Here is a 240,835-nt window from a genome sequence, read left to right as displayed (position 1 = left end):
AAGGAAGGTGTTTTTAAATATACTTGTATATATTGCATATATTGCATATATTTGCATATATTTGGTTCATAACTAACCCCAGTTCTTCATACTTTCCAATCTCATCAGAAGAGAAATTAAACCTCTGATCTTCCACTTCAAACCCCATTCAGTTCCTCCATTCACCGACATCTAATCGGACAATTCTGGGAAACCATAACTTTCATCAGGGAAAGCGGGACATGTCCCTATTGACCCAAGGTGTTTCAGGTTTATTATTTTAAGTATAATTGCAGCTGTTGGCATTCCTGGCGGTGGGGGGAAGGATGTGGGTGTGCAGAGGACACGTGTTTCTTCCCTAAAGTCTGTGTTTGAGTATCAGTCGAAAAGAAAGGATATGTTTGGGAAGACGGAGGCAACAGCTCCAAGTTCCTGTTTGGAGGGAGTGAGAGTCATTGAAGCCGCTGACAATAAACTCTTAACGATTGATAACCTGGATAAACTGTTAGCCAGAGGCTGAATCCTAAATCCCATTGACTTTATAAGTGAATTTTTCCTTCAGCATCACCATCAAGTTGTCATTTGTATAAAATGTCTTGACTACTACTAGATGTTAATTCCATGTTAATTTTGTCAAGACATTCATGGTGGCTACCACTGTACTCGGAGGCTGAATCCCAACAACTCTTCAACTGTTCCTGTAACATAAACATGAGGTTTTGTTTTTCAGTGAACAGTTTGCAAGGAGTATTTTTTGCAGACATAATGTTCCCCAGAGGACAAATGGAAATAACTGTTATTTACCACAATCATCAGATCAAAATTACTTTGTTTAAGTTTAGCTAGCTAGCTTCTGTAGCTAATTGTTACTGTGCTAAATAGCAAACATTAGCAGGCTAATGTACCAAACATGCAGAACTTAGTAAACATTTGCCTGATTGCATTTATGGTTAAATAAGACAATAGTACAATTAGATATTAAAAAAAATAAAAAAAATAGCAACGGGTAGGGAGATTGCACAGATTGCAATATTTCTTTGTTGGATATGGTGGATCCTTGTAATTTTAGATACATAGTCAAACATATAGCCAAATATGGGCTTTTAGCAGCAAAGCCGATAATCAAAGGTTTTTAATTGTGGAATTTTAACAATAAGTGCCTGTTGCTTATGAAACATGCTATTGGATCATGTTTTTGTTGTAACTTTGGAGAGTACATATGAAATATTTTATCTGTAGACAGCTTTAGCAATGACACAACTCCACTTTTAAAGGATTGTTTGTGAAGCTGGGATGATTACTCACCAAGTCCTGTTGCAATGAGACAATGTTAAGTCTCCATCTAGTGGACCAGTGACACAATGGATACACAAAAAATACACAAACAAGAATTTTATTCTTGAAAGTAAGAAAAGCACAGACTTTCTTTACAGTACATCTGATGAGAGCTTATAAACACTTAAGATGTACAACAAATCTCATAAAAACTGAAGTAGTTCAAGTGTAATTCAGATTTGTTGCTTTTTACAGTAAAAACTGATTTAAACGAATGACTGCAGCTTAAAGAAGACAAACTGTACATCCGCTTAAATAAATATGTTTTAAAAAATATAAATAATACGACAACATTAAAAACTCTTACCTACCTAACTTTGTTAGGTTTACAACTATAGGTTGAAATCCGGTGATGTCAACGAACTTAAACCAAACAAAAACTTGAACATGTAAACATCTATAGGCTATACCTCATTAGTATATTGACATATTTACAGTTCTTTTAAAACTATAACTTCACATCACACATCAGCCTCATGAATAAGGACAATATTGCAATGCAGTGATCTGGGTAACACAGAATAGGATTCTTCTTGTTACAGTAACACAACAAATGAGGACATTTTGGCAAACAAGACATAAATATGATGTTTACCTTTCCTGAAATGACAGCAATGAAAAAAGTGATATTTTCATGCATAGACTTTGGCAAAAACTGTGTCCTCACCGGAGGCGGCCCCGGTTCGAATCCCGCGTCGGGCAGCCCTTTCCTGCATGTCATTCCCCCTCTCTCTGCCTCCCTCTTTCCTGTCTATCTCTACTGATCTATCAAATAAAGGCAAAAAAAAAGCCAAAAATATACTTTAAAAAAATGCATGAGACCTCTTGAAACTCGTCTGCTTCTCTTTATCTGCATCAAAAGATCTAAGAACTGAGAAGAACCAGACACGACTGAACCGACCAGAAACGTTCATGAACAGACTAAGTCTTGTAAACATTTTAAACTAGGTTGCCATCATCCTTTGTGGAGCTCCTGAATCTTCATGAGGCTCCGAGGCAACAGCACAACCAGGCCTTGGGCTGACGGTCGGGATCAGGTCTGGGCTGAAGGTCAGGAGGAAGGGCATCCAGCACCTGTTGGACCTGTCGTTTGGAGAAACCTTTCCATCTCAGCAGAGTCGGCAGCAGCTCCATGTCCTCGCTGCAGGTGAGGACAAACACAAGTTAGAGGAGATGGACTTATACCTTCACAGTATTCTGATATTTTCATTCATTGCCTGCGTCATCTCTATGGAAACATTATCATTTAATGATATATTATATTTGTGTTTTGATTTGTTTGTTTTTATTTGTCCTTATTGATTAATAAGATGCAGTTCCTCTAATGGCCACTTGGGGGGGGTGACCCAACAGGAAACCAGAGGAAAGACAGAAAGTCAACAAAAAGTAGAACTTTTCCAAAGAAGCTGGAAAATCCTGTTCACACATTGGACATTGGACATTGGACATGAAATTAAATTACTTTAATGTTATTATTCCATAATCTAAATGGAGCCAAAGCCACAGCAGGTATAGGAAGCAGGAGTTTACCTCATTTTGAGGCAGTGTTGCTGCATTGCTGCACCTTCGAGCTTCAGCGACTCGATGTCGTCGCACTTCAATATCTCTACAACCTTCAGCAGCAAGAGATCCCTCTGCTGGACACCAGGAGCCTGACACAACACAACAAGTTGCTTGTAAATGGGTAGAACAAGAACAAGACGTCCCTTTGATAACAATTATTTTAAGCAACACTGTGCAACTAGGTATTTTCCCTTAAAAGGACCGTTTCAAAATCATCTTGATGTTTAATTTCCTTACAAAAGGGAGAAAGACTCCCTGTGACACAGCGCCCCCTGCTGGCCTGGTCTTGCACTATTGCCAGAACATGTTGCTTTACAGCAATACATTGGACAGCAGCATCAACAACTATGGCCTAGTTGTAAGAAGCTGAAGCTAACTAGCTCACTCAGCTCAGTGAGAGTTCAGAGAAAGGCCAGTTAGCTTCCCCAGGGGGCTTTTATACCAAGACCATTGCTCTCACCAGGTCTGAGATGATGCTGTGGAGAAGCTTGGCGTCTTCAGTGACTGCGTCTGCAATGTCAGGACTCCAGCTCTTTTTCAGTTTGCTCTGGCTCCTTCGGACAAGATGTTTGATGTAAGTATGATCGATGACCTTGTAGGCCTCCTCCATCACTCTCTGAGAGACACAAAGACAGACCCAGTTACAGCGTCAATTAAAACATTAATCTAAACGTTTTTAATACTTGACAGCTGTGGGACCTCCTCACCTTCTGTTCGTCCATCCCATAGTGCAGTCTGGGGAAATACTTCTCGAGTGCAGGGTACGGGAGGAACTGCTTGTTATTAGACTTGAAGTACTTCTTCAAGTGGCTCTACGGGATGGGAACACAATGTGTACAATGTAATGCAACATGCTTCTATTTAAAATGTTAAGAAGACACTGTATTTGTGATTGAGTTGAATGTCTACCTCTGCAAGGTTGGTGATGATGTCCCTCAGTAGACTCAAGGCAGAGTCCTCCATCTTTCTAAGCGTTACTACCATTTCATTCAGAACTGATTCTCTGATGCCTCTGCCTTTTGTCTGCACGAAGAACCTGAGCACAAAATAACTTTATAAACCTTGTTTGCATAGAAAATATTCTGAATAAAACCGAATAAGTAAATGTCAAAAAGACAAAATTGCACAAAGTCTTACTTGAGTTCTTTACAGGTTTTCAGAGTCTTGAGGAAACAGATCGTCTCTGGTTTTTCCATTTTAGCTTTTGTCTCCAGAGTCTCAGTCTGCTCGGAGGCATACCTACAAAAACCAAAGAGATAATGTCAATTACATAATGTTACATGTTGAGTTTGATTGATGATGCGTGTTCAGTACAAAACAAAGGCAGATTTACAGGTGATGTAGAGACACTCACCTCTTCAGGAACATCAGCAGCTCTTCGAAACAAACTTTTTGCACTTGATCCGATAGTTCTGAAGAGATTTCTGCCGCTGTCGTATCCATGGCAGTAACACACTGAGGTAGAGACAAACAGAAATGTTAACTCCATAATAACAACAGGACCGAAACAAAGGTTGATCACAGTTACACCACAAACTCCAATTGGTACCTGAATAATGTCCACGTAAAGTCTGACATAAGATTCGTCACAGTTACAAGGACCTTTGATGTCGTTCTGGAGGATGCTCATCAGAGACTTCCTGACATCTTTCTGTGGACAGAAACACAAAATATAAAGTACAGACGTCCATTAGGTCTGGGATTCTGCAAGAGACATCAACAACAGAAAAGTCAACAAACCGTTATCACTTTTTACTGTAAAGGTGCTTTGCATGTATTTCCTTATGGGTCATGAAGCATGAAGTAGGCCTAACTCTGATAATGTCAGAGTTAGCTTAGTGTTGTCACCTGAACATTTTCCAGCAGCTTCTCTTTTGCTTTCACTTCCCACTCCTTGATCCGCAGGACATCGACTTTTTGGGCAGGCTTTATTTCCTCAAGGTCGGGATGATCAAGCAGCTCTGAACTGGGAAAGTACCACAGAAGCAAAGATCGTCAATATCATACGGAGCAGCCACATGTGTCACATCTGTAGCTACTTAATATCCTACATTTAAGAACCTGTGGAAATGTTATGTAGCATTCAAATGGAAAAATATACATGCAATGTGATAGTTACTGTTTGCAACAATCATGCATAAAGCAATAAACACCGGTTCATGTTCAAAAACCTTCATTATAATGTATCAATCAAACCTGTCTCCCAATTGAAACCCAATGTTACTGACAATTTAGCAAGCTTTAGCTTAGCTTAGCTTAGTTTAGCTTAGCTTAGTTTAGCCTAGCTTATCTTAGCTTAACTAAGTTTTAGAAGCAGTTAGTGTGGCTGCTCCCAAAAAGCAACAAAATCTTCCTATTTATTTTTTACTTTTTAATGATTTTGTTTGTTAAACCCTAACCCCTAACCCTAACCCTAACCCCAATCGGGAACTGCCCATTGGTCCAACCTCCCATTGGTTTGATCTCCCGTTACTCCGACAAAATACCCATTGGTCCGACCTCCCATTAGTTCGAACTCTCATTACTCCGATTGTCGGATCAATGGGAGTTCGAACCAGTGAGAGGTCGAACTAATGGGAGGTCGGACCAATGCCGTGGACCCACCCAATCAACCAAAGTCTAAAATTTCTTTTTTATAGCTTTTATAGTTACTTTCTGGAGTGAACAACGAAATAGTAAAGAAATGTATCCAATTTTCAATCCAGATTGAATATGAGTAATTTTATTAGAGTTAGGGTTGAGTTAGACTGAGTCGTTGTAGATGTATCCCCTTGTTTGGTATGCCAAGCTATGCTAACTGTTTGCTAGCAGAAAGTTACAGTAATGTTTTTCTTTAAAGATAAATAAGTGGTATCAAATCTCTCATATAAGAGATTGAGAGAGTTCCAGCACAGGTGAGAGAGCAGGTATTGACAGGTACCTCAGGTAAACATGTTGGACCCAGACCATGACCGCAAAGGTGCTTTTGACCGAGGTGGTGCGATTGAGGAGATCATCCATGTGGTCAAACGTCTGACGATGGTAGCAATCGATCAGACATCCCATCAGCCCCTTGGTCGCCAACACAGGGCTGAGCTTCACCAGCTGGTAGAGAACCGTTTCCTTCACCTGGTCCAGGTGTTTGGGAAGGTTCTGGTCCAGGAGTGTCGGCGGCTTTGGGAAGTGCAAGGACACAGATTTCTGTATGAGGTCGATGACGGCGCTCGTGTTCAGGGACTGAAGTCTTGACTCGGACTCAGATTGAACCATGCAGCAGCAGCCGTCCTCGAAGACGTCGGGGAGGTCCACACCCAGAAGTCCTGCCAGCTCCTTGTGGGTGTTGAAGGAGTTCTGGGCCAGAGGGTTGTCGATTTGGACAAAATCTGTGTGAGAGAGGGAGATTTTAAGATTTTAGCAAATATGAAATACAAATAGATTGGGTAACACTTTATAATAAGTAGCCTACACACTATAAAGCATTAGTTAAGCATAAATAAATACTGAATTCTTCATTTATAACGCATGAATACTCATTAGTAGCCTATGTAGTTTACGTAAAGTTAGTGCTTATCAATGATGAGTAAAACACTGTGTTTATAAACCACATATTAATGAATATTCATGTGTTATAAATGATTAATTCAGTATCTAATGCTTCTTCTTGCTGGTTGTACTGTGTGTTGTTTATTGTAAAATGCACTGAAACAGCCTTGATGCCTCAGACCAGGTGCTTTTTTTTTTCTTTTTTTTTCTTGGCTGGCTTCTCTACTGTTGTGTGGAGCATGCGCACATGGCACTGTCCAGTTTCAGCCAGTTTAAGGAGTATACAGGCAGAGGAAAACCAGTTTCCAATAGCATTATCTGAGTCTTTTAGTCAAATCTGGAGAAGTCCAGTCTTAGTCGGACTAAAATGTGTTTACATGCACTTTAGATGTCCAGTTATAGAGGGATTAAAGTTTTTTTCAACTGTCATGTAAACATACTGAGTGACAAGTTGGGAGTGTTTTCATTCCACCCAGCATGTCTGTGTAATGTTAATGGGTGTGGCAGTGGGGATTTCCCACACACCTGCACCGCATTTTTACAATGCAGGACAAATACTGAGGTCATTTGGCGCCAAATGTTTTCTACTATTGATCTTTCCTGTGTGCCTCGGGACTTCAGAGCCTGCCTCAGCCTCACCCACTACATTCCCCTTTATTACTCATCAGTACAGTGCCAAGCTGCATCCTCCCACACACTCGACCCTTGATTTCTCATTAAACCTGGCTACAAACCCGCCTCTACATCCAGTCTCTAGTCGCTTTATTGTCATTCATTATTGCAGTTTTTACTCTTTACTCTTTGATGAAATCTACAGTAAACTTTTTTCTTTGCCAAACAGTTTTTTTTTGTTTTTTGCCTTCAGTCACAGGGAAGCAGAAAAAAAAACAGGTTGATCGGGCTGTGATGTGATGCTGAGGTGTGAGTTTACATAAAACAAGCACATTGTCACACGTTTCTCTTCACATTACATTACATTACATCATTGGCTCATTCAGGAGGAGAATGTGCGGCCAAAACTTCATTATGAAGCACAACAATAAAACGAGAGTGTGTTGCCGGGCGGAATAAAAGGAAACATTTGTGGTATTTTTACACCGGTTGTTTGACCTGGTTTGACTTTGTCTCTGCTTCATTTTGATTGAAACCAGAGCAGCTCAGTTTTTAGTTTGTACATGGCATAACATATCTGGGGTTTTTTTTTTTAGGTTTTAGAGAAGTGAGAGAGGTGCCCACACACACACACACCCACACAAACACACACACACACACACACACACACACACACACACACACACACACACACACACACACACACACACACACACACACACACACAAGGACATGGCTCAAAACCCGATTTCCCGATTACAAGCCACAAAGTGCAGTCAGTTTTTAATCTATATAAAGGGCCATTCCACTACAGACATTATCTCAAGGCACTTTCCAAATAATGAATAGAGGAAGATGAATATCTACAGCCCATAACAACCACAAATCAGAGCCATGGTAACAGCAGCAGGGCAGACTCACCATCGTGCACACTGTTGTTGTTCTCCGTGATTAGAGGAGTCTTGCCGTCGCTCCTCTGCTCTGTATTCCCTGTATTCCTTCTTTCAAAGAATTTCCTCACGTTTCGTGGCATTGTGTTTCGTGGCATTGTGTCTGTCTGTTCACGGCTCGCTGCAGCTGCTCTGAGCTCTGTCCGACTCAGCACCGGGACTTATAAAGACAGATATGGGGGTTTCCTCTGCCTGGCTGCTCCTCTTTACTTTCACTTTCCACTTGGGCTCTGCCTGCCAAATAGAAGGATGACCTCATGCGCATTAATAATGGACAACTAACTTTCACTGCAGCTAAAGACATGAACAATATCTACCTAAAAGTGGTCACAGAAATACAGAAATATATTTGTTTTTAGTATTGTTGCTCAAAAGTGCAGACATTTTCTTTGGACCTCACTCTCGCTTCACTTTTTTGGAAACGTGAGCTGCACTGGTGAAACTGTAGTAGTGTCAGTAACATAGTGTATAATATGAGTTGTACTGTAACCATTTCCTGGAAATAGATAGAGTTTGTTTTGTCTCTGGTGCTGCAGTTTAAATGCAAATTGGTGTGATGACAAGACAACTTTCAAGTGCATCACATGTCATTTACATTTTGGATTTTCACTTGGTCATAAAGATGAATGATAGATTGATTTGATAATGATGCAACTTTGTTATAAATGACGAGCTGGTGAACACAGTGGAGCAGCTAAAACGATATTTTTGGTACCACTTTATTATAACACTGTTTTGCACAAGTGGTTCACAATAAAAAATAAAATGAAATACATCTTTAAAAAGTCTCATTTTAAAGTGTAAAACTGACAACAATGAGTCACTATCAATTTATAAACAGTCATAAGTCATTGATCAGATTAACGAGTAGTAAACATTACTTTGATCTTGCCCAATAGTGAGCCTCCATCCACTTTTATAACCTGTTAATAATTGTTTATTTGTAATTTCCCTACAAAACCAACTGTTATCTGTGCAATGTCCTATTTTGTTGAATCTCCCAAATGAGAAACTGTATTTTTTAGATTTTTTATCCTCTGGGATAATCTAGGACAGATTTGAAAAATGAAAGTCTCGTGGTTTTTTCCATCGTGACTGTTGTTTAAGATGCAGAAGACGTTGTGTTTCCCTCCCTGAGGTGAAGTAAAGAACAGTTGTGATCTTTCATCTGTGAAAACTTTTCTAACTCTGCACAACACACTGCTACACAGCTGATCACTGGAGCTTTATTTTGAAGGCCTCCACTCCAATGCATTCACCTATCAGCAGTTTTACAACGTATCTACTGTGTTTTATTGATCCAGTGATAATGGGATCAACTTTGACCCTCACTGAGCCACAGGAAACACCAAAATAAAAAGGGACATTTTCCCTGTAGGTAATATGTCTTATGCAGTATATTTTCTATAATATGTGTGTGTTTGTATTTAAAATACACACTGAATCATGGTAATCTAGTGCAGGTAGCTGAGTAGGAGTCAGCGTTCACCTGTGTCTGCATGCACCTGTGTATAATTAACCATTGAATACAAACATGCCACAGCCGTGAGTCACACTGAGAAAACTATTTTCAAATGAAAACACTTACACTTGTTTGCCCACAGTGAACAAATCACATTCAGTGCTGCAACTATCACGTAGAGACCTTTTATTCGGTTATTATAAGATAAAACAACATGATAATAATAATAATAATAATGATAATAATGATTACAATAGTAGACATTTTAAAACATCTTAGGTCATCTTATGATGATGCACATTTGCTGTGTGTGTAGTTTGTGTGTGTTGTTGTGGTTGCTCCACATAAATTCCCCTTATACAAACAAAACACAGGGGCATTCCTGCAGCGTTACAGAGAAATATCAATTATTCAGTGGGATATTCCCTTCAATCCCAACAAACCGACAAAGCGCCAGAGGCAAAGTTTGTGTTGAGTATGATGCAATAAGCAGGAACGTCATGGATTCAAAGTCTGATTGGTCAAAGTGAGTGGAGCTCGAATTCAAAACAACCACTCAGAGGGTTTTAAACCCCGAGGTTGGCCGAGGACACAAAGACATCCCACATCCAATAATGTGCATGACGACAGCTGACTCCAGCTTTAAGTATCAGTTTTATTCCAGTTATGTTTTTCAGGAAAAAGCAGCTTGAAATCTGAGATTTACTTTATGTGAACATGTTGCATTCAAACTTTATCATCCAGGGTTTAGATTCACCTCCACACAGCTGTTACATGTGCAGTTACAGTGCATTTAATCAGAGCAATGAAAGGGTTAATTATGTAGCAGTGACAGATAATTAGGGACGTGTGTGTGCATGTGTGCATGAAACTGACAACAGCTTCATTAACAAAAAATAAAATAGCCCATATAGTCAGTTTCATTAAAATCAAACTTTATTTTTTTAGGTACGGTGGCCCTGAGGGCTCAAAACACTGCAAAGACGCAAATGTGCAATTAATTCAAAATCTCACAACACAACAGGAAGTGTTTTTGGGGTGTCAATAAAGTGACGGACCAGGCTGGGGCGCTATCTGTAAGTGAGGGTTGACAATAAACTGAGTTTGTTTGGGTTTATTAAAACGTCAGTATCACATGACTCACATGTTGTTGATCATATGTGCAGAGACACTTTCTGTCTTTGTTTTTTTTATGTTTAGCATATTTGGTCTTTGCATGTGTTTTCTTCTGTTGCTGTGAGTTGAGCCCTCAGGGCCACCGTAGAGTTCACATAACACACAGGCAGGAGATGAACCCAGATTTAAAATCATCATGCATTGAATTTTTATCATATTTTCCAGCAGTGGAGTGGGTGGAGACCAAGACAGAGCCAAAAACAAAGAGTGAACATAGTTATAAATGCAGGATTTTATACTAAAACACTTTATATTCTATGTAATGAACTCTCTTAATCATCACACACACAAAAAATCTAAGTTAAAAGATGTTAAGCTTCACAAATCTGTTTTTTAATTGTGCAATAGAGGAGCGGATTTAATGTGATCAAGTGGCCTATTAGAAGGTGATTAACACAAAACTATTTAGTCACTGTGCTTGTTTATTTTACAGGCCTGCTTTTCCTGTTCAGGGACAAAAGGACCGTTAATCCAGTTTCACATACAGCTAACGGTTACTTACATTCATGTTTGTCATATTAACTCTGGAGAATTTAAAATAACATCACACAAAGACCATGCAAAACTCCTACAGTAATTAAGGTGTTGAACTCGTGTTGTTAAAGTTTCTTGTTTCCCTCCAGTGACCCAGCTGCAGCTTCATGAGACGTTCATGGACACTCCCACTGACCTCTAAGGTCGTGAGTGAGATCAGACGACCTCTTCGCTTCAATTATCTGGACCGACTCGGAGTGGACGGACGCACTCGTCTGAACGAAGGATCTCTGAGTTCTTGTTGCGTCTTCTTCATCATGAAGAAACAGGTGACATTTGCAGAGAGTCGGACGATGGAGCGGCTGCATGGACACAAAGCTCCACCAAGGTAAATACTGTATGTTTATAGAACTATTCTCCTCTCATTATCTGTTTTAACCCATGAGCTTAATGAGGTTAATTAACTTTAATGTTTGTTTCTCTGTTGCAGGAGAGTTGGGATGGATGAGTCATCGTTGGGTAAGTAACAGTCTTTTATTCAGCACTAATATTAAAACTGAAAGCAGGCGCTGTACAGCAAAAACCCACAATGTGCTGAATAATAAGAAGAAACAGTATAGTCATTGTTTCCTGTGTATCTTGTGCATACTTCACTGTCTTTACCCCGGCTCAGATTTCAGATGCACGCACACTATCACACTATTTCCTGTGTTTAATAATGAACACAACAAGCCCAGTGTCCGTGTCCGTGCTGCTGTGAAAGCTGAGCAGCAGCAGGTTTGGTTTTAATAACGTTGGTGGAAAAGAGACGAGGAAACCAAACACACCTGAACCTGAACCTGAGTCACACCTGACAAGTCACGGGAGGAAAGTTTACACGTGCTCGTCTTAATTAGAGAGAGAGAGTTGGTTTAACAAAACAACACATTTCACACTGCAAAAACTCTCTTTCCAAGAATATTTGTCTTATTTCTTGTCAAAATGTCTCATTTCTAGTCAAAACTAAACTCTTTCCACTTAAAATAAGACTCATCGCCTAAAAATGAACTTGTTGTTAGATAATTTTCACTTGTTTCAAACAAATTTCCACTTGAAATAAGTAGAAAAATCTGCCAGTGGAAGCAAGTTTTTTGTGCTTGTAATAAGGAAGAAAAACTTGCCCAACTATCAGATTATTATATATAAGTGAAAATATGCTTGAAAGAAGAAAAAAGTGTCTAAAAACAAGCTACTTTTTATGTGATGGGTCTTAATTTAATTATAATGAGATTGTTTTGACTGGAAATTAGACAAATATTTTATGCACCAGTCAAAGGTGACGTTTTAGACCGGAAAATAACTTTTACATTTATGTTTTTATCCCCTTTTATCACTAGTTAAACACTTTTTTTTAATATCACGGGCCTTTAAAGAGTTATAACTTGAAAAAAATATGAAAATTATGTTTTCAGCTCCTTTGGGTGCTATAGTCTTCTAATGGAGACAGCTCATCACTGAGGAAGTCACTTTGTTGTTTGTTTGCTTTACTGGTATCTGGGCTCGTATCTGGGCTCGTGGCCCAATTCTTGAAAAACGTGTGCTAAAGTATCCTCTAGGGGGCCAAAACTTGTGCAAAAGTGCCCTCTAGGAGCCAAAACGCATGTTAAAGTGCCCTCTAGGAGCCAAAATTTGTGCTAAAGTACCCTCTTAGGAGCCAAAATTTGTGCTAAAGTGGCCTCTAGGAGCCAAAACGCGTGTTAAAGTGCCCTCTAGGAGCCAAATCGCATGTTAAAGTGCCCTCTAGGAGCCAAATCGCATGTTAAAGTGCCCTCTAGGAGCCAAAACTTGTGCTAAAGTGCCTTCTTGGGAGCCAAAACGTGTGTTAAAGTGCCTTCTTAGGAGCCAAAACGCGTCCTCTTCATTGGCGAGGACACGCTATATGTGCCCTGTTTTTTCCTTTTCACCCCTGCCCTTCAAAAAGTTTGTGCATGCACGCCACTGATCGGTTCACCGGGAAAAGGGGAAATTATGAGTTGCATTGCAGTTAATGAAGAAGAAGAAGAAGAAGAAGTAGAAAAAGAAGAAGAGGAACTGATACATTAATTGGAATTTTTTCTTGGGCACACAAAATAAAAAATGACATAATACAATGTATATCTCGGTAAAAAGAAGAATGACATCATTTGCAGTGATTGCAGAGAATCACCTGTTGCATAGTTTGTAGTTTATATAGTTGTTGTTGTTCTCTCATATTGTACAGTTGACCTGTTCACACCAACATGCTTTTCTCTAAACATAATGTAACATAAACTCTTTCTCTGCATTAAAAGACGTCAACAGATCATCGACAGCAGGAGTCGAACATGTGACAGTGATAGAAATCCCTAAAACCATGACTGAAGCTCCGTTCCTGAAGGTAACACTGCTGCAACAGGTTTATTCACCTTTGACCTCTTTTTTGAAGTGTAACTCACCTTCTGTATGAACCTATTTGACACGAGTGAAAGGATACAACACAATGGTGTGGATTTCAGCAGTGAAACCTGAGCTGTGTTTGTCCCTCAGCACGCGACACTGACACCGGGTCAGAGGGAGTATCTGTACTCCATCGCCGCCTCCTACAGCACCGCACACGTACGCAACGTCATCACGCAACACTACATGAACGTGCTGCACAGACGCATACGAGCAGGTGAGAAAGAGGTTCATTCAAGAAGGGTTGTATTTCTATTAAAGCTCCTTCAGAATAAAGGTAGATGTTTGTGTTAAAGCTCCATACAGTATAGATGTCTGTAACATCTACCTTTATTCTGAAGGAGCTTTAATTTAGAGCTCCTTCAGAATAAAGGTAGATGTTGTATTAAAGCTCCTTCAGAATAAAGGTAGATGTTTGTGTTAAAGCTCCTTCAGAATAAAGGTAGATGTTTGTGTTAAAGCTCCTTCAGAATAAAGGTAGATGTTTGTATTAAAGCTCCTTCAAAATAAAGGTAGATGTTTGTGTTAAAGCTCCTTCAGAATAAAGGTAGATGTTTGTATTAAAGCTCCTTCAGAATAAAGGTAGATGTTTGTATTAAAGCTCCTTCAGAATAAAGGTAGATGTTTGTATTAAAGCTCCTTCAAAATAAAGGTAGATGTTTGTGTTAAAGCTCCTTCAAAATAAAGGTAGATGTTTGTATTAAAGCTCCTTCAAAATAAAGGTAGATGTTTGCATTAAAGCTCCTTCAGAATAAAGGTAGATGTTTGTGTTAAAGCTCCTTCAAAATAAAGGTAGACGTTTGTATTAAAGCTCCTTCAGAATAAAGGTAGATGTTTGTGTTAAAGCTCCTTCAGAATAAAGGTAGATGTTTGTGTTAAAGCTCCTTCAAAATAAAGGTAGATGTTTGTATTAAAGCTCCTTCAAAATAAAGGTAGATGTTTGTGTTAAAGCTCCTTCAAAATAAAGGTAGATGTTTGTGTTAAAGATCCTTCAAAATAAAGGTAGATGTTTGTGTTAAAGATCCTTCAAAATAAAGGTAGATGTTTGTATTAAAGCTTCCTGTCACAACAAAGCAGTCACCCAAAGCCCCGCCCACCTACACTTGCAGGATTTGGTTTCTCTGAGTGTTTTATTCTGAAATCTGCTCTATTTTTTTTATTGGACCACTCAGAAAACAAGTCAGCCAATCAGAAGAGAGGCTCAGAGCCTCCTCCTCTCTTCTGATTGGCTGACACCAACCTTGATCAGACATTGTTCTGCTGCTATTTCTGTGAGCTTTTAACACAGTTTTAACACAGTTGTGTTTATTTTGGCTCTGATTGAAGGATACGACTGCGACAAAGACGACCTTGTTGTGACTTCACCTGAGAGCGAGAGAGAAAAACCTCCATCGAAAACACACAAATCACACGTTTCCTCCAAAGCAAAACACAAGGGGAAGACGAATACGGCTGCAAGGCCTCATGGGAAATCAAACAGACAAGCCAGGTGGGACACAAGCTATGAAATGAGCTGGTTATTATAGATATAAAATAATGGATGTTATGGTACACTGCAAAAACTCAAAATCATACTAAGAATATTTGTCTTATTTCTAGTCAAAATGTCATTTCTAGTCGAAACCAATCTAATTATACTTAAAAATAAGACTCATCACATAAAAAGTAGCTTGTTTTTAGACAAATTTTACTTCTTTCAAGCAGATTTTCACTTGAAATAAGTAGAAAAATCTGATACTGGAGCATGTTTTTCTCTCTTATTACAAGCACAAAAACTTGCTTTCACTGGCAGATTTTTATACTTATTTCAAGTGAATTGAAACAAGTGGAAATTATTTAAAAACAAGTAAATTTTTAGCTGATGAGTCTTATTTTAAGTGGAGAGAGATTAGTTTTGACTAGAAATTAGACATTTTGACAAGAAAAAGGACAAATATTCTTGGAAAGATTTTGAGTTTTTGCAGTGTATGATGCAATGTATATTATCTATATTAAATCAATTGACATCATAATTATACATTAATATGTGTATTATGTATAATTATGATGTAAATCTTCCAGCTCATCAGCTTCTAAACAGGAGAAGATGAAGAAACGCACGACTTCACCCAAACTGAGGAGGAAAAGTCCAAGAAGTAAGTTAAGAAGCAGCTCGTCATCCTGCAGACAAACCTCTGTGAAATCTGTTTAATTTAAACCTTTAAACATTTATTTTTAATCGTAACATTTGTTTAGGAACTTCTCTAAATAGAATTAACGTTGTCTTATGTTTTGGTTTGTTGCTTTTCACCAGGATCTAGGATCAGTCTGCTGGAGGAGGAGGAGGAGGAGGAGGAGGAGGAGGAGGATGAAGGAGTGGTCGACTCCCTCAACGACTGTCTGAGTTCACTCTTCATGGGAGAATGGGATGATGATGCCTTCACTGACCGATGACAACAATGGGTTTTTTTTATGTTGTGTTTATAAAAGCTGCCTGGACGATCTCCGGTGTTATGTTAAATTCATATATAGAGCTTTAAATCTACATGTTATTTATACATTTGTTCAAACTTCTGTCCATTCATTTTTATTCTGCTGTTTATTCAGTTTCAGATTCTGTTTTCATGATAATTTTACGATATTCTTGAATATTTAATGATTTATGGTTCATGCATTTGATGAATAATGTGAGGCTGCATCATCTTTACTGGTTTCCACTGAAATCTTTGAATGTATATTTGTTATAACTTTATTCAGTTGCATTATATGACATTTAAAAAAATATGAAGTCTTTTGATTTTGGGATTTTATATTTCCTTTCCTGTTTTACTTAGTCTCATTTAGTCAAGATCAACACATCTTTGTATATATGTAATCAATATAGGCTATTATCATGTGTGTGTATATTTATTTTTGGTTTGTCAGGCTGATTGCTGATGATCTATCAATACATTTCATTAAAATAAACATTATAATGAAGTTCAGCCTGTGTGAAAGTGTCGTCAAGATAGAGATCAACAGGATCAGGTTAGTTACAGGGTGTAGATGTCAGTTTGAGTTTAGCGCCCTCCAGTGTCCGAGAGAGAGAAGAAAAAAACTTTGAAGGTTTAATTTCCAGGAAGTCACGTGTTCATTGTTTTCAGGAATCTTGTCACTGCTTCAACTCGGAAAAAATGTCACATGAACTTTTCTTTTTGCCACAAGTTGAACCACATAAACCAGCAGCTTCCACATCAAATAGAAACAGTTTGTTTTTACTGAGGCTGATTTTAGCTTCATGGAAATAGAAAAATGTTTCTTTCTTTTTTTTGAGAGAGACTCTGATTCCTGCCTTTACTTCATATAAATAATGAGATTAAATATAATATTTTCCTGTTTTAATCAAAAAGCTCCTCTTTTAGTGTCTCTACATTGGTTCAATGTTTGTTTTAGCATTGCTTTTAAGATGTTATTAATGAATTCTTCTATTACTTCTCTTCATGTCCTGGTGCCAGATTATATTTCTGGCCTTTTAACCTCATATGAACCTCAATGTACAAAGTTTTCACTGTTTGAGCCCCAAAAAGCTCTGGAATGATCTGCCTGAAGAAATACAGCTGTCTGAGTCAGTGTCTTCTTTTAAATCTCATATTAAAACATTTATTTTTCGTAAAGCACTTCCTGATTCTAGCTGAGCTGCATGTTTCTTTGTCTTTTGAACTCTTATCCTAATCTTCTATTTTAAGCACTTTGTACGTCTGTTTGATAAGTGCTCTATAAATAAAGTTTATTATTATTATTACACTAAATATAAAGTACATCAATGAACTAATATACATTTTTTTTATCATCTGAAGATTTTCTTTCTTTCAGTTTCAACTTCCTGCTTCAAATCTGTCTGGATTTCAGGAAGTCGATGACCTGAGTCTCTGGAGACTTTAATAAAACCTCCGTCATCATCTCACCACAACTAAACTCTGCAGCTTTGTTTGTGTAATGTACCTTTAAGATGATGTCACTTATCAGATAAAATATCAGCTTTTATTTTAGCCTTTTACACAAACTGCAGTTTCGCTTCTCTGTATTCATGCACTGGAAAGAAGTTTAGAAAACTTACCAATTATTTAAATTAACATAATAAGCAAATTTAATATCAACTACTTGTTGTGAGCTCTGCCAGTTTCAGTTTCTCTCTATGATTTGATCCTCTGTTGTTATATTATTTCCTGCTGGATTTCATTTTATTGTTTGAACTCTTATCCTAACCTTCTATTTTAAGCACTTTGTACGTCTGTTTGATAAGTGCTCTATAAATAAAGTTTATTATTATAAAAATCACATTACACTAAATATAAACTACATCAATGTGCTATTTAATGAACTAATATCATTTGAAGATTTTCTTTCTTTCAGTTTCAACTTCCTGCTTCAAATCTGTCTGGATTTCAGGAAGTCGATGACCTGAGTCTCAGGAGACTTTAATAAAACCTCCGTCATCATCTCACCACAACTAAACTCTGCAGCTTTGTTTGTGTAATGTACCTTTAAGATGATGTCATTTATCAGCTCTTATTTCAGCCTTTTACACAAACTGCAGTTTCGTTCCTCTGTATTCATGCACTGTAAAGAAGTTTAGAAAACGTATTCAATATTTTAATTAACCTAATGTGTGTAATATTTATTATTAAGCAAATTATCTTCTTCTTGTATTAGTATTTCTCTCATATTGTTTTTTTCCACTGTGGTAAGGAGTGATCGGTTATGATACACACAACAAAACAGCACTGTAAATCATTGGTTGTGTAATATTATAAGTGTTTATAATATAATAACCTTGTGTGTTATTGTTGCTGTGGTTATAAATCAAGACAAAACGAAGAGATGGAGTGAAATTATATCTTTATTGTGGGAAAAACTGAATCAGGTTTTGACTAAAAGAAGCTAAAGTCATGTTGATTACATGTGCAGGTCATGATGGAGGTGAAAAGTAAAATTTAAAAAAAAGAAGACAAACAGAAAATGGCACCAAATACATTTTTTTTTTGATAACAAACACATGAGACGTTTTTTTTGCGTTCTCTACAGTTTTTAACCAAAAACGCTGATGACATATAAACAATATAATACACAGGTCGTCGTTTAGAGTTACGTTACTCAGCAGTTTGTTACAGGATTAACAATGAGGTGACTGTAGGAGAGAGGAGGGAGGGAGATGCTGGTGGAAAGGAATGAAATGATAAACTGAGTCACGTTAACCCAACTCTCCTCCTCCTCCTCCTCCTCTTCTTCCTCTTCATCCTCCTCTTCTTCTTCCTCTTCGCCCTTACTGTACGTCCCTTAAGATTTCTTGTACTCGATCCTCTCCACTTTCACGTCGTCTCCGATCAGCTGGTAAACGTACGTCACCACCGTGGACGCCTGGATGTCCATTAATACAAAAGAGGGGATGATGTTGCTGTAAGGAGAGAAAGAGAGAGAGAGGACAGGTGTCAATCAATCAATCAAACCTTTTTTGTACAGGAAGCAGATCAAAGTGCTACATGAAAATAATAAAAACAGAGAGACATTTACACAAATATATACACAGATATGATAAGATAAAATAAGTAAATGGAATAGAATAAAATAAAAAATATATAAATAAATGGAGATACTACATAAAATCTAAGTTTAGATCTAATATAATAATAAGAACAATTGTGCTACAAGTCTAGTAATACAATTCAGTTAAACGCCAGCTAGGACTTCAGGTGTGGCCTTTTCCTACTGATGTTCAGTCTTATAGCCACAATGAAGCATAATAATACATGTTTTTGGTAATAAACATTCTTAATATTATAGTTAGATTGAATATTCTGGGTTTTAAACTGTTGATCAAATCAAAAAACAAAAGGAAAATTGTGTAATCCTTTAATTTACAGGCCGTTAATTGCATAGTAATGTGAAGAAATTGACAAGAAATAACAATTAATTGCGTTGTAATGTCTAGAAACAGCCTAGAAATAACAGGGATGCAAACGGGTCAGGACAACCATTAACAATATCACAGAAAAGTCAATTTCCAGTAGTTCAACCCCAACCAAGTATTGAGTGCATATAGATGGACAGTTTTCAGAAGGCCAACATTTCTATATTAAAAATGCTTTAAAAAAATAAAAACCATTGCAATATTTCAATTTTGGAGATACTGATTTTTAGGTCTTCACTGAATGTTAGTCATAATTATTACTATTAAAATAAACTGAAGAAATAAAGACATGGGATTTAACATCCCATTCAGTGTGTAATGGACATATAGGCCTATATGTTCAGGGACAGTCAGGACAGTCTGAGGACAGACAGCTCTGAGGTTGAAGTTTATATTAATGCACCATGACACTGTGGCAGGTCTCTGTACTAGGGATGTGAATCTTTGGGTGGCTCACGATTCGATTCGATTCCGACTTTTAGGGTCACGATTCGATTCAAAATCGATTTTCGATTCAACCGATTCTTGATTTTCTTTTTGCGATTTTTTGTTTGCTTTATTAACACCAGACCATGTGAAAAAGTTGAATGATGATGATGATGTCTACGACTATTATATCAGAAGCCATATTTCCCCCCCAAAAATGCACATCACATATTTCAGATTTATTCAGCAGCAATATGTTTGAACCATTTTAAAGTAAACTGCTACATGAAGCTGATTTTATAGGCTACTCTCTTTTCAAAAGCCTGGACTGAAGGATGTGAGTATTTGGGTGTCTATTCGATTCAAGATCAGTTCTCATGCACATGCACATGGACATGTAGCCTATCACCTGTAACAAAGGCTGCAAAAAAAAAAGAAAAAAAAAGAAAGAAGGCACTCTGCTCTCACGCCAGCTCACCTGCAGCCTGTCTGACTCTGCAGCGCCACAGAGGAGCTGTCAGAGCTGCTGCTGCTGCTGCTGCTGGTCCTCTCTCTTCAGCCTGCTGTTTGGCTGCACTTTGTATGAGTTTAAAAAAGTGAAGATCTAACGTCACCTGAGCACCGATCAGCTGATCCAGAGCGCAGTGGATGTGGCTGCTCACACCGTGTCCTAACTGGAGGCGACGCGAGCGAGCGTCCGACAATCGCGTCACATCTGACGCTCTCTGTCCACACTGAATCCGTGCGTCTGTTGGAGTGGAAGCACATCAGCTGTGCGCTCGCCCGCTCGACACACTGGAGACGTAACTACCCGGTTAAAAGATGGGTGAATTGTGCCTTTTAAACAGAAAACAAGTTTCTTGAAATAGTGTAGGAACACGAGTTGTAAAAAACATAATGCAGGGTTTTCTGTAACATTATAAGACGGCGCACCGCCCCCCCCCCCGCCCAAGATGAATGAAGAGGCTATTAAAAAAAAAATAAAAGTCCGCTAGTCTCCTTGAAGCGGCTGTTATGTGTTGCACAGGTGAGCAGCAGAGCGGCCGCACCGTGACCACGGTCCGCTCCAGCTGCCTGGTGTCCCCATTACGCACCACGCGTCTTTTCAGTCACTTGTCCAAGTTCTCCTTTACTGTTTTTTTTCCGAGACAACACTCATTCTCTCTCTCTCTTTTACCGGCGGTGTCAGCTGATGTGCACATCTGCAGCAACCCAAACAAATGCACGTGTTACTGTTGACTGGCTCTATTCCAGCCACATGATTGGTTCGGCGCGGTGGAAATCTCATTATCATTGGTTATTTGTATTGTCTGCCAAAACATGGATGAATGAAACCTGTCGACCACGTCTCATATTTCTATCGAGGAAAAGTTATTTCACAATTTATAGACACAACACCGACCAGCACTGACAGCCGCATGTTGCAGTGACGTTATATAGGCTATAAAAAAAAATCCGCAAATAATAAACCGACGAAAAGATGCAACTTGCCATTTAACTTCTTGTCGATGTATTATTTGCGGGGGCTTTGGTGAAGGTGGAGGATCCAGACTGATTCACTGTGGACCACCACCAGTCTGATCAGGTCCATCACAGCACAGCAGCTGCAGCTCTGCCCCGCTGACACATTACTCTCTTGGTAAAAAAAGAAATCCTCTAAAAAAAAGACAGTTGGGATGCATAATGTGTCTCATAACAGTATACTGTGCGTCACGTTATCGGGTTAACCCAGAGCAGCTACAGCGCAGCGTTGTGACCTCGACCATGGTTGACGAGAGCAGAAATGTTGTTGTAGGCCTGTGCATATTCTCATTTGTCCAGGTCATAGTATTTCAAAGGAGGTTAAATCGAAAGCAACTGCACTTATACTGAGTCTCCACACCAGATAGTTGGACCAGTCCCAGCCTGGTCAGATGCTACATGAACTGATGAAGCCTCTTGGATGAAGGTGAAACGTCTTCCTAGACAAATAACTAAGTCCAGTTGAACCTCCTTTGAAAAAAAAAAAAGAAGTTGTGGCGGCTCGTGAATTTTTTTTTGACACGAGTCAGAAGGAGCGATAATTCGCGTATCTCGCGTTTGGTCGCGCGTAAAAGCTCGCGCGAAAAAAAAGCGTTCCTTTTTAAGGACGAAGACGCGAAGGTCCCGTCGCCATAAAAGAATCGGGTGTATTGCGTCGCAAAAAAAAAAAGTCGCGTATACCGCGTCTCGCGCCTAATTGCGTCTCGCGCCTAATCGCGTCTTTGCGTTACGGCCTTTTACACCGCGGACGTAACGAATAAACGGTGACGGTGTGAACGAACAACATAGAACAGGACCAGGCGTGGCGTTGTTTCCTCTTTTCACCTACAGCTCCACTCTCCCTCACTTACACTAACTACTGTTATTGTTGAGGCAGAGAATTGTGGGATTTGTAGTTTTTGACCAATCGCAGGTTGTGATCTATTTTTTTTTTAGGGGCATAAGAAAATTTAAGACCTGTCTAAAATTATTTAAGACTTGAACACAATAATTCAACAAATTTCACCAATCTCACAAATCTCACCATTAACAAATGATTAGGCTACATTACAATATCATGGAAAAGTCAATTTCCAGTAGTTCAACCCCAACCAAGTATTGAGTGCATATAGATGGACATAGTTTTCAGAAGGCCAACATTTCTATATTAAAAATACTTTTAAAAAATCCTTTGCAATGTTTCAATTTTGGAGATACTGAATTTTAGGTCTTCACTGAATGTTAGTCATAATTATTACTATTAAAATAAAATGAATAAATAAAGACATGGGATGTTTCATTCAGTGTGTTATGGACATATAGGTCTATATATATATAATGTGTTAGTTTCACTTTAACTGAACACATTCTACATCGCGGAGGCGACGTCTCTCCTTCACCTCTGAAACGGGGCAGAGCTCCGTGGGAAACACCTGCCTGACACAGCAACGGACATGCACGGGGGGGGGGGGGGGGGGAAACGGCGTCGCCGTCGCACCGACTGCACGCGGATACGCACCGCGTCTACATTGGAGGTAGACTGTTATCAGTATAATCAGAGACAACCATGAATGAGTTCGCCTCAGTTTCACGTGATTGTCACCGTCAGCCTGTTAGAAAAACATTTTACTGACCCCAGCTGAGACGCTGAGACGCTGAGACCCCCCCTCAAAAACAAAAACTCTTCGGATCTGAACGATTCACACAAGTCACCTAATTGGTCATGAAAAAAGCGAGTTTCGCTTTTCGGCGCGCTGTTTGCATCCCTGAAATAACCTTCAATTTCATAATAATGTCATATTTTTCATAAAGGCTAAAGATTACACATGCTTTTCATGCTTTGAAGTTTTTGGGAAAGGCCAGAATGTTTCTCCACCAAGTCTTCTTGCAATTGACCAATACTTCTGGACTATTTCTACGCAATCAATCGTTATTTCTAGGCGATATTTCTTGACAATTACCATGAAATTGTCCCGTTATTTCTAGGCTATTTCTAGACATTATGACGCAATTACTTGTTATTTCTTGGCTATTATCACGTAATGGAAAATTAAATTAAATGGTTATCAAAAATTGAATTAAAACTTGTCAAAAAAGTGAATAGTTGAGTGTTAGATCGTCCATTAAAGTCAAATCCTGGGATAAAAGAACCAAACAGAACCACCAAGCAGATTTGTTGGAGCTGTCCAAGGTTACGGCCATTTTGGGGAAAATATCATGAGAATTATCCTCTGAACTTCACAACCCCTTTATTTATCTCAGAGATTCATCGCTAGGGACAACAGGAAATGACAGAAACCGTCTGGAAATATTGACCGTGGCGTAGCAGCAAAAAAACAAAAACAAAAAGCAATCACTCGTAAACGGTCACAGACAGACGGACACGTCCACCTACGGTCACCAGCTGGCTAGAAATCATAGACAGAAGACATTAACGAGATGGAAAGACTCGACCTTTCTACTCAGACTGATAAAAAAGACTTGTATTGTGCAAGATGGAAAAGATGGACAATGTTTTTGATGAATGAGGAAGGTCATTCATGTTCTCCGCCCCTGACTTTCGCTTCTTTGCGTCACTTAAGTTCTATTTGAAAGGATATAAAAATGTTATTTGCTTTCCATATGATACAAGCTGTACAAAATAACTAGTACTGTGCAGAATATATCGTATTATTCTAGAGTTTGTCAAGTGCCTGGCTGTGACGTTTCATTTATATTGTTCTGTGCTGTTGTTAGGTTTTGTTATTTTTGTCATAGAAACATATAAAAATTTAAAGGAATAGTTCGCCAAAAAATGAAATTCATGGACGTTTTTGTGTTGTAGTCCAACGAAATCTTTATATGAGAGTAATAGGGTACTCTCATATAAAGTTTTCGTTGGACTACGAACCGGCCTCCCGGGTCTCCAGATGCACTTTGAGGAATAAAAAACTACTCCAGAGTATTCATCAGCATGAGGGTGAGTCAATAATGACAGAGTTTCATTTTTTGGTGAACTATTCCTTTAAAAAAAAGAAAATAAAAAAGAAGCAAACAGAGCTTTTATCGCTGCCCTCCGGGTCGTCCCACCTTTCCAGTGCGCTGTAGGCTCCCGTGGCAGAGCCGGGGTTGATGTAGAACTTGTTTTCGTTCTCGAACGCCTCGAACTTGTGCGTGTGGCCGGAGATGAGGATGTCGACGTCCAGCTGTCTCTGCAGCAGCGCCAGGCTCGCCATGTCGCCCCACGGGATCACCTGGTGGCCGTGGATCAGACCGATCTTAAACTGACCGACCGTCACCACCTTCTGCTCCGGGTAGTTCAGGTTCTGAGAGGAAGAGAGGGAAGGAGAAGAGAGGGTTTATTCACAACAGACCTGCTAATAATGTATATTTATGTAACATTACGACACGCAAATACTCAGTTCTACTTGCGAACTATCACTCTGCCCAGCAGCCGTGTCTGCATTTGCCTCTAAAACAACTCTGTCTCCTAATGTTGCATTATGGTCTCATAGCGTGGTGAATGTGCAGGTCACAACTTGTCCACCAGAGCGTTTTGGAGTTGTTGGATTGTGTATTTGATGAGTTTGATGAGGGAAAAGCAAAAGTACAGTGCACCTCCGTTGAGTTAGTTGAGCAGCTCGCATCTCTGCCCCACCGATCTCAAAACAACATGCACCGATAATTAAAGGTGATGAACCTATTGCTATGACTATAGGGATTATGGTGAGAGGAGAATCTGGATAAATGTTGAACTATCCCTTTAATGACCTACAACTGAAAACTGTGCTATGCTCAGTGGAAATGTAATGATCAGTTAAGTCTAGTGTTAGCCGTCTTTTTCAAGGTCTTGTCTCGGTCTCGGGATTTCTTATCAAGACCAGTCAAGACCACAGCTGCATCGATATCTTTTTTTCAAACCACAAATGTTTCTCTGTCACTCTCTCTCTTTGGTTTATGTGATGTAATTCAATAACTTCAAGATAATTCAAATAATTCTACAAAAGTAAAATATGCTTGTGTAACCATAAAAAACGTCTGGAAAAAAGCTTCTGTTCAATCCAAACTTTGTTTCAATTAAAAATGGTTTAGATTTTATATAAAATCATCTTTTATTTTTAGCTGAGGAGGAATAATGATTATGACAGTAATGGTCTTGGAAACAGCCTTGCATTAGTTTGGTCTTGGTCTTGACTCTGTCTCAGATTAGTTATTTAGAGGTAAATTCATGCAAAACCGCTTATGCACGTTGCCTTCAGGGACAGTTTTTCATCAAGCAGTCTCTGTATTTCCCTCTAAAACAACTCTGTGTGGTAACGTTGTGTTATTATCTCATAGTGTGGTGAATGTGCAAGTCACAACTTGTCCACCAGAGCGTTTTGGAGTTGTTGGATTGTGTATTTGATGAGTTTGATGAGGGAAACCAAAAAATCCCATGAGCCTCCGTAGCGTAGCTCTGAGCAGCTCACGGCTCTGCTCCGCCGTTCTAAAAACAGCTTGCACCGACAATTAAAGTTAACAAACCTACTGTACTGCTATGACTATAGGGATTATGGCAATGGGCCAATGTGCCAAAATGTTGAACTATCCCTTTAACAACAAAATTAATCATCAATTAATTGAGATAAATAATAACGTTAAGCTGCAGCCTCTGTGCTCGTCAGGTTTAACATGAGACAGTGAATCAGCTGTGGGATATATATACATATATATTCAAGAACTGGATTTGCGAGGAGGGAGTAATTACAAATTCATTACACACGTGCAATTAGTCTTTAGTCCCGTCCTCGCTGCAATTAAATATTCAGCTGCATAAATTATTATGGCTTTAAAGTCTTTGTCTGTTTCTACCGACTGAATCTAAAGCAACTGCACCGTGTTGTACAGTCAGCTACTGAAATATTCATGTTGCAGCCACGGTGTCGGTGTTACACGCTGCTTTCTCCTGAGAGCCTCTTCTGTATTTAACTAATTGTTATATAAAAGGGACGAACTTCCTCTTTGTCTGCAGCCCATGAGTCAGGAAACGTTAAAGCAGCTGGATGTAAGACTGTGACCAAAACTGCTGCTGCTGCTGTCAAATTCAAAACACTGTGCAGCTACTTTACTTTCAGCCGTCTCACATCACATCTTGATCCTGGTTTTGTTTCTGCTTTGGTCAAGACGTTTCTAAGAGTCATAGCGACGTCTTTTAAAGGTCCAGTGTGTAATAATTGGCTGGGTTTATTCGCAAAATCTGAATATACTACCCATGAATATATTCATATAAGTGTTAGGGCGGCCCTTTTCCACTACACAGTTACAGCTCTCCTCGGCTCGGCTCGACTCGACCGTCATATCACAGCGGCTACCGAGGATTAGGTCTTCTACAGCTGAGTTCTTCAGCGGGGGCTTGGTCGTCTATAACAGCGGCTACGGCCGCGTCGTCTCGATTACGGACCACGGCGTGGTTTTCCACACAGCAGACATTTAACTCAGGTGACAGAATAACAACAGTCTGTCGGTGTGTTTTTACAATTAGCGGGTTTGATTCTCGTGTCGGACGTCGCGCTTGGGACTCTTTCGGTGACTATACACTCTGGCCAATCAGTGGAAGGCAGTCAGTTGACGTCACGTTTTAAGATAGATAGATAGATAGATAGATAGATAGATAGATAGATAGATAGATAGATAGATAGATAGATAGATAGATAGATAGATAGATAGATAGATTATTCTTTTTTTTTTAATTAGACTCTAGGTCCATTTAAAAAGACACAAACAGCACACAAAATAGTTTGTCATTTCACAAAAAAATCGTAATCGGAAATCAATTTTTGAGAGAAGAAAATCGAAAATCTGTTTGGTTTTCGTAGCCTTATAATTCTTCTTTTATATATATACACAGGGTCTTGCTTTAGAGAGTGTCGCCATCTTGCACCGCCATGTTTGTACGGCAGCTCAAACGGAAAATCCAGCCAGTCAGAGAGCACGTTTCAAGAGTTTCCCATTCATAAATAAACCAACAAAAGAAGTAGGAGGAGAAGGAAACAGCAGATATATTGTTACATGGTTTAGATCTTCACCTCATCGCTCCATGCTCCTGAAATACTCCCAGTCCTGGTAAACAAGTTATTTTGTCGCTCCAAACTAGAATCTGAACGCTGGATATCACGGTTTTACCCCCATTTCACACACTGGACCTTTAAATGTGAATATTCTGGCTGTACGATTGTTGTCAGTGAGATCAGTATTTCAAATTAACACGATTCTTATCATAAAATCACCCAATATGTCACCAGAGAGTAATTGCCATACACTTCTTACGTATACAAATCTGATCTCAGTGTTTTTTTAATGTATAATATTTGTCAACTGTGTCTACAAACACACACACACACACAGACCTCATCGAAGTCTCCTCGGACGATGTGGACGTCCCCGGCGAGCGTCTTCAGGTAGTCATAGCTCTCCTTGGTGCAGAGGTTTCCCGTGCAGAGGATGTGCTGGATCTTCCCCGGCACCAGCAGCTTCTTGAACTTGGCGGGCAGCGTGTTGCACCGGTGGGGGATGTGCAGGTCACCTAACACCAGGACCAACTGATCACACACACACACACACACACAGATAAACACACACACACACACTTTTAGGTTAGTTACCAGCTGATGAAGTCGTCAGACATTGAGAGAAGAAGTGGGCCGAGGACAGAGCCGCTGCAGGACGCCGCTGCTCACACACTCCACCAGAACCACTCACTGCAAAAACTCAAAATCTTTCCAAGAATATTTGTCTTATTTCTTGTCAAAATGTCTAATTTCTAGTCAAAACTCATCCCTTTACACTTAAAATAAGACTCATCACCTAAAAATTTACTTGTTTTTAGATCATTTTCACTTGTTTCAAACACATTTTCGCTTGAAATACGTAGAAAAATCTGCCAGTGAAAGCAAGTTTTTTTTGTGCTTGTAATAAGAAAGAAAAACTTGCTCCACAATCAGATTATTTCAAGTGAAAATCTGCTTGAAAGAAGGAAAAAGTGTCTAAAAACAAGCTACTTTTTAATGTGATGAGTCTTATTTTAAGTAGAATGAGATTTGTTTTGACTGGAAATAAGACAAATCTTGGTAAGATTTTGAGTTTTTGCAGTGCTGTTTCCCTCTGTTAGTTTTTTTTATTATTAATTTGTAATTTTAGTTTCTTCAAAACAATCCAAACAGTTTCCAGTTTTGTGTTACTGCACCCGCATAACAACTTTCTCCAGATTCATTCAGTTCAGTGGAGAAACAAGCGATGTTTGTAAGTAAAAAAAGCTCAATTGATTGTCTGAATTCTAACTTTTTTTCTTATTTAACTGATAATCAGTGGACAGATATGGAGAGTTGGACTTCAGACACTCAATAACAGATACAAGGAGTCAAAAAAAAGAAAGAAACAAACACCAACAACAAACCTGAGGGTCTCATCATGAATATAAAACCCAGAAATAACCGTAAAACTCACAAAAACAATATTAGTGGTAGTTGTAGTGATTATACTACTCTGGTGAGGAACAAAAACAAAACAACATTTTTTGGTTTTTAAGTCCCATCGTTCACCAAATATCAGATTTAGCTGAAACTCTGGTGCAAAACAGAGACAAACCAGGAACTGTGAGCGAGGGACAAAAGGTCAACGCCAGCGATTATGGGAATCACTTCATACTCATGCGCTGTCAACACTTTGGACTAAGTGACTACATTTTAGTAAAACATATTCAGTTTTTTGTTGCTAAATAAATGATAATTGGTTTTAGTATTGATGGTCTAGTTCTGGTCTTTTTTTAAGCATCTGAAAACCTCTAGTAAGGAAAAACAATCATTTTAATTCATCAAACATCTTAACGAATAAAACTCCAAACATAAGTTCATAATGACTGAGTGACTACATTTTAGTAAAACGTATTCAGTTTCTTGTTGCAAAATAAATGCTAATAGGTGCTGGTGTAATTCTGGCCTTTTGTTTTCAAATTTGCATCTGGAAATCTTTAGACATGTTTGATTTGGAATAAAGAAAAACAATCATTTTAATTCACAAACATCTGTGGAAGAATAAAACTCCAACTCTACCTGTCATGATAAGCTCATAATAAGTTATTAAAATCTAATAAAGGAACTTCCCTTTGCGTCTTACATCTGTGTTTGCTTGGCTAAGTGAGTTATGAGAAAGTTTGGGAGAGAAGAGGTGTAAACTGAAGCATGGCAGCCTCTCGGTGCACCTACAGCGGCTGGTTTTATGCTGTGAGACGAAGCAGAAACAGCAAGAAACTTCCACAGCTGTGTGAAAAATCCCAAATCCCATGTTAGTGTTGGTAGCAGCAGGCGGAAAAGCGAGGAGAAAAATTAAAAAAAACTAAAAGGACCCAACACAGAGCAGAGGGCACTTACCCGGTGACCAGCCTGGTTGATTGGAGACACGCAAGGAAGAGGGAGGGAGGAGGAGGGAGGAGGAGGGGAGTGGGTGAGACAGGGAGGAAGGCAGGGTGTGCGTGGAGAGAATGACACGAGGCATGATCAAAGATTGGGGAAAACATACACAAATAAACAAAAGAAAGACAAGAAAGAAAGAGTTGGGACAAGAGGGAAAAACTGAAATTAGAAATTAAAAAGTGAATGGATTAAGTAAAAGACAGATATTAATCATTCAAAAACAATAAAGAAAAGTTAAACGAACGACAATGTGGTTTGAATTAACTGTTAATGGTGGATGATGGTTAGTGGTAATGATAAAGCAAAAAAAAGCAAAAAAAAAAAACATAATTTCTGTTCTTCTTGGTCACCTGACTCACTGTGACTGAGCAAATGCAAAATCATGTGGGGAAGCAAATCCACTGCAGAGCGGACTGGTATTTAGTTACAGTCAACCAATGCTGCAAGTTTAAACTGGACATAAACATTGTTGTAGTTAAAGCTGAAATGATTAGTCAATTGGCAGACAAATTAATCAGCAGCAATTTTAACATTTGATTAGAAAGATACAATTTAAAAAATAAAATGGCAAAAATGTGCTGCTCCCATCTTCTCCTGTGACATAATTTTCAGTTTTACATGTTTACATTGCTGAATATTTTGGAGTTTGAGGTGAAACATTAAAGATATGTGAAGGTGTGGGATCCAAACTACAAATCTTTTAATGGAGAAAGTCATTGGTAGATAAATTAATAATGAAAATAAGGTTTCAAATTGCAGCTCTGCTCCACAACTTGTGTCTGTGAATAGAAATTCAGATGTTAACCAGAGAATGAATGACTAATGAGAATTAACAGTGTGCAGCTGCGCTCCTAATGCAATCTAACTTATTTTATCTATATGCATTCACTCAGAAACGATCTAATGTCCAGGTTTTTTGTTGTTAAACATTTAGAGATAATCAAAATTATTGCTGCACAGAGTAGCTGTTAGCCTGTTAGCCCCTGGTGGCTAACTGCTCGGTAAAAAAAAAGTGCACAAAATGTCGAGATATTGATAAAACAGAAAACACAGATGGGTGATACAAAAACATGACAAACTGGGAGACCAATGTGCAAATTAAAAAATAGTAACTTGCAGCTTGTTGAGCTGATTTTTGGGGACTAAACTGCTCAGCTGTCATGTGACCGCTGATCCATCTCGGGAATGGAGCTTCTCTAAAAAAAAAAACATATTTAAACTGTGTTGACGCGCTAAATAAACGCTTTGTCGCTCCTTTCGCGTCCACAACGAGTCTAGGAAGACAACCCGAGGGTCAAAACCTCACAACGTGGACTGTAAATGTGGAAAATCGTGGCCTTTTTCGCCATTTTCATACTCACCATCTTCTATTTTGCTTCGTTCCTGCGAGTCAAGTTGCGGAAGCGCCTACGCACGTACAGCGTCACGACGTCAGCCAATCAGAAGAGCGATAATCACACGGCGCGTCAAGCTGGGTATGATACTTCCTGTTACCCTTTCAAAGTAAAGGATGTAAAACTTCACGTCGACAGTTAGAGGAGAAACTGTTGCAAATCTAAACGGACCAAACAAACCCGAAATTGTCAGCTTATGAATACTTATAAAAATAGTAATAGCCTTTATTCGGGACACAAAAGTGGTCAATATAAAAAGTAAAAGTTTTCGATTTCTGAATCAGAATCAGAACTGTTTTATTGCCAAGAGCAGTAAAGGTCAGTTTACAGCAGGAGGAACTTGTCAGGTGCAAACATAAAGGTACCAAAAATAGTTTAAAGGGAGGGATAAAAATAGAATTAAGAATTTAAATAAAATAAAATAAAATAGAATGATTTAAAATATTCTAGTGGAAGAGATACACATACACTATATGCAAAGAAATGCACATATACTATAAATTCACAAAGCCTACTATATAAAAGAATAGAATAAAGACATATACAAAATACTAAATAAGTTATCGTGCAAATTGTTGTAGTAGTGCAGAGTGACTGTCCATAGCTTTGGGGTTATTTTGTTCATTTCTGTATATAAATCCTAAATTGTAGTATACCTATGCATATTTTTGCACTAGAATATTTTTTAATTACTCTACTTTATTTCATCTTATCTTATTTTAATTTAATTTCCATTTTATCTATACTATTTTTTGTACCGTTTGTGTCTGCACCATAGACTGTAAAAAGGGTCTGCACCTGACATCACGTCAAGTTCCTTGTGTTGTTAAGTTGCCCTTTATGGGCTCTATGCACAGCTCCACTACTTCCTGAATTTAAGGCAGCTCCTTCATTTCCTATCTTACATTATTGGACAAACTGATTAATCCAGGTGTGTCTGAGTAATCACAATGGTAAGACAGGAAATGAAGGAGCTGCCTTAAATTCAGGAAGTGGTGGAGCTGTGCATAGAGCCCATTGCTCTTGGCAATAAAAAATGTTGTTATACTACATATGTTACACTACTAATGTTATACTTATATACTACTCATTTAAATTACACGTCTAACTTTTTTTTTTTTTTTTACTCAAAAAGACTGTAGAAACTGTCTGTTAAAACATAAAATAGTATATCGTTATACAATAATTTTGTAACTATTATACATTTGGGATTGGGTGAGGTCGGCCGGGGGGGAATACAATTCATTTTAGGGGCCCCAATCTGGCGAGGGGAGGGGCGTCCCTGAGTGCATGTCAATAAATAAATAAATAAATAAATAAGAGTGGACTTTTAATTTGAAGTCCATGGCGCCACCGGAAGGGGCTGCGTGACTTCCAGCCGTTGGTTTGACGTCGCCAGTAAAAGCGCCGTGAGTAACAGTCGAGCTCCGCAGAACATTCGAGAGGTAAGGTGCGAAATAAAAATCATCGCTTTTCATCAGTCGTCGGCCTGTACTGACGTGGGTTTCACTCGAAATTGTTCGTGTTTTCCCCACCGAGAAACTGTTAGCTAGCTACTAACCGGTGGTGAAAAGATACCACACTTAAATCAATCACCAATTACCTTTCAACGGACCGCGCCGTCGACACAACAACGCTACTACTGCTCCGTCGGCGGAGGCGGCTACTAACTGGCGCCGTCGCTATAGCAATGAGCATCTGGGTTCGGACTAATTCCTGGAGTTGTCACGTTATGGGGGTTGTATAACGGGTTAGTTAACGTTAATTCAGATGTCACGTTTTTTGTTTGGTTTGTTTTTTGTTCTTGTACCATCACCACTTGTGTTATGTTATCCAAAGATAATTTAATTTGATTACCCTTTTTTTCCTAATGGGGGTAAATTTGGCGACGAAACACGTGTAAAGGTTAGCCTTAGCCTGTTAGCTTAGCTTCTCATTGAGCTGCGTTACATTGAACGCTGACGCTAACGTTAGCAAAAAAATTTTTAGGAGTAGTGCTGTGTTCGAGAAAACTCGGAGAATCTCCCAGTTAAAAAACTATGATTCAGACTTGAAAGCATTCAAAGAGACGCACCCATACTATAGAAATGGACGCACCACGCCAGAATAACTAAAAAATATGTCGAATCGGGACAAACTTTGAATTCATAGGCACAAAAACAACTAAAAATGGGGAAAAAGAAGCATTTTAAAATAATGAAACGTCATTTTACATTAAAAAAAGAGAAATAAATAATAAATATCAACATGAATTTTCTGTGTTCCACAACATGAGCAGGTTGATCTGTAACCGTAAGTAAATATTTGTGTATTTCATAATGTTTTTAATGTATTTTGGCGTTTTAAAAAATGCATATTAATCCATATTTCATGGTGTAGCTGACGGTGTGGTTTTGTAAGGGGTGCAGATTGTTGTGTGACGTCAGACAACCGATTCTCGAAAGAATCCGACTCTTCCCGAGTGGGGGGCTCCGACATGAGGTGGCGTTCAAATAGCACTTTTTTCCGCGTAGGAGGAGGAGGGTCGGGAAAAATCCGAGTGTAGAGTTGTCTCGAACGCAGCATAGGTGTGGGATAACAATACGCTTTTTCTTATACTTCTTCTTTCTCCTCCCCATAAGGACCCCCCTCCCCAACGAGGACTTTCCAGAAAGAAATCCCCCCCCCCAACCCTTGTTTTTTTTAAAGTCTGGCACCTGCTGCACCGTTTGGACGCTCTCGGGTGTTTAACTGTGCATCTTCATTAAGAAAACCCTCCCGCTGCTGCTGCTGCCCCTGCAATCAATACAACACCAGCACCAGCACCATCCACCACCGTTCACTGCGCCTCTTGGACGATCAGCGTTGTGTTTATGTCTTTGTTTTGCGAAAACGGTGAGTTTCCAAACTGTTTTTATATTGGTTTATGTTTTTACACGTTTTTTTTAGTGTATGTATGTTTAAATTTAATTTTTTACTCGTGTTTGATGAGCGATATGTCATGTTTTCCTGTGCCACTGTATCAAAATGGCGTCTCCCAGTCCCGTCACTCGTGTTGCTGTGCAGTGACTGTATGACGCACTCTGCACCAAGCATCCAGCTAAGCTAAGCTAGGCTAGGCTAGGCTAACTTAGCCTCTAGCGTCCACTTCTCCTTCCCCCCTGAAATAGCCTCGACCCTCAGCCCCTCTCAGGTTCACCTTCCCCTCAGTAGTGAGTCATTTAATGGGGGAACTCGTCCTGACGCCTTGGTGAACTGGTTTGGAGTTGGTGTTAAAACCGACAGCACAGAAAAAGAGGGAGAGAGAGAGTGAGGGGGAGTTTGGCAGCTGCTAGGCCTCCTGTTTGTGACCTATTAAAAAGAACAGGCCTTATGTGACTAAAGCCAGAGGCCCTCATGTAAAGACAAAAGGCTTTTTTTTGTTTTTTGTATGTATGTATATGGCCACAAAAGCTGGGGGGAAAGCATCCAGTTTTTGTGGCTGGGTGGGTTTTATTTTTCCCTCTTTGGACTAATCTGCTGAGCTTGCTTGTTCACTGTTGGATCACATGGATATCTGCTGGATTTGCAGTATTTTAAATGCTGTGTGTGTTTGAAACCCTTGCCTTTTTTTATATTTGTAAATCGGCCCTGTAATGCGAGAACGTACGCTCAGGCTTGTTTCAAGTTGAGAAATATTTGCATAAGGAGCTGTGAATAGCTGTCTGTCTGAGACTCTCTAAACGCCTAGAACCTCTGACAGGCCACTTTCATAGGAAAAAAAATCTAATTTTCTAACATTATCATTCTCCCCTTTTAGGTTTATTAAATAACAAATGACGACAAAACCTTTGTCAAAGTTTCCCCAGAGCTTTAAATGACCGACAGACTAAAGTATTGAGAGAAAGATTTACTATGTGAACCAGAATGGGGAGTTTTTCAGATGAGGGGGGGTTTTAAGATAATCAGATATTAAAATTATGTAATTATATTAGACATTCTGGGAAACTAGTGCCTCTTTGTCTGAGATCTAAGGTGAACAATTGGTCCCACAACTCGACTGATTAAATCAATGAATGTTATTTTTATTTATGGCTTTACAGTTTTAAAAATGGCAACTCACGTGGGAGAAGTAAAACCTGAATAAATTATTCATTCAAGTTTCTCCATCGGCTGATTATTGACTAATCGTTGCAGCTGAGTTTACAGTTTTCAAAAACTTGCCTCTAGCATTTTTTTATCCGTGTTTTTTTTTTTTTTTTTTTAAGCCAGTAAGAACACATGAAGTTCCTCCTGATGATTTTCCTGATTAAATATTGATCATGTTTCTGTCCCTCTCCTCTTTCAGAGCTGTTGCGCAGCCGTTGGAACCTGTGTGGTGGAAATCTAGCCTTCAAGCAAGGAGCTTGCGGCCACAGCGGCACAACGTTTTTCATGTCAGAGACCGAGCGCGCTTGCAGTCGTTTATGTCATCCCCTCTTTTCCAGACAGAAGATCCCGAAAAATCCCCAACCAAGATCCTTTTATCTTACTGATAGTGCTGCTAACATCCAGCCAAAATGTCTGTCAACGTCAACCGCAGCGTGTCAGACCAGTTCTACCGCTACAAGATGCCCCGTCTGATTGCCAAGGTAACGGCTCGCTGCTGCAGTTCACGGTTCTCGGATGATGTGTGGATACGTTCACATGAGTGGAAAAGAACGACGTCTTTAACGTGTTTGTTTTTATATCTCTAATCCAGGTTGAAGGCAAAGGGAATGGAATCAAGACAGTTATTGTCAACATGACTGATGTTGCAAAGGCGCTGAACAGGCCTCCAACATGTGAGTAACATCCTGCGTCGCATCGTCATCTGTCAGTCTGATGCAAGAGATCAAGTTGAAAACCAGAAGTGCAGCTTTTACACTTTATTATTAGGGCTGTCAAACGATTAATTTTTCTAATCGCGATTAATCGCATTTTTTCCATAGTTAACTCGCGATTAATCTCTATTAAAAATATTACATATGGCGCTTTGGACTTTCAACACTCCAAAGTGTTATAATCTCTAGACAAACAACTTTTAGACCAGACCTAGTAGGCCTACCTAATCATAACACATGATGCATGAAACTCACACAGAATTGAAACGAATTGCATCGAGTGGAAATTGCCCGTTACTTTGCTACACCTCTGCCTGGCCACGTGCATTTGTTTACAACAAAGCCGTCAAAAAATCAATGGATGGAGCTGTGGATATATGTTAGACTGTGTATATTTGTGTAGCAACCAACTTGAAGGTGCCTTACCGCCACCTACTGGACTGGAGGTCCCACACTCCAGTCCTCCAGTCCAGCAGACAGAGGACAAAATGGGCCGCGATTAACCGCGATTAAAAAATTTAATCGCGTTAATTTTTTTAATTAATCGCATCGCGATTAACGCGTTAACTCTGACAGCCCTATTTATTATCTTCTTTTACTGAACATTTTTCCATTTATCACCTCTGGATTTTCATTTAAACGACAGAGAGAGATTCTGTAAAAGCACATTAATCAAACGCATCATCAGTCTCCTCAGGTTTAAGACGTCTACAGGAGAAAAGGTCACTGTTAATAAGTGAAACTGAGCCGTCAGTGAACACATTGTAGTCGGTAGGAAACTGTAAGGAGCATTAAATACAGGAGGATGAAGAACAGTCAGCAAAGAGTTGTTGTTTGTTGAAAGTAACTATTTTCAGATTTAAAGACACTGATCTTTTTCTCATGTTGTTGATGTTTATTGTCACTGATCTCATCTCTCCTCTTCGTCCTTCACAGACCCGACCAAGTTTTTTGGTTGTGAACTCGGCGCTCAGACCCAGTTTGATACCAAAAACGACCGTTACATCGTCAACGGATCCCACGAGGCGAACAAGTTGCAGGACATGCTTGATGGGTTCATCAGAAAATTTGTGCTGTGTACCGAGTGTGACAACCCTGAAACTGATCTGGTAAAAAAAACTTTTTATTTTATTGTAGTTTTACATATTAAATGAAGAAAAAAACAAACATTTTAATTTACAAATGAAACAGAAATGTCCTCATGTGTTCATAAGAGTTTATTCTCCTCTCTCACAGCATGTCAATCCCAAGAAACAAACCATCGGTACTTCCTGTAAGGCCTGTGGAAACCGCGGCATGCTAGACACCAGACACAAACTCTGCACGTTCATCCTCAAAAACCCACCAGGTGAGAGTTTCTGTTCTTTATAAGAAAACATTTTAATGCCAACAATGGAGAGATTCTTTTATGATGTAAAGAAACTCTGGCACGTTTACTGATGCTGCTTCTCCGACGACAGAGGCCGAGAGTGGATCCGCATCTGTAAAGAAAGAGAAGGAGAAGAAGAACCGCAAGAAGGACAAGGAGAACGGCTCTGGCAGCGGAGAGGCCGGGAAAGACGACATTGACGCACCTCAGGCCGTGGTGGGTTATCTCCCCGAGCCACCGGTCTGACCACCGAGCAGCTCCTCCTGTCCTGCTCAGTATCACTGAACACACACACTCTGAACACACACTCACACACACACACTCCTTAACTGCAGCGTGTAAAGAGACGACAACACACGGCTCCTCAGACGCCGTGGTCAGAGTTCAACGACCGAGTTGAGAGCACAGTGTTTGTTTAAAGTCCTGAGTACACAAACACAACCCCGCTATCAGTGTTACACAGTCCAGGGCCGCCTCACATGACGGGTTTACTCTTCAGCCAGATCACAGTGTTAACACTTAATGTTCATTTTAACACTTGTTCTTTAACGTATTTGTTAGTTGTCGTTGCTGCAAATGTGTTAGATCCAATGTCATGGACTTAAAAACAATAAGAAGTAGTTTAAAATCAATTATTTGTTTTATGTGGAGTCAGTGGAGCAAGGTTAAAACAGAGGAATTTTTTTAAATCCTAGAAGAGAGGAGATTATAAATAGAAACATGTGGTGGTAAACTTATCAGCTTTGACGTTATTGATGAACTGAGCGCCGTCCAGCGGATCGAGACACTTGAGGACGTTGACAAAGTAACGATAACCAGTAGATTATTATTGTGCATCTGCTCCGATCCCATTATATTATAAAGTAGTGGCAGCGATAATTAATTAAGGAGCCGCCGCAACTAAATGTGTATATAGCGGAAACCCTGGGGGTTATATGGTCGTACTTATCCTCTAAAACTCTGGCTGCAGCATTTTGAATGAGTTTATATAACGCCTGCTTTGACAATCCAGCAAAAAGTGTGTTTCAATAGAGAACACGGCTCGAGATGAAAGTATGAAGCAGCTTTTCAGAGTCTGAAGATGATAAAAAAAGGATTTTATTTCTGGGAAATCTTTGAGGCCGTTCTGGTGACGTCAGCTCTGTTTCTGAAAATGAAGATCTGCATCTAAAATAACACCAAGGAGTTAGAAACGGGACGACACGGTGCCTCAGAGGTTTTTTTTTCCTTTTTTTTCTAAAGCCGGTGCTGACTTATCAATAAGGTGCAACTTTATTCTTTTAAGTGGATCAGAAAGCGCTGATGCAGGTTGAACCGTAGCCGTTAGTCCCCTCGCATCCAGAGGTCGTCCTGAGTTTAAGTTTCCTCAGAGCACGAGCTGTTCCCTCTGTCCAGTCGCCTTTCTGCTTCTGTCAGATTTACTTAATTGTGACAAACTCCTGAACACAGGGCTCCACTCTGCCCCTAAATGGAGGCTTTTTACCCTTTTGATTTGAGACGGTTCAAGTAAATTTTCATCTACTTACACATGTGCAACCAGTAAATTTACAGTTTGTTTTTTTTGTTTTGTTTTAACACTGGTTGAAAAATGGACGGGGCGAGTCAAAGAATCTGTAATCTGTCATTTCAGGTGAACCGGAAATGAATATTTGCTTTGCAAGTCCATTTATGGTTTGCATAGTAAGAGAAAATCAACAAAGTGTGATATACATATAGATAAATAAGATATTATTACTAGAATAAGAGCAGAATAAAATAAAATAGTATAAGAATAAATAATATTTCGATTATTCATTCATACTTTTTCTTGACCATTAGATCCTTCTGTAAATAAGTGAAATCATTTTTTCCTGCACCCACGCGTCCTAGTGTTTGACACCTGTGTGTGTTTGTGTTCCACAGGATGGAGATGACGACGACGACGACTGGGCGGAGGAGACCACAGAGGAGGCCCAGAGGCGACGAATGGAGGAGATCAGCGACCACGCCAAGGTCCTGACACTCAGCGAAGACCTGGAGAAACCGCTGGAGGAGCGCGTCAACCTCTTCTACAACTTTGTCAAAGTAAGAGACTCGCGACGGAGCTCATTCACTCACGAGCAGACGATCTCAGCTCCTTCTCACCATTTAGAGATGAATCAATCAGTGATCATCCTGATTCAGTTGGTCCTTAAATCCATTAAATGCTTAGATGTTCCCAGAGCCTATATTTAATATTATCTATATAAAGTTGCATGTTTTGTCCATCTAAAGTAAAGAAATTAGAGATGTGGACAAAGTGTTAAATTAATCTTTTTGAAGAAATTGCACACGAAACAACTTAACACTCAGGGTTCCTACGCAAGTATGGAATAGAATGGAATTTGATTTTATACATTTCCAGGTCTGTTAAAGTATGGAAAATGGAAACTATTGTATGGAAATATATTTATCTTAATACTTATCTGGGTTTGGTCTTATTCACATCATTATTTTGTATGAGCTATTGTACCTAGCTACAATCTCCTTGAAATTATTTGGTTACATAATGGCATATAAATTCAGAATAATGAAAACAAATTATTAATTGCATGATTTATTAACATGATACACATCTATTTACTCAAATGTCACACATTATTTGAATTTTTTTACTGAGAAGTCCGGAAATTAGGGTCTGGAAAAGTATGGAATTTGGAAATTTTAAATGTGTAGGAACCCTGAACACTTAAATCTTAAACTCTTCTCTGATCTAAACTGATCTATATTTAATACGATCTATATAAAGTTGCATGTTCTGTTTATCTAAAGTGAAGAAAAGCCGTTCACACGATCTGTTTTCTGTTTTTCCTCCTCAGCACAAGAAGGAGAGCGGGACCATCGACGTGGCTGACAAGGAGATCCTGGCGGAGGCCGAGCGTCTGGACGTGAAGGCCATGGGCCCCCTCATCCTCAGCGAGCTGCTCTTCAACGAGAACATCCGTGACCAGATCAAGAAGTACAAGCGCCACTTCCTGCGGGTGAGTTCAGAGGAAAACCTGACCTCGTCATCCACAAATCATAACTTGCACATAAAAAAAAATCTCTTTTACATTGCAAGTTTCCACAAAAGTTAAAAACTAGACTTTAAAACAACATATATTTAAGAGAACTGGAAAGATTAATTGTTTTATTGTTAACTTGTCATTCCCACTGGCAAAATTATGTTTTATTATGAGCAGAATATATGGAGATATATTAGATAAATACACATATGCACATGTATGTCAAGAATAAAGGACCATACGTTTGTAATAGTGAATATAAGAAACAACTTGCATATATAATTGGTTTATTTATGTGGCATTTATTCAATTTTGCACACATGAATATAACTATAATTAAAAACCTTAACCACTGTGATGAATGTAAGTGAAGTAGTCAAGTGTGTGTGTTCAGGGGAAACGGATGAAACTGAAATGTAACTTTTTGACTCTTCAGTTCTGCCACAACAACAAGAAGGCCCAGAAGTATCTGTTGGGAGGCTTCGAGTGCGTCGTGAAGCTGCATCAGGTGCAGCTGCTGGCCAGAGTTCCCATCATCCTCAAAGACCTGTACGACGCCGACCTGCTGGAGGAGGACGTCATCTTCGCCTGGGCAGAGAAGGTGCAGCAGCCCGAACTTTATTCAGTGTTAATTAACGGGACACGGTGAAGACTCTGTGACGGGTCGTTTTGACTTTTAATGAGATGAAAATGACATGATGCGACTCCTGTCAAGGTTTTTACAGCGTTCGTTACGACCATTAACTGATAACAGTTGTAAAACGGTGTTTCAGTTTTAAATGGGCCTTAACTTTCTGCTTCTATGAGTCCAGACCTTAATGTGGCCACTTGTTAAAGAACATTAACCTTCATTTTTGGTGTAATATCCAAAGATTATACGACTGTCTTGTGGTGGCTTCGACCAAAAAGAGCTGCAGAGAGGATGAGACTGGGCCCCCTTTTTTTGGAGAACTAAATATCAAAGTGTTTATTAACAAAACACTCTTTATTGATCCCCGGGGAGAAACTTAGGTATTACAATAGTAAGCAGTAGGGCTGGGACGATATGCTTTTCTCCCAGTTCTATTCTTTTACAATTTTTTAGTTGCAGATTCGATTTAAATTTTTCGATATTGCTGATTTTTAGTTTGCTTTTTTAACACCAGACCATGTGAAAAAGTTGAATGATGATGTCTAAGGATCAGGAGCAATGTTTCCCCTCAAAAGAATTCACATCACATGTGATTCAGTAGCAAAATATTTATATATTCGAACCATTTTAAACTGCTACATTTATCTGAACTTATACTCTATTTTCAAAAGCCTGGACTGTAGGAATGTGAATCTTTGGGTGTCTCCATTTAATTGAAAATCAATTCTCATATGCACATGAACATAGATGTGCATCAGCTGTAACACCAACACTGCTAAAAAAAAAAAAAAGATCAGCTGGTCCTCATCGGCATAAGCCTAGTCAGACATTCAATAGAGTGTTTTAATCTTATCAGTTAACGGTTATTAATCAGTTAACAAGCGTCTCTTATCTGAGCTCACTGCAACGCTGTGTACGGAAGGCTGTAAGGGCGCAGAGAGACGGAGGAAACGTTAATAAAAATCGATTTTTGAAGTTTATGAATCGATTTAGAATCATAGAGAATAAAAACGATAGAAAATAATCAAAAGGATAATTATTAGAATAAATGGTTATATACAAATATTGAAAATAAAAAGTTTTGATACGGTACGAAAAAACACCAAAATGTCCCTTAACTAACAGAAAACCTAATTCATGGCTCCTACATGTCTTTGAAGAAACCTGAAGTCCTGAAAACTCATCTTTTGATCGATTTACTGGAGATAAAATAAATCTGACGTGGGTTAAACGTGTCATCAGGAAAAGCTTCTGTCTTTAATTTACAGTAGATGATCAGAGCTGATAGACTCTGACTGATCGATTGTGTCTCTCTCTCTTTCCTCCAGGTTTCTAAGAAGTACGTCTCTAAGGAACTTGCCAAAGAGATCCACGCCAAGGCCGCTCCGTTTGTCAAATGGCTGAAGGAGGCGGAGGAGGAGAGCGAGGGCAGCGAGGAAGAGGAGGAGGAAGACGACGAGAATGTGGAGGTAACGAGACGACTTTGAAAGTTCATTTTTGAGGTTTTTATTTTCCTTTTTTCTTCTTTTGGAGCTCATGTTTTTGTGTGTATTTGTGTGTCGGTCCTCAGGTGGTGTACTCGTCCTCGGCCCGCGAGCTCAAAGTGGAGACTGTGAAACCAGACACGCCTGAAAAAGAAGAAGACGACATTGACATTGATGCGATCTGAGAGACTCGACGACTGACAACGACAACGATGATGATGATGATGCTTCTTTTCTTGTGTTGTGGCTTTGACTCACCATGCCCTGTAACACCTATATGGCTGGCTCATCCCTCACCCTTTACTCCCCCCTCCTCCCTTCTCCTCCTCCCCCAGACCCTGAACCTCAGCCCTCCTCTGCTTTGTGGCATGACTTAACTTAGCGCTTTACTTGCTGCACATTAACTCTGTAATTTTGAGATCTTATTCAGTTGATGAAATGAATGAAGTCGCCTTGGGAGTTTTAATCAGCTGTTTTTCGGGGGATCATTTTGACTGCACACTATTATTATTATTATAATTATTAATTTTTTTTTTCTTTTTGGTCCCTGTATTTTTCCAGTCAATAAAGAATGAATGTTTTGCTATCCACCACATATCCCTTTTTTTTTTTAATTTTTACTTCACCATGGTCATTGTTTGTTTTTTCTTTGCTTTGATGATGTTGCCTGTTCTGGTTTGACTAAATTTCATTGATTGGGAACTTGCAAATCTGATTTAAATCACAAATATACAGATGAAGTGATGAATCGCCAACAATTAAAAAAAAAAAAGACAAATTCACTGTTTCCACATTTTCCAGATGTGAATATCTGCTGTTTCCCTAGTCTTCTGTTGGTATTAAACTGGAAGTCTTTGAGTTTTGGTGACTTGTTGGAAACAGTTACAGTTTTTTTTTTCTCACTTTAACAGAAGTTGGAGGAAATAAATGAAAATATTTGCAGCTTTATGCTGAATATATGTATTTTATTTGCCGTGATTAAAGGGAAACATGACAGGCTGATAAGTAATTGGTTTTTCAACATGAGATTTATTGGATTATGTGTGAATTTACTTGTCAGATTCATCCACAAACCATAATTCACACAAAAATCTCTTATTACATTGCAAGTTTCCACAAAACTTTATTGACTAGACATTAAAACAACATATTCAAGAGAGATCGTTATATTTTCATTCCCAATCACTTTTAATCCACTGGCACAATTATGTTTTTATTAAAGGGAGATATATATGCACATGTATGTCAAGAAAAAAGGACCACAAGTTTGTAATAGTGAATATAAGAAACAACTTACATATATAATTTGTATATTATGTGGCATTTATTCAATTTTGCACACATGAATACAACTAAACAATATGAATCTGCCTTTATAATTACAAACCTTAACCACTGTGATGAATGTAAGTGAAGTAGTCACAGTTAAAGAGCTAGAGAATGAGAGGAAGGTTATTTTATTGTCTCCTCCCTTTAATATTTGAGTTCGTGCGTGTGCATAGAAGAAAAAATAAGTTTTTTTTTTTTTTTTTCCTCTGAAGCCAAATAAATTCCCACAGAGACGTTTCCTCCCGGACGATGACAGTCCTCTCTGTACTCTCTGCTCCAATGGGAGACTGAGGTCAGCCGGTTTCCTCACTTCCTCCGCCCGTTCAGCTGGACTCACTGGTGCTGCGTTCAAGTCCTGTCAGGAAATATCCAACCTAACTCTCATAACACCAAATCTGACAGTTAAGTAGGTTAAGTACTGCATAGATATAAATTTACCATTTCCCCCAAAAACATTTTATTGTATATGTATTGTATTGTATTTATATGTTTAATCTCTATTTTATAAGGATACATAATGATGTACTTGCTTACTTTACATGTTTAATGACATAGTAACTAGCTAGAAATAGTTGTCATAAGTTAAAACACACCACCCAGCAAAAATGATTTAGACTAGTTGGTAAAAAAGCTGCAGAATTCTTCAATTATTGAATCAAAAACTGATGAAATTCAACATTTAGTGCTGTAATTTAACAATTTAAAGTAAATATTCTGTACATTTAAACCATATAGGCTCTATATATTGGTATGTGATGTCTGGGGGATGACAGTAATTCCCTTTCAACTTGGCTTTGAAACCCTATTTGTACTAAAAACATTCATCATTATGTAATAACAGAGACGTTCTATATTGTGTATTGCCTATAAGGAGTTTGGTAATTAGAGTAGAATGTAAATTAATCTAACCCTAACCCCAATATCAACAAAAATCCACACCAAGCGAAATTGATATTAGCTGAACAACAACAATTTCTTGACTCAAAAAATGAAGCAATAGGCTAACTATTTGGATTATTGTGTCATAATTTTAGTCATTGTTCAAGCAGAAACTCTGAAGAATGTAGTGGTCAAAGCTTCTCAAACATGATGATTTGATGCGTTTCTTTGTCATGTCTAATTTTGGGAATTATCTAATATTACTCAGCTATGATGATTTACAAAGTGACAGGAGACAATAATCTGGTGATTAAGCCTGTAGCTAAACAGCTCCACAGGGGATTAATCAATCAATAGCATAATGGTTAGCCATTTTATCTGCGCTTTTACAACTAACTGTAGCCTATTTATTATTGAGGATTTTTAAAAATGGGATCTTTTAATTGGACCATTCTCATTTTGTTTGATATCTTACAATCTAATTTTTGATTTCTAACATAGGTCAAAACTTCTCAAACGTGATGAATTGATGCTTCTTTTTTTGTCCACCCTAACCCTTATCTCAGGTTTTACAACTAGCCTAACTGTATTTATTATCGATCGAGGTTATTAAATGACAAGATAAGAGATTATCTTTTAATTGGACCATTTGTCATTTTGTTTGATATTTTAAAATCAAATTTTTGATTTCTAACACAGGTCAAAGCTTCTCAAACACGATGAATTGATGCATTTTTTTTGGTCAACCCTAACCCTTATCTGAGGTTTTACAACTAACTGTATTTATTATCGATGGGTTATTAAATGAGAAGATAAGAGATTATCTTTTAATTGGACCATTTGTCATTTTGTTTGATATTTCTTACACAGGTCAAAGCTTCTGAAAACATGAATTGATGCATTTTTTTGTCAACCCTAACCCTTATCTGAGTTTTTACAACTACCTTTGATGGGTTATTAAATGTCAAGATAAGAGATTATCTTTTAATTGGACCATTTGTCAATTTGTTTGATATTTTACATCATTCCAACCAATCGACTAATCGAGGCAATAAATAAATATAATAATATTTTTTTTGTTGTTCGACATTTTCTCATGAAAAATTCTGATGTCGGAGCCTGGGAGTGGTCCGTGAAGGCAACATAATCCAGCCCAGCCGCTGAGTAGCCATTTTGGTCCCACCTAAAACAGACAGACCAGCTTCACTTTGGGCCGCCGGAGATGGAAGAAACCGAGCCGACGGCGAGTATTTAGCCACCGAAACCGATTGAATCCTGCCGAGAAACAGCCACTGGTGACCCTCGACGCCATGGCTTGTTTCTAGACACAGTAATTTTTGTGAGAAAGAGGAGAAAAAAAGCCCGGGGCCGCGATTTCTTTTTTTTTTTTTTTTGGAAGTGACTAGTGGCGACCGACCGACCGACAGCGCCTTAACGTTTTTTAGTTCCAAGTTAGCTTCACTGACTCCAACCAAAAACGGGGAAACACGGACACTGGTTCCGTTTGGACACAGGCAATGAACGCGCCATGTAAATATTGAACACCAGGTTGTTTTTTTTTGTTTTTTTTATTATCATTATTATTATTATTTAGTCGGTTGTGAACAGTTCAGGTGCTCGGCTGCTTCTTCTCCTTCTTCTAACTACAACACGTCCGGTCTGGTTTTTGAAAATTGTCACGATCCATGCTGAGACTGAGCTGCAAAGCAAAGCAAAAGCAAAGCAATCATTTTTCGTTTTTCGGCTAAAGAAGACGGAAGGTATCGGTGGATCTGGGACATCGGACGGTTTAAAAAGATGTCAACAAAAACTCCTTTGCCTACGGTCAACGAGAAGGTGACGGAAAGTGTAAGTATTAGCCTAAATAAAGGGGTTGTTTATTATCGGGGAGGGTGGTTTTGTAATTGCAAAACACCGTCAAACTAGTTCAAGATTGAATTGTATATTTTAGTGAAATCGTGGCTGAGCTGTTGCATTTTTAAGCTAATTTATTTCGCACGGGGGTTTTACACTTTGTTGGTAAATCGTAAACAAGCATATCCTCTACTACGTCAATCACGCCCTGTTATTTTCCCCCTAAGCGTTTATATTTTTGATTTGTTCGCACATAAACCGTATTTTTTTCTGTTGCTTATATGTCTTTTTGTTTTTTTTTGTTTCTTTTAACGCGACTGCAGGTTAATTGCGAGGTAGTCAGGAGGATATTTAGGCCCAACAACCACGAACAAAACTACAGTACTTTGCCTGCTGGTTCTGGCAGGCAACAGTAGTTTCTGTTCTGGCTTCCTATTGGCTCTCGCAGCTGTCAGTCAAAGCTTTCGACCGCTCAGCTTCCAAATATGGGCGCAAAGTCCCGCCCCCTCGTGACCAATAGAATCTTCCCTCTGAAAGAGTGTTTCATTGTAAAAAATCAGGGCTTCCGGTCAGGATTTTCAAAATTGAACTCGGATTAACGCACAGAGAGAAACATTTAATCAGCATTAATCCAAAATTAACAAGATTTTTTTGTCTAAAAATTAAGAGAAATTCAACATTTGAACCTGTGTGATTATTATTATTAACACACAAAATTCAAGTGTAACCAGGCACCAATGAATGACTGCGCCCCTTGCTTCGTTCCACACTTCTGACTCACTGTCCACATGTCATAGTTTTTTTTTTTTTGAAGGAGATTCAAATGAACAATGAATCTAAAGAAAATGATAGTTTGGTCAGGAAACTGGCAATCGCAGTACATAATGATGTCTTTTTAAAAATGTAGCCTATTACTTTGTCTAACACACAACCGCACAAAATAATAACCATGTTATATGAAAAAAAGGGGGGGGAGCTGCCCTGATTTATACAGTCTAAATGATCATCTGTTCAGCCGTTGATGGTTTGAAAATGAATATACAGCAGAATTTGATCAATCATTTGCTTCAGTTTTATATTTTAAGAAAAGAAATGTCCATAATTGATGGATTCCAGTTGCTCAAATCTGTTTTCTATGATGGATCTTTTCTACTGTTTCTCTGACTTCCTACAGGCTAATAATGGAGACTATATTGGCAGATAAAGTAGATAAATGAATGATTAAATGCATAAATAAATTATGCATGGAACACAGCCAAGGAAATCCCAGCAAATGTTTAGACCTCGGCTTAATATCTGGCTACTGTAACGGGCTCATTTAGGCCTCTGCCATGTTTTCCCATGCACTTCTGCCTGTCGAAAACCATTGGGGATTTTTTTGTTTCTAGATACTCGGTTTCTGCTGCATCTTTGCCAATAATCCCCCCTTTTTTTTTTTACTTCTCCAATGTCCAATCTGTGTCACTGGCACTGCAGCCACGTAACGTCATGTGATATCATCAAAATCTCATGACTCATCACAGTAGCTGCAGCAGCAGAGAATCAGCTGGAGATAAGACGATGTGCACTGTGCACAATCGCAGCGCTGAGCTTGATAAGATGAAACTTTACTGGTCCCTGTGGTGCAACTGGGTCATTCCAGTGGCTGCTAACGTAAAGACCCAGTAGCCAGTAAAAGAGACGACTGTAAAGTTCAGGTCACGATATAATTAAAACCGAAAAAAAAAGACAACCAGTGCTGCAAATACACTGCAATTGATCCATTGGTTGATAGAAATGCCACTTGTTTTTTATAATTGAGGAAAAACATCAAACATTTCATGGTTCTGGTGAAATTTTGCTTCTTATTTCTTGAGTTTTGGGCTGTGTCGAGCAACGGACAAACATACATTTACGTACTGTATGCTCTTGGATATTATGAGGTGTTTTTCCACCGTTCTTAATACTCTCATTTTTCACATTTCTCACATTTCAAGATTGCTTCAGCAGTTTCTTCACTTAATTTAGCGTTGTTTTAACAATTTATTCAGCTCATTCAGCTTCCAGCTTTCAGCATTCACCCGTATTTCCTTCAGGAAATGCATTCTCTAGTTTTCAGTTAAAGGTGTACAGAAATGGCCGTTCGTCCTGTTTGTCGCGCCGAGTTGTCACGAGCTGCAACACGAGTTTACCCGAGTGAGGAAAACGAAGTTGATTGGTCGTTATCGAGCGGGCGGGATATTCAAAGCTTGGGGCGAGCCCGAGCTCCGTGTGTGTGTGTTGTCTCAGACGTTTGAATGACGGATTACGGATCCAATATCAGTGGCTGGTGAATCGTGTACAGGCTGACGTATAATCCGTGCGCCTGCATTATCCAATGCGAAAAAAAAAATACACACTTTCATCCCGGATTTACTCAAAAATAGAATTTTGCACAAAGTTTGGCCTACATCGTCTGAAAGATGAGTTATCACATTAATTTTATGACCCAAAGTGGGCTCAAATTCAATTTTCTTTTCTGTACACCTTTTAATATAAGTCTTAAATAGTTCTATCTTCCGACAGCAATCACTTCTATAGAGTGTTTGGTCTGAAACACGGGTCTGTCAGTCACTCTGCTCTGCTGTAAGCCGAGGAGAAAACTTTCCTCGTATCCTACAACCTTTATCCAATGAGGAGAGAGAACGGCATAAAGGGGCGGTCCTCTCTGTGTGTGCAGCCAAGGGATGCGTGTGAATGTGGTGGCGTAGGGACGAGGGCGGGGACTGCTAACTCCATCGGCTGACAGGAAGTTAGCCAAAACCACCGGATCGCTTACTTCTGCTTTAATGTGCACTTTTAATCGACTTGTTTGTCGTGTTATGTCATAAAATACAGTGAAATATTATCATTTCTAAGAACACAATTACACAAAAGTCCCGTGCGATGTCGTCAAATGTCGTATTTTGTCCAACCAAACTTTGCAAAACTGCGATATTCACTATTATTGCATCAAGAGAAGCTGCTGATTCTGAACAAAAAAAAAATCATGATTCATTATTAATCATCAAAAGAGCTGTGGATGTGAATTTCATCATTTTAATTAATCAAGAGTGGCGATAAAAAAAAAGCATTTCTAATTAGAATAAAAATATAAATAATGACTCTGTTGGCAGATCGTCCCATTTATACACCCTCCTCCAACAGCTGACCCGAGGCTTTTACTTTGAAAGGCTGCATGCAGCCTGGTTGTCCGGTGTTGGCGTGTTTCCCTGCAGCGGGGTTGACTCGGATCAGATCAGTGCATTCCCCTATCTGCTCCTGCCCCTGCTGCCTGTCTGCTCTCCCTCTCTGTGTCCCTGTGGTCGATCTCTGGTTCTCTCTGCTGAGAGTTTGGGGGGAAAAAGCGCCGGTGTTGTGGTGGGAGTCTCTCTATGGGCATCGTCACCACAGAGTCGGGGCAAGAGTGTGTAGTTCCTGTTGAAACATGACGGGCTCTCAGTCGGCCAGGAGACACCGCAGCTTTGTGAGTAACCACTGAAAAGGAAAAGGGAGCTTTGCTTTGCTTTTTTTTCTCTTTTTCTTTTTCCTTGTTCTTACAGGAAGTTGTCAGGCTGCAAAATGGAAACGTCTGGTCTTTTCTTTTTTAGAAAATACATTAGTTTTCTTTGTGAAAAAGAAGCTGCATCCTAATGTTCCCACAGGCGTTTTCTTGTTTCTTTTTCTTTTCTTTTCTTTTGCAGTGTGTCGTTGGTATTCAACAGTGACCTTATCCTAGTTGTTGGTATTTTTATCTCCACTGTAGAAGTCCTAAAATATTCCTTTTAGTCACTAAAAGTGTCGGTGCAGCTCGGTGCTGGGAGTTTAAAGTGACCTTATTGTGGTTTATGCTCGTCTTTGTAAAGTTTTCTCACGTGTTTTAATGACTGCAGTGTTGATTTAAGTTTATTATGATGACCTTGTCCCACCGTTCCTACCCGATCTGTGAGTTTTAAACCGAGGCCTGAACTCAGCCGTCAAGTTTTTTAGTTTAAAGTTGGATAGAAAACTTTACTTTTTGTTGTTTTTTAGAGGTGGTTTTTCTTGATTATCACGTGGCGGCAGGTTTTGCATTGGGCGTCTACGCTCCTGTTCACTGTCCCTGTCATTGTCTGTCAGTCTCGCAGGGTGAATGGGGTCAGTTAGGTTTAGGGGGGGATGGAGGGGATGTGGGGGGTTGGGGTGGGGGAGTGGAGCCGGGCGGGGCAGAGGGCACCATCCACTGTTAATGAGACATCGGTCGATCTGTCAGACTGTTTTTGTAGTTGTGAGTGTGTGTGTGGAGTTGTTTTTCAACACAGCACCAAAAAGAAAAAAAAATCAATCAATCCCTCCATTGGTGGAGCAGAATAAAAAACAAAATGACGATCGCGACTTCTCTCTGTTGAAAACAGTTTATCTTTTTTATTTAACCGATAAAGATGAAACTCAGACGACGACAAAAACTTTTAAAAACAGAAGAATCTGCAGCTTTTCTTCAACAAAACTTTATTTCTAGGGAAAAAGTATCTCAAAGTGCTTCACACGATAAAATAATAAACAAAAAAGAAGGTCGACAGTATATCATCATCAGTATTAGGTTAATTAATAGATCAGTTGATAGAAATCCCACTTGTTATGTATAATTAATTGGTAATTGAAGGAAAAACATCAAACATTTCATGGTTTCTGGTGGAATTTTGCTTCTTGTTTCTTGAGTTTTGGACTGTGTCGAGCAACGGACAAGTATACATGTACGTACGTTGTGCTCTTGGATATTATGAGGTGTTTTTCCACCGTTCTTAATACTCAAATTTTTCACATTCCTCACATTTCAAGATTGCTTCAGCAGTTTCGTCACTTAATTCAGCATTGTTTTAACAATTTGTTCATCTCATTCAGCTTCCAGCTCTCAGCATTCACCCGTATTTCCTTCAGGAAATGCATTCTCTAGTTTTCAGCTCATCTGCACCTTTAATCCACTTTTTTGTCATGTAACATCATTTAAAAAAACTAAAAATCAATCAATTCCTCCATTGGGGAGCAGAATAAAGATCATCATTAACTGCGGAAAAAAACAGATTATCTTTTTTATTTACACGATAAAGATGAAACTTAGACTATGACAAAAAAAACACTGAATCTGCTTTTTTTTTTAAATCAAACTTTATTTCTAAAGCACTTTTTATACAAAAAAAGTAGCTCAAAGTGCTTCACAAGAAGGTGGACAGTATATCATCCGTTTTGGAATTTGAAACAGATAAAGTGTCACCACGTTGCATAAGAAGTGAGTGAGTTGTTCCAAGAAATGATGATATGTCACAATATTCTGACAGGGAGTTAATTAATTGTGAAACAATGAGCAGATCAATATTTAATCATGACGATGTAATGACGTAATGAATGAATCATGGAAAAATTACACAATACGCAACATCCGAGAGCACGAAGTAAATGTAAATGTGATCTGTTGAACGAAGCCCAGAACTTAAGATAATTGATTTACTGTAATGAAACAAACAAATGGTAGCCGTTTCAACCAGCTGATCAATCAGTCCCTGCAGAAGTGATTGGTATTTTTGTTAATTAATACTCAACGACCACATGTTTGTTGTTTCTTCATGGAAGATGACTTGTATTATTATTAATTGATCATCAAAATTGGCGGCATTTCAACCAGCTGATCAATTAATTACCTTACTGATACTCACTGACCACATGTTGGCCCCTAGCAACAGATTATTATTGATCAGTCAGTGTTTCCTTGCTTGAACTGAAGCTGACGAACATCAACAGATGTTTAGTTCACTGTCACAATAGAAAGCAACAAAAAAACTTAAAACACCAGTGTGTAACTTATTTGGCTTTTTATTAGCAAAAAATCAAATCGGTCTTTCATAAATACATATTTCACTGAAGTGGAATCACAAATGAAAGCTTTCTGGTACCTTAGAATGAGTTGTTACAAGTCGTTACAAATACATAAGTGGGCGACGCACCGAACCGAGGCGGCCATGTTGCATTACGGCCATTTTTTTTTTACGTTCAGTGGCAGCGTGGCCGTAGGTAACCACGGAAACTGAGCGGAGCTGTGGGCTCGGCCTGTTAAAACTGTCACCACTGTGTAGTGTGAGGAAGGACGGAGGCACTGGTGTTGCATTCAGGTGCAGTCAGGCAGACGGCTGTCGGCAAACCAACCGGATGTCATTTTACTCCACCAGAGAAAGACGGTAAAACACAATACCACATCACCATGACAACATATTGTCACGCCTGTATTGTTTTGCCTCGTGCTGGCGGACCACTTGTTTACATAGACGCTTGTTTACCCTGTTACATGCAGCGTCTGTTGTCTGTCTGACGTCTGCCCGGTTTCACGTGAATTCCTACACACTGGGGCTTTAATGATTTCACATCTGGAATCGGAGATAGTTGGATTTTTTAAATTAATTGATTATCTCATCAGTTCCAGATTCATTTTCTGACCATGACTTGGGGAAACGGCAGCAGACACAGTGTTTAAAGGGATAGTTCACCCAAAATTGAAATTGCATTATCTACTCAAGCTGCGTTCACATCGGACCTTTTGTTTTTAGAACGAGCGACGAGTCTACATGTTAAGTCAATGCAAACGAGCGGTGGAGCGTTTAATCGCCCAGGCGAAAAAACGCTGGGGCTCGGAGCGACAGCGACGGAGCGTCGGAGCGTTTTTTCGCTCGAGTCGCTCCCGTCGCTCGAGATGAGAAATCCCAACTCTCCGGCCATCAGTCGCTCGTCGCTCAGCGCTGATTGGCTGCCGTAATGCCGGTGGTGCCGGTGTAAACAGAGACACATGGTAGTGGGCATGATGTCATCAAAGTGAAAATGCGAGTCTGTGGCTCTGTGCCAAATTGACGAGCGGCTGCAGCTGAGCGACGGAGCGTTTTTTTCGGAGTGATACGAGCGACAGCGACAACAATAAAAGCTCCGGTGTGAACGCACCTTCACCCTCATGTTGACTAAGGGCTGGGAGAAGTTTCAGAGTCCTCTGTGGCTTCTCTGAGTTACAGGGGGTCTCGGCGTAGCAGTGCATGTCCATATAACGGTTGCAAAAGGATACCAACTGTCTTCGTAACAAAAAGACACACCACCTGACAAACCGGGAAGAGGAGCTTCCGCTACAAAACAAGCTTGAAATATAGACTTATTTAATTTTTTTCGGGACAATTTCGCATGTTGGGGCTTCAATACAAGACGGACATTACATACGAGCAGCATGGAGGTATTTGGATGTTTTTTGGTGTGTCTTTTTGTTACGAAGACAGTTGGTATCCATTTGCAACCGTTATATGGACATGCACTGCTACGCCGAGACCCCCTGTAACTCAGAGAAGCCACGGAGGACTCTGAAACTTTTCAATTTTGGGTGAACTATCCCTTTAAACTCTGTTAGATGATTATTTTGAAGGTGTGTGTGTGTGGGGGGGGGTGATTGATTGATGTGGTGACGGCTTCTGAACCAGAACGGCTCTTATGAATTGACCTTTTGACCGCCAGTAACCTGTTTTTACACTTTTATTAGTCTCGGTTTGCTCCGCTCCGCTTCCTGTTTTCAGAAACGTCTGCGTGCCAACCACAGGATGTGACTGTGACAGGAGCTGCCACCGGCTCGGCTGCAGCAGCGCTCGCTCACTCGCTCGCTCTCACCTCTTCTTACTGTCGAGTTTTACACTTTGATATGAGCTTTACGTTTTTATGAATGCATGAAAACAAGATTTAAAACATAAGGGAAAGCAGAAGGGAAAATAAAGCAAAAAAATTAAGAGAAGAAGCATTTAAAGAACAAGAAAAACAGGATTTCTGCTCTTCACCCAGGTCACATGTTTGTAGTTTAGTCGTTAATTACTCGTGCTTAAATGTGACCTTCATTAATAAGTGGAAGCTCGAGACCAGACGAGTCTTTTTCATGTCGATAATGTTCCTCAACTGTTCGTCTTTGTTTCAGTATAATTTGGGATTCTGAGTTTGTTTTAGAGCTGAAACATAAAAATGATTTGCAGCAGTTTTGATAAAAGGTGAATCAGACAAAGAAAACAACAAAGTGGTTCTTGTATCCTAAATGTGTTTGTTTTTTATGGTTTTATATGAAAGTAAACTCAATATCTTTGGATTTAGGACTTTTATTTGGACAAAAAGCAATTTGTGATCGATATGTTTCACTATTTATTGAAACATCGCTTTCAAAATGACAGTAAACTTAATTGTAAGATTTAAAAGTGTAAAAAAACTGAAGGTAAATCTGAACTCTCCTCCTCTGTGTCTCTAACCCTCCTCTCCTCCATGTGCATTTGTTTTCAACGAAGCCGGTTGAAATGAATCCATGGAGCGGTGGATAAGGTTATTTATCATCTACCATGTTACCATGTGTATATCTGTGTAGTCTTATCTGTCATCAACAAGAGATTACGGGTTACGGGTTCTGGGGCGCGTTACGTTTGTGTGGCGGTGTCGCAGAGACGAGAGCTGGGACACGTTACTTTTAAGAAGTCATTAGTTACTAGTTAATTTCCCCAAAAGCAACTGAGTAAATAGCAGAATTACTACAGTATAAAGGTAACTTATTACCAAGAAAAGTAACTGTTGCGCTACTTTTTTATAAAATGCTCAAATATGTCAAATTACTTGGACTCGGCCCCCTAACCTCCCGTTTATAAACGGCGTTGATGGACTGAAAAAAATGTGTAGACTTTTGACGGGTGTTTTTATTATTTTGTGATGGGACTTTTTGAGTCAAGTAACGGTGCATTTTATTGTCAGTAACAGTAACAGCGTTATAACAGGGGAAACAGTAACTTTTTTGATTACTTGTTACTGAAAAAATTGGTGCCGTTAGGAATGCCTTTATTTTATACCGCCGTTATTCCCAACGCTGGTTGGAGGCTCTGATCTTACAAGGTTGGTTTTCAGCCAAGAGACGCTAGGTGGAAGGCAGAGAGCCTCCATTCTCCCTGGAACTAGTTACTAGTCATTGATTTAACCAGAACGAGGACTCTGGAGCTGGTTAATTAAAGGAGACGTATTCTGCCCCTTTTCCACAAACTAAAATAGTTCCCCGGTGTCTTAAAAACACCTCTGTGACCTGCTTCGGTCAAAATACCCCAAAGGATCAAACATTACAGCTCTTTTCATCCAGCTGGTTTCAGTGCCTGTCCTTTTAAATGCAAATTAACCACTGCTCACCTGGCCCCGCCCCCTTTACCAGTACTCACAGGTAGGTAGTTGGACAACTGAGGAAACGGCTCATAAAACCACATGGGTTTCAACCTTTTTTTGTCAATTCTCACATTTTGGAGACGAAAAGACAAAACAAGCACCCAAATATCTGTTTAAAGAGCCTTCAAAAAGGGATATTTCCATATTATGTCCCCTTTAAGGTGCAAATGTCGCATAGTTAAGGTGAAAATCCTGCATCGTTCCTCTTAAATGTGCAATCTGGTCTTCTTTGCGGTGGCGTTCACCATCTGTCTTCCTCTGGATACAGACCCATAAATATCCTGAGTGGATCCGTCACTGTGGGTCAACGTGAGTCACCGCTGATGCATGGAGACGTTTTCACAGATTCAAAGACTGTTTCTCTCTCTTTCTCTCTCTCCCTCTAACAGCACACGTCACACAGCAATGGGCGCCAGGAGGTCGGCACGCGCTCGGCCCGCACCGGCGTCCGGTCGCGCAGCTCGGAGGAGCCGCAGCAGCCGCACGTGGGAAACTACCGGCTGCTCAAAACCATCGGCAAGGGCAACTTCGCCAAGGTCAAACTGGCCCGACACATCCTCACCGGCAGAGAGGTGAGAGTCACACACACACACACACACTGTTTTATAAAGAGTTATTATTAGTTTCATAATCATTATATCACATATTGACGAAGTGGTTGCATAAGAAACAAACTAAAACGAACCTGGATTAGATGGAAGATGTATGTAAAATGGTTCTTATTGACTCATCAGTGGTCAAACTCAGGTTTATGTGACCTGTGCTACTTTCTGCAGAGGTGCACACTCAGCAGTCACTTTATTAGGTACGTCTGTGTAACTGCTCTGCTGTAAAATCAACTTTTATGAAGCCTATAATGTTAACTCTAAAGTTTCTTTTTATTTTTTTGCTGGTGCAGCAACAGAGAGGTCAAGTTAGTTCAGTTCAGTTTGGAGCTGGACTAGATTATGTTCAGTCGTGTTTCCAATATCCTGTAGATAAACAGGAAGGAGCGAAAAAATGAGAAACACCTTTTGGTTTTCTCACAGTTCGACTACAAACACATATTTTGCAAAGATTTCCAACAAAATCACCAAAAACTTGAGCAATATAAATGTTAAAGGGATAGTTCAACATTTTGGACAATTCAAATATATCAAATACACAGTCCAACCACTCCACAACTCTCTGGTGGACAAGTTGTGACCTGCACATTCACCACACTATGAGATAATAACAGAACGTTACCAGGCAGAGTTGTTTTAGAGGTAAATTCATGCAAAACCGCTGATGCGCGTTGCCTTCAGGGACAGTTTTTCATCAAGCAGTCTCTGTATTTCCCTCTAAAACAACTCTGTCTGGTAACGATCTGTTATTATCTCATAGCGTGGTGAATGTGCAGGTCACAACTTGTCCACCAGAGCGTTGTGGAGTTGTTGGATTGTGTATTTGATGAGTTTGATGAGGGAAACCAAGAAATCCCATGAGCCTCCGTAGCGTAGCTCTGAGCAGCTCACGTCTCTGCTCCACCGTCCTAAAAATAGCTTGCACTTACAATTAAAGGTAACGAACCTACTGCTATGACTATAGGGATTATGGCAATGGGCCAATTTGCCAAAATGTTGAACTATCTGTTTAAAGTCTATGAAACCCCCCTTTCTTTTCAAATAATGTCATAAAATTAAGTCAAAAAGAGATTAAAACCATTAAAATAACACAGAATAACCCCTGAAATATCGTCAATGGTATTTTCTGTCACTGTTTCCAGGACCGTGCTCTTAATTCTGAGTCTTTGTCCTCTGAGGTAAAAACCACCTAAACCGGTTACATAAGGAACAGTGAAACTCTTCTTTTACCGGTGTTTGCTTCACTTGAAACGACTAACGAGCTCATGGCTGTAATTTAAATTTCATTGGCGAGGAGGGGGAGGAGGGGGAGGAGGAGGAGGGGGAGGGGAGAGGGGGGTTGGGGGGTGATGGAGCCGGACCGATACTCTGTAATAATACAAAGCTCAATGCTTCTTTTGTGCCGACTGAAATGTGTCCGTCGCTCGTCACATCTCAAATAAAAAGAGAAACTGGATGTCTGGCCAGATTTATAATCTTGTTTTGCTTATTCTGTGACCAGACAGTTCCTGATTTAATTCAGCGCTTCGCCAATAATAGACCGTTTTATTGAGGCCCCGGTAGTTTTTATAGTAAAACAGTGATGCACTGATAGTTTTATGTTTTTTTTTATTTTTGGAGGGACGTAAATCTCACACAGTGAAATGTGTAGAAGTGGTGTTGTTGTAGTCGCCAGAGGCATCGACAACGACTACGATGGCGGCGGCCCAGGTTCACAGCTCCGTCTAAACCTTGTTGGCGGTAATGGATGTGTGTGTTTTCTGTCCAGGGTTGAGTTGAGCTGCTGCTGCTGCTGCCGAGCGTTTGATTTGTTCATAATTGATGAAGAGAAAGAGCAAAACCAACTCTGAACACAGCGTTCGACATTTAACCGAGCGGCGCTGCTCTTTCCCCTCCTGAATCCCTCATTAATTATTCTGTAGTTGCTCCTTTTTGGGGACATATTTCATGTTCAATGTTGAAAGTGTCTTTAAAAGCTCTAAACTGTGGTTTTCTGCCTCTTCTATCCTTCTTTTTTTTTTTTTACTTCTTATTTGTGTTCTCGGTATATGTCATAACAGAAGAGTTGATCACAAATAAATGAGTTAAATTATGAAATATTGTAAAGAATTTAACAAATACATTAGGAAATACGTAATTAACTTGTTAAGGAGTGGTTCCCTACAAACATCTGTGGCCAAAGTTATACGACCACTTGGCATATTTAAAGGGGAATTGCTGTTTTTTTAACAATCTGGATCTTATTTCTAGCATAAAATACGATCATTTCCTCCCCCAGATAACTTTGGTGTCATTACAAGTCGTTGTGATGAAATTAGCTCCAGCCGAGAGCCGCGTATATCCGTATAATGGAGTCTACAGGGCAGCGCAATGCAGCCTCTAAATAACACATTATCTGCAGAGAAACTCCTTCATTTCACCAATATTTAGTTCTGATAGGCTAGTGCTATTCCCCTCTGAGTCCGGGGTTAGCTGTTATCAACATCCGGGGTCTGTAGGTTGACCTACTGACCTCTGACCTGGATGATGTCATCTCTGAGCGCCGCGCGGCTCATTCTGATAATAATCATTCTGCTTCGGCATTCGGGTCCATTTTTATCTCAACTAGCCGGAGCTTTAGTGAGTCCAGGTTGAGGAGAGGAAGCCTGTGGAAGCTGAACTTCATCTAGCTGTCAGAAACACGCAGAAACGAACCGTAGCATTAGCGGTAGCAACAAGCTCAGAGATGACATCATCCAGGTCAGAGGTCAGTAGGTCAACCTACAGACCCCGGATGTTGATAACAGCTAACCCCGGACTCAGAGGGGAATAGCACTAGCCTATCAGAACTAAATATTGGTGAATGAACGTTTTTCGCGGCGGATAATGTGTTATTTAGAGGCTGCATTGCGCTGCCCCGTGTACTCGCATTATACGGATATACGCGGCTCTCGGCTGGAGCTAATTTCGCCGGAACGACTTGTAATGACACCAAAGTTATCTGGCTGAGGAAATGATCGTATTTTATACTAGAAATAAGGTCCAGATTGTAGAAATAACAGCAATTCCCCTTTAAGAGGTTTCAGTTGACATTAATCATCATTTTGCTCTATAAACCATAGAACTGAGACATCAGAAGGAGATTTAGGTCGTTTTACTTGCAAAAAAACAACAACCTGGGCCTGTTTCACTGTCAAGGTCACACGATCATGTTCCTTCACAGGAGAAGCAGCCAAATTATTTACAAATTCTGGACCTCGACCCCCATCCAGCAAATTTGGGGCAAGTTGTTGAATAAACTGGACAGATGTGTTGTACAGTAAAAGGAAAAAGCAGAAGACATGATGATGATTTAGTCACAATGCCAGAGAGATGTGCTGCTGTAAAACGGTGGATGGACCAAATATAAGTGGATAAAAACAGTAGAACTCACTTCATCTGCACATTTCATGAACATTAGGAAATGAAAACATGTTTTGGAGACAAAAAGACTCAAGTATTTTCAGATCTGTTAGCTATATATCTATATACAGTATATTCACCACCACACTGCTTTTTAATGTCAGTTTATTTCCTTCCTGATCTCTTGATGTGATTCACACTTCCTCTTCTCGTCCCATTTGACTCATTTTCGATGATAAATATATAAATATATTTCTCTCTCTCTCTCTCCACAGGTGGCAATTAAGATAATAGACAAGACGCAGCTGAACCCAAACAGCCTTCAGAAGGTAAATTCATCCTCCCAACTCCCACTCTCTCTCCCTCTCTGTCTCTCTTTTCTCTACGCTGTGGCAGAATCCATTTACTAATTCATGATGCACAACAGATTGAGTATTAATTGTGTAAAATGGGAAGCGGTGCATGCTGGGAAAGAGAATGTGTCCTCTGCATATACGTAGCTGAATTAAAAAAAGCTTTTATTATAATTATTATTATTATTTCAGACGGTGTGATGTGATGAGATGATTCACTGCCCCACTTAGGTGTTTATTTTCTACATTAGGACTTTGCAGTGTGAATCTGTCCCCTAGCTGCATCGCCACGGCAGCGTTTAATGGGAGTGGATGGATCTTATAGGCTGTTTACATCCCATAAAAACCACAATCAGATGGTTATTCAAACACACACCGAGGGGTTTGTTCACTACACAAGAAAGACGACTCAGTGAGTTTCCAGATCGCCTGAAGCTCAAAGGAACATTGACTTGGACCCACGACGTTTTCGTAGCATAAAGATTAAAGGGATAGTTCAACATTTTGGCAAATTGGCCCATTGCCATAATCCCTATAGTCATAGCAGTAGGTTCGTTACCTTTAATTGTCGGTGCAAGCTATTTTTAGAACGGCGGAGCAGAGCCGTGAGCTGCTCAGAGCTACGCTACGGAGGCTCATGGGATTTCTTGGTTTCCCTCATCAAACTCATCAAATACACAATCCAACAACTCCACAACGCTCTGGTGGACAAGTTGTGACCTGCACATTCACCACACTATGAGATAATAACACAACGTTACCAGACAGAGTTGTTTTAGAGGTGAATTGATGCAAAACCTCTGATGCGCGTTGCCTTCAGGGACAGTTTTTCATCAAACAGTCTCTTTATTTCCCTCTAAAACAACTCTGTCTGTAACGCTCTGCTCCACCGTTCTAAAAACAGCTTGCACCGGCAATTAAAGGTAACGAACCAATTTGCCAAAATGTTGAACTATCCCTTTAACGTTGGCTGTTGTTTATTCGGGCGATAAAAACATACATTTATTATAATAAGGCACTTGTATTGCTTTCTTTTTGTTGTGTGTCGTGCGTCAACTTGACTCTGCACGAGACTTCGTAAGACAAACATATGAACAAATGTTTGTCTTTATCGTCCGAATGAACCAGATTTACTCTCACTGCTACGAAAACATCGAGCCTCCGAGTCAATGATGTTCCTCTGTTGATAAAACAAACGGGAGCTTCAGACGACCTGTAAACACACTGACACTTTGTATTTCTGCGGTTTTGTGGGATGTAAACAGCCTAAACAGCCTAAGATCTATCCACTCTCATTAAACGCTGCTGTGGCGATGCGAGGACACAACTACTGCAGAACAGAAGATATTAAACAGAAAATCTGCATGTTCATTCTTTTAGACCTAAAATAGTAGAAACTAGAGGTTGAACTCAGGTTGAATTTGCCTGGAATTGTCCTTTAAAGGAGAGAAAATTAGGGCAAACATTAGAGTTTAAGAAAGTCTAGATTTGTTTCCCTGTGAAGGTTTTCGGTCGTTGTGCAACTGGGAGTGACGGTTTTGTTTTGTTGTGTTTTGTTTTTCCTCGTTAAATCAACCAAATCAGGAAGCAGCAGTTGTTTTTTTTGTTTTTTTGGTGCTTTTAAAATGCAAATGTTCAGAGGCTGGGAGTGTGAACGCTGCGTTCGCTGCCCAGCGAGCGGCGAGTTTCACTTTACAGTTTTCAAGTCAGCGAGTTGTGAGAGAAAGAGAGTGAGAGTGAGAGCTGCCCCGTAGCTTTGTCTCTCTCCCTTTTTCTTTTCATGTGTTCACTCATTAGCAGGAGGAGATGTGTGTGTGTTCCCGTGTGTGTGTGTGTGTGTGTGTGTGTGTGTGTTTGGTTGTTTTGATCTGTGCTGCTGCTGCTGCTGCTGCTGCTGCTGCTGTACATGTTGGCTCGGTCTCTCAGCCTGGAAGTCATTTCGGGGAAGTCGGAGCGATATCGACTCAGCTGCTGCGGCTCCTGAGGCTTTTTTATTTATTTACTTTTTTTTTTTTGGGCTCATCAGACAAGAAGGGAGGAGGAGGAGGAAGGAGGGAGTCTGGCTGGTGGTAGTCATGACGATGATGATGATGGTGATGCTGGTTGTCAATGTTCTGGCTCCCCCCCCTCTCCCTCCTCTCCCTCCCTCGTCCCTCTCGGCGGTCGGTCGGTCTGCGAGTGGTTTTCCATCAGTTTTTCCAAAGCTCCATTGATTCTGGCTTTTGTATCCGTGAGGCCGCGGCCCGGTGGCGTTTGGCTGTGACACTACACTGACAGAAAAACACTGAGTCATGACAGCACGGAGGCACAAAGCGTGAGGCTTTTGTCGCTGTCGTTGTCATTGGCGGCGGCGGCAGCGGCAGCAGCGGTGGCGGCGTTGGCCCTTGTTGTTTTTAGGTTCCTGGTTTGTCACAGTCAAGAAGGAAAAGAAGAAGTAGAAGAAGGTTTTTTATTTTTCCTGCTGCTCCGCCAGGAATATGAAGATTTCTCTTGATGTTTATTTTAGGAACTGGAGCACGCTTAGAGGGAACAGAAAAAGAAAAAAGAAACTACATTTATTACGTCTTTTGTACTTTTTTTTTTTTTTCGTGATTGACGCGTTAAATGTTCCTTGTTCCTGTCACGCTGTTCCTATTTATAGTCCAACTTTCTCTGCTTTTCTTTTTTTCTCCCCTCTCTCTTGTTTCTTGGGTCGTGAGTCGAGGATTCAGATTTGAAGGAAATCCTGACACGGATTAGATTTGTGAACTTTTTTTCCCCCTTCCCACCATTTTGATTATTTATTGCATATTTCAAATTGTCTACAAAACCAGTTTCACAAAAAAACATCCAGACTCACCTACATGTTTGTGTTTGTTTAAAGCAGAAGTGAGTGATCCGGTCGTTTTCGCTAATGCTGCGTTCCAGGCAGGCTTTTGAAATCGTAAATTACAGCTTCAAGTCACAACTTACGACTTTGTAGCGTTCCAGGCAACCCACTCGTGTTTTTCCGACCTGTTTTACCGGTGAAAGTCACTATAACGGCCACTCGTAACTTCCGACCGGTGAACTCGTACCAGATCGAACTGGTACCACTTCACGGTCGGAAAAATACGAGTTTCCTTGAACGCACCATAACAGTCCTCGTCGCTACGTCACCACATTCACGGCGTTCCTTGGCTGCACACACAGCCCTGCATGCCGTTCTCTCTCCTCATTGGATAAAAACTGTAGGATACGATAAATGTTTTCTCTTCGGCTCAGAGCAGAGCAGAGTGACTGACAGACCCGTGTTTCAGTCCAAACACTCTATGTAAGTGATTGCTGTCGGAAGATATAACTATTTAAGACTTATATTAACACAAATATATCACTCACTTCTGCTTTAAGTCCAGAAAGGAACACCTTGTCTTTACTGATTTGTGATTAACGCGGAAATACAAGTTGATACAAAACTTGACAGACTTGAAATTTGTGCAATGGCAATTATTTCTACACGGTCTCCAAACAACAGGATTGATTCTTCACGTTACATTCAAAACTAGCAAGACAAACATTTCTGCCAATTTCATTCACTCACGTTCAAGGAATAGTTTAAATGCAGAGAGTTACGTGAGGAAAATAAATACAGCTTGTGTCTGAATGGTGAACATGTAGGTAAAGCCATTAGCCAATCAGCTGAGCTTAACCTGGAAACATATAAACAGGTCGTCCAGCTCCGTCTCATGACGACACGATTCTTAGAAGTCACCGCTCCTGGATGAAAGAGATGTCAAGACCAACACTAATCGTCATTTAGGGCCATTAGTCGACTAATTGTTGCAGATAATGAGATATAAAGATGTAATAATAGGCCTTTTAAAATAGGATATTATTGTTTACAAGCTCAAGCATGAAGCCGCCGCATGTTAACGACACCTGCGGCAAAGCGGAAATGATTGTGATGATGTGTCAGAACAACGAGGAAAGAGAGGAGACTGAACATTACATTTATTGTTTTTAAGTATTTACTGTAACATCTTATGAACCTGTAACGGCCTCAACGACTGAATAACTTTTTAAATTATTATGAGCCTTAAAGGTGTTCAGAAAAGAAAATTGAATTTGAGCCCACTGTGGGTCTTAACATTAGTGTAATAATTCATCTTTCAGACGATGTAGGCCAAACTTTGTGCAAAATTCTATGTTTGAGTAAATCCGGGATGAAAGTGTGGTATTTTTTTCCCCGCATTGGATAATGCAGGCGCACGGATTATACGTCACGTTGCTCCATCCGTCATCCGTCAATCAAACATCTGAGACACACACGGAGCTCGGTCTCGCCCCAAACATTTAATATCCTGCCCGCTCCATAACGACCAATCAAATTTGTTTTCCTTACTTGGGTAAACTCGTGAAAACATGTAGAAGGAGGCGCGACAAACAGGACAAACAGCCATTTCTGAACACCTTTTGAAAACGATCAATTTCATATTCTAATTCTGAATGTGTCAGAAAAAGGAGACCGACTGTCAACTGAGTGAGTGTCACGACTTCCAGCATCTGACCCTTCAAAATAAAAGCCCTCTTTCCTTCCATGCACAGTTCAGTCGTATAGATTTTGACTTAATTTTGACAAACCACAGAAACTGCACGCACATCTACAACATCTAAAAGCTCGGTGCCAGACACACAATGCATAAAATAGGTTAGTCCACACACCAGGAGCAGCTCCAAGGTGATTCTTTATTATCAACCCATGAAATTTAGGTCGATTAATGACTTCTTAGTCGACTGTTTGGTTTCAGCCCTGGTCAAGACGCATACAAACTGTTGACTCACTTTGGTTTTTATACAAATGAAACGAAGGCGATCGAACATTTTGATCCACCAGACTCCACAGTGCATCATGGAGCTGCTGTGACCCGACGAGACCAGACAGGGATCAGATCGACCCACATGAACCATAACAGACAGAACGTAACCATATGATATCAGTTATAGGTGGGAAATAATAATAATTATGTGAAAAGAACAAATGCAACGTGGTTAAAATAATAATTTCCGGGCTCTCGTGTTTCCAGAAAACCAACATAAGGGCAGAAATCTTTAGAAAGGAGTTGAGCTTCAACAGAACAAAGCTCCAGTGAGAGAATAAGCGTCTTTAATCAGCCGGTCATGATTTCTCTTAACCTCCTAATCCCCCAAAAAACTATTAAAACTATTAAAAAATGCCTCAGTGAGCCACAGTTTGGAGCGATTAACCAGAAAATGCACCAAATGTGTATTAATTCGCTGAAATTAGTTCCCAACAAATGCACATTTTACTCTAAAAACTATAAATCTCAGCTGTTTCATATGAAGACTGAAGCTTTTGCTGGTTTTTTAAAGATGTTTTTATCCACAATTATTGAGAGTTTTGGTCTTTTCATGAGGTTTTTAGACGATAAATGAAAGAGGAATACAAAAAAACCCCCAAAAAACACATTTCTACTCGGCCGTCGTGCAGCTCCTCCGGGGTTTTGTGCATCAGATGCTGCGTTCAGGTTCAGATGAGCTTTAAAAAAGAAGTCGGGTCTCGTGTTTAGTTAGTTTATTTATTTTTTCCTCTCCGCTCTGCAGCAGCAGCTCGTCCAACCTGCATCAGCGCCGGCACCGCTGCGTCCTGACCTCTTATGTAAGAGCAGGAGTTGGCGAGCGGCTGATAGCGGGGGATATCGTCTCCGAAGCCTAAATGTTTATTTTCAGCCTCTGTTCTTAATAGTTCGGAGGAGCTGAGTCGACGTTCACATCTGTCACTGGCTCCTGGCGAGTTGCTGCTGCTGCTGCTGCTGCTGCTGCTGCTGCTGCTGCTGCTGCTGCTGCTGCTGCTGCTGCTGCTGCTGCTGCTGCTGCTGCTGCCTCTCCCTCCCTCTCTCTCTGTCCTGATTCAGCAGCTCGACGCTCGGGGGCTTCTTGTTGTTGTTGTTGTTGTCCGGGTCCAGAGGTCAAAGGTCACACAGGGAGTGTGGCACTTGGAAATCTTGATTAAATCTAAACACTGACGTCGGCTCAGACGCTCGGAGCCCGGGACGAACTCTGCTCCCTGAGTCGAGGTTTTTCCTTTTTCATGAAGCGTCGTAGAGCAGAGAACGAAGCCTGAACAGGAAGAAGACAGGAGTTTTTTATTTTATTCTCATATTTTCATTGTTTTTGTGTTTTTTTTTAACATAAAAGCCTACATCAGATAGATAGATAGATAGATAGATAGATAGATAGATAGATAGATAGATACTTTAATAATCCTTCACAGGAAATTGCAATTGTTATAGCAGCAGCTGTGCATCAAGCATTCATTCATTGTAACAACAGAAAATAAAAAAAACAGATCTATCTAAAGAATTACAGACTTATCTACAATATAAATTAAGCTAAAGACACACAATAATCTAAAAAAAAAAATACATATGAGGTATAAATACAAAATACATAAAATAAAAAAATACATATGAGGTAAAAAAATAATTAAAAAATCTGTATCGATAAATTTGTCGGTTAATTGATTAGTTGTTTGGTCAATAAAATGTTAAATGTTGAAAAATGTCAATCAGTGTTTCCCAAACCACACGACAACGTCCTCAAATCTCTTGTTTTGTCCACAAACCAAAGAGAAACCAGAAATATTCACATTTATGAAGCTGAAATCAGAGAATTTTGACTTTTCTTCTTTAAAAAATCGCTTATTAGATTATCAAAATAGTTGATGATTAATTTTATAATCGATTATTGTTCCATTAATTGTTGCATCTCTACTAGAAACTCTTTCACCCTGTCAAGCCCTTATTCCCCATATGCTGAGACCATATTATATACATACATTGTCACATTTATACATTCTTGTATACATAAATACACAAAAGGTAAAGATAAAAAATATATATTTAGAGCTGATTAACCCACATTTGCTGGAAGTCGTGGGTAATCTCAAATGCTTATGTGACATGAAAAGATTAATACTGCGACAAACAGCGACGTGGGTTTGTGACTCACCTCAAAGTCTCTCGACCGACGGGATTTTAGTTTACAGGCCTCACATCGCTTTGTAATTGAGTCAGGGAAGGAGTTTCCACAAAACCCAACTGTCTGTGTGTGTTTGTGTGACTTCATCCTCGGACTGTGTGTGTGTGTCGATTGGCCTCAAGGTGCATGATGTGTATTGATCACAAGACTGCAGCGTTGTGTAACGGTGACGGGACGACGGCGGTGGTGCATCATGGTGGTGGTATGAGAGGATCAGCAGCAGCAGCAGGTCGACGTCCTAACGGTGGCGTTATGTGGTGAATCATCGCTGCCTCTCCCTCTCTCTCTCTCTCTCTGGTGTTTATCCCACTAATTCTGTTTACGGCAGGACATACCTGACAAAGTATTCCCATCCCCTCGGCTCCTGGCGGCTATGTAGGGCAGCACAGAAAGACAGAAAGAAAGAGAGAAAGAGAGAAAGAAAGAAACTGAACAAGTTTCCACTGAGGAAGTTCCTGGTTTAAAAAGAAAAAGACAATTAGGAGGCAGAAACTTCATAGGAACGTCCTCTCCATCGGGTCACAGAGAGAGAATGAAAAAATATAAAATCGTTTGTTTTGTCTAATTTTCACTTCCGGTTGTTTTATTTTGGAAGTTTCGCCACTTCCACCTTTGCCTCTTTCCAGCGCTGCACAATTGGCAGGGCGATAATTAGACGACAGAAGACACAACTACTGTCAACAAAAAGAAAAAACCAAGAGTCCTGTTTTTGTAAAAGTAGAAAAACCAACCCTCAACAGGGGAGGAGGTCTGAGACACCACCTATCCCCAATTTACAATGCTGCCCTTTCATCCCTTCCCAGGAGACTCAACAATCTAGCCTCAAAGAACAACTACTGTTCACAAGTGGCAAGTGACTCCAACGACTGTCGTTAGAACACAATAGGGCACTAACGAAGTCGAAACCAACTTCCCACCAACGACTGTCACTCCAACTACTGTCGTTGGCACTTGGAGCACAAAAGGGAACCAGTGACATCATCACCCTTGTGAAACGCCCACACAAGAGGTTAAATAGTGAGTCTCCACACCAGATAGTTGGACCAGTCCCAGCCTGGTCAGCTGCGTACATGAACTGATGAAGCCTCTTGGATGAGAGGTGAAACGTCTTCCTAGACAAATAACTAAGTTCAGTTGCTTTCGATTTAACCTCCTTTGAAATACTATGACCTGGACAAATGAGAATATGCACCGGCTTATTGCAGAACAATTTGGGGTGGCTACCCTTAGAATGGTGCGGGAACATGAAAGGTTGGCTCGGAAAATTGCAGATTACAGGAACCACCTACGGTTCAGTCTGAGATGCAGACAACAAAGGCTTACACCAACTAGCCTACGCTTGAATTCCACTATGAGAGGGCATAGAGTGGAGAAAATCATGGAAAAGGCTCAAAACCAACTCCTTAACGAACGAATAAGACAGGTCAACTTCACTATCGAGGGGCTAAAAGAGAAAACTGACCACTCACTGCTTAAACTGAAAACACTCTTACCTGGCTCCATCATGGAGAAAGTTGTGGATTTCACCCAAAAGGCACAACTATCACAACATAACAAAAGCAAAGAGAGACAAACCAAGAAATTCCGCAATTTACAATCTAGACATGTTGACAATAACACAGAAATACTCACATGGGGGCAAAAAACTGACCACTCAGCACAGAAAGAAACACAAAACAGATGGGTTAAGAATGTGTCTGACAGAGAACTCACCCAACCTGAGAAAGAGGTCCTAGCCAAAGGCTTGAACTTCGCCATGACACCGAAAGAGCTACCTATAGTGGATTTGATTACAGCTACAGAATCTGCTATAAGGAAAAACAACTTAACCGGAACTGAGGCAGATCAGCTAAGGTTAAAAGTGTCAGCGGCGGTGGCCGAGGCTAAGGTCCCCCCCTCTAACCTCACCTTTGAGGAGAGGAAAGCAGTGACGGCATTGAGCAAAGACCAAAACATTACAATCCTCCCAGCAGACAAAGGTAGATGCACAGTTGTGCTCAATACAACTGACTACCAGGCTAAGATATCTACACTACTCAGCGACTCTAACACTTATGAAACTCTGAAACGAGACCCGACCAGTGGCTATAAAAAGAAGGTGATAGAATGTCTACAACAATTACAAAAAGAAGGGGTCATTGACAAAACACAATACTACCGGCTTTATCCCCAGGATTCAATCCCATGCCTATATGGACTCCCCAAAATCCATAAAGAAGGGTCCCCGCTCAGGCCCATCGTCAGCAGCATAAACTCGGTCACTTACAACATAGCCAAACACGTAGCCAATATCTTGGCTCCTTTGGTGGGGAACACCCCACACCACATCCAAAACTCTATAGACTTTGTGGGTAAAGTCCGGGACATACAAATGGAACCAGATGACACTATGGTATCCTACGATGTGACTTCTCTTTTTACCTGTATTCCAACTATGGAGGCTTCGGCCACAGTAAGGGAAAGACTCACACAAGACAACTCCCTGCAAAACCGAACAAAACTCAAACCCGAACATATTTGCCAGCTTCTGGATTTATGCCTGAACACCACATACTTCCAGTTCAACGGCAAATTTTACAGACAAAAACACGGCTGTGCCATGGGTTCACCAGTATCCCCTATTGTGGCAAATCTGTACATGGAGGAGGTAGAGAACAAGGCTTTAAACTCCTTTGAAGGAACAACACCGAGCCACTGGTTCAGGTATGTGGACGACACATGGGTTAAAATCAAAACCAAAGAAGTGCAAGCTTTTACCGAACACATTAACTCAGTGGACAAAAACATCAAGTTCACCAGAGAGGATGTCAAGGACAATAGTCTGCCTTTCTTAGATTGTGACGTCCATATGAAAAAGGACAGGAGCCTCCACATTGGGGTATACAGAAAACCCACACATACAGACCAATATCTACTTTTCGACTCTCACCACCCTCTGGAACATAAGCTTGGTGTTATCAGAACTTTGCAACACAGAGCTGATAACGTGCCCACCAGCTCACAGGCCCAAGGGGCAGAACACAAGCACCTGAGAGGCGCCCTCACAACTTGTGGTTACCCTAACTGGACCTTTGTGAAAACTGCAGCTGCTTCCAGAAAGAAAACCAGCAAAGTGGTTGAGAAAGAAAGACAAAACAAGAGAAAAAACATAGTCATTCCATATGTGTCTGGAGTATCAGAAAAACTCAGGAGGATCTTTAACAAACACCGTATCCCTGTGTATTTCAAACCCAGCAACACACTCAGACAGAGACTGGTACATCCCAAGGACAGAACACCACACACCCACAAAAGCAATCTGGTGTATGCAGTCCAATGCAACGAGGAATGCAAAGACCTCTACATTGGAGAAACAAAACAACCACTGCATAAACGCATGGCCCAACACAGGAGAGCAAACTCCTCAGGACTGGACTCTGCTGTTCATTTACATCTCAAGGAGAAAGCCCACTCCTTTGAGGACAGCAATGTCCAAATCCTAGACAGAGAGGACAGATGGTTTGAAAGAGGAGTAAAAGAAGCCATTTTTGTAAAAGTAGAAAAACCAACCCTCAACAGGGGAGGAGGTCTGAGACACCACCTATCCCCAATTTACAATGCTGCCCTTTCATCCCTTCCCAGGAGACTCAACAATCTAGCCTCAAAGAACAACTACTGTTCACAAGTGGCAAGTGACTCCAACGACTGTCGTTAGAACACAATAGGGCACTAACGAAGTCGAAACCAACTTCCCACCAACGACTGTCACTCCAACTACTGTCGTTGGCACTTGGAGCACAAAAGGGAACCAGTGACATCATCACCCTTGTGAAACGCCCACACAAGAGGTTAAATAGTGAGTCTCCACACCAGATAGTTGGACCAGTCCCAGCCTGGTCAGCTGCGTACATGAACTGATGAAGCCTCTTGGATGAGAGGTGAAACGTCTTCCTAGACAAATAACTAAGTTCAGTTGCTTTCGATTTAACCTCCTTTGAAATCCTGTTTAAATTGCGGGTTCATTGTGTGTGTAATAAATGTGGCGACCGACTCTCCTCTACTTCGCAGAAAACTTAAAATCTCTGTGTGTTCTTGATTAAAGCTCCTGAGATCCTGAAAACCTGCTTCCATTACAAGTTGCCGTGACGGCAGCAAAACGAGATGACAGAGTAGACTAGTGTACAAAAAAGTTAAGTAAGTTTAACACTTTTTAATTCATGAAACTGCACAGCAGCAAGAAAACGGACGCGTTTCGGCAGTCCGTTTTCATGAATTAAAAAGTGTTAAACTTATAGTGAGTGCTGTCAAAAAGTGCTGTACTCTGTTGATTTTTTGGACTGGCACCCGGTTTACTTTTCTTGTACTTGGAGTTAAGCACGCAGAGTCTGCTGATTACAGAGTAGACTAGTGGACACATGGAACATCATGACTGTTTATATATTATTATTATTATATTATGGTGATTTGTAACAAAGAACGTATTAAAGTAATAGTTCACCAAAAAATGAAATGCAGTCATTAGTCTTCTCCCACTCTGAGTTTTACCCAACCAGCCTCAAGCCCGGGTGTCGCTCTGAGGCCTCGTCCACAGTGAACTCCATTAGTTTCTTATTTGGGCTTTTATTGTGAAATATTGCCATGTTCAGTGTACAGCGACTTTTTAAGATAAAACTTTTCAACTTACATTAGTTGAAATGTGTTATTTACCTTCAACAGAGCAGGTTACATACATAATTTGCTGTTTTGTTGCACACATCTCCTCCTCCTCTTCGTCAGCAGCCAGACTCGACCAGGCTTTGCTCGCCAACATGGCCTCCAAACCCAGTCGACTTTGTCCTGAAGGCCTCATAATTAACCCTTCACTTGTCTCTGAAAGTGGAGAGAGGTGAGATTTATTATCTCAGCCTCACGCACACACACACACTAACACACACATACACACACACTGCCATTATATAGAAACATGTGATTTCAGCTGATACTCGTCTTCACTGCTCAGTCTGGTGTTTAAGTCGTTTTCTGCACAAACACAGAGAAACGGCGTCGACTGAATATTCTGTTTGTTTCTGAAGTCGAAGAAAAACACATTTCTTAATTTATTTCCGGTCAAATGTGTCTGAAATAAATGAATAATTAAATAAAAACATCCTCATTAGCCGTAACCAGTTCTTGTATCTTAAATACTGCAGCATGAACCTTCGCCGTTTATTTCTGGGCATCCAAAAAGTCCACAGACAATTTATTTACACAAAACCCGTCACCAACGTTATATTATTGTGGGAAACGTTATTTATGGGGAACAATTTTTGCCATGTTTGTCATTTTAAAGACTGAATGATCTGTCACAAAAACCCGATTTCAGATATTATTCAGAAACAACAGTGGAAAATGTGCAAAAAACACAAATAAACTGATTTGTTAACACTTTTTAGTTTATATAATTGCCAAAATGAACATTTCTTACAGCTAATAACTCGATCCGGGTGTGATTTTGGTGGCTATGGTTTAAAAAAGTGTAGTTTTACACAATTATCTTTATTTTTCCATCGTTATTTGTTTCATCTTGTTCAGGTTTTTGATCTGAGAAGTTAATCCTACACACGGCAGTCGAGTTATTGTCTCTGTTATGTCAGGAGTCATGTTTTTATATATCTGGGCGGCTCGATGGACCAGTGGGTTTGAGGCTCCGCAGGTTTGAAATCTGTCTGAGAGATTAATAACCAACGATTTATCTTCTCAACAAGACGTTTGTTTTAACGATCCATCACATAATAAAACAACGCTCTTCACTCCAGTGACTCATTCAACAAAAATAATGAATCTTCTTGTAAAAATGCCAAAAATGAGCTGATTACAGCCTTAAGAATATATATTTTAATCAATATTCTTCTTTCATATCATCAATCTTAAAGCAGCTGACGTCATTTGGACTCTTTAGGACGGGACCTGCCAATGTTTGTGTGATTTTATTGACCAAAAAAGATCGATACATGCTTTAATGATGTATATAATATAGAAAAGATCTTTATGAAGACCAGACTTTTCAGCTCTGACGTCTTTGCTGTCGTACATTTTATTCGCAGTCACACAACATAATTACAGTTAGACAGTAGATAAATGTGGAAAATGCACAAATAAACCAAGATTTATCATCTCAGAAAAGATTTTGGCTCTAAAATGTCTAAAAAAATCATCATAAATAGGTCAATTTTAGTCCAATTTCTGTCTCTGTGGCTTTTTAATGTGGAAAATGCACAAATATACAAATATTTATCGTCTCAGAAAAGATTTTAGCTCTAAAATGTCTAAAAAAAATCAACATAAATAGGTCAATTTTAGTCCAATTTCTGTCTCTGTGGCTTTTTAATGTGGAAAATGCACAAATATACAAATATTTATCGTCTCAGAAAAGATTTTAGCTCTAAAATGTCTAAAAAAATCAACATAAATAGGAAAATTTTAGTCCAATTTCTGTCTCCATGGCTTTTTAAAGTGTAGTTTTACATCCTTTTCCTTGGGTTTCTGTCGTTATTAATTGTCTCTTGGGCTAAAAAGTGGAAACACATGTTTTTTTTTGTTCTGTTTGTGTGTCAGTGTCCTGCGATGTGTTGGTGGGTTTGAAGCGAAGCAGCAGCAGCAGCAGCAGCAAACTGAACTCATGAAGTATTGATGCCTTTTTACATTTTTATGGATGGGAGGAGAGAGAGAGAGAGAGAGAGAGAAAGAGGTGTAGTCAATAATAAATAGCACTCAGATCTCTCGATGCCTCGTAGCAGCGTTAAAGACTAAAAAGCATTTTTGGCCGTTACAAATCTGCTCACTTGGTCAGTCAAGAGGTCAAGAGGAGGAGGAGGCTCGGTGTCTGGTCATTAGAGGAGGTGAAGAGATGGAGATGTGATGTTTAACTTAAAGGGATAGTTCAACTTTTTTTTTTTTTTGCAAATCCTCCTCTCACCATAATCCCTATAGTCATAGCAGTAGGTTCATCACCTTTAATTATCGGTGCATGTTTTTGAGATCAGTGGGGCAGAGACGTGACGTCAAATACACAGTCCAACAACTCCAAAATGCTCTGTTGGACAAGTTGTGACCTGCACATTCACCACGCTATGAGATAATCATGTAACATTACGACACACAAAGCAAATACTTGGAACAGTAGCAGCTGAAAAATGTCTTGGAAAAAGATTTTAAGGAAAGAGTGGGAACCCTGGTTTGATTGACACATGGCGATCCAATTGCCTTTTTACGTAGCGTTCAACACGAGTGGATGGTTCGTTGGTCTTTACTAGGGCTGACCCAAAAAATTCGAAGCTTCGAAGCTTTGTTCGTTGCCATCGATTTTGGAGATATGCAGTGTTTGTTTGCCATTACTTTCGTTATTTCCGCTACGATCGTGCGCATCAACCCCCCCCCCCCCCCCCCCCCCCCCCACCATCAGACGTTACGATCGCGCACCCCCCGGCCGTCGAAGCTTCGATTTTGATCGATTTTATGTCCGCGAAGCTTCGATTATCAAAATATGATTATCGGGTCAGCCCTAGTTTTTACAGACTTGTCCGTCGTCCCACAGGCGACTGGCTTTTTTTTTTCATTTTTGTGAAAAAGCATTTAGTTAATTGGTTGGTTGTGGAGTGTGAAGAGGATTTCAAGCAATTCAGTAAAAAACGCTCCAGAATAAGATTGAGAACCTTTAACTCACATGATGCTCTGCACCACCTCGTATCTAGACTGAGGAGGAGGAGGAGGTTGTTGTTGTTGTTGTTGTTGTGGTTGTTGTTGTGTGAGCATCTCTCAAGCCTGCTGTGGTGGTGGTGATGATGATGAGTTGATGAGTGTGAACCCGTGAGCTGCTGTAATGAAGCGTCTGAGTGAGATTAAAGCAGATATCAGTGGAATGTTTTTGTTAATATAAGTCCTAAATAGTCCTATTTTCCGTCAGCAATCACTTACATGAAGTATTTCAGCCTAAACACGAGTCTCTCCGTCACTCTGCTCTGCTGTAACCCGAGGAGAAAATTTTCCTTGTGGGATACAAGTGTTATCCAATGAGGAGAGAGAACGGCATGAAGGGCTGTGTGTGCAGCCAAGGGATGCGCGTGAATGTGGTGACGTAGCACGAGGACCAATTGATGCCTGACAAGGGCGGGGGCTGCTAACTCATGGTGCGTTCAAAGAAACTCGTACTTTGTGTTTTTCCTTCCTGTGAAGTCATACCAGTTCGATCTGGTACGAGTTCACGGGTCGGAAGTTACGAGTGGCCGTTATAGGGAACTTTCACAGACAACAGGATGGTAAAAACACGAGCTACGGGTTACCTGGAACGCTACCAAGTCGTAGTTGTGACTTGAAGCTGTAACTTACGGTTTCAAAAGCCTGCCTTGAACGCAGCATTAGCCGAAACGGCCGTGAAGCTGATATCTGCTTTAATGTTGACGACAGGAGGGAAACCTGGTCACGTCATGTGATGTGTTTTTTGTACAAATCTGACACGTTTCAATTCAATATTTAATCAAAATTACATAATAAAATGCAAATAAATCAAAGAAAATAATCAAATCCTGACATTGCAGGAAAAAAACTAACAAAAAACAGCAGCACCGGGGAATGAAAGTAATTAAAAACCATTAATTGATCATCAAACTCGCAGATGAGTTTCCTCTTGTGGATTAATTTCATTCACACGATAATTAAAAACATAACTCGCTGCATCTGCTGCAGATTTAATGTGTTTAAGGAAGTCTTTTGGTTTGTGATCTCCTCTTGTTTTCTTTATTTCCTCACATTTACTGCAAAAACTTCCTTTTGTTTCTTTATTTGTTTGTGGTTTTTCACCAGTTTGGGGTTGAAAAATGTGAATTTATCTATTTTATCTTCTTGCTTTGTCCAGTTTTGTTGGTTTTTTATTCACTAAAGCAGAAATATAAAGGGTGAATTTCTAATGTCTTCCTTCTCTCTCTTTTCTTTTTCAGCTCTTCAGAGAAGTTAGAATAATGAAAATCTTGAATCATCCGAATATAGGTGAGTAACATCTGAAACATCAATGTGTTATATAAACATCCACCACATGTACGTTTTTATTTATAAATAATCCACTGATTCATCTACATTTTAAACACTCAGGCCTCTCTCTGAGACATTTCACATGCAGCCAGGGTTTTCTGACCTTTGACCTTTCTGTCGCTCTGGACGACGGTCACATGAACCGTCACCATCACCGCTGCCAGGCCCCTCTTTCTTTCTTTATTTCTTTCTTTCTTTTAAATTCAGTTTTATAGTTTCACACGGACGTCGTCGTCACAGTGAGTTTGTTGAGAATCAAACAATCCTGGCAAATGTCGAGGTTTCTGTTTAAATAAATAAATAAATAAATAAATGAAATGAAATGAATGGCGGTCGTCCAGTTTGAGGTCGGTTGAGCCGAGGTCGCGTCTCTCAGGCCGGAGCCAGAAACATTCCTGACATTTTCTAAAATGTCTGTGACAGAAAAAATTGGACAATAAAGTTTTGTCAGATGAACGAATCTCTATCTATCTATCTATCTATCTATCTATCTATCTATCTATCTATCTATCTATCTATCTATCTATCGTTCTATCGTTCTATCGTTCTATCGTTCTATCGTTCTATCTATCGTCTATCTATCCATCCTCCTTTCTATCTATCTATCTATCCTTCCTCCTTTCTATCTATCTATCTATCTATCTATCTATCTATCTATCTATCTATCTATCTATCTTCCTTTCTTTCTATCCTTCCTTCCTTTCTCCTTTTCTTTCTATCCTTCCTTCCTTCTTTCCTTCCTTTTATTTCTATCCTTCCTTCCTTCTTTTCTTTCTATCTTTCCTTCCTTCCTTTCTCCTTTTCTTTCTATCCTTCCTTCCTTCCTTTCTCCTTTTCTTTCTATCCTTCCTTCCTTCCTCCTTTTCTTTCTATCCTTCCTTCCTTCCTTTCTCCTTTTCTTTCTTTCTCTCTCTATATCCCTTTTTCTCAATCTCTCCTTTTCTTTCTATCTCTCTTTTTTTCTATCTCTTTCTATCTCTCTCTTTTTCTTTCTATCTCTCTTTCTTTCCCCCCTACTCTGTCTCTCTCTCTCTCTTTCTATTTCTCCATCTCTATCTCACTGTAACTCTCTCTACTCCCCTCCTCTCTCTCTCTCTTTCTCTTTTCTGTGTCTCTGGATAAGAAACTGAAGTCGGTTTGATTGATAAACTTTGGAGAAAGAGGAGAGAAAAAGAAAAAGTTTGTCCTCTGTCCTCTGAAACACGGACCGACACCGAACCACAGCAGCAACAAGCAGCTGAGAGACAGATTAGAGACAACATAATGACACATGTTGGTAGAGTTTCTGATAATTTGGATTAAAAAAAATCTGAAGAAAATAATGAAAAAGAGCCAAAATCATGTGTTTTTCATAGAAACAAAAGTAAAACGCCTTCACTTATTTATTTGAGTGGATGAATCAGGACAAAATACACTGATTGTAGCACAAAAAAAGAAGAAGAAAGAACTAATTTACATGTGTGGTCCCTCGACAGGAAACAGAAAATAGGACAAAAGCTCGAGACCGAAATAAAAATAAATGTTGCAGTGAACTGATCACAGAGCTGCTCTGACTTCTCTCTGTGCTATGAATAGAAACACGAAACAACAGCAGAGATGCATTTTATTTATAAGAAAAAGATCAGTGAAGATATTTAACCTCACTTGGAATATTTATTAAAGGGATAGTTCACTCAAAATTCAAATTTCACTCATTATCTACTCACCCTCATGTCGACTAATAAGGGCTGGGAGAAGTTTCAGAGTCCTCCGTGGCTTCTCTGAGTTACAGGGGGTCTCGGCGTAGCAGTGCATGTCCATATGACGGTTGCGAATGGATACCAACTGTCTTCGTAACAAAAAGACACACCAAAAAACATCCAAATACCTCCATGCTGCTCGTATGTAATGTCCCTCTTGTATTGAAGCCCCGAAATGCGAAATTGTCCCGAACCGGACCAGGAAGAGGAGCTTCCGCTGCGAACAAGCTTAAAATATAGACTTATTTAATTTTTTTCTGAACAATTTCGCATTTCGGGGCTTCAATACAAGACGGACATTACATACGAGCAGCATGGAGGTATTTTTGGTTTTTTGTTACGAAGACAGTTGGTATCCATTTGCAACCGTCATATGGACATGCACTGCTACGCCGAGACCCCCTGTAACTCAGAGAAGCCACGGAGGACTCTGAAACTTCTCCCAGCCCTTAGTCCACATGAGGGGGAGTAGATAATGAGTGAAATTTGAATTTTTGGGTGAACTATCCCTTTAACCTGATGAATGAAACAAATACCCACCCGCCCGCTTGCTTCCCGACTGTGGTGCGTTTGATTTCAGAGCCGGGATTCCCCACTAATTACTTTTAATTTCCTTTTTTCCCTGCGCTCCATGATTTCCTCTGCAGAAAGGTGATTATAATCACCAGGGTGATAGTAAACGACGCTCACCAGCCCAAACTCTCTTTCCGTCGCTCTCTCTCTCTCTCTCTCTCTCTCTCTCTCTTTCCCTCACTCGCTCGCTCTCTTCCCACCTCGTCTATATTTAGCGCCGCAGCCCTTCAGCCCAACATCACACAGTCTTTTATATCTTGGAGCTGAACGCGCTGCAGCAGAGAAACAGTACAGTAAATATTGAGTGGCTGCTCGGCTCGGCTCGATTTGCTGCTTTAACATGGTCACGACACACACACACACACACACACACACACACACACACACACACACAGTTTGATCCACGTGACATCACTTCCTCTCCATCGACTCTCTCTCTGTGTTTGGAAACGTTTTTTTTTTTTTTGGGCCGTTCGTGTCCATGAATTTGTTTCTGATTCTCTCTCATGATGATTGAATTCATAATTAATTTCCTCTTCTCTTTCTGTTTCAGTGAAGCTTTTTGAAGTGATTGAGACAGAGAGGACGCTCTACCTGGTGATGGAGTACGCCAGCGGAGGTGAGACTGAAATAAAAAAATAAAAAACCCAAACATCCACTATACAAACTATGAAATAATAGGTCGGGTTTAAAGGGAAAATTCAACATTTTGGCAAATTGGCCCATTGCCATAATCCCTATAGTCATAGCAGTAGGTTCGTTACCTTTAATTGTCGGTGCAAGCTGTTTTTAGAACGGCGGAGCAGAGCCGTGAGCTGCTCAGAGCTACGCTACAGAGGCTAATGGGATTTCTTGGTTTCCCTCATCAAACTCATCAAATACACAATCCAACAACTCCACAACGCTCTGGTGGACAAGTTGTGACCTGCACATTCACCACGCTATGAGATAATAACACAACGTTACCAGACAGAGTTGTTTTAGAGGTAAATTCATGCAAAACCGCTGATGTGCGTTGCCTTCAGGGACAGTTTTTCAGCAAGCAGTCTCTGTATTTACCTCTAAAACAACTCTGTCTGGGCATTTTGGAGTTGTTGGATTGTGTATTTGATGAGTTTGATGAGGGAAACCAAGAAATCCCATGAGCCTCCGTAGCGTAGCTCTGAGCAGCTCGCGGCTCTGCTCCGCCGTTCTAAAAATAGCTTGCACCGACAACTAAAGGTAACGAACCTACTGCTATGACTATAGGGATTATGGCAATGGGCCAATTTGCCAAAATGTTGAACTATCCCTTTAAACTGTAAAACAGAAGATATAAAAGCTGCTGCTGCTGCTGCTGAGTAGAAATGAGCTCTGACTGCTGCTCCCAGTGTCCCAGGTATAATTTATTAAGACACAAAATGTGATAAATGTGCGTGTTAATAATTAATAGACGTGTGGAGCAGCGGAGCCGTCTCCAGACTTTTCCTCTGGTACCTGAACGCAACGACGACGACGACGTCTTGAGTGATGGAGCCGATATTCAGATGAACTGTCAGAGTCTCTCGTCCTCCTCGCAACTTTCTAATTATTTCCTAGAATTTTCTTTCCTGAAAATAACTAATTAATGAATTAATTAATGAACTAATAATTTGATTTGAAGAGAGAGAGAGAGAAGGGAAAAAAGAAAAACGGGGACATGATCCTGAAGGAACTGCTCCATTTTAACTCCAAATAAATGATTTAGTGGAAAACTTTGAGTTGAGTTTTTGTGCAAATTAACGCAATAAAATAAAATAAACACAACGTTTTTGTTTTGCTTTCATCGGGAAATCGTAGCTCCAGTCACCTTATTCAAACATTGTAAACTTTATTTAGACGAGGATAGTGCCCAATAAAACATCACGAGATGTTGCCCAAGATTTCATTTTCCATTTTAGCTCTAAACTCTATAAATATATCACTTTATCGACATTTCAAACATTTTTAGGCGAGAAAGTAGCCGTTTAGATCAGCAGTGTGTCGTTAATTTGTCTAAATACCAGCTGTTCACAATTTTGTGAGCGTACAGAAAACCATAAGGATAGAATTTGTGCTTTTACTTTGAAAACAGGAAGCGTAGCTAGCTTGAAACCGCCTTTTTTTCCCCCGTTAGCGGTATTTGACCGTTCAAGCTGTCAAGTTGCAAAAATACTTTATAATTTACTCACATTGATATTGTTGCGGCTCCACAGGTCGGCTCATCCAACTTTTTTTTTTTCTGTTTTTGATCGGTGACGTTGCGTTACATTGCATCATGGGTAATTTGAGTGTACTGCTGCATACTCAACATTCTGGCAAACTCACATACTACGCATTCTGACTCGCATACAGTACTACGCATTCGAATACTCAAAATGACGTCAGAGTTAGTATGAGTGGTAGGAAAAGTATGCGGTTTTGCACGGCACCCTATCTTTGTCTGAACCCAGTTGCATTGTGGGTAATAACAACCACTTCTGCAGCACCTTGACTGAGCCAGAACTGAGTCTCTCAAGGTTTTTTTTTTAGTGTAAAGTGTTAAAAGGAAACTACATATAAAGGAGGAAACAGCTGATTTACAGTGTGGTGTCGTGTAGTTGTTCAGTGGTGAGAGCGTCTCATTAAATGCAGCGTCACACACTCAGACCCTGAAAGCCACATCCCGCCATTGATTTCCTGTAAAGGTCGTATTTGGACGACTGGGGGAAAAGGAAAGAAAATAGAAAAAAAAAAGTGAAGAAGCAGAATCACATTAGACATTAGAGCAGAGAGACGGGAGCTTTGATCACAGGCCAATTAGATTTCATCTTAATGAAGCAAATCTAATATTTCTCTCTGTTTGCCATCGATTTTTTTCCTGGAATTCAAAATGAATCCACACGAACGCAGCAAAAGTTACAGAGGTTTTAAATCTAAATTTGTTACGCAACGAGTCAGGAAATCTGGAAACGCGACGTCGGGTGTGACGGCGCTCAGTGCTGCCCCCGGTGGTCGGAGGGTTCACTGAAGCTGTCGACCTGTGATCAGAGAAACCTCATTCCCCTCCATTTTTTTTCTTTTTTTTAACACACAAAGGATGAAAAAAAACTTTGCATCTGTGTTTTCTGCATTTGATTTACTTTTTACTTTATTTTTTTTTATTGCATTGTAATGATGCGTTTACTGCATCGTATCGCGATGACACGATTTATTGTTCAGCACTGACTCCTGATCATCTGTACACATGGCGGAGAGATTAATGATGCTAGTAATGATAATAATAATGACAATAATGATAATATTAATATAGATACACTTTATTTATTTTATTTAGCAGTTTTCGTATCAAAATTATACAGAGCTTATTTTTTGTTTCAATGCAGCAGAACAACAATAAAAAAGGTTTGAGACACAAGACCTTTTCAGTTAGTAAGTAGTTGTGGTATAAATAACAGGAAAAACTGTCATAAGGTTGTAAAAATGAACAAAATGGTAAAGGTAAATGAAATTGAACAAATTAATAAGTAACACAAGGAGCTTCTACAGGTAAAAAAAAAAATCAATAAAAACAAAAGGAGAACAGCAGCAAAACCAAGAAAAGTCAAATCCTGTGACCCGTGGTTTTTAAAAACAAGTTAAAACCTGAATAATAGTTTACATGACATTTCAAAATAAAAAAAACACATCAGTGGAAAAATCTGTTTTAACGGCAAATATATACAGCAGTATTTCTTTTAGTTATACTAATGTTCATTAATATGCACTGTCCCTATTCAAATAAATGCTATTATTATTATTATAAACTTTTAAAAATGCTGCGATATATTCTGTTATTTAGCTTTTTTTTTTTTAAACTGCAAATAAAAACTTTGTTAATATCTCCTTTTTCTAACAAGATACATTTATTGCGATACTGTGCTGTATTGATTTCCCCCCCCGCACCACATTATTATAACATTTTTAATATTTAATAAGTCCGACTGACACCTGAAGCTAACACCTAAGAACCGTCCTCTGGTCGTTTTCTCCTCGTCCTCGTCGGCTCTGAGTCAGAGAGAGAGCGGCCGGTCGCTGGTGAATCGCTGCTTTTCTAGACTCTGAAGTGCAAAAAATAAATAAAAAAAGACTCTCTGCGAGTGAGTGAGTGCGGCCGAACGCCTCTGCAGGTCGGCCTGGAGAAGAGTGGGAGTGCTCGGAGCATCCAGAGGAAGTGTGGAAAGAGAGAGAAGAGGGAGAGAAGCGTTGTGTCTTTGTTGCCTGTTCATGTTTGAGTTCCTCTTTTTATAAACACGGCGGCCGCTGCTGCAGCTCAATCAGCACATGACCGAGCGTGGTCACGTTTCTGGCTGCGAGAGCAAAGCAGCAGCAGCAGCGGTGTGGGGGGGCAGAGGGGGCGGGCCAAGAAACACCCTCCAACCAGGCACATGGGCGACGACCAGCTGTGTTTTTTTAGGGGGAAAAGTTATTTTTATCTGCTTTTATTTATGTATTTATTTTTTATTTTAACGCTCCTGTTGTCCTTCAGGGTCAAATTGACCCAATCTGTTTCCTTCCTCCACCCTTCCTTCTTTCCTTCTTTCCTTCCTTCCTTCTTTCCACAATCCTTTTTCCTTCCTTCCCTTCGTCCTTACGTCGTTCCTCTTTTGATCCAATTGACCTGCTCTTTTCCCTATATACCTCCATCTTTCTTTCCTTCCCTTTTCCCTTCCTTCTTACCTCCCTTCTTCCTTCCTTGAACAAATCTGTTCCCTCCCTCCCAACTTTCTTTACTTCCTTTTTCCCTCCCTTCCTTCCCTTTGTCCTTACTTCTTCCTTCCTTTTTGACTCAATTGACCCAATCTGTTCCTCCCTCCTTCTATCTTCCCTTCCTTTCTCCCTTCCTTCTTTCCACAATCCTTTTTTCCTTCCTTCCCTTTGTCCTTACTTCTTCCTTCCTATTTATTCAATTGACCCAATCTGTTCCCTCCCTCCTTCTATCTTTCCTTCCTTTTCCCTTCCTTCTTTCCTCCCATCTCTTCCTTCCTTCCTTCCTTCCTTCCTTCCTTCCTTCCTTCCTTCCTTCCTTCCTTCCTTCCTTCCTTCCTTCCTTCCTTCCTTGAACGAATCTGTTCCCTCCCTCCAACTTTCTTTACTTCCTTTTTCCCTTCCTTCTTTCCACAATCCCTTTTCCTTCCCTTCCTTCCTTCCTTTTTGATCCAATTGACCCAATCTGTTCCCTCCCTCCTTCTATCTTTCCTTCCTTTTCCCTTCCTTATTTCCTCCCATCTTTCCCTTTGTCCTTCCTTCCTTCCTTCCTTCCTTCCTTCCTTCCACAATCCTTTTTTCCTTCCTTCCCTTCGTCCTTACTTCTTCTTCCTCTTTTGATCCAATTTACCTGATCTGTTCCCTATACCTCCAACTTTCTTTCCTTCCTTTTTCCCTCCCTCCCTCCCTCCCTCCCTCCCTCCCTCCCTCCCTTCCTTCCTTCCTTCCTTCCTTCCTTCCTTCCTTCCTTCCTTCCTTCCTTCCTTCCTTCCTTCCTTCCTTCCTTCCTTCGTCCTTCCTTCCTTTTTGACTCAATTGACCCAATCTGTTCCCTCCCTCCTTCTATCTTTCCTTCCTTCCTTCCTTCCTTCCTTCCTTCCTTCCTTCCTTCCTTCCTTCCTTCCTTCCTTCCTTCCTTCCTTCCTTCCTTCCTTCTTTCCCTTCGTCCTTCCTTCCTTCCTTGACCCAGGAGGACAACAGGAGGGTTTTAACACAGTTATGACTCAGTTGTGTGTGTTTTCTGCCTCCTCTGTCTGATGCACTGTGTCTCTCCTTGTCTGTGGTTGTGTTGCAGGCGAAGTGTTCGACTACCTGGTTGCACACGGAAGAATGAAGGAAAAAGAGGCCAGGGCTAAATTTAGACAGGTTGGTACCCGCAGCTTTGCTTTGTTCCCCTGCAGTGTTCTGGTTTCACACCTCTGCTCCCGTCCTCCTACCGTCCTCCTCAGCAGCCTCCTTAAATGTCCCACCGGCCGCCGCACCGATAAGACACGTCCAAACTTTCCTCCTCCTCCTCCTGATGCTGCTGCAGCTTCCCCATCAATTATGTCTGAATCCCTGTCACACACACACACACACACACACACACACACACACACACACACACACACACACACACACACACACACACACACACACACACACAGAGTCCAAAGTCAAACTGGCAAAAAAAAAAACATGATTTTTATTAAAAACCTCATCAAGATTTTAAATCGTTGCCGCTCAAACTTATGTGAGAGAAAATCCGCATTAAAACACATGGGTATATATGATGTAACATAAACTCAATGATCACTTTATTAGGGACACAACACCGCACAGGTCAACTCTGGTGTTTAAAGGGATAGTTCAACATTTTGGCGAATTGGCCCATTGCCATAATAATCCCTATAGTCATAGCAGTAGGTTCGTTTACCTTTAACTCATTGAGTGCCGCGCTCCTTTCCAAAGTTTTAGTCAAGTGTACCGGCAATTTAGACCATTTTTGACTTTTTATGTAGAGCCATAGTGTATTCTATATTATTGCCACCAACACATACTGTGGCTCAATTGAAAGGTTTAACTTAATGCTTCAAGTGGCCACAAACCGTTTGTTTCTACGTGCCTCTGTTCCTGAGAAAAGTCAAGCTAAACATGGCTGGGTTTCACCAAAATCCCTCCTTTTTTTCTAGAAAAGGAGATAGAGCGTCTTTTATGAAAGGTGCTCTGTTTGTGTCTGTCGCTCTTCTCACACTCGCATTTCTGGATCAAAGGGCTCGTATAAGATAAATATATACAACAATGGTTGTTCTATTCACAAAACCACCATCGGGGGCGGGGGGGGGCGCCACTAAACAACAATAACACAGACGCACCGTGCCGTGTCACAGCTTCTCACCGCGGAGCGTGAGGGTCAGTCGGCCACCGCGGCTCGGGAAGACCGGTCCCGCCGGTGGTCGCGGTCCTTCTGTGGTTCGGGTCGGTGTCGGCGGTCTGCTTTGGCCCAGAGACCATCAGATTTTACCGCGGGAGGACTTTGGGGAGGACACGGTGTTGCTCCAGCTGAAGACCGGGCGGACTGTCGGCTGAGAGCTTCCTGGTTCAGCTCCGAGCAGCTCGAGCAGCTGCTGCAGCCTCGCGGGTGAGAGCAGAGCAGCAGCGGAGCAGCTGCGCTGCATCTGCATGCAGAACTCGTTTGCAGAAGCCGAGTTATGATAAAAACTTCCAGATCATGAGCTGTCATGTGACTTTGATCGTCATCTATTTCAGTTCTCCTTGTCGTAGAGTCCCCAAATTTACATATAATGTGTATTAAAGTGTCTATTTTCATAATTTAAAAAAAAAGCAAAAAACGTAAAATTACGTTGTTGGCACTCAACGCATGGGAACGAAAAACGAGAAATTACGTGGTTGGCACTCAATGAGTTAATTGTCGGTGCAAGCTATTTTTAGAACGGCGGAGCAGAGCCGTGAGCTGCTCAGAGCTACGCTACGGAGGCTCATGGGATTTCTTGGTTTCCCTCATCAAACTCATCAAATACACAATCCAACAACTCCACAACGCTCTGGTGGACAAGTTGTGAGCTGCACATTCACCACGCTATGAGATAATAACACAACGTTACCACACAGAGTTGTTTTAGAGGTAAATTCATGCAAAACCGCTGATGTGTGTTGCCTTCAGGGACAGTTTTTCATCAAGCAGTCTCTGTATTTCCCTCTACAACGACTCTGTCTGGTAACGTTGTGTTATTATCTCATAGCGTGGTGAATGTGCAGGTCACAACTTGTCCACCAGAGCGTTGTGGAGTTGTTGGATTGTGTATTCTCCCTGGAACTAGTTACTAGTCATTGATTTAACCAGCTCTAGGACTCTGGAGCTGGAGCTAAGGGACTAACAACTGCGTTGTTCCTCTTTGAACGACACCATCAAGTCTGAGTCATCGGCAGCAGACAGGATGGATCGAGGCTTCATGTTGTTTACGCCACATTATTGAACCATCTGAAGGTCGATCTTCTGTCGTTCAATGTGTGAATTATATCCTCAGTTTCCTGTGTGACACCTGCTCTGCTTCGTCTGCTGCAGGATATTTCTTCTCTGGACCAAGCTCTGGTAAAAGAAAAAAAGGAACTATGCAAGATTTTTTTGTCTCCAAGTTAAATCAATGACTTGTAACTAGTTTCAGGGAGAATGGATTGGAATGGAAACGGATTTAGTTTCATTTTCATTTATAAACTTTTCTACATCAAGTCATAAAAAAAACAAAAAACATCTTGGGTGAATAACGACAGTTTGAATTTATAAAACTCGTGCAGTTTCAAGTCTCAGGTCTCCGGTTTCTGAATCTTCTCAGTCGGGTTTCCACACACAGATGCAAAGTGTGTGTCTGTGTTTGCAGTTTCTTTAAATGAAACTGGAGCTGCAGAACAGGAAGTGAACCATACGTGGCCCGAACATGTAAAACACACATCAGCATTAGTCCCTTGCCCTCTGTGTGTGTGTGTGTGTGTGTGTGTGTGTATGTCTGTGTGTGTGAGGCGTTCGAGTGCCACTCAGAGGAACTCTCTGTGTCTTCAGCTCCACCTGCGTTTCTTCTGCTCTTCTGTCATTCTTTCCTGTCACAGTCGACGACCACATCTCCTCCACCACATCCTCCTCCTCCGCCTGAGAACCAGACATCGTTTCACCAAACTAAACCAAACCGAACTCCTCCTGTTCTTCTTCATATTCTTCATCCTCTTCATCTTCTTTTCTTCTTGTTTCAGATCGTATCGGCGGTGCAGTACTGCCACCAGAAGCACATTGTTCACAGAGACCTCAAGGTGAGTTCAGACGAAGAATAAGACGACGACGACACGCTGGTTTGTGGGTTTGTAGTTTGTCTCGTTGCTGCAGAGAGAAAGAGAGAGAGAAATAAATAAATATATAATGACCTCAGAGCAGGATGAAGCTGCAGCAGCGAAGCCACGTATGTTCAGATGTTCAAACAGAGCAAACTGTGTCACAGGAAACTTCAGTTTTCTCTGGAAAACCGTGGCTCCTCCTGGGAACAAATCAATCCTCCTTTAGAGTCCAAACGGTGATCATTTATCTCATTTAGTGTCAGAAATGTCAAACGAAACCTCAGTGCAGCTCCTGTAGAGGTCACACAACACGTAAAACACAACTTGCATACAGAGAGTATAAAAGCAAATAAGTAAAATGCAAGTTATTTAAAAACAAATGTAAAGCAATAAGTGAATATGTGTATGGTGCACAGTCGTTTCATTCATTATTCATATCAGAAAATCTGAGTAATGTTTAATATAACATGAATAAAAGACAGTGAGCTGTTTTATTATCATTATTAATGAGTATAAATATTGAACTGTTGGTAGAAAACAGATTAAATTAGATTAGATTAGATCAACTTTAACTCCAGCAGCAGCAGCAGCAGCGAGTGTTGTCGTCTGACAGTAGACAGGAAGTGTGTGTGCAGGGAGTCGAGGGCGGCGGACGGACGCAACAACAAAGGTTTTTCCAGCCGGGAATCGAACAATAGACAGTTAGATGCCACGTGGCCGGAGCCTGAACGCCTCGCTGTGATTCCACTTTTCACTTTAAAACCAGCTTCAGGTTGTTTTTTTTAGATATTATTATTAATTGTGTGATTTGTTTTGCATTTTTAAAGTATGAGACGTTCACAGTCTGAGACAGGAAACAGGATATAACATGATAAATGTGTCATAAAGAGCAGCTTAACTACACAAAACAAACATTAAAATGAAACAGCTGAAGAACCATTAAATAGTTAGATTATTAACATTTGGTTTTTACATTTTGGTATTAAAAATAACTGTACAAAAGGCTGCGACTTGTCATTAAAAATGTAAATATTTAAATATCCACTGTAACTGTCTGTTGTAAATAGTTTAATTCAGATACCAGATCAAACTTAAAGAGTTTATCACCATTAACCAAACATATTATTCTCAAATTGGTTATTAAAATTCATAATATACACTGCAATGCTGATATATCTGATAAATATTCACTGATGAGTATTATTTTTATAATGATAATAATAATGCACTCTGTTTTTTTTTTATTTGTTAAAACTTTATATAAATAAAGATGAAGCTAAATGAGAAAGAATTCAAACATCAAGTAAAAAGAAAATGTAGAAACAATAAAAAAAGTATAAATCAATAAATAAAATACAAATAAAACTGAGATCATTCAGAGGCGTGTGTTTTAAGGAGGACAGGGGTTTTAAGGCGGTATTTTCCTCCTCCTCCTCCTCCTCCTCCTCTTCCTCCTCTGACTCACGTCGGAGGGAAAGGTCGCAGCGAGGAGCGATGACGTCATCGCTGCGTCTGTTAACGACCCGTCACCTGAACTTCCTCGTTCTCACCGACGGGAATTGAACGCAACACGTCAGAGAGAGAGAGAGTGTGTCCTTCTCCAAACGGCTCATGTGTTCCACAGCTCGGTGACGGTTGTGGTGGAAATGACCTCCTCCTTCTCCTCCTCTTCCTCCTCTTTGATCTTTCTCCTCTTCCTCCACCTCTTCCTCCTCCTACCCCCAATTCCAATCCGCCCCCTAAAGACTCGAGCCCTGAACCCTCACTGACTAAAGTGACGTCAGCTGTAAGTGACAGAGTGTGAGAGTCTGTGAGGGTCCAGATGCTGTAAACATGACTGGAACAGCACTTACCCACTCTCACGACACGTTACCTTGACAACAAAATGTTTTTAACTCCGCCCTTGGACCGATAAATTTACTGTAATTTCAACATGCACAAGGTGTGTGAGGGGGACGGACTCAAAACAAAATATTCCTGGATCAGATCTGATCAAATCATCATCAATAATCACAAACTGCACGTTAACACTGACAGTAAACTTCTTCTTTTCTTTTTATTTATTCCTTTTTTTTGGCTCCTGTCCATTAACAATAAAGAGACTGGCGGAGCTCTCTCTGACTACTTGTGTTAATTTCTTTTTTTTTTTAACACTTGCGTTCCGACGGCATCCCATGTGTTATGGTTTGACTTCACAACGCTATGAACTGTGGGTAATTTGCTTACCCAAAGTCAGCATCGGTGCTGACTTACGGTAAGGGGGCAGTAAGGGCTCATTCACTGACTCACTAGGCTCGTTCGAGATGAACTGCGCCTCGCCTGGTCGGTCGGCGAGAGCAGGCGGCAGCAGCAGGGGGCGGTGACAGAAAGCTGCAGTCAAGTCGGACAGTTTCCAGCCGCCGTCAATACAAATAGGAAGTCACCAAAGTATATTTCTTATGCTGTACTGCAATTGTCCAATAAATAACCAATATATTTCTCAGGACATAAGTTTGATTCAGTGTGAATATTTTTTAAGCATTATAGGCCTACAACATGAGATTCATATAATCTAGCCATTATACAACTACACGTAGTGTTTGCAGTCCTAACTAAGAGCCAATCAGATCATGATCCGGCGCGTTTCCCATCATGCCCTGAGGCTGCAGGCGGTAGCAGTCGGTGGAGAGCAACTGCGGCGCCTGGCTCTAAAAGCTGCGGCCGCCTTGATCTCGTGAGGTTATCGTTGCAGGCGCGTGCATGACGTCAGAGCAAGTCGGGATCAAGTCGGACACAAATCTAACCGGCATGCATTGTGCGCTGATCACCGGCGATCGATTCTGCGCACGCCTGGCTCATCTCGAACGAGCCTACAGACTTGATGATCTGACAACGGAACAGCCCTCACACACTCACGGACTTCCCGTGAACGCGCCTCTAAGTCAGTGAGTCCGTGAGGGGTCGGATTGGAATTGGGCCCTACTCTTCTTACTCCTCTTGGTCTTCCTGCTCTTAGATCTTCCTCCTCCTCTTCCTGTTCCTTCTTCCCCTCCTCTTCCTCAACGTCCTCCTTCTTCCTCCACCTCCTACTCTTCCTTCTTCTTCCTACTCCTTCTCCTTCCACCTTCTCGTCCTCCTCCTCCTCTCCCTCTCCTTCTCCCTTTCCTCCTTCCTCTTCCTGCTCCTTCTTCTCCTCCTCTTCCTCAACCTCCTCCCTCCCATACCTCCTCCTCTTCCTCCTTCTCCCCCTCCTCCTTCCTCTTCCACTTCCTCCTCCTCCTGCTCTTTCTTCTCCTCTTCTTCCTCAACCTCCTCCTCTTCCTCCTTCCTCTTCCTCCTCCTCCTCTTCCTCCACCTCCTCCTCTTCCTCCTCTACCTCTTTCTCCCTCTCCTCCTCATCCTTTTCCTCCTTCCTTCTCCCCCTCTCTCCTCTCCTCTTCCTCCTCCTTCTTCCTCCTCTTCCTCCTCCTCCTCCTCCCTCTCCTCCTTCCTCCTCCTCTTCCTCCACCTCCTCCTCTTCCTCCTCTACCTCTTTCTCCCTCTCCTCCTCATCCTTTTCCTCCTTTCTCCTCCCCCTCCTCCTCCTCCTCTTCCAGGTTTAAATATTGATGCTTCAGTATTTTTATCTTCGGCGTCGGTGTTTTTCTTCACGTTGACACCGTTTCCTCTGTAGCTTCATGAATGATCCATGTGCAGAGAGATGAGAGGAGCTGCGTCCTCTTTCTCTCTCTCTCTCTCTCTATCCCTCTTTTTCTCTCTCTCTCTTTCTCTCGTGTGTGACGTCTCCGTCCTCGTTACCGGGGGCGACGGTGACGACAACAACGGGTCCACGGTTCAGGTTCAACCTCCAGAACGAAGCTGATTCCTCGTCGTTTGAAGCCGTTTATTGAGATGAAACGAGTTCTTAGCTCTCAATCGTTGGTCAGTTTGTTGTGTTGTTTATCTTCCTCCTCCTCCTCCTCCTCCTCCTCCTCCTCCTCCTCTTCCTCCGGCTCTTTTAGGTTTTTTTTTTTCCACTCGCTCCGTCTCAGCCTCCGACTAATTAGTGTTTTCGCGCAGCTGCAGGAGAGCAGATGTTCGACTCCAAACCGTCGGCGTCGTCCATGTTTGAGGAGGAGGAGATAAAATAAAATACAGTTTTATTTATAAACATCGTCACTCTGAGAATATGGAAGAAGAGATGATTCATTTTTTTGTGAATGACATCTGAAGGTTTATTTTTCTTGGTCAGATGCAAAAAAAAAATAAAAGATCAACACGAGTTGTCACCAAAATGTCAAACTGTCAATTATAAGAGTCTATTATAATGAAAATAAGTCAATAAATACAATCAATATATAATAATAAAAAAGGACATGTTATGACTTTTGTTTAAGAAACGTGACTAATTTAATTAGTTCGAGAAGCAAAAAGTTCACTTTTAACCACATGAACACAGATTTATTTTATCTTAATAACCTTCATTAACGGCGTCTGTCTCTAATTAATGCGTTTAATTATCATCAAACCACCTCTAACCCTGTTAATCTTCAGTTTGAGTCACGGCTCTTTAATGACTCGCCACAAAAGGCTGAAATAAAAAAATAAAAACCCTCCACTGAGCTCATGTAAATATGTTTTTACTGACGTTGCCGTTGCCGTGTGTCTCCAGGCTGAGAACCTGCTGCTCGACGCCGACATGAACATCAAGATCGCCGACTTCGGCTTCAGCAACGAGTTCACCATGGGCAACAAGCTGGACACGTTCTGCGGCTCGCCCCCGTACGCGGCGCCCGAGCTCTTCCAGGGGAAGAAGTACGACGGGCCCGAGGTCGACGTGTGGAGCCTCGGCGTCATCCTCTACACGCTGGTCAGCGGCTCGCTGCCCTTCGACGGGCAGAACCTCAAGGTCAGGAGCTTTGTTTTGGTTCATCTCCACGTTTTCTAACTTCTGTTGAACTTTTTCTTTTTCATTTTTTTTTATTTAACCTTTATTTAACCAGGAATAATCCCATTGAGATTCAGAATCTCTTTTGCATGGGGGTCCTGGCCAAGAAAGCAGCACAGTACATCCACATCAAGTACACATTTGGACAACATCAACAAAACAAACATAAAAACAGCTAAAACAGTAACAGCAAATCACATCAATACATTATAACCACCAGCTGCGTTCGGTGAGAGAACATGTGCATTCAGTAGTCAAATAGTCCTTGATCCTAGCTTTAAAATCTTCCATACTTGGGAGATAATCCATTCTTGCGTATGGATTTTAAATTTCCTCCATTAAATTGAAATAAATATGTTTTTTTATTCTTTTTCTCCTTTCTTGAATTTGATATTTTACAATAATTACAGTTATACACTTGGATGGAAATCATTTTATAATAAAGAAAACAAACAAAAAACAAAGAACAAATATGAAAAGTGGCTTTTTTTAGAGAAACTTTTCAGAATATATGCAAGTGCTGACATGGACTTCCTGTTTGTTACCAAATTAATTTATTAAGAGTCTTAAAGTATTGGTTAGAAACTATTCAAATGAGGGAACTGATTTGATTTGAATTAGAATAAGGAGGTTAATAATAATGCTGAGTGAGTTTTTATTCGGTAGAAAAAAGTGTTTTAGTCAAATTTAATCCAACTTTATTAGTTCAGCAACTTTATAACAACCACAGTGGATACACAGGAGAGTAAATTAAAGACATAACAGCTCACATGAGGCATCAAAATAAAGTTACATATAAAATTGGGATGCACGTTAACTATTGGTGCTGATAATTATCGGCCAAAATACACAGATACATTGTTTTGCCAGTTATAATCAGCCAACGTCGCCTTGATTTTGCTAATTTTTGCTAAGAGTTTGCCCTCTGAGTTGATTTGAAACGATAAATGTAGATTTTTGAGTCGTAACTGTTCTTGTTCTTATTTATTGATCACAAAACAACAGTTGTGATGTCGGTTATATGATCTGGTTAAGTCAGAGGCAGAGCCATAATGTTAAATTCATCTTTACTCACCACATTTCAACCTTTATTTAAACCTCAGAGGTGAATATAAACTATTAAAAATGTAAAAATTACTATCGGGTATGAACAGCAGGAAGTTATTGGTTGAAAAAAGTGATCGTGCATCCCTAAAATAAAACAAACTGTAGAACAAATGTTTGTTTCTTTTCATAAATCCTGTTTTAGTTTAGTTTGTTTCATTCATTGAAAAAACAGAAAAATAAAAACAGTTTAATACAAAAACTCCTGAATGAAAGGAGACAGAAAGAAGCAAACTTTTTAACAAATCAGATAATACTGTATACGTATGTGGGTGATTCTCATTAAGCCAACCTAAGCTATGTCTTTGAAGATTTTAGGGACATACTCATGAAAACATGATATTATTCATTTTTATTTGAAAGATAACTATGTTTTTTTAACTGATTTTGGAGTTGCCAATTCATTACCGTAATGCGTCCAATGAAAAATGTCATGGTTTCACCTCAATATAGCATCATAAATATTCACGCAATTTCATAAAAATGTATATAAATCTGTTTAAAACCATATAATTTAAAAGATTATGATAAGATTTAATGGTTTCCTACTGTGTATAGTGTTATTTTGACCCATAATGCACCATAAAGAAAACGTTTCTTCTGATCCACATGTTTGTTTTCTGTCGTCTGTCCTCGTCGTCTCTCTTCAGGAGCTGCGTGAGCGCGTCCTGCGGGGGAAGTACCGCATCCCGTTCTACATGTCCACGGACTGCGAGAACCTCCTCAAACGCTTCCTGGTGCTCAACCCGGCCAAGCGCGGTACTCTCGAGGTGAGGGAGGACGCAGAAAATGTAAATATACCTCTTCGTTCTTAACTCCACCTTCAACCTCCTCCTCCTCCACCACCTGAGCACGTCTGCACCATCGGAGAATGTCGTCTATCCTCCTCCTCCTCCTCCTCCTCCTGCATCCCCCCCTCCCTCCTCCTCCCTCAGCGGTGGACAGTAACAGAGTACATTTACTGGAGTACTGTACTTAAGTAAAGTACTTGAGTATTAGATTTCTTTGGTACTTATTACTCTTACTTGAATACATTTCCAAGACAAATATTTTTACTTTTACTCGAGTTAAAGGGACAACGAGGAGTTTTGGAAAGTGAAGTGTTTTGACACTACATTTCCCATGAGCCTTAGCGTGCATGGTGAAATTCTTGGACCGGTGCAAGACGGACATTTGCCAAGAATGTTTTCATTCATCAAGAACGAAAGTCGGAGGTTAGAAGACGATCAGATACCGTCGTAGTTCCGACCATAAACGGCGATTCGGCGGCGTTATTCTTCGAAAGTAAGGAAATGCTGGTCGGCTCGCCCAGCATTTCCACCATTAATTAAAATAACAAAATAACGATAGAGACAAAACGATATATTTATCGAAAATGGAGCCATTAACAAGTGGTAACGTAGATTCATCCACATTAACGTGAGACTTTTTTATAACCAAATACAAACTCCTCGTTGTGCCTTTAATTTCTAGGAAGGCTGAAAAGTACTTGTTACTTTCAGGTCTGCTCTTTTTTTTTTTTCTAAAATCCTATTGGACACAAGCTGTGTTTGTTAAAGAAGGAAACCCTAACCCCTAAAAGCAGCACATCAGTGCAGCTGCTTTCAAAGAGTTAATTCTCAGAAACAAGAGTTAAAAGCTCCTTAAATTCATTTAGAAAAAATTATAGTCATTCATTGATGTGAAAAATAAGAAATTTACTCTTACTCCTACTTTTACTTAAAGGACAATTCCGGGCAAATTCAACTCGGGGGTGTATTTATCTAACATTTTAGGTCTAAAAGAAGGAATGTGAAGATTTTCAGTTTAATTGCTCCTGTTTTGCAGTAGTTGTGTCTGTCCCCGCATCGCCACGGCAACGATGAATGGGAGCGGATGCAAGTTCCGCTGCTTAGGCTGTTTACATCCCTCAAAGCCGCAATTTTTTTTCCACAGACAACGTCAGATGGCGACTCAAACATGCACCGATAAGTTTTTTTTACTTGAAGCAAGTCAAGAATTGATATTGAGGAGCCATCTGACGCAGACTACCACAAAACAGGAGAAATTAAACTGAAAATCTTCAGATTCCTTCTTTTAGACCTAAAATGTTAGGAAAATACATACACCCCCGAGTTGAATTTGCTCGGAATTGTCCTTTAAGTACCTTTAAAAGCATGTACTTTTGTCGACTGAGCTACTTTTTACTTGTAACGGAGTACATTTTGACCAGTAGTATTTGTATAATGGACCTGAGTCCGTAATAATAAAAGATTATCTGTACTCTTACTCCAGTACTGGGGTGGAGTACTCTGTCCATCTCTGTCCTCCTCCTCCTGCATCATCTCCTCCGACGCCCACAGCCTCCTCTTTTTTTGTTTTTTTTTTTCTCTGTGAGCGCCGGCCCACGCTCTCTCTCCTTCTTTCTCCTCCTCTTTTTTTTTTTTTTTTCCTCCTGATGTTGTAACCATGAATAATACATCGTCATCCGTGTTTGGACCAAATTTGTCTTTCTTGTTCACTTCTGAGCCGCTGCCGCCGCTGTCGTGATCATCGTCCACGAGTCGAGGACGCAGCACATTTAACAACTCAACTCAAATCAAGTCTGAGTCAGAGTTTTTTATTCTTTTGAAAGTTTCTTTTTTATTAAGTTTTCAGTTCTTTTTTTTTCAACAATAAAGGACAAACAGGGAAACATAAAACAGAGAAAGAACAAAATCATATAGAACAGACAGGTTGACATACAGTAGGCCATACATTAGAGCAAAATGGAGTTTGAGTTTAAAAATAAAAAAGTAAAAACCAAACTGAACTCAGATCAGATCAGATTGGAGCAGCAGCCAGGACCAGTGACGCTCATCAACTCCTCATCGATTGACCTCGATCAATAGTTTTTGTGGCGGTGACATGCGAACAGATGCAGTGATGCCGTAACAGAGGCTCAAAGAGGGACAGAAACATTTTACTCTTTGATAAATAATGAGAAGAAAATGTTGTAAATGTAGAAAATATTGTTAGAAAAACATTAAAAACACTCAGTAGAGAGACTTTATTGATACTAAAGGGACATCGAAGTGTCCCAGTTGCAGCAGAGACAAATAATTAGAATATAAAAGACATAAGCTAAAGAAAATATGAACTATATGCATCCAATGTTGGATATAAAATACTAAAAATTGAATATAAAGAGAAAGTCTGTGCCAAATATAAATATACATCATGTAAGAAAACCGTGCAAACACAGCTGTGTAGCAGGATGTCGCCTTTAATTGGATTATTTTGAGTTTTTATTCCATTTTTTTAATGAATATTGAGTCAAAAATACCAGGCCTTGTTTGGTTTCACATGGTTTCACATTTCACAAATCTTGTCTTTGAGTTTGTGTTTGGTGGTGAAGCCACAGGTGTCAATGTGTGGAAACCAGGTGTTAACCAGCAAACTGAGATAAACAGAGAAATCCATGAGCAGACTTTTTTTTTTTCTCTTCTGTGTGTGTCTTTTTGAGCTTGAACTAATTATCACACTAGATTAAGACACATATAGTTGTTTTTTTTCTAATTGATTTGCAGATATCCAGAGTCCATCGGCCTGGAAATATAATGTTTCACTTGTTTTCTATCATCATTATCGCCCAAAGGGCAAATTAAGAAATTAACTGGAAAGACAAAGATTTTTATCTTTTAAGACTTTTTATTGGTCCTACGTGTGGGGAAATCCTCTTGCAACGGTAGCAAAGACAAACAGGACACCACTATGTTCACTATGTTCGATAGATAGATAGATAGATAGATAGATAGATAGATAGATAGATAGATAGATAGATAGATAGATAGATAGATAGATAGATAGATAGATAGATAGATAGATAGATAGATAGATAGATGGATGGATGGATGGATGGATGGATAGAAAGAAAGAAAGAAAGATAGAAAGAAATAGATAAAACAAAAATACACACTGTTATGTACAAAAATGATGTAAATAGAGAAAAAATCTATATGTACGGATGTGTATGGATGGGCATGAATACGAGTAAATGTATGGCTGCTATGAACTGACCCAGATAAAATACACAGTATATATATGCACAGTACAGTAAATTGAGCAAGATAAAGTACACAAGGATAAATTAAACGGAAGAAAAACCTTTATAAATACAGTGAGTCAAAGAAACGATAAAAAGAAGTGGGATAAAGTCTCAGATACGAGTTCAACAAGTTTCATTTTCCACCGTTCATTCATAACGAGGAAATATTAGAAGAAATATTTAGACGTTTCTTTTCAGCTCGAGCGTCTGCTGAGGTTTAAACCGTCGGAGAGACGTAGAAATGTTCCACAGATCAATCAGGCCGTGACATGACGGGATAAAAACCGAACTTTTCTCTCTCTTGGTTTAATTATTATTATAATTTTTTAATGTTTTCCATCATTTTATTAGTGTTTTATTGCGTCTCGTTTCGTTGAATCTGTGGAGCTGCTGAAGTTTTTGTTCTCGGACCTCGGAGGTCACATGGTTTTCACCTCGGATGCCTCTCGGTCGCCCTGGGTCATCGTCGTCGTCGTCGTGGTCACCGCCCGGTTACATCACCAGAACGGCATCATCACAGTTGATAATTAGTTTGGCTCGGCGCTCGTTTAAACCCCCGGAGAGCGATAGATTGATTGATCGGCTGCAAATTAAAAGAAATAGAATAAATAAAAACGGACGCAGCCCAGAACTATATGGATGTTTCTGGGAAAGGTCGCCATGGAGATTTATTAAGGCTGCACCCTCCTCTTCTTCCCTGCTAACTACTGTGAAAAATGTAGTTTGACAGAGTCGAGTCGGGACATGAAACTTCTCTGAGACTTCGTTGACCTTTGTAAAGTAAATTAGATATATACAGTATGTCCTTTCAAAATAAGAGCACACCGCACTGTGTTCATTGACGAGACGTTAAACTCTGTTTCTATGAACTCGTGTGTCGTCTGTCATCACTTTGTGTAAAAACTAGATGGGAAAAACGTGAACTCACTCACTGAATCTGTAATTAAAGGAAAGGTTCGCAATGTTTTTCCAAGTAAATGAACATTTAAATGTCCCTCTGAGCAGATATCGTGGTCACATGGTTCATTTTTTGAAAAGTAAATTAAGAGATTTCCAGTAAAAAATGCTGATATACGATAAATAGAAATGGAAATTAGTCGATATGTTGGTTATTCTCTTAAATTTCTATTAAAATTTCATTTACATTCCTCCAGAAAACATTGTGCACGTCATAAAAATCCTTATCGGTGCTCAGCTGTGTTCATGTGAAAGACAGAATTTGTGCAACACTGTAAAATAAAAAGAAAGAAAAAAAGAAGCAACTTGTTTGTCCGTCAGACTCTGAACGTCTCGATCTGTTTTTTTTTTTTTTTTTTTTTTGCAGCAAATCATGAAGGATCGATGGATCAATGCAGGATTTGAGGAGGACGAGCTGAAGCCGTACACCGAGCCGGAGCTGGACATCACGGACCAGAAGAGAATAGGTAAAGAAGAAAAACAAAAAACTAATAAAACAAAAGCTGCTGCAGGTGAAATCACACTCAGAAAAATGCACAAGCATCAAAAAAACCACAAACCAAAACCTCCGCAGCATCCTGAGCTTTTCATTTATTTATTAAAGAACAAACTGAAATCTTTGTGGTTTCGGTCGGACGTCGTGATGCGTTTAATGTCGGAGTCGTTTCGTCTCGTTATTTCAGAGGCTGAAGAGGTTTTAAAAAAGATGAAAGAGAGGGGGATGAAGAAGTGAAGGAGAGCGATGATGATGCTGCTGCTGCTACAGGAGAGAGTGAAGCCTCCTGTCGAGCTCTGGGAGGAGAGGAGAGAGGAGGGGGGAGGAGGTGTTACATAACAGCAGCTGAGGCTGTGGATGCACATGTGTCGGAGCGAACTCCCAGTCACCCAGGGAAAGAGAGAAAGAGAGAAGGAAAGAGAGAGAGAGAGAAAGAGGTCTTTATCTTTTCTGAGGAATCCCTGATTTCTAAATAATGCATCTGAAACGTTACATAAACCTTCGTCTGAATGACGAGCAGCGAGGAGACGCAGCCGCTGCAGGAAGAGGAGGAAGAGGAGCAGGAGGATGAAATATTTACTTACTGAGCTCCCCGGTTGTTTCTCCTGATGACGACAAGTCTGATTTATAGATGTGGAGGAAAGAAAAAGAAAGACGGAAAGAAAGACAGAAAGAAAGACAGAGAAAGACAGAAACCTCCTCCCAGGAGTCGACGACTCTCGATGCTCAGTCAGGAAACATTCGGCGACACTTTAACAGATGTAGAGATCGACACGTGAAAGGTCGACTGTGAGTCAACGACCTGAAACTCATGTAGGAAGAAGAGTTTAAGTTTTCTTCAGAATAAAAGCGATGCAGTGATCCAAACAAATCCATATAAACACATTAGATAAAACCCATATGTCACTGTCGGTGTGTTCACATCCGTTAGAGAAGGAGAAACATTTTAGATTTTCTCAGTTTTCACTCAAAAATACCAAATACGAACATATCTAAAAGAAAACATCTTTTCCTCGTCCATTTTTGTAGCACTAGCTTTGTGTTGGCAATCAAGCTGTTTCTTACTGCCACGATGACAGATAAACATGGTGGTTTTATGAAATATATTTTATAGTAATGAACATTAAACAGTACAGTTCAGATTTTCCAACTATGTATTTTTCCTCATCTTGCTGAGGATCTGACAACAACAGTTTTAAATTTATGTATAATATGTTGAATATGTTGCGTTTGTCTCATATCAGCCGACCAACGTGGCTTTAAATCATAAAAAATTATCATAGTTCGTTATTGGGATATTTTTTTTAATAGTTAAAATCATAAAAGATTATAACATTTTGAGTCCAGTTGGATGTTTCACTGAGCTGAGGAGCAGAGAGGAGCTGATGGAGGAGGAGGAGGAGGAGGAGAGAAGATGAGTATCTCATAATCTGCCTGGTAACAGAGGCCGAGCTCGTTTCTCACAGCAGCTGATCACGACTCGTTGCCGTGGTTTCTATTAGTTTGTTTAAATCCGTCACGATGTCAGCGCCGGCGACACTTTTTCATACGACCAAATTAATTAAGATCGTGTCACTGTCGGCTGGTTTAAACCCACTGGAGATAAATAACGGCATTAGTTTTTTTTTTTAGAGCAGAGGTGTGATGCCTTCAGGGCCCCTCCGCCTCAGTAGGAAAGGGGAAACTCTCCTTATTTTTTAATTTGTCGGGTTTAGAAAAACATTAAATATGTGGTGAAGTGATCCCTGAACATCTGGTTCATCAGTCAGACTCTTAATTATCACATCTATGATAATTAGATGAGTTATTTAACCCTTTAATCAGGCAACTACACTCCTTTTTTTATTTTTTAAGACTCAAAATTTGAGTTTTACTGAACTTTTATTTTGAAGCTCGGTTCAGCCAATCAGCTGCAGAGTTATTAGATCATGCTGCGCCCTGATTGGCTCCTGGACGCGTCCATCATACCATGTGTTTAATGATGATTTAATGGCGTCGTAGAATAATTAGTTGGATGCAAACGATAAATTAAGATGCAAAATAATGATCAATAATTAATCAAATGATTTGATAAAGAGCTTGTTTTTTAATGAACTCGTCTTTATGTTTTAATTTGATCTTTGTGCTTCTTCTACATGTGATAAATCAATATCTGCTTTAATTTAACTAAATAAAACTCTGTGTAATTCCACATAAAAAAGGGAAACAGGAACCAACCAAGGGGGCAGTTGTCGGTCTGAGAAGTGAAGCTCACTTCCGCATTCAAAAAGCTGCAATCCCCTCGGCTGTCGCTGGGGGCTGGCTCCAGAAGGGAGCAACTCCAATCGAGCCCCATGTTAAAATAGCCGATTTTACAGCTTAAAAAAACATATTTACAGCCTGGTACATTTTATTTTTTTGGTCTCAATCGATAGTTTCTACCCCCGCACACACTCTGAGGGGGGTGAATTTTTTTAAAACTCTACCGTTTTACTATTATTAGGGTTAAAGTTCTGGCCAATCAGGGCGCAGAACCGTTGAGTGACAGGTCCGGCGACCGCTGCTACGAGGCCAGTGGGCGGGCTCTCGGCCGGCCAACGGCCGCACCGCTCCAAATATGGCAAGTAGAATCCAACATGGCGCGGTTCTAACCCCCGTAGTAGCGGCACAAAACAGACTCCCCCAAACCAATGGGTGACGTCACGGACGCTACGTCCATTCTTTTTACAGTCTATGGAACCAACACATCTGAGCATTAAACTAATTTATTATTGATCGTTATGATTGATTAAAAACCTTCGTTAAAACACACACACACACACATTTAATACGTTTCGTCTCGTGTGACTTTGAATCTCGTGACTGGTCGTAACGTGTTGTTCGCTCCTCCGTCTGTTTCTGGAAGTACAGTCGCTTTAAACATTGATGTGGAGCTGAAACGATAAAAGCCTCCGTGTGACGCCTGATGGGAACGACACACACACAGGAACACACACAGGAACACACACACACAGGAACACACACACACAGAGATAAATGTTTAAGGACTGGAGCTGCTCTGCTTCACCTGACACACACACACACAGACACACACGCTGCTGCTGCAAACGTGAGCAGGACGAGGGGCGGGTTTCACGTCATAGACACGTGTGTGTGTGCGCTGTACTGTACATGTGCTCTTACACACACACACACACACACACACACACACACTGCAATCAGCATCTTCCCTCTTCTGATTGATGGAGGCAGAACTGGAACACAGGGGTCTGATTAACACACACACCAACAGGATGGTGTGTGAACAATAATTTTACTCTCTTGTATTTTATTGTTGTGACTAATCTGTTGGTTTTATTTCCCAGAGGTCACTTGTCTTCCAGTGTTTTCTTAGTCAGTGAAGCTGTGTCATTATCTATACATCTATTGATCATGTCTGACGAATAATTTAATCTATTAATTAAGATAAATTGAATCAGAAGTGATGCCTTCAAGTGTTTTGTCCCCCCCCAAAAAATGATATATGAGATTTGCAATATTTTTATATCAATGGTCACTTTACATCACAATTTTCTTATTTATACAACAAGTAGTTCTGACCAAGCAATTTGATTGGTCAACAAGACATTTAGAACGAGGCTGTTCCCTTCCGTATGTGGACAGTCAGGGCACACCCTCCCGGGTAATATTGCTTGTTTCATGCACACCTGCAGTTGTAGTATTTATATTATTTATACTTATATTTATATCATTGTCACTTAACGTTGCAATATTTTTTACACCATAGTAACTTTACCTATCAATACTTTTATATCAGGCCTCCTTATATCCTTATATCCTCAGTACTTGTTTTGCACATTGTACAGGCTCCAATTAAAAGTCTTGTGTGTGTTTTTTGTGTGTGTGTGTGTGTGTGTAGATGTGATGGTGGGGATGGGCTACAACCTGGACGACATCCAGGACTCTCTGGCCAAGATGAAGTACGACGAGATCACAGCCACCTACCTGCTGCTGGGGAGGAAGGCCTCAGAGGTACCGAGCTCCACGACACGACACCGACACCGACCAGCGGTTTCACTGGTTCTTCTTGAATAATGTTATTATTATTAACTCTAACTCTAACTTGTTCTCTTCTCTTATTTCTCCTCCTCCTCCTCCTCCTGCAGCTGGAGCCCACTGACTCCGCCACCAGCAGCAACCTCTCTCTGGCGAAGCCGCGGCCGAACAGCGAGCTCAACGGCCAGTCGCCGTCTCACCTCAAAGTCCAGCGCAGCGTCTCCTCCAACCACAAGCAGCGACGCTACAGCGAGCAAGGTGAGGAGGACTAAATATCAACACTGCAGTTAAACAACAAGATGTTTCTGCTAATTGACACATGCAAACAAACGTTTCCTTTTATTATCGATTAGAAAATGTTCGTCACAGTTTCTCAACGTCAGTAACTGCAAAATAACTTTAATCAAAATCAGTGCAGAATAATTTCGTGTGTGTGTGTGTGTGTGTGTGTGTGTGTGTGTGTGTGTGTGTGTGTGTGTGTGTGTGTGTGTGTGTGTGTGTGTGTGTGTGTGTGTGTGTGTGTGTGTGTGTGTGTGTGTGTGTGTGTGTGTGTGTGTGTGTGTGTGTGTGTGTGTGTGTGTGTGTGTGTGCGCTGTCGGGGTTTAAAAGTGGCTTCAAGGTTTTTTATATTAAAACGTGGAGAAGCTCAGATATTTTTATCGCTGTGAACTGAGTCGAGTCGTCCACTTTATTTTAAAAATACCTGAATGTGCCGATGATTCAGAGCTGAGTCACGTCGAGTCACAGTCGTTCTTCCTGCAAACGTCTAAAATAAAAGATAAAATAAAAATCCACTTCAGGTGCAAACAGAGACTCTGACTCGTCTCGTTGTTTCTCTCTGTAGTGGGTCAGAACGCGGCTCCGGGGACGGCTCATCCCAAGCGGAGTCAGACGACCACGGCGGAGAACAGCGCCAAGGACGAGGGCGGCGTGCAGCTGCGTAAACCCGGCACCCCGGGGGGCCGCGGGGGCGGAGCTCCGCCCGCCAGCCCGTTGCTGGGCAACGCCAACAACCCCAACAAGGCCGACATCCCCGACCGCAGGAAAGGCGCCACCACCGGCCCCAGTGTGAGTTTAACGAGACGACACATGAGGAGTCAATCAATCAATCTATCAATCAAACTTTATTTGTAGAGCACTTTTTATACAGGAAGCTTCACATGATATAAAATAATAGAGACGACATTTACACACACAAACATTAAAACACAGAGGAAACACTCAACAATTTGCCGTTGCAGTGGAAAAAAATAAGATAAAACCAGTAAATGGAATAGAATAAAATAAAATAAAATAATGATAAATAAATAGTAAAAATAGATAAGTATGTATAATGTTTTAATAATTCAAAGGAATAAAGGGTTTATGAGTATGTCATCTGCACGTTCTCGCCTATTTAAAGATATTTTTATTATCAGTCCTTTATTTATACATCAGTATAGTTCACATGTTATAAACTCTGTTTCCTTTGTGTGTTAACTAGTAAAGAGCATTTTCAGCAATTGCACTTTTCTACCACTCATTATCTTATGAATGAGTACTTTTATGAGTCAATTTATATATGTTATGATATATATAGTTTCACCGGAAGAAAATTAGGTCTGTGACTGTTTATATTGAATGAATGAATAAATAAATAGATAATTAAATAAGTAAATATGTAAACATAAAAATGAGCAGACGTGTAGTGTAGATAAACACAACGTCAACAGTCGAGTACTTGAACACATCCCTGGTGTGAATTGAACGGGTGCAATGAGGCAAACTGTAAATGTTGAATAAATAAAGTTTAACTCACAAAGACGATTAAAATCATTAATATTTATGGAGACAAACTGAATTTTAGTTGATACGGTCCAAACTTGTTCTGAACTCATGGTTCTTACACAAGTATGGAATTAGATTTTATAAATTTCCAGGTCTGGAAAAATACGGAAAATAGAAACTATTGTATGAAAATGTATGAAAATGTATCTGGGTTTGAGTTAATTATTTTGTATGCGCTATTAGCTACAATCTCCTGGAAATTAGTTGGTGACATAATGGCATACACATTCAGAATAACGAAAACAAACGATTAATTGCATAATTTATTTAGATGATACACATCTAATTAGTCAAATGTCACAAATATTTGGATTTATTTAACTGGAAATTAGGAAAAAAGTGTGGAATTTTAAAATTTCTAATGTGTAGGATCCCTGTAAACTGATGATAATTAAGACTTTAAACATTATACAATTATACTCAACTTTATTTATAAATGGCACTTTTAACAAAGTCATAAGGGGAAATAAAAACCACATTATTATTATTTCAGTGTCTTGGATACATGTGTCAAACATTAACCATGAAACCATCAGTGTTTGTCAGTATATTGTATTGATCAGTTGATAAGTTTCCTCTTCCTGTCGTTCTGCAGAATAACACTGCGTCGGCCGGGATGACCCGCAGGAACACGTACGTCTGCAGCGACAGGAACAACACGGACCGTCTGTCCGTCATTCCCAACGGGAAGGAGAACAGGTGAGAGGAGGAGGAGGAGCTTCTCTCTTCTCTCTTTTCTCTGTTTTTTTGTTTTTTTGTTAATGATTGTTGAGTCTGTGATTCTTCTGTTTCTCTCTGGGTCCTGCTGCTGTAGCCAAGCCAGTTGTTGTGTTTATTTTTCCAGAAATCCTCCCTGTGGTCACGGCCGCGGTCGAAGTCACGACTTGTAAAAAAATATGAATCAATAGAAAAAGCTCAGCGTCAGCCTTTTAAACTCTTAGTTTTAAACTAATAATAATAATAATAACAGTGTTTGGATGTTTCAGATTCAGATTCTCATGTATTGTTTTTAAAAGAAAGTCAGACAGGATCCACCAGAGACGAAGGAGAAGATTTCCTCTCCTTTGTTTTTCTTTCTTTCTTTCTTTCTTTGAATTTTCTTCCCTTTTTCTCATCATCTTTATTTTTTCATTTCTGCCTGTGTTCGTTTGTTTGTTCGTTTGTGGTTTCGGGGGCGTTTCTTTTCTTTTTTCTTTTCTTTTTTCTTTTCTTTTTTTTTTCTTCTTTTTTCTTCTTTTTTCTTTTTGTTCTCGTCGTTGTGGCATGACCAGCATGACTGAGATGGCTTGTGCCACTAGCCCCTCCTCCTCTGCCTTTGCGGCCGCTGTGTTCGGTGCCTCGTCCAGTTCGGTGCGGCTGAGGTATCAAACCGTCGGCCCTTTGTACGCTTGCCAGGCAGGCTGGGCCGCGCTGCCCCACTCCTACTACGATCTGGACTACTGCTCGCCCAAGTAAGACAGCAGGGCCACCACCCAACCCCACCTAAACCCCCCCAGTCTGTCTGCTGCCCCCTGTTCGAGCCCCCTGGCTTTAACCCACACATCTCTCACTCCCCCCCCACTCCCTCTCCACGACTAAACCATGGACGCCATTTCCTGCAGAGATCAGTGACGACCGTGCACATCCAAGTGTCTGAAATGTTCATCGACAACGACTTGTTTTCATTAGTTTACGTTGTCCTTAAAAAGGGATAGTTCAACATTTTGGTAAATTGGCCCATTGCCATAATCTCTATAGTCATAGCAGTAGGTTTGTTACCTTTAATTGTCAAGTGCAAGCTATTTTTAGAACGGCGGAGCAGAGCCGTGAGCTGCTCAGAGCTACGCTACGGAGGCTAATGGGATTTAGTTGGTTTCCCTCATCAAACTCATCAAATACACAATCCAACAACTCCACAACGCTCTGGTGGACAAGTTGTGACCTGCACATTCACCACGCTATGAGATAATAACACAACGTTACCAGACAGAGTTGTTTTAGAGGGAAATTCATGCAAAACCACTAATGCACGTTCCCGTCGGGGCAATTTTTTCAGCAAGCAGTCTCTACATTTCCCTCTAAAACAACTCTGTCTGGTAACGTTGTGTTATTATCTCATAGCGTGGTGAATGTGCAGGTCACAACTTGTCCACCAGAGCGTTGTGGAGTTGTTGGATTGTGAGTTTGATGAGGGAAACCAAGAAATCCCATGAGCCTTAGGGCTCGCTGCTCTGCTCCACCGTTCTAAAAACAGCTTGCACCGACAATTAAAGGTAACAAACCTACTGCTATGACTATAGGGATTATGGCAATGGGCCAATTTGCCAAAATGTTGAACTATCCCTTTAAAACTCAAATTCAAAGTCTCTAACGTTATATTTGTAGGAAAAAACAAGAGAAAAGTGAGAGAGAAAAATCATAATTAAGGAAGGAAATGCTTTCAACACTTTGCAAGGTCTGCAGAGCTCAGGCAGCATAATGAGCTAAAATAACAATAATATTGTAGTTTAGTGTTTCCTTATGACTCGACCGTGTTGAAACTTGCAAAGTGTAAAAACAAGTTTCCTTCCTTGATGGGGAGGGGGAAAAAATCACAAAAGTCACTTTAAATCAGATTTTCTTTTAACTATTAACAATATCAGGCAATATTTTAAGTAGAACTACAACTCTCGAGTCAATTTGATGATTTTTAGTAACATCAATTGATCAATTAATCCAACTTTATTGATATGTATCACCTTTCATACAAGTCGAAATAGAGGGATTAATGGACCCTGATATATGAATATGAATAGTTGAAATAATGTAGAGTTAAATGATTGATTGATAGATAGATAGATAGATAGATAGATAGATAGATAGATAGATAGATAGATAGATAGATAGTCACTGTTTGGAGATCAGTGCTATTAAGTGTTTAAGATAATAAAAGATGAGAAAATAAAAGCAGTGAGAGTGATAAAAAAAAGAAGAAAAGCAATAGAAAAGATAAAAACAAACAATAAAATCTAACAAAAATAATCAACTGATCGGTAAAATCCAGAGCAGAATAACTCATGTAAGAACAAATGTTGTTAATAAAGTTTTATTTCAGTTTGTTTCATTGGGATCAGGTCAAACAAACAGAGATGAACTTGTATTTCAGACACTGATGAGAGTGGAGGCACGGGGGGAGAAAAATATGAATCCACACACACACACACACACCGATCTGAGGTGAAATGAAATCAGTGTGTGATGATATTTTTCCTCCATCATCATCATCACCCCCCTCTACACACACACACACACACACACACACACACACACACACACACACCCTGGAGGACCTGGCTCCACTCTGCAGTAACCAGCTGCTCTCTCTCCGCTCCGCCCTCGGCCTCTCCTCCATCCTCCATCTTCTCTCCGATGAGGAGGAGGAGGATGAACTCTGAACCTCTGATCTTCTCCGTCTGGATATTCACCTGTTCGTCTGCGACTCGATGCCCCTCCCCCACTGCCCCCCCTCAGCCACCCTTCTCCTCCCCCTTCTCCCCCTCAGCCCCCCATCGTCTGTCTCTGTTTAGACTCTTTAACTGATCAGGGACACGACGACTCTCACTCAGGGACTACGGATGGAAAGTAGCTAGTAAGCTAAATCCGGTACAAGGCATCTCGTCTCATTTCGAGACTAATGTTATTTTGTACATTGTCCCTGATACAAATAAACTTATTAAACTAAAACTAAACTCCTCCCATCGCTCAGAGCTTCATCATGTCCAGGCCCAGAAATTAATTAATTAATTAATTAATTAACCACAGCTGGTAAATCTCTCTCTCTCTCTGTGTGAGTGTGTGAATAATATACAGGTGCATCTCAATAAATGAGAATAAATATCATGGAAAAGTGTATTTTATGTCAGTAATTCAATTCAAAAAGTGAAACTTACACATTATATACTGTAAATCCATTATTACACACCTTTATTTATTCAATTTCTCTAATGGCTTCACATTTAACAGGGTTTCCGAAAGCAGGGAGTCTTAAAAAGTCTTAAATTTGCTTAGACAGGTCTTAATTTTCTTTTCTACCTTTTAAAATGCTCCTGCAACACTTCATTGTGCTTTATTGAATGTATTTGCAACGACAAACGAGCCCAACGCACAATTTATATATTGCAGCCAATTTACTTTGCAGGTAATTTTGTGACTCTGACTTTGTTTGGCGTGATATAGGTCTTACATTTCATTCATAATGGTCTTAAAAAGACTTAAATTTGAGTCGGTGAAACCTGCAGAAACCCTGATTTAATGAAGATCTAAAGTTTAGTATCTCAAAAAAATTTAATATTACAAAAGATCGATTTTTAAAGAAAAAAAAGCATTTTTAATATGGAAATGTTGGCATTTCTATTTGTTAGGGCTGTTTGACTTGAACTAATGGAAATGGACTTTTCCGTGATGTTCTAGTTTATTGAGATGCAGCTGTGTGTGTGTGTGTGTGTGTGTGTGTGTGTAGCTGGTGAATTGATGCAAATTGACGACCTCCCACATGTCGCTTCAGAAGCTTTTATTTTGAAATCTTCCTCTTCCTGTTTGCACTGTAGCAACTTCAAGGAGCCTTTGCTGCTTCTTGAGTTTTCAGATTTTTTCTTTCTTTTTCTTTTTTTTCAGTGACCCAGAAAGTTTTGAGGCAAACAAACTCAAGTGAAAAAATCAACACTGGGTTTTTTGTTTTGTTTATTGAGATTCAGAAAGGTTCAAGATTTAATTTATTGTCATTCAACTTCATGTTGCACGTGACGGAACGAAATTTGTACTCAGGTCCGAGCACAAAAGTACAACAGTAAAGATAAAGAGTAAAAAAAATCCAAACAGACAATCAGATGCAAAAAAAACATTGATATAAATTGATAAGAAACGAGTGGATGATGTTCAGTTAAAGCTTCATGACTTCAGTATTGATATCATTAGAAGATTTGAGTTTATATTTTTCTTAGTTGAGTTTTACATAAAGAAGAAATTAATTAGAAAAAAACTTTATTAACACAGTATCTTAATCAATCATTAAACAATTTGCATCACATGTTACGGAATAAATTTAAAAGGATCTATTGGAGAAAAAACAAATTAAATCCACTTTTAATTTCAGGCTATTTTTCCTGTTTATTTGTGAAATACTTTCAGTGCAAATCAGAAATATTGATTAGATTTCTGTCGTCAATAATAAGAATGATTGATTATTCTTAAAGGTCGTCTCAATCCACCAGCTGCTGCTGAGATTTACACATTTATCATTTATTTAATTTAATTTCAGGCCCTGTGGACATCTTTAACACGCCAGAGTCATTAAAGGCTTAAATATATAAATAGATAAATAAATAAGCAATCACTAGGAACTCCATAACTAAAGTGTCGGCCATCTTGAGGATGAGGAGGGAGAATGTGGCGAAGACGCCGCGCGGCCGTTTCCACTGCAGTAGTTTACCGGTTCTGCCTGTTGTGAATCTGACAAGACGAGTGAGTGAGTGAGAGTCTAAATTTCCCACGCTGGCGCAGGTTCAGTGAAGTAAACGTCTGCAGTGGGGAAACTGTCTGAGTCTTAAAGGGATACGCCAACTTTTATTTATTTTTTTACGTGTCTTGCCTCACTCCCGAGTCCATGACCAGCAGATAGACACCATCCTCTCGACTGTGCGTGCAGTAACAAGGGAGATAGAGCCGTATCGCCCGTAATTAGCTTAGCTCAAACACTGAATTCAAAGCTGATTTCAAAGCTGATTTCATTTTAGCTCTAAACGCTGTAAATATATCACTTTATCCACATTTCAAACATTTTTTTTTTTTTTTTTTTCAAACATTTTTAGGCGAGAAAGTAGCCGTTTAGATCAGCAGTGTGTCGTTAATTTGTCTAAATACCAGCTGTTTACAATTTTGTTCGGATGAATTCGGCGCTACTCAAGCTAGCCGTTGTGACCAACGCACTTCCGGTTACTTTCACAAAATAAAACACCCGTTGCCCTTTACATACAGAAAACCATGACGATAGAATTTGTGCTTTTACTTTGAAATAGGAAGCTAACCTACCCTCGATGTAGCTAGCTTGAACCAAAATAAAGCGTCTTTGCTTGAACCCTCCGTTTTGACCGATCTCGTCCCGTTAGCGGCATCTGACCGCTCAAGATGCCTTACCGGAGAGTTTTGTCAGCTCTGAGACCAAGATCGGCCCGCCGGTTTCCGTTTAGAGTTGCTGAAGAGTTTCTCTGATGACTTTAGGTGGAGGCAGGCTAACACTACCCATACACTTCCAGCGTTTGAGCTAAGCTAATGACCGGCGATACGGCTCTATCTCCCTTGTTACTGCACGCACAGTCGAAAGGATGGTGTCAAGGAAAGTAAAAGCACAAATTCTATCGTCATGGTTTTCTGTATGTAAAGGGCAACGGGTGTTTTATTTTGTGAAAGTAACCGGAAGTGCGTTGGTCACAACGGCTAGCTTGAGTAGCGCCGAATTCGTCCGAACAAAATTGTAAACAGCTGGTATTTAGACAAATTAACGACACACTGCTGATCTAAACAGCTACTTTCTCACCTAAAATGTTTGAAATGTTGATAAAGTGATATATTTACAGAGTTTAGAGCTAAAATGAAATCAGCTTCTGACTGCTGATTTTGGCTCGGGTAGGAGGCAGGCTAACACTACCCATACACTTCCAGTGTTTGAGCTAAGCTAATTAGCGGTGCGCCGTTAGCTCTGCCCGTATCTCCCTTGTTACTGCACGCACAGTCGAAAGGATGGTGTCTATCTGCTGGTCATGGACTCAGGAGTGAGGCGAGACACGAAAAAAAAAAGTTGAACTATCCCTTTAAAAAAAAAAAAACAGACAGCGCCCTGACTTTCTCCTCGCTCTTCTTCTTTCTTCTTCTCCTTCTTCTCCTCCCGCAGCAGCGTGGCGGTGTCGCCCGGCGGCCAGAGGAACCCGGTGGCGTCGACCCACAGCATCGCCAACGCCACCACGCCCGACCGGCTGCGCTTCCCGCGCGGCACGGCGAGCCGCAGCACCTTCCACGGCGGCCAGCTGAGGGACCGCCGCACGGCCACGTACAACGGGCCGCCGGCCTCGCCCACGCACTCCCACGACGCCACGCCGCTGTCGCAGACCCGCAGCCGCGGAACCAGCAACCTGTTCTCCAAACTCACCTCCAAACTCACCCGCAGGTAGGCGAGGGGGCGGGGCTCGGGAGGAAAAACGCCACACGGGAGCGAGGGAGGGAGGAAGGGAGGGGGCGGGGCTTAAAGGGATAGTATAGTTCACCCAAAATTGAAATTGCACTCATTATCTACTTTTCACCCTCATGTGGACTAAGGGCTGGGAGAAGTTTCAGAGTCCTCTGTGGCTTCTCTGAGTTACAGCGCTGCAAAAACTCAAAATCTTTCCAAGAATATTTGTCTTATTAGTCTTAAGTGAAAATTTAGTTTTGACTGGAAATGAGACATTTTGACAAGAAATAAGTCTCATCACCTAAAAATGAACTTGTTTTTAGATCATTTTCACTTGTTTCTTTTTCAATTTTCTTTATTATTGTTATCGTCACATAATACATTACACAGTTAGTATTGATTTCTTGATTTACAATTATTGTCAAGAAGAAAGGAAACCATCAGCATATCAAAACATAGCTGTTGCCATATTGTAGTTGTGTAATGTTAAAATAAATAAAACCTGCATATATTTATATTTTTAAGAGAAAAAAAACAAACAAACCAGACTAACTAAAGACAGACAAAAGAGGAAAAAAAACAATGAAACAATGAAAACGGGATGTATGGGCTTGTAACAGCGAATTTTCACTTGTTTCAAACTAATTTTCACTTGAAATAAGTAGAAAAATCTGCCAGTGAAAGCAAGTTTTTTGTGCTTGTAATAAGAAAGAAAAACTTGCTCCACTGTCAGATTTTTCTACTTATTTCAAGTGAAAATCTGCTTGAAAGAAGGAAAACGTGTGTAAAACAAGCTGCTTTTTAATATGATGAGTCTTATTTTAAGTATTTTAAGTTTTAACCCTAACCCTAAGATCTTGAGTTTTTGCAGTGAGGGGGTCTCGGCGTAGCAGTGCATGTGTCCATATGACGGTTGCAAATGGATACCAACTGTCTTCGTTAAAACAAAAAGACACACCAAAAAACATCCAAATACCTCCATGCTGCTCGTATGTAATGTCTGTCTTGTGTTGAAGCCCCGAACATACGAGCAGCATGGAGGTATTTGGATGTTTTTTGGTGTGTCTTTTTGTTTTAACGAAGACAGTTGGTATCCATTTACAACCGTTAGATGGACATGCACTGCTACGCCGAGACCCCCTGTAACTCAGAGAAGCCACGGAGGACTCTGAAACTTCTCCCAGCCCTTAGTCCACATGAGGGGGAGGAGATATTAATGAGTGCAATTTCAATTTTGGGTGAACTATCCCTTTAAGGTTGTGTTGCGTCGACTAGGCAGTTTGTTTGTAGACGATGCGTTCAGGTGCAGAGAGGCAGTTAGAAACCAATCAGCAGGCAGGATGATTGATTGATTGATTGATTGATTGATTGATTGATTGATTGATTGATTGATTGATTGATGCTGGGGAACTCTTCACTGTCCTCAACCATGTGATTTTATTCTTGAGTCTTGAAACTGTTTTATCTGTCGCTGCCTGGCCGTCGCCACGGAGACGTGATGTCACACACACACACACACACACTGGTGACCACCGTCTAGAACGCCACAGATCGTGTGGTGCGTTTAAGTTCTGTCGTTCATTTGAGTTGTAGAAATTATTATTATTTATTTATTCTTTAAAAATAAAAATAAAAATTACAGTGTCTTTTTTTTTTTTTGGTCTGAATCAAAGTAGAAACTGATGTTTTTTTATCCGGTGCGTTCAGAGGTCGATTTATATTCGAGTCCAAATATGGAGAAATATGAAGTTTCTCTTCTCCTCCTTTTGCTTCCTTTTCTTTCTTCCTTTCTCCTCTCCTCCTCTTCCTCCTCTTCCTCCTACCATTCTTCTCTTCCACTCTTATATCTCGTTCTTTCTCCTCCTCCTCCTCCTCCCTCTCCTCCTCTTCCTCCTCCTTCCTTCCTCTCCTCCTCCTTTTTCTTCTCTTCCCCCTTATCTCCTTTTTATCTCCTCCCCCCTCTCCGTCTCTTCCTTCTTCTATTCCTCCTTCTCCTCCTCTTGCTTCTCCTCCTTTTCTTCTCTTCTCTTCCTCCTTTATCTCCTTGTTCTCCTCTTCTTCTCTTCCTCCTTCCTCTCCTCTTTTATCTCCACTTCCTCCTTCTCTTCCTCCTCCTCCTTTTTATTCTCTTCCCTTCCTCCTTTATCTCCTTCTCCTCCTCCTCCTTCTTTTTCTCCTCCTCCTCCTTCCTCTCCTTTTTTTATCACCCCCTCCCTCTCCTCCTCCTCCCCTTTCTTCTCCTCTTCCTCTGCCTCCTTCTCTTCCTCCTCCTCCTTTTTCTTCTCTTCTCTTTCTCCTTTATCTCCTCTTTTATCTCCTCCTCTTCTTCTCTCCCTCCTATTCCTTCTTCTATTCCTCCTTCTCCTTCTCCTCCTCCCTTTTCTTCTCTTCTCTTCCTCCTTTATCTCCTCCTCCCTCTCCTCCTATTCCTTCTTCTATTCCTCCTCCTTCTCCTCCTCCTCTTTCTTCTTCTCCTCTTCCTCTGCCTCCTTCTCTTCCTCCTCCTCCTTTTTCTTTTCTTTTCTTCTCTTCTCTTCCTCTTTTATCTCTTTCTCCTCCTACTTCTTTTCTCTCCTTCCTCCTCTCTTCCTCTCCCTCCTCCTCCTCCTCCTCCTCCTCCAGATGAATTAAACCACATCAGGCTCAGAGGGTCGTGACCTGTTGTCAGTTTAGTTTCCATGTTGTTGTTTTTAAACCTTCACGTTTCTTCCTCCTGGTTTCGTTTGTTTTCTCAAAATTCAGAATGAACCTTTTTTCTTCCTCCTCTTCCTCCTCTTCCTCTTCTTCCTCTTCGTCTTCTTTGGTTTGGACCAAACAAACTTCAGTGTCACTGTTTCCATGCGGCTCTCGAGCTTAAAGAAAAAACCACTTCCAGCTGTGAATCATGATGTGGCTATTTAGTGTAATTTACCCGCCACGGTGTGTTTGTGTGCCCATTATCACAGTGGGGATTCCCAGCTCTGGTGGATTTCTCACTGTATTTAACATAAGAAAAACATAAAAAAAATAAAAAATAAAACGAAAAAGAGACATGTTTAGTTTCCTCTGACGGCTGCAGCCAGGCAGCGACTTCACTCCTGCAATGACTGACCCAAAATGAGGAATTGAAATCATTTTTTTTAATAATAATCAATGGAAACAAAAAAAAAACAACTGAATCTGAATCTTTTCCCCCTTTTTCACTGTTGATGATTCCAATCGCCACATTTTTGTTCACTCATTCAGACTCCTCATGCCTCCTCCTCCTCCCCTTCCCTCCTCCCTTCCTCCCCTCCTCCCTTCCCCTCTTCCTCACTTCTCCTTCACCATTTTCACTGTTTCTTTGTCTGATTCTGTTGTAGAAACATGTCATTCAGGTTTACCAAAAGGTAGGACCCTTGTACTGCCTTCCCGCTCTGTGCCAAAACAAAAACAAACTCAAACATACAAATATTAAGAAAAAAAAAAAATTAACGAGAAACAATGTCACTGAGAAACTTCCTCTGAAACTCTACAGACGCGTTGTTGGGGCTGCTGGCACTGAACTAACACATCGCTTAGCTGAACAAAAACCTCTCTCTGGGTGCATTTACACACATACACGCACACAAACCCACACATACACGCACACACACACTAGTTATAATCAGATTAATGTGATTTCTAGCCCAGTAATCCATATTAACAGGATGTGGTTTATTGGTGGGAGTTGCCAGTTTTAGGAGTAAAGGAACAGTTTGACGTCATTCAGCTTCGTATTCGACTTGAAACAGGAAGAAGCTGCGAACTTGACTTTGATACGGTGGCCCTGAGAGGTCAAAAGTGTACTGTAATAAAAAATAAAAATAAAACACATACAGGTGCATCTCAATGAACTAGAAAAAGCATTTCCAAGAAGGAAAATGCATATGAATGCTGAAAGCAGCTGATTAATGCCTTTTTTTTTTAAAGGCGAAAAGCAGTAGAAATGTTAAAAAGGTAGAAGAAAAGTAGAAATCCTGCATCTTGCTTCAGCGCTAACTTAAAAAGTATAACATTTAAGACATTCAGATTTAAGAAAACACATACAGGTTCATCTCAATGAACTAGAAAAAGCATTTCCAAGAAGGAAAATGCATTTGAATGCTGAAAGCAGCTGAACGCCATAGCTGAAACAAAATGCTGAATTAGCTGAAGAAAATGCTGAAGCCAAGTTGATAAAGGCTGACACTGAAGCTGAAACAAATAACTTGTAGGCTAAGAGATTAATGCCTTTTTTTTTTAAGGCGAAAAGCAGTAGAAATGTTAAAAAGGTAACAGAAAAGTTGAAATGCTGCATCTTGCTTCAGCGCTAACTTAAAAAGTAAGACATTCAGATTTAAGAAAACACATACAGGTTCATCCCAATGAATTAGAATAAAAAGTTTATTTATGTCAGTAATTCATTAAAAAACTGAAACTAATACATTGTATAGATCCATATATTATGTTATATTATATTATATTATATTATACAAAAGACCAATTTAAAAAAGGATTTTTAATATGGAAATGTTGGCCTTCTGAAAAGTGTTCATCTATATGCACTCAATACTCAGTCTTAAACTGCTGGAAATTGACTTTTCCATGTTGTTCTAATTTATTGAGATGCACATGTAAGTCATATTGGCGGACATTCATCCTCTAACCGTGAATTTTATTATTATTATCTAATATTATCAACAAAAACAGACTTTTAATTATAAATATAGGCGATAGCATGTGACTCCATGCATGTAACCATCCATCCAGGATCGTCATCCAGCTCTTTGTGTTTGAGTTTTTAGCTGGTGAATGAGTCATTAAGAAGATGAATTGAATCGGGCTCGCAGAGCAGGAAGCACCGATGACAAATCTGATCTCTGGTGCCAGCGTTGCCGGGGACGATCCTGCAAACAGACGAAACACAAACAAACAAACTCAGGAAACATCCTCTTTAATTTAACAACATGTGCTGCAGATACTCAGAGCACAACACAACGAGTGTTTCCAGAGGATGTTAAAAAAAATAGACGAACCTGCCCTGGATGAACTTGTGTAGATCTATTATAATATATTTATCATAATATTTTATTTTTTTGAACTAAGGCTTTCAGAGAATTTAAATGTTTAATCACAATTTTTAATCACATAGTTAACCACGCTTAATTGCAAATTAATCACACTTTTTTTCCCTGTAAAAAGAACCCTAAAGCAACAGATATGCTTCTTAATGCTAATGTCTTTAAAAAAACATTAATGAAAAACAGTGATAAATGAGGCATTAGAAGGAATTAGTGTTGTCTCAGTTTACTTGATAATTATGCACTAATATTATACTAAATGTATAACAATACCTCCAGTGCTTTTAATTTGAAAAGCCCCACAGAAACACATTATTGCAGTGCATTGTCCCCTCAGGGCCACCGTAGCTACACTCTGGACCAAACTAATCACATGCAACATGCTAATTAGCAGCTTCGTCGACCAGGCTAGCAGTTTCCCCCTGTTTCCAGTCTTTATGCTAAGCTACGCTAACGCTGGCTCCTCTTTTAAAAGACAAATACGGGAATTTTTTCCCCAAAAACGTCAGACTTTTCCTTTAACAAAGGTCAATAAAAAAGAAAAACTCTGTGATGGTTTTAGATGTTGTGATAAAACAGATTCAGATTTTTTTTTTTTTTTTTTACATTAATCAGGTTTTAATGTGTGTTTTGAACCGTGTGTGTGTGTGTGTGTGTGAACGCACTCACCGTGGCTGTGGTTGGTCTGAGTGGCTAAAGGCTGATTGGACGAGACCGGACTCATCGACCAATCAGTCGATTAACCAGCAGCAACGACAGAGCAGCTTGCCACTAATCAATCGCCATGTGCATGCAATGGGGAGGGGGGGGGTCGCTTCTTCATCTTCTTCTTCCTCCTCCTCTTCCTCCTCTTCCTCCTCCAGCCGCCATTGATTGTAGTTTGTTTTTTCTCGGTTGTTAACGACTGAACTCTCTCTTTCTCTTCCTCTTCCTCTTTCTCTCTTTGCTGTTGAAGCTGCTCATTTTTCAGATGGAGCTTTTAAACGTTTTTTATGCTACATTATTCACCATGAAACAGATTTTTCTTCTTTTTTTTTTTATTCATTTAATTTTTTATTATTTTTTTGTAACTCTCTCCGGCTCAGAAGTGTTTTCTCCTGCTGAGACCAAGGAGAAAACGCCTGAGCCACAAAGAGCTATAAAAAAAAAAAAAAAACGAAATAAGTGATTTGTGTGGGTTTTTGGGGTTTTTTTCTTCTTTTTTTGTAAATCCAGGCTGTTGTGTAGATTTGTCGTCTTGGTTGGTTTATCCAGTAGTTTGTTCGTTGTGTTTCGTTTTCGTGCTTTTGCTGTATCTTTCTGTACTTTTTAAACAATCGTCCGGTCGACACTTTTGTCCCGTTTCTGTCGTTTCGTTGTCTTTTTGGTGAAAGTCGTAGTTATGGAGGTCGTTTCCAGTTTCCTTTTATTAAGTCCATTGATCAGTCATGTGACCGATAAATCACCATAAATACTTTAAGTTATATAAAACAATATCATCATATTAATCTTTTACAAAACAGTCTTGGATAAAGAAAATAATATTAATGAATAAATTGGATTTAATTTCTCAAAACAAAAAAGTAAATTCTGAAATCTTTTAAAATATATATTTTTTTAAATTGCAGCTTAACGTATTTTAACACCCACATTGGCCCTGATGTAAGATGATGTATTATAATAACATGCAGAACTCTGATATGTTTATTTTTTACCTTTATTTTATTATATATTTTTATTACAATTGTTTAAATTATCCAGAAACCCTAAAAAAAATAAATGCTAAATGGATGTTATGTAATATTAACATGTGCTGCTGTGACCGTCAGCATTTACGTACACTCAGTTTTACTTTTGAATGAAAAATATGAGCATTAAGTTAAAGTAATTTTCAGGTAAAAATAAGCTAAAGTATATTTTAAGAGACTGAAATGTTTCACGTTTAACTTTTAACCCACAAATGGAGGCTGTAAAGGCAACAAAGTTCATCTTTTATCGTCTTATATTTGGGCCAATAGAGTCGTTTTTATAAAGTCGACATCATCTCATCGTCTTTTAACGAAGTCTCTTGGTTGTTGTGGAAAATATTTCTGTCTTTTTTTCTATCTGGGGGGGAAAAAAATAATTCCAGACTAAAAGTCATTTTCAGAAACATGTATCGTGTAAAAAAGTTGTGTTTTCCTGTGGAGTCAGGTCAGTTTGAGTGGAGTTGAGGGGTTTAGAGGTGAATGAAACCTCTCTGAGCTTTGTGGCCCTCGCGGGTTGCCGTATCGAGGCTCGGTGGCGGCGCCCTCTGGTGGCTGATGTGTGAACAGTTTTCTTCCTCTGGCATCATCATCATCCTCCTCTTCCTCTTCCTCCTCCTCTTCCTTGTGTCATCACGGTCTTCCCATCACTCCCATCACTCACCACCTCACTCTGGTTTTGTGTTTGTCGTCATGTCTACGGAGTCGTGAAGCCGACAAAACGTGGGACAGAGTTTTCAGACACGTCAAAGGAAAATAAATGAATAAATCTGGATACATCATAAATAATATTGTTGAAGAAACAAAGGAAATGGAAAATTAAAAAGAAACATGAAGCTTTACACTTCTCCTCTAACCTTCAGTCAGTTTACATAATATAACCTGAAATACATGTCATTTATTTGGTTCATTTTATTTTTATGCATCTTTATTTTCCCATTAGTTTTAGTTATTAAAACAATAAATTGTTTAGTTTTAAAGCAGAAAAAAGTGTTCAAAGCACAGATATGTTCCCCATTAGTGTTAATCATAATAATGATGACAATAATACTGTAAATAATTGATATTTTACATTTGATACAAGGGACATGCAACATTTAAAATATACATTATACAATGTAATGATTAATAACTAATCACATTCAAAAAAAAAATGTTTGTTCTTCCTACTCCTTTTAGAATTAGATAGATAGATAGATAGATAGATAGATAGATAGATAGATAGATAGATAGATAGATAGATAGATAGATAGATAGCTTTATTTAATCCCAAGGGGAAATTTAAAATGTCATAAGCAGCAGCTAAGGGAAAATACATAACAATCACAAGACAAAACACAAATCACAGTAACACCAAACAAAATAGCTACCTAAAATGCGTAAAAACATAATGTATTAAAAATAAGTTATCAAATGTCTTATTATCATAGTTTTTCTGTATTGCATTTGCTTTTCTTGTTTGAATATTCAAAGAAACATAAATAACGTAGTGCCACCTTCAGGTCGACTTGATTCAACTGATTGGTGGTGAGAAGAAAAGTATAAAGCTTCATGTTCTTTTGTTGCAGTTATTTAATATTATTCATTCATGTGTTCAGTTTTTTATTCATTTATTTATTTATTCTTAACATGTCTGGAAACATTTTTCTACATTTTGTCAGCTTTGAGCCTCCGTACATTTAAAGATCTCTCCTCTCTTCGTCTTTTTTTGGGAGTTTTTTATGTTTTTCCTCCTCTTCAGGACGTTTTTAGGTTCATTCACGTCACGTCTCGCTCCCACCTCCTTCTCCACCTCCTCCTCCTCTTCTCTCCTCACAGTTTGTGTGTTTTTTGTCTTCCTTAACCTTCCTGTGTCCTTTAACCTTTGACGTCTTGCTGCTCTTCCTCTCCGCCCGTAGGGTCAGTATTGACCCGGCCAAACGGCAGATGGCCAAAACAGGGCCTGTCGTCCCTTCCACCCAGGGAGGAAAGACCCTTAGTAAGTCTTCTGCCCTCTATCAGCCTCTCCTTCCTTCCTTCCTTCCTTCCTTCCTTCCTTCCTTCCTTCCTTGCTTCCTTCCTTCTCGTCATCCTTCCATGTTTTTTTTTTCCTTCTTTTTTCAGGCCTGTCTCTCTGTCGTCATTATATGCTTTGATTCGATTGGTGATTCGATTTAAATTGCGATTCTACGATATTTTGCCGATTCTCTCGATTTTTAGTCTTTAGCATTTTTAACATTTATCTGCACACAAATACTGTAGGAGCCTATAAATTAACATACTCCATTATAAAGTGAACTTAAACCCTTTTCAAAACATGTACTCTCTGTATGTAAAAAAGCCTAACAAATGCACATTGCACAATATTTTAAAAAATCGTCCAAAAAAGATATCGCGATATTTATGTGAATCGATTTTTTCTCCCACCCCTAGTCATCATGTCATACATTCAGATATTCTTTCCCTCTTTCTTCCTTTTTCTTTTTCTTGTTTTTTGTTTTTTTTTCTTGTTTCTTGTCATGTGTCCATTGAAAAGAAAAAAAGAAAAAAGAAAAGAAATTCGCTTTGCCGTCTCCTCAGATTCCCCCCTCGTTTTTTCTTTCAGATTCAGGAGCGGAAGATATAGAGAGTTGTAGGAAGATGAAGATCTAGAGTAAGGGCCTCCATCTCAGTTATGTGGAGGGACACTCACCCCCCCTTCTCTTTCTCTCTTTCTATTTCTATCTATCTCTCTACCTATCTATCACTCTTTCTCCCTCCCTCACCCGCCTCGGCCTTGTGGTTTTCACAGCCTCTCTCTGACTGACCCGGGACCAGCTGTCAGTCCTGTTCACTGTTCACTCGTCCTCCTGTTTGTCAAAGTCTGGGGAGTTTCGGAGTCACTTCCTCCTCCACCCGTCCTGTTTTTCCTGTTTCTCCGAGAGCAAAGACAGCCTTTAATTTATCCCTCTCTTTTTCTTTTTTTTTTTTTTTAATCTAATCACTCCTCGTTCACCTTGTCTGTGGTGATTCAGACTTCAGAGCACGTTAGAGGAAAACTTTACCCGACGGATAAATATCCTGTTTTTCTACTTCACTTTATCACAAGTTCACAAAAAAAAAAAAACATCTGTCTCGGCAGGAGAAAGGAAAATAGTCGTGACGAGGTTAAAACAAAAGACGATGCTTCATCACATTGACGCATAAACCAGATAAATATAGAGCTGCACAGTTACACTTCATCCAATATGCAGATAGTTTTTTTGAGCTGCACAATTTTTTAAAGGGGACATACTATGCAAAACTCACTTTTTCATTGTTTTAGTATGTGTATTTGCGTATCCGGAGTGCCTCCTCACCCATTAAACGTAACGTTTTGACAACTATTTCAACATTTTGTAAACTGCCATAGTCAGAAAATGTGTCTCTTAACAAGCCGTTTTTAATTTCACCCGGCTTATTACATCACAAGCCGGGTGATGTGAATATTCAAGCCCTCGCTCCCATGGTTTAGACTGTTTAGAGCAGGGCTGTGAAACTGGTGTGTAGAGAACCCAGCTGTGCTCAATCTTTTGTTTTTTCTGACCAAAGCATGTTACTAACTTTAATTTTAGACATCAAGGTACCATGTCAAGAAGCAGAAATTAGCATAATATGTCCCCTTTAAATAAAGGGTAAAAATGTGTCCCAGTGTTGTTGGATGTCGTGTTGCTATAGAGACGCCCTGGACAGCAAATCATATTCTCAAGATTTAAAAGGACAAGTTGGTTTGGTACAAGACCAACAAACATCACATCATGACGTTCATTTTATTTTTATTTTTTTGAAAATGAAACTGAAAATCGATGTGACAATGTGATGATGTTTCTTGCAGCTCTGATATTTAATGCTACAGATCTCTGAGTCGGTTGATGCTGCTAATTTCGGATAATTATTTATCCTGTCGACTTTAAGTCCTAAAGCTTTGTTCGTTGGAGATGTTTATTATATTTTCATTCATCTCCAGTTAATCCAGCGCTCAGAGCAGGTTTAAATGAAGCTGAATCAACGTCATTTTTCAGACTGAACCGATGGATTTAACGTCGTGTTGACGATTGTGAAGTGAACTCTCGGCCGACGTTCCCTCGTCTCTTCCCCTTGTTGATCAGTTTTAATTAAGACAAACAGAAGAAGAGAATTTAATTTGCTGAGTCGCTTCAGTCACAGACGAAACATTTGGTTTTATTTTGTAAAGGTCGAGTCGCAGCCAGTTTCCTGTCGCGGGGAGCGTTTCCCATCAGGCTGAACACAAAACGTTGTGTCGTCACTTTTCTGAACATTATGGTCGTAGCTTTTTAGTTTTTTTAAGTTTTTAGTTTCCAGTGTTGACAGGAAGTAATTGTATCAATATTTTACTTTTTTTTTGTATCTATATAGATTGATAATCAAAGAAAGTTTCTTACAATCTGACTTTGAAATAAAGTAAAACAAAGCAAAATGACAAAAATAATTTAACATTTAGTGATTAAGTTTTAAAAAAAGTTTCTACAGTTTATTTAAATAACGAATTAATACAATGTTTACATAATATTATTGTATACCTAACCCTATATTAATGTTTATTTTTTTAAGATGAGGTAATTTCTCTTCCTCAGTCTTTTCATTTTTAAGTTTTCTTTACAAGCTTCATCCTAAGAAAACCACGAGATGCAGCTGAGAGCTTTAAGTTCAGATTTCAGTTTCTTAAGTCATCTTTTAAAATGATTTTTTATTCACATTTCTCATGTTGTGATAGAAACAAGTTTAATTTTAAACATATCACCCTCCCACAGCTTTAAAATCAGGTAACAGTGAAGTAAACAGTGAATAAAAAGAAGAAGTTTTGGACTTTGAATTCAAACAATTTCTCGGGGGGAAAAGTATAAAATAGATTTTAAAAAATGAAGTAAAAATGAGACGTTTGCGCTGCATCGTTGCATCAGTTCCTTTAGTTTCTGCTGCAGCTTTTTCCCGTCGACTCTTTTCTTTCTCTTCAGTCTCCGTGGGGGTTGTTTTGGTTGTTTGGTTGTTCTTCTTTCTTTCTTTCTGTCTGTCTGTCTGCTGCTGTTGGTTTCAGTTTGGGATCACTGTCACTCTTTATTTCTCTGTCTCATGACTCTTCACTGATCTTAATGGAAGTTTTAAAACCTTCCATGTCTTGGTGTTTTTTATCTTTGTTTTGCGGTGGTGGCTCTTCCTCCTCTTCGTCGTCGTCGTTTCACCTCCTCCTCCTCCTCCTCCTCCTTCTTCCTATTACTACACGTCACATTTTCTCTCTCTTTTTTTTTAAACAAAACAAAAAAAATCACTGGAAATGATCTTGAAGTTGTTTGTCGAGCACAATCCACATCTCTTTTTATATTTTTGTTCTTCTTTTTTCCCCCCCTCCTCGTCCTCCCTGTCCGGTCTTCTTCTTCTCATGCGCCTCAGAGTCTCAACCGAGTTTGAGAGAAACGGGCGACTTGAGGGCTCAAGGTGAGGTTAACTACCCCATTTGCCCCCCACCCACCTCCCTTTGCCCCGCCCCCCGCCTCAGTTATTATGTTGGTCCACTTTTCTTTTTTTCTTTTTTTTTATTAAATAAATGTAGGCTTCAGTTTGTCCTCAGTCTGTTGCCGTACCTACTCCCTCCTCGTTGCTTAGGAACCCCCCTCGCTCTGCTTTGTCTTCCTGGGATGTTTCAGACAAAATTTGGAAACATGTGTGTTGCATTTTCAGCTTCGCCTTCTTTTTTTTTATATAATAATAATAATAACGTTTTGCATGGCCCTGTTACCCGTGTGCTACTCTGTTAGCATGGCATGTTTTTTATTCTTTGACAATGCTCTTGATAATAATACCCAAACAAAAAAAAAACATTATTAATCAAGCATGGATGTGTCCGAGCCCAGTTTCACTACATTCACAGTCGCATAGTTCAACTTCTGCAAAAAAAAAAAAAAATACACATCAATCTTTACAAACACTAGAAGGTCGTTTAAAAACTCTTTTAAGTTATGAAATATCTCCAGATCCTCAAAGACTCTGAAACATCTGGATAAAAGATATTTCAAACAAACAAACATAAAAAGATTTTAACCTTTCTCTTCAATTTAGACTGTTATAATGAGCCAATTATAAAGAAAAACATTATTTTACATGAAAATATTCTTGAATTGAATCATCAATTGGTTAATCTATAAGTGATTTCATTAAATTAATTAATTCTTGTCTTTTTTTTTTCAAGCAGAACCGTAAATATTTATATATTTTGAATTATTAAGAAAGACTAAAATTTTTATTTATATTTTCTATTTTTCTTATAGTTTCTCATTCTTCTTTATTATATGTATTTATATTTTATTTTTCCAATTGAATAATGTGTGCAGGCTCATTTCCAGCAACCTGGATATAAATAAAAATATAAATTTAGACAAATAAAAGTTGTCGTCTTTGAGGATTAAAGAAACAAAGTAATTAAACGACCGTCTAGTTTTCTTCAGAGGCAGCTGCGTATTTATTTCTTACAGAAGAGCAGAAGCTTAGAGTCGAGAAACTCACAAAATGTAGTCGCAACACACGACAGGAAAAAATAAAGTATTTGAAGTTAAATTATTAAAATGGAATAAACAGAAAATTTGATACAATAAAATGTTTAAAAGTACCAATTAGATGATCAAATCAATTATTATTTTCCATTTTAATTTTTTAACAACACTACATTTTGTCCCTTTTGAGCCTCCGTAGCTCGGCCCCTGTGCTGTGAATGTAGTGATTTACAAACTGGGATTAGAGAGTGTTTCTGGTGGAAACAGACTCAATGGTTTTTCAAATTTAGCGTAATTTCTTTCTCTACCAGATGTTTTTGTTTAATGAAACAAAGAATTAAAAGTTGGAACAAAGTGGCTGCTGAGTCTCTGCGTCCACCAGACACTTCTACACACACCTTGTAGCGCCACATTACGTAATAACGTTTCATTACGTAATAATGTAATACATTTTCACCTCATGATGCAATGACGACGCATTTTGTAACAATCTGCCACATTTTGTGATAAAATTCTTGAACGCAATATGTAATAAACTTGATTGATTGATTGAGGAGCTTTAATATCCCCAAGGGGCAATTGTACAGCAGCAGTTAGCACAATAAACACACCAGGTAGAACACATAAAATAATAATAATAAATAAATAGAAATGCATCATATAATTAATACATAGCATTAAGAAATACCAAAATACATCATAAAAAGTATTACCTACCAATACCAGAATACATCATAAAAAAGTATTACCTACAAGTTACCAAATCGTCAGCTACAGCGGATTCAAATGCCGCTTTTGTAATAAGTTATGTATTGCACCAAATTATTGCATTTTCTTCATAAAAAATGCAATACCCGCATTTTGAAAACAGTATAAGATAAAACCAAGTGCATGACACTACATCATGACAGTAGCATACTAAAAAATACAGAGCACAAGATCAACGAGATGAGATTGAGCAAACAGAAATCATGATCCTAACAGTAAAAATAGTAACAATGAAAAAGTCCATATTTATAAGTTATAGTATTGCACCAAATTATTGCATTTTCTTCATAAAAAATGCAATACCCGCATTTTGTAATAATTTGGTGCATTACGTAACAACTTATTACAAAAAGCTGCAAAGTTTTTTACATATTGCGTTCAAGAATTTTATCACAAAATGTGGCAGATTATTACAAAAATGCATCTTTATTACATCATGAGGTGAAAATGTGTTACTTTATTACATAATGCAGCGTTATTACACAATGTGGCGCTACACAAACCTCCATCTGCAAAAAAAATCATTGAAACTAAAACTGTTTCTGTGTCTTTTATCCCGACAGTCGCCATGTACCTGGGGATCAAAAAGGGGAAAATAAAGACAGTAAACCCCGCTCCCTCAGATTCACTTGGAGTATGAGGACCACCAGCTCCATGGAGCCTTGCGATATCATGCGGGAGATTCGCAAGGTGCTCGACGCCAACAACTGCGACTACGAGCAGCAAGAGAGTTTCCTGCTTCTTTGCGTCCACGGGGACGGGCGAGCCGAGAACCTGGTCCAGTGGGAGATGGAGGTTTGCAAGCTGCCGCGCCTCTCGCTCAACGGCGTCAGGTTCAAAAGGATATCCGGATCATCCATCGCTTTCAAAAACATTGCTTCCAAAGTTGCCAACGAGTTAAAGCTATGAACAAAAGGGTTTAAAAGTATACATATATATATCTAGAAGTATTTAAGCTGTACAATCATCCAAGTAGCAGTTTCCAAAATGTCTCCTTTTTTAAAAAAACAAAATACAGAGTATGTATTGAATATTATAATGTATAGATTAAGGCTTTTGGCAATAATCACTGAATTACCTACTAATATCTCAGTCTATTCTGGCCACACGGGGTCGACATAAATGAGTTGAATATGATTTGTCATGCTGTGAATGTGGACAAAAAAAGCATTTCTAGTCTTATTTATTTCTTTTTTTTCTCTCCTGGAAAAAGAAAAAAATTAAGTAGCATTTTGTTTTCAGTGTAAATAATGTATCTTACTTTACAACACAGCTTCACTGCAATACTCATTTTGTTTTTTTTGTTTTTCTTGTTTCGTTTTTTTTTTTCTTTTGTATTTCGTTAAAACGTAGGGATGACGGGGGAGTCCGTGTAAATGCCCACATGGTTACTGAGGGTCACTCATGTCTCAATTAAAGTGTCTGTCAACTTGAACGTCCCGTCTCACGCTGATCTCTTTTTTTTTTAAATATCTGGACTCAGAGAGAAGATGTGAAATGACACTGAGATGGTTTATGGTTCTTAAATACACTAATATTTCAACAAAGTAAAAAAAATAAATCTTCAATAAACACAACAAAGTGTTTCACTACATGCCGGGAGGATAACTTTGTGTTTTGTTGCACATTTTTGTTTTTTTTACACATCTATACAACCAAAACTCTTAACCCTGTGAAGCATGAACCATGAAATAATTGTCAGAAAATTATAAAATTTTGAAATTGGACCCTTTATTGGATCTTCTGACAAATAATTAAAAATATATATATAAAAATATATATATAATTAAAAAAAAACAACAATTTGCATAGATAATTATATACCTAGATACATACATTTTCAACATGGTTCTACTATAAAATGAGTTATGAAATACAGTATTTTGTAGTTTTACTTTGCATCAATGCAGTAACTATTCCTATTGAAATTTCAGTGACAATTTTAAAGTTTTTCTTACCGTAACTTTTTCAAAATTGGCAAAAATATCCATGAGAAAACACATTTGGGTCACTGACTGAGAGCGGCCATATTGGATGTCCCAACTAGTGAAGGCCCCCTGGTGGATTATCTGATCATTGCATGTAAATGATTGTATACATTTGGAAAAGAAAATCACAGTGAGGATGTCGAGGTCTCAGAAACTCATACAAATGGCGACATAGGAGATATTTCAGTTATAACAAGGAACATGTGTCTTTAGGTAATATGTGCTTTTATTGTGAAGAGGCTTTGAATTGAATAAACTTCCTGCTACAGAGCCGTCCACCAGACACTTCTTCACACACCTTGTAGCGCCACATTATGTAATAACATTTCATTACGTAATAATGTAATACATTTTCACCTCACGATGTAATAAAGACGCATTTTGTAACAATCCGACACTTTTTTGGGATAAAATTCATGAACGCAATATGTAATAAAATTTGCCGCTTGTTACGTAATGCACCAAATTATTGCATTTCCTTCATAAAAAAATGCAATACCCGCATTTTGTGATAATTTGGTGCATTAGGTAACAACTTATTACAAATGCGGCAAAGTTTATTACATATTGCGTTCAAGAATTTTATTACATAATGTGGCAGAGCCGTTCACATACAGTAGAATCAGTTTGAAGAGTTTGTTCCTGTTGGAGACAGTGATTGAAAGTCAAAGTCAGTTTATTGATTTTAGCAGCATTGATCCATTATTGATTGATCGACTCCTCGTCTTGTTGTGGGTCCATCCGTGAACATATCGGGACACATTTCTCCTTGACAGAAGTTTCCCATTAGTCCCAGCACACGTCTCAGCCAAACTTTTAAGAACTTCAAATCCATCGTCAACCATTTCATTTTATTAAATAAACGGTCACAAGATGTTCGGAGAGGAGAGAGGCGTCTCGGCGGGCATCAAGTCGTCGATGGACTGACCCTTCTCCAGCTGCTTCTCCATCTCGATCAGCAGCTTCGTTCCGTCGACGACCATCTGCACCAGCTCCACCTCGGAGAAGCCCAGTCTGTTGGCGTTGGAGATGTCGCAGACTCCGCCCACAACAGCCGTTTCCTCGCCGCCTGAGACAAAAAAAAAAGACACAACAAACATTAAAGGGATAGTTCACCCAAAATTGAAATTTTATCCGTGGCTTCTCTGAGTTACAGGGGGTCTCGGCGTAGCAGTGCATGTCCACATAACGGTTGCAAATGGATACCAACTGTCTTCGTAACAAAAAGACACACCAAAAAACATCCAAATACCTCCATGCTGCTCGTATGTAATGTCCCTCTTGTATTGAAGCCCCGAAATGCGAAATTGTCCCGAAAAATCTGTCTATATTCTCAAAGCTTCTGCTACAAACAAGCTTGAAATATAGACTTATATAATTTTTTTCGGGACAATGTCGCATTTCGGGGCTTCAATACAAGACGGACATTACGTACGAGCAGCATGGAGGTATTTGGATGTTTTCTGGTGTGTCTTTTTGTTACGAAGACAGTTGGTATCCATTTGCAACCGTCATATGGACATGCACTGCTACGCCGAGACCCCCTGTAACTCAGAAATTACAATTTTGGGTGATCTATCCTTTTAGATACAGACCTCAGATCAGTCGCCTGCTGCAGGATACATGATGATGGTAGATCCAACAGTAAAGATGATTTTACCAATTGTTCCAATAATTCAACACCAGTTGAAGACACATGCGGCGTCTCAATTCGATTACTTCCATCCTGTAGCATGTAAGTGCGTTCACACTGACAAGTCTGTCAAAACACAGCGTATTGTACAAACAAAACAAGCTGGTAGATGTGTTGACGGGTCATAATAGCGATCCAAAATAAAAAATATATAGTTTTTTTTAGCGGCACTCAGGCCCTGTCCTATTATACACACTAGATCACACTTACACACTTAGACACTTGGCGTCCGCGTTCATGTGCTTAGTGTCAGTGCGCAAGTGTGTCCCATTTCTCCAACGACCAAAAGTGCAGCGCGTTTGATTTGCACCTTACCCACACTTACCATAGGAACGCATCGGAGCAGTACAGTATAAATCCCACAATGCACCAGCTAGAAGCCATGTTTGGGAATAAATTTCAATATAATGAATTTGACTTTCTATCTCATTATTATGACTTTTTAAATCTCATATTTTATATTCTTTTATCTCATATGGTTGAGGTTCGTACCAGCTCCCAATGTAGCAGATGCCGACCTTCAAACACATCGTATACTTTAACTCAGGGGTTCTCAACTCGTCCCACTCTGGGACCCACATCTTCCCATGGTCATTAAGTCGCGACCCACTTTTATAGAATTCAAACCAAGATTTAAAAAAAAAAAAAAGCCTTTAAAAACTCATTTTGCTCTTTATTGAGCAAAGTGCATTTCAGAGCACATGAATGAAACTGAGGAGGACCATGACAACTGCATGTACGGAAGTGAATAAAAAAATATCAAACTGCACAAAATGGAGACCAACAAAACAATATATTTGACTTCTAATGCATCTCTGCATTCAGAGCATATTCACTAAAGTGAATAAATATCAAATTGCACAAAATAAAGACCCACAAAACAAAACAAGGTATTTTCACTGCATTCAGGCCACATTAATAAGAAACTGAGGAGGAGCATTACAACTGCATGTGTGCAAGTGTCGTGTGCCTTTCAAAATAAGTTATATTTCAAAATAAAAGACATATCCAACATCACATGCGCATTAAATATTTACTTTTTTGCCCAGCTGTCCGCGACCCATCCAGAACAGGTCCCGACCCACCAGTTGAGAACCACTGCTTTAACTAATCCTCACTCTAGTATTCTAACATTCAGTCGATTTTGCAGAGTATGAACATTATATTTATTCAGTTATGCGTTGCGTTTACTACATGACAGTGAACTAATGGAAGTGATAGAACTGAGACGCAGCTGCAGTGTTTCTCCTCCAGGTTCTCGTACCTGTTCCACGTTTCTGGAGCCTCATCCTCTTGAGAACTTCCTCGAACTTGGCGTGTTTGCTCATGTGGGGGATCTTCACGTGCACGCTGGCCCGCAGGCCGGTGCCCAGGTTGGAGGGGCAGGTGAGGACGTAGCCCAGGTGCTCGTTCCACATGAAGGGGCTGCCCTTCGCCTTGAACAGGTCCTCAATCTGAACACAAACAGAAACAGAGTCAGAATCGGATTTAAGGGTCAAGTGTGTTGACGAAATTTGACTCTGGTTTGCATTGCTCTCTGACGTTCACATAAAAGATGTAGAACTGAAATTGAACAATAAGTTAAAGGGATAGTTCAACATGTTGGCAAATTGGCCCATTGTCATAATCCCTATAGTCATAGCAGTAGGTTCGTTACCTTTATTTGTCGGTGCAAGCTGTTTTTAGAACGGCGGAGCAGAGAAGTTAGCTGCTCAGAGCTACGCTACGGAGGCTCATGGGATTTCTTGGTTTCCCTCATCAAACTCATCAAATACAAAATCTAAAACTCCAAAACACTTTCGTGGACAAGTTGTGACCTGCACATTCACCACGCTATGAGACGTTTTCAAGGTAAATACAGAGACTGCTTGCAGAAAAACTGTCCCTGAACGCAACGTGCATCAGCGGTTTTGCATGAATGTCCCTCTTAAACAACTCTGTCTGGTAACGTTGTGTTATTATCTCATAGCGTGGTGAATGTGCAGGTCACAACTTGTCCACCAGAGCGTTGTGGAGTTGTTGGATTGTGTATTTGATGAGTTTGATGGGGGAAACCAAGAAATCCCATAATGAGCCTCCGTAGTGTAGCTCTGAGCAGCTCACGGCTCTGCTCCGCCTTTCTAAAAATAGTTTGCACCGACAATTAAAGGTAACAAACCTACTGCTATGACTATAGGGATTATGGCAATGGGCCAATTTGCCAAAATGTTGAACTATCCCTTTAAGAAGAATAAGAATAATACAAAGCCCTCGCTACTGCAAATGCTCAATAAAATGCTCCTGCGACACTTCATTGTGCTTTATTGAATGTATTTTCAACTACAAACAAGCCCAACTTTCAACTTATATATTGCAATCAATTTCTAATTTTGTGACTCTGCATTTCTTTTGTACTTTTTTATTTTATTTGTCATGATAAGTCTTACATTTCATCCATAATGGTCTTAAAGTGAGATTGCATAGATCTAAGTGTGCGGAGATCTCTTTCCTCCAGCACCTTAGCAAAGAACCAGCTGGGTGAAGCGGCAGCCCCTTTTTGCATATCCATAATGGTCTTAAAAAGGTCTTAAAAAGTCTTAAATTTGAGCCGGTGAAACCTGCAGAGTGCCTGTAATTATTTGTGTGGTATTAGGTTAAGCACATTGTGTTTGTTTATACTTGTGCCATCGATGTAGATGGGATCACATTAATTGGCCAATTAAAGCAGAAGTAAGTGATCCGGTGGTTTTGTCTAACTTCCTGTCAGCCGATGGAGTTAGCAGTCCCCGCCCTCGTCCCTACGTCACCACATTCACGCGCATCCCTTGGCTGCACACACAGAGAGGACTGGCCCTTTATGCCGTTCTCTCTCCTCATTGGATAAAGGTTGTAGGATACAAGGAAAGTTTTCTCCTCGGCTCAGAGCAGAGCAGAGTGACTGACAGACCCGTGTTTCAGACCAAACACTCTATAGAAGTGATTGCTGTCGGAAGATAGAACTATTTTAGACTTATATTAACACAAACATTCCGCTTACTTCTGCTTTAAATGAATAAGAATAATACAAAAATAATTGAATAAAATAGACTAATATAAATAAAATAAAGCAGACAGAGATTGGACTGTATGGTCACATGTAGTGCAAATAGATAACGAGGTAGTGCCATGAAAATAAAGAATAATTGCTTGATAGATATTTATATGAGTTATTAATGATATGTACATGGTTTACGTGTCTCTCTCTCTACATATAAACAGTGGCAAGAAAAAGTGGCAAGTGGCTGCCCGTTGCCTGATTCTGGGGGTCTACCAGAACAGAACCAAACTGTCAGACACTCGTGTTGTGTGTAATGATGAAGACTAATGATGAGTCGTGGTGTTTCCTGTTTCCGACCTTGGTGAGTCCGGTGCAGAAGCGCTGGAACACCTCCTTCATGTTGCCTCCTTTCTGCATGGAGATCACACGCAGGTGGTCCTCCTCGTTCACCCACACCAGGAATGTCTTGTTGTCATTGTGCCTGAAGACACAAACAGAGAGTTCAGTTTCCTCCCATGCGTCCTCCTGGAAAACCCGGAGAATGGTTGACTAATGTGGACCAATGGAAAACTATAGTGACAGAGAGCTGTAGTGGGCCTGGTTTGAAAACAAAAACAACATGTTTTTGTGTTGTTCTATGATAAATTTGTCTTTATTTCTAATCATGTAAGAGATTATTTCATAGATGAGTCAGAGCCACAGACTGCACATCTTTAAATCAGACTTCTGGGGCAGAGAGAGGAATAAACATAGAAACAAACTTGTTAAAGGGACAAAATAAGATACAACTGTCTATAAAGCATGAATGGGACGAGGGATGTGTAAGTGTTTGGAGTGATAACATGTCTGTCACACTGAAAAAACTCAAAATCTTTCCGAGAATATTTGTCTTATTTCTTGTCAAAATGTCTCATTTCTAGTCAAAACTCATCCCTTTCCACTTAAAATAAGACTCATCACCTAAAAATTAACTTGTTTTTAGATCATTTTCACTTGTTTCAAACACATTTTCACTTGAAATAAGTAGAAAAATCTGCCAGTGAAAGCAAGTTTTTTTATGCTTGTAATAAGAAAGAAAAACTTGCTCCACTCTCAGATTTTTCTGCTTATTTCAATTGAAAATATGCTTGAAAGAAGGAGAAAGTGTCTAAAAACAAGCTACTTTTTATGTTATGAGTCTTATTTTAAGTACGATGAGATTTGTTTTGACTAGAAATGACATTTTGACTAGAAATAAGACAAATATTCTTGGTAAGATATTTGAGTTTTTGCAGTGCTGCAGACTGTAGCAGCTGAAAATGTCCTGGAAAATGATTTCAAGAACCCTGCTCCAACAGATGCAGACAGATTTACAGATTTACTCTCACCAGATGCCCCTGGCGTCGGGCCAGTCGCGGGCCATCCCCGAGGCCAGCACCAGAGGAGCCACCGGATTGTCGAACAGGAAGTGGTCGTCGATGAGCTGCTGCCGCTCGGCCTTCGTCATGTTCTTCAGGGCGAAGTATTTCCCCTTCAGGTCTCCGCTCAGAGAGTCCAGAGCTGCAGGTTTGATGTGTTCTCATCAGTCTGTTTTCCATTCACTGTGCTGTTTCTCCACCTGCTGCCACCAGAGGGCGCTCTCTGCTGCACTAAAGGCTTCACTTCTCTTGGCCTCAGATACTTCAGCTTTATTACATAACGATCACTGAGCTGGAGACATTAATCTACAAATCCTGCATTTGCAAGTTCCTCTTTAAAATTTTAGGAGTGCAAGCAGAAAATTCAGGGGCTCACACTGTAAATTAACTTGCAAAACAAATATTCACTTTTCATTTTCATTCATGATCCACATCGGCCTGACACCTGTTTCATCAGTGTTAAGTTTTTAGTTAGTTAGTTAGTCTTTTTTGTTTGTTTGTTTGTTATTTTCGATAGATAGATAGATAGATAGATAGATAGATAGATAGATAGATAGATAGATAGATAGATAGATAGATAGATAGATAGATAGATAGATAGATAGATAGATAGATAGATAGATAGATAGATAGATAGATAGATTCTGTCTGTCTATCTATCTATCTTAAAGGGATACTGTAGTTCACTCAAAATTCAAATTTCATTATCTACTCCCCCTCATGTGGACTAAGGGCTGGGAGAAGTTTCAGAGTTATCTGTGGCTTCTCTGAGTTACAGGGGGTCTCGGCGTAGCAGTGCATGTCCATATGACGGTTGCAAATGGACACCACTTTTCTTCGTAACAAAAAGACACACCAAAAAACATCCAAATACCTCCATGCTGCTCGTATGTAATGTCCGTCTTGTATTGAAGCCCCGAAATGCGAAATTGTTCCGAAAAAAAATTAAATAAGTCTATATTTCAAGCTTGTTTGTAGCGGAAGCTGTTTTTTGGTGTGTCTTTTTGTTACGAAGACAGTTATATGGACATGCACTGCTACGCCGAGACCCCCTGTAACTCAGAGAAGCCACGGAGGACTCTGAAACTTCTCCCAGCCCTTAGTCCACATGAGGGTGAGTAGATAATGAGTGAAATTTCAATTTTGGGTGAACTATCCCTTTAAATTAAGGGCAAAAAGCCTCCATTTAGGGGCAGAGTGAAGCCCTGTCGCCACCGTGTCGTCCTCACCTTGGATGGAGAGCTGCTCCACAGCTCGTCTCTCTCCTCGGCTGCAGTGTGGCGGCAGACAGTACCCGCGGATGCTGCGGCCTGTTCGGACTCGGGAGCTCAGGACGTAGTTGGGGTCGAGGTCGTCGCCTCCCTGAGAGAGAGAACGACACACACACACACACACACACACTAGTTAGTTTCTTTGTTCAGGTCCTGGTGGTCGGTGGCTCATTTCTTTTTTTCCTCTCCTGGAAAAAGAAAAAATTATTAGTTAATTATTAACTTTTTATTTCAACTTCAAATTAAACAGATCTATTCCAATTACCCCTACAATTTGAGACAGTGCAAGTGAATGTTTCATCTACTTGTGCATTTGCAACCAGTAAATTTGCTGTTTGTTTTATTTTAAACACCATTTAAAGGTCCAGTGTGTAATAATTGTCAAGGTTTATTGGCAAAATCTGAATCTACTACCCATGAATATATTCATACAAGTGTACAATCACTATAGAATAGAATCCGTTTGGTTTTTGTAGCTTTATAATTCTTCTTTTATATATACAGTACATATAGCAAAGGGTCTTGCTTTTAGAGAGTGTCGCCATCTTGCGCCGCCATGTTTGTATGGCACGCCGAACGGAAAATCCAGCCAGTCAGAGAGCACGTTTCAAGAGTTTCATGTTCAGCTATCACGCCCCCCCCCCCCCCCATTTTAACACTGGACCTTTAAAGGGCAACTTCGTTTTTTTTCAACCTGGACCCTGTTTTCATATGTTTTTCTGTAAATGTGAGTGATGGATAATACTTTTATTGAGGTGGCTGCAGTATTGAGCCGGGCAGGCAGCCTGCAGCCCAGCTAACGCTCTTGCACGGGGCAAGTGGCTCTTGTCAAAGTTCGCCCTGTAAACGGGCATTTTTTTCACACTGACAGGCTCAGATAGTTACAATGAGTGTCCGGCAACAAACTAGAAAGGAGAAATGAACGTAATAGTCTCTACCTTTAGCACGTCTCTTCTTCCTCTGACTGGCAGTAGTCATCCCGGTCAAAGTGGTCACAGCAGACCCTGTGGTCGGCACGGCGACGGCGCAGTGCATCGACAGGAGTGTTAGCATCCATTTGTAGCACAGCTAACTGTTAGCCCTAACATGTGAAAGCTGCGCGAAGAGCAGCCCAACATTTTGTTGTTACAATTTGTAAATTCTCCGGTCGTCTCTCTTCACCTCAGTCAGGTAACAGTATTCCCCACAGGGCCGGCCCCTGGCATAAACCCTCTATGCGGTTGTTTAGGGCCACAGCCGTTAGGTGGGGGGCCACATGATCAGAAAGGTACAGTAGGTTCATCAAGTCATTTAAACATCCTGAGGTCTGCACGTGCACGCTATGAGCTTTATATGTAATGTGAAGTCAATATTCAGCTTCTTTTATCTCACATTTGAGACATTTGGTGAAAACAGAACGGCAGAATGACAACATTTGTGCTCAAAAAGCAATCTTACAAAATTTCATTTTAGACTTGTTTTCTACACTTATCTATTACTGTATTCATATCCTATTTCAAGCACCAAAACAGTTCATTCTCATGACTGAAGGAGTGTTTTCACAAGGGATTTGAATTTTTTTCCAAAAGCAGACCTCAAATTTCCAGCATTTGGCCTAAATTATTTCTTTATCCAGTGTTCTAGGACAAACTGGCCTCAGTGTGCTTACAGCGGAGGTTCTAATATTTAGACATAAAACACTTGAGTATTGTTACATCTGCAAGTATCTTAAAAATATCAATTTAAGAAAATATGTAAAAGTTGAGAAAATGGCCTCAAACCTCAGAGGGCATAAACACGTCTGTATTCAGTTTTAACCAGTGATTTGGTGTTTGCGCTTAGAGTGCAGGGCCACAAACAAAAATCTTGTTTAGGGGGCCACCAAAATCCTAGGGCCGGCCCTGTCCCCACCGGTGTTTTGCCGCGAACGAGATTTCTGGCGTGGTGAGATTTGGACACAGATCACAGCAAACAGCGACCTCCAGCTAAAGGTAGAGACTATTACGTTCATTTCTCCTTTCTAGTATGTTGTCGGACACTCATTGTAACTATCTGAGCCTGTCAGTGTGAAAAAAATGCCCGTTTATAGGGCGAACTTTGACGGGAGCCACTTGCCCCGTGCAAGAGCGTTAGCTGGGCTGCAGGCTGCCTGCCCGGCTCAATACTGCAGTGACCTCAATAAAAGTATTATCCATCACTCACATAGCCTATACAGAAAAACATATGAAAACAGGGCCCAGGTTGAAAAAAACCGAAGTTGCCCTTTAAACATGGAAGGGGCAACTCAAGGAATCTGGTATCTGTCATTACGTGTCAGGCCAAATACATGTGTGAGCCTCACACATATTTGGCCTGACACGTAATGACAGATACCAGATTCCTCCTCACACTGTGAAGATCATGAATGAGAAGGAAATGTGAATATTCGCTGTGTCGATTTACAGCATGCGCGCTCCTAAAATTTTAAAAGTTAGGGGCCACTGTGCAAAAAGTTAGTCTGGAGCCCTGATTTAGCAGTGCAGTGTTTATCCTCGCTGTTGGTAGTGAGTCTTGGAGATGTCAGGGGGAGGTTTCCAGCATTAAAGAACAATTTTTTTTCCCGCTGTCAGACCTGTCAACCATATTTAATGTCGTTTTCCCCTGAGGGAAAGCTGGGAGTCATCCTTCAGCAGGTTCCACTGGGAGCTGTACCTCCTGTTACTGCTGCTATCGGGCTAATTACCCCCTTCCATGAATCCAAAATCCCTCCATGGACATTCCTATACAACATGTGTGAAACAGCCAAAGCTTCCCTGGGGGCAAAATGAGCAATATGGGTTGGAAGTTAATCCCATTTGATGTCTAATTATTTTTGATGTTATCTGCTCTGTGACAGAATTTCAGGTGTAGCCTATACATTGATGATTTGATGGGTTTTTTGATGCTTCAGTAACATTGGCCCAAATCGTCGACTGCAATACCTACTCATTTTGTTTTTTTCTTTTGTATTTTGTTAAAAAGTAGAGATGTCGGGGGAGTTTACTGAGGGTCACTCGTGTCTCAATTAAAGTGTCTGTCAACTTGAACGTCCTGTCTCACGCTGTATCTTTTGTATCTGGACACAGAGAGGAGATGTGAAACGACACTGAGATGGTTTATGGCTCTTAAAGGGATACTCCAGCATTTTTTTTCGTGTCTTGCCTCACTCCCGAGTCCATGACCAGCAGATAGACACCATCCTTTCGACTGTGCGTGCAGTAACAAGGGAGATAGAGCCGTATCGCCCATAATTAGCTTAGCTCAAACACTGGAAGTGTATAGGTAGTGTTAGCCTGCCTCCTACCTGAGCTGAAATCAGCAGTCAGAAGCTGATTTCATTTTAGCTCTAAACTCTGTAAATATATCACTTTATCAACATTTCAAACATTTTTAGGTGAGAAAGTAGCCGTTTAGATCAGCAGTGTGTCGTTAATTTGTCTAAATACCAGCTGTTTGCAATTTTGTTCTGACGAATTCGGCGCTACTCAAGCTAGCCGTTGTGACCAACGCACTTCCGGTTACTTTCACAAAATAAAACACCCGTTGCCCTTTACATACAGAAAACCATGACGATAGAATTTGTGCTTTTCCTTTGAAACAGGAAGCTAACCTACCCTCGATGTAGCTAGCATGAACCAAAATAAAGCATCTTTGCTTGAACCCTCCGTTTTGACCGGCATCTGACCGCTCAAGATGCCTTACCGGAGAGTTTTGTCAGCTCTGAGACGAAGATCGGCCCGCCGGTTTCCGTTTAGAGTTGCTGAAGAGTTTCTCTGATGACTTTAGGTGGAGGCAGGCTAACACTACCCATACACTTCCAGTGTTTGAGCTAAGCTAATTACGGGCGATACGGCTCTATCTCCATGGTTACTGCACGCACAGTCGAAAGGATGGTGTCTATCTGCTGGTCATGGACTCGGGAGTGAGGCAAGACACACAAAAAAAAAATGTTGGCGTATCCCTTTAAATCACTAACGTTTCAATATTTTGCAACTACCTTCAGGTTGTCTGAGTTGAGGTCGGTCTTGTGCTTGTCTGAGGGCTTGTATCCTCCGTGTCGGCCCTCGATCACGGGGTCCAGCAGCTCCTTGAAGACCTCGTACGTTTCCTCGTCGCCGGCGATGCAGCCAACGCTCAAGACGAAGGGACGGCCTTTACGTTGAGTCAGAGGAGGCAATGGACAGGAAACACAGACAGACTTACATCCTCACTATCTGAATGTGCTAAACACAAACACAGTCTACAGAGTGAGCACAGAGTAGACTATACCTGCCGTTGTCTACAGGTGCTGAACTGAATGTTTAAAGGGATAGTTAGACATTTTGGAAAATTGGGGCTTGCGTCAAAACGGTCAAAACCCGGAAGTTTATCATGGCGCTGGTTCCCGGAAAAGAAAGTGAATGGGATTTTTTTGCACTACGTTTTGGATTATGACAGAAAATCAGCTCTGTGACTAAAACACTATGTAGTTTATGATACTTGCAAGTTTTGTTCAGTGAGATAATCTTCACACATGAACACCTTTTCTACCGTATTTGAAGCTTAAAGCGATGGCTAGAAGTAAAAAGCTATTACATTAGACTTTAACAGACTACTACACAGTCGCATGACTAACGTCACCACCGCGAAGCTTTCCACTGATTTCAGCCTCATAAAAACATTGTACAACGGGGAAATGAGACTGTTTTTACTTGTTATAGATCCGTAACATACGTGAAATAACATAGGCTACATAAAAACAACACACGTATTGAGCAACTTGTTAGCAACCGCCTTTTTTAAGACACAAAAGCTTCTAAATTCACCAGTAGGGTATTTACTAACGTGTACCCGCTTAATAAGCTTACAGACCAAATTTGAGGTATTTTACCAAAAATCCCATTCAAAAAACGTATTGACTTTTAGACAAGGGAACATGAAGTGCTAAAAGCGCTGACGGAGTTCCAGGTTTACTGGCAGTAGTTATGAAATAATCATGTAACGTTAGAGACAGATTTCAACAGCTCAAGTAGTTCAGAGTATTTGCTTCATGTGTTGTAATGTTGCATAATGTTACATTATTATCTCATAGCATGGTGAATGTGCAGGTCACAACTTGTCCACCAGAGCGTTTTGCAGTTGTTGGATTGTGTATTTGATGAGTTTGATGAGGGACAGGGGACCTGTACCGTTCACCTCCATTGTGTTCACTGAGCAGCTCACGACTCTGCCCCGCCGATCTCAAAACAACATGCACCGATAATTAAAGGTAATGAACCTACTGCTGTGACTATAGGGGATTATGGTGATAGGAGAAATTGCCAAAATGTTAAACTATCCCTTTAAGGCTGTAGGCAGCAACACTCTGACACAGCTGTGGATTATCAGCTGCTCTCTGCATACATTATGCAACACTGTAATCTTTTACCATTTAATAATAAAGCTGTATCTGTGATACATTGTACTGAGCCTTCAAAAAAATAAAAAATAAAAAATTAGGAGGCCAGTAAATATAGATGGACAAATGGTCGAAATGGTCGATGGTTTTAAATATTTAGGCACATACATCGACAGTAGTCTTACCTTCCAAATCAATACGGATCATGTTTTTAAAAAATGTTCACAACGCCTCCACTTGCTACGCAAGCTTAACAGTTTTGGAGTGAGTCAAAGTATTTTAGAAACAGTGTATAAGAGCCTGGTGGAAAGTATTTTATCATTTAACATGATCATGTGGTACGGAAACCTGAATATTAAAGGGAGAAACAAACTGCAGAGAATAGTGAACATGGCCTCTAAGATTTTAGGGAAGCCACAGAAACATTTGAGCTGTCTCTATGATGAATGAATTAGAAGTAAAGCTGAGAAGATAATTAATGACTCCTCTCATCCCATGTACAGCGAGTTTGAGCTTTTGCCTTCGGGGAAGCGGTATAGACTACAGATGGCAAGGAAGAACCTATACAAAAAGTCCTTTGTCCCAGAAGCTGTCAACGCAAATATGAAATTATGTGGGCCTATTTGAATGTGTGATGTGTGAAGTACAGTTACTGCCGTAGGCTATTATATATATATATTTTCTTTTATGGTAAATGGTAAATGGTCTGTATTTATATAGCGCTTTACTATACCTGAACGATACCCAAAGCGCTTTACAGTACATCACATTCACCCATTCACGCACACATTCACCTTTATCCTTGAAATGTTTTTTACTGTGTCATTGTGTTCTGTTTCGTGAGACATGTCTATGGTGAAACCAAAGAGGAATTTCCACTCTGTGGATAATAAAGTTTTTTTTTTTAAATGGAGGGGGGGCAGCAGCTAACTGGTCTCCATATGTCTGAACAGGGCCGTTGCTAGGAATTCTGGGCCCCCTTAAAGAATACTAAAGTGGGCCCCTCCCCCTAACTTTTCCAGTTTTTTTTCTTAGACTACGTATGTATTATCATTTTTTATTTAGCCTACTTTGTTTTGATGCTAATGCGGCATTACACTACAAAAACTCAAGTATCTTAGCAAGAATATTTATCTTATTTCTAGTCAAAATGTAATTTCTAGTCAAAACAAATATCATTATACTTAAAGTAAGACACATCATATTAAAAGTAGCTTGTTTTTAGACACTTTTTACTCCTTTCAAGCATATTTTCACTTGGAATAAGTAGAAAAAATCTGATAGTGGAACAAGTTTTTCTTCCTTATTACAAGCACAAAAAACTTACTTTCACTGGCAGATTTTTCTATTTATTGTGAATTTAAGTGAAAATTATCTAAAAACAAGTTCATTTTTAGGTTATGAGTCTTATTTTAAGTGGAAAGAGATTAGCTTTGACTAGAAATTAGACATTTGGACAAGAAATAAGACAAATATTCTTGGAAAGATGTTGAGTTTTTACAGTGTACTATGAGTATTATTCAGGGTCTTATACAAAATAAATCAGTCATACAAAGATTAGACTACTGGGGTTTTTTATGGGCCCCACTGGGCCCCTAGAATTATCATCACCTTTCTCCCCTATACAACGGCCCTGTGTCTGAATCTGTTGCTCACACTCCGCTGCAGCAAGGTCACAGTGCAAAAAGCAGTTGTTTTTTTTTACCTGGGTTATCAACCCCGGGCTGGATGACATCATCCAGACTAAACCCACTGGGCGTCTTTTTGCTCCTCAGACGCTCGTACATGTCCGGAGTCAGGAAGTCGGTCATGAGGTTGTGGTGTTGACTGAGGTCCGGGAACTCCTGCTCGGAGGCGAACTTCATCTTCACCCGGTTGAATGTGTTACTGAAAGGCATGGCTGATCCCTGCACAGTGAAACAAACCGGTCGGCAGCTCAGTCATAAGCACATTTCACACATAACCCTGTCATAAACATCAATGAATACTTATGACAGTTGTCCTTTATTGTAATTCAGAAAGTTATGTCCCTTTTGGTGCAAAGTTGACATTGTTTGAGATGTCTTAGTTATGACAACTTGACATAAACCAGGACAACATAACCTGTCATAAACATGTCGTAGCAGACCTAGACCTAGAGCCAGCTCGTTTATTTCCTGTCTTACATTATTGGACCAATTGATTCATCCAGGTGTGCTTGACCATTGTTGTGAGGTCAGACACACCTGGATTAATCAATTGGTCCAATAATGTTAGACAGGAAATAAACGAGCTGGCTTATTTCAGGAAGTAGTGGAGCTGTGCATAAAGCCCATTGTCAAACTTAAAAAAACAAAAAAACAAGATCATTACAATTGTCATAAATATTGTCATTAAGCTTTTCTTTCTTTCTTTATTTTAATTAGACATTTAGACATGTTCGAAATACATTAATTTAAGTGTAACTACACTGCCAAATGAGTTTATAACTGTCACATTTCCCTCCTACAGTGATTTAATAATGATTTTAACTGTCATTAAGTGTCATTACATAGTCAAATCAGTTTATAACAGTGTCAAAACCATCCATATAGTTTAATGTCACATTAAGATTAGTGCTGTCAAAGTCAACGCATTAATTTTGGCAATTCATTTTAAACATTTAAAGCAGAAGTGAGTGATATATTTGTGTTAATATAAGTCTTAAATAGTTCTATCTTCCGACAGCAATCACTTACATAGAGTGTTTGGACTGAAACACGGGTCTCTCAGTCCCTCTGCTCTGCTCTGAGCCGAGGAGAAAACATTTATCGTATCCTACAGTTTTTATCCAATGAGGAGAGAGAACGGCATGCAGGGCTGTGTGTGCAGCCAAGGAACGCCGTGAATGTGGCGACGTAGGGACGAGGACTGTTATGGTGCGTTCAAGGAAACTCGTATTTTTCCGACCGTGAAGTCGTACCAGTTCGATCTGGTACGAGTTCACCGGTCGGAAGTTACGAGTGGCCGTTATAGTGATTTTCACAGGTAAAACAGGTCGGAAAAACACGAGTGGGTTGCCTGGAACGCTACAAAGTCGTAAGTTGTGACTTGAAGCTGTAATTTACGATTTCAAAATCCTGCCTGGAACGCAGCATTAGCGAAAACGACCGGACCACTTACTTCTGCTTTAAGGTTAGTCAACACATTAATTTTGGCAATTAATTTCAAACATTTAATGCGTTAAAAAAATGTAGTGCAATTAATGTCATTAATTTACTTTTTCCTTATCCTCCAGATTGTGTTGTCATTTCATTATCATTGTTTTTCTCAAAGAAATGTTTTTTTCTTGTATTTAGGATACTCCTTTTATGTGAAGCAGTTCTTTTCCCTTTTGTTCTCCCTCTTCTTTTCTATCTAGGCTTGCATCTGACTTGTGATTGATGGCGGATATGCAACAGGTGTGTACCACCATTAGCCACTCCTCTTGCCATTCCACACAAGACTTGACAAAGGCCTTGTACTGGCCGAAACGTTGTCAAATACATTTCTTGCACTTGGAGCTGAGTGTGCAGCGTTTCTCTTTCCTTCCTATGAAGGAATAATAATTCCTATGTCAGTATTATGAGCACCCATTCAAGTAAAGTGTTACTTTTTTTTCTTTTCTTTTTTTAGATATATTTTTTGGGGCATTTTTAAAGGGATAGTAGCATTTTTTTTTTAAAGTGGGGTTGTATGATCTACAAATAGCCCCTAAGTACTTTAATTGCAGTAAAAGACTCTCTGCACTCCTCCCGTTAGCAACGCCAGCCCATAATAGCCCTGCCCAGAGATTTACAACATACATTGTTGTGAATGGACCCAAAGAAACGGCCTATTTTCGTGGCCTAAAAGAGGTTTTACGTGAAAAAAAATACACAGTTCCATTGTTCGCAATAATATAATTTTTTCCAGCCCTTCAAAGTGCAGGAAAAACACTGTTTTCATTTGGACCTAACCAACTCACGTATCCCTCCGCCCAGGGTTAGCGCCCGCCGATCAGCAGTTGGTTAGGTCCAAATAAAAACTGTGTTTTTCCTGCACTTTGAAGGGCTGGAAAAAATTATATTATAGCGAACAATGGAACTGTGTATTTTTTTTTCAGGTAAAACCTCTTTTAGGCCACGAAAATAGACCGTTTCTTTGGGTCCATTCACAACACTGTATGTTGTAAATCTCTGGGCAGGGCTATTATGGGCTGGCGTTGCCAACGGGAGGAGTGCAGAGAGTCTTCTACTGCAATTAAAGTACTTAGGGGCTATTTGTAGATCATACAATCCCACTTTAAAAAAATGCTACTATCCCTTTAATGTTTTAAATTGGCAGTGGAGAGATAGGGAGACTACTTCAGACTACACTATCATCAAGGGTGTAGGTTGCATATGGACAGTATGGACATGTCCTTACCAATATTTTTGAAAGAGCAGATTTGTTCCTACCAATATTTGAACCAACTGTAAGTCCATTTCTTACACAACCATTCCTCGGATGTACGTGACACTTGGTGGACACGTTGCAGAGGACGTGCAAAAATAGGTGCGTTTTGGCTGTTGGTACATAAAACCAGCCCTGTTTCATAACACAAAATGAATAATAGCTAACTGTCAAATGTTGATTACACCATTCACCACGGTGGCGAAACAGTAAAAAGGCCAGATTAATTTATAATAAACAAAACACCTTTTTCTATTAGGCCTGAAGAAGTATAATGTTTTTGTTTTGTTTTTTTCAAATATTTAAGTCAATTTTGATTTTAATTGTGCCGATGAGTCTATTTTAATGGATAAATTAAACCCAAAAAGTTATTAAGTGACTGAATTTGGCTTAATGTATTATACTAAGATTTAATTTGTTATTGTTTTAGTTTAAGTTGATGAATATCTGCATTTGCACATTGCTATTTTATATTTTTGTCTCCTTGATTACATTCATGCCCTGATCAGCAAGTTTTTTTTTCAAGAAGTACTTTCTTACTCTTACTCAAGTAACTATTTTACTTTTACTTGAGTCATATTATGCCAGAGTAACAATACTCTTCTGTCTGTATCTTGGAGCTCTTTTAAGCCAGTGTGTTCAAAATGTGAGACAAACTATATAGTTACATGTGTCTGCTATTAAATTGTGTTGCTGTTATCTCTGCAACACAAACAGAAAATGCATGGTTTAGTCTCAAACACAAGAAGTGAAATTTTACAATTCACCCCATAGTCTGGGTCAGTTGTAACATTATTAGATAAGTATTATGACAAAAAACTTGATATTAAAAGCTTTTTATTCAACACTTAAATTACTTTTTAATATAACAACTTTTTAATATAACAAAGCTCTTGGGTGTCATCTTGACAAACAATCTGTCATGGACAAGACATACAGATGCAGTGGTTGCTAAGATGGGGAAGAACATATCAATCATAAGAAGATGCTCAGTGTATTTAACACCACAATTGACCAAAAAAGTAATTGAGACACTAGTCTTGTCACACCTAGACTACTGCTCAGTGGTCTGGTGCAAATATGAGGGACCTGGGAAAACTGCAGCTGGCTCAAAACAGAGCAGCTCGGCTTGCCCTCAAGTGTACATCAAGGTCTAATGTAAATGAGATGCATGTCAAGCTCTCCTGGACAAAAGTCACGGAGAGGCTGACAGTGTCACTCCTTGTCTTTTTAAGGAAAATTAGATTGTCAAAATATCCCATCTGTTTATATAATCAACTAACATCAAAGCAGAAGTAAGTGATATATTTGTGCTAATATAAGTCTTAAATAGTTATATCTTCCGACAGCAATCACTTACATAGAGTGTTTGGACTGAAACACGGGTCTCTCAGTCCCTCTGCTCTGCTCTGAGCCGAAGAGAAAACATTTATCGTATCCTACAGTTTTTATCCAATGAGGAGAGAGAACGGCATGCAGGGCTGTGTGTGCAGCCAAGGAACGCGCCTGAATGTGGTGACGTAGCGACGAGGACTGTTATGGTGCGTTCAAGGAAACTTGTATTTTTCCGACCCGTGAAGTCGTACCAGTTCGATCTGGTACGAGTTCACCGGTCGGAAGTTACGAGTGGCCGTTATAGTGACTTTCACCGGTAAAACAGGTCGGAAAAACACGAGTGGGTTGCCTGGAACGCTACAAAGTCGTAAGTTGTGACTTGAAGCTGTAATTTACGATTTCAAAAGCCTGCCTGGAACGCAGCATTAGCGAAAACGACTGGATCGCTTACTTCTGCTTTAATCTTATTGTACAGTCGAACTTCATACGCTGCAGGATCGGATTACATCGACAACATCCTCCGTTATACGTTTAACGTTATATAATAATAAATAAGCGAAATTTAAATAGAACTTTGAACTCTTTTATCAGCAGTTTAACTCGTCCTTGTACCTTTTATTTTACTTTTGCGGAGGTGGAAAACACAACCAAACATCCGTTATTCCTCGAATGTGACTCATATTGAAAGTTCAACACAATGGAAGAATACTTAAAGCAGAAGTAAGTGATATATTTGTGTTAATATAAGTCTTAAATAGTTATATCTTCCGACAGCAATCACTTACATAGAGTGTTTGGACTGAAACACGGGTCTGTCAGTCCCTCTGCTCTGCTCTGAGCCGAAGAGAAAACATTTATCGTATCCTACAGTTTTTATCCAATGAGGAGAGAGAACGGCATGAAGGGCTGTGTGTGCAGCCAAGGAACGCCGTGAATGTGGCGACGTAGGGACGAGGACTGTTATGGTGCGTTCAAGGAAACTCGTATTTTTCCGACCGTGAAGTGGTACCAGTTCGATCTGGTACGAGTTCACGGGTCAGAAGTTACGAGTGGCCGTTATAGTGACTTTCACCGGTAAAACAGGTCGGAAAAAACACGAGTGGGTTGCCTGGAACGCTACAAAGTCGTAAGTTGTGACTTGAAGCTGTAATTTACGATTTCAAAAGCCTGCCTGGAACGCAGCATTAGCCAAAACGACCGGATCACTCACTTCTGCTTTAAGATTGTTTTTACTGTTTTTTTTTTTTGTTTGTTTTTTTTCAAGTTGATGAATTAGATTATTATTTCTGTTTCATTTTATTCTTACCTGATTTCACTTTATTGTTATTATATCTCTGATTATTGCTGCAATGGTTGTTATTATCATTAATGTAAGCTTTTTTCTATTATTATTATTTGTATTTTTATTTTAACTTTTCTTCACATTTTATGTGATTTTACGGTGGACCCCAGGAAGATTAGTGGCTGCTGTGCAGCTGCTAATGGGGATCCAATTAAAATAAACAAAATAAACAAACTATATTAGTCTCATCACCTGAACCTTAACCCTTTCATCGTTGACTGTCAAGGTCTTAAAAGACAAAGAAAAGATAAATGCAATTAAAAGTTTGGTTGGAGAAGGTTAACATACTAAATTGCTGTTGTTACAACCAACCCAGACTCTTGTAGCCATGAACTATCTTACCTTACTAACAGCTAAAACATCTAACAACTTGCATGAAAGATAATCTACATAGACACACAATAAACCTAATGTAAGTTTGATGAGTTTAACTACAAAGCAGGCGATGCTATCACAAAAATAAATGAAGGGGAAAAATACTTTCATGCCTCAAAATTATTAAAATATTCTTCTGTTTCTGCCACAGGCTACTATACCTTTTCACATACGGAAATAGCACTAAACCGAGCATATACAGAGTGAATCTGATGATTCATATCTTGTTCCAGGAGAAACTGGAAGTGTGACAACTGTAACTCATGTTACAACTATCAACCATTCTCCCTCTACCCACCTCTGTTTTTCCTCCTACCTGTTGCTGACAGACTTGTGCACTACTATTACTTCCAGGGGTTGAAACGAAGATCACAAACCAGCGGCGTCCCTGCTTGAGAGATCGTAATTTATAGCAGAGCATCTCTCCTCCCATTGGTCGGTATGTAGTCCATTCATTCAGGTGACTCCTTCTGCACACAGTGAGATAACATTTCACTACTACAGTAATTCACATTTCTGAATAATAACTGGGGATTTTGCACATAAGATCACATCATATAACCTGATTAATCTCTCTCATATTGCTCCACACCAGTTACATGGACAGAAATTAAAGTTACAAAAGGCATAAATTATAAATTAAATCGTTTTTTGTAACATTACAAAAGCAAATATCTAAGCATGGGCATAGGAAGCAAAAGAAAAAAGTCGGTAAATGCAAATATTTAGGTACTACAATGGCATAAATAGTCATACAACTATAAAATTTGGCAGAGTATCTTGACACATAGGGGGAGGCATGAAAAAAAGATTCTGGGGTTTGTTGCAACTCAATTTTAAGATATCACTCTGCAACTGGCATGATCAGAAACCACCCAAAGTGAACAGACAGATAGAGAAGTCCGTTGGCCACAGCAAGTGGGGCTTTGGAGATATAAAGGCTATCTTGGACTCAAATGGAAACTTATGAATTAAGGAAGTTTTCCATATACATGTTAAGCATAAATATTCTCCATAAAGTGCTGAAAAATAATAATTTTCATGAGAATTTGTCAGGCGAACAGTACTTTTTTTTGTCTTTTTTGGGATGTTGAGGGTGATATCTTAAAATTGAGTTGCAACAAACCCCAGAATCTTTTTTTCATGCCTCCCCCTATGTGTCAAGATAATCTCTGCCAAATTTTATAGTTGTATGACTATTTATGCCATTGTAGTACCTAAATATTTGCATTTACATAATTTCGCCCGCAAAATGACCCCAGAAAGGGGTTTTGGCCCCTGTAGCTTTCCAGCAGCTAGTTGACCGGATCGTCCACCCGCAGGTTTTAATCCTTGAAGTTCCTACATATCATTTCTGGTGTCAAACCTTTTACAACGCTACCTGTCTGTTTTCAAAAAAACTGGGATTTTGCCCCCTGGGTAGCCTACTTCCAGTCCAATCCGAAACTGTAGAAGAGGACAAATACAGACAAGTCCCATAGTGTCTATAATAAAGAGGGAACTGGAAAGGAGCCAGAAGTTAAAACTGAAGGGAACATAATTCATGTTATATAGGCTACTGTACATACTGTACATACTTACAATGTTGAACATCAGACAAGAGAAACTGTTTCAACACTCATGGTTTGTCCCTGAGGACTGTGGGAAAATATTTCAACAAGATTTGAACGGATTCACTCTTAAAGCTTCATGGTGACCTTTAGCATGAATCCTAATAACCTTTCATAGAGTTATATCCCTCTATGGTACACATTATGATGCCAGTGGGGGAAAAAATGTTTGGAGTGTTTTTATGTCTCAAAATAGACTAAATAAACATAATCTAAAGAAATGTATAAAAATTATTTATTTTTGGAAGTTTTTGGGATTTGTTGACTGTAGGCAACATTGTACCATTACGGTTCAACATACTGGCCTCATCCTCATCCACATTCTCATTCTTATTGTCCTCATCATCATCATAATAGCCTGATGTTTACTTTACTGCATCCAAAATCTAATTTATTAAGGATAAAAAACAAAATTATGATGAATTATATGTTTCTGAACATTATATTTACACCTAAACACACACTACCATAGTCTCATAATGCAATATTGATTCCATAATGGTCCACTGTTGCCTCAAGGCAACATTGCAATTTTCTATACGTTGTTGCTTTCGGGCAACAGGTGCATTTTAACAAGTTTCCATTATTTAATAAGTAAATAAATTGCATGGAACTATTAAAAATAAAACTGTACTAATCTATTAGTGTAAATATATTTTTTTCCAGATGAAAAAGGGCCAGGAAGTTACTGTATGTTTTCAGACCGTTTTAGTGGAGCAAAATGGCAAACCTGTTTCCTTTGAAAAAGTCTGCAAAAAAGTGTTTCAGTATGGCTTCTTGAAAGTCATGTGATAAATTAAAGCATTGTTATTGGTTCTCTAAGGTCTCCTCTCTTTTTTAAAGTATTACAGCATTAAATGGGATGAATTGTGGAGATGTGAGAGGCCAAAAAGTGGTATGTTGCCTGAGGGCAACATGTACCATAGAGGTAATAAACCCACCTTTAAAATGTCCCAAAATGAACCATGCTCTAAGTTGTTCCCAATCTTTGGAGGAATTTTCTAATTTAGAAAAATCAACAATTTTTCAACAGCAAAAAGCACCGTGTGACAAAAGATTATTCCATTTGAATGGTGCAAAATACGCAAAGGCAGTTTGTCCTACCTCAGTCCTAACATTTTTGATATTAAGAGCTAAGGGATTATGAGCATGAGCATCTACTGAGGGAGGAAAGATTTATTTCTGTTGAAGAATGGGCTTAAAAGTTGTGCTACATGTGGTTTAGAAGACAATTTATCAATCCAGATGCCCAGATACTTAAAGCAGGAAACTCTTTCTAAAGGAGTCCCAGCAAAAGTCGTTATAAATAAACACTCTTATTCATTACATAACAGGAGGTTATTTTTAACTTTTGTTTTATTTGCATATTGAATCATTATTAAACACCTGAAAATTGAAAAATAACCCTTCTTAGCACTTTTAAATCCAGGTTAAAAACATTTCTCTTTTCATGTGCTTGAAGAACTTTAAACTTTATCTATTTTCTTTTATTTTACTTTTATTTGCTATTGCTTTTAACTCTGTTTTTTGTGTTTGTTTTTATTCTGTTTTAATGCTTTTTTTAAAATGTTTTATGCTTTTTCTCTGTTTTATGCTTCTTTTTTATGTTTTGTCTTTATGTAAAGCACATTGAGTTGCCTCGGTATGAAATGCGTTATATAAATGAAGCTGCCTTGCTTTGCCTTTTAGGTACATTTTGACAAAATAAACGCCGTCTTCTTGGAAATGTGCCGAGCTCCAGGTAAAACACACCTGGAGCTGCAGACATGTAGAGGCAGAATAACTGGTCAGATGAGGAGGGGGAGGAGGAGGAGGAGGAGGAGGAGGAGGAGGAGGAGGAGGAGGAGGAGGAGGAGGAGGAGGAGGAGGAGGAGGAATGGGGAGAGGAGGGGGGGAGGAAGAGAGAGGAGGATGGGGGGGGGCAGGTGAGAAGAGGGAGGAGGAGAACAGGAAGAGGAGGAGGAGGGAGGAGGAGAGAGAAGGAGGGAGGAAAACAGGTGAGGAGAGGAAGAGGAGGAGGAAGAGGAGGAGGAGGAGGAGGAGAACAGAGAAGAGGAGGAGAAGGAGGCGGAGAACAGGGGAGAAGAGGAGGATGAGAGGAGGAGGAGGAGGAGGAGGAGGAGGAGGAGAACAGAGAAGAGGAGGAGAAGGAGGTGGAGAACAGGGGAGAAGAGGAGGAGGATGAGAGGAGGGATGAGGAGGAGAAGAGGAGAGAGTTGGAGAACAGGTGAGAGTGGGAGGAGAAGGAGGAGGAGAGAAGAGAGAGGAGGAGGGAGAAGGAAGAGGGAGAAGAGGAGGAGGGAGGAGGAGGAGGAGAGAGTTGGAGGAGAAGGAGGAAGAGGAGGAGGAGTGGGAGAAGGAGGAGGAGAATGGGTGAAAAGAGGAGGAGGAGGAGGGAGGATGAGGAAGAGAAGGAGGAGGAGAACAACAGGTGACAGGAAGAGGAGGAGGAAAGATGGGGAGGGAGGAGGAGAACATATGGGAGGAAAACCCAAGGGGGTGGATCGGACTACAAGCAGGCGTAGCTCACAGTCGGCCATATTTGAACGGGCAACTTGCTGTGACTCTGGCTGCAGTTACAGTGCGGTAGATAGGTGATCCACTCATCTTCACTAAAAAAAAAACGATTCATAACTCTGAAAAATAAATCAGTATGTAGCTATTACTTTAACTATTTGCATAATGTCACTATAATGTTACTAAAAGTACATGATTAAAATGGTCCGTGATTTTGATATGCTGCATCATAACTGCATAGACGTTCATAAAAAATCAAACCGTTTTCCAATCGGACAAAAACTGAGCAAATTATGGTCATTATAGCAGAACATGCAGCATAGGCTCAATGCTCTGAGGGAGAGAGTTGACCTTACCAAGATGGCCGCCGTACTGGCTACGCTTTGTCATTGGGCAATAGCGGTTGGGTGAGTTAGTCTTCTTATATATCTATGAGGAAAACAGGTGAGAAGAGAAAGGGGAGGAGGAGGAGGGAGGAAGAGGAGGAAAAGAGGAGGAGGAGGAGGAGGAGGAGCAGCTGCCATTCATGGAACCAGATGATGAACTGCTGCCATCTGCTGTTTAGTTGTGTGACTCAGTGTTGTTGCTGCTCTAACTGAATCAAACATTATAAAACAGAGTTATTTTGTGTAAATAGCAACAGAATCATTCTGTTCACATACATTTATTTACATTTCTGTTGCCCAAATGAATACTTACTCATTAAATCACATGTATATAAATGTTTTTTCTTTAATTTCTCTAATAGCAGCTGTTGTTGTTGTTTAATGAACCAAAGTTCTCTTCATCCCGACAGTCGTCATGAAGAGGAGAAAACAAATAAACACATTAACCCATGACCCCTGTGTCTTTGTTCACCAGCATCTGGATCATCGATGCTTTCAGAAACACTGTAGAGTCTGAGTCAACGTCCACACTGACTCACTGAGGTCACTCCCATAGACATATACTGGATGTCTGTTAACGTAACTTTGCAACTTTCATCAGAATAAACAGTAATTAAGTGCTTCAAAAACAGGGCCGGCCCTAGGATTTTGGTGGCCCCCTAAACCAGATTTTTGTTTGTGGCCCTGCACTCTAAACGCAAACACCAAATCACTGGTTAAAACTGAATACAGACATGTTTATGCCCTCTGAGGTTTGAGGCCATTTTCTCGACTTTTACATATTTTCTTAAATTTATCTTTTTAAGATACTTGCAGATGTAACAATACTCAAGTGTTTTATGTCTAAATATTAGAACCTCCGCTGTAAGCACACTGAGGCCAATTTGCCCTAGAACACTGGATAAAGAAATTATTTGCAGTCTTGAGAATGAACTGTTTTGGTGCTTGAAATCGGATATGAACACAGTAATATATAAGTGTAGAAAACAAGTCTAAAATGAAATTTTGTAAGATTGCTTTTTGAGCACAAATGTTGTCATTCTGCCATTCTATTTTCTCAAATGTGAGATAAAAGAAGCTGAATATTGACTTCAAATTACATATAAAGCTCATAGCTGCACGTGCAGACCTCAGGATGTTTAAATGACTTGAATGAACCCCGGTACCTTTCATGTGGCCCCCCACCTACACTGCAAAAACTCAAAATCTTTCCAAGAATATTTGTCTTATTTCTTGTCAAAATGTCTCATTTCTAGTCAAAGCTAATCTCTTTCCACTTAAAATAAGACTCATCACCTAAAAATTAACTTATTTTTAGATAATTTTCACTTGTTTCAAACAAATTTTCACTTGAAATAAGTAGAAAAATCTGCCAGTGAAAGCAAGTTGTTTGTGCTTGTAATAAGAAAGAAAAACTTGATCCACTGTCAGATTTTTCTACTTATTTCAAGTGAAAATCTGCTTGAAAGAAGTAAAAAGTGTCTAAAAACAAGCTACTTTTTATGTGATGAGAGTCTTATTTTAAGTAGAATGAGATTTGTTTTGACTAGAAATGAGACATTTTGACTGGAAATGAGACAAATATTCCTGGTAAGATTTTGAGTTTTTGCAGTGTAACGGCTGTGCCCTAAACAACCGCATAGAGTGTTTATGCCAGCGGCCGGCCCTGTTCAAAAATGTGTGTACAAAATGCTGATTAAACATGCAGTTCACGCGTTTACATGGCACGTAACTTAATTTCCTCTGAAAGTACGTCTATGGTCGCTCCTGTCTGAGTTAAAGTGTCAACTTGAACGTCCCGTCTCACGCTGATGTTTTCTATCTGGACACAGAGGAGATGTGAAACTACACTGAGATGGTTTATGGTTCTTAAATCCACTAATATTTCAACACCTCCAATAAAACAAAGTAAAAATAAATCTTCATTAAATTACTTAAAGTGTTCCACTACATGTCGGAGGGAATCTGTTTTATTTTTCCACATTTAGACGACCACAAATCTGAAATGTGTCTTTAGGACAACAAATTAAACACCGTGCTTTTATTGTGAAGGGGCTTTGAATTGAATAAACTTCCTGCCATAGAGCTCAGATGGTGATTTTACTTTTCATAGTTTTAGTTTTTCATAGTTTGTGTTTGAAAAGGAAAATCTGTGGTATGTTACTGAAGTCACGTGCAAAACAATTGAGTCCTATTGTTCATCACATTTTTAATGTGTCATTGAGTCAGCAAAAGGTGCCCAGGTTATGGAAACAAGCAGAGATTATCCCTGTTCCTAAAGTCAGCAGACCTAAAACTCTGAATGATTTTAGACCGATCGCCCTCACCTCTCTTTTAATGAAATCATTTGAAAAACTTGTCAAATCAGAACTGCTAGGGAGAACAGCACATGCACTTGACCCTATGCAGTTTGCTTACAGGGCCCATAGAGGTGTTGATGACGCCATACTTACCCTGCTGAATCTTTTATTTAAACATCTGGAGGGAAACAAAACCCATGTTAAACTGACTTTTATTGATCAGCTTTTAACACCATCCAACCTCACATTTTAGCCACAAGGCGTATCGAGCACTTTCAGCTGAGCCAGAATTTGGTGGGTTGGATTTTAGATTTTTTAACAGATAGAACACAAAGAGTCAAAGTGAATGGTATTTTATCTGAGTCACTATGTTCCTCTACTGGCTCACCTCAGGGATAGATGTGTTCTCTCCCCTTTACACAGTCATTGTGAGTTTGTTGCACAACAATGAATCCAGCCATGGTCCAGTCTTGCAGGATTTTATTAGTTGGTGTGATCTTTCTTTTTTGGTGCTCAACACATCCAAGACAAAGGACATGACTATTGATTTTAGGGCACAGACTCCAAATTGTGATCCCACAGTCATTAAGGGCCAATCTGTGGAATGTGTGGAAAGCTATAAATATCTGGGGACTGTAATTGATTCTAAACTGTCTTTTAACAAGAACTGTGAAGCAGTGTGTTTTTTTATCGAGCTTTTGTTGAGTCCGTGTTATCTTCTGCCCTGGTGTCCTGGTTTGGTAATCTGACAAAAATTCCCTGAACCAGATTATCAAATGGGCTGGTAGGATAATTGGTGAGCCTCAACTCACCATGGCAGCCCTCTATGACACACAGCTGCAGCGTAAAGCCAGCGCTATTCGTAATGACGAATGTTTGTGGCCCCTAAGGGCAGGACAAAACGGTACAGAAGCAGCTTCATACCCACAGCAATCGTAATGCTGAATAGTAAAAGCCACAAGGTGATCTTGTTCATATTGAATTTAGCTGACCCTAGGGACATGTGGAAGCACTTTTCTATTCCTATGACCATGTATTTTGATTATAGCTATTGTCTTTTTCCATTTGTGATTTGTGTCTTTGTGTCTGTGTGTGGCTGTTTTTTATACTGGGATTGCCGAGTGCCTGTCTGCACAACAAATTTACCAGCTAGTATTAATAAAGAAACCTTGACCTTGAAAATGTCAAAGTCAGATTATTGATTTTAGCAGCACTGATCGATGTGATTTTGTCACTGCTGCTGGACAGGAAGTTCTAACTTCATATCAAACTCAGTCAAATCACTGAAGAGTCTGTGGTGTCATGCGTCTAAACTGAAACTACATTGCATACAATTCCCATAATGCACCAGTGCTGGACAGTAGGACTCCTGTGTAGAGGATGCTTTACCAACACATGTTGAATTACTCACCTGAAATCTGAACAAGATGTGGCGTGTTGCATTCAGGGACACGTTTGAATCCTCATCATGGGTCTGGCTGCACATGTTCATTTCAGACATTCATTTTAACAGTTTCCCCCCCCGAGTGAAGTTTTATGGAGGTAGAGATGAATCTGGAGCTGCTGTTGTGTCACCATGACAACCAGTGCTGCTGATGGGAGCACTGGGAATCTTTACACCAGTTCAGTTAATCCAGGAGTCAGAGTTCAACTTCAGCCAGAACTTTATTTTATTTCAAATCCATCATCACCTTACAGGAGCCATGTTATTTTAAATAAACAATCCAAACTGTGATACAGAAGCATCCAGGACGGAGTCAGACATTCATTCAGACAGAGGGAGAGAGGGGGAGAGGGGAGAGGAGGAGAGAGGAGGGGCAGAGGGGCTTTACTTCTGGGCGGGCATCATGTCGTCGATGGACTGACCCTTCTCCAGCTTCTTCTCCATCTCGACCAGCAGTTTGACTCCATCGACGACCATCTGCACCAGCTCCACCTCGGAGAAGCCCAGTCTGTCGGCGTTGGAGATGTCGAAGGTCCCGCCCACGGCCGCCGTGTCCACGCCGCCTAAAGAGACAGAACAAACATTAAATACAGGAGCTGCTTCTACTCATCGTTCCAGTGAAACAGCGTTTCTCCTCCAGGTTCTCGTACCTGTTCCACGTTTCTGGAGCCTCATCCTCTTGAGAACTTCCTCGAACTTGGCGTGTTTGCTCATGTGGGGGATCTTCACGTGCACGCCCGCACGCAGGCCGGTGCCCAGGTTGGAGGGGCAGGTGAGGACGTAGCCCAGGTGCTCGTTCCACATGAAGGGGCTGCCCTTCGCCTTGAACAGGTCCTCAATCTGAACAGAAAAACAGAACCAACTGTCAGACACTCGTGTTGTGTGTAATGATGAAGACTAATAATGAGTCGTGGTGTTTCCTGTTTCCGACCTTGGTGAGTCCGGTGCAGAAGCGCTGGAACACCTCCTTCATGTTGCCTCCTTTCTGCATGGAGATCACACGCAGGTGGTCCTCCTCGTTCACCCACACCAGGAATGTCTTGTTGTCGTTGTGCCTGAAGACACAAACAGAGAGAGAGTTCAGTTTCCTCCAACATGAGCTCTGCAGACAGAGATTTACAGGTCGAGAGATGAAGCCTCCCACCAGATGCCCCTGGCGTCGGGCCAGTCGCGGGCCATCCCAGACGCCAGCAGCAGAGGAGACACTGGCTTGTCGAACAGGAAGTGGTCGTCGATGAGCTGCTGCTGCTCTGCGTCAGTCATGTTCTTCAGGGCGAAGTATTTCCCCTTCAGGTCTCCGCTCAGAGAGTCCAGAGCTGCAGGACAGACGTTTGAAAAACATGAAAACTTAAAGTTCCAGCTTCTGAACTGCAGGAATATTCTGTTTCCTTCTCCTGAAGCTGTTTAGTAAATTAACTTGGGAAACTGCAATGACTTTATTGTAACTGATGTTCTCATCAGTCTGTTTTACATTCCCTGTGCTGTTTCTCCACCTGCTGCCACCGGAGGGCGCTCTCTGCTGCACTAAAGGCTTCACTTCTCTTGGCCTCAGATACTTCAGCTTTATTACATAACCATCACTGAGCTGGAGAAGCGTCTCGGTGCTGATGTCACCGTCGCCACCGTGTCGTCCTCACCTTCGATGGAGAGCTGCTCCACAGCTCGTCTCTCTCCTCGGCTGCAGTGTGGCGGCAGACAGTACCCGCGGATGCTGCGGCCTGTTCGGACTCGGGAGCTCAGGACGTAGTTGGGGTCGAGGTCGTCGCCTCCCTGAGAGAGAACGATACATTAGTTTCTGGTGGACGGTGGCTCAGAGCTGCAGATAATTATTATTTTGTATGTTCATGAAAATGCAGAGTCTCATTACAAATAAACGTATAAATGAAATGAAACGCAGTACCTTCAGGTTGTCTGAGTTGAGGTCGGTCTTGTGCTTGTCTGAGGGCTTGTATCCTCCGTGACGGTCCTCGATCACGGGGTCCAGCAGCTCCTTGAAGACCTCGTACGTCTCCTCGTCTCCGGCCACGCAGCCCACGGTCATGATGAAGGGGTGGCCTGCACACAGACAACAGGGTCAGAGGAGACAATGGGACAGGAAACACAGACAGACTTACATCCTCAACTATCTGAATGTGCTGAGTGACACGAGGCCTCAGGGTGGGACCGTTACTGTAGCCTACCAGGATTGTCAACCCCTGTCTGAATGACAACATCTATGGTGACGCCGTTGGGAGTAGCTCGCTCTCTCAGCATCTTGTACATGTCCTGGGTTAAGAACTTGGCCATGTGGTTGTTGTGCTGACTGAGATCTGGGAACTCGTCCTCAGCTGACAGCCTCTTCAGGGTCAGCTTGGCCATATTCTCAGAGCTAAACAGAAACACAGTCTACAGAGTGAGCACAGGCTTTACAGGTACAGGAACTCTACACTGGGAATGTGAAAAGCTGGAAGCAGCCACACTCTGCTCAGCTTCACTCTGACACAGCTGTGGATTATCAGCTGCTCTCTGCATACATTATGCAACACTGTAATCTTTTACCATTTTCTATAATAAAACTGAAGTGTATCTGTGATAATGGAGGAGGAGGAGGGGCAGCAGCTAACTGGTCTCCATATGTCTGAATCTGTTGCTCACACTTTATCCCTGCAGCAAGGTCACAGTGCAAAAAGCTGCTCGTGTTCCCCCGCAGGAACACGGAGCTCCGCGCGCCATTAACCGCGGTCGATGAGCCACGGCAGATGGCCGCTCCGCCGGAAAGCCGCTTGAGTTTTTACCTGGGTTATCAACCCCGGTCTGGATGACATCATCCACGGTAAATCCACTGGGGGTCTGTTTGCTCCTCAGCTTCTCGTAAATGGCAGGAGTCAGGATCTTGGCCATGTGATTGTTGTGTTTGCTGAGGTCCGGGAACTCCTTATCCGAAGCGTACTTCATCTTCATCTGGTTGTGTGTGTTACCGAAAGGCATGGTTGATCCCTGGGCGGAGGATGGAGGGAAGACACGGTGAAAAGCAGCGAAACAGACCCGAGTTGCTCGGCGCAGACAGTCGGCTTCACGTCTACAGCTCAGTCCCACATTTACATAATTTAGCAGAGAAGACTGAACCACATCAGATAAAGGAGTCGGAGCCTGCAGTGAGCGCAGCGTCCTGAGTGCATTCAGACAAAAGCCGAAGCATGATGCACCAGTTACTTAATCTCCTTTTAGAGGCATTTATGGATCCTATCATTTTACATTATCTCATAAGCCTCAGCAGAGTTCACATTAATCCCTGTGGTGGTGAAGAGCGGACACATTCAGAGGCCGTGATGCCCTGTCTGTCTGCACCGCCCTTCTAGCATCGTTAAAAAATGAAAAAATAAAAAAGAAATCACGCGTGTGTGTGTCTCGGAATCTGAGTGAAATAACCTCCTACCTGTTGTTGACGGACTTGTGCACTACTACTACTACCAGGGGTTGATACGAAGATCCCTATTTTTCCGACCGAGGAGCTCACAAACCACCAGCGGCGTCCCTGCTGCTCTCCGGTGCGGCTGATGACTTGAGATCGTCATTTATAGCGGAGCATCTGTCCTCCCATTGGTCGGTATTTGTAGTCCATTCATTCAATTGGATGCGCTGACTCGGCTCCGGAGGGTGCCTCCTTCTTCTACACACTGAGATTTCACTACTGATTCACATTTCTGAATAATAACTCGCATTTTTGCAAATAAAATATAAAATCACATAATATAACCTGATCCATCAGCTTCTATCTCTTTCATATCGCTCCATTTTAGTAACTTTGATGGGAAATTAAGTTACGTGCCATGTAAACGCATGAACTGCATGTTTAATCAGCATTTTGTACAGTTGTAGCCTACACACATTTTTGAAGCACTTAATTACTGTTTATTCTGATGAGAGTTGCAAAGTAACGTTAATTTACAAAAGAAACTCTCTAAAGAAGGCAACTTTGTCATACAATACACTTTATGCTATATATATAGGCCTAAAAATCTTAATAATAATTCACAATTTTGCCAATAAAATCACATCATACAACCCGATTCATCAGCTTCGACCCCTCACATTTGCTCCACATAGGTTACTTTGAGAGGAAATTAAGTTACGTACCATTTAAATGCAAAAAGCTGCACAATTAAATCACCTTTTTTTCTTTCTTTCTTTTTATAATTACAAAAGCAACTGTTTTACAGTGCAGTTTTAGGCACGTAACATGATTTCTGTCATACTGACGAGAATTGCAAAGCATAAACATTGTGTAACGTTACTTTTCAAACGAAAGCGCTCTAAATAAAGTAGCTTTCTCATAATGTTTTTAACTATTTGTTGAGTTAAAAAATCTGCGGTGTCTGCTGTGGACCGCAGATCTACAAATCATCCGCACTGCGCCCGTGATGGGGCTCTGTGTGCGGACGGAGGTTACAGATCGGCGGACCAGTTCACCATCCGGTCCCGTTGACTCACTCAACTTCCCCTGAAAACAACACCACGTGTGTATGTGGGGGAAATGAATGGGTAAGCTGTCACTGCTACTCCACATGCACGTACGGTTGCATTAAAAGAGCAGAAAACAGTCGACATTGGCCGTGTTTTGAGTTCGTTTTGAACACCAACGGTTGAAACGGTTGTTGAGGACGCAGGTAGGTCGAGCGTCGCCAACGGTTGTTTAGTTTTGAACTGTTCAGAACGGTAACTTAACGGTCGCTAACGTTAGCATGTTAGCTGGTAGCAAGTTGAACGCAAAACTCACTACTACAGCGTCTCGGTGTAAAGTTACACAGGTTTACAGACATTTTGCACTGTGACCATTTGCTTTTATGTTTGGGATTATCAGTTGTGATGTTTTTTAAAACTGTATCAAGCATGTAAGCCGATAACTGAACGTTAGCTGCTGGCTAACTAACGGTTTATCAGCTAGTTAGCGTTAGCGTCAGATAAGATAAGATACAGTCAAAGTCCTCCTCAAACTAACTGGTGGCTAACTTAACGTTACAAAGTGGCTAATTCAGTTTAAAGTAACAACCTTTCTTTTGAGATTTGTGTTTCCATTTATCGTTTTCTATCAAGACTAACGTAAACTTGCCCTTAACAAAGTAGCTCCTCTCTGGTTAAGTTTAGCAAAACTCACAGGGGACAAACTGAATGTGAAACCAAAACCTCGACACAAAACAAAACACTGATATTCTTTGAAAACACAACAGAAATTTAACATTAGCTCAACACAACATTCATCTCACTCACATTTTCTCGAGGTTGTCCGACATTGTTTTGGTTTTTTTTGTTCCTTCTTCGGTAACTTAGAGCAGTGAAATAAAATCCGTCTTCTCTCTTTGAGGTTTAGGAGTTTTTAAAAATCAAACGACTGTTAAACGTTATTCCAAAAATTGAATATATATAACAACGGCCAGCACGCGAGATTCTGTATCTAAGAAACAAACTGTGTAATTGTTATTGTTTGATTTGTTAGAATAACGATTTATTTAGGTCATAACTGAAGACAAATCTGTGGCCATTTATTTGTGTTATCCACATAGATATGTATATTTTTATTTCATAGTTTTTTGATTTATCTAACAAGATGGTGTCTTCAAATGTCTTGTTTTTTCAGCAACAACATAAACAGTATATTTGCAGGTTTACACTCAATAAACCATTTCCAAACAAGCAATGTGAAATTGTTATATGACAGGTAATGTCCTGTAGCTATGATTTAACATTATGAATACACACAGCTTCAGAGGTTTATATTTTATTATAATAACATAAAAATTAGTACATTTTGAGGTAATATATTGGTTCTCTGTAGCAAGATAAACAGTGATCTTTAGGATGTGTCACTTGAGTCCAGTTTAAGTCTGTTTGCCACCTGTGTAGACGAAGGGAACACATTAGATGAGTAGTTACAAAGCGTGGAATAAGTTCAGCCTAATAAAAAAATTTGATTATCTTATCTGTAACATTTGAGCATATTTGAATACTGCATAAAGATGTCCATGTCCTCTACTTGTTATAATCAAAAATACTGTCCAGGTATGTCAGGAAAAGGCCCAAAGATCCATGAATCTGAATTTTATTGTTCAGTATTGATTCGTTTTATTGGTTTAAACTAATAAAACCACCATCTTGTTGCAGACTGACGTGTTCACCATGAGTTTTGTGGAGTATTCAGACTACATTAAGGACGGGGACGTCGCCATCGTCTACCTGGGCCACGACTCCAAGATGCCCGTCAAAGTGCAGCAGGGCGCCCAAACGCAAACCCGCTACGGGGTCATTCGCCATTCGACGGACCTGATCGGACAGCGCTACGGGTCAAAGGTCACCTGCAGCAAAGGCGGCTGGGTGCACGTGCTTCACCCCACGCCTGAGCTGTGGACGCTCTGCCTGCCGCACCGCACGCAGATCCTCTACACCACGGACATCGCCACCATCACCATGATGCTGGAGCTGAAGCCGGGGTCCATCGTCTGCGAGTCAGGTGAGGGTGGAGTCACGTTAATGTCGGCGTTATGTAACCGTAGAGGTCGTTTAAGAAGTAGGGGTGTCACATGCCATGTTGCTATACACTTCGTCGAATGAATTATCTGAAGATTGATAAAAATATTAACGCGAATAACGCCGGTTCAAGTGCGTTTCCATCTAAGACCTTTAAATCGATTAAAAAAAGCAGTGTGTAATGACGTCATGTGCTGTTTTGCGATCATATTGGTTTATCGAATCGTTTTCTTACAATTTAAGGTACATTTTTGTACTAAATCGCAAACCACTGAGCCATACGCACGCCAGCAAATTTAAGTTGGTAAAAAACATAAAACATGATCGCAACTCACATTTATCCGGCAGAGAACTGTTTCTATCAGCATTTGTCGCATCAACTTTGTATCAATCAAGAGAAAATCCGATGAGATCGATCGATATTCATGACATTTAATCAAATTTGACTGTTTCCATAAGGCGTTTTTTAATTCGATATCACCTAATGCGAAAAAAAAACGTGTGGATGGAAACATGGTTGCTGTGTGAGTCTTACAGAACCATTTATACAGATTAAACCTTTAATGGCTGATCGTCCTTTACTTATGAATGCAATGTGCACATTAGGATCTTTGATATGTATTTAAATTTGTGCAGAAAAACATACTGACACAAACGTATATTTTACATAACAAAAGGGACGACACACAGGCTGCAGAATGACAAGACATCAGATAAGCTATGTTATTAGACTCATTTTATTTAAGGCACTATGTGTGACTGCATAATCAACACCAAAAATCACGTGCAATATCCAAATGGCCAAGTGCTGCTGTGTCTTTCATAAAGGTCAAATGCGTCACTCACAACATTGCTGTGCCTTGTTAGCACCATAAATATTGTGGCTCTACAGAGAAGCCTCCCATCTGCAAAACATGTTTTCCACACATGCATGTTTTTGCACAAGCCCCAACCATCATTTTTAAATGAAATGTATCATCACTCCCAACTGAAATCGTGACTCATATTGCAACTGCAGTGTCTTCCAAAACTATTGCAACATGATTTTTAAACATATCGTTCAGCCTTATATCAATGTGACTCAATATTGTAAGACTGAATAAAGCTACCGCGACTCAAAACGCAAACCGAAAGCAGCAGCTGCGTTCCCCTATCGCTATCAGTGTCTGCACAGGATGTATACGTGTAGTTTCCCCACGTTTCTGCATCTCTCAGAGCCCACTGGAAGGAAATAGACATGAAGCATAATGATAGTGCATTTGACGCTGCACGTATTAACATGCAAAAGGCTACAACAGCATGTGAAGACAGCACATTTGTCTGGCTGGACGTCAGCATGAATGAGCGGATTAATTCTCAGTATTTTCTGCTTTAGAGCTCAGAGAAATCCTGTATGTAATTCTCAGGTTTTGATTTGTTTCATCGCCCAACACCATTTCTTGTTGGTGTGGGATGTCGTGTTCTGTTGCAGCCCATATTTTATTATTTAGTGCGACCTCAAATCATTTCCCCAGCATCAGCAGCAGCAGCTCACACCTTCTCCAGATGTTCTGACACGCAGAGCCTCAGCTGTTTCTGTTAAACATCATAGGAAAGCTACAGATGTGCAAAGGGCGATTATGTAACGCCGCTTTTTATTTATTGACTTTGTCACATTTTGTCCTGCCTCTGAATTCCCCTGTCATTTCATCCGATCTCTGCAATTAAACAAATGGAAATGGAAGAAGACGACGACGACGAAGAAGTAGGAGGAGAAGGAGGCAGCAGAGAAGCAATCACTCAGAGTGTGTTGGTTGGTTTCTTGGTTTCCTTTCAGTGTCAGAGAGCAGAGAGGGGGATGGGAGTGGACGTTTGTGCAGTCCTTCAGTGTGTTTTACTGCTGGCAGGCTTGTGCGCATGTCGCGTTATTGATCGTAAAAGTGTGTGCGTGTGAGATGAGATTGGAGAGGTGATGAATGAGTCCAGCAGGAAATCGGGTTTAGTCAGCAGTATGGAGAGGGCTGCTGCACCATCTGCATCGGTCGGTGTCACATTACTCTGCTGCTGCTCTTTATGTATATTTAATTATGTGTGTGTGTGTGTGTCTGTGTCTGTGTGTGCACATGCAGTACAGTACAGTGCAAACTTCAGACACCACTTCCCCCCATTCACTTTAATGGGGAACAATAGCAGGTTTAAATACTCGGTTAATTAGATGGTTTTGTAATGAAGCTGCACATAACAACACCTGAGTATCATCATGTGTCAGTGAGGTGGTAATCGGTGTGTGTGTTTTTTTTTTACAGCTCTGTGGTGACTCGTAACATTCAGCCTGACTCTCTGTTCTCCTGTAATAGCTGTTGTCCAGCGGAGGAGAGACTGTTTGTCAGCGAGCTGTTTAAACACACACACACACACACACACACACACACACACACACACACACACACACACACACACACACACACACACACACACAGATTACAGGTGATAATTTTGTTGGCTCTTCTCACAATTGCGCTCCACGCTGGGCCCTGCTGAAAACGACGAGTCACCTTGGGTTGAGTGTTTGACACTAATTATGGACTGAATGTTTTATTCTTTTCACACCTGTATCAGTTGTTTCACCTCAGTGTTAAGTATGCACAGCAAATACTCACTGTGCTCCTCAAGGTCTGTTCATGTTAATGACCTCCAACAGCAGAAGGAGGAACTTGTGAGTGCCCCCTAAAATGCTGACGGTTAAAAAATTCAGCAGCCTGGAAGGAAACGCAGCGTGACAGTGCACAAGATGTTGATGTTGATGAAATGCTTCGTTTTCTACTCAGTTTTTCAGCTTCTTCTGAATCAGTCTCTCACTTTTTATGCCTTTTTATGTGGAAATTTGAAGTGTAATAGTGAGTAGTAGCTCCAGTGCAGCGGTAATAATACCTCAGCTGTAGTGTTGGTGGGAAGCCAGTGAGGGATCATGTGATGGATTGTTTCAGATGGAGACTTTCATGATTTAATCTGTGCAAACACCCGATGTTTGATGTCATTTAGCTTCTTACCAGACTGTTGAAAGGCTGTAGATTGATTTAATCGGCAGATTTTTTTTTTTTTTTATCAGACTCTGTTTCGGCCGATAAGAACCGATGTGATAACTTTTAATGTGGCCTTTAATCTTTGCAGGCAAACTGCAAACTGTCTGCGGTTTAATTTAGAAACGATGTTGTTGCATTGCTTTGAATTTTTCTAGTTATTTGCATTTGTTTTATTGGCGTTTTCCCTGAGTTCACTGCAGTGCTGCACTGAGGCCACTTTGAATAATAGTAAGTTATTTATTGTTGAACAGTCAAATGTTTATCCTCCAGGACATATATTGTTTGAACTAGGGCTGCCCCCAAGTAGTCGACCAAGCACTGGTTGACCAAAAAATCAATTGATTAGTCGACGAATCGCCAAAAATGACGACTACTGGTCGAACAAGAAAATCTTTGGTCGGGGCAGCCCTAGTTTGAACCATGTTTGAGGGATCATCATTTATGTAAACATGAGGAATATCCGCCAGTTCATCAGTAATCAGAATTGATTTTTACTCGATAATTTCAGTATCAGCATCGGCCTTAAACATCCCATCTGAGTCTCCAGTTTCTGATTATTTAAGAACAAAAAACACAAACATTTGCGTTTTGGTCTGTGGAGTTGCATACATTTTTATTTCATTCTTAAATTCACAGCTGATATGATAGAGAGAGAGAGGGGGAGAGGTTTTCGTGTAAACATGGTGGAATTTCATGACTCTGGTCTCATGACGGTTTAATTGCTGTAGCAGCTGCATTTCCATACTGACAAGAATAAACATCTGTGATACACATTCGATATATGCATATGGGCATAAAAAAAAAAGACATTTACAACAAATACTGTATGTGCTGCAGCAGTTTCTATATTGAAAAGCCACATTGATCAGGCTTCACTAATGGCACCACACAGCTACACCCTCCATCCAACAGAGCGGCTACAGCATCTCCACGACAACATGAACAACAGCAGCAGCAGCAGCAGCACTGAGGGGGTCGGATGTTTCCTGACGTCCATGGAGACCAAACTGCGTTGAAGACGGGAAGAAGAACGACTCTCACTTTCATTTCTGCCTGCGAGGGGATATTCACGTCTCTGACTTCTGTCCTGGTTTTTTTTTTTGCTCCTTCGTGCGGCCAATCGCTGCGCAGCGTTTCATGCAGACGGAGGGGGAACAGAAAGCACCAGCTCAGGCTCAGGCTGCGGCTCAACCTCCCCTCCCCCCACCACCACCATCATCATGTCTTCCTCTTGTATCTCTGCCTCCTCTCGGTCAGTCAGTCAGTCAGTCGCTTGTCCACCGACTTGACGTCTTGTTCTTGGAGCAGATTAGAGGCGTTGATATGAGTCACGGGGGTTGCCTCGACCATTTGCATCAAAGCTCTCATTAAAAACGACTTGTTTTATAATTTAAGTGCAACACACACCAAACTGTACAGCAGCACAGATACAGATGGTCCCATGACTCTTATATCTTTGAAAATAGTGTCTGTAATAAAAGAAAGAGGGAACTGTGACTGAGCCAGCAGATCAAACAGACGCAGCTCTCTCCAGAACGGCCCGAAGGAGCGAGTATTCATATTGAGCTTCAGCCAACAACACTGTTGCAACACTCAAGGTGTGTCTCCCAAGACTGTTGGAAAGTATTTCAACAACATTTGGATCGAACTCAACTTGAAATTGTTGCGTAAAGCTTCATAGCATGAATCCTAATGACCTATTTAATCTGTCGCCACCAGGAGGTCAAAACATTGAAGTTAAAAACGTCTAAGAATGAGTTGTGTCGTAACATTATACCAAAGTTTTGCAAAAAGAAATGACCATTTATTTCAACAGTGAAGCACCACTGACCCTCGAACACATGCGCAACACAGTGAAGAAGTAAATCAAAAGTCAATGGGCACAAAACATGACAATTTAAACACATCACCTTGTCTGCGAACATTATTCCAGTTAATTAGAGACGAGAACATGACATGTACAGCAAGGCTGAAATAATTATGTCTAATATGTGCCAATAATACAAGATTACAGTAGCTGCAGTGTCTTTGATTTTATCCCCTAAAGGTTTAAAGGATTAAGCTGTGATATTGGCATCCATGCACTGTAGTCTAGTCTAGGTTTCGGCATTTCCCTCCCAGTGCAACATGTTTTACATAAGTTTCTGAATATAAAAAGCAGTGTTTTGAAATGGAAATCCAGGCCCTTGTTGTGAATAACAGCAAAACATTCCAGGTATGTTGGAAATGTTTTTGTATTTGGTGTCATATTTTAACATTATGTTATTGTTGATAATGGCACTCGTTACTGGCACTCCTTGTCACAAAGGTCCCCAACCCCGTGCCTTATTAGGACGATTTGCTTTTCTCTCTCTGGACTGTCGACTATCAAATCAACTCAAAAAATACCAAACAAAGTAATTAGACTGGTGCTTTGTCCGATGCCAGTGGAAACGTCAACGCTCGTCTTTTCACATGAGTCTTGACAATGATCACAGCTTTGGAAAATCCTTGTTTTGCCTTTTTGGTTGTGCATCAAAACAGAAAACAGATCCAGTAAACCACCTCTCAGCCTCGGTGCTTAAATGCTTAAATGCAATTACTGGACACAAACCTGTTATTACATCAGGTACAACAGAGAAACATGTATCAGGTGCACAGCGAATGATACACAAAACTTTTTTTTTAGCATGCAAGACCGTTGCAGCCAGACAGGCAGGAGTTTATTGATTATACTGGATGCAAAGTGGCTAATGCTGCTGTGTGAGGCCGTTTTTAAGGATTATTAATATGTATAACTGGATAAGATCTGGCTGCAGAGCCTCACGCCTGGCAGAGAAGTGAGCTGCTCAGAGCTACGCTACGGAGGCTCATGGGATTTCTTGGTTTCCCTCATCAAACTCATCAAATACACAATCCAACAACTCCAACTCCAACTCTGGTGGACAAGTTGTGACCTGCACATTCACCACGCTATGAAATAATAACAGAACGTTAGGAGACGAGTCGGCAAGCCTCAGCCGGCAGTCTCTGCATTTGCTCCTAAAACAACTCTGTCTGGTAACGTTGTGTTATTATCTCATAGCGTGGTGAATGTGCAGGTCACAACTTGTCCACCAGAGCGTTTTGAAATTGTTGGATTGTGTATATGATGAGTTTGATGAGAGAAACCAAGAAATCCCATGAGCCTCCGTAGCGTAGCTCTGAACAGCTCACAGCTCTGCTCCACCGTTCTAAAAGTAGCTTGCACCGACAATTAAAGGGACAACGAGGAGTTTTGGAAAAGCGAAGCAGTTTCACACTACATTTATGAGCCTCCGCGCACCGTGAAATTCTTTGACCGGCGCAAGACAGACTCATGTTTTCATTCATCAAGAATTAAAGTCAGAGGTTCAAAGACGATCAGATACCGTCATAGTTCCGTCCATAAACGGCGATTCAGCGGCGTTATTCTCATGACTCGCCACGAAACCGAAAGTAAAGAAACGCTGGTCGGCTTGACCAGCATTTCCACCACCACTAATAATAACAAAATAATAGAGACAAAACGATATATTTATCGAAAATGGAAAGTGTGGGTAGCGTAGATTCATCCACATTAACGTGAGACTTTTTTATAACCAAATAGAAACTCATTGTTGTCCCTTTAAAAGTAACAAACCTACTGCTAAGACTATAGGGATTATGGCAATGGGCCAATTTGCCAAAATGTTGAAAAGGAAACCGTCTTAGTCGTAATCGCCGCCACCGACAACTATAGGTTTTGACGGCGATATTTTTTTATGTTAGCTGTTGTTAGCCACCGCCTGTAGCTCGGCTTCTTAGCTTCAACTGTGTTTACGTTGATTACACAGCAGACAAACAAACTTAATACGATTCTTAGCTCAAGCCCAGCAAGGAGTTGGTGCTGGCTTAGTTGGAACCAGTTTTAAAATATAAAAGAACCGGTTCTTAGGCGGTCGAAAAGCAAAGAACCGGTGCTAAGCAGGCACCGGCTCTGAACCAGCTCAGTGGAAAAGCGGCCACTAGTCATTGTTCCCTGTGTATATCCATAAACATGCTGCATTAAAAAGAAGACAGATGCCACATTCCTTCAAATGAGTCAGAACATGACTCAGCTGCTCAGACTCTGTGTCTGAACTCCACATATTTAATATGTGCAGAGGGCGGGTCTCAGTTTCCTCTGTGGTCTTGTTTCGTGCTTATGAAGTTTCTCCACGCTGCCAACACTTGAGGCTTCAGTCCCTCCTGCTCTTTGTTGTTATATAAGACTGTAACTTCTGTCTTTTCTTTTTTTTTTTTTAATCGTACTAACAAGCAGCACAGAGTGTCTCATGCACGCTGAGGTAAACTGCTGCAGCACCACCACTGATAATCAGAGTTATTATTATCTGACAGTCCTTGTTTGTTCTTAGGACCGACCGTCGCCTCACGTTCTCAGTACTGACGCACTTTCAGCTTTAACACACCAGATCCTTTTTATCATCAAACTCATGTTCTTCCCCACAATCAGACATTTGAGTGGGGAAATTGCACTTTGTGTTCGGATGCTTCTGCTTTTTTTTTTTTTAAAGACGGGTTAAAGCCTCGTGCCCTGGACTCACTCTTCATCTCTTAACTTAAACAGATCTGACGTGTGTGTTTTTGTTTTTTGCTCGATGTGTTTAAAGTCGAACGTGTTTCTGTCGGAGGTTGGCCGGCGTCCATCCTTTTTTACATCAGGACATCCAGGATGGAAAGTGAACCAGTCAGCAGCCTGAGGTCCAGAGTTGGTTTGGTGCTGATTGATCGTCTCTTTATGTGGACTGGGCTCCGATCGCTCAGAGAGAAAAAAAAAAAAAAAAAAAACCTCTCCACTTCCCCTCTAACAGTAATCTGTACTCTACAGACGACCATCGATCTGTGAGTTTGTTTCTGTGTCTGTGCAACAGAACAACAGTTTAAAACCAGCACTGAGCTGAAATGTCTTGATTAACAACAAATAAATCAACTATTTGATGATTTAATCAAATAGTTAATCATTTAAACCATTGAACAAGTGAAGATCCAATCACTCTGCGATCAGGCCTCTTGGTTTTTATCAGTTCCCCTTTTAATGTAAGTTGAATATCTGTGGATCTTTGAGCGTTGATCAAATAACATGAAACATTTTCTAAGACACTCGATCAATATCCATCAACAGTTGTTGTAGCTTTGTACACACTGCATAAATGTGTTGACCACATCAACACGGAAGTTAAAAACTAAAGCAGCGATTCAACTAATGATTATTCTAATAATAAATGCAGCTGTTGATTATTATCTTTGTGTAAAGGTCAGAACAGACTGAGAAATTACCTTTTGATTGCAGAGATGCATTCAATTGTCTTGTTCCTTGCAGCCGACAGTACGAAACCATCCAGAAGATGTTTGGTTGATCAATTGATTACTAGAATAGCTGCTGATTTAACTTTCCATTGATTGATTATTGTAGCTCCAATGTGATATATGAATATTCCTGTTATAAAATCAGTCTAATGTTCTTTTGAGATTTACAGTAAATTGTGAATTCCAACGTATGTTGCTTCACCTTTCAACAAATGTCAGTGACATCGGTTACATATCTTTGGGAGAAATTGTAAAAATCCAATAGATGAACAAACACAACTTCATATTAGGGCTACACAATGTACCAAAAACGTACATATTGTGATTTAATGGGGCAGATATTGTGATATTCAGTTGTGATTTAGGTGGGAATGTTGATTTTTACTTTTTATTTCCACTTGTAAATGTCAGAACAGACTGAGAAATTACCTTTTGATTGCAGAGATGCATTCAATTGTCTTGTTCCTTGCAGCCGACAGTACGAAACCATCCAGAAGATGTTTGGTTGATCAATTGATTACTAGGAATAGCTGCTGTTAAAACTTTCCATTGATTGATTATTGTAGCTCCAGTGGGATATATGAATATTCCCATTATCAAACCAGTCTGATGCTCTTTTCTTTATGCAAGTTCACTGAGATTTACAGTAAATTGTGAACTCCCAACATATGTTGCTTCACCTTTCAACAAATGTCAACGACATCAGTCACATATCTTTGGGAGAAATTGTAAAAATCCAATAGATGAACAAACACAACTTCATATTAGGGCTGCACAATGTACCAAAAACATAGATATTGTGATTTAATGGGGCAGATATCGTGATATTCAGTGTGAATGTTGATTTTTACTTTTTTATTTCCACTTGAAAAAAGCATAAAATTGACGACGTGATGCTTGTTGGGTCCCACGCCCCTTTGATTGAATATGATTTGTCTTCCAGGGCGACTCTGTGCAACCCTGCTTTATATAAAATATACCAATTCAGAAAGAGCTAAATCCACACGTCTTTATATTGTGTTTTATTTACTGTCATGGTTCATTTCAGGGCGTCTCTATTGGGGTCATTGAATGCATCATTACACTGTATGCATGCACACAACCCTCTCTGGTGGTCCTGTCTCTCCTCCTCCTTCTTCTCCTATGTTTTAAACCAGACAGATGTTCTTTATTTACAACTTCATGTTCGACTTATCAACATCTGTGCGTCCTCGTTGGCTTCAGTTTACTACGGGAAAAAAAAAATCCATCGGGTGGGTCCACAATTTCCCCATTTACTGTCGTTTTCCAGTCCCCGGACCATCTGCTGCAGCAGCGCGAGGCTTCGGCCGCCGTCGGCTGAACATTGGCCTCTTTGTCGCCATGTGAACAAAGGCGGCGGTGATGTAATGTCAGGAGAAGGGAGGAGGGAGGAGGAGGAGGAGGAGGAGGTGGCGCTATGGAGGATGGGCTTCGACCTCCTTCCCCTCCCCTCCCCTCCCTCGACTGCAAGTCACATGACCTGAGTTATTTTTCTTCTTGTGACACACCACACACACTCACACACACACACACAAACTGTACATTAGCGGGCATTGTTTACGGCACGAGGACAGAACAGAAACGCTTCCGGGCAGAGAAGGCCCACTCAGAAATGTAGCATCCACTTACGAGCCAGAGGAGAGAGAGAGAGAGAGCAGCAGTGTGAAGATGTGTGTGTGTGTGTGTCGTGTGTGTGTCTGAGCTTCTTGTTATGACTATGTATCATAAACTGGAGGGTGGATCTGAAAATCAGCCCTGACTGAGCCTCTGTGGTTTTATTGACGTTCCTCTTTTCCTATTGGTCAGTTTGCATGAACATGAGTTGATGTTACGTCCCACAAAAAGTCACTGGTGATGATGACAAATAGTAGGGGTGTGCCAAAAAATGGATTCACATAATAATCGAAATTCTCATTTAATACGATTCAGAATCAATATAAAATGTCCCAAAATCGATTTTGTAAAATAAAAAAATTAAACAAATCTGCTGGCTGTCGGCCTCCATCTCCTTAGAATTTAAAAGGCAGCATGTTTAACTTTAAGAGGCACTTTTAATTTTGTTATTTAAGCAATATGTGATATTGCTTTTATGCAACAGTTTCAACAACACCATCTAAGCATGGATAAATGTTTAAAACTCAATAAATGTGAAAAAGACACTTTAGTCATTCTGTCTTGCAAAGCAGACTGGAGTAGATCATGAGGATCCTTTGCACACCGACAGACTGAAGCAGAAATCATTAGGAATCGATTTTGAATCGAATCGTAGCCCCAAAAATCATAGTGAGATAGTAAAATATTCCCACCCCTAACAAATAATATTTAAAAATGGGTCAAAATGGGATTTTGCTGCAGCTTGAGAAGTGGTTAGTGAGTATTTAGCTGTTGGCCTTGTTTCTGCGTTTGCTGCTTTTCCACCGAGCTCGTTCTGGTGCTGGTTTGGTGCTTAACTGGTTCAACTCTGGTGCTTCCAAAGAACCAGTTTGCTTTTCCACTGATAAGGAGCCAAGTCAGAGCCACACGCCCCAAACAGGAGCTGCTACAGTCTTTGCTTCCTGCTACAGTTATAAACGGACCTGAAAGTTAAAACCCAGTCCGACCCGCGGGTGTTGAAGCCTGGACCCGATGTGGTCCGTCTAATTGGCGATAATTCTCTGCTGTCTGAAAAAGAAAAGGAAAGCCGTCTTCGTCGTAATAGCCGCAACCGGCAACTACGTTTTCACGGCGATATGTTTTGATTTGAGCGTTAGCCGCTGTTAGCCACTGTAGCTCAACTACTTCAACTGTGTTTACACCGGTTACACAGCAGAAAAACAAACTTGATACAGTATCGATAACATCTCATCTAACATGTATATCTTAGCACTGGTGTTGTTGTTCATATCAGGTAACTCCGCCACCAGACCCTGGAGGAACCGGTTCTTAGCCCAACAAGGAGTTGGTGCTGGCTTGGAAACCGGTTCTTAGGCGGTGGAAAAGCAAAGAACCAGTGCCAATCAGTCAGTCACTGGCTCTGAACCAGCTCCATGGAAAAGCGGCCTGTGACTGAGCTGTTATTTTACTCGTAAAAGTCAACAACAAATCATATTCTCAAGACATGAAGAGACACGTTTGTTTGGTACAAGACAAAATAACATCTAGGAATATCTGCACATATAATCACAACATGATGTTCTTCACATTTGCGACACCAACACTGAGTCTTGTTGTTGTTGCAGTGTGTGAGGTGAACACTTGGATAAACCTGAGTAGTGACATCTTTGTTGTTTGATTTTTGTTCTTGGTTTGCGTGCTGAGATGCAAGAGGGCGCGTGCACTTTGTTAAAGTCAAGTGAGCGAAATTGTTGGTTGTGTGGGAGTAATGAAGATTCCTTGTTTCCCTTTACACAGAAGAGGAATAAATAACAGAGAAAAAACATCGGCCAAATTGTTATTTTAAACCCAGAAAATGCATCCCTAGTAATAAGTCCACAACTGTTTTTAATGCACAGTTAACACATGGTCTGTTATATTGACCTTTGACCCCAACAGTGGTTTAATGCTGCGTTCAAGACAACTCGGAAGTCAGAAAAAAACAAGCTCCGAGTTGTAAAAAATGAATTGAACGGCATTGAACTTGAAAATTACAGGTCGGAAACTCGGGTATCATATCATGTTTTTTTTCTTCCGAGTTCCTGCAGCGTGAACGCAATGATGTCGGAAGTCGGAAATTTCCGAGTTGGGAATCCCGGCCTCCGAGTTGTTATGAACGCAGCATAAAATCACTGCTGTTTCCACTCACACAGGATCATCATGTTATTATTTGAGCTGATTGTTTTATTCCAAAAGCAGTGAGGCCTTTTAATATTTCTGGACAATAGTTGTCATTGTTTTGGTTTTAGTTCATGTATAATAAAGTTATATTTGCATAAAGCAGCATATTCCACCGTTATTTTTAAACATCTGATAAATACGTCTTTAAGGTGCATTTACGTACCTTTTAAAGTGGCCTTAAAGGTTCATACTAGGGGTGGGAGAAAAAATCGATTCACATAAATATCGCGATATCTTTTTTGACGATTTTTAAATCGATTTTTTATATCGTGCATCCTTTTTTACATACAGAGAGTACAGGTTTTGAAAAGGGTTTAAGTTCACTTTATAATGGAGTATGTTAATTTATAGGCTCCTACACTCTGGGTTTAAATACCTGGGTTTTTGGCATTGGGTTATGGTTTTCTGGCAACGTCTTCAAGCAAGAAAAGAAGTCCAGTTGCTTTTTACTACAACTCCACAAGAATAGGCCCCCTACAGTATTTGTGTGCAGATAAATGTTAAAAATGCAGACTAAAAATCGAGAGAATCGGCAATATCGTAGAATCGCAAATTTAAATCGAATCGCCATCCAAAAAACCGTAGAAGAATCGAATCGGGAGAAAAGCATATTGTCCCAGCCCTAGTTCATAACGATACATTTAGAATTCAGGTTGTGTTCGATATTTTAAAGCAGCACTAAGGAACTTTTCAACCTTCATAAAATATTTTCATAACTTTTGTGATGATACATCGACTTACAACAAGTTGAATGACACCTCTGTCATGGCCTGAGGGGGTCTGTATCTCTTTCTCTGGCACTAAGCAGCTTTGAGGAGCATGGTAGGAACCCTGCTCTAACGCTAGTGTTCATGGGAAATGGAGTCTTCCTTCACTTTCACTTTTGCGAGTCACAACAAGGAGGGAACAGGCAAAACAGCACTTTAGCAATGGATTATGTTTGTGTTTTCACTTTGAAATGATCCACTGGAAACAGAAACTTAGTTTTGATGTCTTCTGTTAATTTTAATGCAGGATATTTACAGGACTTCACGCTAGTGTTCATGGGAAATGGAGTCTTCCTTCAGGCAAAACACTACCGCTTTGGTCCACAGGCGCCGCCAAACTCAACCAAAACTGAAAGTTCTTTAGTACTGCTTTAATTGACTGACGTTCCTGCTTATGTGTGTTTCAGGAACGGGCAGCGGCTCGCTGTCCCACGCCATCCTGCGCACCATCGCGCCCACGGGTCACCTGCACACGGTGGAGTTTCACCAGCAGCGGGCGGAGAAGGTGGCCGAGGAGTTCAAGGAGCACCGCGTGGATCAGCTGGTCACCGTCAGGAACCAGGACGTGTGCAAAGACGGCTTCGGGGTCACCGGGGTGGCGGACGCCGTCTTCCTGGACATCCCCAGCCCCTGGGAGGCGGTGACGCACGCCAAGACCGCCATGAAGAGACACGGTGAGAGACACACACCTGCAGGCAGAACATCTGGTTGGTCCAGGTAATTAGAAGTGATTTATATGCAATATCAAAGACACCGAGGACAGAGATACCGGGCGTAATAATAAAAAAAAGCCACATTTAATTAGAACTAATGACAGTTATCTTTATTTATCAACACTTAACTGTTTATCTGATGCTGACTTTAAAAGCCCGGCGGCTCAGCTTTGTTTTCTGGAGCTGATAAATAGATTTCTAGTTTGAGGCTCTTGGCATAATTTAAGTGTGATAAGACGAAGCTTTGCTCAGTGTCTTTGAACGATAAGAGAATAATGAATAATAAAAAAAAGTATAAGAAGAACAACAACAACACAGAGGAGGAGGTTAAAGGTTGAGTTCTGTGAGGAAGAACAGGCGAACAAAGGGATACTTCACCCAAAATCGATAATTGACCAATCATCTACTCACCGTCATGCATCAAGGAAGGGTTTGGACGAACTTTCTGAGTCATCAAAACGCTTTAGGAGTTCCAGGGGGGGTCCGGCTGGCGACGGGTTTTCATATAATGGCGGTGGATAGAGTTCACTTTTGAATGGTCCAAAACACACACTATGAAACATCCAGATACCTCCATACTGCTCGTCTATACTGACCCAAGTGTCCTGAAGCCGCAACATGAAAAAGTTGTTCATAAAATATTAATTTGATCTCTGTTTTTAGCCTTTTCCCTCATCAAACTCATCAAATACACAATCCAACAACTCCACAACGCTCTGGTGGACAATTTGTGACCTGCATATTCACCACGCTATGAGATAATAACAGAACGTTACCACACAGAGTTGTTTTAGAGGGAAATTCATGCAAAACGGCTGATGTGCGTGCCCGTTGGGGGGCAGTTTTTCATCAAGCAGTCTCTGCATTTACCTCTAAAACAACTCTGTGTGGTAATGTTGTGTTATTATCTCATAACGTGGTGAATGTGCAGGTCACAACTTGTCCACCAGTGCGTTTTGGAGTTGTTGGATTGTTGTATTTGATGAGTTTGATGAGGGAAACCAAGAAATCCCATGAGCCTCCGTAGCGTAGCTCTGAGCAGCTCACGGCTCTGCTCCGCCGTTCTAAAAATAGCTTGCACCAACAATTAAAGGTAACGAACCTACTGCTATGACTATAGGGATTATGGCAATGTTGAACTATCCCTTTAATATTATACATCATCTAATTGTTAAATCTCAACACCTGGTCTACTACTATGTGACCTGAGGGTTTAAACTTAGTTAAGACCAAAATGTGATTCTTTTTTACAAGTGTCGCATCTCAAACTCAACACTGGTGTTAAATAAAGATCCCTCTGCTGTGATATGATGGACGGAGCGCTGGTGGACCGACGCCCTCGGCTTCGAGCCGCTGAGCTGATGTAATGTAAAGCATTTGGCTGCAGTGGTTGGTTCGTGTCACACTCTGCAGCACCTGATCGTGACTTTCCTGTGACTGTGACTCGTCCTAGTGCAGCAGCAGCAGCGACATGACTGTGACTGAGCAGTGTTTAAAATACCACACTGTGAATTCACCCCCTCCTCCCTCCCAGAACAACGACCGACCATCGATCCTGGTCAGCTCCGCTCTCGTGAACTTTGTCCTTGTGTTGGTTCCTGTGAAGCGAGGCGACGTGTCCGGGCAGGTCGGCAGCTCACCCAGGTGGGCAGAGGGTTTTTAAAGCACATAGCAACAAAACCCCCTCAACAACACGGAGATTTAAGAAGCTTTGCAGGAAATGAGTTCATTCAAAGTTCAGAGTGTCAACGTATATATAAGACTTTTCATTAAAGTTTATCATATTAAATGCACCTGATACCAAAGATTTCTTTCCACAAATTTAAAGTGTGTGTGTGAACTCGATCACATGAGAAATATTGCGATATTCAATAAAAATCAAACCTGTCCTGGATCAGACTTGATGATATTGAAAAGAAAATCACTATAAAATCCCACCAGAAAATGAATTAAATCATATCTTATCATGCAAAGTCACTGCTTTGTTTTCCAGACATTTCACTTGGTCATGTGACAAATAAGACAAGGCATCACTGTATCACTTATACCTAAAACAATATCATCGTATTGTGATATTTGGCCCCACACTATTAGACATAAAAGTTAGTTCTTCATATTTTTCTTGTTTTTATATAAACAGTAATAATATGTTGCTTTAAGCGAAAATGAAACATGCTACCTCTATTTCCTGTGAACTAAAACAGACACACATGTCAATATGTCTCAAACATAAAGCAGCACTAGTGCATTCGTAGTATCAACAATATTAAAGTGTATTCCACTGATTCTGATGCAAATAACACAAGAAAAAATCTCATGGATAAATCATTTAATGACACTGATGAGGAAATGTTACACTGTAAAAATAAGAGGCTAAAATACTAGAATAAAAAAACTAACTCTGATGACTTAAACACATCGAGGTGATTTTACATTACAAGAAATCAAGTTTGTTCCTGTGTAGAAATTAAAGCCCACAGGTTTAAAATCCAAATCAAATGACTTGGTGCTGCAGCTTTGACACGTGGACGAGGACAGTTTATCCCCAGAAACTAGATTATGCAATTTTTAAAAAAAGATTTTGTGACAAACAGAGGCATAAAAGACACATTCATGCTCAGTTCAAGAACTCAACACTCAAAAAAACTGTTTTATAACATGATAATTAATCTCACATTCCCTGATCCTGGCCACAGGATCATCTGCAGTGTTCATACCGTGGCTCTGTTTCAACATGCATGGTGCTTAAAATGTCAATATTAGTGCCAATACCGATGCAATAAATCAGTTTTGTTGCTGTTTCTGTTAATCTGAGTAAAACTCACATGGAGCCAAAGTCCTACTACTGAAATCAAACTATAAAATGAACCGACTGACTGCCTCACGCTGACTCGACATGGTTGTTGCGAGATGCACAGGAGGATCAGTGTTTTTAATATTTCCCGAGGCTCCTTAAATGCAGCATGAATTTAAAAACTAATCCCCAATATGAAGAGGAATGCAGCCGCAGAGAAGATGCTGAGCTGCAGCCTCCCCCACCTCCAAGCATGGACGTCCTTTTATGGTGCCACTGCTACATATTCTCCTCACACACACACACACACACACACACACACACACACACACACTGAGATACAGATAAATAGAGTGCAGCCATTGTCGAAGCGGTCCCATGACCATACAGGGTTATGCAGCAGAGAGAGGAGCTGGTGAATGTGGCTCCATAAGGAGAGAAAAAAAAGAAAAGAAAAAGAAAAAGGCTTCGTCTACTTCCCGCTGCTCCGACTGGATGTTTTCTCCTGAGAGTCGGAGCCAAGCTGAGATCGACCGCCGCAGAGCGAAGAGCAAAAAAAAACCACTCAAAGTTACACCAAGGTCGACCCAGGGAAAAAGAAAAAAGAAAAAAAAAACGTCCATTCAGCAACAAGATGAACTCATCACATGTTTTTTCAGACTGACTCAGTGAAATCCTCCCTGTCGTCATGCAGGTGCTTTAAAAACACTTCACATACATTAAGTTGGACGTGAAGTCGTTTCCCACGGTCGTAACTCTGTCAAATCTGAACACACAGGCGATGGGATGTGTTTTTTTTTTTATTTTTAGCTGCAATAGGAAGTTTCATTTTCCAGGGATAATATTGTTATTATCTCGGACAAATAGAATAAATCTGCCCAGATCATCATTTAATAACTTATAACTTTTTACATTCAATGGTCGTCCAGTGGTGGATTCATGGAAATGAAAGAGTATACATCATAATTGGATTTCTATATATTAGTGGTGGGAATCACCATGATACGATAATATCACAATACTGGAGTTACGATACAATATTATCACAATTTTAAACGTTTTACGATTCTTCAACAAGACAATAACGCACTCTTTTTGCCACAGCACATTATCCCCGAAAAGAAAAACTTTGTCAACATTTGTTTTATCTATAAAAAGGTAAAGTTAAGTTAACTTAAGTGACGTTTCCATTTTCATAAAAGGACCTCTAGTATTCTAGTGCTAATTTTCAGTTTATATAATAACAGATCAACGATTGCCGTCGGTTTTCCATACAATATTAATTGACATTGAAATTAAGTTCTTTTTCCCCCACTCCTACTATTCATAAAAGTTGGAGCATCATATCTACTAAATAACATAAAAACAATAACGTCATGTCCAGAAGAAGCAGGAAATATAAAATATTTGTTTAACTCAACTCAAAGTTTATTTATAGAGCACTTTAAAGACAACCGAAGTCGACCAAAGTGCTGTAGTAGAGATCAATGAAAACATAACATTAATAAAATACAGTATAGTATGTAAAGTGCAATAGAATCAAAACTATATGTAAACGAATAAAAGACAAGTAAAAAGGGTGATAAATGATTAATCAATGAGCAGTAGGTTTTATATTTCTGTCCGTCAGCTGATGAATAAATTAACAAACTTGTAGTGAAACTCCATTAATGAACCGGCAGCAGCTTTTTTCTCAGGCTCAGGAAAAAAAGTAACAGAGTCGATTTATTGCAGTGAATTAAAGTGTGAAACAAGAGCCAGTGAATTATTTCTCTTCTTTTTCTTCCAAGTTGTAATTCTGCCAGTGTTTGGTGTTGGCGCCCGGTCCTGTATTGTGTCCAACCCCCCCCACCACCACCTCGCCCCCCCCCCACCCCCCCCCCCCCCCCACCCCTCAAACACTCACAAGAGTCTTATTATGCAACTTTAAAGCAAACACACACACACACACACAGAGAAACCCAGGAGTGTGTAAAGATCCTCGTCACGGACTCGAGACGCCTTCGTATAATCATCAACCCGACCCCGACCCCCCCTCCCTGTGTGTTTCTCCCCTCCTTGGCTGGTTGCCATGGAGACCAGTGGGTTTGTGTTTGTGGCCGTCGGGTGGGGAGGGAGGGAGGGTGAGCGCTGGTCCGAGTCCCGTTGTTGGCTGAAGGAACGACGGCTATGTGAAGCACGTCGTCGAGTCCTTTGTGATGTTGATCAGCTGCTGCTGCTGCTCTGCAGAGCCGAGCGTCGTCTCATTCACTCATTCACTCGCTGCTGCATGAATTTAAAGAGCTCAGAGACGTTTCCATTAATACAATACAATAAACAACCTACAAGTCCAACCAATATGGGAGTTTTTATTTCATTTAGAATAGAATAGAATAGAATAGAATAAACTTTAATGTCCCACAGGGGAAATTTGTTGTGGACTCAGTGCATGGTAAAAAAGCTGCCTTAATATACATAAAATACATAAATGACAGTTGACATGTACACACACACTCATAACACACCCAGTTAAGGGTTAAAAATTTTTAATTTGTTAAACACAGTCTTTTTTTGGTACTTTACACCAGGGGTTCTCAACTAGTCTCACTCTGGGCTCCACATTTTCCCATGGTCATTAAGTCGCGACCCACTTTTATAGAATTCAAACCAAGATTTTTTTTTTTTAAGCCTTTAAAAACTCATTTTGCTCTTTATTGAGCAAAGTGCATTTCAGAGCACATGAATGAAACTGAGGAGGACCATGACAACTGCATGTACGGAAGTGAATAAAAAAATATCAAACTGCACAAAATGGAGACCAACAAAATTATATATTTGACTTCTAATGCATCTCTGCATTCAGAGCATGTTCACAAAAGTGAATAAATATCAAATTGCACAAAATAAAGACCCACAAAACAAAACAAGATTCACTGCATTCAGGCCACATTAATAAGAAACTGAGGAGGAGCATTACAACTGCATGTGTTCACGTGTCTCCTGTGCCTTTCAATATAAGTTATTTTTTTAAATAAAAGACATGTCCAACATCAGATGTGCATTAAATATTATTTACTTTTTTGACCAGCTGTCCGCCACCCATCCAGAACGGGTCCGCAACCCACTTTTGGGTCCCGACCCACCAGTTGAGAACCACTGCTTTACACGATGGAGCCACATGTGCATATGTTGCTGTTTCAGCTAAACAAACGTGCGCTTCAACTGCCCAAGTCCAGCGCTGGTAGATGATATAAAAATTATATGAAATAAACAAAACAACCAGATTTAATAAACTGAAAAATCTAAAGTAAGTTGCTTACATCATGAAACAAACCAAAAGTTACACTCAAAGTTTAAAAAAATCTAACATTTGTGAGGTTTTCATTGATTTGTGCTCAATATTCTTCATCCAGAAGCTCCGAGTCTTAGCAAAGGGTCCCAAAACCTTCTCCAATAACTCTCACCTCCCTCTCTGCACAGCTGTTATCTTTTCCAGAGTAAAAGTTGCTAACATCTGTCTGACCCAGAATGCAGAACTTGGGTCTGTTTGACTTTTTCCAGAATAGTGCAATTGACTTTTTAGCCTGTAAAGAAACACACATCTATCATCATCATTCAATACCTTTGGGTGTCGGCTACCTGAGGACCTTGGGATTAAATCCTACAATGAAAAGGGCATGGATTCATTAAAAGGTCTTTTGAAATTACCTTTTTGGTTGTTTTCCTAAAAAGCCTTGACTTTACGACATTGCCATTTTTGGGGTTAATGCTGATTATATAAAAGAGTAAAAAAAAGTTCTGATAACAGATTAAATTGGATGAAATTCCTCATATTTACACTCATGTTTTCCCATGATCCCTCAAATATGGTTCAAAGACTTTACTAATTAACCATCATGGGACCAGATTCATGAAATCATCACCCATCATAGTTACAAGAAAACTCCCTTTTTTCCCTCCATCATATAGACCACAAATCAATTCCTTCAATTGAAATTTGTAAGATCCCGGAATAACGTAATAAATAAACAAATGTTTCAGTCATTTTCTTCTTGAATAACCTGAAAATAAAGCTCGACTGACGTGGTTTCATGTGATAAAATATGGATTTCAGTCACAAAACAATGAATAACTTTTATTATTCTACTGTATATGTCCTCAGTGCAGCTCTGCTGTGAATTTAAGTAAAAATGAATAAATATAAGTAGAAAAACTTCTAATAAATGATAGAAATATGACATATATGATATAACGGATCAACCAATGCAACGACATTATTCTAAATTAAACCCAGAGACTTTGCAGAAAAGTTCGACTCGGTGCAGATGTTTCTTTTTCAAAGAGACAGATGTGAAGCAGAGAAACGTTTAAACGCTAGGTATTTATAAAGTTTCCCTCGGTGTCTCCGTCCTCTCCAGGTCAGACGGTGAAAGTTTTTCTATTTTCTCTCTCTGTCTTGGCCGTCCGTCGGCCTCCCGCTGCGATCGCCGCAGGGTTTCACTCCCCGGTGCAGGATCTCTGTTAACCAGAGCAGCGGCTCATCCCATGATCCTCCACTAACTCCCGCCTGCAGCCCAGCGGCTCACGAGGGGGAAGAGGAGGAGGAGGAGGAGGCGCTGCTCTGAAAAATACTGCAAGGAAGAACAGAATTATTAAAGGGATAGTTCACCCAAAATTTAAATTTCTGAGTTACAGGGGGTCTCGGCGTAGCAGTGCATGTCCATATAACGGTTGCAAATGGATACCAACTGTCTTCGTAACAAAAAGACACACCAAAAAACATCCAAATACCTCAATGCTGCTCGTATGTAATGTCTGTCTTGTAATGAAGCCCCGAAATGCGAAATTGTCCCGGAAAAAATTAAATAAGTCTATATTCTCGAAGGTCCTCTTCCCGGTTCGTCCAAATTTGACGAACCGGGAAGAGGAGCTTCGAGAAGCTTCCGCTACAAAAAAGCTTGAAAAATAGACTTATTTAATTTTTTTCGGGACAATTTCGCATTTCTGGGCTTCAATACAAGACGGACATTACATACGAGCAGCATGGAGGTATTTGGATGTTTTTTGGTGTGTCCTTTTGTTACAAAGACAGTTGGTATCCATTTGCAACCGTCATATGGACATGCACTGCTACGCCGAGACCCCCTGTAACTCAGAGAAGCCACGGAGGACTCTGAAACTTCTCCCAGCCCTTAGTCCACATGAGGGAGAGTAGATAATGAGTGAAATTTCAATTTTGGGCGAACTATCCCTTTTAATAGAAGTCGTAGTTTCCCTGGTTTAGATTATTTGTCTTTGTCCGTTTTATTCGTTTCAGACAACACAGAAACACAGAGACAGAGACTTGCAGGTGAAACAGTGAAACCAGTCGGAGCGTTTTGTTTTGTTCGCGGCACCTTCGTTTCCCAGTAGGAAAGGCATCTTTATTTATATAGCGCATTTCATACCAAGGCAACTCAATGTGCTTTACATAAAGACAAAACATTTAAAAAAAAGAAGCATAAAACAGAATAAAAACAAACAAAACACAAAAAACAGAGTTAAAAGCAAGAGCAAATAAAAGAAAATAGATAAAGTTTTAAGTGAGTTCTAAGAGCTCAGTTATAAGCACGTGAAAAGAGAAGAGAGAAGGCCGAGCGTCTCTCTCTCGTCGTGTGGGGTTGAACAGACCCGAGTTCTGAGTTCTGATCCCTCCCCGAGGCTGCGTCTGGTCCTCAAGACGCTTCACATCCCATATAAAAAAAAAGAACAAAAAAAAAGAAGCAGTTTTTAAGTCCAGAGCATGAGGTCGTCAGGTGAGCGTTGAGTCTGAGTCTTCATCTCCGACTTTTACGTAACAAACTCGGCGGCCGATATCAGTTTAATTTGTTGCGAACCCTCTGGTGTTTGTTCAGATCTCTTATATAAGACGGTTTTAATTTATATTGGCAGCTGAGCCGGAGCCTCCAGCAAAGAAGCACCTGCCAACAAACACCAGCCATGTTAGATAACTACAGATTAAACACAGGATTCATCTCATCACACAACAATAAAGTTTTCTGTTTCTACTTCGATCAGGTGATCAACGACAGGTTTGACCTTTGACCTTTACGGTAACTTTCTAGTAAGAGAGAACAAGAATAACAAACAGGGAAATGAAACCAAACCTGGAACTGACACTAAAATCACTAAAATGTCACATAAAAAAATAATTGTATGTTTTTTGGGTTTGTTTGTCCCCCCCCCCCCCCCCCCCCCCCATGACAAGACCTGTGGTTAACATAGTGATACTGTGTTTTCAAGTTTAACGATTGCAAATTTACAAAAAAAAAGTAGGTTATGATAGATTTACATTTTTAGATTTAGATTAAAAAAATTGTTTTTTTTGTGTGTGTTGTGGAAGGTTAAGGAAGGAAACGTATTAATGAACTGATGTCACCTGTATTGTATCATGCTTTTTTTTCCTAGCATTTTTTTGACATACCACACCTATATTTTCTCACAAATTCACCCCAAAAAAATCATAAATTAAGTCCTTTTATTTTGTTTTCTTACAAATTTTGTTCTTGCACATTTTCAAGTTTTTATTACAAATTTTTGATTTTACAGTGTAGGAGAATATTTGAAGTTTTTTTTTTCTTATAAATGCGCAACTTTTAACTTGAAAAGCTCTTTTTTTGTTAGTTTTTTTCATTGTGGAGGTTTAAGGAAGGGAACATATTAATAAACAGACGTCACCTGTTTTGTATCATCCTTTTTTTCCCCGCAAATTAGCAATTTTTTTGGGACATTTATGTGTTTTTTCTCATTAAATTGCGAGTTTTTTTTTATGGAAGTTTGTAAGTTTTTTTTTTTTCTCCCAGGTTTTCTCAAATTCACACAAACATTTTTTTTATAAATTCACTTTTTTTTTTTCCTTACAAAATGTTTAAGTTTTTCTTACAAATCTGTGATTTTACAGTGTAGGACAGTATTTTAATTTTATTTTTCTTATAAATGTGCAACTTTAAACTTGAAAAGCTCTTCTTTTGTTTGTTTGTTTGGCTGTTTTTTTAACGAAAATGGCTGTAATACGGCATCATAACTTTTATGAATTAAAGAAAGCAGCTAATAACAGAATGTAAATAAACGAACACCTGCTGGTTTAAAGGCGTTAAAGCAGAAGTAAGTGATCCGGTCGTTTTGTCTAACTTCCTGTCAGCTGATGGAGTCAGCAGTCCCCGCCCTCGTCCCTACGTCACCACATTCACGCGCATCCCTTGGCTGCACACACAGAGAGGACTGCCCCTTTATGCCGTTCTCTCTCCTCATTGGATGAAGGTTGTAGGATACAAGGAAAGTTTTCTCCTCGGCTTACAGCAGAGCAGAGTTACTGACAGACCCGTGTTTCAGACCAAACACTCTATAGAAGTGATTGCTGTCGGAAGATACAACTATTTAAGACTTATACTAACACAAATATTCTGCTTACTTCTGCTTTAATATCATAAACGGTGTTAAATTCAGTTCAGGTCGACGTCTTGAAGGCCACATGTTTGACTCTCTCTCTCTCTCTCTCTCTCTCTGTCTCTGTCTCTCTCCAGGAGGTCGTGTGTGTTCGTTCTCTCCGTGCATCGAGCAGGTGCAGCGGACCTGCGTGGCGCTGGCGGACGACGGCTTCGAGGAGATCAACACGCTGGAGATTCTGCTGCGAGTCCACGAGGTCCGACCCGTCAACCTGCTGCTGCCCGACTTCGGCTCAGACCCATCCGCTCCTCCTCCTCCTCCTGCTCCTCCTGCTCCTCCTCCTGCTCCTCCGACGCCGCCTGCACAGAACCAGGTCACGGTGAAGACGACGACGCCCCACAGAGAGATCGCCGGTCACACAGGTTACCTCACCTTCGCCACCAAACCCAGAACCTAGAGCTCAGAACCAGAGCGGCGCCTCTTTCCTTTCATGTCGTTTATAATCCGCGCTCCGTGCTGCGTATTTCCCGTGATAATCCAGCAGCGGCGGCGGCGGCGGGTTCCTCCTGGTCCCGGTTGGCACGGCAGCACCAAGAGGATTTACTCTTCTGAGTTACATAATTTTGAGCTCCTGTCACTAAGTTGGCACCGGTTTGTTGCAGGAGAGAAACTCCAGATGAGAGCGTTTTCATTTCTACACCAGCTCCCTCTTCTTCTTTTTTTATAACAATTTATCAGTTTTAATCAATGGTTTCTGATTTCAGTCGATGGGGGAAGAAAAGTTTTACATTTTTTTTTTTGCCTTTTCTGCACTTTTGTATTAAAGTTACTACAATAAATGTGTGAAAATACAAAATAAAGTGGAATTGTTCTATTTTTCAAACATGTAACTAAAAAGTCAAAGATCCTTTAAGCAAGACTTGAGTTACCTACTAGATCAATCAATTAGAGGTTTTGTAATTGCAAAATAGATTGAGGACAATACTTTTAAATTAAAAGATTAGGATTATTTATACTTTATGCTTGAAATTGTTTTGATTTTATACATTTCCGTCCATATTGACCAATAAAAAAATGAGGCAGCGATAAAATACAAGATTTTTGATCAAGAAATAATCGGTCATGTGACTTCCTGTCAGGTTGATGTGTGGATGACAGAGCTAGGCTAACAGTTCCCACCTGTTTCCAGTCTTTATGCTAAGCTAAACTAGTTTTGTATGAAAGAAACAGAGGAGAGATCAATCTTCTTTTTCTTTTTATCTTCCTCCACTTATGAAATAGTCTTTAAAGTCCCTGAAAAGTGACACTGGATTCGTTTTCTGAGTTAATCACATCCCAGACATATGTCTATATGTTAGGTGAAATTAGGTTTTAAAATCATGACTAAATGAGGCAGTTCTCGCAGCTCTGGATGTCTGCTGCAGGCACATAAGCCCCGCCCATTTGCTGAGCTTCGTCAAGTTTCAACTGTCAATCAAATGGCCTACCGGCTATTGCTACTATGCTGATGCTACTGCTAACTGTCACATCGTACCCGAGCAGCTACGGGCTTGAGCCTGAGCCCGAGTCCAGCTCTTATCTGAATGTCTCGGATACACACGGAGCAGTGAGGGAAATATGCTGGGGGCACACGAATCTCCGCTACCCTGATAGCGTTAGCTCGGCGGCTAATAGCCCGGCGCTAACGCGTTAGCTCGACTAGCCCGACGCTAACCGTTAGCTCGGCGGCTAGCCCCGTTCGTCCGTTCACCCCGAGCCTCCATGGTCCCGAGCCACTGCAGCATCGGGCCCACGGCTCACCGCCACAGCAACGGGAGCCTTGAAGGCTACACCACAACAACAATGAGGGCCGCCGCCGTCAGCACAGGACGACGGGCCTAGCGCTAGCCGCCGAGCTAATGCTATCAGGGCAAGCAGAGATTCATCTGCTGACGGCGGCGGCCCTCAGTTTTGTTGCCGGTGTAGCCGTTGCTGTGTCGGTGAGCTGTGGGACGGACGCTGCAGAGGTTCACCTGGACTGTGGCTGTTTGGGCTTTTAGAGTTTTGCCACCGAGCGCCGGCTGGTCCCACGGTGGCAGTCTCATTAGTTTGTTTGAATTAAAAGTGGAGCTTCATGTTTCACATAAGAGCAGCGCTGCCTCTGGGATCTGTATAGACTATGTTCAAATAACACCACATTTACATCAATAAATAAATGTTTTACAATGACCTGATAAGTCTGCATTACATGTTATTAAGACAGAGACCAAGCTAGTGGACTGGTAGCTCCGGCGGCGCTAGTAGCTCCAGGGGTAGTGGCAGCAGACGCTCGTTGGCATTCTTGAAGTATTTATAATATTACTGTGCACATGGGAGGAGTTATGAAAGTAGGGACGCCAGTGCGTCACGGCGCCCCCTCTGTAAGCCTGCCCTTAAAAACAAAGACCACTGAATCAGAGTGAAACTGTGAAACCCTAACCTCTAAAATTAAGCACTGCACAGAAATGAGTATTTTTGCATGTTTTTATCAATAAATTTCGAACACTTTTAATATATTTTGAAACAAAACTCCAATTTCACTTTCCAGGGACTTTAAAATAATTCCTTCAAAATAAAAGCCGTCTTTTCTTATTACCATCCTTTATTTCAACAATTAACAGTTAAGACAGAACTGGACATGAAGACAATATAAATATGATGTTATAACAATTAAATGGTCATAAAATCAGGCTAATAAAACTGAATGTACATCAAGTTGATTATCAATTAATCTGTATTCATATTTTCTCAATTTGTTTATAACCTGTCAATATAATGGTTAGAATTAGCCAGATTTATGACAAAACCATGAGTTTGTCACAGTTTGAGGAAATATTTGTCACTTCTGTCACTAATAGTTTTATTTCCCATTGTGCAGGTTTTTAAATCTCACAAACAAGTCGGCACCACAGTCATCGTGTGTTTTCCAGCTTCTCTGACGTTGTTTGTTCACTTCAGGTCCATAAAAAACAGCCGTGTGTTTATAAAACGCTCCGTCTGCTGCTGCTCTGCTCCGAGATGTTTGATGCTCTGTTGACTCTACGAGCTGTAAGAGCAACTCGACGCCAAAAAAGGCAGAGATATCGGCTGCAGGGGGAAACACGGTCAACGCCACCTCTTTAAAATCCAACCTGGCTGAACGCCCCGCCAAAATAAAATCCATCCATCGGTGGAGGTTTCCCATCTCCCTCCGCTCTCTGAAAGGAAGGATCTGGTGCATGGAGACGCTCCAGGAAATCATCACTGTTGTATTTAATCTGTTATGGATCGTCTTTAAAGGAGCATTTCCAAATGTTCAGATTTGCCTACAGCATTATCTTTTAGTCTAAACCGGTTTCTAATCGTTGTAAAAGGAGAAAATGCATCAAAACTCGACTCAGATTTACTGTTGTCATGGTTAAAATAGTTTATATCTATTAGTTAAAACTGGTTTCTAATTGAATTGAAGAAGATTAAAGCAGAAGTAAGCTGAATGTTTGTGTTAATATAAGTCTTAAATAGTTATATCTTCCGGCGGCAATCACTTATATAGAGTGTTTGGTCCGAAACACGGGTCTGTCAGTCACTCTGCTCTGCTCTGAGCCGAGGAGAAAACTTCTTGTATACTTCCTTGTATCCTACAACCTTTATCCAATGAGGAGAGAGAACGGCATGAAGGGCTGTGTGTGCAGCCAAGGGATGCGCGTGAATGTGGTGACGTAGGGACGAGGACCAATAGATCCATGACGAGGGCGGGGGCTGCTAAATTAGCCAAAACGACCGGATCGCTTACTTCTGCTTAAAGTGAGAAAATGCATCAAAACTGGACTCGAAGTCGGATTCAGGAAGTTTTAACACTTAACGTAGTTAGAAACGTTAAAAAACTAAATGTAACTGAATAAACTAGGTGATTAAAACAGACTGACTGTGGTACAAGCATAAATATAAAGTCCAACTTGCATTAAATTGTAGTTTTCTTTTGCTAATTTCCTGGAAAATTCATTAAAAATTTGTTCAGTTTTCAGAGAAACTAAATTAAATATTTATGATCTTTTAGTTTTATTTGGTTTCTGATAAAATTAAAGGAGTAAACTGGTTTAAAATGCATCAAAACTCGACTCAGATTAATTGTTTACAAGATTAAAATAGATGTAGGTTGAGTTGCAATCCGAGCTAATGCACCAGACAGAGGAGGAGATTAAAGTTTAGAGGGTTAAATGGAGAAAAGAGGAAACATTGAAGCTCATTTTTACACTAATTTCTGTGAGTTAAAACTGGTTTTATGTTTTAATTAAAGGAGATAAAGTGAGAAAATGCATCAAAATTTGACTCAGAGTTGTTTTCAAGATTAACATCGTTGAGGTTTAGTTGATAACTAGGGTTCATGAAAACAAGATGATCAATAAGAATTTAATCATAATAACACCCTTTAAGTCAGTGTTGTTTCATAGAAGCTCATTAAAGTGACTCATCTTGTTGAGTTCAACCTCTGTAATTAGACTTTCCATCAATTAATCAATCAGACTTTCTTTATTTAGCCTGTTTGATCCAACTTTTACCTTTTCTTTATTTAGTCGAACACCTGACCGAGGCCGAGGCCGACGCTACGTTTAGAGACGTGTTCCTCCGACCTGGTTCACACAATAATCCTGAGCTTTACTGAGGGTTATTAAAAGCACTGGGGTTGTTTCAGAGTGTATGTGTGTGTGTGTCAGTCAGTGTGTGTGTGTGTGTATGTGTGTGTTTGTGTGTGTGTGTGAAGAGCAGGAGGCTGCTGCATGTGAGCGACTGTGACCGAGTGGCTCAGGAGGAGAGCGGCCAACTTTCCACTTCTGGACCAGGCCACAGTCAAGTCAAACTCCCAGTCACAGCACGAGATCGAAACAGTTTCACTTTAACCATCAATAACTTTTTACAGGAAGAAATAATCGTTTTTTTTTTTTTTTTTAAAGAGAAGTCGGGAAATCACAGTTTATAAATATACACTCAATAAAACTCCTGTTGGTTCTGTTAAATGGTGGAAACAGGGAAGTGGGTGAACTGGAGAAATGACTGTTTGGGCGTCTGAAACGGTGAAGCTCATTCACTTTGTAGAAGTTAATTAGGTCTGAGACTCATCGAATACAGGTCTTAGAATAATAATATAATAATAATAATATTAATATTAGTGATGATGCAATAATAGTTTAGTTTCTGGCCATTTAAAGAGGAACTATGCTGGATTTTTTGTGGTTGCTGCTCCATTTGTAGCTTAAAGGGGCCATTTTGGCAAATTGGCCCATTGCCATAGTCGTAGCAGCAGGTTCTTTACCTTTAATTGTCGGTGCAAGCTGTTTTTAGAACGGCGGAGCAGATTTTCCCATTTATTCCAAATCACAGTCAACTTCACGATCGTAGCAGGAAATAATGAAAGTAATGGCAAACAAACACTGCATATCTCCAAAATCAGGCAGGTTTCCAGGATGCCAAGTAGCCTACTCCTTTTAATGTAACAGTTGCCGATGAGAACCGGTGTCAAAAAGGAAAACGGGAAGAAAAAAACAAAACAATCGATCACGGACTTAAAGATCGATTACCATGGCAACGAACGAACCTTCGAAGCTTCGATTTTTTTGGGTCAGCCCTAGTTGTTTAAGTGTTCCCTTTATTTTTTTGAGCAGTTAATTAGACTGTTGATAGAAGTTCCTCCAGTTCTGAACAGTGAAGACTTTATGTTCTCTGACGGCTGAAATACACTGGGAACGGCCGCGGCGCGAAACGTACGTCGCGCGACACCCGCAGCAGCTCGCGCCCATTCAGTCAATGGAAGCTTCTCCAGCGGCCGTCGCGCGGCGTTTCTCTTCTTTTTCGCGCCGAGTCTATTTTATTTCCTCGTCGCGTGGCTACGCGGCCCTCCAACAGGTAGAAAACTACAGAGAACTGTGTATAAAACGAATATATTACGTTTAAAAGTGATTAAAATAAATGTCTCATGTACCAGAGGCAAAGCCAGTAGCAGTGCAACATTATGGGGTTTGTTTTTTTTACATTGTGGATCCATGATCGTGTTAATTGATACCATTTAATATAGTCTGCACTTGCAAACCCTACATAGTCAGCAAATTACCTGTGAAAAAGGTACTGTCAATCCATTTTAACAGGAAGGATGTAAAAATAAGTTGAGATGCATAAAGTGCACTCATTTACTGCAGGCTTGACAAGGTGAAGCTGACAGCTGCAACAACGAACAGTGAAGCCGTGTCGCGTCGCGTCCGTGCCTGGTGTAGCAGTTAAAAAACTCCGCTCCGCTCACGTATCACGTCGCGGCCGTTCCCAGTGTATTCCTGGCGTGAGTCCTTTCTCTTACCAAATAAAAACCAGTGCATCACATAAATAAAAACTGAACTGAACAGAACTGACAGACGTTGTGCAGAGAGTCGCCACCTGGATGATGGTGGCTCATCGTCTCTCTGCAGTCAGTCAACATGTTATTTAACCCTCATTATCCACACACACGAGCTTCTGGTCGGCCTCCAGAAAACTGAGTCATGTAATTGAGCGAAAGCTGAATAAGGCCTCACAGTGAGCGGTCGCTGCCACCAGCCGCCACCACCACCACCACCGCTGCCACCACCCTACAGCAGCAGCAGCAGCAGCAGCAGCTTCTTCCAGCTCTTGCAGCTCTTGCAGCTCTTGCAGCTCCGCGGGCTCTAATCCACGGAGCCCCGAGGCCGGGAATAGCAGCTCTGAGCCGCTGGAAATCCTTCCCGCTTAATCAGCTTGGCTTCTGCCCTGCTGAGCCGAGCGCTGATACCCGGCAAACGGCCAGGCCTGAAACCACGAGCGTGCACGAGACTGGGACGGCACGCGACGAGATCCCAACGACGAAGACGAAGAGGAGGAGGAAGAAAGAGGAAGAGGGCGTGTCAGGCCTCGGTGCTCGGTGAGGACAAGGACAGAAAAGTGGACCGGTTGTTTTTGGAGACTGAAATAGTTGAGGTTTAGTTGGAAGCCGAGGCGGAGGAACAACAACAAGGCTTTAATTCAACTTCTCTCAGTTGGAACTCGTTTTTTTTCAAGCTGAATTAAAACGACGAAGAGAAATTCAAACAGTTTCATCTTCTGGAAACTGAAGTAGAAAAATAACTCGACACTAAAACGGGTCAAATTGATTCAAACTTCGCCTACTTGAAACTAAAACCCAGTTTCTAATGAACTGAGAGGAGATGAAATGTTTCTGGAAGCAGAGAAACATCGTAACGGAAGAGACAGGAAGTCGCCTCAGAGTCTGTTTTCAATCTTTAAATAGTTGAGGTTTAGTAGTTGGGAGTCTGAGCTAATGAGCCAGAGGAGGAGGAGACCGGGTTTATACTGGTAAATCAAACATTTACACTGCTGCCTCACAGATTAAACTAGTTTTTAATGAATGGAGATAAAGTTAAGTTTAAAAAATGCATCATAATTCAACTTTGGGTTTATCGTTTTTCAACATTAGAATAGTTGAGGTTGAGTTGGACTCGGCAGAAGGAGGTAAAACACATTTAACTCAGGTATCGTTTAATTAAAACTAGTTTCTAATTAGATTAAATGAGTGGAAGTGGTTTAGAGGGAAACAATATGTCAACACTGGAGCTTTGATACGAGATACAACATGTGATGGAGTAATAAAGCTGTAACTGATCTAATGATGAATGGTTATTAAGAGGAACTGGTTTAAATTTACTTTTTTTTTTTAAATTTGTGCAGTTTGCAAAGCGGAAGTTACTCATCTGATTTGTTACGTTTCAGCCTCTGTGATCAGATTTTATGTCAATAATCAATCAAACTTTTGTATTTGGAGAGCATCTTTAATAGAGATTAGTTCAAACAACTTCAGAGACGACTGACGAGCTCAAAAGAAAAACACAAATCAAGTCAGAAAAAGAGGCTAAGAGATTTAAAATGAGATAAAAACAGATAAAAGAATAAAATCCAATAACAAAGGAACAGATGAAATAGAATAAAGTCAAATTTAGATAATTACTATGATTAAAAAAAGGACTAATGACTAAAAAAATCACATTTAATTAAAGTTTTCAGTCACAGGTTCAGAGGACGTAGACAGACGGTGCGTTCAGACGTCCTCGGCTCTGTAGGTAAACAGAGCTCTGTCTCAGTGTGTGTGTGTGTGTGTTTATTTTTTCTTTCTTTTAACCCTTTAATCCCGGTGCGACTAAAAGAGAACGAGTGAGGAGATGAGAAAAGTAACGGTGATGAGATTAGAGGCTGAAAACAGACTGGTGGAGTAAAGCTGAGCAGGTCGGTCTAAATAAACCTCTTATACAACTGTGTGTTTGTGTGTGTGTGTGTGGTTTCAGATATAGATCAATGACCTGTTAATTTATCAGTCAATTTAAGTGGAAAACCCGTGATTATTGATTTTTTCCCCCCTCGTCTGTTGTTGTTCCAAAGCCTGTCCATTTAATAAAGTTTTATTGATTCATTTGATTATAAATACAGTCACATAAACTTAAATTAAATGTGTCCAATTTTAAAGAATTAGCTCATTAGTGAGATTATATTGTTTATTTTTAAATGTATAATATGTAGGAATTCCCCCCATCTAGCGGTGCGGTTGCATATCTGAACGTATTCTTGTTGCATTCACCTGAAATCGGGCAGACGTCAGACAGACAACAGATGCTGCATGTAACAGGATAAACAAGCGTCTATGTAAACAAGTGGTCCGCCAGCACGAGTCAAAACAATACAGGCAATGTGACAATATGTTGTCATGGTGATGTGGTATTGTTTTACCGTCTTTCTCTGGTGGAGTAAAATGACATCCGGTTGGTTTGCCGAGTCGACGGCCGTCTGCCTGACTGCACCTGAATGCAACACCAGTGCCTCCGTCCTTCCTCACACTACACAGTGGTGACAGTTTTAACAGGCCGAGCCCACAGCTCCGCTGAGTTTCCGTGGTTACCTACGGTCACGATGCAACATGGCCGCCTCGGTTCGGTGCGTCGCCCACTTATGTATTTGTAACAACTTGTAACAACTCATTCTAAGGAACCAGAAAGCTTTCATTTGTATGCAGCTGTGATTCACCTTCAGTGAAATACGGATTTATGAAAGACATATTTGATTTTTGCTAATAAAAAGCCAAATAAGTTACACACTGGGGCTTTAAATACCGTCACTTTCCAAAAAACATTATGATTTTTTTAAATTATTTTTTTGCCGCTTACTACTAGAGTTGATTATAATTCGCCATTCATAGCGTGGTGAATGTGCAGGTCACAACTTGTCCACCAGAGCGTTGTGGAGTTGTTGGATTGTGTATTTGATGAGTTTGATGAGGGAAACCAAGAAATCCCATGAGCCTCCGTAGGCTAGTGTAGCTCTGAGCAGCTCACGGCTCTGCTCCGCCGATCTCAAAACAACATGCCCCAATAGTTAAAGGTATAATATGTAGGAATTACCCCCATCTAGCGGTGCGGTTGCATTTCGGAATGTATTTTTGATGTTGCATTCACCTGAAATCGGGCAGACGTCAGACACGTTGCCACTCAACGTAAAAAATGGCGATGCAACATGGCCGCCTCGGTTCGGTGCGTCTCTTTATGTATTTGTAACGACTTGTAACAACTCATTCTAAGGTACCAGAAAGCTTTCATTTGTATGCGGGTGTGATTCGACTTCAGTGAAATACGTATTCATGAAAGCAATATTTGATTTTTGCTAATAAAAAGCCAAATAAGTTACACACTGGGGCTTTAAATAAACTTATTTTGACTTCATTTATTGTTGGAAAACAGTTAATTATCATCAGATTTCTCCTTTAACAGTTAAACAGTCACATAATTAAACCACTCATTTCGTGCCACATGCAGCACTGGAGTTAATGAGCTGCAGATTTTTATTCAGTAATTAAAAACAGCTCAAGTTCGTTCTAAAGGTCGTCAGAGAAGCTGCCGGGACAGAACATGGAGTCTCCTGTAAAAAGAAAAACACACACTGAGGAAAAACGATGATGGTGACGATATATAAACATCCTGCAGAAGAGAGAAGCTGCAGGTGGAGAAAACTGTCTTCATCTTCGTCTTCTTCTGTCCTGGATGTTGTAGATCTTGTGGCTCATGGACAATAAGCAAAAACAAAACAAGAAATTTATCTTATTTCCAGCGTGTGAAGAGGAAACGCTCTGCAGCAGGAGATAAAACACACACACACACACACTCTCTCTCTCTGACAGAAACCTGCTCTTATAATCTCGTCTCTCTTATGAGCTGCAGCAGAAAATGAAAAACGCCTGTGACCCAGTTTGAGTCGAGGACAAATGTTTCCGTCCCGCGGTCGGTCGGAGCGCTCGCAGCCACACAGGCCTCGTCTCGTCTCCCAGCTCATTACTGTATCAAATATTGATGATAATCTGTTCCCGGCCTTTTGTTAAATTACAATCGATCAGTTTTGTGAAGGGGTAGGGTGGAAAGCCGATGCTGCGATGCTCCGGTTCGTCCTGCCAGAGAAACACAAAAGGCGAGAGAATTAATTTATTCATGTTTTATAATTACATAGCCTACTCTGACCTATTTGTTTTTGTGTGGATCAATCCGCCGCTAAAAATAGTCCCAGCCTAGGAGATTCTTAGATTTTTATACAGGGTATCCGCGGGGTCTTGAAAAGTATTAAAAGGTGATAAATCAATTTTGGGAACTTTATAAAGTCTTAAAATGTCATGGTATTTTTTCTGAATTAGCTTCTGAAAGAGTTTGAGTCCTAAAAAACATTGTGAAAGTGTGTGAATTTATTCATTTTATTAACCCTCTATGGTACGGCGTTGCCATATGGCAACAAACCCATTTTAAGCCTTCTACACACAGACAATACATCCCCAGTTATGTTGCAATGCATTAACCCTCTATGGTACGCATTATGATCCCAGTTGGTAAAAAAATGTTTTGGGTGTTTTTTTGTCTTAAAATAGACCAATTAAACATAATCAAGAGAAATTTTCAAAAAATATTATTTTTTTAGTAGTTTTTAGGGTTTGTTGCCATACGGCAACACCGTACGATAGTGGAAAGTAATGAAAATAATAGAGTTTTGTCTAAAATTGTAATAACATCTATTTAAAACTCATGTTATAGTCTCAACAATCCCCAGTTGCCTGAACAGTTAAGAATGCATCTCATTTGAAAGTAAAAACCATTTAAAAAGACATTTTTCACTGCACTTTTACCCTCACTATCCCCGCTGTCCTCACCATCTCCACTGTCCTCATTGTCTCCACCGCCCTCGCTGTCTCCACTGTCCTTATTCTCTGGCTCATAGTCTTCATCATTCTCACTGTCTTCATCTTTCACTCTCTCCTTGCTATGTTGCCAGCTGCTCGTTTTCTTCAACACTGAATCCTAATTCATCTTCACTACCATCTACTGGGAGGGCTAATTGATGGACCTGAAAAAATAAATGATTCTACATGGTTGTGGAGCCTGAGTCCATAAAGTTTACAATATTATTTTGAAGAATTTAGGCCTATAACTAAATACAAAATGTTATCAACATGCCGGGCTAGCAATTCATAATGGTACGGTGTTGCCATATGGCAACATACACATTTGAACAAATTTCTAATATTTAATGATCAAGTACAGTGCAATAAACTACAGAATAATGAACTTAACTAACCTATTATTGAGTATATATTTTTTTCCCAGTTGAAAAATGTCATTAAAACACTTTTTTAGATCATTTTTGAGGGGTCAAATGGCGAGGCTCCTCCCTGTGAAAACGTCTGCAGAAAAGGGCTTAAAAATGGCCTCCAGAAGGTCATGTAACAAATTTAAACACTGCTATTGGTTTACTTAGAACCTCCCCTCTCTTTTAAAAACCGTTACATAAAAAAGAAAAGAAGATTGTTGTTTTTTGAGTGGAGCAATGTTTTTTTGTTTTGTTTTTTGATAAACTTTGCCTTTGATTTATTATCCCAGCCTATTTTGAATTATGTTGTATCATAGTGGTCTATAGTCTTTATCACAAACAAGTTAAAAGTGCCACTGATGTAAATGGTTACAGCTTGAAGTGGCGGTGCGGTGAGGTATTGGAAAATATTGAGAAGGTCTTTAAAAAGTCTTAAAAAGGTATTCAAATTAAAGCAGAAGTAAGCGATCCGGTCGTTTTGGCTAATGCTGCGTCACTATAACGGCCACTCGTAACTTCCGACCCGCGAACTCGTACCAGATCGAACTGGTACGACTTCACAGTTCGGAAAAATACGAGTTGCCTTGAACGCACCATAACAGTCCTCGTCCCTACGTCACCACATTCACGCGCATCCCTTGGCTGCACACACAGCCCTGCATGCCGTTCTCTCTCCTCATTGGATAAAACTTGTAGGATACGAGAAAAGTTTTCTCCTGGGCTCAGAGCAGAGCAGAGTGACTGACAGACCCGTGTTTCAGACCAAACACTCTATGTAAGTGATTGCTGTCGGAAGATATAACTATTTAAGACTTATATTAACACAAATATATCACTTACTTCTGCTTTAACTTCAAGATTCTTATATCTTGATTCCCTGTTATAATTGTCTTCTTGTGTTTTCTAATTTAGCTCTGGTTTTTTCCTGCTTGTGAAAACTCTTGACATAAAAAAAAAAAAAAAACACACGCTCCCCCTTCACCACCGCCCTCTTTTCCCAGGCTCATAATGGTTCCCAGTGTTCCCTCCGCTACGCCGGGCGCCCATGTTTTCAACGGTGGAGCGGTGCCAGTCAGTCGGAGTCGGCTCTTTCCATTAAAGTGAAGGCGAACACAGACACAGAGAGAGAGAGAGAGAGTGAATCGCTGATTGACGCTCGTCGTTGACCTCACACCTCGACGCTCAGGACGACTGGCCGCCGTCCAAGCGCTGCAGCAGGAATGTTTTCAGGCGGAGGGACACTAACTAACTAACGAGACGAGGGTGGTGGTGCGGCGGCGTTTTTAATGAGCCTCGTTCCCAGGGTCAGAGGACGGCCTGAAAAAAAAAACAGTGGAGCTTTCCTTTAATTAAACTTTTTTATCTTTGTTTTCTGCTTTAATTGGTCCTCTACTTTCATTTTATATTTATTCACATGATGTGAGTGATACATGTCTGATAAATCTAACTTAAAGGGATAGTTCAACATTTTGGCAAATTGGCCCATTGCCATAATCCCTATAGTCATAGCAGTAGGTTTGTTACCTTTAGTTGTCAGTGCAAGCTATTTTTAGAACGGCGGAGCAGAGCCGCAAGCTGCTCAGAGCTACGCTACGGAGGTTCATGGGATTTCTTGGCTGGCCCAAGTCTAAAGCAAACTAAGCACCTGCTTAGGGCTCCGTGACCATTGTGGGGCCCCCAAAGGGCAACAAACTTTTTAAAGCTGTTGTTTGAAACTCCTGTTGACCCACAGAGAAAGTCTGCGTAATTACAAAAAATCTTTAAAAGTTGCTGTTACAGTTTATGTAACAGCTTATTTAAAACCAAACATTTTTAAAAAGCAGATGATATGATGTGTTTACAGTAAATGCATTGTCGATTGGTTTATTTTGTTACTTATTCAGTCTAGATGACATTCAATATCCCACTTGCTACTATAGATAGATAGATAGATAGATAGATAGATAGATAGATAGATAGATAGATAGATAGATAGATAGATAGATAGATAGATAGATAGATAGATAGATAGATAGATGAAAACATGCCAGGGCCAGGCTATGATGATTCGTAATGACAGATTAGGAAAATGAAATAAATTTGTAGGTTAGTAAATAATCCATAATCAGTATTATTGGCGGTAATAGGGGGCCCCAACATAAACATTTTGCTTAAGGCCCCAGGGAGGCTTGGACCGGCCCTGCACCGCTCAATCTCCCAATCACTTAGTAGCATCTCGGCATCGTCCATGTTGCCAGCTCCCACTGAGCTGCAGCTACAACAAACATTGTGGATCAAGACCTTGCTATGACTCCCTAAAGCAGAAATAAAACCAGAATCTGCACAGGAGAAGATGTTTGAAAGAAGGAGTAGCTCTTTTTCTCCTGGACACACACCTTTGAGCTTTTTGCACAATAATCTGTTTTTCCCCAGTGCATGTATGCTATATTTATCCAGTTTATTTCCCTCTGTTACTACATCGTTACGGCTGCGGTGGCGATGTAGAGAGACTGTTGTGAGTGAATCTCGGGGTACCAGAGCCACAAACCTGTTAGCATGCGGCTGATATCTGGCAACCTCGAGTCTGAGTCTGAGGCCGAGGGTGAGAGGGGAAACAACAATGCGCTGCAGTCTCTCTGGGCAACAAATTGTTATTTGTCCAGTTGCCTTAAATTCAATTTGTTCACTGCAAAAACTCAAAATCTTTCCAAGAATATTTGTCTTATTTCTTGTCGTAATGTCTCATTTCTAGTCAAAACTAATCTCTTTCCACTTAAAATAAGAGCCATCACCTACAAGTTATCTTGTTTTTAGATAGTTTTCATTTGTTTCAATCAAAATTTTCACTTTTTTGTGCTTGTAATAAGAAAGAAAAACTTGATCCACTATCAGATTATTTCAAGTGAAAATATGCTTGAAAGAAGTAAAAAAAAAAAGTGTCTAAAAACAAGCTACTTTTTAATGTGATGAGTCTTATTTTAAGTATAATGAGATTTGTTTTGACTAGAAATGACATTTTGACTAAAAAATAGACAAATATTCTTGGTAAGATATTGAGTTTTTGCAGTGTTGCCCAGAGATAACGATGACCTGGATGAATGAGAATATCCATAGACAACATGCTGCAGTATTTTTAATTTGACTCTGCAGCAACAGTCTTACATACAGCTCCGTTTATTAATTAAAAACAGCAAATTCCAATTAGTTTCTGAGGAAAAAGAAGAGTCACATGAGCGAGGAGACGCCTCTGCACTGCAAAAACTCAAATATTTTACCAAGAATATTTGTCTTATTTCTAGTCAAAATGTCATTTCTAGTCAAAACAAATCTCATCGTACTTAAAATAAGACTCATCACATAATTTTTTTTCCTGTTTTTAGACACTTTCTCCTTCTTTCAAGCATATTTTCAATTGAAATAAGTAGAAAAATCTGATAGTGGAGCAAGTTTTTCTTTCTTATTACAAGCATAAAAAAACTTGCTTTCACTGGCAGATTTTTCTACTTATTTCAAGTGAAAATTGGTTTGAAACAAGTGAAAATGATCTAAAAACAAGTTAATTTTTAGGTGATGAGTCTTATTTTAAGTGGAAAGAGATTAGTTTTGACTAGAAATGAGACATTTTGACAAAAAATAAGACAAATATTCTTGGAAAGATTTTGAGTTTTTGCAGTGTGTAGCTTCATAGTTTAGTTTAGTTTAGTCAGAGATGTAACAGACAGGAAGTGTCCACGCCTGCAGAGGAGTGTGTCTGTCTATGTGTGTGTGTGTGTGTGTGTGTGTGTGTTTGTGTGTGTGTGTGTGTGTGTGTGTGTGTGTGCTGCTGCTGCTGCTTCACTGTAAGTCTTTGTATCTGCTGCTGCTCCATGTGTGTTATCATCGGTGGTGGTTTCTCAGGGGTCAGAGGCGACTCTTTGTTCTCGCTCTGACGTCGTCGTCGACCTCGTCAGCCGACTTCTTTGTTACAGTTGCTGCTGCTGCTGCGGCTCTGAAAACGGCGCCTGTGTTCAGCCCAAACTCTGCAGCAGCAGCAGGAACTCTAACTCTAACCCCAACCTCAACCTGCTGATGAACAAACAGCTTCTCCTTTAAAATCCACGACTATTTATATAATAATAAACTCATTAAACCGTCTGAGTTTGAATCGCTAATCTCTCCTTTTAACGGAGGGAAGCGAATGCAACATGTGGGACGCACGTTATTTATTCTCTGATTCTTTTTAGAGAAGCAAAAACACATCTGAGAGAAATCTGGTTGAAATCAAAACAAACATTTTGTTAGAGTCACGCAGTGCTGGAAAAATAATAATAATTTCCATGTTTGATTATTTTCTCCATCGATTTATAAATTGAAAACATTCACATTTCCCCAAAGTCGTGTCTTCAAACATTTTCTTTTCTCTGTAAGTGTTTTTCCACATTTGAGAAGCTGAAACTAGTTCAACATGAACACGTAACTCATCAATATTGTTCCCAAGATCATTTCTTAGTATCAACTGATTAACTATAGTCTCACCAGTAGTTATGTGTTTTATATAAATCAAGAAATGTTTCTATTTCCAGATATCTAAAACCGTTTCCCAGCCCAGAATGACCAGAGAACAGATGTTTCTCCAGTTGTTTAATCCTAATTCATTTGAGAAGCAGTGCACTGCAAAAACTCAAAATCATACCAAGAATATTTGTCTTATTTCTACGTAAAATCACATAAAAAGTAGCTTGTTTTGAGACACTTACAACCTACTTTTTATGTGATTTTACGTATAATAAGTTTTTTTTTTACTAGAAATAAGACAAATATTCTTGGTAAGATTTTGAGTTTTTGCAGTGTACTGCTTCTCAAATAAATTAGCATTAAAGCATATGTTTACTTGAAATAAGTAGAATAATCTGATAGTGGGGCAAGTTTTTCTTTCTTATTACAAGCACAAAAAACTTGCTTTCACCGGCAGATTTTTCTACTTATTTCAAGTGAAAATGTGTTTGAAACAAGTGAAAATTATCTAAAAACAAATAATTTTTTTAGGTGAGTCTTATTTTAAGTGGATAGAGATTAGTTGTGACTAGAAATGAGACATTTTGACAAGAAATATGACAAATATTCTTGGAAAGATTTTGAGTTTTTGCAGTGTAAAAGAGTCAAACACTGGCAAGAGAGAAGAAAATAAAAGATAAAGTTGAACAAATTGATAAAAAAAAACCTTTTTTAGGTTTAGTTTTATTAGTTTAAACATATTAAAAACACAAGAAAATGAACCCTAAAGACTAAAACTGTTTGTGCATGTTAAACATTTTAACATGTTGAGATGCCCTAGTGGTCAGGAGAGGAACTGCAGCTCCTGGTCACATGATTAAGTTTCATCGGCCCGTGCTGTCAAAAAAAATGACATTACATCACGGCGACTATCAGATCCACACTAAACAAAAAACAATGATGACATCGACACTGTGATAAGTGTTTCGGGACAAGACGATGTTCAGATTGAGACAACAGCAACAACACTGCAGCTTTAAAATCCATCAGTGAGCTCATGTACAGTAGGAAAAGTACCACAGCCAACGGTATCTTATCTGAACGCAGTGTAAATGAGGAGTCGGCTCGGTGCCTGCACACTGAGTACATACAAGAGCAGATACGCTGCTGCACGGACGCAGGCCGTTATCTCTTATAGTCCAGTAGAGGTGACTGTGAAGGAAAGGTGATTATGAAATGACATCATGGCCTGAATTCTGCTCCGTGTTAATGATACGCATCATTTCTCAGTGTCTTGTTTAAGACAGAAGGACGTACTGTTGGTGCAGAACCTCGGTGCAGCAGGTGGGAGGTAAACACTGGCGGCTCTGTCACCATGTTTTCATCACAGTCCTGGAATCTGGAGGAAATGAACGTCGGGCGTCCTGAGAGATCGTTGGGATGATAAAACTGCATCACGTCGGATATTAAAGTCTCAGTCTTAGTCAGGATGCAAGCAGCTGAATGTTAAATAAGCTGTAGTCGTTATGTTCCTAATTCAGTCTGTACAAACTGACTCTAAACACTGTGTATATATTATATTTCTATCAATAGGGTATAGTTTTTGTATTTTGTATATAGGAAGTTACATTATTATTGTATTATGTGAAATAAAGCACTGTTACTAGGGGTGTAACGATTCCTCTACTACATCGATGCATCGATTTATATTCCTATGATCCAACTACATCGATCTGTGCTCAGCAAGTTGGCCTTCAGGGCGACACATCGGTCTAACATCGTTTTAAATGGTAAACGATTAATTATATCAATACTTGGAAATTGCACATTGGATTTAAGCACGGCAACCTTTTTAATGATGTGTTTTCTTTAGCACTTTTAATGATAAAGACACGTTAAACGTTACTCAATTCAGTCTTTCTGTGATGCCATCAGCAGCGCAAATCTCAGAATGACAACAAAACGTGGCATGGCGGATGGCAGAGAAGAAACTGGCGAGTGAGAAATTTTCAAGCCACCATTTTGGACCAGTGTATGGAAACACTTTGGCTTTTGTCTGATTCCCTTACAAGAAAAAACAGGGATCTAGGAAACTTCATCTGCACTGTCAAGTATCCAGGTATTTCATAGTCCTACTGGTTGAATTTTTGGCTAAAAAGTTACTGAATCGATGTCAAGTCACTGCATCGTATTGGATCGTATCACTCTAAATGAACCAAAATCATCCTTGAATCGTATCGGCAACCATGAATCCTGATACGAATCAAATCGAATCGTCGTTAAAACAAATCGTTACACCCCTAAATATTACATAACTATTTCCAGCAGGAGATTTGTAAAGTGTTTTTATGACTCAGAGTGTAGAGACTGATTTGGTCTGTGGTGATGACAGTGAACACACCTCTTGCTTTTTTTGTTTTGTTTTGTAGTTTAAGACATGCTGGGATTGATATCCCAGTCAATCAGGAGACCATGTGTGTGTTTGTTGATGTCGATAGAGTCGAAGTTGAAGCATGTGAAGTTAAAACATGAATGGCCCAAGAGTAGAACCCTGTGGTACTCCCAAAGTGAAATCACCAAAGATCAGAATCAGTGTAAATGGTTAAAGTGTATTATATGAAGATGATCAAATAAATAGAAAAAAGTAAGTATAATAAAGTAAGAAAACGAAAGGACTGAAATAGAAAATAAAAATAGGAGACGTGTTTGAACAAACCTTGAACTGCTTTAATAGTCCGTCCTTGTCTTTATAGTTTTACAACATGTTTATCAAGATTATTTAATAACCTGCAATAGAATCATCACAGTCGCTCTGATTGGCTGAAGGTGATGTCACATGAGGTTTAATTGCTTGTCATTGAGGAAGTTATATTCAATCATAAACAATATGGGTGATACGACACAAGGAGCCGGTGACCCACATACAGACGGTCACAAGTGAGATAACACAACAGCTCAGTTTTAAAGTGCAACACACACACACACACACACAGACACCGAGTGTGTGGTGTCACAATAACTGAACTTTCATCCTGCAGAAGAAGCACAAAGACACTGTGACCTCGTAAAGGCTCAAAATGCTCAACCGACCTCTTGTCCTCTGGTCAAATGTGACTTGTTCAAATGAATTTTGGGGCGTTTAATTCAAATTTAGAGCATCTGTGTCCTTTCTACAAGAGTCAAATGATTTCATGGTGTCAAAACAGTAACCTGATTAAATTCTGACCCCAAAACAAGGAACATTTATTATGTAAATGACCCAAAGTTACAAAATAAAGAGTAAAAGTCGACTGAAAAAGGTGCAAAACAGTTATTATTTGGATAATATAATAAACTTCATGTTTTATAAACAGTTGAAAAGGTAAAACATTGTGTGGTCACTGGAAAGACAACACAAAAGTGGCTTAAAAACCATCTTTTTACTCTAGCACAAACATATTTAGGCTGAGGCCTCCACGAGCCAGATGCGATGTAGCTTTAATCCCATCCAAGGGAGGGGATTATCTGAATGACAAATTTACAAACTGAATAAATGCATTCAGTGCACAGTGGTTGAAAAACTAAGCTGATGAGGAGGAGAGTTGAGTAACTGTGGCACAGGAAGTAGAGGACGTTTGAGCAAGATACTGAACCATGGGGCCGGAAAACCAAACCAGCGAGCAGAGAAGTGTTGAAATGCAGAGAATTGACAGTTCTCTGTGGATTTGTAGACATGTTGTCAATTTTGCAAAGACGACATCTGAAGGGAATTGCAAGGAAAACGTGCAGTTGAGGGATTTTGTTTTCTGACTTCAACAGTGAAACCTTATAAACAAATCAAACCTTAAACAACAGAAAAGACAGAAAACCTCTCACTCTAACTTCATCCAGATGGTGCATGATTTGTTCCATCACAGCTCAGCGGCCGCAGTTAAAACCAGATCTATATTTTCCATGTCTCTCCGTGCGAGGCGAGCGCATGCAGTTTAGTCACCGTGTCACAGGAGGAAGCAGCCAGAGCAGAAAACAGAAACAACAGCAGGGTCGAGGGCGCTGACTGATGGACTGTACGAAGACACAGCTGACATCTGGCTAACAATAGAAACCGTATCACCTCCACCGGCTGGAACAAGAAGACACGCATGTTTATATGACGCACAGCAACAGATAAATCCTGGCGTCTAACAAAGACTTCAACCATCATGTCTTTCTGTTGCAGATAAACATTAATTTGCGACCAGATGGTGGCGCTAAACAGAAAAGTAAATAGTTGTTCAGATATTTTTTATGTGAAATCACTCGGCTGACATATTAAAATCATAATTTTACCAAGAAAGACAACATTTAATTTAATGTATTGAGGAGTGACAGGAGACAAATAAAGAAATATTTGACTTTGACTTTGAATAACGGCGATATAAAGTAATGTCCTTACTAACAGTGGTACTTTTTTCATTAACGAGTAATCAATTAAGTTACAGTTTCCACCGTTATAGCGCCGTTACTTGACTCAACAAGTCCCTTCACAAAATAATACATCCATTAAAGTGTACATTATATATATTTATATTTTTCAGTCCAGTTGGAAAAAAGCCGTTTGTCTGGAACTAACCAACTCACTCAGAATATTTCAGTATTTTGGGTAAAGTAACTAGAAACTATAACTGATTACCTTTTAAAGTAATGTGCCCAACACTGGTATTGAAATCACCACTGCTAATGTTAAATGCTAAAATGCTTCCTAAAGGCCTTTGTTAGCAAGTAAAAGTTCACTATCTTGCCAGCATAATAACATTAGCTACACAGCTGAGTATGGTGGCCCTGAGAGTCCAACACACTGCTTAAAGGGGACATATTCTGCCCCTTTTTGACCAATTAAAATAGTTCCCAGGCATAGGCGGCGCTATCAATAGGCTAGGGGAAGCTTAGCTTCCCCTAAATTGTCACAAAAAATAAAATAAAATCATCACAAAAAATAAAATAAAATCATCACAAAAAATAAAATAAAATAATAAAATAATGTTTTTTTAATACTATTCTCGAAAGAGGTGGGAAATACATTAAAACACGTTTTTTAAAAGGAATTATTTATGTCGATGTTTTTTTTTGTTGTTGTTATTGGTTACTTGCGTCATTACGTACACAAGGCGTAGCTAGGCTACAACGCAGCAACCACTAGCCTTTCCCTCGCTCTATGCTTTCACCGACAGTCGAGCTGCGAGCAAAATGAAAAGAAAAACGGACATTAGAAATTTTTTCAATGCAAAAAAAGAGTCCAAGAGTCCCAGGCAGGAGGACCTGGTGAGCTGCAGCAGCACGACCGCCTGCCGCCTTCCCGGCTTTGGTTCCCGCCCTCCAGACTCCGGCCCTCCAGCCACTAGCGTCCATGACGCCGGCTGCCTCCCCCCGGATACCGGCCACTGCTCCCCAGTCACCGGCCTCGGTCCGGACAGCAACCGCGGCCCCCCGGACACCGGCCGCCTCTCTCCTCCAGCTCCAGGCACCGGCCGCCTCTCTCCTCCAGCTCCAGGCACCGGCCGCCTCTCTCCTCCAGCTCCAGGCACCGGCCGCCTCTCTCCTCCAGCTCCAGGCACCGGCCGCCTCTCTCCTCCAGCTCCAGGCACCGGCCGCCTCTCTCCTCCAGCTCCAGGCACCGGCCTCCTCCCTCCTCCAGGCACCGGCCTCAGTCCGGACAGCAACCGCGGCCCCCCGGACACCTGCTGCCCGTCAGATTTGGGGACAAAGGATAGCGGTCCTGCGCAGCCGATTTTGCCAGAGTATCCCAAAACCGAGTTTGGTAAACAGACGAGAGCTTTTAGCTCTGAATATTTTAAGACTTATTCATGGCTTGAATATAGTAAGCAGCTAGATGCGATATTCTGCTTCCCATGCCGACAGTTTCTGTGCGCTAGAGACCAGAAGGCTTTTACTCTTGGGGTCAGGGACTGGAGAAATATTAAGAAAAAAATGATTAAACACACGGAATCTGCTCAACACGAGCAAAGTGTGGAAAAATGGCAGAGTTATCAGCAGTCCAGACGAAGCGGCTCTGTCTTTGCGCAAATGAGCACAGCTCACAAGAAAACCATAAAAGAAAACCGGGAATATGCCACCTCCGTCGCTGATATCGTCTTATTTTTGGCAAAGCAAGGGATTGCTTTTAGAGGTCACGATGAGACTGAAGGCTCAAGCAACCGTGGCAATTTTTTGGAAATGTGCAGCTTCCTTGCCAAGCGAGATGCGTCCTTTTGTATGATACAGCAGAAATCAGCGTCTCTCACAAGTCATGACACACAAAACGAGTTCATACAAATAGCTTCTGAAATGGTGATGAAAGAAATAATAAAAGAAATCGAGGCAAATGGTTTTTTCACTCTCATGGTTGATGAAGCGCGGAGCTTCAAATCTGAACAAATGACAGTTTGCGTTCGCTACACACACAACATGGAAATACAAGAGCGTTTCCTTGGATTTGTTGACTGCTCTGAGAAGACTGATGCGGAGGCAATTCATGGTCACATTAAAAAGTTCCTGGATGAACATGGAATTTTCAAACTTCCCGTGGTTGCGCAATGCTATGATGGCGCTGCCGTTATGGCTGGAAAAGTTAACGGGGTGCAGCAGAGGATGCGCCAAGATCATCCCAGCGCTATTTACATCCACTGTATGGCGCACAAATTAAATCTGGTGTTAATCGAAGCTTGCAAAGTCAACCGAGCGGCCTCTGGTTTTTTCTGTGTCATGGAAAGCCTGTACACATTTTTCGGCCAACCTGGAACTCACCATGCCTTTCTACAGATGCAAAAACAGCTGGGAGTGAAAGCGGACCTGTCTGCCCTGAGTGACACGCGATGGGCGTGCAGATGGAAAAACGTGTCAGCGGTGAAAAACTCTTTCGAACCCATCATGACCACCCTCGGTGAGTTTTCTGTGCCCCCGTACCGCAGATTCACAGAAGCATCAGGTCTGCTTCATAGCGTGGGGAAACTAGAATTCTGTGTGTGTTTGGTGGTGTTCTCCCATGTCCTGCGCATCATTCATGTCGCATCTCAGGCCCTTCAGAAAACAGACACTACGCTTGCTCAAGCTTCCAGTGTTCTGCACGCCACCATCCAAGGGATTCGGGAAATGAGAAACAACTGGGAGGACATGTGGAGAGAGATCCTCACTTTTTGTGAGTCGGGTGACATTTCTGTCACAGAACAGGAGCCTCGGCACAAGCGCCCTGCACGCATGACAGCCACGTTATCTTCTGCACTTGTGGAGAGCACGCTGGGGCAAAGGGAGCTGTGCACCTCCAGTTCAGAGAGCCCCAAGGACAGATGGGCAAAACATCTGTTCTATCCTGTCATTGACACACTTGTTGGAGCCTGTAACAAACGCTTTTCAGAAGAAGCAATGCAAATTGCAAAATGTGTAGATGCTGTATTAAACTGTGATGCTGATGGTGCTTCAGGACTGATGAAACAATATGCTTCCACTCTCTCCATCAACACTGATCTTGCCCACGCCGAAATGGTCATGGTGAAAATGAGTTCAGGTGGTGCAACTCTGGAAAATCTAAAAGCCGCTGCCTTGACTGGATTTTACCCAAACTTCACCAAAGTGCTTAAATTGGCACTGTCGCTTCCAGTCGGGACCGCAACCTGTGAGCGCACATTCTCAGCCATGCGTCGGGTGCGCAACTGGATGAGAACAACGATGGCACAGCAAAGACTTTCATCTCTCTCGCTTCTGTACATTGAAAGTGACATAACCAAGAGGATTAATCCTGAGGAAATAGTTGAAAAATACGACACCAAGGCCCCGCGGCGGATGCTGCTTCATTAAGGTAAGAACATTGATTGATTGATTGATTGATTTGATTCATTAATTATGGGCTACAACAGCAAAAAAAAAAAAAAAAACGAGTAGAGAACGACATAACATAATAATATAACATAACATAACATAACATAACATAATCAATATGTAGCTATCTGCCTATTGGTTGGACTGGAGACTTTTTTTTTCTCTCTCTCTTTTTGTCCCGTAGCTTCCCCAATCCTCCTGCCCTAGCGCCGCCTATGTTCCCAGGTGTCTTAAAGACATATCTGTGACGTGTTTCGGTCAAAATTCCCCATGGATCAAACATCACAGCTCTTTTCATCTGCTCAAAACAGCCCTGTTCAGAACGGCTGGTTTCAGTGCCTGTCCCTTTAAATGCAAATGAACCACTGCTGGCTCCGCCCCCTTCTACCGGTACCAGGTAGGGGTGGGGTTATGCAAATTCAAAACCTAGTTACATCATTGTCAGACAACTGAGGGAACAGCTTGTAAAACCACATGGATTTCAACCTAGGTAGCCTTAAAATTACAATTTTTTTTTGTCAATTCTCACATTTTGGGGACCGGGAGGCAAGACAAACACCCAAATATATGTTAAAGAGCCTTCAAAAAGTGATATTTATATAATACTATGTCCCCTTTAATACAGAAAACAACTTCACCAATTTGGCAGTGCATGAGCTCACAACGCACCAGAAGTGTTTTCATGTTGCGCTTCAGTTCAAAGCTTCTTGACTTTTAGATGTTGTGCAGACAGCTACCTGTCAGTGGTGTTTGACAATGAGGTGAGTTCGTTTGGTTCATTACAATGTCAACATCACACGATTGATTCATATTTTTGCTAATATTTACTGTTAGCTTAGCATTAGCCTTTAGCCTGGTCTGTCCTGGCCTGGAAGAACACTTGCAGAGACACTGCATGGCTAAAAATAATCAGCTAAAACACTGAGATGACCAGACAAGATAAATACAAAATATGCTGTTGTGTGTTTCGGTGTCAATGTTAATAATCAGGGCTGCAGCCAAACTATCTGCAGGATCTGTGTTTGCAGAGTAGAGGAAGGTGTGTTGCATTCCTGCTGCTGCTGCTGCTGCTGCTGCTGCTGCGAGGTGTGGGGTGTGGGGTGTGTCTGCAGGGTGGTGGACGTGCAGACGCAGCCTGGACTTTGGCCAAAGAAGAAACAGCAGCAGCAGCAGCAGCACTGCAGCAACTCAGCTCTGTCTCTGCCCTCTGCGTTTCACCCCAGACGTTGTCGTACCTGTCGACCCTGCACAGTAGACACACCTGTGCACCATTTACTACAGTTACACCTCCCTCCACCTTCCCAGTCTTCCCACCTGCAGGTCACACTGCAAAAAATCAAATATCTTACCAAGAATATTTGTCTTATTTTTAGTCAAAATGTCATTTCTAGTCAAAACAAATCTCATTATACTTCAAATAAGACTTATTACATTAAAAAGCAGCTTGTTTTTAGACACTTTTTCCTTCTTTCAAGCATATTTTCACTTAAAATAATCTGATAGTGGAGCAAGTTTTTCTTCCTTATTACAAGCACAAAAAACTTGCTTTCACTGGCAGATTTTTCTACTTATTTCAACTGAAAATGTGTTTGAAACAAGTGAAAATGATCTAAAAACAAGTTAATTTTTAGGTGATGAGTCTTATTTTAAGTGGAAAGAGATTAGACAAGAAATAAGACAAATATTCTTGGAAAGATTTAGAGTTTTTGCAGTGCATCAGACTTTACACCTTCTCCTGGAGGCTGAAGGTTTATTACAAAGATGGATTCAGGTGCAGAAAGTGTTTTTTTATAGGGCCGGTTATGGTTTTTATATGAAGGGTCATTTGAGCAGTTTACTATCATTCCTCAGAAAGAGGATCTACATCATATTTCTGTCCTGTATTTCATTTCCTTATTGACCGACTGTTGCACACGGCGCTGAGCAAACCTCGAGTCTAGAGCAGGAACATACAGTGTGTCATGCTTTTTTTTCCATCTTTTACATTTTCAAACTGACAGAAAAGGAAAAGGGCCCTCAACAAATAGTAAATATCTTGTCTGACACCTTGGCACCAAAGTTATGTGAGAGCTCAAGTCTCCTGGGTTTCCCATTCTTTTGCAGGCTGCTGCTTTGTTTCCCCCTTTTCACTCTAAAACTGTAAAAAACTAAAATAATACACTGATATTGATTAAAATATTGCAAATGAGTGTTTTATGTTTAACTTTCTGCCTTTTGGAGATCATTTCATCTTCTACTTTATGAACTGTTCACATTAACATAACTTGTGCATGCCACTGTGAGTCCTTTCCCGCTCTTAGGATCCCCAAACTCTTGTATTGGGATCTTCATAAATCAAACTTCAACACAGGTAGGCTACTACTACCTCATTTTTTACCCTTGAGCACATTTTCTCTTCCTCCTTCTGCTCCAGTTTGGGAACAAGCTGCACAGATTTCCACTGGCGGCCGGAGGGAGAATAGATTCCCACTGCCCTAAAAAAAAAAAGAAAAAAAGAAAAAACCCAAACACAGCACAGGTCTTGTTCAAGGTGAGAAGGACTCGAACGTGGCACGATGATCGGCTGCCCCCTGCAGCCCGGACCGAGGTGCACAACCAGCCTCTTCCTGCTGCCACTCAGTCACTCACTCAGCAGCACTCTGCATCCAAGAATAGAGACGTCGGTCAGTGCTAAGTGGTCTGTGTTCGCAGTGAATGGCACTTCACATTAGGAGCTTATGGATATGAATTAAATATGACATTCCAGCTCTCATCACCCGCATGAGCCTCTGCTGCTATTCCTGTGTGTAGCTGCACATGTGAAAATGCATGAAAAATGCAGTGAAATGGGGCTTTTTTTCCCCACATGCAACCAGCTCTTCTGCAGCAAATTGTGTGCTCTGCTGAGATGCAAAGGTCATGCATGTTTTGTGAAGGGTGAAGCATAAATAGCGACATCTGTTTATATTCCAGGAAAAAGCCCGACTTTAATGCCCACAGCCAGCGGCCTCTGAAACCAATTTCTGTGACACTAATACTCTAATACTTTTCCTGCAAATCACAATCACGTTAGGTAACTCCCTCCTCGCCACCGCTGCTTCTGTACTTTGTACCTCTTCCTCAACATCGCGCCGTGAGCTGCAGATGTAAAACGTGGGAGTGGAGACACACACATAACAACAATAATATTATCCACAGGCCAAACAGAGGGCAGCTCCCGCGGAGGAGGAGTGAGTGCTGTTGCTGTGGCAACCGGCCAAATATGGCACCAATCCCCATCACTGTCAGGTACCGGTGTTACAGCCACACACAGATGGAGACAAATAAATCCATCACGCATCGTCCTTGCAGCCACTACGCTGAGTTTAGATACTGAAATCTGATATTTTAGGTCAATGTTTTGTGCAATATGTAAGGATTTTATTCTAGAGGTTCAGAAAAGCAGCAAATGTTACTATAAATAACAATAATATCTGGACTAATCTACTTACGTAACATTTCTCTTAACAAGGTTACAAAGTGCTTCTTAATACACACAGCAAAAGGGTATAAACAGACCTAACAGTGTCATTGAAATTCATATTCAAATAGGAATTCAAAGGTTTTATAAAATAGAAAGTTTATTTGTCTCAATTTAAAATGATTTATGTGTAAAATGATATACTGAATCACATATTTAGACTTTTGTCATGCATAACTGAATAAATAGCCCTTTAGTTCTGGCATAAATATACCATTCCACATTAAAATCAAATAAACAACACAGAAAACAAACTGAAGTGGAAGATTTATGACTTTATGATGTAGAAAACGCTAAATATTTGTAAATTAATGTTTGTTTTACGTTGATTTATAACAAAAAACAAGGTTACATGGGTTTTATGTCCTGTAGGAACGTTACATGTTCCTCTTAAAACATGAATTAAAGATTTTAGAGTTTTTTTTCCATTATTATTTTGAAATATGGCACTATACATATTACACATAAACTGAGCTGCAAATGTAATGTAAATAAACTCTGACTCCAGGAAATAGCCATATATACACAGACAGTGACCTACTCAGCCTTTACATGTTAGTAACCAGGCTGTTGTTTGGCATAAATGGAAAATCTGAGGACATCTGATTCATAATAAACTGAAGGGACGTCCTTTTTATTCAGATTTTATTCCATGTTCCTGTTTCCTTCTCGCGGGGATCAAGAGGTTAAAAACTCTGTGTTCATCACCGCCCGACGCCCGTCCGTAACTTCTGACTGAGTGAGTTTTAGTTTCTCACAGGGCGGACCAGAGGAAAGAATTAGTCTCCAGCTGTCGTCCTGCCTGAGCCGGAGCTGAGTGTTTCTGTGTGGAGGCCGGCTGCCAACAGAACCAGTCACCAGAAACACACTGACAGATGGGCCTCGGACCGCAGCCAACATCCCCAAATCAGAGGGAAAGAGACAGAGAGAGAGAGGGAGACAGGGAGAGAGATGATGGGATGTTTCACTTTACCCCAGATCCTCCCCTGACCCCGTGAGTGAGTGGAGTTAAAACCCAACGAAACAGCAGCAGCAGAAACATGTTTTCAATGTTGTTTCCTGTCTCAGATATGTAACATCATGTTGTTACGATTGTGAATATTTTGTTTAAAGCAGAAGTAAGCGGAATATTTGTGTTAATATAAGTCTTAAATAGTTGTATCTTCCGACAGCAATCACTTACATAGAGTGTTTGGACCAAAACACGGGTCTGTCAGTCACTCTGCTCTGCTGTAAGCCGAGGAGAAAACTTTCCTTGTATCCTACAACCTTTATCCAATGAGGAGAGAGAACGGCATAAAGGGGCGGTCCTCTCTGTGTGTGCAGCCAAGGGATGCTCGTGAATGTGGTGACGTAGGGACGAGGGCGGGGACTGCTAACTCCATCTGCTGACAAGAAGTTAGCCAAAACGACCGGATCGCTTACTTCTGCTTTAAGTTCATACACTGCAAAAACTCTAAATCTTTCCAAGAATATTTGTCTTTTTTCTTGTCAAAATGTCTCATTTCTAGTCAAAACTAAACTCTTTTCACTTAAAATAAGACTCATCACCTAAAACTTTAGTTGTTTTTAGATCATTTCACTTGTTTCAAACTAATTTTCACTTGAAATAAGTAGAAAAATCTGCCAGTGAAAGCAAGTTTTTTGTGCTTGTAATAAGGAAGAAAAACTTGCTCCATTATCAGATTATTTGAGGTGAAAATATGCTTGAAAGAGGGAAAAAGTGTCTAAAAACAAGCTGCTTTTTAATGTGATGAGTCTTATTTTAAGTACAATGAGATTTGTTTTGACTAGAAATGACATTTTGACTAAAAATAAGACAAATATTCTTGGTAAGATAGTTGATTTTTTGCAGTGTAAAAATGTTAGTTTGTTCATCTAAAAGGTCGTTTTCCTTAAGAACGTAGGTCATTAAAGCAGCATAAGGAAGAGATATGTCCAAGGTGACGTCTTCAAAATCCCAACAAATAGTCAAATCCATAAATACTGCATGTTCATATCAGAAAGTTATGAAGAGAGAACATTTAACAAATGTGATTTTAGCTCAAAGGACATTTAATTCACTTTTTTTTTTTTTTTTCTTTTTTACTGTAATTCAACTTAATCTCCCTCTAGGGATCCATAAAGTTTCCAGACTCTGATTCTGATTCCTTCAGCTCTGAACCCAAAGGGACAAATTAAGATTTTAACCTCACGAAGGAACATGAAAGATGAAAAGGTCAGAGGATCAACAACGTCATTAAAATTCATCCTCTGGAGACCTTAAAGGGATAGCTCAACATTTTTGGCAAATTGGCCCATTGCCATAATCCCTATAGTCATAGCAGTAGGTTCGTTACCGTTAATTGTCGGTGCAAGCTATTTTTAGAACGGCGGAGCCGAGCCGTGAGCTGCTCAGAGCTACGCTACGGAGGCTAATGGGATTTCTTGGTTTCCCTCTGAAACAACTCCATCTCATAACGTTCTGTTATTATCTCATAGCGTGGTGAATGTGCAGGTCACAACTTGTCCACTAGAGCGTTTTGGAGTTGTTGGATTGTGTATTTGATGAGTTTGATGAGGGAAACCAAGAAATCCCATGAGCCTCCGTAGCGTAGCTCTGAGCAGCTCGCGGCTCTGCTCCGCCGTTCTAAAAACAGCTTGCACCGACAATTAAAGGTAACAAACCTACTGCTATGACTATAGGGATTATGGCAATGGGTCAATTTGCCAAAATGTTGAACTATCCCTTTAAACATATTGAAAAACGTGATCCAATACTGATTCATCAGAAAATCCTGTGGGGATGTTTGAGAAGAACAGTGAAGTCATTAAGGTTCAACCGATGAGGAACATGATGAATATATCGGGATAAACCGAAGCAAACAGAGTGTCATCTCAGCTCTGCAGCAAACTTGAAGCTAAAAACAGTTTTGTTTTGTTATTTAAAGGGGAAACTTGAATGTAAATATTTGTTGGGTTATGTAACGTTCTTCCTCTGAGAGATAAATTACCATAACTTAACATAAATTAACATTAATGACTCATTCCACTGTCTGACATGATCTGCTACAGGCTGCAAGTGTCTGTCTATTGCACCTTTAGATATAATAAATATTATTTGATGCACTTGTAACCAAACGCAGGAACTTGGTTGTTACATTAACATTAATTATATTCAGCACAATGGGACAAATGAGTGTCTCCCATTATTCCTAATTAGACAAAGAGCTGATTAAAACAACATATTTTTCCTTATCACAGTCAGACAGCCGACTCTTTATAATCAGGCTCCTTTGAACTGCTCATTTCTTTTTTTTTTCTCGGGTTTATAATTGACCACCCTTGTGGTTTGTGCATCTTAGAGGAAGCTGCTGTGTGATTCAATCAATAAATGAACATTTGATCTTTTAATTTTGCAGACGGATTCTCCTCAGGACTCGAGACATTTCAGATGTAACAGCTGGAAACACAAAGTAACGTTTAAATCAGACCACACATGTTCATTTTCATTATTGCTCAGTCTTTAAAGGGATACGCCAACATTTTTTTTTCTTTGTGTCTTGCCTCACTCCCGAGTCCATGACCAGCAGATAGACATCGTCCTTTCGACTGTGCGTGCAGTAACAAGGGAGATAGAGCCGTATCGCCCATAATTAGCTTAGCTCAAACGCTGGAAGTGTATAGGTAGTGTTAGCCTGCCTCCACCTAAAGTCATCAGAGAAACTCTTCAGCAACTCTAAACGGAAACCGGCGGGCCGATCTTCGTCTCAGAGCTGACAAAACTCTCCGGTAAGGCATCTTGAGCGGTCAAATGCCGCTAACGGGACGAGATCGGTCAAAACGGAGGGTTCAAGCAAACGGTTTATTTTGGTTCAAGCTAGCTACATCGAGGGTAGGTTAGCTTCCTATTTCAAAGTAAAACCACTTCTGTATGTAAAGGCAATGGGTTTTATTTCGTGAAAGTAACTGGAAGTGCGTTGGTCACAACAGCTAGCTGGATTAGCGCCGAATTCGTCCCAACAAAATTGTAAACAGCTGGTATTTAGACAAATTAACGACACACTGCTGATCTAAACGGCTACTTTCTCGCCTAAAAATGTTTGAAATGTCGATAAAGTGATATATTTACAGAGTTTAGAGCTAAAATGAAATCAGCTTCTGACTGCTGGTTTCGGCTCGGGTAGGAGGCAGGCTAACACTACCTATACACTTCCAGCGTTTGAGCTAAGCTAATTACGGGCGATACGGCTCTATCTCCCTTGTTACTGCACGCACAGTCGAAAGGATGGTGTCTATCTGCTGGTCATGGACTCGGGAGTGAGGCAAGACATGAAAAAAAATGTTGGCGTATCACTTTAACTATGACAGATGTGAATGAATGTGCAGCTGTATTTATTTTACAGTAAAGTTCACACATGTGGGACACACTCTCTGCCGACATGGTGGGGAGCATGGAGAGAGGAAGGTAAAAGGTCAAGAGGGAAAACAAATAAGAGAGGGATTTATTATACAGTTGGATTATTTAATTGTGTTACTTATTATATCATTTTGTTGTGTGACTGACTACGTCTCCCATGAGGCTTTGACAAGTATGTCAAATATCCTTCCTCTTGGGGAATGTGAGTTATTTTGCACCACATTTCATCACAATCCAACCGATTGTTCCCCAACAACAACCGCGCCGCGTGCATGTGTGGAGCTCGAGGAGGAAATGTCAGCTGCTCCTTTCTGCAGGCTACAGGGTTCATCCTCTGGGACGCCGGCCAGAAATTGTTGAGATTGTTCAGTCTGGACGTAAACCACCCGCCCGTCTCATAACCGACCAAAAAATTGCCGTCTTTAGAGCCGCGTACACCGCTAATGATACGTTTAAAAAAGAAATGTGACCACAGTAACACAAACCTCATCCGCAGAAGCTTGAAGGACACGAAGAGTCGACACACACACACACACATATATATATATATATATATATATATCAGTGATGCTCAATTCAAGTCATCCTAATTGTGTCTCATTGTAAGTATTATACTAAATAGCTATAACACTTTACCTTGTATTATGATCTTTAATTAAAACCGGAGAAAAACATTCATTTACATTCAAAATATGTGACTCCTTACCCGAGGTAAACGCCAAATTCATGGCACTAACCATGCTCTTCAAGATATAAATATGAAAAATGTGCATTATAACTGTCTTATGTATGGTTTAATAACAATAACACACTTCATTTACAATAAAACGTGTATATTTTGCGTCATTGTTCAACACCTTTGAGCGTTTTTCCTGGTGAATAATGCAGAGACAGAAAAGCCACCATTTTCATAGAATGATAGAGCCACGTACACCACTAATGACTACGTGACCACAGTAACACAAATCTCATCTGCAGAAGCTTGAAGGACATGATGAACCGACACACACATATTTCAGTGATGCTCAATTCAAGTCGTCTTAATTGTGTCTCATTGATTTTTTAAAGTATCATACTAAATAGCTATAACACTTTACTTTGTATTATGATCTTTAATTAAAACAGGAGAAAAACATTCAAAATATGTCACTAAACCATGACTCCTTACCCGATGGAAATATATAGCCTATATATAAAAAATGTGCATTAACTGTCTTATATATGGTTTAATAACAATAACACACTTAAATTACAACAAAACGTGTATATATTTGTGTCATTGTTTAACACTTTTGAGCGTTTTCCTTGGTGAATAATGCAGAGACAGGAAAGCCACCATTTTCATAGAATGACCTGTATAGATACACCGCTAATGACTACATTGAAAAAAAATGTGACCGCAGTATAAACCTCATTATAACTGTCTTATGGTCTAATAACAATAACACACTTCATTTACAACAAAACATGTATATTTTGTGTCATTGTTTAACACTGGGGGAGAGGAAAGCCACCATTTTCATAGAATGATCTGTCTATGTACATCGCTAATGACTATGTGACCGCAGCAACACAAAGGTCATCCGCAGAAGCTTGAAGGACACGATAAGACAACACACACACACATAGCCTATATATTTCAGCAATGTTCAATTCAAGTCGTCCTAATTGTGTCTCATTGATTTTTTAAGTATCATACAGTACTAAATAGCTGTAACACTTTACTTTGTATTATGATCTTTAAAACAGGAGAAAAACATTCAAAATATGTCATAAACCATGACTCCTTACCCGAGGGAAATATACTATAAAAATGTGCATCATAACTGTCTTATGTATGGTTTAATAACAATAACACACTTCAGTTACAACAAAACATGTATATTTTGTGTCATTGTTTTACACCTTTGAGCGTTTTTCCTGGTGAATAATGCAGAGACAGGAAAGCCACCATTTTCATATAATGACCTGTCTATAGAGCCACGTACACCGCTAATGACTATGTGACCACAGTAACACAAACCTCATCCGCAAAAGCTTGAAGGACACGATGAACCGACACATGCTCAATTTAAGTTGTCTTACAGTAATTGTGTCTCATTGATTTTTTTAAGTATCATAGCCTACTACAGTAAATAGCTATAACACTTTACTTTGTATTATGATTTAAAACAGGAGAAAAACAGTAATTTAAATTCAAAATATGTCACTAAACCATGACTCCTTACCCGAGGGAAATATATATATATATATATATATATATATATATATATAGAATGTGCATTAAAACTGTCTTATGTATGGTTTAATAACAATAACACACTTCACTTGAACAAAACATATATATTTTGTGTCAGAGACAGGAAAGCCACCATTTTCATAGAATGACCTGTCTATAGAGCCATGTACACCGCTAGATAGATAGATAGATAGATAGATAGATAGATAGATAGATAGATAGATAGATAGATAGATAGATAGATAGATAGACAGATAGAGAGATAGATAGATAGATAGATAGATAGATAGATAGATAGATAGATAGATAGATAGATAGATAGATAGATAGATAGATACTTTATTAATCCCAGTAGGGAAATTAGGACTACGTGACCGCAGTAACACAAACCTCATCTGCAGAAGCTTGAAGGACACGATAAGACAACACACACACACATATTTCAGCAATGTTCAATTCAAGTCGTCCTAATTCTGTCTCATTGAGGAAAAAAAAGGTTACATTTCACAACGGGATCATCATTTTCCCAGCTGCTGCTTATGCATAGTCTTCTTCGTCTTCTTTTTCTGCCACAGAGGTCAAACCGATTATAAACCATTTTATTTTAACCCCCTCGGCCCTGCAGTCGCAGCAGCTTACACTAATCGATGCAGGCTTTTCTCACCCAGTAAAGAGGCTCGGGGAATATTACATAACACTCCTCCTCTTCCTCCTCCTCCTCCTCCTATGTTTCTGCACCGCTGCACAGCTGACAGCACCAGGGACCCTGCTGCTGCATATTGCATGACATAACCCTCCACACATCTGACTACACACTGAGCTCCCTTCATCTCGCTATGCTCTCTACTCCATCTAAACCCCCCCTCCACCACTACCTCCAGGCGTTTGGCTATTTTTTGCATGGAAAAAAACAGACATAACACTGTGTTTATTAATAGTAGTTTAGTTTAGTATTCATCATCTGCAGGCCCTGCACCACCTCCCGGACATCTTGTACTTATCCGAGTCTCATGCTTCTTTTTTCCTCTTCTTATTCGTCTTCTTCTTGTTTTGTGAGTCATCCTTTTTTCCTCTCTGGATGTTTTGTACCTCATGACATAACCCACACTCACCACACAAAAACACACACACTGCCCTCCCTTCATCCCCACATGTTTGTTATCCCCTGTATTTCCCTCTCATGATGATGATGATCATCTACTGACTCAGGTTGGAAAAATGCAGCGTGAGTCAGTCTACATCTGCAAAACATCCAGAAACTAAGTATTAAATGAACATGTCAGAGTTTGATGTCGATCCTAAGTCTTTGCATTCCTGCTTTGACTCCAACATGATGGTTTTCTGGTGTTTCTCCAGATCGGCAAAGCTATGGCTAAAGCTGTTGGTGGCCAAAGTTGGCAAAAGTTAGCCACCGTCTTCTTTGTTTTGTGTATTTTCCACTCAACCACATGACTAAAGACCTGTACAAGTAGCTACATACTCCACAAGAACAGAGAAATTTGTTCTCTCTCCCACGGCTGCAAGAAATGTCATAATTTTCTTGCAGCTTGTTCTTGACGCATCATTGTGCGTGATGTCGAACAACTATTGTTTGATTGGTCAAATTTGAAGTTCTACACTTGAGTTTCTCTCTCTGAAGTATGAAATGTCCTGGTCAGAACTAACTTTGTTGTTGAGAAAACCATCAAATTTCTCTGTTCTTGCGTAGCTACAGGCCTTAACATTGACAAAGCTATTGAAGCTACAATTGGCATTAAGCAACGTTAACTCCTATTATAGTATTTTTTTTGTTTGTTTGGTTTCTTTTCTGTTCAACAGCATGGATAACATTAGCAAAACTAGCTTTGGCTATAACGTTGTTGGTATTTCACACAAGTCAGTAGCCTACTTATTATTTTGTTGTTGGCCTGTTTTCTGACCAACAATCTGGCTAACAATAGTAGGCTAAAGCCATAGCTAAAGCAAAAGTTAGCTATTATCTTTTTGTTGTTGGTTTTTATTTAATCCACAATATAATTAAGATATGCGGGCAAAGCTAAAGCTGTTGGTCACTAAAGTTAGCCAGAATCAAATTGGCTTCATCTTTTATTGTCACACTATTTTGGCCCAACACTCGCCAAGAAATGGCAAAAACCGTTGGTAGCTACAGTTAGGCTACTGTAGCTCAAGTTAGCCATATCAAATAATTTACGGTGGCTAAAAACTGGCAAAGCTATGGCTAAAACTGTTGGTATCTTCTGTTAGTAAAAAAGCTAGTTATTTATTTTCTGAGAGCTCAAACTGTTAACTGATTAATGTTCATCAGTTTCTATGGTTTACCTACTCAACACACCTAAACTACAATAAACTACAATGTGTCCTTGTCCTTGCACGACAATACAGGTTTGCTCTAAGTGATCTCATTGCAAGGTGATGGATTAATAAGATAATAAGACAGTGAATAAGATTAATGTCGGCCTATTTGAATGTATTACTGCAAACTAAGCCTCTTAGTGTTGTTTTGGTTTGATGATATAAGAGGATATAATCAGTATTTCAATGGACCAGCTTGTTTGAGCTGCTGAGAAAATACCTAAAAGATAAAATTATTGTTAGGCTACCACTAGAGTCAGTAAACACAAATTAACACTCAGGTAAATTGCACGGTCCATGTTGCGTAGTATTTTAACACCATAATGAAGTGACTGACTCTAACAGGTGAACAGGTTTCTCTTAGTTTGTTTGGTGTTCATAATTCAGTTTTATATTATTCTTTGAATGTTATTCTCATTTTCCTATTTCTAAATTATTCCATAGACTGACTCCTTTAATTGATATCTTTGTTTTACATTTGTTTGAACCTTTTTGTAACATACAAATCCAGATCTTAGTTCATATTTACTGGCTCGGATCTTAAACATCTTCTGGACACCATCTGGAAGCAGATTATTATTTACTTTTTACATAATTTGAGCAGTTTTAAAGTCCACAAGATCATTGAATTTTAAGATCTGTAGGTTTATGATTGATGATTTTCCTTATTGCTCCCTTTCCTAATATGAAAATTGGTTTTGTAATCATTCTATATGTAAATCCTCCCTCAGGTGTTGTTTTGTACTATATCTACAGTACACTCGTGACTTCTCTCACCAACATCAGACCTTTGACACTCCTCTGTTTGTTGTGCAGTCCACCAAGCAAAAAGCACTTTAAAAAGGTTCTGCTTAGTGTTTTATAGAGACCGAACAGTGGCCTATAAATCATGCGCAGCACTGAATTAAGACCCATTCTTCATAAAAAAAGTCTCATTAAAGCCCCGGCTGGCTGAATATACCGACCGAGCTCGCTGACGCTGCTGTAGTGATCCATGCTGCTGTCGATGAGGTGTTTATTGCAGCTTATGTAATCAACACAGGCAGCCTCACAGAGCTGTATCACACCCCAGTCTGCTGCCTGCTGCCACCCCGGGCTGCTCTGTCCTCATAAATACCCCCACCGACCGACCGACAGTACTGCTGCCTGCAGAGCTGGGGACGTGGCGCCCCCTGGTGGCCGTAGGAGACACAACAAGGCCGTCCAATGTGGAAGATTTCAGACGGACACGGTTCTAGTTCTGGTTCTGGGAGTATGTTACTCTGCATTACTCAAAGTGTTTGCCTTTTTGCTGTCTTTGTAATCATTCTTCAGTTTTTTTTAAAAAGTGTATTAATTATTTGGTCTGGCGTTGGAGTGAACCCAGCTTTGGTCATCTCTTAAAGAGCATAGAAGAGCTATGCAGGATTTGTAGCTGCAACAGCTTCAGAGTAATATGGTTAAATAAATGCAGCAATTGTGAATCTCACTCTATGTGATGTCAATGGCTTCAGGTTTGGAGGATTTATTTATTCAGTGTTTTATTTGCTAATCAGATACTAACAACCTCAGAAATGTCTCAGTCAAGCCAATCAAAATGCAAATTTTGTTTGTGGTTAAAACGGAGATATAATATGGTAACTTTGAGGACTTTAAAGCAGCTATAATCAATATATTTAAGTTAAAAGCTGATCCACTCAGCTCTTTTAGCGTCTTTCAGCTCATTGTTTTGGTTTTCTGTCAACTTTTGGTTCATTGACTCCACTGTAAAGAGGAACTATGCAGGATTTTCCACCTTAACTCTGCTCCATGTGTCCCTTGTCTCCAGCTCCAGAGTCCTAGTTCTCTTGTTGATGACAGATAAGACTACACAGATATACACATGGTAACATGGTAGATGATAAATAACCTTATCCACCGCTCCAAGGATTGATTTCTCACCGGCTTCGTTGTTGAAAACAAACGCACATGGAGGAGAGGAGGGTTAGAGACACAGAGGAGGAGACACCAGACTTACATAGTTCCTCCTCAACAGAGTTCAAAGATTAGAATTACTTTTCTTTATTGAGCCCCAAAGGGAAATTCATGATTCATGATGTTACGGTTTCGCAGGGAAGAACCGAGTATTTGTTGGTTCCCTTAAAAACCAACTTTTCAGGTTCTGGACCTGTTGTTTTTGCGGTCTGAACACGTCGGCTGGTTCTGGTGTGAAACCTCTATGTGAGGATGATGAAGGATTTATGGTAGGATTTCCATTTATCCTACTTTGGTTACTTTTTAAATTAAGTTTTTATATTGGAAAATACTGTATATAATAAGCTTATAGGATACCTTTTAAAAACAACAGGGGATCACAGGTTTTAGTTGTTTATGAGTTATTTGCAGAAGAAAGATGGAGGATCTCTACTGTAAACTTTCACATGGTTTCTTTTAAAGGTTTGTTTGAGGCCTATGAAAGTTTTTATGAAAATATAATAATATATTGTAAAAGCAAAGAGTAGTGAAGGGGGGAAATTATCATTTACAGGCCGGTTACTGCTTACTCACTTTAGCTGATAATGCGTATTTATTAATGCTTGAATACACTTTTACTGCAGTTATTTTATGTTGTCTTGGTGGTATAGTTTTGCTTAATCAAAGGTTTTCCACCCTTTAAAGGCACTAAATGTCTGTTTTCTGGATCAGCGTGTTACTGTTGGCAAAGATTTTCTGCAGAATTGTATTTAATGATATTAAACCATAAAAGCCAAATTGATTATATGCCAACATGTTGCATAAAGTAAGTGTTGGGGTTTTTTGACTACTTAAACTCCTAATAAACAGTCACCATGTACATTTTTTTCCCTGCCAAACTGTCACTGTGTTTGTTGCTCATGAATATTTAATGCTGCAGAGATACAGTCAAGTTTTGAAAACTGCTCTTTTCACAGGCGTTTAGATCTTATAGCTGAGTTTTTTTCCATTATCAGAACCTGTTCGTCGGTTCTTTCCAACCTTTTGACCCCATAGAATAAAATAACGTCTACTTGTGACGACCCACTGTTACAGTATTGATTTAAAATCCTGAAAAAAGTAGAATAATCCTGCGTTTTTTAAAGATAAATAGCAGAAATGTGGCTCAAGAATGTGGTGACCTTTTGAAATTTGTCTTGGAGCGTCTCCCCACCCCCACGGCTCAAAATAAATAAAGCTTCTTCATTATCTCCTCAGTTGCAGCTTTGATGCAGCAAAATTACAGGTTTCGTCTCAGGAAGACGCAAAAAGCAGCACAGCCTCAAACACAGACAAGCAGCGCTGCCCCACAAATAAAACGTCAGGATGCCGCCAGCATCCGAGTCGACAACGAACAGGTTTAATGTTTTTATTAGCATCCTTCAACATTAATATTTTATTATTAAGAGTGTATTCTGACAGCATGTTTACAGGAATATGCTGCAGTTTTGGATTTGAAAACGCTTCCAGCAGAGTGATGGTAGAAAATGATGGACCTTGTTTATAAAGGACTCTTCCACCTGTTTCAATGGTTATCTTTGAGGATAAAACACTGGTGAGTTGATGTGTTGCTTCATCATGAACTTACTGTAACATCAACCTTGGTTCATGGTGCCCAGAGGATGAATCATATTAACTTTGGTGACTGTGTGACAGTTTGACCGACTGCTAGAAAGTTCAGTGAAGATTTTCATGGTTTTGCGACGATACTATCACTTTTTTGATGACTTGTTTGTGATTTGGTCATTGCCATCTTAGTGTTTTTTGTTACCAATTTTAGAGGCCTATGAAAGTTTTTATGAAAATCATTTAATATATTGTAAAAGCAAAGATTAGAGAAGGGGGGAAAATGATCATTTACAGTTATTTTATGTTGTCTTGGTGGTATAGTTTTGCTTAATCAAAGGTTTTCCACCCTTTTAAAGGCACTAAATGTCTGTTTTCTGGATCAGTGGGTTACTGTTGGCAAAGATCTTCTGCAAATTGTATTTAATTGTATTTAATTGGTCATTGCCATCTTAGTTTTCTTTTTGTCACCAATTTTGAAAGAAAACCAAGAGACATAGAACAAGTTTGAAGCCGTGTGAACATCATTTGTACATTGGTCAGTGTCTTGAAGATGGGCTGCTCTTGACTGAACAAGTCTCAAGATGATTGTCACTCACGCCCTGAACTCACTTAATTGCTTTATTGTCTATTTCCTTATAAATGGGACTGTAATGGGCTCTATGCACAGCTCCACTACTTCCTGAACTTAATGCTGCTCCTTTGTTTCCTGTCTTACATTATTGGACAAACTGATTCATCCAGGTGTGTCTGAGTAGTCACAATGTTCAGACACACCTGGATTAGTCCAATAAAGGAGCAGCATTAAGTTCAGGAAGTGGAGTGGAAGTGGAGCTGCTGTGCATAGAGCCCATTTGAAAAACAGACATCTTGTTTGTATTGAGGAAGACTCCAAACTAACAAGTAAAACCATAAACTCACTACAAAAGCATTTGGTGAGGTGATAAACCAAGTGAGAGGTACAGTAGCATCACTTTTCATAGACTTTATACAATCTGCAACCAGTGGTGTCGCCCCCTGATGGTCGTTTGATAGAATCCAGGCTAAAAGCACTTTATCAAAAATGTCCCTTTGGTTTTGTGATCATCAGATGACTGCAAAATGAAATAAAGTAAAATTATTAAGCATAGTAATTACTTTTCTTCAGTGTTAAATAGCAACAGTTAACATTCAAATCCAGTCCAATGACCTTCAGCATCTCAGAGCTGCTGCTCTAAGACTCTTGTTCTGGTTGGTCAGTCAATGAGACTAAACACAGTTTTACACTTGGAATAATGGGTAATCGACCATTTTCCAGCTCCTTAATCTAATGCGTAGACACTTACTATGAGTGCATTTTGCTTTTGGTTACTTGAGTTTGGAGAGAGACAAGAAACGAAGAAAGAGATTAAAATAGTTCATTGTGACTGTGTGCGTCTTAACCTTTTGCAATTGCTCGTTGTTCCTTTAATATGAGCAGTTAAGTAGCAATAAACTCAAATTAGATGTTTCATCTTTGTCACATTAACCTTTTGATGAAAATGGCAAATTAAATATGAAGCGTTAGAGAAATTTCATTGAGTTTTTATGTTGTTTTTTTAGATGTAGTACATGTCTATCCATTAGTTTCAGTCATATAATCTTTATATTAAAATCTTTATTTATTAAAGGGACATTTTGTAACTTCTCCTGTTATCTATTCACAGAAAATGAATTATTTCATTCAAAAGTCTGTTTTTCATTAACCAGTAATCCCTCCCATCAACAAACTGAAGTGTTCCTGTAGTTACACTGATGCTGCATTCACCTGCAGTCGGGCAGACGGCCGTCGCTAACAAACCAGATTTTAGTCATTTTAGTCACAGAAGTCCAGAGAAAGACGGTAAAACGTGGGTCAGGTTAAACAATACCACATCGCCATGACAACATATTGTCACGTGTATTGTTTTGCCTCGTGCTGACGGACCACTTGTTTACATAGAGGCTTGTTTATGCCGTTACGTGCAGCGTCTGCCGTCTGCCCAATTTCGCGTGAATGCAGCATGAAAAATACCATTGAGTTGCTTGTAATATACAGCCGCAACGCTGGATGGGAGTAATTCCTACACAATGTCCCTTTAAGGAGATTAAAACAATTTACTACTGTATGTTTCCCTACAGCGAGTCATCACTTGGCGCTGCAGCATCACAGACGACAAAATCAATCAGGAACTTGTTCTGCCTTGAATCTCAGTTAGGGTTGCAAAATTCCGGGAATTTTCATAGTTGTAAACTTTCCATGGGAATTAACGGGAATATATGGGAATTAACGGGAATCTATGGGAATAAACGGGAAAAAACACGAAATTTACAAAATTGAAGGTTGGCCCTTAACAGACAACTTAAATATAGTTGGGGAAAATATATTGTAGCATAATCTCTTGGCTAAAACAACCAGATTTAATCCAATATAGTGAGTAATATTTCACTCACCATTCATGTTTTTGTTGTTCAGTAAAATAATTGATTGTTCATACAAGAATTACAACTTTATAAAGTTCTACTCACAAATAAGTCTGTTGAAATGTCATGTTTTTTAATTGTGTTATTTTGCACGACAAAACAAAATATTTACATTTATGTTTGGATATGATACAGTTTGTTTAAATTACCCCCAATTTCCAGTTAATTCCCATAAATTCCCACACTTCCCATGGAAAGTTTCTGGAAATTTACCGGAAATTTACTGGAAATGTTCAGCCCCTTTGCAACCCTAATCTCAGTCAATTAATTTTTTTTTAAAAACAACGCAACGTGTAAATAAATGCACTTGAGCCGAGGGTACGTGAGCTTCGGCCGAGTGCGAGTCGCTGTCGGTCGGTCACAGTGTGAAAGGTCGTCTGATCCCACACATGGAGAGAGTCTCTGTGGAGGCGAGACGGTTCACAAAGGTCAACAACAGACTGAGAAAACGTGACCGTGGTCTTGTCCTCCACGGTCCAGTTTTTTTTTTATCCCTGGTGTTGTCATAACTGGGAAAACCCAACAAATCCCAGAAGTGTGTGTGTCCCACCAGAGTCGACAGCGGCAGAGGAAGAAGAAGCAGCAGCGAGTGTTTCCAGGGAGAATCATCAAGTTTATGACCTTTATCGACCTCGGTGGACAACATCCTCTTCATGACTCAGCTTTAACTTCTCTCTGGGGAAGTTCAGTCTTTGACTTCTCCCACATGAGCAAAAAGACTCGACGAGGTGACAAAGAAATTAAATTATCCTCCAGATCCCGGGCCAGTAGCTGTCACATTAGTCACCGTCACTCTCATCAATTTAGATTGTAATGCTGCCATCTCTGCTGATTAATATGATGTTTCTTCTCAGTTAATTGTGCAGATCTAATGGAAATTGGCAGTTAGATATACCATTAGGCTTTTAACCCTGGAGCTATAACTGATACTTTAATAATATGAAATAACATAAAAATATAAGAGAATTATAACCTGAATCTGCAGCTCCACTCAGCTTTATTATCTCAATTTACACTTGAATTTATTCCAGTTACATCCAAGTTATAATCACGACCAAACAAACAAACAAACAGGCTCTGTTTTAATTAATAATGTGTTGTTCTTGTTCCATGTTGTAAACATCGTCTGAATATCGTGGAGCGTGTATCATTCCTGTCACGGATATAATAATAATGTCACACAGCAGAGTTTTCACAGCAGAATTAAAGGTAATCACATCACAATGGTTCGATTTCCCGCCACTGGAAAGATGCAACAATATAATAACGATGAATTAATGAATTAGGAAGATATGTAAACTTTTATTTTTCATTCATTCCCAATGTATTTTGTATTATTTTGTAGATTATTGTCAGGTAACACTTTACAATAGGGGTCCCTTAATTAATGTTAGTTAGTACATTATTAAGCATTAAAGCAGAAGTAAGTGATATATTTGTGTTAATATAAGTCTTAAATAGTTATATCTTCCGACAGCAATCACTTACATAGAGTGTTTGGACTGAAACACGGGTCTCTCAGTCCCTCTGCTCTGCTCTGAGCCGAAGAGAAAACATTTATCGTATCCTACAGTTTTTATCCAATGAGGAGAGAGAACGGCATGCAGGGCTGTGTGTGCAGCCAAGGAACGCCGTGAATGTGGCGACGTAGGGACGAGTGACTGTTATGGTGCGTTCAAGGAAACTCGTATTTTTCCGACCGTGAAGTGGTACCAGTTCGATCTGGTACGAGTTCACCGGTCGGAAGTTACGAGTGGCCGTTATAGTGACTTTCACAGGTAAAACAGGTCGGAAAAACACGAGTGGGTTGCCTGAAACGCTACAAAGTCGTAAGTTGTGACTTGAAGCTGTAATTTACGATTTCAAAAGCCTGCCTGGAACGCAGCATTAGCGAAAACGACCGGACCACTCACTTCTGCTTTAATTAACTGTTTACAGATATATGAACAATCATACTTAGGATTAGGAAACTCATTCATTAATGTAGCCTATTAGTAAGCAGTTAATTAATGTTTACTACTCAAAGTTAGTTAATACATTTAAAAGTTGAATAATGTAATTAGTTATCATTATGTATGCATTACTCAGCATTAATTAACACATTAGTTTATATATTAATGCTTAATAATGTACTAACTAACGTTAATGAAGGGACCCTTGTCAAAATACTGTTGAATATAAACTCCCGTTAGCCATGTAACTATTCAATGAGATATTTCTATATTCTTAGATAAAGATTTCATTCAGTGATTGGTCAACTTCGAAGTGACGTCATCTATAATTCAGTTTAGTAAGATGCTCGATAACTAACTTTTAAGTGCAGTTTTCAGTGAAGAATGTTTTTTTTTTTTACTCATAAGTCAACTCTTAGCAGTGTTTTTAGGAATAATTGTAAGAAGCTTGATAGATATGGTCCCTGGTTTGTAAGCATCAAGCTCATCCTCACCTGTCACTCAAAGAGGCCACACCCCTCCTTAATTATGCAGAACTTTAAGCCTTAACAAAATCTATGTGATTGAGTTTTGAAGGTGGAAATTAGCTGAAAACATCAAAAAATGTTGTTGCACCAGATGTTAAACATGTTTATTCATTATCTGCTGTGAAGTTAAAGGACATTTTAACATGGAGGTTAATGGAGACTGAGTCACTCTGGTGGTCAGGAGAGGAACTGCAGCTTCAGGTGCTTCATCTCTCTGGAGGCTTGGAGCTTTATTTCTTTAAAACTTTTCCCTTTTTTTCTTCTTATCGCATAAAAATCTCAGACTCCCACTCTCACACACGTTAACAGACCTGTCATGTAACTCTTTGAGATCACAGGTTTGATTTCCTCCTGCAGCTGCAAAAGCCAAAGAGCCGAGTTGTGTAAGAAGAAGACACTAAAGGCCTCACCTGCTCCGAGTGTCATCTTAAAACTTTAATGTAGCTACGTACGCTCCATCTGCAGCGGAGGAGATGGCGAAGAGTTTGTGGTGCATGAAATGTCTTTTATCCAACCTCCCATGGCGACGCTGTATGTTTTCTTAAAATAACCCTGAGTCTGCATTTTAAAAGTTTTGTCGGGCTTGTGATCACTTTTTAAAAAGGAAACTTGTCAAGTCGTCAAGTTTCCTCTTGAGACAGAGAGAGAGAGAGAAAAAACACATTAACATAACACTGATCAAGACACGCTGTCTTTATTTTTGCAGTGGGAATACAAATTCAAAACACAACCATCCATGGAGCATTCACACACAGCTTGGTTTTTTTTTTTGTATTTAGTGTTTTTTGTTTTGTTTTGTTTTGTTCCAGTCTCAGTGTGCTTTTTGTACAAGCGCGTCCCGGAGGAGAAACAGCAAAAGCCTGTCACAATCAATGCAGTTGAAGGCGACTTAAGAAGAAAACATATATTTGGAAATTAAAAAAAAAAAAAAAAAAAAAAACTAAAACTGAATTCAATTCTGTCCCAGAACAGATTCCTGTCGGTTACAGAGAGAGAAAAGGCAAAGACAGTTAACAAGAACCAACCAGCTGAGACTTAGGAACATAAAATGTAAAAAGTGCATTTTAAAAAAACAAAAAAAATAAAGTTTTTGCAACAGCTCAATAAGGACGATCTCTGTTCCTTTCATCATCAATCAAACTATCCTTCTGTCGTACGATCAGCAGCCTGTTGCACCGACCAATGGACGTAGCTTATTTTCAAACATTGACGTGGATCGGCGGCTAAACGCACTCATTAACATCAATTAACTCCTCAATTTAGTTTTTTAAGTGTCAGTAAACTGACCAAAACAAAAAAAAAGTTTGTCAGATACTTAATTTTAATGTTTTGAGCTCTAGAAGTTCTGTTTGGTGCATTTTGTTGCACTACGCTAACAGTTCCCATCCACTGCCAGTGTTTATGCTAAGCTAAGCTACAAGTTGCATTGACTCGGTGCAGTCGGGCCGCTGATCTTTTAAACTGAAACTGAACATGGTGAAAACTGTGACGTGTTTGACCTAAAACCACACCCATCAGGTGGGTGCTGCTGTGTAAACAGAAATAAATGTTTTTGTAACTGTAAATATCAGCACTTTTGGTAACCCTTTAATTTACAGGCCGTTAATTACGTGATAATGTCAAGAAATAGCCAAGAAACAACAATTAATTGTGTCATAATGTCAAGAAATAGCCAAGAAATAACAATTAATAAGTGTCATAATGTCTAGAAATAGCCTAGAAATAACAATTAATTGTGTCATAATGTCTAGAAATAGCCAAGAAATAACAATTAATTGTGTCATAATGTCTAGAAATAGCCTAGAAATAACAATAGTGTCATAATGTCTAGAAATAGCCAAGAAATAACAATTAATTGCATCATAATGTCTAGAAATAGCCTAGAAATAACGGTCAATTAATAGGACTTAGTGAAGAAAAATTCTGGCTTTTTGCCTTTATGAAAAACATGACATTACTATGAAACTGACCGTTATTTTTTGTCTATTTCTTGACATTATCACGTAGTTAACAGCCTGTAAATTAACGGGTTACCTAAATGTTTCTGTAACTGTAAATTCCAACACTTTTTTCCCCCTTATTTCTTATCTGATCTCACTTTAATTGACATAAACTTTGGTTCGATGAAGGACAAAGACAAAGACATTCCTCAGCGACTATACATTCAAACCAAGGGGCAGGGGGAAAAAAAACCTTAAACCTTTAAAAAAATCTGCAAGTTGCTCAACCTGTTTGTTGCTCAGTCCTGTAAACGGCTCACAGAAGAAGCCCGACCTTAGAAATATAAAATAAAATAAAATAAAATACCCACTGGATTTGAATCTTTGAAACACGACCCCCACCACTTCTACTTCCCCGGCACTAATGGACTTCTGTGCCATCAAGAAACTCCAATTGACCCCGAGCTGCTTTTAGCGACTCGGCTGGTGTGTTTGTGTGTTGGGAAAACAAAGCGAGCGCCTGAACAGACGTCAGCAGCTGGTGACGACAGATTTAATCCAAACCATTCATGTATTTTTTGGGAGTTAACTTATTAAAAATGTGTCCGACTCTTGTACGAGCCTTTTTACACGATAATAAAAAGGACATTTTAATATGTAGAGATATTGTTCATGTCCCCATTGGTCAGTCTGACATGTATTATTATTATTATTTGTACTGTAGTGTGAAATACCAACAGCACTAAGGGGAAAATGTCTTTATACACATCACTCTGCCATCATTCACTCAGTCACTTTGTCTTGTAACGAGATTTTATAGAAATCAATAGAAACACTGATTGAATTTTAATGACTGATTTCTTTAAATATATATATTTTCATGCCATGCCCCTTCGTTTTTAGAAAAAATACCAATGTTCTTCCTTTAAAAACAGAGTCGGATCAGATTTTCTGCAGCATCGTCACAGAAACGCAACAAAACTGACCTTATTAAAGCTGCAACAATCAATTTATGCACAAAAAGGAAACAAAAACTCAAATTTTCTGGTGTTTTGGGACGGTTCAGTCACAGAAATCTGGACGTAATCTTGGACAAATCGATCATCGAGAAAATAACAAGTCAAGATTCATCATCGATAATGAAAAAATATTTGCTTGGTGCAGCTTTAAAGTTTGTAACACTGGTCTCAATGACAGTTCAGAAGTGAAAGGTGTTTTGTTTGGTGTGTTGCGTTCAGGAGCATCAGGGAAACTTTGACGGCTGCGTCGTCTTCGTCGTCTTCGTTCTGGCACAGCTTCTAACAAAAACCTTCGACTTCAGCAAAACGCTGCTTTACCTCGCTGCCATCCTCCCTTTTAAGTCTGTACTTATCAACCGCAGAGTAGAAATTTGTATAGTTGCCAGAAAACGCCCACTCATGGAGGCGCCTCTAATACTGAATTAAAAAAAGAAAAGAAAAGCTTGGAGACAGAAAAAGATCTAACTATCGTTTCTTTTTTTCGTCTTTTTTTTTTTTTTTTTACAGTGTAAAACTTTAGATAAATTATTCAAACTGATATTTAAAAAGGAAGCAATGTTCAGAAATGCAGAAACTGCTAAATGTACATATTTTTTTTTAAATATATATATGTATAATTATATATATATTTTACTGCATACAAAAAGGAGCATGTGAACTTAAGGTGTGTCCGGGTTGGTTTGGTCTGAGAGAGTCTATAAGGTTCACTGTGAGGACGCCTCTGTTGCCGGGCAGACTGACCACGTCTCATCATAATAACACCGTTTAATCGTATTTTCTCCTACATGACTCAGCTCTGTACCCAGAAGGCCGAGCGGCCGGCGGCCTCGAGCCCCCGAACGGAGCAGATAAAACAGGATCTATTCTGTGGGATGATGACGAGACGCTGAAAAAGATGATTGGTAATTTAATCAAACTTGTTGCCCGGAAACTGTGTGAGACGACGTTTTAACTCTTTTTTTCTAGCGGTGCAGTCACGCTGCGAGGCCACACAGAGCGATTAGTCACATAATCACATAATCAATCACTTGATTTCCTCTTTTTTTTGGCTGCTGCAGCTGTTTGGCAAAAACAATCTCACCTCAACATCTGTTTAGTGGCTTTTTCTGGACGTTTCTGTCGTATCACAACATCTGGAATAATGTAGATGATCGATCGGTGTTGATTGATCATCTTTAATCCTGCATTTTTCCATCTTATTGATCTGATATGAGTTGTCTGTTTACATAGAACAACATAATCATTGATTTGAAGCTCAGTGTCGGACGCTTTTAGCTCCGTGTTTGGTCTCCACCAGGTCCTGATGGGAAACATCTGGCAGCTCAGTGCTCCTCTATGTTCACCTACTGATGTTTTACAAGACATTGGTTTAACCAGAACTAGGACTCTGGAGCTGGAGCTAAGGGACAAATGGAGCAGAGTTAAGGTGGAAAATCCTGCAGAGTTCTTCTTTAAAATCGAGATATTGAACCAAAAGTTGCCAGAAAACCAAAACAATGAGCTGAAAGACGCTAAAAGAGTCGAAAAATACTGATTAAAGCTGCTTTAAAGTCCTCAAAGTTATATCATATCTCAGTTTTAACCACCAATAGATCTTTTTTTTTAATCCACTATCAGGTTATAGATCCATTTGCATTTTGATTGGCTTGATTGGTTGTTAGTATCTGATTTGCAAAGTGAAAAACACTGAATAAATAAACCTTCGCTTCACATTTCCACCAATAAATCTCCAAACCTGAAGCCACTGACGTCACATGAGGTGAGATTGTTCTCTCACAGCTGCTGTTTTCCCACCGCTACGTCTCGTCAGGACGCCTATTTTTCTTTTTCTTTTTGGGGGTGGTGGGTGGGTGGGGTGATTAAATAAATCAGCCGTTAGTTGATTTTCAGTTACCGTTGTCGACTAATTGCCTCCAGAGACACACGGCTGCTGCTCTCTCTCAGTGAAAGCACATGGTAATGTGTTTTATTGCCGGCTGCAGGGAGCACTACTAGCGCTGCACTGCAAAAACTCAATATCTTTCCAAGAATATTTGTCTTATTTCTTGTCAAAATGTCTCATTTCTAGTCAAAACTAATCTCTTTCCACTTAAAATAAGACTCATCACCTAAAAATGTACTTGTTTTTAGATCATTTTCACTTGTTTCAAACTAAATTTCACTTGCAATGAGTAGAAAAATCTGCCAGTGAAAGCAAGTTTTTTTTATGCTTGTAATAAGAAAGAAAAACTTGCTCCACTATCAGATTTTTCTACTTATTTCAATTGAAAATATGCTTGAAAGAAGGAAAAAGTGTCTAAAAACAAGCTACTTTTTAAGACTCTTATTTTAAGTACGATGACATTTGTTTTGACTAGGAATGACATTTTGACTAGAAATAAGACAAATATTCTTGGTAAGATATTTGAGTTTTTGCAGTGTGCCTATCAGTCAGTTATTGATCACAAGAGAAGGGATGATGGGGGGGTTAAATACTGATTTCAAAAAGCCTTCATTTCTGACACATAGTGCAATTTTTCTTTTTTCTTTTTTGTTATCTCGTGGCGATAATGGCCAAGGTGCTCTGTCTCTCTCTCTCTGTCTCTGTCTCTCTCCATGTGAACACATTCAGTTCTTCTTTCTTTCTTCAGTCTCTTTGTTTCTTGTGCATCGATTCGTATCAAAAGCAGAGCAGCTGCTTGCTCTTTATCTGGCCGCTGCTTCTTCTTTTTCCTCTTCATCTTCTTTTTTTTCTATACACAAACTCATTCAAAAGGGGAAAAGGGTGAAAATAAAGGCACAGAGATTTTGGACTTGTCTCCCCAGTCCTTTCCCTCCCTCCCTCCCACGGTCTCTCTCTCCTGCAGCGGCGGCGGTGGAAGTCTCTCGAAGGCTCTGTCGACCGCGATCACCGTCAACGCTCTGCGGCGCCCAGACAACGGGACCACCACCGTCGGCTTCAGCCTTGATGTGTCAATCCAACCTCCTCCTCTCCCCAGAGACCTCCCTCCATCAGTGGGTAGAAATAAAAAACAACACACACACACTTACAAGAAAAAAAAAAAAAAAAAACGAAAGCAGCAGCAGCAGCAGTAATAATAATATTAATAATAATATTAATTCGCCTCCTCTCTCTCCTCTGTGTCTGAATTCAAACTTGATCCATTTATAGACTCGATCTATCACACAAGAACTCACAACAAACATCTGAAACATGTCGCAGCCTGAACGAGGCGCTTTCATCATCATCATCATCATCTCCTCGCTCCTCGCCGCTCCTCGTTTCTTGCCCAGACTGATGTGGACTGGACCGATGTGGCTCGGCCTGTCGGTCTACTCTGTGTGGAGCGCTACCAGAGAAAACAACTGGCCAGATGTTGAGGGGGTTCAGACAGAGGTGGAGGACGACCTCGACCTCCAACTCCAACTGTTTAAACACAGACTGCCTGATGTTCGCTGCACAGGTTCAATTAATTCTCCGTTTAACATTTGTTTCCCACCTGAATCTGGTCACAATTTAGTTTTTAAAGGGGAAATATTGTGGAAATATCTCTTTTTGAAGGCTCTTTAACGTATTAAACCTTCACTATTGCCCTATTTTATCTCATAGTTTTACTCTTATTAGCTTTATTTTAACGCCTTCTTCTTCTGTTTCAACCATTTTATCCCATCTTTTCATATCTTATCTTCTTTTACCATGTCTATCCCCTTTTATTATTTTATCTTATTAACTGCATCCTGCATTTCAATTGGGAGTGTTTAATTGTTCTCGTATTGCCTGTGTTGTTGCTGTATTTTGCTTGGGCGCTCCATCTCTTATGGTTTTATGGCAACTGTTTGTGACTTGTCTCTTATATGATGTTTTTGTCAAGCACTTTGTGAACCTGTGTTTTTAAAGGTGCTATAAATAAAGTTATTATTATCTATTTATGTGTTTGTCTTGCCTTCCGGCCACCAAAATGTGAGAATTAACAAAAAAAATCTGTCATTTTCAGGCTCCTGAGGTTAAAACCCACGTGGTTTTACGACCTGTTCCCTCAGTTGTCATTCAATGATGTCATTAGTTTTCGAATTTGCATAATACAACCTCGACCTGTGAGTACAGGTACAGGCAAAAAAGGGGGCGGGGCCTGGTAAGCAGTAGCTCATTTACATTTAAAGGGACAGGCACTGAAACAGGGCTGTTAGAGAGGATGAAACGAGCCTTGATGTTTGATCCTTGTGGTATTAAGACACCTGGTAGCACCACATAATGTAATAACGTTGCATTATGGAATAACGCAATATATTTTCACCTCATGATGTAATAACGCCGCATTTTGAAAATAATCTGCTGCATTTTGTAATAAAACTCTTGAAAGCAATTTGTAATAAACTTTGCCGCATTTTGTAATAAGTTGTTACATAATGCACCAGTTATTACAAAATGCAGATGTGCACTTTTTTTTTAATGAAGAAAATGTACTAATATGGTGTATGGTGTAACAACTTATTACAAAATGCGGTTACATATTGTGTTCAAGAACATATTTTATACAAAATGTGGCAGATTATTACAAAATGCATCGTTATTACAAGTAACTAGGCCTAATAAGTATTGTATTATATCTGCAAACTGTTTACAATTATCCAGATATTGAAAGAAATAGTTAGTGTGGTTTTACTTCTGTATGTTTTTACTACATTTGTAATTGTATGTGCTGGACCCCCAGGAAGAATAGCCATCGCTCATATGATGAAGTAAAGTCTAATGGGGATCCTAAATAAATAAACTAAAGGTTATTACATAATGTGGCGCTTCACACACCTGGGAACTATTTTAATTTGTTGAACCGGGGCAGAATCTGTCTCCTCCAACACAAACAGCTGCAGCGATGTGACTCCTCAGCAGGTTTTTCTACAATCTGGACCGAGTCCTGCTCCACTGAACTCTGTCTCTCCCTCCTCCTTAATGAGGTTGCTCACTGTATTTAAAACATGCACTGGCCGTCTCCGTTAGCAACCAACGACTACTCCCAATTAAACCAGGCGAGGGCGAGGATGAGGAGGAGGAGGAAACGATCATCACATCATCATTCATCGATAATCAGGCGCAGTCTGCAGCACGCGACCGCGGTCACAGGCTTCATTCATTCAGTGCTTTGGCGGCAGCAGCAGCAGCAGCAGCAGCAGCAGGCGGCTTCGACAACCACGCACGCACATCAAACACGACGACAGCTCACACACACATTCATACATTTATATTTATCGGAGATTTTAAAAAGAAAATCTTCAAAAAAAAAGCACAAAAAAAAAAAAAAAAAAGTTTCTGAAAGTGAGTTTCACAAAAGGAGTTCTGTGTTGTGTAGTTGACTTCTTCTTCTTCAGCAGGGTCGGCCACAACGACGACGACTACCACCACAAAGAGACCAAAGAAAAGCGCTGCTGCAGTGCATTCTGGGGGTTCGAGTCAATATTTACAGCCCGTGGAATGATAACGTATCAGTTTCCTTTTTTTATTTTTTCCTTCCTTCTTTTTTTTTTCATATTTACACACATTATCATCAGCTCCTTCCTGCTCCTTCCTGCAGCGACGGTCGTTCGCTCGCCAACATCCCACGTCTCCCTCTCTCCCTCCCTTTCCGCTCTCCGGGTCTCCTCGGGTCTCGGGTCCTGAATCTGAATCAATACTCCCACTCGTCCGTCTTCATGTCCAGGTAGTTGAGAATGTTCTGGGCGAACTTCACCGCCTGCTTGCGCGCCATCTTGGTGCCGTCGTCGCCCTGCGGGTCCACGGCGTCCAGCGCCAGCAGCTGCTTGGTGAGCAGCTCCTCCAGCATCATGTAGCTCTTGTCCACGCGCTTCCCGTCGAAGCCCAGCACCTGCGCCTGGAGGTCCGACAGCGAGCCGAGGACCATCCACACGGCCCGGTGCGCCGGGTGCTCGCTGGCGCCCGGCTGGCGGCGGGCCAGGGCCTCGCGCAGGTCCAGGAAGGTGACGATGGCCTGGACCTCCACCACGGCGCGGCGGCGGGCCTCGCGGATGCACGGGTTCTTGGCCGTGTCGACCTGGTCCAGGTGCGTGAGGAGGCTCTGCAGCTCCGCCTTGGGC

At 40.1% G+C, this 240,835-nt stretch overlaps 10 protein-coding genes across 26 annotated transcripts in view; 5 read left to right on the top strand and 5 right to left on the bottom strand.

Moving 5' to 3' along the window:
- Nucleotides 1-1,757: 1,757 nt before the first annotated feature.
- Nucleotides 1,758-8,046, bottom strand: LOC311006273 (exocyst complex component 3). Its single transcript, XM_083999040.1, has 11 exons — nucleotides 7,933-8,046; nucleotides 5,798-6,239; nucleotides 4,726-4,843; nucleotides 4,427-4,528; nucleotides 4,232-4,332; nucleotides 4,015-4,116; nucleotides 3,787-3,913; nucleotides 3,585-3,689; nucleotides 3,338-3,493; nucleotides 2,845-2,966; nucleotides 1,758-2,455 (listed from the first exon to the last, which is right to left on the bottom strand). The coding sequence occupies exons 1-11, from the start codon at nucleotides 8,042-8,044 to the stop codon at nucleotides 2,296-2,298; spliced, it is 1,647 nt and encodes a 548-aa protein (XP_083855166.1). The 5' UTR covers nucleotides 8,045-8,046; the 3' UTR covers nucleotides 1,758-2,295.
- A 3,298-nt stretch (nucleotides 8,047-11,344) lies between these two features.
- On the top strand, nucleotides 11,345-16,252 carry fam216a (family with sequence similarity 216 member A). Its single transcript, XM_083998848.1, has 7 exons — nucleotides 11,345-11,461; nucleotides 11,564-11,592; nucleotides 13,383-13,468; nucleotides 13,618-13,744; nucleotides 14,854-15,016; nucleotides 15,589-15,662; nucleotides 15,821-16,252. The coding sequence occupies exons 1-7, from the start codon at nucleotides 11,391-11,393 to the stop codon at nucleotides 15,958-15,960; spliced, it is 690 nt and encodes a 229-aa protein (XP_083854974.1). The 5' UTR covers nucleotides 11,345-11,390; the 3' UTR covers nucleotides 15,961-16,252.
- Nucleotides 16,253-18,377: 2,125 nt separating this feature from the next.
- vps29 (VPS29 retromer complex component) lies at nucleotides 18,378-31,210 on the bottom strand. The gene is made up of 4 exons (XM_083998939.1): nucleotides 31,167-31,210; nucleotides 27,745-27,936; nucleotides 24,449-24,684; nucleotides 18,378-18,940 (listed from the first exon to the last, which is right to left on the bottom strand). Exons 1-4 carry the CDS (start codon nucleotides 31,167-31,169, stop codon nucleotides 18,823-18,825), a joined length of 549 nt encoding a protein of 182 aa, XP_083855065.1. The 5' UTR covers nucleotides 31,170-31,210; the 3' UTR covers nucleotides 18,378-18,822.
- Nucleotides 31,211-33,701: 2,491 nt separating this feature from the next.
- On the top strand, nucleotides 33,702-43,535 carry eif5 (eukaryotic translation initiation factor 5). The gene is made up of 11 exons (XM_083998748.1): nucleotides 33,702-34,073; nucleotides 35,506-35,788; nucleotides 35,899-35,980; nucleotides 36,956-37,128; nucleotides 37,256-37,367; nucleotides 37,480-37,604; nucleotides 39,291-39,452; nucleotides 40,226-40,387; nucleotides 40,848-41,012; nucleotides 42,371-42,511; nucleotides 42,613-43,535. Exons 2-11 carry the CDS (start codon nucleotides 35,717-35,719, stop codon nucleotides 42,709-42,711), a joined length of 1,293 nt encoding a protein of 430 aa, XP_083854874.1. The 5' UTR covers nucleotides 33,702-34,073; nucleotides 35,506-35,716; the 3' UTR covers nucleotides 42,712-43,535.
- Nucleotides 43,536-45,918: 2,383 nt separating this feature from the next.
- On the top strand, nucleotides 45,919-127,429 carry mark3a (MAP/microtubule affinity-regulating kinase 3a). Of its 17 annotated transcripts, none has more exons than XR_014596371.1 (18): nucleotides 45,919-46,582; nucleotides 56,206-56,388; nucleotides 60,078-60,131; nucleotides 76,124-76,172; nucleotides 79,080-79,145; nucleotides 84,324-84,394; nucleotides 87,275-87,331; nucleotides 91,983-92,219; nucleotides 94,013-94,153; nucleotides 98,753-98,852; nucleotides 102,780-102,892; nucleotides 103,027-103,174; nucleotides 103,761-103,984; nucleotides 105,339-105,442; nucleotides 111,648-111,920; nucleotides 121,292-121,339; nucleotides 124,114-124,158; nucleotides 126,542-126,615. XR_014596371.1 is itself a non-coding variant. In XM_083998792.1 (18 exons), the coding sequence occupies exons 1-18, from the start codon at nucleotides 46,532-46,534 to the stop codon at nucleotides 126,885-126,887; spliced, it is 2,265 nt and encodes a 754-aa protein (XP_083854918.1). In that variant the 5' UTR covers nucleotides 45,919-46,531; the 3' UTR covers nucleotides 126,888-127,429. The 17 variants fall into 17 exon arrangements, 16 of the variants coding, with proteins under 16 accessions (XP_083854918.1, XP_083854915.1, XP_083854917.1 ...); XM_083998792.1 differs by lacking the exon at nucleotides 121,292-121,339 and adding an exon at nucleotides 115,265-115,291 and having other exon boundaries at nucleotides 94,013-94,132; nucleotides 111,651-111,920; nucleotides 126,542-127,429; XM_083998789.1 differs by lacking the exon at nucleotides 121,292-121,339 and adding an exon at nucleotides 115,265-115,291 and having other exon boundaries at nucleotides 111,651-111,920; nucleotides 126,542-127,429.
- A 1,297-nt stretch (nucleotides 127,430-128,726) lies between these two features.
- LOC311006127 (creatine kinase, testis isozyme-like) lies at nucleotides 128,727-142,615 on the bottom strand (the record flags this gene model as incomplete). The annotated part of the gene is made up of 7 exons (XM_083998828.1): nucleotides 128,727-129,035; nucleotides 130,924-131,113; nucleotides 133,033-133,156; nucleotides 134,043-134,214; nucleotides 135,302-135,434; nucleotides 139,338-139,492; nucleotides 142,423-142,615. 7 exons carry the CDS (start codon nucleotides 142,613-142,615, stop codon nucleotides 128,833-128,835), a joined length of 1,170 nt encoding a protein of 389 aa, XP_083854954.1. The 3' UTR covers nucleotides 128,727-128,832.
- Nucleotides 142,616-156,659: 14,044 nt separating this feature from the next.
- On the bottom strand, nucleotides 156,660-160,001 carry ckba (creatine kinase, brain a). The gene is made up of 8 exons (XM_083998827.1): nucleotides 159,873-160,001; nucleotides 159,232-159,433; nucleotides 158,358-158,512; nucleotides 158,095-158,227; nucleotides 157,602-157,773; nucleotides 157,389-157,512; nucleotides 157,108-157,297; nucleotides 156,660-157,020 (listed from the first exon to the last, which is right to left on the bottom strand). Exons 2-8 carry the CDS (start codon nucleotides 159,422-159,424, stop codon nucleotides 156,842-156,844), a joined length of 1,146 nt encoding a protein of 381 aa, XP_083854953.1. The 5' UTR covers nucleotides 159,425-159,433; nucleotides 159,873-160,001; the 3' UTR covers nucleotides 156,660-156,841.
- A 960-nt stretch (nucleotides 160,002-160,961) lies between these two features.
- On the top strand, nucleotides 160,962-187,706 carry trmt61a (tRNA methyltransferase 61A). The gene is made up of 4 exons (XM_083998833.1): nucleotides 160,962-161,103; nucleotides 162,596-162,941; nucleotides 176,375-176,641; nucleotides 187,016-187,706. The coding sequence occupies exons 2-4, from the start codon at nucleotides 162,611-162,613 to the stop codon at nucleotides 187,333-187,335; spliced, it is 918 nt and encodes a 305-aa protein (XP_083854959.1). The 5' UTR covers nucleotides 160,962-161,103; nucleotides 162,596-162,610; the 3' UTR covers nucleotides 187,336-187,706.
- Nucleotides 187,707-208,719: 21,013 nt separating this feature from the next.
- On the top strand, nucleotides 208,720-211,042 carry LOC311005196 (zinc finger MYM-type protein 1-like). The gene is made up of 2 exons (XM_083997549.1): nucleotides 208,720-210,801; nucleotides 211,006-211,042. The coding sequence occupies exon 1, from the start codon at nucleotides 208,938-208,940 to the stop codon at nucleotides 210,798-210,800; it is 1,863 nt and encodes a 620-aa protein (XP_083853675.1). The 5' UTR covers nucleotides 208,720-208,937; the 3' UTR covers nucleotide 210,801; nucleotides 211,006-211,042.
- A 29,094-nt stretch (nucleotides 211,043-240,136) lies between these two features.
- bag5 (BCL2 associated athanogene 5) overlaps nucleotides 240,137-240,835 on the bottom strand; it is an 18,418-nt gene continuing 17,719 nt past the window's right edge. The window contains exon 4 of the mRNA XM_083998813.1: nucleotides 240,137-240,835. This exon is cut by the window's right edge and continues 114 nt beyond it. Coding sequence (XP_083854939.1) covers nucleotides 240,409-240,835 — 427 coding nt within the window. The 3' untranslated portion in view covers nucleotides 240,137-240,408.

Source organism: Trachurus trachurus (genome assembly GCF_905171665.1).
Source record: "Trachurus trachurus genome assembly, chromosome: 22".
Taxonomy (NCBI): domain Eukaryota; kingdom Metazoa; phylum Chordata; class Actinopteri; order Carangiformes; family Carangidae; genus Trachurus; species Trachurus trachurus.
The sequence above is the reverse complement of the archived record's forward strand: the minus strand, read 5'-3'. Positions and strand labels throughout refer to the sequence as shown.

Excerpts from the sequence above, each read along its gene's own strand:
- LOC311006273 (XM_083999040.1), bottom strand. The coding sequence starts at position 8,044 with ATGCCACGAAACGTGAGGAAATTCTTTGAAAGAAGGAATACAGGGAAT. Across the intron at positions 6,240-7,932 it reads CAACAACAGTGTGCACGATG|ATTTTGTCCAAATCGACAAC; the intron begins GTGAGTCTGCCC and ends TCTCTCACACAG. Across the intron at positions 3,494-3,584 it reads ATGGGATGGACGAACAGAAG|AGAGTGATGGAGGAGGCCTA; the intron begins GTGAGGAGGTCC and ends TGTGTCTCTCAG.
- fam216a (XM_083998848.1), top strand. The coding sequence starts at position 11,391 with ATGAAGAAACAGGTGACATTTGCAGAGAGTCGGACGATGGAGCGGCTG. Across the intron at positions 11,593-13,382 it reads GATGGATGAGTCATCGTTGG|ACGTCAACAGATCATCGACA; the intron begins GTAAGTAACAGT and ends CTGCATTAAAAG. Across the intron at positions 13,745-14,853 it reads GCACAGACGCATACGAGCAG|GATACGACTGCGACAAAGAC; the intron begins GTGAGAAAGAGG and ends CTCTGATTGAAG.
- vps29 (XM_083998939.1), bottom strand. Across the intron at positions 24,685-27,744 it reads TCCGAGGAGACTTCGATGAG|AACCTGAACTACCCGGAGCA; the intron begins GTCTGTGTGTGT and ends TCTTCCTCTCAG. Across the intron at positions 18,941-24,448 it reads GCCTACAGCGCACTGGAAAG|CAACATCATCCCCTCTTTTG; the intron begins GTGGGACGACCC and ends CTCTCCTTACAG.
- eif5 (XM_083998748.1), top strand. The coding sequence starts at position 35,717 with ATGTCTGTCAACGTCAACCGCAGCGTGTCAGACCAGTTCTACCGCTAC. Across the intron at positions 35,789-35,898 it reads TGCCCCGTCTGATTGCCAAG|GTTGAAGGCAAAGGGAATGG; the intron begins GTAACGGCTCGC and ends TCTCTAATCCAG. Across the intron at positions 42,512-42,612 it reads AAGACGACGAGAATGTGGAG|GTGGTGTACTCGTCCTCGGC; the intron begins GTAACGAGACGA and ends GTCGGTCCTCAG.
- mark3a (XM_083998781.1), top strand. The coding sequence starts at position 46,532 with ATGTCAACAAAAACTCCTTTGCCTACGGTCAACGAGAAGGTGACGGAA. Across the intron at positions 60,132-76,123 it reads ACCCAAACAGCCTTCAGAAG|CTCTTCAGAGAAGTTAGAAT; the intron begins GTAAATTCATCC and ends TTTCTTTTTCAG. Across the intron at positions 115,292-124,113 it reads TCATTCAGGTTTACCAAAAG|AGTCTCAACCGAGTTTGAGA; the intron begins GTAGGACCCTTG and ends CATGCGCCTCAG.
- ckba (XM_083998827.1), bottom strand. The coding sequence starts at position 159,424 with ATGCCTTTCGGTAACACACACAACCAGATGAAGATGAAGTACGCTTCG. Across the intron at positions 158,513-159,231 it reads GACCGGGGTTGATAACCCAG|GCCACCCCTTCATCATGACC; the intron begins GTAAAAACTCAA and ends GTCTGTGTGCAG. Across the intron at positions 157,513-157,601 it reads CCCGACGCCAGGGGCATCTG|GCACAACGACAACAAGACAT; the intron begins GTGGGAGGCTTC and ends TTGTGTCTTCAG.
- trmt61a (XM_083998833.1), top strand. The coding sequence starts at position 162,611 with ATGAGTTTTGTGGAGTATTCAGACTACATTAAGGACGGGGACGTCGCC. Across the intron at positions 162,942-176,374 it reads GTCCATCGTCTGCGAGTCAG|GAACGGGCAGCGGCTCGCTG; the intron begins GTGAGGGTGGAG and ends TGTGTGTTTCAG. Across the intron at positions 176,642-187,015 it reads GACCGCCATGAAGAGACACG|GAGGTCGTGTGTGTTCGTTC; the intron begins GTGAGAGACACA and ends GTCTCTCTCCAG.
- LOC311005196 (XM_083997549.1), top strand. The coding sequence starts at position 208,938 with ATGATTAAACACACGGAATCTGCTCAACACGAGCAAAGTGTGGAAAAA.